A 288358-nucleotide genomic window follows, 5' to 3' on the forward strand; every position below is an offset into this window, starting at 1 on the left:
CCATCCTCTGATGGCTTCTTCCAGCAGGGTAACGCACCATGTCACAAAGCTCAGATCATCTCAAACTGGTTTCTTGAACATGACAATGAGTTCACTGTACTCCAATGGCCTCCACAGTCACCAGATCTCAGTCCTATAGAGCACCTTTGGGATGTGGTGGAACGGGAGATTTGCATCATGGATGTGCAGCCCTGCGGCGCTGTATATAAATGCAACGTTCCCTCGTATAAGAAACTTGTGGGTTTGTTTTTTCAGCGATGGCTGAATTCCCATTCCTCCCAAAGCTTGTACTCTCTCCACAGTCTGACGTGGTCCACACAAACAGAGGGGATTAGGAGGGTGTCTGTCTCTCTGGCTCCCTGAGGGTGTGTAAAGGTCTGCGACATCTGATCAAATATCTCCCATCTGCCTGTGACGCTGCTCTGGACTGCTGCGGTGGGTCCCAGTCACCCAGCTCATTTATATGCCCTCGGCAGCCGCCTGCACGTCAGCAAATGCTGCACAATGTCGGGTAGGTGAGCGGACCAGAATGTCCACCACTAAAGTATTTGTCAAGCAGCAGATTGTGGCTGTGACGCACTTCTAATCATCTGACTGACTTCTGTGGAGTTTTGTAAGTACTTTAAGGGTCTGTTATTTAGGGCTGCACATTATTTTCAGTAATGTCCAGAGCTGACAGGTTTAAAATGTTTGTTTTGTCTCCCCATACATCTAAAAACCAAACATATTCAATGCAAAATGATGATGAAAAGTTACAGAAATGTTTAATTAATTACCAAAATAGGTGTTGTTACTCAAGGCTAATCGCTGGGGTCTCTGGAGATTATGTTTACAGGTATTAAATCCACAAACAAGCACTGCTGCATATGAAAAAATAATCCTACAGCCTTTGCATTATTTCCCACATGCTCCTTATTTTGCAGAGGGTGTGTTCAACAGACAGAACCTCAACTCATGCCTGAGAGGTGTTTATGAAGAGGCTCAGGAAGCCCAGCTGTGTAGCTCAGGCTACGGCCTCAACAGGGGCTTGAGGCTATTCTTAAGATGTTGCTCGGCTTAGGAGGAGAAAGCATGTTAACTGCTGTGTTGTGTTGTGTAAGGAGACACACCATCTGATTGGCTATCTGCCTCAGCAGCTGCTTTTAGGGGAGACAGCAGAAGCAGGAGCATCACACGAGTTTTGATTTACTGCCCGCATCAGTTAAAAAGCGATGAAATTCAAATCTGGAAATGACTGTTTTTAAATTACTCCCATCAAATGATAGTGGCATGTGAGCTTTAAACGTGACCGTATAGTATATCTATGGCTCATTAAGGCAGTCATCCGTGTTAAGCTAAAATGACACTCAATTTATTCTTTCCATTAAGGCAACGCGGGTTGCATAAACCCCACCTGTCAGCCTGTCGAGCCGAGAGCCATCTTGCTGCGTCCTGGGTGAAGGGAAACCGCCACTGTTCCAGATGGCTTACTGTGCTGTCAGTGGAGGGGATCAATGGGGTGGGCATTGACTGAGACCTGATGAGAATGGTAAGGCTGCTCCCTCAGGATGATCAGGACAGGATGGTGTGAGAAGGTCTGCCAGGAAAGCAATCTCTCTGCGAGGGGAGGCAGAGGTTTGTGTTTGGAGCCCAGTGAAAGCTGGAGTAGTTTCTACATTTCGGTCATTTGTAACTTAGCTGACCTGAATTCATGTATGTGTTTTCTTATCCGGTCATTTACATGATTCCATCCCTCGTGGGATTATTCAGACACATGAACAACAAACCAAACCCAGCCTCATCTAACTGCACAATGCATAAATACCAACCAAACATCAGCATAAACCTCAGACAAATAACGCTCCAGGAGATAACCCACAATGGAAGAACAACAAATACACAAACACAGCCCCCTAAGCACAGGACACACAGCTCAGATCCAAACAAGACAAAGTATGTATCCATTAGTGCCAAACAGTATTTTATCCGGTTCATAAACCAACAGTCTGAAATCCAAGTCCAAAGAATTCATCTGTCGTATGTTACGATTGTCTGTATTCAGTAAAATGCAAAACACACAAGGAAGTAATTCTCACTAATTCTTAATTCTCAGCATTTATCAAATCTAAATCAGGAACATGAACTCTTTTAAATCATGATATAAAGAACAGCGGTAGATATTTAAAGGTACAGTACGTAGGATTTAGTGGCATCTAGTGGTGAGTTTGCAGAGCTGCAACTTCTCTCATCTGCCAAGCCAAAGAGGTTACAACAGCACTATCATTGTCAACCTCTTTGGCCAAGCGTGTAGGAGAACTATGATGGCCGATGTGAAAACACGAAAATGCAAATGGCCCTATCTGATCCTCGGTAGTACAGTGAACCCTTCCAGAGGACGTCAGACTTTCTGATTCAGTAGACAGCTTCAAATCTTAAAACCTCTTTTTAAAATCTTTTTAGACTTGCGTTTATGTAGCTTTTATTAAATGAACTGGTAAACTAATTCGTATTTTTTATGAGTGTGTGTTTGTATGTGTCTGTCTGATTGTGTGATTGTGTATTTGAATCTTATTTAGGCAAGGTTTATGCTTCCGCATACCTACGACGATGGAGTGGCGTCCCTCTGCGACCGACGCAGTGGCACCACGTGCACCTCCAAAAAATTGTAACCACGCGTCGAGGCAATGCAGACCCAACACAGACTGCAAGAGCTATGACTGGTCCTTCAAACTACATCATGTCCAGCATTTCGCAAGTTTCACTTCCTGCTGCAGTCCCACAGCGCCATTTTCAAAAGTCTCCATTGTGATTGGGTTTTTTTGTAATAAGAGCATTTGTTGTTCAGTGTCGATCATTTTGAACTCCAGCAACAATCTTTCTCTCTCGGTCGCCAAAAAGATAAACAAACAATGAACGAGCAACGACCATAGACGCCACAGAGTCTAGGTAGGTATATAAAAGAACACCGCGCTCCCAAGCGCTTTGGCGGGCAATTGCAATAGCGACATAGACCAACAGGATGCAGAACTATAATAGGCACACAGCAACTGCGGAGCAACTGCGTGCATGCGTCGAGTGTACGCAGAAGCAACACGAAACTTTTACTCTATCTTTTACTGTCTTTGATGTGTATGTTCTCATTTTATTATGTAAAGCACTATAAGTTGCACTTGCTGTATGAACTGTGCCATACAAACAACATTATTATTGCTTACCTAGAGCTAGAGTTTGATATGTCCACTCTGGGCTCCTGTACAAACAACATGGCAGACTCAGTGGAGGAGGACCCACTCTGTATGTAGATATGAACGGCCCATTTTTAGGTAACAAAAACACAATTCTAGGTTTCAAATGATTATAAACTACTATGAAAAGATTGTCATGAATATTATGTACAGTTTCTTACAATCAGAGCTGGGTACTTTGATTACTTTTTGCAGTAACGAGTAACCTAACACGTTAGTTTGCTGTTTGAGTAATCAAATACTTAAGTACATTTTCAAAAAAGACATCAGTTACTCCGTTACTTTTAGAATGCTGGTCCTTCAGCTCCGAAACAGCAACGGCTGTCGTTTGGTTCTAATAACGGAGATAATGTTAAACCTATCAGTCTGAAAGAAGCCACGGAACTTGGGGCTTGCTACGTGGTCGGAGAAATGCTGCCGTTGTCTACGGTGGAGTCTAAACAGGTGGAGTAAGACTCGCTGACAGACATATTTCAGACTCAGGACTTGCATTATGCCTGGTACACGCTACACACTGGTACTCACCAATTATCCCCGGTCGTCTTTCACGGCGTGTGTGATGTCATCGGGTTATTCTTGTCCTGTTTTTATTACTTTCACTATTATTTGAGTCACTGCCAGAACTTTATCTGTTCCATAGACTGTATAAAAATATGTGCCAGCTGACATGTTGTTGTAGTCACCTAAAAGCGTCAGCAGATGGCAGGAGCTACATTTGAAGCGCTTTAAGTAAACTATCAAGCTACGTTGTCTTCCACAGGAAGTTCTGAAAAATGTTTCAGAATAAAAGTCTATTTAGAAAATGGAGGGATTCTCTCAGCCGAGGTTATATGGGGCTTTTAATTTGAAACAAGTGTTGAGTTTGAAATGATGGTGCGATATGTTAACTTTACAAAGACAGAAAGGCGGATAAAGAGTAAATATATAACCACACAGAGGGATTAATAAATAACGGACTGTCTATAATGTAGGTTGTTTGAAATGAAGCTGGGAGCCTCTGCAGTTGTGGTGAGTAAAAGCCCCGCTGCTATTTCTTAACGTTATTACTTTATGTCCCACTGTGAGGATGTACCATTGTTTGCTAGCTTGATGCTAATGACAGTAAGGTTAACTCAGCGGGTTGACAAAGTGCCTCTGCTGTTTCACACCATCATTTCCCCCTTTTACTCTGTGTGGTAACATCTCTAGAGGAAATATTAAAAACACTGGGGTGTTGTTGTCATACAGTTGTCTACGGCAGCAGATCGTTGTGTGTTTCTACTGGTCAAAGTGACGGCTGTGATGGGAGAATTGGATCTCAGTGAAGAACAAGTGGTCCATAACTTTAATTTTGGAGACAAAAAAATGTAGGCTTAGTGCCCTGTGGTCCATTGCCCAATAGGAAATGTAGAATACTCAAAAGTACTTTAAAAGTGCTTGAGTTACTTTCCTCAGGGAGTAACATCAGAAGTACTTTTAAAGTAATTGAGTTACTTTACTCAGGGAGTAACGCAGTAAAGTAACTGGTTACCTTTTTAGAAAGTAACGCAGTAACGTACTTTGATTACTTTTAAAGTAACCCTTACCCAACACTGCTTACAATACATGCTCCTAAATTCTGGATCACTGGATCATTAAAGGAATACTTCACCCACAAAATGAAAGCCAGAAGACTCCCTGGTAAAGAAAATGGTTTTGGTCTTTGTGTCTAATATCAATGTCCATGACAACTGTACAGTGGGTGAATTTTTAAACACATTCTCACTCCGACTTCGTCACATATGGACGCTTGGTCATGGACTCCCCAAGTCCACATACGATGTGCAAGGTACCCTGGGTGCGTTGGTTTTTGATGTTCTGGGACACCATATTGAGTTCTGCCTGTTACATACATTGTCTTCTTTCAAAATACACTTCCATTTTCACAAGAAATGTAATGTTTACATACAGTCTCTTTCAAAATAAAAGCACTACATCTGTACAACACTGCAAATTTACCTTTTTTCCCTTAATCAACAAAAACATGTGGTTAGGTTTAGGAAAAAAGATTTTGGCTTTAGAATCTACTGGATGCCAACAACAGTCCTTTGGGTGAAAGTCTGTGTTTGTTGGACCCATCCACCACCACTCCCACCTACCCTACTCAGACTTTTGCTACCTCAGAGGAGTATTCCAGGTAGGAGGTTCAACAAACTCTAAGTCTATCCCTGAACTCTGAGTTGACTTACTCTGAGATGGGAAACTCTGAGTTACCGGTTCCAGAACAGCTGATCTTAATTCAGTCAACTCTGAGTATGTTCACTCTGAGTTAAACCGACAATAAAAAGCCATCATCAATGGAGCTCCGACTCCACAATTCACCACGGCAACAGGTAAATAAAAGACAGCGCCTCCATTTTAATCCAGTGGATGTAGAGATATTAATGCATGTGTAGCAGACGGTGCACGTTTATCTGGAAAGTGTAAATAAGTTAACCATAAAGTTAATAAAAAAGTTTTATTCAGTGTTGTCCGTTTATTCATCATTTATCAGACTTACATTTCCTTAATGAAGATAAAGTGATGGAATCTCACTGTGTATCAGGCTGTAGATACATTACATTACATTATATTAATAATATATAATATTTGTTCAGATTTGATCTGATGGGGAAAAACACAGGAGGCAGCAACTGAAAAATAGGAAGATTTCAAACATATAGGCTAGGCTATAGATCAAAGACATAAAGACATGACTGTAAACTCACAGTCTGACCCAGTAATAATATGTTTGGTGATTTGCACCTGAAAAGACATTGAGGTTAAAATACAGTAGATTTTAAAATGTTGCACATCTATTTGTATCTTGACTCAACAGCATTCAGTGACTTTATTTCAGCTACAATTGTAGTAAATGTAAAGACACTGAAATGCTGCACCATTGCTTCCTCAGAAATATTAACAGCCTATAATCCCCAATATTAGGCTATAGGAATTATGTTCCATCAGTGCGACAATGACATCAGTGATAGAGATCATTAGTCATTGATACTATGTGTCTAAAGCTTCATACCGATTTTTAAAATTTAAATAATTAGACCTACACATTATGTGCAATAAACATTTGGGAGCTGCTCTAACAGACTGACAGTCTGATCCTTGTGCACAGTGTTATAAAAAAATATTAAATATAAAAAGGACAGAGGTTTGATTCTGAGCTGAGGGTGAATTCTCGCTGTGTAATATTTGAATGCCTAAAGACAAAAACCGATGTCCAAAGAAATGATTGATGTGCATAAATTCAGTAACTTAAGACAGTCCTGAGGAACAAACTAATATCCAGCAGGATTTAGACTGTGACAGACGGTAAATCTCCGCTAATGAATGTGCTTTGATCCAAGCTTTGACACGGACTGAATGAATGAGGAAATGAAACAGCGTGTAAGAGGGAGGAGAAAAACTCAGGGTTTATTGAAGAAAACCTGTCAGCGAGCAGGTTATGTTCACAGAGTCTGTTACCATGGCGACTGACTCAGAGTTTGCCTCATCTCAGGGTTAACTTACTCTGAGTTTTCACATAACCCGCTTTCTGGAATACCCCTCTGGCCACGTATTGTGTCAACATTAAAAGACGCCTTTTTTCGTTGGTTTCTGACGCCACAAGTCACTGCCCAAGTGCCGGATTTTGACAACTTCGGAGTGAGATCAGGCTTGAATTTGATATAATTCACCGGTTTACATTTTATTAAGGTTTAAAGTTGTGTATAATTAAGGGCAGGCCACTTTGAGTGACAGGCTGTCTGCTGATAGTGTCCTTGGCTTCTCAGTCAGATCCACCCCTCGCTCCTCCACAGCTCCAGCCTCTCATCCAAATGCGGTCACTTCTGGCTCCAAAAAACAATTTGGCGATGGCTGAAATTCTGAACTCAAGGCTTCAAAACAGAAGTCCACAAAACATTAGGTGACCTCACGGTAGCTACATCCATTATTTTTACTGTCTATGTGATAAACATAGTCCCCAGTTAATCAAAGCATAAATATTTTCACTGCTTTTTGTGGAGGCATGCAAAAACAACATTTTTTTTTTTACAAATTCAGGTAACATGGCAGGACTAACTGATTTACAAATGATCATTTTGTGGGTGAAATATTCCTTAAAGCATTTTCCTTGGTTATGTAACCTTGAGTGCTTCCTCGAAAAAAAATGGCAGTATGAAGAAAGAACGGCTGAAATTTATGTTGCAGAATTCACATTAAAAAAATGACACAGATGTCAATACAAACCCAATCAAGCTCCCGATCCATATCCTCGCTGTGCTGATTTGTTGCAGGAGCTCCCAATTTGCCTTTGGTATTTATGACTTTAATTATGTATCATATGAATATCAGAAAACTGAGTAAATGACTCTACTGCCAGCAGTACAATGTTCCCTCTCATGCACCAGTTCAGATCCATCACACAAATGCACGTCTATATGAGGTGATTGTCGGTCTCAGCAGAGAGTACTTGGCATTCTCCAAAAATAAAAAATAAAAAAAGTTTCCTCTCTGCTGGTTAAATGATTGCGCCCCTTCTTTCATCACAGCTGGCAAATGTTTTGTAGGGCTGAAGTAAGAGCATTTCCGAGTGGGTTTGCCTCGGTGCGAATATATGAGCGATTTCACAAAATAAATCTCTCTGGCTGGCACCCGCACTGGCACCAGCATATGACTGGTCAGCCAGAGGAAGAAAGGAAAGAGCCCGAGAGCATAATAATGACAAGCCTTTCTTTTTTTTTGAAGTGGTTAATATCCTGTGGTTGCTGGCATTACTCATCCGCAAGTCATGAGTTCCAGTACTTCCAAAACTCCTAAGAGCTATTATGGTATGTATGAGTGATGGAGCTGTGTGGTTTGATAGTGTAATTGTGGACTAGAAAATATGAAAATGTCAGATTTTGGCTTAAAGTATAGGATTTTATTATGTGATTTTTTTTGTTGTTGTGGTGCTGTTTTTATCCCATTCTCCTCTTTTATTGTCTTTCAAACACAAGGTCAGTTGAGGAACAGCAGCGTCAGAGCCGGAAGGGATTCAATACCTCACTGAAGGACATTTGAATCGGTCTAATAGTGACACGATGCATGGATGAGAATGTAGGCCTTCCGGTTGACGGATAGTCTCTTTCCCCTCTGACACTGCTTGTAGGACGTGGCAGTTTTGTTGTGTCAAGGGCACACAACAAAGACATTTACGTAACGATGATGTGTGCAGTTTCTGTGGGGTATATATACCACTGGAAATGGCATCTGGCAGTGTTGACGTGCAACACCACCCCGTGACTATTGGCTGTTAATGGCCATGTACTGTATATCCTTCTGGGTGGCATGTCAAGGCTCCAGCAGCCGTTCCTGGCCTCCTGCCATGTGGATTAGGGAGCCACACAGAGAAAAAACCCCAATGTACTCCATCTGTACTTCATGTCCTTAAACTGCTTTCCCCACTGCCACTGGTTTGCCGCAACTCTGCCTCCACATTTAAACGAGTTATCTCAGATCATCCAAGCGCAGTCTTGTGTTAGTAAGCCTGCCATAAAGGTAAAGCCCTCAATTTCATGGACAAAGCATTCACCCTCTGTGTTTGCACTGTAACTGCATCCAGGAATACAAAAATCTCAACTCAGCTTTGAAAAAAAAGATCAAAAGAGGAAAAGGGAAGTCTTATGAGAGAAGTGGATATGAAAATGTTGTGAGTTTTTGACAACTGCTCCAAAGTGTGAGTGTGTACGTTGCTTTGATAACAAAGCCGGCATTGGGGGAGCGATCACAAGGCACAGGGAGCAGAGCGAATAATGCAAAATGCCATAGCTCAGTCTCAGTCACTGATTCACCTCTCACTTCCTTTACAAGTTACTGCAAGGGATATTTTTTTTAAATGGCAAACAGACTTTCTTTCTCCTACACCGACTTACAGGGGAACAACGCCTAAATTAAAAATTCCAATAGGTTATCTCCATGGCCTGGAAAGTTCAATCAATATTTGTGACCATGAGCTACTCTCTCTCTCTCTCAAAGCCAGGAACCAGCAGCCTGTTGCATCTGCTATACCCAAGTTCTCTTTAAAGCTTGGGTGCAAAGTCCACACTACACGATGCGTTGAAACTAGTACAAAAGCTGTGGTGATGTTTGGTTGCACCATAGAGACGTAAGGTTCATCCAAACTAATCTGGCATAAAGTCCACACTGACCAAAATACTGTTGCAGAAAATAAGGCTTTCACTTCCTGTGGCTAATCAGTGAAAAGCACAATTCTTGATACAGTGTTTATTAGCGAAGAGGCTAAAAATAGCTAATGCTAATCATCAAACAGAGGTGTAATGAAACCAACAATGATACTTGGTTTAAATACTTTTTTATTTTTAGGAAACATTTGTACTTTACTTGAGTATTTATATTTCTTTCAACTTTCACTTTTACTCCACTACATTTCTTTAATAAAATGTACATGTAATGTAAAAAAAAGTAACATTTTTGTTACTTGTTCCTACAAAATAAAATCAGAATTTGGTGAATCGGTGACCCCAGCTAGATCACAGGTTAATCACATGGAAAGTGCGAACAGGTGCTCTCAAAGCTGCGGTTAAGTTTCAATTTCCAGTCAAGCTCAGACTGCATGTAATATTAAATGCTGCAAGCTACCGACTACATTCCACTCGACGATGAGATCGACTTCATGATGGAAGCAGAAAATGGCGTCCCACAGCAGAGAGTAATGAATAACTGAGATAAAGATTTGTGACAGGTAGCACGTGACTACTTTACTGCAGTGTGTCAGCCCTGGATAGTCACAGGTTTTCTTTAAATCCTTCAAGTTGTGAAGATGACCTTAGTTTTTTAAGGTGGTGTTCAGGTTAGGAAAGGATAAACTTCTTAATCCTCAGAATTCTGCATTTTTATGAACACTGTTTACTTGTAGCTTTACTTCCAATACTTGATTACATCTAATATAATAAAAATACTTTTGCTACTTAAGTACAGTAAATATCAGATACTTTAAAGGCCCAGACACTTCAGAGAACTAGCAGCGAAGGCCCCCTGTTGTGTTGCCTGGCTGCCTTATGTCACCGTGTCTTGACCAAAAAGTTACACATGAACACACCGCAAAGACCACAGCCGACGGCCGACCAGCATGTATGTTTTGCACCTGCATGAGACTAAATAATTCCCACACTAGCAGAGGGCGGTGTTCGGGAAACCGGAGGACCGTCTTGATGCTAGTTAGCCAGTTAGCACATTAACAACACCATCCAGTGTTAAAAGAACAAAGCATCAATCTTACCTTACGCAACAAGTTTGCTTTGGTCTCATTACCTCTTGACATGACCTGATTGTTTACTTTCCTCACTTCTGTTTCTCTTCTTGTGCACTCAGCTGAACAGCCAATCAGAGTGACTGGTCCGCTGTCACCGATTCAACATGCTGAATGCAGGACACAGTGCACTGACTAGGTCGACAGACACTCACTGACAGTCAGCTTGGTGTGTCAGGACCCTAAGACTTATATTCAAGTAATATTCAAATAGGTCACTTTAATAATTTCTACCAGCGTCATTTTCTGGTAAGATATCTCTACTTTTACTTAAGTATGGCTTTCAGGTACTTCATCCACCACTGTCACAAAACAACAAAAAGGTACATGAACTAGGACAAAACATTATGCCTTTAAGTCTTAGGATTCAGGATTATTGGAACCTTGGTGCTATATAACGAACCAGCCCAAGTTTCCACCAGTTTTGCATGGAACCATTGTAATCAAACATGTGTCATCAACACAGGGCATTACACAATGCACAAAAATGTTCCCCTGGGTGCTCTCAATGTCATCTAGAACAATGGTTCCCAACTGGTCTGGCCATGGGGTCCAGATTACTCCTCAGTCATAAGTTCAAGGTCCACACAGTTTAATATATTTAGTGTCACACTTGTGTTTGGCCATGTTGTTGAGTTAGTTTGCTGTCTCTTTTAGGTAGCTGCCGTTATTCACTCACTCTACAGAAGGAAACAGCACATCAAAATAAAAGCTCTGTGCCGGAAATTCACTGTACTACACAATAAAGTGTGTTTTTACAAACTTGACATGGTTGCAAGTCAGTGTGGTCTATCAGAATGGACTGGCGACCCACTTTTGGAGCATGACCCACCAGTTGAGAACCACTGATCTTGAACATCTTTCCAGTTCACTGTCTATGGAGCAGCCCCAGACTTTATACCTGATGATGTCACAAATTTGAGTTTTAGCACTGTAGTTTCGGTATTTCGAAGAGAGTTGCACATGTTTACCAATATTTTTGGACTGTTTCACACCACAGGAGAAACAATAATGATCTTTTTAAAAATGGCGTAGTGTCCCTTTAATGCCAGTTGTTAAAGTGATTTCAGCCTAATGGTAACATTTCAAAGGCTTAGTCTCAGGGCAGGGCAGATGGCACTGTGATGGCCACCCATGAAAGTTGAGCATCAGCCTCAGAGAGCAGTGCTGCAGTTTGCCCTCATGCACCCATGGGACCACTGCCTGTGCAAATCTGCAGCCTCCTGCCTCACATACAGATGTGCTGAACGGCTAAAGTCATCTTTTCTATTCAAACACTAACACACGCTGCTTCAATCTATTGTGATCATTTCACTGGAGGGGGATACAGCCTGCTGGTTGAAATGGCAATACACACACAGCATAGTAAACAACTCTGCAGGCAAGACGCAGCACCACTGTGTGTGTGTGTGTGTGTGTGTGTGTGTGTGTGTGTGTGTGTGTGTGTGCAGCATTAAACACAGGCGGATTATCAATGCTCCAAAGTTGTGTAATGTTTTGTTTGCAGTATGTGTGTGAGTGTGTGTGTGTGTGTGAGAGAGAGAGAGGAGGAGAGGCTTGTGTGCACACCTGCAGAGCACACACACGCACTGCTAATGAAACAAGATGTTCTGAACTGACGTGAGGAAAAGATGGAGAGAGAGAGAGAGATCCAAATTCACCTCCCTTCCTTCCTTTCTAGGGCAGCTGCACAGCCATTGTTGCGCTCAGTGCGACCTGCAGATTCATAAAACTTGAAAACCCCGCCTACTTGACAGCCAGCGTCTGTTTACGAAAAGTCACGGGAACAAGCATGGAGCGAAAGGCACCTCACAGAAAATGTCACACCGCGCTGCCAACAGGGGGAACAGCCACACTTCACACAGACACAACTACGCTCCTCACAATGTAGTCTGGCGCGTTTGGGTGCTATCTGGACGCCTGCTGACATCCACAGCTTGATACGTGATTTGGAGCTTCTAGTTTTGTGTGCAGCGGGACTTGGAACCGCGCGTACCACCACCACCATCACCGCCACCATCGCAACTGGGAGTATTTCTGCCTCTGTATTATCACCCACACCGACTTAAAACAATGGCGAGGCGTAAAAAAGGCGCAACCTACTGAATTGTTGCGCTTCCACCCGAGCCTGGACTACACAGGAACCATCTCCCTCCCCAGGCTTTACTGCGATACAACAGGGAACCACGCAGCGCACTCGGAGCGACATGGAGAGCCCGACCGAGAACCCGACCAGGGCTGTGGAATATTTGAAGGAGCTTAACAAGATCATCGAGACCCAGCAGGAGTTACTGGAGAGGCAGAGGGGAAGGATAGAGGAGCTGGAGCAGCAAGTGTCCGACTTGTGCACGGAGAACGCCTGTCTGAAGGATCAGTACCAGCGGCACCTGGCAACCTGCAGGCTGCTGCAGGGCAGCAACAGCCTGGTCTCACTGGGAGCCATAAAGGAACATATCACACAGGAAAAGTAAGACCTAACATCATCTCATGTGCTTCCTGTCAAAGTCAAATAATCTCTGCTTCACTGTATGCCATTCACAAAGTGAAAACGCACTTGATTAAAGTAATTATTGGTGAATCAGCTCCCAACTAGTTCATGTCCAACACTGCCACACAGTGATCCGCAGTTGCAACTAGGCTACTTTGGCATCTCTCCTTTTACTGATGTTTGCTGATGGAAAATGGGTCCGTGGATTACGCACGGCACAATTGCAGCTTTTCTGACCATATCTGGGATTATGCAAGAGATTATTTAACCACAGCACCCAACATCATTGCAAGAGATTTCCAGATCAGCTATTATGTTGGCTTTGAGAGTGTAGAACTCAGTGTGCTTTAAATATTAAACAAATCAAGCTTGAGGTAAGATGTAAACTACACACTGATGCAAGCGTGTGCACAGTTCTATACACTTCTGCAAGCACGAAAGCTGTTTTATGAAATACAGACTTTGAAACTGTCCCCTTTTAATCTGCTTTGTCATTGTTTGTATCAGGTTCTGTTACTTCCGCTGACTGGTCAGTCTGAACTATGCCTGTGCAGTAGCCCTCAGTGGTACTAACAGAGGATTTCTGTGCGTGGACAGGCACATTAATCCGTGATATATGGAATGCAATAGCTACTGTACAACCCCTGGGAAAAAGGGCACATACTTGGGATGGATCCATTATGCAATTATGTTTTAGGGCTGGCCCTATCTGTAGGCGGTGGGTTAAGCCCCAGGCAGAGCGAAGCAGAGTATGCAGGGCAGATGTAGTGGAGCATTATATCATAAGTGCTGCTAAAAGACCTTGATAGTCTGTTAGGATTACCCTCCCTGCACCAGTCCTGTGTTGAAGTTCACACCCTCCAAAAAACGCCTCAGCATGCAGACATTTAACTCAGCTTTTGACAGTTGGCAGGATCATGTGATCATGCTTGACCTTTGTGTCCGGGGCCATGTTGGTGTCATGAAGATCAGTGGCAGCAAATCAATACTGATGACTCATGGACTGTATGTCTTTCCTGGCTGATAAAACCAGACTCATCAGATGAGGACATAACTGTAACACTGACCTTTGGCGTGCTCCCTTTATAAATCTCTCTCTCTCTCTCTTGGGCAGTACGGAGTATGCTGTGATTTCCCTGGAAATCCAGTCTGTCACTATCTCTCATTTCGTATGGTCACAGTGTCTGAACACTATTTCGGTCCAGCTCTGCTAGACTGGCACAGAGGTTAGTGAGGAGCCTGTGATTACCCCGGTGAACCCAATGAAATATGACAGCTGTTAATAATGTAAAGTGTGGTTTATGGAGGATACAGAATTTAAAATGACATTGAAGTGCGGTGAGCAATTTAAGGAATGCGGTGGTCTAAAGCAAGACTGATTCTTAGATCTGTAAAGGTCATTTAAGCATGGAGAAAATGGGATTTAAATAGTGTGTGTTTGGAAATTACACCGTCTAGCTTTCAATTTTTCCTTCGAGGTCAGGGACACGGTGGCACCAGCCAAGAAGAGCAACTCAGATGTCTGTTTCTTAGCTTTAGGTAGGACTTTTCTAAGGGATTCCTAGACTAAGGGGTCCTCTCCTAAAGAGAAGGGTGGTCTGAGCAGCTGCTGGAGGGCTAAAAGCCATTTCTAGTCATCATCTTGAGCTCTGACGACTTGCGTTGGACATTTATTAGCAGCATGGCTCTAGGGATAGCGGTAATCTGTTTGTTGGCTGGCTGGACGATCCATCACTTTGGTCCGGACATGAATATCTCAGCAAATGACTACATACTCAGCAAATGTTAGCACGTTTACATGTTAAACCAAGATGCTGAATGTAGTAGACATTACCTGCTAAGCAGCAGCATGTTAGCATTGCCATTTTGAACACGTTAACGTGCTGACATTAGCATTTAGCCCAAAGCACTTCTGTGACTGCGAAGTCTCACAGGCATGGACGGATTATTGAGCAGGCCTATTGGGCACAGGACCAAGGGCTCAAAGTGTCGGGCACCCCTGACCTTCATCTGCAAAATGTCACTCAAATTACAGACCAGGAAGACACTCAAAACCACAAGAACACGACAAGACCACAAAGGGATGCAAAGGGACCGAACATAGCTCCAAAAATGCGCAAGACAAGTACAAAGAGAGATGCATAACCACTGAAAAAAAGACGCAAAAAAGAGGCAAAGCCATGACATAGTCTGTGTATCTTACTCCTGTGCTGGAGAGGTGGTGGGGCCTTTTGCATTGCTGTGCCCAGGGGCTCATTGTCCCGTACTTAGCCCATGCTCACAGGGCCACTACAGTGGCAGTAGACTCATGGACGAAATTATTAATTAAAAAACAAAGTTTGTAAAGTAGTCGAAAATTAAAATATTGCTAGTTCAAGTCGTGTCAGTCACCTGAGCTCCCCCCTCAGTACAGAGAAGCAGCAGTTCATAGACAGTGTCAAAGTCCAGCTGCATCACTGAGCGGAGAAAGCTTATTTTGGCTGCTTGAATCTTTCTTTCATGTTACTGCAACCAAAAAGACTGACTGATACTGACCCGGTCACAACTAATACTGGCCGATAAACGCAGACTCATTACCCCAGTCATCTACTACATCTTTGAAAATACTTCCTAACATCCCTTCATCCACTTCCTCTCTCCTCAGCTGAGTGGGGCTGTGGCCTCAGACATGTAAATGTTGACGCTCACTTCACAACAAAACTGCTGGAAAATGCAAATCATCTGCAAACAGCACATGCTAATGTTGTTTGAACAGACGCACTCCAGACCTGAGCTTTGTCTCGATACTCTTTCCAGGAACGTCATTCAGCGGAGACAAGATGCATCCTGCTTCCAGTGACATGACAATGTTGAGGGGTTTTTTTTTGACATGAGGCCAAGAATGTAGACACAGCTCTCTTTGTCTTATCGAGCATGTCCTTTTTCCTCTTTCCGTGGTGGTTGTCAGTCTTGTTATGTAATCAGGACCAGACTTGCACCTATTGTAAGGAAGCAGGAAAAGGCAGTTACATAAAATAACGGCCATTAAATAGCTTGTAGGATGGGAAACTAATAGTCGCCTGTTATTGGTCTCTAACCATCACTTGGGATATTTAGCTTTAATTGTCTTTTCTTTTAAACACAAAAACACAGCTTGTTATTTATGTTAGACTTTTACTCAGAAGCCGTAGTTTGACATTTTGGGAAATAGCTCCACTTCCTTGCCTCCATTTAGAAGAGAAGATCAATATCACTCTCATGTATGTATGCTGAATAAGAAGCTACAGCCGGGAGACAGTTAGCTTAGCATAGCATGGCATAAACAGAGGGACACAGCTGGCCTGGGTCTGTCCAAAAAGTGACTGTCTGCATACCAATACCTCTAAAGCCTACTACAGAACAAATCATATTGTTTTAAGTGTAAAAGCAAATCTCTATACTAATTCGAGGAGTGTATCTACGTTCTCAGGGTCCTATGTTCCCTAGTTCAATATTCTGTTTCCACACATTATGAAGGAATTCATGAACAAACTAACCAGACTTAGACTAAGACAGACGACTGGTTGCCCCGTATACACAAACATAGATTAAAATCTTGTGTCAGGTGCTCGTGGAGAATGCAAAACAACAGGATCGACATAAAGGCAGTCCAGGCACTCAGAAAAGTATAGAAAACGAGGAAGGAAATATTCTAAAGCCTTTATTGTAGTGGCTAAATCATTAAAATTCAACCACTGCAGGTCTTCGTCAGGGATTTCAAAACATACAACACAGGTATGGCCCACCTTTATAGTAACAGGAACCAATCAGAGGCCATAACATGACCCATGTGAAGGCATGACAGGTGAAACAAAAAGGCAATAATGAAAAAAATACAAGTCTATATCCTCACTGAAGCATGCCACGTTGACTCTTTTAATGATTTCGCCACTACAATAAAGGCATTTTAATATTTCCTTCCTGGTTTGCAATATTTTTGGAGTGTCTGGATTGCCTTCCTGTTGAAACTAACCAGACTCTTTCTAATCTTAACCTGTTTGTAGATGGCACTAGTCAGCTATTACTGATTTCCCACCTGTAAGGTTGTTAATAATTATTTTTCTCCCTTTGTCTTTTTGTTTCTCCTCACTTTTAATACGTTAATGAAGTGGTTGACGAATTCTTATGAGGTTAGGGTTAGGGTTGAGGTATGTTTGGGAGTTGTTCTTCATACAAAATTCACTAACTGTAGGGCCCCCCGTGAGCTCTCAGGTAGAGCCAGTGCTATTTTATGCCTCTCAGACTAGGGATACACCGATCTGATATCTGGATCTCTCTTTAAATCTATTGCGATGCGAGCTACGTTATACTTCATGGAGCGAAGGAGAGAATCTGCATTAATCTGTTTCATCTTGCCTGTGGATATTCTCATTTATCCAGGTCATAGTTATCTCAAGGCAACTGAATTGAATGCAACTGGACTTAGTTTTGTCTAAGAAGACATTTCACCTCTTATCCAAGAGGCTTCATCAGTTCATGCTTGTCTGACTAGACTGGAACTAGTCTGACGATGAAGCCTCTTGGATAAGAGGTGAAACATCTTCTAAGACAAAACTAAGTCCAGTTGCCTGTTTCATTTTGTTTCATTTTATCTTAGGGAAGAACTGTGTAGTCATCAATGCCTCATGCCTCTAGTTTTTTCTGTTCTACATGTAAAGGTATACAGCTTTTTAGGTCAACCATGGTATCGGATCAGTATCGGCTGATACTCAAAGCCACAGCATCAGGATCGGTATCGAAACTGAAAAAGCTGCATCAGTGCATCTCTAACTCAGACTCATGATTTTAGTCTCCTATTCTAACCCTAGCCCATGTCAAAAGAAGCCAGTACAGAGCCGGTTCCCATTATGTACTTTATCAAGCTGGGGAACATAGGACCCTGGGTGAGCACATATATAAACCTGAAGAACAAAGAACCCTGGGAAACATCACATTGACACCTAAATCCTTATGCTAAGCTATGCTTAGCTAAGCTCTAGATTCATGTTTACCATAAAGACATGAGGCTGGAATTGATCTTTTCATCTCACTTGAGGCACAAAAGCAAATAAGCAAATTTCCCCAAAATGTCAAACTATTCCTCTCTGCCTTGTGGGAGCATTTGACAGCATGAAAGCTCTAAACAGGAGGGACCAAGTCAGGTTTGATCTCTGGGTCGTCTCGCTGTGGTGAGAACTAACTGCTGAGCTCATGCTGGGTATTAAACTTTTTATTAGGAGGAAAATAAACATGGTAGGGGGTGATGGGAGAGAGGAAGCAGTGAGGTCAAATTATGTATGTTGTTTCCTGGCGTATTATTCACAGCCTCAAGTGACCCTGCTTTATGCAAAGTTCTTTTGCTGCTGTTGTCGTTTAAATCCATTACCTGTAACCTTCACTCTGGTTGAATTATGCAGGGTGTCATGTGATATGTAGGGAGTTTACAGTCATATTGCATTTTGTGCAAAATACAGATCTTAATACAATCTAGAAATCTGTGTCAGCCGGAAGCTTTTATTCCTCTTTGCTTTGCTTTTTTTTCCCAGTGAGCTGATTGTCAGCTGTATGATGTATTTGTGTTACAGTCGCCTTGAATACAGAGAGTATTGTTTGCTCATACATACCGTATGCAAATAGATGTGAGCTTTCACTGTCAGTTCTCACTTGCCTTAAGTCATTAAGTCGCTTCATAATGGAAGGAAAGGAAGGACGGAAAAAGGAAAAGAATATCTTACATCATGTTCCAGTCATATTCTGTTCCAAAACAAGTGGCAGATAAAGACACCCTGCTACTGAATGATACATAAGACCGTTTGCTGCTATCTTGGGTTGCCTGAAAATGGAAGGCTTTTCCCTGTATGTTGTTTGTACGTTTTTTTCTCCCTCTACCCTCTTTTTAGAAACAAAATGCACAGAGCAGGGAATATGATGCACCACTGATAGCGGAACCTGTGGTGCCAAGTCAACAGATTTCTCTGTGAATCCTGCAAACAGGCTCCTGGGCAACATTGTCGGTCTGGTTCTCGGGATGTACGACTGCAAGCGCAGGTATTGGAAATCATCTCGGTGCGCGCTGACCTAGATGCGGATCTATAAACTCGTCCATCTGGTTAATTGTGAGCCCCCCAAGAGCTGGTTGAGTAGCATCAGCAGAGGAGTTGTCACTCTCGGTTGATCAGTTTCCATAAATCCAAAGATAAAACTCCTGTTTTCGCAGTTTATTAACAGTTTCTTGAGTTCAAGTTAAAAGTGGTTGGTGTGGCACTCAGGCAGGAATTAGCAGTCTCACACACACACACACACACACACACACACACACACACACACACGTATCAGTTTACTTCTTTTCATGGCTCCTGAGTTGCCTGCCTTGTCAGCCCTTTACTCCACCAGTATTTATGCTGACCCTTTGCAGTTTTCTCTCCTAATGGTGTTTGTTTTTAACAGTGCTCTACAGTTACTTGTATCCCTTGTGCTCACTTAGGAATTAAATGACAAGTAATACGAGATTGGGTTGTAAGTTTCTGCAGCACACATTAGTGATAAATGACTTTTCACGAGTTGTAAAGTGACTGACTTGAAGGCCCTAGCAGAATTGAAAGCACACACGCACCTGGCTGGCCTGTCTAGTGGGTAAATATGATATGCCGTAAAGTGAAACATTAAGTGAAACGTGTGGCCGAGATAAATGTTTTTCTCGGGGAGGATGCAGGAGGGGCTGGTGGTTTAATCAGAGTGAATCCACTGTGATCTGAACTTGTCCTCTGGGGGTTTCTGGCGGAATAGTGTCTGCGAGTGCTTTCACTTCTTATCTCGGTGCTGCTGGATGCATCTGCCAGCCCACATTTAGCATTCAAACTTTGTCCCAGGCCCGGCTAGGCAACCAAGTGTAAACAATATTTGGAACGCTGACGTGATCGCAGGAGAGATAGCTTCTTCACCTGCAGACGACAAAGAGCTGATGTGTCATTTTGTGCACAGCTTTTGTTTTCAAGGGTCAGTGTGTAGGTTTAAAGGGGATATGGCAGGCGTGAATTTTGATACGAGTGTGTTTTCTTAGTGTATAGTCTGAAAATAAGTGTCATGTTTTTGTTTCCTTAGAATGAGCCGTTTCTACATAGAGTGGGTTCTTTATTGACGGAGAACGCCATGTGACACTACAGGAACCGAGAACAGACAAACCAAACACTGGGTCAAGATAAGGTCACCTGAGTTTTTGCAGCTATAGTTAGCAGCCCTTCTCTAGCAAGCTGAACAGCATTGGAAAAGCGCTGTTTTGTAATGTGAAACTGCTTTAATCAGTGTTTCTACTGGTTTTAATCACTGGGTCCTTTGTTTTGGAGAGGAAGAGACCTCTCCGGATAATTTGGTTCGACAATAAACATTGAAGGAATCCTTACCGGGAGTTCATGCTTGGCAAATGGCAGAAGTTTCAGCCAGTTGCAATCTCCAACTCTCACCTCTAGATGGCACTAAATCCGACATACTGTTCCTTTAAGTTTCCCTGAATGTGCTAAAATCATATCCAAACCTAGATCTTCAAGCACAAGTATGTTAGATATATATTTTTTGCTGAAACAATGCAGGCATTACCTGAGAAATTGTTTTCAGAGGAGTGTAAGGCTGTATCTCAAATAAGCACTGATGTTAGATTTGAGTATAATGGCTGCAGCGGCAGCAGTGTTTGTTGAGGTAGGTTTTTCTTTTCAGGCAGTCATTTAAATTCAGCATGAATCACAGTCAGCGAAGAAGCATAAGTAATTTTGAGAGATCAAATATTGATGAATAACATGACAAATCATGCTAACTCCGACTCCCTCTCCGTTAATGCCCTAATACCAATGTTTCAGTGCTGACGAATGAGCAGCAGAGCTCCCCGAGTTGTTGATTCTGTGCCAGATCTCGAGCAGGATGTGTGCCAGAAGGTGAGACAAACAAATGATAAAAAGAAACAACAAACATGTAAAGATAATCCTCAGGCGATGCATTCAGTATATCCATATTTTGTGGGGTGAAGTTTACATTCATTGCACATATTCTGCTGCCACTAAACTATAATTGCTTTGATGCTCAACCTGCTCGACCTGCAGTCATTAAATGTGTCTGACAAGTTAAAGCAGCTGCAGGATTATGAAAAAGAGGTTTTGATGAAAGATGAGTGTCAATAAAACATATGTTTAGTTGTGTATGAAGCAGTTAAGTATTTTAATGTTATTTATGTCTGTTTTACTGCTGTTTTGGGGCTTTGTCTTCATTTATAAATCATGTTGGAGGGGTACTGATTTTGTTTTAAAGACAGCAAAGTCTGAGATGGGGTTAATCCTGGGGGATCCTGAATAAATGCTGGTGTTATACATACATTACATATTTTTCCACTCACCTGTAGTATTGTTTATCAGTATAGATTTTGGTGTGAGTTGCCAAGTGTTGCAGATATCGGCTGTAGAGATGTCTGCCTTCTCTCCAATATAATGGAACTAGGTGGTGCTTGACTTGTGGTGCTCAAAGCACTAAAAACTGACAGTATAGACCAAAAAAATCTGCAGATTAATTATTCATTCATCCATTAATTCCATAACAGCTTATATTGTTAGAGGTAGTGGGGGGCCTGGAGCCTATCCTAGCTAACATTGGGTGAGAGGCAGGGTACACCCCAGACTATCGCAGGGCTGACACATAGAGACAGACAACCATTCACGCTCACATTCACACCTACGGACAATTTAGAGTCACCAATTAACCTGCATGTCTTTGGACTGTGGGAGGAAGCTGGAGTACCTGGAAAAAACCCACGCTGACACGGGGAGAATATGCAAACTCTGCACCGAAGGGCTCCCCCACCTCATGGTTTGAACTCCCCACCCCTTGTTTGAACCAGGAACCCTCCTGTTGTGAGGCGACAATGCTAACCACTGTACCACCGTGCCGCCATTTGAAAACTCAACAGCCATGTCCCTGGAATTTTTCTGATAAAACAGACAAAAAAAATGTGCAGATTAATTAATAATTGCTGGTTGCAGCCCTAACAGATTTGACAAATACTGATGGAATTTTATATAATCATACAGAGAAACTAGGATGACAAGTCTAAAAATATATGTACATATTGCTTGAAATGGTTGCATTAACTATGGCAAGATTTCCCAGAAAAAAATCCACATCTACTGCCACATATTGATTTTTATATTTTTGGTGCTGGACTGCTCATTAGGAGCAGTATAGGAATATAAATACTGTTGGGTTATTCTTTGCACCGCACTCCTGGAGCCCAGAGCGTACTCTGGGTACAGACGGAGCAGCAGAACACCAGGCGCAGTGAAAATGAAACTAAACTGTGGGTTTAAAGCATCAGCTCCTGTCATCCATCGATCTGATCGGATCAGCTCTGATCGGCTTGACTGCAGAGGCAAAAAAGAGTTCATAAAGAGGTTCACCTATGCTGCATTCATGGACTTGCAAAAGGGACACAATGAGTAAAGGAATAAAAAAAGGATTAGTGTGCTGACCCCTCCACTGTATGTAGATACCGGCAGACCTGCTGATTTAATGTTACATAGTGTCATTCAGTATGATTTCAATTATGTGTACTTGATATACAGTCAGATGTATTATATTTATTTCATTACAACATTCTACACAGCACATTTGTGATGAGTTTGGAGTTAAGCCAGAGGAGTTAATAGTCAGAGGAGCTCATCAATGGATATCGAAGTATAAGATAAGGGTTCCTTTAGGTTGTCGATTTTGCGTTCACTGAATTATCTCTAGAAAGTCACTGTTGGTTTTTTATCGCCTTCTGTTGTGGTTGTAGTGAATGTGTCTTGGCTTCCTTACTGTAATTTGCTGCCTAGGAAAACCTTGTCTGCCCTTACTAAGTCCCCTGGATGGAGCCTGTAGACTGGAGATTGGCAAGTTCATAAATAGTTCATCCCTAGCCAGCTTAATGCCTTTAGCATGTGTTTTGGGACCCCTCAGCAAAAAATAATAGCACGGTGGAGAAAGCTGTTTCTTGTGGCTGCCGGCGTCCACTCATTTACCCTGCGATCTGCTGAACAATCAGTGTGCCAAACCAAATTTACGAGCACATGAACTCCCTCTCTCCAGCAAAGCCCCCTCTAATGAAATACCCCTGCTAGATTAATGTCCACGCAGGGATGATTTGCATTCAGACCCACCTATAAATCTCAAGCAATGGCCAAAGACAACTTGCAACTTGCACTCAAAATCAGCTGCAGTCTGCCTCCATCTGTAATGGACTGTCCCTCCTCGTGTCTTGTTGTGGCCGCAGTCATGCTGGAGGACAGCCAGGCACGCTGACCTCTGGCTCCCTTAATCAGACCTATTAAGGCAGAGTTAAAGATGGTTTGTGTCCTTTTGATGTAGCTGGTTGTCCCACGAGAAAAGATAATGATGACTTTAACGAGCACTGTTACCTCCCACTGATGGTAAAGGCCACACGGGCAGTCTGATGGTACAGCTTAGTGTGAGACAGGCCACCATATTATAGCATGTTTAAATCACCAAATTTTTGCACTGCTGCCTCAGTTTGAACTTTTAACAAGCGAGAGTCTAACACACAAGTCCTGCTAATTCCTTCAACATTTGATCATGTTTCAAATCCCATTGTTGGTGTGCATGTGCAGGATAATGCGGCTTCATTCCAGGTACAAAAACGAACTCTCAGATTGCGATCGCTCTCAGATTTCATATTCTCAGCTAGGAAGAAATCAGCATGGTGTGAAAGCAGAGCCTCATTGTGCCTCATTTGCATTTTGCCTGTATGATCTGCAAATAGGAACCTGAAGGATAAACAAGCGCATACTTGAGTAACTAAGATGTGTTGATTGACGACTTTAACTAAAGCCCCCATCTGCGATCTGTGTTACGCAATCGTAGATTCAATTTAAACTACATGGTTTGGTTTCAGTGTCGACCAATATAGTAGAGTCTGATTTAGGGATGTTCCTAAAGACTCATTTCCCTGACGGTTAAATGGAAGTTTGAACTTAGATTAGTTGACTCGTCTAAAAGTAAGAAAACACTCGGAAAACAGTCAAAATTTAGAATGATTTAATCTAGAAGGTTACGTATTGTCCAAAAAATATTGTGCATATCATAAGAGATGTTTAAAATTGTTAGTCAGCCAAATCATATTTTAATGCCACTGTAATGCTGTGGCACTTTGCAACCTGCATTATAAACATTGCACATTATCCTACAAAACTATCCGAATTTGGCTAACACCAGCAGCCCACTGTCGTTGCAGGTTGATGTGGCTGTGCTGGACGTGGTTACACATCGCTCTGGTTGAGTGGTTTTATGCCAGTTTATTCTGACAGAGCCCACATACAACTTTATTTCCATTATCTAGCAAGTCAAAATACTGCCAAACCGTGCTGGTTTAACAAGATATTATCTCTGTCCCACTTTTCACCTCATTACCTCCAGGGTAGGGCAAACAGGCCAATGTGTTTCTATGGTTTTGTCTTCCTTTCTTCTTGGTGGATGCTCGTGGTCCATAAAACAAAATTTGTCTAGGAAGACATGACTTTCAGTGCAGATTATCTCAACATTTAATGTGATTTTAATGCACATTAGTGAAATAGTAATTTTGATAAGTTTAACAGGGTACCGAGTATTTCTGGTGCTGACTAGCCAGAGTAGCGAAATAACTAGTTGACTTGATTTGCACCAAAATGACTCTTTGAGATACTCTGCAGAGTTTTTGGCCGCTAGTATGGAGCCATGTTTTTGTGACTGTGAGTGATACGGTACACAGTCCTGCCAATGTGCTCATAAGAGAGTGTTCCAGGGATGATGTATTTCTGTAGGTGGACACGGAAGTTAGTGTCACGCTGGTTCCCCTGTCAAAAAGCCAGTGGGATATTTCCATTGAATTTTGGATTATTGCAGAAAATAAGCTCTGTGGCAAACAAACGTTTAGGGTCCTCACACGTGTCACCACCACTTTTATGATTTTTGAAGCCTACATAAAAAAGTCACAAGTAAAAAGCTGGCATTAGGCTATAAACAAACTACACCATGGTTGCATGATTTAACATCCCTAGCACAACAAGGCTCTAATGCTGTGTGTTTGGCATGATGAAGTTGTGTAGTCTCATTTAGCCACTTGTTAGCAACCACCTTTTTTATGACACAAAGCTTCAAAACTGTGGTATTTAGTGACGTATTTTATGTTTAAGAACAAAACTTGAAAGTCTCTTAAGCTTGTGTTAACAGCCATATTTCAGGTATCTATCCAAACCCCCCATTGACTTAAAGACAAGGGAACATGGAGTGAAAATATACTAACTCATTTTTAGGACTCACTCCTGGGGCTCTCTATGCTCACTACTCAACAGGTGGTGGTAATGCAGTGAAATATGTAGCAGAAGAAGAAGAAGATTGAAAGCTAGTAAACATTGATATGAACAATGCAGGGTTCAGGATGCTAAAAAAAATATTTTATGTGGAAGACAGTGCATTCATTGTTTGTTAGACCTCAAGGACACACACAGTAAGTCATGGTGAGTGACACTGAATGTTAACTGAAACTTTGTTTACAAGGAAACTCCACAAGGCAGGTTTATACACGAAAGATGAAGCTACAGTTGCTTAGCTTAGCTTAGCTTGGTATAGTGTAGCCTAGCCTAGCCTAGCCTAGCTTATCTTAGTTTGACGTGAAACACAGCTTGTCATTCTCACAAGTCTGTTTGTATAACAATTAAATAAACAAATATACTTAGAGATGCCGGTAGGCAGCCTTTGTTGTCTTTTGACAGAGCTAGCTAACTGTTTGCCCTCGTATGCTAAGTTAAGTTAGCCAGTTGCAGGCGGTATCTTCATATTTATCATCTATCAATCTTCTCAACTCTGGGTGTAGACAGAAGAGAGCAGGGCACAACTGAACACATTTTAGTTTTGGCTAACTGTTATTAAAGTTTTTGAGATTAATTATTTTTTGTTTTATTCTAACAACATGCATGTCTCTGCTACAAATCAACAGTTGTTGTTACAGGCAGAGGGTTAGCTGTAACACATGGAAAAGTCTGCTTAACACAATTAGATCAATACAATTCTATTTATATACTACAGGTTGATACTGTCTATGGATCTATCTATGGTAGATATCCAAACAACTGTAAATCCTTCATCTAACCACCAATACTTGTATATATTTAAGCAATATCACACGAGAGGGAGTGATGTTATACTCGTATATCGTCACGGCTGCGGCCACGTGCTGAAGACAATCACAGCCGTGAGTATAACATCACGAGTTCAAGTGTGATATTGCTTTTATACAACAGTTCAACAGTTAAATAAGCAAGGCTGATTGAGAAATGTTGAAAAATGAGGACAAAATAGATAATTTAAGCAATTTATTTGTCTTCCGCCAACAAAAATAGTTCCCTCAGGACTCCGCTGTCACCGTTGCTATGTAACGCAGACATGATGCGCAAGGCACTTACTCTTTATACACATTTATCTGCACATTTCCATTAATTGTGCAGCTGGTGAAATAAGTCTCTGGTGACTGCATGGTGGACTGTCGCTTCACAGGCACGGCCAACTCTGCCTTCTGATCTGACAGTATGTTGCTCCATCGTTTCCTGCTCTCCATGGATGGCTTTCAGTAGCTTTTTAATGAGCTCTCAGACCTGCAAGACAAAAGTTATATTTTAGGGCCCGACTCCTAATTAGAAGACTAACTTTACACATAGGCTACGTTAAAACAACATCACCTGTGCCCACTCACTGTCATGATCTCCCTAGCTTCAAGACAGCTTCTGTATGGCAGTCGTCCTAAGGCTGTGATTGGTGTAGATAGCTGTTGTCCCCGCCTCTTTACACTTCTTCGGCAGCATCTGTGCGAGTGAGTTTATTCCCAGCGGAACTTTAGTGTACCAGATATTGTCTGTATGAGCTGCTGTCATCCTGGGCTTCAGATAAAGGGCATTTGCATCTAGTGGAAATTTGTTTAAGTACTTTTCCAGGGATGCAACGCAACTGCTGACCTAACTGACACTAACCGTCAGTTTTGATTTGATTGTTGATTGCAATCAGCTGTGAGGCGGAGTGATACACACACAGTGAAATAACTGTGATGTTGTACTCCAATATCGTCACGGTTTTACTGTCTCTCGACCAATCAAATTACTTGGTCGGAACTAACTGTTGTATATTGCATAATATATTTTTTTCTTTTCATCCGTGAAGATTGATGGATAGATGTATGTAGATACCTATCTCTCCATCTACATCTGGGGAAGGATAGGTATCCATAACGCTGGAGAGTCACATGACAGATGCTGTATGACTTCGCCTCTCCTCTTATAAACCTATTGCTATCCACATCCCTACATCCCTGGCACCAACAGGACCTCCCTACTCACTCCCCTATCTTTTGATATCTCACTTTGAAAGAAAGGAGTAAAAATGAGCTGTTTTTGTTTCATTATTGTTGTACACTATAGGCAGTTTAGTTGTAATGATGTGTTACTAATTAACCCCGCTGTGTAGAAATTTTATCAAGCCTAGCTAAAACTTGCTCATTCAAAATGGAGCTATGTTTTAGGCAACAAGATAGTTATTAAGATGATGTTTGGTTGGTTTGATTGGTTGTTTTGGTCAGAAGCACGAAAAGATCGATCCTTTTTAACCATGAGTCCTTGTTACAATTTACCCTGCAATAGGAGGTTCCCCAGGCTCCCCTACAAAAATGTTTCCCAGAATGTGAAAATATTTTTCAATTAGCTAATTAAAAGAATAGTACAGACTGTAATAGAAACTGTGTTTTTCTTAAATTGCTTTAGTCATAGAAATAGGATAAGATTTTCATTTTATTTCCATGGCTATATTGCTGTCAAATGCTAAATTCCCCCAGAATACATAAACACAAAAAACCATAATACCATAGAAAGTATTTAACTTGTTTGTTTACAAAGTTGGGTTTGTTCTCAGAAAGAAAGCTAACACAACTTTCTGTGATACACAGTATAATGCAACCTAAAATGTTCCCAATTTTCCTATTCTGTTAGTTTGTGAGGAAAGTCCAATACAGTAAATTTGATACACACTTTGTTTACTTTCCATCCATTTTACTTCAAGCTAACTAAACCCCCAAATCTCTTTCCACTCTCCTTTATCATTACAAACTGTGATCAACACTAAAGCAGCACACTTGGAAGGGCCACGAGGCCAAAGTACGGTCGCTTGTTCATTCTTTATTTCTTCACAGTTGAACCAATTATCCGCCTTGCAGCTGTCAAAACCAGCTGATGCAGCAGCTGAATCGAAGGCAATTTGTAGCATAGTACCTGTGGAGAGCTGTTTGAAAGGCTGCCACTAGTTTTCTGCCAAGTGGGAGTGCGGCGTGGTGTGTGTATGTGTGGCTCGCACAAGGTGGAGGCTGAGTCAACAGCTAAACACAGATGAGGAGCTGCTGCTCACACATCTTCTTAGTCATCACGATCAGATGTCAAACACGGACTCACTCACAGCTGGCTGGGCCTTTGACAACTAATATTTGTGCTGAAAATTCTGCAGGACGTAGTTTGGAGTCGGTTTGTGCTGATTCTCGTGTCTCGTTTGTGCGGTTTCTTACATAGCTGACATGTCAACCTTCAGTGAGCTGAGTGAGTGACTTGCAGGTTTACAAGTTTCCATTGCTTACACTGTTACAGTAGGTGTTGGACTATAACCTGCGTGTTTGCACTCTGGCTGCCGGTGTGCACGGCTGTTTGTGTTCTGTGAAGCCCCGGAGATTTCAAGGGCTGATCTAAATCCAAGCAATATGTTCAGGAATGTAGCCAGAGCGAAAGTTTTCTTGTAGCCAGCTCTCTGTCTTAGGTCAAGTTCCTGCTAGAGTCGAGCATGGAAGAAAGTACAGTCTACCTTTTCAAGTGTGTCAAGAATCTGAGATTCAGCTTCTATTGAAACAGTATATTGACATTACTGAATTATATTTGCATTGAAATACTGAGAGTGAATAGAGCATGGTAAAGTATTGCCACCAGGTTTTTCTGGCCTGAAATAACAGCATAGTCACCTTGGCATGCAGAATCTAAATGCAGCCTAAGGCAGATGAAATGTCTTCCAAAGGCTCATCAATACAGGCACCGCTCCTGGCTTGACAACAATACTGACAAGTGACAGAGTCAGTATATCAATTCTTAAAGGTCCAGTTCCTCTGTCGGTGCATTTCATGCTCCCTGGCATTTGTCTGAATAATATATTGACTATTAGGGCAGCATCAGATGAGTACACGATGAGAAATTGCAGTGGGCAGAGCAGGTGGATTGTTTTAAGCAGTTTTTAGAAGTATGTACAAGTATGCATGTGTGTGCAAGTGTGTGTGTGTGTGTGTGTGTGTGTGTGTAAAGGACCGCAGGGCCAGACAGCCAGTGGGGGTCAAGCACCAGTAACTCCTTAGAGATACATAATTTGACAGCACCATGCGAAGCAAACCAGCACAAAGGACTGGACTGACTCATTAGATCTGCTTAGCCAGACATTTCTGCCTGTAATTAGTTGCTGATTAATACAGTTATATGAACGCTACACTTGTGTGGCGCACGGAGGAGCCTAACACATGATGAATGCCCCTCATTTAGGCACTGGACTGAGAAAAAAGTCCAAGGGAAGCAGACATAATGGCACGCATGCACCTCATCAGACGGGCAAGAGCAAAATCTACATCAAATGCTGAGACGTCCTTTAACACGACTGCAGAATTCTCTTTTGAGATAAATGGATCTTATAAAATACTCACAATGACTATGAAATACTACACAAGAGCGCCAAGCTTCACAGTGTTTCTCTGTGGAACCTGTCAGTGTGAATGAGCTGTTATAGCAGACCGCAGGTTCAAGTCATTGATCACTCGGTGACATTGTTGTGAATTGAGGCCAGAGCCACAAAATTGCGAGAAGTGCTGTTCTGTTTTCAGTCGAAAGTTTTGTAAATTCAGCGTTACTTCGGCTGTGATTTATTCTTTTTCATGACAGCTCGGAGGGGTTTGTTCGCTAAAGCTCGGAGCGTTTCATGGCTGTCACGGTTGCCGCTGCGTGACACAGTATATTCAGTAAACCCAATAACTGTTTGGGTAACTTTGGAAATAACTCTGGTCTAAGCAGTTCAGTTAAGGACTCGGTAAAGTTCATAATGGAATCCCTGCTGTTAGCTTCTTCCAGCATAGTCAAAGATGAAGTTGGTGGGGCTGCGTATGCTGATTTCTAAATTGAATGATGCAAAGTATTAGGTAAAAGGAATGTAAAATAACTAGAGAAACGTGTAACACAGCAATGTTTTGCATGCAATGTGATCTCCGATGCACACTTAAAAAAAAACATCCTATTTGAAAAACATGTCATCAATCACACACACCTCGGACAAACTGTAATTACCTCTGATTTTCTCTCAAATTCAGGAAAGGAAATAGCCACACATTTATTTCCTTTATTGCCTTAGCACTCTGCTTACTTCTTATTGCCATAATAAGGGTGGTAATGTGATGAAGTGCTAGAAGCCATTTCTTCAAGGCTTAACCCTACTCAATATTTTACAGAGAAAAACAAATAATGGGTTTATAATTACATTGGAGCTGGTCTTTTCTGAAAGAGGCGAGGGAAGTAAAACAGCTTTAGGGGGAAAGTATCCAAGCTTTTCTAATACATGGTACTATGTTTGGAAGTACAGAAATGCTCATGCTGAAAATAGGCTACATACAAAACGGGGATGCATGGGCAGCAAGATGTTGATGTGTGAATTATTGCAGCTGTGTGGCCCACAGTGTATGATGTTCCAGTTTATTTGAAGCCGAGCAGGGAGCTGTGATTAAATGAGCGGGCTGGTGCGTTTCTGCAGTCGTGTCCAGTTGCACTTACTCTTGCAGAAAGGCAGATTGATAAACTCTGAGTCAGCATTTTTTTTTGCACTGGGTGTGCCCTCTGTCCATTTCCTCCCTCACAACAGGAAACAGGCTGTCCTCATTGCAACAGAGCCACAGGAAAAAAGGGGCACAGATGTACCATGCAAAGGGCACACACACAGACGCACAGTTAAACACAGTGAGTTAAAGGGCAGGTGACATAACAGGAAAGACAGCAGTGTAGGATTTGGTTGAAGGAAGCTAACTAGGTTCAGGTTTTAATTCTGCCACCAGAGATTTTGCTCTTCTGTGGGCCAACGTGGGAGAAACCAATCTCACAGCTTGTGGAGGCCTTCCTGTGGAATGATACCTCCAATGGGATTTGGCATTTCATGCATTATTTAAAAGGCTTTAGCGATGCACCTGAAAGAACCTCAGTAGCCAGTGTTTCTGCGCAGTGCAGAAGAAAAAGGGTTTAATGTGAATTCTAACATTCACATTTCCATCATCGTCAGGGTGATAAATTCTAACCAAGACTTAAATGTGGAATTCATCTGTTTCATGACGAGACAAATGAGCTTTGCCTAGACTGCAAGCAAAATGAATTAATACTTCATCAATGTGCCTGTCTCATATGATCATACATTCTGGAAGACCTGTTTCACTTCGTCTTAACCCACTGTGTTCCAAGGTTGGACCAAAAGTGTAGCAGTTTACCTCAAATCCAATCGGCACAACTCCTACTGAGCTCTATCGATTCTGTTCCACTCAAAGAAGCAACTCATGCAAATTGCAGTACTGCAGGTATAACGAATTTGATGAAAAGAAGATAAATGAAAAAGTACGCCTCTGTTGTCACTGCGGCCTTAACTTAACAAGCCAGAGGCTCAGAAATCAAGTGCATAAAAGTGATGAAGTTCTGCTTGAATACCAGTGACTGATGACACCTCACACTGGCTGTGGTTACAGAGACAATATTTCTCCTGTCTCATTAAAGTCGTTCCGGTTAGAGATCCCAGCTGAACTGTTAACATGGATGCTAAATAAAGTGATCTGATGAGACGTGTGTTAACATGCCTCAAAGCATTTAATGAGAATAAAACTTTTTTTTTTTTTGACTTGTGCAAAGTTGTTCCGCCCTTTGTAAAGTCTAATCTCATCTGCCAGAAAAGTAACAGAAGAAAAAATAAGTTTTCAAACCTTATAGATAAAGTATAGAGGAAGAAAAAGTGGTTCTGCCTGTTAATACAATTTAGTAGTAAGTAACGTAAGTGTAACCAAGATTATTTTCTGTAGCTACAAAGGACAAATATCCCTTAAACACCTCGTAAGCAGACTGTACTACTACCGGCTATTTCACATGGCAGCCTGTAGCAACAACATTACCTAAGGCTACTGTTTTAAAATCAAGAATACATTTATTAATCAGAGCACTCACAAAAGAACGTAGCACTAGCAGAGCAATACATATCTGGTAACACTTTACTTGAAGGTATCGACATAAAGGTGAAATGACACTGTCATAACTATGACACTGTTATGAACTTGTCATAAACATTATGTACATGTCATAAACCTTTATGACTGCTGTCATTAAGTGTCATTCGGTTTTTGTAATGACAGGTTGACATTGTTTGGGTTGTCTTGATTATGACACCTTGACATTAATCAAAGTGACATTACCAGAAGTTGTCTTTGTCATGACAGGTTGACATTAAATTTGTTTGGGATGTCCCTATAATGACAACTTGACATTAACCAGGATGACATTACCACAGAATGTCTTTATGTTGATGTGAAGATGTCATTATAATGTCATTATAAGGACATCCCAAAGACAACTTCTGGTAATGTCACTTTGATTAATGTCAAGGTGTCATAATCAAGACAACCCAAACAATGTCAACTTGTCATTACAAGAAACAAATGACAGCAGTCATAAACATTTATGACATGTACATAATGCTCACGACAGTGTCATGTCATAGTTATGACAGTGTCATGTCACCCTTATGTAGATACCTTCAAGTACCAAATATCTTATTATATATCAGTATCAAATTATTTGCAAATCTGTGTCAAAATCAGTAGAGGGAGGCACGTAGAAACATTACATGCTCATTACAGCATGTCGTGTCACGGTCAGAGTCACCTAATGTCACCCCTATGTGGGACAAACATGCAGAAAGAATATATTTATTCCCACCAGAGATAAATGTGCAGATTAAGTATTACATGGTTATTAGGTGCTAATATTTTACTACTGAATGATTTATCAGGGGTTTATATCACCCGTCTCAACCAAGGGCTTTATGTGAGGCATTTTTATTCTGACTGGGCTATTATTCTGGTTATTGGTCGAATATTAGGGTCCATGTAATTGCACCTACTATGTCTATCTGTCTTCTGTACAGCGCGACAGTCTTGCTGAATGTACTGAACTAAAAATCTAGCCATGACCCAGATCAAGATTAGTGCAGATAAGTAGTGGTGGTTTGTAGTGGCCTTTCTGCAGGACAGAGGAGCTGTCCAGGGTTCTGACCACTTCTTCATTGCCCTGGTTTGTTCTGAGGATGTTTGGTGCCAGCAGCATAAAAGACGGACATATCATTCAGCAAAACATCTGTGAAATATGGTCTTCGGTCAGATCATTTTTTTTTCTGTGATGCATTGTATACGCAGCCAATCGATAGCTCCAGTAATTGCCATTGGATCTGAACTGCAGCATGTGTGTCAATGAATCTCATCCTACCACTGCATTATATTGACCCAGCTCTAGTTTTCACCTCAACCTAATTCCACAGTTGTAATGGGGTTTGCTCTAATGAAAACACCAGCAGTATCAAGTTTGTTCTGTGCTTTATGGAATAATCAAAGGATGCTCGGACGTCTTTATGGATATTTACCAGACAGTAGGAAGGACATGTTTAAGTAATGCGAGAGATTCTGGAGTGAAGATGGTGCACGGCAAACAAAAAAGAAAAACAAACTAAGAGTGATGAGAAGGGAGAAAAAGATCACTCAGCCCAACAGAGAATTAGACACAGCATTATACAACAGAGAGGGTCATTATTTCTTCAAGCCAAGCCAACAAAACACTGAACAGTACATCCCATCTAGGAAGAACCTTTGCAGCTACAGTACCTAATGGTATAGTCAGTCACTGTACTGCCTTTTCACCATGAATACCTCATTGTTTTCTCCATGTGAAAAGTGAAAAAAAGGCGAGAAGGGGGCTCATAAATTTGCCCTGATGCAGCCATGCAGTAGCTTTATTGCCCCTTTGTGCTGTGGTTCACAGAATGGGCTACATTTTATTTCTCTGGTGTAAAGAGTACTTTCCTTGCTGTTTGAGTGCCATTTAGTGCAGTCTATTTCTAAAAGTGCCGATGAAATTTAATGACAGAAACGGAAAACACAGGGTTTAAGACATGATAACATACAGCCGGATGTGAATCTGAATGATGATTTGGTGTCTGTGTCCTCTGAGTTACCTGGGGACATGTTCACGTCACAGAAGCTCCAAGTAGTCCGAGCTGAGGAGTGATTTCGGAAAATTCTCAGAGCATCTCTGTCAGTGTGGTTGACCCGTAGCAATGTACGACACATTCTTTTAAAAGCTGATTCATTGATCGGAAAAAGAAAGACATCCAGTGGAATTGAAATGAACTGCATCACAATACAAGACTGTGAAAGCGCTCTAATTGTTTTTGTGATCTCTCTGCTGATGGAAGGTTGAGACAGACTCAAGTCATCACTACGGCACTGTTGCATCTTCCAGTTGCCAAACATCTCAGCGTCCCGATCACTTTCATTTCTGGCGTTACAGTTCTGTTGTGTGGGTTGGGAGATGTGAGCGCATCTCTAATGAGATCGACCGCAAACATTGTCTGTGCATGATCTAATCTGTAGCATTTCATTTAGTGACTGTCATTCAGTATCTGGAGAATATTTCTCCTGCCTGTTTGTCTTTCTGCCATTTTCTCCTCTGCTTAATCTTGTGTCTTTTAAAAGTCCTCCATACTACTAACAGTTATTCACCTTAGGAGCACTTTTAAGGGCTAAGATACACTGTGAATAACTTTCACCTTTGTCAGTAATATGACTTAACTGCAAGGGAAGTGCTTAGAAAACATCATAATTGTAAGAGTTTTCTTATAATTTCATCACTGAAGGCAACTTTTTGTACTAGAAATCTACGTCCCCTTATCTCTCCACTGATTTGGCTGTTATCAGGCCATTAAAGGCAGTTATCAGTGGTGGTAAGCGTCATAGATATGGGTAAGTACGGGCCTGCCACATCTACTATTATGTTGAGAACGCTGTTATCAGGCCACGAAATAAGACCTTCAGTCCGAAAGGGCGTTCATGAGATTGCATATAGACAGCATAAAGGGTGGGAGTGGGCAGAAGGGTAGAGTCAAACACTGGACCATGTGAAAGGACCAGATTAGAGTCAAGTGTGAAACCAATATTTATGCTCAACCATGATCTTTTTCTAAACCTAACCACGTCTTTCTGGTGCCTGAACCAAAGTCAAGTGAAAGTGAAATCTATTGAAGTGGCAACAGCCATTAAAGGGGATGATAATAGCCTTCTGAACCTACCAGTGGGAGGAGAAGGCCCCTGCTGACTCATATCTATGAGGCTTATAACCACAGATAACGACCATTTAAGGGGCTGATAATGGCTTTGTACTAAAATATATTCCCATGATATCCATAAATATACAAGTCTCCACAAAAGCACCACTAAATTAACACCTTATTACACGTGCAACACAATAGGCCTTTATCGCAGTACACATTTTGTGTTTTTTATTGATTTCCCCCAGTCTTAATCAAAATATAAACACAGGAATCACATGGATAATCCTATATGATTATGTTTAAGCGCCATTTATCAGTGATTAGTTTGTTTTATTGTTAGATGGTTTGACTTGCTACAGTATGGAGAGAAATACATTAAGCGTAATGCTGAAGAGGTTGTTAAATATGTGAGGTTGCTTTGTTCTTGTATATTTTGACCTCTGCGAATATGTATTGTGGTCCTGTGTGGCTACTGTACGTATGTGACGAATGAACAGGAAGTGACGCTTTTATTGTGGAATTTTCAGCTTGAGAAAATAAACAATTGTGGCGGAGCAACAGGGTTGTTTTAACGTCCGTTGGCGTTGCTACCAAGCCAACTTAACACGTAAAGCAGTCTCCTGTCGTCAATAAGATGTGGTTATTTATAGAGGTGAACTGAGACAAAGATGAAAACAATGCATCTTAAATATAGCATAACATGTGGTCCATCACTTTGGCGTGGTGAGCAGCTCTAAATACTACAATACCCATGAACCTTGGCTGTCCTAGCAACGGAGAAAAAAGCCAGTGCCATAGTTGAGTGAGTTGATTTAAGTTGCAGATTGTAATATCAGTTTTTTTTCTCAACAGTGTAATCTTTAGCTGCCGCTCATCGTTAGCAGTGCTGATAACAGAATTTTAAGCTTCATGATTGGATGTTTGTCGCTGAAATGCACTCTGGGAGTCAGAGTTGCACCTTCAACTTTTTATTGAAGAGCCAAAAATAGCTCCACCCACTTCTAAACTCTACACCCAGGACCCTGAAACTGAAGCAACTAAATGGAATTTAGCTGGCAGTTATTGTGTTACTTAAAGCCTCAGTATGTAAAAATGGTGAGTAACAGTGACATCAGCGGTCAAATTCTAGATTGCAGCGCTCACTCACTCACCCCTCCCGTCGGGTAAGTGACGGTGGCATCGTAGGACAAAAAGCCTTGCGCAGACAGCAAAGTTTTTCGAGTTTTTCAGGAGTATCTAGCGACGAGGTGAATATTTATTTAGGAATCTAAACCATGTTAAGGTATGTTATAGCTTACCAGTGAGATATAGGTTATCTGTGAGATATGTTAGGAAACACGAGCATTAGCACAGTAATGCTAAAATAACACGTTTTATGTGATAGTCACGGCACAGTGCGGCAAATATAGGTTGGTACGATTATAATATATGCGTTTCCAGAGTGTTCTTCCACAGGACACAGGGAGATGAGGAAGAGGGAGAGGGAGAGGATGAGGAAGAGGGAGAGGAGGAAGACCAGGGAGAGGAAGGGGGCGTGGGGGTAGAATCAGTGCAGGAACGGCCAGGCGAAGAGGTGTGTCTTGGCTACCCAGAGGGAAGAGGAGGAGGACAGGGTGGTTTTTTCCCGTCCTCGCTTATCTGATCTTTTTCTTTTATTTGGTGGCGTTGTTTCCCTCTTACCGGGCAAAACATGTGTGTGCTCCTCCATTTAAAGTGCGACAGAATCATAAAAGTACAAAGCAGGTTCACACAGAAGCGCCCCGGATTGATCTTCACCTTAACCGTCTCCAGTGACGGCAAGTTCTAGGTAAACATGAAAGGCGAAGCGCTTATATCCCTTTCGGCCACTGTATTCAAATATGGCGACGCAAGAAGGCAGACACCAGCAGACCGCACCCTGCCTGTGTATATATAAAGAGATCATTCTAAGCCTATGAGAAAGCTTCCATTTGTATGTGAATTGCATTACACTTTAGCAAATATATATTTATGAAAGCAATAGTTGATATTTGCTAATAAACAACCACGTAAATTACACATTGTAACTTTAAACCTGTGATTTTGCTAGTTACATGTCTTATATGAAAAAGGCTTATTGTCGTAGTGTTTAAGGCCATAGACTGTGTATAAAGATGGATGACATCTCGATCGGCCTCCTGGTGGCTGGCTGGAGTATAGGTTATAAACCCCGCCCCCTCTGGGTGGGACTTGGGCTGAACTAAAAGATCAAAGTACATGTCAAATAAATGTTTCAGCTAATGTATGTTTCAGTGTTCATTTTACTGATAAGTTTGTTATTTGATGCTATAAAAGGAGGATGTGACATCATCGCTGATTGCTGTGTGTGTGTCAGTCGGTGTGCTCGTGATTGAATTGAGCCAGTGGCGCTGAGGAAGAAGAAGAGGAGATGCATCTTTCATCTTCATATACAATCGAAGGGCTGTTACGCTTTGATCACCCTTGTTTTCTCTGATTAGGGGTCACAGTGATAGAAACTCCTACTCAATCCAATACTTTACAATCATAAACTACGGGCTTAAAAAATGACCACAGAGTTCAATCAGCACCAGCTTTTTGTTTCTGCAAAGGCAAGATGCTGCATTCATAATAAGCACTGTGCTGCCACAGGAGACAGTGTTTACCCACTCAGTGGAATATCAATGTATGATTTAGTAAATGTCACTAAGTTATAGCTGGAATTTGAAGTGTGGCCGTTTCTAAGGATGACACACTGATCTGTTTCAAAGTGTCGCACCCCTCCGTGTCAGATAGATAAACCTTGCTGCTGTAATGAAGTTGCTGAATCAAGTGATGGTGCTCAATGAGGCGTTTTGTTACTGTACATGTCTTTAGCTGCATCACCAACATACTGCAGCATTCTTGATCCCCACCTGCTCGACAAAATCAATGAACCAGTGTTTTTTTGTCTTCCAGGTCTGAATGTGACTCGTCCAGAATGGTGAGGTATGTCAATGTTACTCGATCTACACCTGCTCAGGACTGTGCACCCGCCTGCATTTTGTAGATACTCTCTCTTAAAACACTTCATATCTGTGTCTTTTGCTTGGCAAGGCTTTGGTGGAGACATGGTGTTATGTAAGGCTTTTGATTTGAGTGTGTCAAGCCGAATATCCTGGCATCATGGTGCGAGCCAGAGTGAGTGGTTTTTGTCCATCTGAAGGATTGAGGCAGGCCTGATGTGGTGTTATTGGTGTTTGTGGATATTACAGTGTGGAGGAAATGATGAGATTTTATGTCAAGCTGCAGTCCAAGGTCGCATTCCTCTGTAGTTGGCTTGTTCCTTGTGTGAACCTCAGTGGCTGGAGATTTGTAGGGGTGTCTCTGCTGAGTTAAGACGTGGGTTGATTTAAAACTGTAACGTGAATCTATCATTGCTTTGAGAGCGGCTAAGAAATATGGCTTGCGTGTCGAGAGTAGATGGGCTTCTCTCACTGGTAAACACACTCCTTATCTGCAGCTTCTCTCTTTGGGGATGACTCGCTGTGGGATCCAAACAGCCTCTGCCTCTGTAGCTGTGTATTAAGGGCCCGCCAGTGTCTAGACAAGTTGAGCAGAGTGTAGCCGAGCCTTCCCGTGTTTTAGTGAAAATTTTCCAGGCCATGTCTGTTCTTTCCTGAGGTGCTCGGCTGTCTGCGCTCCCCAGGCCGCTTTTATTCTGCTCTAAATGTCCTATAACAAATCTGAAGCGAATCCAGTGGGCCACAGCCTGGAGATGTGTGCCAGTCTTTGTCTTTGTACCGTCACAGTAAATGTGTGTATGTGTGTGTGCGCACACTAGAGAAATGTGCATGTGAAGTTTGTCTGCCACTCAGTAGCATGCCCACCAACAGCAGCGTACAAAAGGAAAGAAAGAATTCTTGTAGAAAATAGGTTATATCAAAATTTCATATGAATCAGTTGAATGAAAATATCTTATCAATGTTTAATGTTTTTTTTTTAGGGTTTGGTAGGTTGCCTTTTATTAATCAAACTCAAAATATCTGCATGCTGTAATCAATGCTACTTGAATATTTAGAAGTTGGAGAGTGTTTTTTATTTATTAAGTTTTGCCTCAGGTGAAATCACTGGCAGACAAAAGAGGGATTTTCTGAAATAACAAACAAGCCAGTGTTCAGTAATGTACATCATTAAGTGTTGCTTCACAATGGAGAATTACCTCTCAGACCTACTGTCATATATAGCTCTCAGGTCACAAATATTACTGTAAAACATGATCCAAAACAGGAAAAAGTGTTATTTAACACTTTTTTTCACCTTCAGTTTGACTGTTGGGCATCATGATGACCAAATCATAATTGACTGGCCAATCATAACCTAGCATCGGGCCGACTCAGACCAACAACACGTCTGTGCTCCATTGATTCAGATTTCCTTCATTTTCAGGCTGGTTTTGTGGATTTGGAGCTAAATGTTGTGCCTGGGGCACGTCGTGAATTAATGATACTCGTTACCTGGAGAGGTTGGAAAAAGATATACGTTTCTTCCCTGTTCCAAAACCAAAATCAAACCCTGAAAAGTGTAGGGTTAGCTAGCTAGCTAGTAAAGATATAGCCTACTGAATGTATGCTTTGGCTTTTTAATGATTATAACAGTGAAACAAAGACCGACCCTGCTGTTCAGGAACCAGTGAAGGGAAGCAGGGAAACTTTGCTGATATTCAACCAGCTGTGTGTCATCACATTGTGCGCAGATGAACGTTGTTTGACTTCCCTCGGAGATCCCTGCCCGTCCGGCGGCAGAGGTCCTTGTGCTGGTAGCAAAGCCAAACACTGTTCATCTGCATGCACTGTGATGCCACACAGCTGGCTCAATATCAGCAAAGTTTCCCTTTATATTCATTGTCTTGTGTGGCGATCAGCAGTGATGTGGTGGTTCACTTTGACACTGTGATCTGCAGGCTATAGTTCGGCTTTAGCTTCTAACTATCTTTGTCTTTTTAACCTGTTGTTGCTGCTGAGTCAGTTTGACATCCTGGATATATCCTTCAAACACAGACTGTAGACCCCTCTGTCTGCTTCTCTCTGGAATCACTCTTTCATTTTCCCAAAAATATGATACTATTTCTTCAGGGAGTGCAGTTAGTTACAGTGTGGGCTCCATGTTTACTCTGACAGCTTGTTGGACTACCACAAAGGGGCGGGGCTTAGCAAAGGGTCAACTGTAAATTAGTCTGGAACTTCTCTGTTCATTTTCATTTTCTAAGGGGCGTTACTGATGGGTTGTTGACATGTGACATAGGGCTTAGTGCCGAGGTTTGCCTGGTGTAGATGGCCAATCAGAACCCTCTGTGTGTTGTAATCCGAGCTTCTCTGTTTGTTGTTGTAGTATACAGTACAGAGGGCATGCATGTTAGTGCATGTAAGTCCCTGTGTTTGTATCCCACTGGCTATTCGCCGCTGCTCCGCACTGCACTCAAACAGCAGTTACCACTGATGTTGGGACAGCTGCATCACAGAGCATAGCACCCAACCTCCAGCTACCCACCAGATTAACACCTTCAGCTCTGTCAGCGCTGTTACACTTATTGGCGCTGTTTGTGCTGTTAGCACCGTTAGCTGCTAGCTGCCATGTCAGCCTGTTAAGATCATGCGCAGACAACCTGGATCAGACAGGATTGTAGGTAGGGTCTAAATTTCATATACATCTCCTTTAAACTTTTGCCAAGTCATGCTCAAAGTACAGCAAACACATCTTTATCTCAAGAAAAGCTTTAAGTTCAGTGGATCTTCTTTTTATGTTCAGTTCCTTCATTACTGACATGATAGCGGCTTCAACAGAAAGTGTCACATTAGCTGCAACCGTCTTTGTTGTTTTCGAAAATGCCTCCGCAGCACTTCTCTTTACCGTCTGTATCTCAAACACACCCCATATTAGATAAACAGTTGTGACTGGGCTGGCACGTCTCAGGCCGCTGGAAATCTGTCTAAAGTGTAGGGGTACAAGACGCATCTGCCAGAGCAAATAAAACATGAGCTTGCAAATTCATCTGGTTCTCAGGCAATCATGTCGTGGCTGACACGATTGCAGCGTGCAGTGTCGTGCACAGTATTTTGATATAATACTCTGTATTATCCCCCAGCCCACTGTAATGAACATTACCTGGAAAATGGTTTCCATACCATAACAGTCGTTATGATGCTTTATATGTACTGATACTAGGAGAAGGTTCTCTGTGTTATCATGAAATGCATTTTTTGCCATATCTCGCTGGTGCTGCTGCTGATGGTAGAGTCGAAATCTAAAAGCACAGCAGTGGAAATGGAGGACAAGGCTTCAGAGGCAAACAATCCCATCTCACCAAATTGATGCTTTGATGTGGTTGGAAACCTTCCAAATGGCAGCAGCCCTCTGCATATCGTTCTTGGTTGTGAATTTGGCCACGGTTCCTAGAATCTTCCCCTCATTAATACGAAGCGTGGTGTGCCAAGACTGTTACTTTGCTACTGTATACGCCGAGGTTCCGATGCTCACGTGCACATCTCCGCCAGCACATTTTATGTCACGTGACTTGTTTGGCAGCTGCATACATGGGTTGGATGCAAAAACCATGATATTTCTGAATTAAAGTGATTGCTGACTTCTGCTCAGCTTTGAGCGAAAAGACATGATGGCACTGATCCCGCAAATTAGTGAGAAGCCTCAAGAGCAGCTCGTCTCCCACCGTGTCAGGTGCAGCTGGAGATACTGCGGCAACGTTAGGCTGCTCAACATTTGACACATCTCCATCAAAATAGCGAGGCTGAACATGTAAACTAGACTAGATGTACACAAAGTTTTATGCAAGACTGATAGTGATTGTAAAACAGTTTATTAAATTGTGTGTAACTGGGCAGTAAAGTAGGAAGTAATAAAAGACTATACAAGTGGACGAATAGATCCATCAATAAACAGCAGTTAGTCATAGACATTACATAATTAAAAAGAATAAAGAGTGCTGGAATAAAGACGTCACAAATAAATCAGTCCGACAATAATACATTGAAAGGGCAATCTGTAATAACTACATTGAATTATAAAAATGGATGTATTAAAGAGAAGGTAAAACTAGTAGTAAAAATAGTTGGTGGAGTTTCAAGTTAATCTCACAAAAACCCTACAGCCTTTACAGGTATTTTTTTTGTAATTCAGAATTTTAATTAAAAAGATGTCTCCCTATTCACTTTTCAATTTGCCAAATGATTATTTATATGGCAGTCTTGGGGCTTTGCTGATGTGCTGGTGATGCACCGAGAGCTCTCATTGGTTTCACCATCACAGCACTAGTAAATGAGAGCTGTTGTTTTGTACTTCTCAGTGTAGATCAGCAAAGTGGCTCCACTACAAAGCTGCATTCATTAACAACATACCATAGAAAACGGGTTCATTAGCATTCAAAAAATACGACATTAATAAGCAGATAAGTGCTGCTTGTCCTATATACATGAATGAATCTTGTTCCTCCTCCGACACTGTGTTATGTAGTTAATTATGGAAGCAAGGGAAGGTCGTAAGGATTTGGATCTTATGAGCGACTGAATGCCTGATTGTGAAATGTAATCACCACTAAGTACTCAAAGCTGGGATAGGCAGAATATGGAAAGGGAAAACAATGGCAGAATTTGTAAATACACCCCCCTCTCTATCCTAAGCTCCTCCTACCAAACAACGATGGGCATGTGTGTGTGCCTCATACAGTGACCCAAAGTTTCCCATACATTGATTTATTTAATATTAGTTAATCTCTGTGTTTATCAGGCCACAAATTAGACAAAAATGAGCAAGCTAACCACTCCACAATTCCGCCGCCTCACTCCCCGCTGCTGTGGGATGCTTCCCTGCGAGGCAAGTGTGCATTAGCTCAGGAAGCGGAGCTTGACATGGCAGCTATACCGACTCAAATTTGGCCAGCACAGACGCCCCAGCTCCGGTGGTCATAGTGTGCTGGTGGCCAGATTTTAAACTATGCAACAGCAGCATCAGAACACCATAACAGGTGAGGTGGTCTGTAGCGGTGGCGAGTGAGGCGGAGAACACAGGCTCTATGCTCATGGCTCAGCTAATGTTAGCTACATAAACATGAACTTGAAGCCGCAGCCATAAGCCTTTGGCTCCGGTTAGCAGAAGGCTAAACTGTTAGCAGCATTTTCTCTCCAGCTCTGAAACACTTTGCCAATATTGCCACGTTTCATTGTGTTTCCTGTCAGACTCTCTTTTAAACTCTGGTCTTTTGGGTTGCTTTGCAGTGTAGACAGCCAGTGCTGTAATCGCAACTTTCTCTGGCAATTGAATCAGGCTTTCACCGAAGGGATGTGCACGCGCATTTGTAGAAAAGCCAACAGGAACGTCCTCTCTTTGAAATGACCTGTGATTGGCTGAAGTCTCCTGTCGAGGCTAGAGTTTCTAAAGCTTGAAAACAGAGAAAGGTGCCGAGGAGGACGCCAAGAGGAGATAGAGAAGTCTAATGTTCTCTCACACCACTTGAATTACAATATGCTCAAAGTTTATGATGGGATTTTTGCCCAGTGACGCCAAAATAAAGCTGCCTACTTCAGCTTTGAGGTTGAAAATGAAACACACTGAATTTATATCAGCGAGATTTTGTACTTAATTTATGTGCTCTGAATGCATCTCTTTTAAATTCCCACTAGTTTCAAGTTGTGCAAATTTAAAAACTTGATATTTCTTTGCCTCTGCACTGACAGCGCTCCACTATACTCCTCCCTCTAGACAATAGAGCAGTTAGCCTCAGTGAAAACTTTCTGTATACTGCTGCCTCTAATGCTCTCCCCGTGGATACAGTATACATATCTCGGTGTAATTATTCAGTGGCATCTCTTTAAAGTGAAGCAGCAGCCAGTATGAAATGGCTGTGGCCATTGCTGGGAGTTTCTCTATCAGTCACATGATTTATCTTGGCTCACAGTTCCCTTTTGTATCAGGGCTCAAAGCTGTTTAAAATCACTACGAGTGCCAACACAGCATTCTGCTGACAACACACAGCAGACTTACAGTCACTTACATCTCTCACCCCGTTAATATGCCACACCATGACACAAGTGAGCCTGGCTGTTTAAAATTTTGTGTGTTACATGGCTTGGTAGGTTTCATTATCATTAATAATGGAAAAGCCACTGAACTTGGCACAGGCGCTATAAATAAATAAGCCTTGCTCCCGAAGGATTGCTTTGCACTGGTTTGATAGAAGTTTGAGTGTGTGTGTGTGTGTGTGTCTTGTGTGGAGAGAGAGAGAGAGAGATTTACCCTGTCGGTGATGAGGGGATTATTCTCATACACACTCCGTGGCTAATGAGAGAGGAATAACAACATGGCGGTGTTTAATTGGTCTGCTGTTCTGTAATCAGAATAGATGACTTCATTCAGATGTGATTAGAACCTGGGTGAGATAGGCAGGCAGGCGCTCAACAGCCTCAGCGACCTGCTTTTTATTGGATTGTTCTTCAGTGAACGTCTGATGATAAGATGTTCTTCCGCTCCCCGATGCACTCTTGTGCCGCACTCATTCATAAACCCAGACTAGCGCACGACAAAAGCCTACAGCGGTGAAGGTGTCCGACACTTTATTGCACCAATTGCAGTGAGAGTGCAGGATGAAAGTGCTCTTGTCTGCCGGTGAACAGATTTTTGAAAGTCCATTTGTGCTTATGTTATTTATACCTGTTTACTTGTGCCCAGTGAGCTCCTGTATTGTGATGGATGGCGGCTGTTTAATTGGGAACGTCTGAGAACAGAGAGGCAAACTCAAATTTGAAATTTTATTGCCTGGAATGATGTATCCAGGACTGTGGGACTTCTGAGCGGTGCACACTCTGCCTTTTTTTATTGAACATGTTTGTTCAGATGCATGCGAAGGCCAGCTTGCCAGAGAGCTGCAGCATAGTGAGTGACTGGAGGTATTCTGGAGGAAAGCCTCGGCGGTATCCGCGGCTTTTATTCCCTGTAATTCTCCACAGAGAGTTGGGGAAACAGAGAGGCAGGGATTATAAAGCCCCCCCCCTCTCCCACCCCCATTATTGTAGAGATGACAATGAGCTGAATAAAGCTTTGCTGGGCTGTTGTTGTGGAGGTCAAAAACCCCTCTCAAAGTGTGTCTCAAAACAACACCGGTAAGCAGAGTGTTTCCAATCAATTCAAACATTAATTCAGGCTGTCTTGTTGTTATATTTGATGTAGAAGTATTGTGGGATCATTTACAAAGCAGAATGAAATGCCAAAGGAATTAACATAAATGGGAGCAAGGAGACTGCACTCTGGCAACTTCTCTTGCATCTAACAGATGAGGCATTCGTCGGAATAACGATGGAGCTGCAGTTTTCTATCTGCAGGCAGGACATTACTCCAAAACAGCACAATGTGGGGACTGAACTGTGCTTAATTCACACTGAAATCTAACCTCAAAAGAGCTAGCCGGTCCTCCGATGCACTGACAGTATGTGTCAGGGCAGTTGAACTGATATTTGTCTGCAGGGAAGAGAGGTGACAGTGCTGTGTTACAGGGCGATCTAGTGCAGTCTCTTCACCCTCAGCCGGCGCTCTCTGCAGGGATCACACAAACCTATCGTCTTCTCTCGTCTCCTTTGCCATCTCCTGTTGCCATGGAGAGCGATGCTCAACTTCGGCGGGTAGGACACCGTGCCTGCTTGTCTTTGTCCTTACGCGAGTCCCTTTTGACTGTGCAAACTGGATTTTAAGGCCTTAATCAGGCATTGTTCTGAAAACACTTCCCTCCACAGGAATTAAACAAAACAGTGTGTTTGCAGTGTATGGTGAAAGAAAAGCAAAGACAATGAAGGACATGGTTTTAAAGTCTGAGAACATCTCTCCCGCGGTGCAAAGAACTGCCGTCTTTTTTTTATGAATTGTGGGTGTTTGTGCATCAGTCATTGCACTGACAGGTCTGAAACGAGGTCTGTGTGTTTGACTCTGCGGCACAGTAACAAATGGAAGACAGGAAGAAAATTCAGACTAATTCAAGGTTCACAGCTCCCAACTCTGCCAGAGCAGAGACATTAGCATTTCTTAAATTAATAATTCATTATGCCGAAACAGCAGCAAATGGCAGCAGCCATGACACAATTAGCCATTGATATTACTCAGGGCCTCAGTGCAGGATTTTTCACACAGAGCCTGAGTGCAAGCTGTGTTGAGGAATGAGGGATGCTTATATATTTTGCTACAGATGCTTTTACAAAATGCATGCTTGTGAATTAAAGGAGGGAGTCGGGTCTTGTGGAATATTATGTGGAATCTGGTTTTATTTGACTGGAAAATTAGCAATTATTCTTTCAACATATGTACAGGCAGTTCTCATAAATCAAATTAGCTATGGCTATCATTACTTGTAATGATGGCCCATAGTGATGGTTTTCCGCACCGAGCCAGATGCGGCTTTTGATGAAGATCTCATCCCCCGAGAGCGATGGGTTGGTTTTTGACTGCAAATTGAATGCCTGAGAAGACGTGCCTGGCCTGTCTGAGACAAGCGGCCCAGCTCGGTGAAAACCTTAACAAACAATAGATGAGAGAGAAATGCCTCTGTGGAAATAGTATCCAGTGGAAGAAGATGAGAAATGTCTGAGCAATGATCAGTAGAGGACAAAACCGCTTTAACTGCAGTAGACCGAGCACAAACTATGAAGCCGCGCAGACACTACAAAGAAACCTACCCCTCTTCTTTCCTTTGATCAACCAGGTTTTGTTTCTTTCTTCCCTTAAATCGTAAGATATTCACATTTCATGAGCTAATTTTACTGATCTGTTTCTCTCTGTTTCTATCTTTGGTCAGAGTCAAAAATAGATAGACAGGTATTTTTGGGAACAAAATCTGACAAATTGAAGCATATGGCACTCTTTTAATGTACATTCATAGTTTTCCAAAAGGCATGCGGTAATATAATTTAAGTATACACCAAGTGCAGGGTAAGTGTCCACTATCACCACAAAAAGTGTACTCAAGTACAACCTAATAGCACTGTCAACTGCACTTGTAGTCAAGTATACAATATGCACATTTTACCAATTATGCATTGTAAACACATAAAGTGCATTAGTGGGCAAGCTGGCTATAAGTACATTAATGAGCACAGATAGAAGTATACTTGAATAACTATAGCTAAGTACAAGTTAGTGTACTTGTGTACAAGAACTTTGTGAATAAGGTCACACAAATCGAAAACTTACAGAGGGTGCCAGTAAACCCAGAACTCCGTTAGCGCCTTTAGCACTTCCAGTTCTCTCGTCTAAAAGTCAATACATTTTTTGAATGGGATTTTGGTAAAATGCCTCAAATAAGGTCTGTGGTTAACAAAAGCTTAAGCGAGTTTCAGGTTTTGTTCTACGACATAAAACACGTCAGTAAATACCCTACTTGTGAATTTTGAAGCTTTTACATGTCGTAAAAAAGGCGGTTGCTAACAAGATGCTCAATACGACCACAAACCCTGTCGGGGACATTAAACGTCATCACCCCTGAACAGAAGAGAGTGCTGGCAGTCTGCCATTACAGCTTCTTATTTAGCTTAAACAGTCCGATTTCCCCATTATACAATGTTTTTAAAATAAAGCGGCCGAAATCAGTTGAAAGCTTAGTGGCGGTGACGTCAAGAGTCATGCGACCGTGGAGTAGTCATGTAGTCTGTTAAAGCCTAACGTTAGCTTTTTACTTCTGGCGATCGCATTTAAGCTTCAAATGCGGTATGAAAGGTGTTCATATATGAAGATTATCTCACTGAACAAAACCTGTAAGTATCATAAACTTGTGTTAGCCACAGAGCTTATTTTCTGACATAATCCAAAACACAATGCAAAAATCACATTCAGTTTCCCTTCCGGGAACCAGCGCGATGCTAAACTTCCGGGTTTTGACGTCAGCCCTGGCACACTCTATTAGAGAAGGAGTTTAAATTAATATTTAAAAAGGCCTTACAGCACTTCACAGAAACCCCACCGCCCGACTAGTGCTTTTTAGGTGTAACTGCAGAGTAACTGCACAAGTATAGATGCTCACAATGGTATGGGCCACATGCGTAGGCTATGGTGTAGGCTCTGCATAGAGCTGGCGCACAAGTATAGTTCTTGCTTATGACAAAATCACTTGAAGACACCAACTCCCGTGTGCGCACGGCAAGAGAGGAGAGGGAGAGACGCTGTGCTGCTGCCAGAGGAGACACTGAATGAGTTCCCTCTGAGCAGTAACTCACTAAAAGAGTCTGAGAAGTCCGGGGCTGTTCATGAAACATTCAGGACGCCACAATTTATTCCACTACTGAAGCTGCTACTCATTTTGGAACCACCGCAGAATCTGTAATAATTTAACTTTCAGCCATGCTTGTTGTTTTTGGGGGTAACAGTATGACAACAAGTCGAACTATTGCGGGTATCACATAAAACTATCCCGGAATTATTGTGAATGAGATGATATGGCACACCTCTACTTTGCTGATTTATAACAATGCAGGTAAAACTTCCCTCTGTTTTACCAGCCCTCAGATCTCCCCTTTTACGTCTCAGCTCAAATTTTGCTCACTGTTTTTTGCTGGCTTTGTGGCTGTTGCTCAAACTACAGATTGTACTACCACATTTCGTATGCCAGCCACCCCGGGCGCAAGGAGTATAGAAGCGGATCAAGTCTCTCTGGCAAACACAGGCCAAAAAAACTAACCAAAAACATGGCACTCCTCTGAAAGTAGTCATCAGTAATATAAACTGTGCAGTACATGAGTTGCAGTCAGTGGGCCAAAGCACGCAAACACCGATCTGGTCTTTAAAGTGGAATATGTTAGTACTTAACAGGCTCAACTCAGCTTTGCTCTCATGTGACAGTGGTGATATTGTGTGTTGTGGTGCGTACTCGCGTTACACTGTGTAGTTAGTGGTTTGAAACCAATCATGTTCCAGACCCTTTGATGTCATTTTTCCTGTAAAGACTCCACTCTTTGTAATAGGAAGTTTCAATACAGAATTCCATAGTACCAGGTTTGATGTAGTACACAGAGGTAAAAACATGAAAGTCACAAACCCCTGAGGGGAAATGGATGATTTTGATGCAGAGCAGTCATATAACATTTAAAGGTTTCTTTTACATCTGCCCTTCTGTGTCAACAGTCTGACACGTGTTTTGTTTGTACCTCTGTAGGAGACATGCCTCCCTTCCTATCGAAGTCACAGAGAATCCTGGGAGGTTAGTGTCTGCGGGCTGCAGAAGAGTCATCCCCTGCCGCAAATGGAAGTCAGCTTCCTTTGGGTACAGTAAGATGTTATTTTTACGACTGTGTGCTTAATATTTGTCCCATGAGTACCGCAGCATTTCCAGCACCATGGCACAAAAGTCTTTTTCTTGTCTTACTCTCCACTTGTTAATGTCTAAAAGTCATCGCAGTTCATATCCAAGCCCTGGTAATTAGCCTTTCTGTGGCAGATGTATCGGCCGTGACAGTTCGACGGTCGCAGACTTTGCAGCGTCCTAATGTTTGAGTCTTTGCAGCTGTTCTCCAGCCATCAGCTTTTTTATGACACAGCAGTTTCAGTGCTGCAATGTTGTTTTCCTGATGTGCACAATGAACTTCAGTGGCCAAATGCACTGTAGGAGATCATTAGGCTCAGCCCTTAATGAAATATGATCCCTGCATATGTGAGCCTCTGTTGCTGCTCACCCATTAGCCTGTGCTGAGCTCGGAGCTAGAGAGAGCTTCTCATAAAACAAGGAGAGATGAGCGCAGACAGCCGCATCGGTGGGACAGACTTAGGGGGCTTCAAAAGGCTGGAGAGAGTTTCAAAGACGCCTCCTAGTGCTGTGTGCTTCATCATCAAAAAGCAATGTGCGCCTAATCCATAGCCCACTTTTGGCTCATGTGCAGCCCAAAATAAATCCCAGTGCATAGTGGGAACGTGTTCTATTTTTAAAGAGTAGTGTTCAGAAGTTTCTGATGAGTCGGAACATCTGTGGGTTGTTTTTAGACTTTGGTAGTGTTGCAGAAATGAAGAATTTGCTGTTTCCTGCTGATTAACACCTCACTCATTTTTGTTCTCTCTGATTGTCCCCGTGTGATTGTTGCTCTGTAAGTAATTTTCAAGCTCAGCTGAAAGCTAATAGGTTAAATGGATCATGACTGTAAACAAGATGATGGCTGTGATCGGAGGTTGATTGTTTTCCTCTCCAGCTCCGCAGCATTGTTTACTTCTGTTTAGGCGCACACAGACGCACTATAATCAACCCCTAATTAGCAAATGACAGTCAAATACCTGATCATTTTCATGCATTTTAGATGGCTGCTTTATTACTGTTCCCCTGAAGTAATCATTAAAGTGTGAGAGTTAGTTTCTGTTGCAACCTAGTCGCGTTTTGTAGCGGATACCTTGAAACTTTACAGTTCTCAATAATGCTGTGGTGAAGGTGTGGTTAGGTTTAGGCACAAACACCACCTGGTTATGGTTAGGAAAAGAACATGATTCAGCTTAGAACGATGACATTTGGTAGCACTAGAGCTGCTGTAAAAGCAGGGTTGGGTTGGTGGAAAACACCTAGGTTCAGGAGGTGAAACACTGCAGGGAAATGCCATGAGGCGTTGGTAAAAATCATTGTTTAAACTAAGGATGCACTGATTTATCAGCCACACATTGGTATCAGCAGGTATTTGCCTAGCTGAACAATAAAGTGGCATTTACCAATGGCAGTGGCCTGAAACTAACAGAATGAACAAATGGACAAACTGAAATCTTCCCCGGGTTGCCATCGATACAAAAGGATGCAGTAAACACACTATCGATGCTTCAGGGGATGCACCCTATTGTTTCCCTGATAATGCTACATTGTGAACAACAAATCCATGTTGATGTTAGCAGCCAGTGTTACTGTAGCAGCCAGCGGCCGCAACTAAATGCTGACAGAGGCTGCACTGAGTGACATTATGATGTCTTAAACTGTCCTTGGTAAAAATGATTATCAAGTGAATGTAGATTATAACCTTCTCATGATGTCTTAATGTAACCTTGAAAACTGTAGTTTGTGGCAAGAAACTTGAATAAATGAAGCTGTTTGGAGGAGAAACTTGTTGATGTTTTCACAGCAATATAAAATAGATATTAGAGATGAATGCATGATATATAAAGTAAAGATGCTTTAAAGCAGTCATTATTATTATTAGTTTATGAGTATTTTTTTATGTACATGGTTATTTTAAAGCCAGGGTAGCAAACGTACGGCCCTTTGAATGACTGTGCTTAAGAGATGATCGTACCTATGATACTGAGGGGTGGTCCCATCATTACTAGACTCTCAGCACCGGCACCAAGGTATCAGCATCACAGCTGAGACCGTGGAGCCAATCAAGCTGTGTGCTCACAGTTACAGTTGCAAACTATGAAATACAATGCTGAAAACTTAATAAACACTGATTCCATTTCATTAAAAGTCTAATATAATTCTGCTGCTGACAGCTGACATGTCACTCATGCTTATTGTATCTGTTAGCTGTGTTAGCAATGTAGCTACCCAGCTACAGCTAGTCAGTACAGTCAGTGATGTAGCAGAATGAACTGCGGTCAAGCCGGCAGTCACTAAATACTTCTGTCCCTTATAGATTGAAAAGTAAATACCACTAACTTGAGAGGGAAAAGTATGTATTCTTTGATTTTTGGGTTGCTGGAAATAAAAATTTGAAAGATTATTCCTAATGTTGAGGGCATGTCTGACAACATACTGACACAAACCACCAGTATTTTTTCTGTATCAGTATTTAGAGATATTCCAAAGTAAAAGTCCTACATTTTTACCTTAAAATCTCAAACTTTAAGTGCCTTTAAAAAAAAAAAAATCTTCATAATTCCTGACAATAACTGAAATGTATGAAAAGGATGTTTTCTAAATGTGTATGATTGAATTTGTGCTCATTCAAAGGTTGTGTGATGAAGGACTGAATGATTTTAAATAATATCAGCTATCAGCCAAATTTTTATTTTAAACATTAGTATCAGGCAAACATTTCTCTGTCAGTGCACGCCTAGCTCAGAAACTGCTGGGCAATGCTGTGAGGTGCCGGTAAAGTCACCCAGGTTTTGTTGTCACAAGTTTTGGTGGAAATGGTGCAGAGGTTTGCTGAGGACAATTTGTAGTGTTGTTTATTGGTTTCATGGTCTGCAGTCGTCTTGCGTAGATGTCACGCCATTCACCATCTCCTCCACCTCCAAATGACAAAATCAACTTATATACTACGTCACTTTAGAAACGTGCAAACATTGTCCTCTGGTGACTGGGCTGAATATTTGTGTATGTTCTATTGTAATATTTTGTCCTCATCGTCGTGTTGCTTACTCCATTCTGCTGGTCAGTGTTCGTGTGTATATGTCAGTGAATGTGACTGGGCGGCACGAACACTGAATGCATGCCCTCCACACATTAATCAAGGGTCACACAGACACCTCCTCGCACTTAGGGGAAATGTTACATGACAGGACTGAGGAAAAGTTGCCGCATCAATCAAACAGAAAGCAGCATCCATCATAAAGGCCTTGCTCTGTCATGTTTGACTTGTTTTGAGGCGTTATTTCCTTTAGGGAGACAGGAAAATCACTTTACATGAAGTGACAAAGGTCCTGGGCCAGATTTGAATCCAGGATGTAGCAAATCTGTGGTATGCGCCGCAGAGCTGTGAGTCACCAGAAAACAACATTTTTCACATCGAATCTGAAAAGAAATTTGAAAGAAATGTCGGGTAATCATTCTCCATTGAAGCAGTGGAGCTGTGTGAGGCTCTCAGGGAGTGATTGATCTTTGTGTATTTTCTGACTGTGTTTGTGTGGCATTAGAAGGAACGGGAGGAAGTGAAATATTAATTATTATGCCATTTGTGAGCCGCTGTGTGCTGTGCCCTCCAGTATGCTGAATCATTCGACTTGTTTTAGATGTTTTGAGACAGCATATTGGGGGAAATTTGAAGGAAACTTAAACTGTCGGAAGTGTTTTTTAGCTGTAGAGTTATTCAGCAGAATAAAGTTGCATTTAAAAGGTGGCTTGTCTTTGATTACTGCAGCCAAGTTAATTTCAGCCTGTGTTATTTTATATTTGATGCTGTCGTCGTCTAAAGTTTCAGTAATTCCTACAGACTTTAGAAACTGAGATAAAGAAGCTGAGAGGAATTAATGGGGCAACTTTGGTGTTGAAGCAGTGTTCACAGAAACTGGATCGCTCAACGTGCCTAATGCCAGAGTTGGGCCGATCTCTGGGGACGACCGATCACATTCGGAGCCGGCTGCTATAGACTATAATAGCAGGAGCATACCCCAGGGATTCATTTGAATTGTTTCTTCTGCTGCGTGTTTTTTCTTTACCTCTCCTTCCTTGTTTGCACTCCTCTCATATTACTCCGCACTTGTTCTTTCATGCCGTCTACCTCACTTTCCTCTGCCTCCTGCCCCAGCAACAAAGCAGTCACATGCAGACATAGCATTTGATCAGCTATATATACACAGGTAATGTGATAGCTTAGGCGTGATAGTTTATTTCCCATGCCTGAGTGTGAATACTCCACCCAGCGTGGGTAATGATAATGTAGTCCTTGGACGGCTAGTTATGATAATTCTGCCACTACGCCTGCTAAGATGATCAGCAGGAGGAGTGTCAAATTACCTCAGAACCACAACAGTAAGGCCACAAACTGTTCAAATTAATTGTGTTCACTTCACCACACAGTGTAATAGCCAGTTCGTCCGAATGCTCAGGGCACAACAGGAAACTTGTCTCACCGGGTTCTGTGATTGAAGGATTTGTTTTGTGTAATGTGAAGGGCAGACCACGCATGTGGAAAACTTTTCTTGTTGAAATCTTCTCCCACAAACATACAGTAATTGCATTAAAAGAGAAACTAAAATCAAAGGAATTTTTTGACAAGTTTTTGATGAAGCAGGCTTCTTTAGAGGAGAGTGCTGATGAGTTTACCTTTTCTGTTTTAGTTTTTTATCTGACATGTACTTGATTAAAGCAGCTGTCAGTGATTGCAAAAGAAGAATTTGCTTCATTCAGGGCGGTGAGTCGTGATTATTTTCAGCTAATCTGTTTATTATTTTTTTCAATGTATCAATTATCTTAAACGAAATGGCAGAATGATAACACAGTGGTTAGCATTGTCGTCTCAAAGCAAGAGGGTTCCTGGTTCGAACCCAGGGTGGGGGAGCCCTTCTGTGCGGAGTTTGCATGATCTCCCTGTGTCAGCGTGGGTTTTCTGCAGGTACTTCAGCATGCAGGTTAGGATTAGGTGACTGTAAATTGTCCGTAGGTGTGAATGTGACTATGAATGGTTGTCTGTCTCTATGTGTCAGCCCTGCGATAGTCTGGCGACCTGTCCAGGGTGTAGCCGCCCTTGCCCAATGTCAGCTGGGATGGGCTCCAGCACTCCTGCGACCCCCAACAGGATAAGCAGTTACGGAAAATGAATGAATGAATGGATGAATTAATCTCATGCGAAACAACCCAAAAATTGTGAAAAAATGTAGGGCTGTGTCAGATAGTTCGAAACTTCATTCATAACATCGACATTCCAATTCTAAATCAACATTCAGATGCTGTGTGTTCCTTTTTCTCATGTCTGTTCATTCTGTTTAAACACAGTATCTCTGCACAGTTGCAGACTTAAGTGCAACACACGCCGCCTCTAATAAGACGATTTTGATAAGAAACTCACCCGTGAAATCCAAGTTGTTGTTGCCTCAAAGTCTTTCCTCTTCTTCCGTTACTAGCGGTTGGCAACCGTTGGCAACTAGTGCAGGTACAGCCACCTAGCGCGCTGGGGTGGGAAATACACTTTCATGTCGACGGTGCCGCTGCGTGCCGCTGCCAATGTGTATTGCCACTATAGTGACACTTACCCTCAAGGGCTCGACAGTGGGAGCCCACAGCAGAAAAGTAGATTTGTAGCATTGCAAATAGGGCTGGGAACAAGACTTACAGACCCAAAAACTGGGCCTGCTGTGATAGATTAACCTACAGTAAGCAGGTTAGCAGGTTAGGTAGCTGTGCTTTCCTCCCAGTTGATGACGTTAGCAGTGATAAAGCAACATAGCGGTGATCCAATCTGCTGTCCCTTTTGGCTAGTTAGCTCCCATGCTAAAAACAAGCTAGCAACGATCCACTTGCAGCAGGCCAGCAGCAAACAAACAGCATAGTAAGTGATTTATTTGTTTATTTATTTATTAAAGTAAGTTGATTTAATTTTTTTTAAAAGACGTATTTAATCTGATCATTTACTTTATTTGAATTGAGGATTTTTCATTTCTTTATTTACTTTTTAGGGTGACAATCTCATAAAATATGACGACATACATTCAAAGCTTCATTCAAAAACCTCAATATAACTTTTGTGTGACCAAAAGTCCAAAACCCATAGATACTTCATTTAGAATACACAGAAAAGCAACACATCCTCAAATATGTGAAGCTGAAAAGAGAGAATATCACTTTATTACTTTCTGCTTGATCAAACAAATGACAATTAAAGATTTCACAATAATTGCCGACTAATTTTCTGTTTTCTCAAAAAAACATTTTGTACCTTAACTTGCTTAAGTTTTAACCCTGGTCCTGATGATTATGCGCAAAACTTTTCATTGGCTGTGGGACTCAGCAACTTGGAAGGCGAAATGTCTTCTGTTAATGCGATTTTAAGATGTAACACGTATACACGCATCATCCAGTTGTATTACTGGGATGTAGTATGTGTGATGATGCCTCCAGCACAACAGAATATCTGAACCTGAACAGAGGTTGTAGATTACCTAACCTCTATCAGAATAACCCACGTTAGAATGAGCAAACATGTTCCTGAAGGTGTTTAATATCTTTCCTTTCTTGACTTGCCCGCACTGCTCACTGGCACAGTCCATCAGCAGCTGGTAATAAAACCTGGGCCTGTACTCACCAGAGCGGAGAGGGAGGGGTGGTAACGAAATGAAATGTAAAGCATAGAAGAGGTAAATGTTAAAACAGTGTAAAGTGAAGTAATAAATTGGAGGACGGTGAATTACTTCAAGTGATGAATTATGAATTAGAGACTTCCAAGTTTCCATTAGCTGCAAAAAAAGGCTTAACTGCCAATATATGTAAAAAAAAAAAAAAAAAAAAAAAAAAAAAGGTGAAAATGGCTTCTTGATGTGCTACGCTTTATTTAACTTAATCTGAACTTGGCAACTGAAGAACAGCAGCAAAGTAAAGGAAGCATAGTTTATGATGATAAATAGTAAAGAAAAATCTGAGCCAGACCAAAACCTTTACATTCATTTACATAGTTTCAAAGACATTTTGACAAGACGAAGCCATAATTCAGGACAAATTTCGCTCGATGCCAGCCAGGCGGAAATATCGGCCAATATTAGTTAATTGCAAATACACTGGCATTGCTGTATATGTCGGCTAATAAATAACAAGAAATTGCAGCAAAGAAATGCCAAATTAGGTCATATTAGCAGAACCAAATATTAATATTAGTGTTGGCCAAAAAAATCTAGCATAGCTCGTGCTGTAATATCCCAGTCGCTAGAATAAAATATTAGGGTCGTACATTTCTACGAACCAAAGATGAGTTACGTTTGTACGTTTTACATGTATCATATCAATGTTTTTAAATGACGTAGTTCTGATTACATGTATTTTAGTTGACTTTGTTGCCAGGAGGTGGATGGACTGGGTGTTTTTAACGAGAAATCGGGACATTTACTGCTGTGATTGTGTCACCAAAATAAGGTATTTTAAGCCAAAACATGAATTTTCCTAACCATAACCAATACTTTTTGCGTGTATCTTAACCACAGTGTTGTTTGAACAAAGAAAGGTAAAGTTTAAGTCCCGCCCCCGGATGCAGACTGGCCAATCCTAGCGTAGCGTGTTGTTTTACACTTTTTTCACCTTAAGTTTGACTGTTGGGTATATGATGTTAGCCTAACATTGCCAGACTAAATTATAATTGACCCTTCACTAAGTCCGCAGACTGGCCAATCATAACGTAGCATCGGGCAGGCTCAGACTAGGACCCTAGAATACCAGAGTAGTGACACACATTGGTCAAGCGGAAAGTTGGTCATGTGCCCTCGAGTGGCGGGATAGTGCGTTGCATATCCAACCAAGAACTGACTGAACTTCAGTATTGCTGCCGACCAGGAATTCTTGTGTGTTTCCAAAGTCAAGCAAACCTAAAGGCATTATCTATCATAATCTACCGTAATAGGAGCATCGGTGACCTGTTTACAGGTAAAAAAAAAAACCCCGTTGTCTACCATAATGTTACTCTCTAGATTTTGAAATAAACAAATTATAAGCATGACTTAATATGACCAAGACACCTAAAAGTACAAACACGGCCGTTTTCATCAGCTTACAAGCAAGTGCGCGTCAGACATACTGTAAGTGAATGGGTTTTCTGTTCGGAAAGGTAATGCCCTCATGCCCCACTAGAGGGCGTGTGAGGCTTAACTTCAGCATACCACAGGAGTCAATATGAGTCAAGTGTCGTCACTCTGGTATTGTAGGGTCCTAGCTCAGACCAGGGTCCGACAACAACGCGTCTGTGCTCCATTGATTCAGATTTCCTTCATCTTCAGGCTGGTTTTGTGGATTTGGAACTAAATGTTGTGCCTGGAGCACATCGTGTATTAATGATATTCGTTACCTCGAGAGGTTGGAAAAAGATATATGTTTCTTCCCTGTTCCAGAACCAAAATCAAACCCTGAAAAGTGTAGGGTTAGCTAGCTAGCTACTGAAGATATAGCCTACTGAATGTATACACATGCTGCTTTTGCTTTTTAATGATTATAACAGTGAAACAAAGACCGACCCTGCTGTACAGGAACCAGTGAAGGGAAGCAGGGAAACTTTGCTGATATTGAACCAGCTGTGTGTCATCACAGTGTGTGTAGATGAATGGTGTTTGACTTCCCCCGGAGATCCCTGCCCGCCTGGCGTCAGAGGTCCGGCCGATGTCGGTGGCAGGGTCAAACACTGTTCATCTGCACACACTGCGATGCTACACAGTTGGCTATATGATCAATTCAAATCCCCTTTGGCTGACATAGAGCAGTGTGTATGCATGTGTTGTCTTTGAATTGATGTCCCTTATGTTGATGTTGATGTTCTTGGGCAGCTTGTTGTGTGATTTATTGATGTATATGCTGTACCTTTAAGTGCTTCTGTTGTTGTGTACTGTAATGCAGGGCGTCCGGTCTCAGTTGCCTTCCCTGCTTAAATAAAGGTTATGATAATGATAATAATCAGAATAATGTAATTGATTAATTGTTCCAGCTCCAACATATTACTACAAAATAGAAAAACTAACCCTAACAAAAAGAGGCAGGATGATATTCCTGAATCTGCGGTGGCTCTGGGTGGGTTTGCTGTGAGCTTTAGAGCAACCCACTTCTTTTGGGGCTGTGTGTGCCACATACTGAATATAATGTCAACATTAAAGTTTATTATGAAGGCTGTAAAGTCCCTTTTGTATTCCACCCTTTTAGCCATCATTACTTCCCAATGTCCTCTTCTGTGATGATGTCTCCCATTTATATCCTCTCCCATACCGCTGCATGTAGGTCCATTATAAATAAATATCCCCTTTGTACTCCTCTGCTCGTCTTCTCATGACTGCTGTGTGTCGAGTGCTCTGCAGCGGCGAGAGGTGAAAGGAGGAAGTGTGTTTATGTCAGGTTGAGAAAGTTAAAGTGGAGCAGTCAGCCAGGCCAATGGGGATGCAGGATTGCGGCTTATTGTGAGACAGGATAATTGGTCTGTACGGTTTACTGAGGGGAGAAGAATCTGAATATATCTGAAGGCGTGTGGCTGCGACTTGAAAGGAAATGGCACAAAAGCAGCGTGTTGTATGTTAAATGACAAGATGTGACGCAGGAATGCAGATGACCTCGTCATAATGGAGGAAAGAAGTACTTCCTCTGTGACAGTTTCTCAGCACCATGAAGAGAAAGTGTGTTTTAACTGATGGGAGTATTGCCTTTGTGCAGAAGCTGCTGTATTCATTGCCTGCAGCTGCCTTCCAGTTCAGTCCTGTCCAGAGTTAAGACCTCTCTGCACCCATCAAGCCCAGCTCAAGGCTGAATGAATGCTTTTAAATACCCAAGACGCTCCCATATTCCTTTTTCCTCACTTCACGCCTCTCTTTTGATTCATTTTTTCTCTCCTTTTTCTTCCTCTCAATCAAAAAACATCTGCCTCTCTGTATTCTTTCACCCTCTCTGACTCTGTCTGCCTGTGCCTCTCTCTCTTTCTGTCTTCTTAATTAAGGAAACACATCTGACTTGATGAATAGATACATGCGAAGGCTTTACAGAGGTAAATGTAAGGCCGGGGATCATGGTGAAGTGTAAATCTTTCCGCAAGCGTTTACATCCCGCTCTTAAAGCTCCCATGGTATTGCCAAAGGGTCGTAAAGCCGCTAATGTTGCTCTGCTCCGTTTATTTGTGGTCCAGGTTTTGATTTGGCGTCTGACCATTAGCACAGATCCGAACCAGGAGCTCCATTTCATGTATAAATAATTCAGATGCTTTATGATATTCATTATGGTGACTGACTATTTCAGAGCAGAACCTGTGATTATCTCCGGGCCCTCTAATAATACCACTGCAGAGCCTATTGATTCCTGGGAACTGCCTTCATGGGATCACAGACCCCCAGCCGGCCTGCTGCAAACAGCCAGCGTGTTATTTGCTGACGGTTGGAGGCAGGAAGGCAGCTCACGCGGCTGTGATCTAGCCGCAGGGGTGACACACGCAGTAGAAATGGAGAGGTATTGCCATATGTGCTGGAGGTTCATGAACCTTGCTTCCTATCTGCCACTGTGTGTATTTGACTGCTGCATGCAAGGCCTTGACGATATCTGAGGTCATTTGGAAAAGAGCTTAACGACACAGTAAATATTTATTGTATGTGGCAGCAAACAGTCCATGGGAAATAGAGGAGCAGTTGTTATGCACAAGAGTTAGGGTCTGCTTAAAAAAAAAAAGCAGCAATGAAAGTGCCTTCCGCCTCCCATAAAATCCAGCCAGTTGTATGAATACTTCTTTATTGGCCTTTTTTTATTTACTGCTGTTAGTATTGTAAAGTTTTGATTTCACCAGATGGGAAATCACAACTGCACAATGATTTAATGGGCCTATGAAACTGAGAGCCCACTTTCATAATGTGTTTGAACTCTTGGGAAAACTCTGGGTTTGTCTTTGAAGTTCCCAGCTTCTGTTTCCTCATCACATTCTCTAAGAGTTAATTACAGGCTCCGTGCTGTGCTATGAAGCTGGATCTCTGGAAACACACAGTTTTGATTCTGGAGTACGCGCGGCCATGTGGCTTATGATAAGTTGCTTTGACTCTTAAGTAACAGAGGAGAATTCGGGGCTGTTTGTGCCATGTGCCTCTCACTTCACTCAGTTCTGCTGTTGATCCTTTTGGCCGCGGGAGAAATGCATGAATGTGAATATTTGCATGTGTGGCTGCTCTGTGTGTGTGTGTGTGTGTGTGTGTGTGTGTGTGTGTGTGTGCCTTGTTTGCATTCAGACAGCCATGCCACACATAAACAGTTTTGAAGGATCATGATACAATAAAGCCTGGCCAGCACTCAGTTCTGAGAGCATTTTGAGTCCCTGTGCTACAGAGCGGTGCAGGAATGAGTCCTAAAACATGGAAATGAGTTAGCATCTTAGCACTTCCAGTTCCCTTGTCTCAAAGTCTGTGGGTTTTTTTGTGGATGGGGGTTTAGCTAGATGTCTAATGTCTGTGCTTAACTCAAGTTTAAGAGATTTTCATGCACGTGTCTTAAAATGCTGGTTGCTAACAGATGGCTAAATGAGACGACAGAGGTTGTCGGGGACATAAAACGTCATCATGCTGAACACAGCTCACTAGTCCACATTTACAGCCTCCTTGTGGTGATGATGTTGAAGTCATATGACTGTGGTGTAGTTTGTTTATAGCGTACCGTTAGCTTTTAGTTTCTGGTGATTGCATTCATGTCTCAGAAATTAAGAACATGGTGTTAATTTGTGAGGGTTATGTGTTATTATCATAAACTTTAATTTGCCACGCAGCACATTTTCTACAACAGTCCAAAAGTTCTGGGGTGACCTACAAAAAAGTCATCCCTGTACAACTCTGTAAAAAGACTGTAGATAGATTTAAATTTATGCTGCACCAAAATGTTGCTGATAATCAATATTCAGCCCGAGTCGACACGGACATGGGTATTTTTGAACACAGGAACCTTCATTCTTAAAAAATTCCTGTCTACTAACACTATCCTCTATAAATCTCAGTCCAGATGAAAACATGAATACACAGAGCATGCAAAGCCAACAGGCGATGATATAACCCTAATCCTAAAGCCATGCTAAGAAGAAAGCCGGGCTGGCCAGTCAGAGGCCTGAAAAAAAAAAAGCTATTACCAAAAGGCTGCCTGGCGCAGTGACCTCTGTAGTGCATTCTGGCGCTTCTTTTCTTCAGTATAGTCAAAGAGTAACCGTACATTTATGTTTAGCATCCTATTTTTACTATTTGGCCACGTCTGCATTTGCAGGAAATACTGCTTCATTTGTGACGCCCTACAAAGGAGAAAATGGCGTCCACTTTGACATTATGAGCCCAAAACTCAGTTTCCCTGTCCGCATCTCAACACAACTCCATTCAACCTGAATGGAGTTGTACAAAAGAATCATTTTCAGTGACCTTAAACACGGTTTGCGTGTCGACAAAAGGCCAAAACACATAGGAAAAGCTACATTTTTAAACATGACAACGTGTGGACAAGGTCTCAATCGACAACTCTGAATAACCACAAAATATTTTTTTTACAAATATTAAAACAACTTTTTCCTGTAAAATGTACTCACCTTTTTTAATTTAGTAAAATCCGTGTCATCACAATAATTGAATGTTTAATTTAAAAAGGCTAAAATTTTGAAAAAGTAGTGCTGAAACAATTTATTAATTGATCAGTTAGTTGAATGGCAGACAATTATTTTCCAGAAATTTTGCGAGTTGATCCGTCATTTCAGTAACTTATCAAGTAAAAAAGAATTTTCTGTTTTGGTGTTGTTTTGTAAACAAAAATAAAATAAAATAAAATTAACTGCTTTTCTTTTTTTCTTTTTCTAAAGGTCTGGGAAACTGTGCATTTCAATTTCAGTTAAAGTATTTTATAGACTATATTGATTAATTAAAGAACAAATAAAAATACAGTGGACACCAGTTAGCGATCAGGTCTGTCTGGGTCATATTCGTCATTGCAAGCGGATGAGTATTAAAACCGAATTGATTATTTTCCTTTATTTCCCACACCGATTACTAATCGACATTTTCATATTTATTACAGGAATACAAAGGAATGAAAGTTTTTGTTTATAGTACAGTACAGCTGTTTCATAACATGGGTGTTAGGGGAGAATTACATGACTGGACATTATCAGTCATATGTGGCTTCAACCACAGGTGCTTTCCCTAAGTGCATTTGTTTCCTGTTTCTATCACTAGCAGCCATGATCATTTCCCATTGTTTAAGCAGACAAGGTAGTCTGAGAAACACCAAGTTTAGCTGCTGCATCTCATTGGCTCGTTTGTGGCAGTTTGTCTTGAGCTTTGAGGAGACTGCTTTTTTTCATTTAGAGAAAATGGCCTTCTTTTTCCTGTCATGATTTCAGTGTGTATGCAGTGCCAGCCTCAGTTAGCCAGCTGAGCAGACGGATAACCATATGGCAAAGTGTCATGGGAGTAAAGTTTAAAAAAAAAAAAAAAGCTTTAAAATGTCTTCCAGTTGTTGTCATTTATGAAAACGCCCAAAATTAACACTAGAAGCGCACCACTTGATTACTGTAAGCAGAATATTTAAACAGCTTTTGTGTAGTCAATGTGTGAGTCGTGTGGTTTCCACTGTAATAATAAAAAGTAATTATCTGTTGCAAGCCTACACACAAGTCACATCAGTATCACAAATCACAAATTTGCCTCACATGAACTTGAGCACACAGACTGTACAGTACACTCATGCATTTAGCACAGTTATACCTCTGTGGATAAAATACACAGGGTGATGAATTCTGATCACACTGTTCAAGGTCTGCTTGTGTGGTGACATAAAGACGTTACCCAACGTATTGTTTTCTTTAAATAATTCTCTCACAGTTTGTTCTGTGCTTTTCCAAAGGCGAGAGCTGTAAGTCAGTGTGGAAACAAAAGATTACCTTGACTCAGTATTAGACCATAATAACCACGATGTTCTTTGACACACTATTACCATTGCAACGAACACACATCACACTGGCGGCTCCAACCTTAAGCCCCTGAATCACACATCAGCCAGCAGACCCTCTCAGTAATTGGCGGTGACATTATCCGTGATATGGTCATGACTGAGGACATAGTGCACTTGTGAAATATTAATTACAGTTTCTTTCAAGAGATGGAAAAAAAACTTCTTGCAATCTGCAATCTGTATGCATGAAAAAGCAGCTTAATTATAACAAACTGTGTTTCTGTTGTGATTCAGAAAGGCAGGTGTTTGTGTTTCAGTCAAGGTTGAACAGGCGCAGTGTGTCTGGAGAAAATGCATCTCTTCAGCAGTAATGAAAAGACACCCACCTGTCTAGCGACAGTGCACAGGTGCTACATTTCAAGACAAAATCATGTGTGACATCAGTGCGATTTTGAAAGCCTCTAGGTGATACAAGTGCAACCGATGCACCCCGAGCCCAGTGAAAACATGTCGGAGCATCCTTTCTCCCAGCCAGTGCTTTGCTTTCACTGTATTACCCATTTCCACGTTCCCTGGTAAATTAGATGTAGTGAGAGATTAGTGATACAGTGCAAGTCTCGCACATAGCTTATCCTTTCATCAGCTCCTTGCCACAGCAATATCAGGCAAAAGGGGCCTCCGTGCGCTTCAGATCTATCTCCCAGTCTGATAGGAGGCATTTGCAATTCCATAGCTCTGTATCGCCACTCAGATCGAGCGGAGGGAGGGCTCGCTGGGAGGAGGTGAGGGAGCAAGGAGTAGCACACTTTTCCCCAGGAAATAAGACTGGAGAACGTGATCGCTTGTTCTCAGCTGCTTTTTCAGCTCCGCTACTCAAAGACGAGGGATTTGTCTGTGTATGTGCAACGAGACATTAACAAGATGCTGCTGCTGCTGCTGAATTGTGTGTCGGGTGAAATCTCCCGCGAGTGAGGAGCAGAAAGTGCAGATGATGACAGAGGGATTAGATCATGAGAATAGATTTTTTTTTCTTTCATGGGCCATAATAAAACATAAATGAGACATGCAAAAGCTGCAGAGGCTGTCAGGGGCTGTGGAATATCTTTTTCATTATGCCTTTGTATGTGTGATACTGCATATTGATGGCATAATAAATACTAAATCCCACTGTCATTGGCCTTTAACTTAAGATTCACGCTCAATATACATGGGAAAATACACATTTATCTTTTTCTGCTTTTCCGTGCTGTATCAGTCAAGAGTGTCATTAAGAGCATTAAGACAATAAAAATGACTTATTATTATTTTCTCCTCAGCACACTGTACATGAGTCACAAGGGGCTTTTTCCTCGGAAGGAGTACTTCACCCACCAAATGACCATTTGTAGCCTATATCAATTCCTCACCCCGTGTTATGTTGTTGAAGAAAGCTTTGTTTTTTACCCTCGCATGGTGAACAGAGTATTCAAAAACTGAAATTCCTCATATATTACAGTAAAATGGGTCCACATTTAACAACAGCAAAACTATATCACAACATAAGAAACTCTCACACAGCTTGTACAGTATAATTCAAGTCTCATTTAGCCAGTCATATCCTCATTGCTTGCCAAACAGGGAACTTAACTAAAAGTGAAACCTATCTATGCTCTTCAAAGCCAGACTCCACTGACAAAAACAGTAATTTTACCTTGCTGAACATGGGAGCTGCTGGTCTACGGCTGCCTTGATCAGTTAGTTTTTTGTGGGTGAGTTTAATGTTTTAGATGGTTAGTTTGGATTCACCAAAGTAACACAATAACACAAACTATTGATTGAGGCAGCAGTAGACCAGCAGCTCCGGTGTTCATCCATCCATCCATCTTCTAACCGCTTATCCTCTTGAGGGTCACGGGGGGGCTGGAGCCTGTCCCAGCTGACACTGACTGAGAGGCAGGGTACACCCTGGACAGGTCACCAGACTATCACAGGGCTGACACATAGAGACAGACAACCATTCACACTCACATTCACACCTACGGACAATTTAGAGTTATCAATTAACCTGCATGTCTTTGGACTGTGGGAGGAAGCTGGAGTGCCTGGAGAGAACCCACGCTGACACGGGGAGAACATGCAAACTCTGCACAGAAGGGCTCCCCCACCCGGGATTGAACCGGGAACCCTCTTGCTGTGAGGCGACAATGCTAACCACCATACCACCGTGCCGCCCCTCCTGTGTTCAGTGAGGTAAAATTGCTGTTTCTGTCAATGGAGCCTGGCTTTGAAGAGAACATAAGTCAGTTCTACTTTTAGTTCAGCTCCCTTTCGGAAAGAGCTGCATGTTTTGGAAGTAGTGAGCAAAGGACTGGATAAACTGAGACTTGGATTATACTTAATGAGATGTGTGAGACTTTGTAAACAGATTTTTTTATATAGTTTTGCTGTTGTTAATCGTGAACAATAATTTTTTTGATATTTAGGGTGCTTTCAGACCTAGAGTTGTCTTGCTTCGGTCTGAATCAGGGACTAATTTTGCTACAAAGTTGCGTAGTTGCTAAGAGTTGGTTTGTGTTCTCACGGCAGCATTTACAAGCAGACCAGATAAAATGCCTTGCGTGAGAAAGCTGCTCTTGATTGGTCAGATTTTCCATGCGGGAAAAATCCAGGAAGTAAACAAAACGTTGAAGAAAAGTACACTTGCAAGATAAATGTGACACTTTCTAATGTCACAGTGGAGGGACAACTACGCAGCGCTAAAATTAACCTGCGTTGGAGCCGCGGCTCGTTTTCAAACTGTATGGTTTGACTAAAAGAGCCGCGGCTCCAACTAGAAAACAATGTTTTGATGCATTGGATGTGCTGAATGTGCATATTAAGCCAGTACAGGAGGAGGTGCCCATTAATAATCCTCCAGGACTGTAACTTGCTCATGTTTAACCCAAACAACGTGTCATGTGACTGCAGTTGGTTTAGATCGAGGTCGTTTTCACCACTAGAGTTTGTTTGTAACTGGACCGCGACCACCTCTTCAAGAAGGTCTTCATCCAGTTGGTATGGTGCCCACCCAAATGCGATTGCTGTGTTCTCACCTGTCCAAATGAACCGCACTTAGGTGGAAAATGAACTTGAGTTTGATTGAACCGAATGAAACAGGGCAGGTGTGAAAGAATCCTTAGTTTTCTGGAGGCATGCAAGAAAAGCATTTCCTTAACAAATTCAATGCCACACATAGTGAGTACCAGATATACAAATGATCATTTCGGGGAGTGAAGTATTCCTTTAAATACATTTTGCTGGTGATAACTTGAGAACTTTAACTTGCAATGAAGTATTTTAGATTGCAGTATTGGCACGTTTACTCAAGTACAGGATCTGAATACGTCTTCCACCACTGGAAGTATCAGGCGTGTGTGAGGAGAGCTGGCTCTGCCAAAGCTCAACATCAGTATTACTGACACCAGCTTATCGAGAAGCATAAACTCATGCAGTGGCAGCGAAAAGCCTCAGCAGCGGCCTGAGGGGTCAAGAAACGGCTCTGTCTGTACTTCGCAGTCAGAGGCAGAGAGACAGCTCTTTGTTTGCCCCGCTATGAGAAGCTCGTCTGTCTTCTGCCTCTGATGTTCTCAGGCTTGAGGCCAAGTCAGTGACAGAAGGAGCCTTTACACAGCGCTGTGCCCTCTGCCAGAGAGCTACAGAGAGGCTGTGCTGTGTCGTTACTGAGCTGCGTTGTTACATGGAGAAAAAAAAACAGCAGGGGAAACTAAACCTCTCACCTCTTATCTCCAGCGTGGGGTGGTAGAGGTCACTGTCTCAGGGGAGGTTAGTTTTTCCAGCTGTTGACACTAATTGGAGTGGTTAGGAAAATGTTTTTGTGGAACTTAAGTTAATATTTGTGTTTTAGTTGCTCAAAGCTGAACATAACAATGCTGAAATAACTTCTGGTAGCTGGGCTGTGGTGTTTTTTGTTAACCTCTCTAGTCATGTCTGTGATTTAGTGCTCTGTCATCTTTCCTCTTACTTAAATACTTGGTTGAATCTGCATATGTTTAGTTAATGTCGCTAAATGAAGCTTAGAACATGTGCTTTCCCTCACTCGGTCTGTCACGTGTGGCCTAACAATAACCCTCCTGAGGGAAATGTTTTCCCAACATCAGGCATGGCATCGATCACATCAGGCTGCCATTGTTCCTGCAGACGAGGTGATGCACTGCCATCTTGTGGTGTGCAGCTCATAGTGCTCCGCCAACTGTCACTTCTCTCCCACTTGACTCTCTCCGTCACTCTCTCTCCTCTTCTGATGCGTTTGAAGTGGGCTGAAGTCTCATGAGAGGAGACGGGACCCCTGCAGAGCTACTCAGCTGAGGACAATGTAATGCTTCCCACTGCTAGGAACAGACAGTTCCACCAGTGCTGTTGTTCCCGCATATTGTGCAGACGCATTCAAAACGCTGCACGGTGAACACACAGTTTGTCTTGTTAAAGATTTATAAGATCCAAGAACGCTAGCCACCCAAAAAAGAGGGGGAAAAAAACTACCAGAATGCACTTTGATGGGAACAAAGTGCTGCATCAGTTTTGAGAAGTTCAAGTGTACAGAACTTGGTGTTTTGTGACCTCCAGCAGTTGTACATCACTGTTATCTGTCTTTGTATCAGCTAAGGCAACTCAGCAGAGACTGACAGCCAGTTCAGCGAGAAACAGGCAATGTCAGGAAAATGTGTGATTTTCAATTCCAGCTGAGCAACTCTTGAGTTTATGTGTTGTTGCGTCCTCTCTTTTTCACAATGACAAATTTACACAGCAACAACTAAACTAGAAAAACAATGTTAAGTGTAAGATATTGCTGCGTAAACACTAAACAGCAAATATTCAAGTGTACAAAACTGTGACTAATGAAATGTTGGTATTTTTGTTGAGAAAAGTACTAGTAGAGTAAAGTATCAGTTCATCAATTGCTGCTGATTAATCTGTTGTCGATTGAATTGCTTCAGATGCCGTGTGAGAAGGCGAGTCAGTCTCCAGCTTCAGGTCTGTGCTTTTCTCTCAGCTGTTTAAAATCAAAAGGAAGATGCCCACTCATCCTCCTCCAGTGACTGTAGGCGTTCTCCAGTTTCTCCACCATGCTATCAGACTGGTTTCCATTCTCCATAATCTTGTGTTATCCTAGATTCTGGTCTAAAATGTGACTACAAATCCACTCACTTGTCAGCACCAGCTTCTGCCATCTTAGATCACATGCAAAATTAAAATCATTCCTGCCAGTTAAATATTTTGAGGCTTTAGTCCACGCGTTGATTTCCTCTTGCCTCGATTATTGCAGTTCCCTCTATGCGGGAATCATTCAGTCAGCCCTGTGTTGCCTGCAGCTTGTTCAAAATGCAGCAGAAAGGCTCCTCACTGGTACCAGGAAGAGACACAGTATCTCCATTGCACTGGCCTCCCAGTGCTGAATTAATTTCAAGATGCATTTATTTGTTTTTAAAGCGCTGTTTGGGCTGGCATCTGGTTACATTTCTTAACTGCTCTTCCACTATTCCACCTCCCGACCCAATCTCTGGCCAATCTCTACTCTATGCATTTAGAAACCAAAGGAGATTAAACTGTGGAACAGTCTTCCACAAACAAGTGGGTCTTCCCCGTCCAGTGATGTCTTTAAATCCTGTCCGTCTCTTCTCTTTTAATCATGATGACATGCCTGGTTATGACCTCGCTCTGGTTTTTATTTGCTTGTTTTTTTATTTTGTTGCTTGTGCCGTGCTGTCTTTGTGTTATGATTTCATGAAGACATCTTTCATTCTCTTATTTCGGAGAGTTTTATTGCATCATTTTTCTGTTTTATTTAAAGTTATTGTAAAGCTCTTCGATTAGCATTTGTTGTCTTAAATGCACTTTATAAATAAACCTGACTCGACATATATTTAGTGAATGCAAGCTCACTATTTCACTTCTCTAGTTGGCTCATTCTTCAAGAAGACCGACACAAGGCCGTTAGATTGGATCTCATCAACATGCACTTCCTGTCAAACTAAAAGCCTCCTACGGTGCGTGTTTACATATGGTGTGTGTGTGTGTGTGTGTGTGTGTGTGTGTGTGTGCAATGTATGTGTATCTGCGCTTTGTGTGTTTAGTGCGCTGCAAGGCTGGAAAGCCTTTCGCACACAGCCCTGCACAGAATCCTACAGCCATAGCCCAACAGCCCGCATTAAGCACAGAGGCCAGCTGGATTAAAGGGGGCCATATGGTGACAGAGGAGAGATGGGAGGTTGGCACAGGAAGGCCAATGTATGCAATGTTTTTGCATCTTAAAGGCCATGTACCAACATGTCTTGGTGTATGCAGGGCTAGAAAATATAAATGGCAATTTAAACATTAACCTTAGTCCTTGTAATTGTGTGTGTGTGTGTGCTTGTTTTTGTTCCATATGTGTGTGTGCTTGTGTGTGTGTGCGCGCGGAGGCATTACAGCCTGCGCTTTAGTGTTGAAAAGTGATCGCTGAGACCATAAATTTAAGGTTATTTGTCAATTTGAAAGAGCATCTTGCTCAGCGGTCTGCTTGCCGGTGTGTGTGTGTGTCTGTGTGTCTGTGTGTGTGTGTGTGTGTCTGTGTGTCTGTGTGTCTGTGTGTGTGTGTGTGTGCCCAGACTACCAACACTCGTTGTGCTCGTCGGTTTTCACATACACACCTAGAGTTGAACAGGACGGAGCTCGCCGATGCTCCTGTCAGAGTCCCCTCCCCCTCACAACCTTTCGGCGATGTGCGCGGCACACACACACACACACACACACACACACACACACACACACGCAGTGACCAGCAGAGCACACAAATTGGTCAGCTGTCAACGTGGAGGTTAAATTACATGTCAAGCTTTGGTAGAATTGCACTCGAGTTTTACCGGAACACCTCACTGATTAACTGTCTCTGTGCTCTGTAGGTGACATTACAAGTGCTACCGAGGACCGAAGAGGTAACTGGTCCTAAAGTCTAAAGGCTGCTAATTACAGGCTGCAATCTTTAGTATGTCCAACAATTGAAAATGTTGAACTGTCAACTGTGTTAAACTCAGAGCCTTCTCTTAAAGACTGTAGGAGAAAGGTATTTGGGTTGACTATGAGCATGAACGAATTGTAATGGCAGTCTCCATATTATGAGATATATTGTGTGTAAAGTGGACATCACGGCCTCAGTGACCACTTTTACCTGCACGCTAATATCCCATTATTATATATAACATAAAATATATCATCTATAATCATTTGAAAATAATCAGAATTTGAAACAAGTCATAAAAGCAGCATTTTCCATTTTGATATTCCCAATTAGGCTTTATTTCAATTGTGACATTTTCAAATTAAGACATATGGGATGATAGTATTGCATATATACTATATACTATGATATTATACTACTCGGGTTTTAGGAGCACTATTTGGTATTGTATACAGTGCATTCAGGGTGCCCCTTGACTGGGGTTTTTACTGCAGTTTGTGATCAGGGTTGGGTGTCATTTGGCTTTTTTCTGATAGGGATGCTGCACTGATACGGCGCCTTAACCACCACTTTAAAAGAAAGTAAAGCACGAAACGACTTCTAACTACTTAAGAAAAGGGCTTTTTTATTGCATAGATGAATTTGAACTTAAAATTAACAAAAAGTTGATATATTGTTTGAGTATGCTTCAATATCTACCTAAATGCATAAATACAAAACACAGTTATCGTCCCCCTAACTCAGCAGCCAGACATTTCTCCATTGTCTTTTTAGGAGTGGCTGAGATTTTCACTACAGTGAGAATAGCTGCTAACTGCTAAGCTAACCTCCTTCACTTTAATCAGCAATGAGGCAAGACATGGGAACTTGGCTTTGGTCTTGAGCAGATTGTAGTTTGCACATTGTACAGCTAGGCTTAACTTTATACTGTTTGCCTCACTGTCATACATCGCTGGCACACACAGGCTTTGTCTCTCTCTTTTAACATTCATTATGCACACAATCTCATTTGGCATGGAAATGAAGCAGTAAAATCTGAGCTGTTATTCAGTCCAGTAGGAACCGGTTGTGAAGGTACTGGCGCCATTTTGGTACCAAACCCTATTTGTGACACACGGACTCTTGCCTATGTTCGATCAGCTCTGTGTGTTCTACGCAAACCAACTCGCCAACAGTTTGCAAGGCTGTGAGGTAGAGATGCATGCCCAAATTAATAGCCCACTTTGCCTGTCAGAAATACCATCCATCCTTCTTCGATATTTCAAGAATGCCTTCAGGTATTTCTTCAAATTTGGCACAAATGTCAACTTGGACTCAGCAATGAAGTGGTTAGATTTTGGTGGTCAAAGGTCAAGGTCACTGTGACCTCCCAAATATAATGATGATGTGATGACATTTTATATCCAAAAGGCCAAAGGTCAGCTTTACTCTGACATTAGAATGCTCTGCAAAAAACACTTGTTTGGCTGTTATTCAGTGTCATACTGTAACTCAGCAACAGAAGGGGAGACACTGCGTCAGTCACTGAATTGGTGACACTAATCTTGGGTGACCACCTTGAAACTGTGCTGATTGTATAGACCATCTGTGCTGCCAGTGAGGAAGACTATGGCAAGCTGTTTTAACATTTAATCACGAAGTTTGACTATCCGGAATTACCATTATAGATATCAACAACACCATTTTGACTAGTCGTAATGTCATTGTGACTAGTATGCATTTTAATTGAAGATATCAATGACGTCATTCTGACTAGTCAAAACTCTAATTACAGATATCTGTAATTCAGTTTTGACTAGTAAGATTCAAACTACTTTTGTCATTAATGTGTATGGGGTTTCTCATAATTAGAGTTTTGACGAGTTAAAATCTAATTACAGATATCTTGAATAAGAGTTTTGACTAGGCAAAATTATGTTGCAGATCAGTAATGAATATCCAGTCTAGCTATTAAATGTTAAAACAGCTTGCCATAGGAAGACGTGTGTGAAGAATCAACATTGTAGAATTTGTAGCTTCTTTGCAGCAACATCCATTTTTCAAGCTGCTATGGCGACATATGACCCTGGACAGACACGGATATAAACCGCAACTTGACTGGTTCGTGGAGGCAAACAATTGCGAGGCAGTAATTCTAGTTAATAGCCATGTAAACAGCTTCGGAGGAATAATGTCCTTTTTTTAAAAAAAAAAAAATAAGAGCAAAAACTAGAAAAAAATGTGCATGTAAATGTGGTGAGTGTAGCACAAAAGGAAAGCTCATAAGGTGCCCAAAATGGAAATCTTGTGCTGGATATGTGGATATAAAAGGTTCAACAATGTCGATGGAGGCCAAAATTATACACTCCACTCTGCACTCACAGGTGTACACAAACAAGCGTGCATAAACAGGCATAGGGGTACACACACAGTCACACACACACAAATGGCTCGGTGACAGGCGCATGGCAGAGCTTGAGGGATCCGCACTTGTGCTTGATAATTAGAACTAACATAGCCGGTGTAATTGCAGTGAGATGATGCACATATACAATTAGCAGCTACACAAGTTCATTAAGAAAAAGACAGAGGTCTGACAGCACTAGTCACCTTGGCGTTAACACTCGATACGTGGACAGGACTGTGTGCCTTTGAGCCTGCCCGGGGTTGAAAGGCATCCTCCCCTGGAGACTGTGAGCCATCGGGCCTAGGGTTAGCCCACTGTGTGTGTGTGTGTGTGTGTGTGTGTGTGTTAGCTTTATAAAGTCCTGATGAAAGCTTGTCTCCATAGACACTCGCCTGCCTGCCTGCTGTCCCGCTTTAGATGCTGTTACGTGGTTAAAATGTCAACAACAGTGCCGTCTCTTTCCTAACAGAGGCTCAGTACAGTACAGTCAGTGTACAGTACGTTGTGTACATCATCTGCAGTTCATTTTGATCCGTTTTGTCACCACTTCAGTTTTCCTTTGAATCAAGATCGAATCTTCAGTGATGTTGCCTTATTTCTGCTTAATATTTCACACTTCCTTTCTGGTTTTGGCATCACTTGTATATGATGCAATGTCTGTGCAAGCCACATAGTTTTAACTCCTGGCAACGCAAAGTCCAGAACTGCACGCTCTCTAACTCCTTCACCAGATGACTTGTTTTCCTTATAATTATATCTGGAATTTTCATTTGCTTCCATTATCCCATCTCTGTGTTAGTCCTGTGGTGTTTCTATTTTTCTGCAGTCATAATTAATCAGAGCTATGCAGCATCTTTACCTGTTTGCACCACCCCTCATTGGACTGGAAAGCCTCATCTGTTCTGAAAGACACTACAGAGAAAAGTGCATTGATTTTAGAAGAGAGAAAGATGGAGAGGAAGGAGGGGTGAGTATGTGAGAAGAAGAGGAATGGGAAGAGATGGAGAGCGAAGGAGAAGAGAGAGGGAGTGAAAACAAAATGGGAGGGAGGGGAGAGAAGGCATGATAATGAGCCCTACCTCTGACACATCCTCCTGTTTCTATGGAGACCAAGGAGCCAATCGTGTGGCCTTGCTGAGGACTGTACTACTGGAGCTGATAAGAGGGTGGGGAGAGGCGTACGCAGATGCTTCTCTGTGTTTATGAGAGCCAGTATAATCTCCCAGTGGCTCTGCTGCAGGTTGTGTCCTCTTGCTTTTTATTTAGGAGTGGCATCCTCCCCAGGTACTGGCTCCAGTGAACAATTACCCATCATCCACCATGCTTTAAAACAGAGGCTTCTCATCAGTGCTCAACAGCCAGCGCCTTCAGCTTCTTGGCTCTACAACAGCCTCTCCCTCCACCCCTCTTCCTTCTCCTCCTCCTCCATCACCATAACCAGCCACCCCCCACCAGCCGCCAGCCTCTTGGATGCTCCTCGTTACATCACACACACTGCTCTCAGGCTGCCTGTGTTTGTGACTGGGAGGGAGAGGGAGAGTGAATGTGAGTGAGCCCGTGTGCGCACGCCGTCTCTGTCACGCAGTCCCATTGACCAGCATACAGGATGGACAAACCAAGCGTGTGGCGCGCCGTGGTGAGCAGCACGGACCCCAGGCGAACGCGGGATCCCGGGTCCCACTCGAGCAGACCGGGCTCAGCCATGGGCTACCGGCTCTACGACATGTGAGTAGCATGTTCAGTGTGAATGCTGTCGGGTGAGCGCGACAGGCAGGCTCGTCTGTCTGGGCGGCACTGGTGGAGCTCCCATTCATGGAGACAGCAGTGGAGTGGGTGGTGGTGGAGGAAAACACGGTGTCTACCTCTCCAGTGTCTGTGCTGAGTCACCTATGGCATCCAGACCTTGCTCTGTCCTCTCATGTTCCCTTCCTGTGCTCTTAGTAAACAACATCTCTCTCCAGGGGAGGGGCGGCGAGGTGCAACATACGTTTGTCTGTGTGTGAATGAGATGCAAAAAAAAATTCCACCAAGATGAATTAATACCATGTGTCTTCATACACAGTGATGAAACCCGAGTGTTGTTTTGTATTTGCCCACCATTATCACAACAGAGTCATGTGAGTGAGCCTCGGGTGGAAATATGACTCATTTCTGGATGATGCTGTGACAGCTCTTACTGGGCACACGAGTTCCTTGCAGCTTCTGCCGTATATTTGTGGGTGTGAGTGTGTTCTCTTGTGTGATTTGTACAGTGTGTGTGGCATCGCTAGTGTGTGTGTATGAGATGCGGCTGGGTCTGAGCTGTTATTTTTGGGATAGTGATGAGTCCCACGGTCTATGTGGAAAGCATGAGTCTCTACTTCAGTACATCATGTGTCAGATCTGCCGGGATGAAAGGTGGACATATTTAGATGGGGTTGTTTTTCTGGAGTTATATTAAGCTTTGTATTTTTGGTGTGGTGCTGCACAAGAATTTTCTGCACACCATCTACCCTTTGCCTTGTACTCAACGCCTTCAGTATTTAGCTGAATAAGCGTTATGCCATCTTATTTCTCTGCAGAGGCACATCTAAGTTTCTCTGTTGTAGTGTGTGTAGTCTGCATCACTTTATTCATTTACAACCCTGTACATGAATGCTTAAATTTTTCCCTCATGTACTTACCAGCTGGTGCATAACGTTGAGCTGAATTACCCTGTCATGTTATGATCTAATACCATACATGGAGATCAGTCATCTTAATGAATATGAGACCTTCACGGATCTCTCCACAGAGTCCTTGATAGGCAGTCCACCCCTGCCATTCACTGGCTTAAATCTCTGTCTTGTTTCCATGTGTAAAGTGCGCATGAATACATGAATACATTCCTCAGATTCCCAAGTTCCTTTAGTGTACCAGTAATAATAATGATATTACATGCACCATTCTGTTTATGGTGTTGCATAACAGGCAATTGAACATCTTGGTCTGTCTGTGGTTCTGAGCTAGAGGCGGATTTCTGTCTTCCCTCTTTCCTTCCAGCATTAGTCCAAAGAGAGCTTTAACCACAGAAAGTCACATGACAGGGCCGAGAGGCAGAGCTCAGGAAGGCGAAAGCGAGGTTGCAAATCGATGACTTTGTGAAATATTCGCTGCTATTGCTGTAAGGGGACAGAGGACATGTGCCGCAGATTGACATTAATGTGTTGCTTTGACTGTCTGTCAAACGGACCGAGGCTCACAGCGCCTGGCCAATACTCCTTTAATGAGGAGCTGGAGCGGGATGAGTCTGTTCTGTTGTAAATGTCATTTCATCATTGCTGGCAGGCCCCGGTCCCTCTGGAATGCTAATGCTGTGCCTACAACACTGGAAAGCCAAGAGGAGGATAACCTGGAGTTGGCTGAAGGCTTTCTTGGCCTTTAAGGATACTACACTTCACTACTCTGGCCTGAAGGGATGCAGAGGTTGCCTTGGGTAGAATACGTCAGCATGTGTGAAGTGTGTTTTATTCAGCTCAGCACAGTGGAACAAAATGAATACTCTGCATGCAAGGCATGCTGAAGAGAGACCAACTGAGGCATTTTCAATTAGTAATCAAACCAGGTCTGTTAATGTGTTGTGTGTTAAACCATTTAACAAGGACGTAGGGTAATAGCTTCTTTGCATATGACTACCAATGAAGACTACCAGCACTGCAGAGAAGCGTATGATTTGTGCTGTTTACGGCTGTTCCAATTGATAAACTTGGGAAAAAACAAGCTCCGCTTTAAGTCCTTAAACTAACGTCAGATGTTAACATTGAAGCATTTTAAACGTGCCATGTTCTTGGCCACAACTCAGATTTTCAGTGGCGTATCACCTCACCTCTTGGAACGGTTGACCCAGCAGGTAGAAAAAAGTAGCTGAAGTTAGCTAATGTTAGCTAGTGACGCTAACCTGACAGCGATGTGTCCAGTTGGAATATGAAAGACAGTTACAGTTGAGCGTATTTACTCACCCGGCCAGAAACAAAATGGCAGTCATTTCAGTCGTGACCCGAACCTCTCAAAAAATAGTAATAGTCCATTAGGCTCTTGTATGCTGTCATCGACTCACCATGTAAAGTTTGTAACGTTAGGAGGTCTGAAGGAGAAGGTCATTTGTAAAGACGAGCGTGTCCATGCGGGTCAAATCGGTCAAGTTGTGGGGAAAAAAACACTTTTCTTCATTTTGAATGAATCACTTTCAGTATTCCAATTTTCTGATGATACCTGTCACTCCAACCCTTCTGTATCATCACGTTTCTCTGTTTCCAGTTCTTGCTGAATACGGATTTATCGTGCGTCAGAATGGTCACGATTGCAGACAAGCTTTTGGTTTTCACAGTTTACTGTTGCAGAGCAATGTACAGCTGGACCACAGAGCAGGACGTGATACTGCATGATCATTCTGCACCTGCTGTGAAATGGTACACATAGTTAAACTGTAAGGGTTTTGCTAAATCCACAGCCCTTAGGTTGGTTTTGTTTGAGGGGTTATGATGTGGATCTGTACAGTAGATACTCTGCAGGACTATTGCTGCCCTGCTTCATTGCTCAGCAGTTGTTAACCCGGTTTGCGCACACACAAAAAAAGCTTTCTAATGTGCTAATTTTTGTTATTCCAAATCATAAGAGATGCATTTTGGAGCTGAGATGTGCACATCTCTTTCCTGAAATCAAATGCTTGGTAATCCTATTGTCCGTGACATTACCATCCAGGAGGTTTGATCTTTGTGCATGGATTACTTTCTGGGATTCATAATCACTTCCCTGTGCTCAGCACACTGAGCATATAACATTGCACAGACAAGGTGGCTAATAAACATCAATGGGTTTTACCCTTCATTGAGATAATGTCATGCATTCTCAGAGGGCATTCATGCCGTTAAGCCGGTACAGCAGGAATGCCCATTTCCCATTATTGGCTGCGAGATTCTTAATGCAATGCCCCTGTTCAAGTGACGCCAGCACTGATGAAAAAGGGAGTGCGTCACCAGAGCTGTAAGGCACTGACAGCACATTCCTTTACTTTGAGCCCGAGCCTTTGACAGCACCGTGTGCAAGGTCTGCAGACTGAGAGAGTGTACAAAGACAACTGCCAGCAATGCTCTCGATATGCCTCCACGGGAGACAGCAACTGTAGGATGCACACAGCTATTGCACGAGACAACAACCGCAATACAATGCATGGCATCGCCAGCACATGAGCTGGCACAGAGCATGCTGTCAGTTCATATTGCATCAGTGGACGGGGGCATAACGTTACAGAGCTGGAAGTGAGTCACTAGTTAAAGCCGGGATACATGCTGTATGTATGTGCAGGCCTGTCTTCATAATGACCCTTAGATTTTTCACTTGTCTGATAGCTACAGTGACTGTCTGCTGCCATAAATGACTACACTCATTCTGTAAAGCCGTCAAGATATAGCCATTAAAGCACCATAATTATATCCCTTCAGGCATTATGCCAACGGCTGTATAGCTTATTTATTGATCCACTGTTTGATCTCGTCTTAATGATTTTGACTGATCGCGGCACATTCACACCTTAAGATTTCCTTTTCTGCTCCATCAATAATCTTTTGACAGAGCAAGCAAGAAAAAAGAGAATATAGCCTAACACGGTAGAGAATAATGGATGATGAATAGATGAGAATGGATCACAGATGGTTAAAGAATCACCTCATGGAGTTGTTTTGACAGAACTGAGGTAAAGGGAGCTTCAACACTGGATCAATCTGCCAAGTCAAACAGCCTACTGTACCATTTTTCTCACCAACGCTACAGTAGCATTTTGGCTTTTGCCAAAATAGCACAAACTTGGCTCGGGCCGAGCTCAGTCAGCTCAAAGGCTGTCATTTGCACACTAAAACCTCAGCAGCTGGACATCAGTAGGCTGGCAACGAGTTTTCAGTGGTCGAGTTTACAGCTGGAGCCATGTCAGCCATGTGTAAGGATTATCAAACCAACGGGAGCCGTCGGGCTCTCAGGGGCACATCTCAGCGAGTTAAAGTTTCCTCAGGGGAGTAGCTACAGTAGTGTCTGATGCATCCGTGGTTTTGAAACAGCCCATAATAAGCTCCTGCCTTTGCCAATGGCAACGTCAGAAGCGACAGCACAGAGAGTTGGGTGCATCAGAAAAAAAGGATGCATCTCCAGAACATTTTGTTCCTCTGGCAAAAATCAAAACAGATATGAGGATATGTTTATCAGCAACAATGTTACATAAACACAACCATACCAAGATATCACCGAGCATGTTATCTCGCACATTGACTCTTATTTTCATGGTTTTGTGTTTACTCTTTCATAATTGGAAAATGGCTTTAAGCCCTTTTCAAAGAGAGCACACCAGCTGACTCATGTTTAGTATATTTTCTTCTATACATGTTTTCCGCTTTCATGACTCTGGAATATCCATGCGTGCCATATTTGCTTACTTCATGCTATCCTGGATAATCCTATCAAGGGTTTTAAATGGTGAATCATCGTCATGTGTTAAGCCTGTACACATCATTCAACAAACCATATCATTTAAAGGATTATTAAAGGCGACACAACCATCTCTTCTCTCTCGTAGTAGACCTGACTGGTGACAAATACAGCCTGCTGGGTTGGACATGTGCGCTGAGCTGGTGGTCCTGCCTCTAAGTGTACACTCTCTGACAGGGGGAGACAGGGCTCCTCATCAGTTCTGTTACCTGGCCTTAGGTTGTGAAAGGCCTTCAAGCAAGCTGGCAGAGACTGAAAACAGTGGGATCTACCTCTAACCAGCCACAGAGGATTTTCTCCCCCTTTCTTCCTCTCTTTTTCCTCCTCCCGCTGTTCGCCTGTGTGCCTGCGCTTTCTGCTTTAATACAAAGCCAAAGCTGGAGGAGTGAGTCTGCCGTTGTTGTGGATCTCTCCCCTCCTCCATGTGTCTTTCTCTCTCTCTCGTCCTGCTTTTGTCTCCACACCCTCCGTCTCTTCTGTCTTTCCCCCCTCCTCCTCTACCTATCTTCTGCGTGGCTGCCTTCTGGCTGGGGGCTAGACAGCTGCACTGTACAATCTGCGTGATGCAAGTGCTTGTGCTCATGCAAACTGTGCTGCAACTTTCATGTAAGGTTTTTCTCCCCAGAGCACCCCTGAAGAATGACATGAAGTGATATTATCTGCCCTGTAGTGTAAACTAACATGCTAGTCAGATACTCTTTAGCTTCTGTGCCTCCCTGTTTGCCTGTAATGGTATCTCCCCGCTGACTGCAGCAATTGTGTTTTTATCCCAAACAGAAGACGAAGCACAACTGTGTGACACATCACTGGGGCCCATGTGCAAAGAGTTGAGCTTGGACAGTATAAAGCGGCATCATAAATCATTCTGGAGTTCAGTTTTACACTGCCTTCGCCACGAAGCTGACATAAACTGTGTGTAATGATGTAAAAATGTGTGTTGTTTGTGTGTCGAGACATGTTTCCACTCGTGATCTGAGGTCTGCCTTTTATTGAATGCTTCTCCGGTGCAGTATGAATAAGAAATAAATGAGTTTCCATGATGTATTGGATTGATGTACTCGCTGAGTGAATCAGCATGCTTGTCAGACTCCTCATTCCCCCGATCACATCAGCTCATTGGCTCCCGGAGCTTTGAAGGCACGGTTGCTACTCCGAGCTGCCACCAGGGGGAGAACTTTTCTAACACATCCTTTCAGACAGGCTGTCCTTCACACCGACATCATTATGAGCTGGTGTTCTTCTGTGTACTTTAAAATCCTAGTTATAATGATGTCTTTATCGTGGATTTTCTGTACAACTTTGCCAGCTCATATCCAGTGATCTATGATGGTTATTATAGATTGCGTCGTCACCATCTGTCTTCTTTGGTTCCTGTTTGAATGCAGAACGGCCTTGCAAGGCAGACAGACAGAAAGCCAGGGTTAGGTTTAGGGCTTATGTGTAGTCACTTCTTTTGTGTGCAGGACAGCCACCTCACAAACAATTCGATTTTAAGCACCAGCCATAACTGTCACCTGCTCAGACGTCTGTATAATATTTACATTCTTGTTCCAGGTTCCTCATCCATGCATTGGTTCACACTGAGCTCCCTGCTCTGCCCCCTCTCACATACCGTTGGCCAGAGGATTTTCCGCAGCAGGCCATTTTCTTTTGAAGTGCTTATTGACTGCAAAGCTCCCGCACAGAGCAGGTCATGGTGAAATCATTAGGGGGCAGCTTATCAGTGATTGACTGGGTCACTCGCAGGGAGAAATGCGATCCTGGCGCTGTAATGTTCGATATCAGCCCGTGACAGTGTACTACAGTTTGATGCACCAGCGGCGGCGTGGAACAATAAGAGCTTGTCGTATGAGGTCATTTATTCAGATTGATGTCGGAGCAGATATGATTGTCTGTCTTTTATGGCCCTTTGATCTCTGGAACAGTGCGCGTTCATATTGGTTCACCTGCAGTGCAGTGGGGATTTTAGTCAGGAAGGAAGGAAATATCTGTCATCTTTTCATATCCTCAGTGTACCTTTTGCGCACATATTGACTCGCAAGTACGTGCTTTTGGTGGTTTTATGTGACCTTGTTTCATAATTGACCTTGGAGCCGACCTCTGCAGTTTATGCTGACATTACACAAGTGGAAAATAGCATCAATAGTAATGGTGACTGGGTGAGTCCCTGCACATATCAGGCAACCAGGAAGCTGTACAGCCTCCAAGTTTTCTGTTGTTAAACACTCTTACCTGCTTTAAAAAAGGTATAAAATTCCTTTTGGAACATGAGTGATTTGATACACCGCACCCCTGTCAAACACTGAAAAAGCGCTGACAGCCTGCAGATGTGAACTCACAGCGAGCAAAACTTTGGTGTAGGCGGAGGCACGCATTGTGATACGTGGAAAGAATTTATTTTACACTGCCCTTTAAAGCACACACGCATACCAGTTCACCACACTTGTGAACATGCCAGTGCATGCCATGCTGAGCAATCTATCCATCTACTGTGAAATCATGCCCTGTTGTGCTACACAGAAAAACAAATAATGGCCTGTCATGTGTGCTTGAATGGGAGCCACCTGTGTTAGCGCTGCAATAATTGCTCTTCTTTCCCTCTGACAGACTCTAGTATGTTCGGCTCACTGAAACAGTGGGGTTTCCACCCACACTCACCACTGAAGGCAACCAGACATGAATTAGAAAACGGGAACTAAAAGGGTTCTCCATCTGGCATGAACCACATGAGTAAATCATCACGATGAACAACAGACATAATGAGCCTTCGGAAACAGTGAGGAAAATAGTTCTGAGTGCAGTCGCTTACCTTTTAACTGCGGCCTTGATTGCGGTTGGTGGATTTTTATCTCCAGCATTAGGCTCCATCGCTAAATATTATCTGATAATCTGCTCCTAATGTGTCTTTACTTCCCAACAAATGATGTGTAACCTCTGAAAAAATCAGAGTGCAGACATCTAAACGGGAAAGATAATCACACTTGTTATGTAGTGAGAAATGTTAACTCGCTGAAAGCTATTTTTCCATCAGCGAAGATTGAGATGAAGAGCCCAGATAAAAGACAACTCCGTCAGTGTGTGGTCATTTTCATGTGAGATGTGTGTGAATCAGGAGGCCTGAATTGTGACAAAAGGCTGATGAGTGTTGTGTAGATTAATTAATTCCTCAGGGTCCCTGCTGTTCACATAGCCTCTCAGTATAGCCTTTGTGCTGCTCCGGCCTCTCTATATGTCAGCTTGGGAAAGCAGAGGAAGCCCGTATTGTGCCAGGAGGTGTGTGAAAGGAGTCATGCGGAGATCACTTGTCAGACGAAACAGATCTAACTATACCAATTAGTGTGTTGATGTGCAAATATGCACACGCATTAATGCATGTTTGTTTATTTGTTTGTGTTTGCGTATTGCGCCTCTGCCCGTGTGTGTAAATATGCAGTATTTTTCACTGTTTGTGTGTTTGGACTCTGACAGCAGCTGAATATTGATGAGAGGCCCTTCCACACCCCTTTCCCATGACTGCTGGGACTGGGTGGCACTGCAGCGTGGCACTGCACTCTCAGGCAGAGAAAGAACAGCAGTGTGCTTGTGTTCAAGTGCAAAACCCCCTTTAGCAAGCAAAGAGAGAAATGTTCTATGTGTCCAAGTCTTATGGCGCTGCTAAAGCACTGCAGCACATCGGGACATGCATCTCATGGAAACACACAGTTCTTTTATACAGGTTTAAAATACAGGCACAGATGTCACCACATTCTGTCTGCATACCCTGCACCATTCATACCTCTAACTCAGTTCATGAATCACCCTATTGACCATAACTGAACATTTGCACAAGCAGTTTATGTGTAAATGTGTTTTCTGTAATGCCTCCGCGACCTTGATGAGTCCCTTTCCTTTCCTAGACACTGACAAAACATGAGAGCACTCGAAGCTCATATTTATTTGAACAAAGCGTGTGTATAAACTCATGTGGTCATACAACATTGCAGCAGCCCCTCCCCGCTTAAAAGCCAACCAATCACGGGCTGCTCTGTGAGGCTTCCATTTGGAGCTTCAGTAGTACGGTAGTGTTGCCCAGCAACCAGAATCGGCACATTTCTGGGAGGTCCTGTGTGGATGGCAGCAGCTGTAAGAGGGAGAGGGAGGCAGAGAGAGCAAGAGGCAGAGGATCAGGAGAAGGGGGACAGAGATAGGAGGAGGTTTGGGGTTGAACTGGAGGAAGGAGAAAAGGAGGAGAAGGATGGTGGAGAAAGAGCCAGTGTGAGGGAAAAGACTCGCGCCTCGTTAGAAAGTTTGTTGTTGCAGCAGAGGAGGAGCCAGAGGAGGAGGCCATTGATGATCCTTGTTGAGTCTGTGCCTGTTCAAACAGGGATGAGCGACTTTTGGAGGATTCCTCCTCGCGTCTGCGCTCCTACACATTCCAGTACCTGTGCCTGCTCGAGCGACGCAGAGCTTCGGTTGTAGCCATGATGTCTCAGAGGATCCTGGGCTGACGCACTGTGTTTAGGGACCGGCACAGAGGACACACTGACTGACCTGGATAGGAGCTAAAAGAGAGCCGAAGCTGCCAAAATAGAGCTTATTTAGGGAGGTGGATCCTGAGAATTAATACTGGCTCCAAATCAGTCCTACAGGGGGTTCCTGAAAGGCCTGGCTTCCTGGGTTGGTGATGACTGAGACAGGTCCAGGAGTGATGTGGTTGTTCTGGGCGGGTTAAAACCACTCAGGCTGTTGTCCAGTGGCAGCGGCGAGGCTGGAGCTCCAGAGGAGGACGGATCCAACCAACGTCCATGCCAGGGATTCACCGGCTGAAGAATCGAGCAGGGTCCTGTGCTTGTGGTGCCATGGTGCTTTTTAACGTGGCTGGATCTCACTGCTATTCTGCCCTGTTGATTGTCTGAGCTGAGGATGTGGAAGTTCAAAGCGTTTTGCCTGGATTACTGGCATGTGCTGTGTTTGCACCCACACAACAACTTTTATAAGAGGTATGTTTAAAGATGGCTGCGTTTTGCAGTCATGTTTGGCTCAGATCGTTCCTTGTACTTTCTCGCGCTACGTGTTTTGGACAACTCATAATTATCACAGAGCGCTGTCAGCTTGTTGATGTTGCTGCCTGTTTTGAAGCGCTCCCAACGTAAAGCAAATCAATATGATTTAAAACAGACTCCAGAATTACTTCATCAAAGCATGGCTGATTGATAGAGAAACTGTTGTGGTGCTCCGCTCTGCACGCTGACATACATGCTGACTGAGAGAGACATTACTCAAGAGTCTGCGAGCTGGCTGAGCCATTATTGATTTCATCAGAGCGAACCAGGTTACTTCTGTTATTTTATAGAAGCACTTGGTTGAGTAACTTGGCACGTAGAATGATCTTGTTTGCGTCGGTTGTCTGTTAATGTTGGCACTACTGAAAAGCATGAAATGAGCTGACTGAATTAATTCATCTCTGTGTCCCACTGGGACCTCTCCTCTTTCACCTTTCACCCACTGCAATATCTGCGCCTGATTACTGATTCAAGCTTTGCAGCTTGCGTCAAGGTTGGCAAAGAAATCAATTTTTTATGACTCTATAATGTGTTTATTCTTCGTTCACCAAAACATGCCAATCATGTCATCAGATTTGATTTGATGGTGACACTCCAGAGTGTAAATCAGGAGCACATCAAAGGATGCAAGATATATAACAGCTTCAACATCTTTTATTTTGAGTGTAGTCGAGGTTTAGCCACTGGCGTATGTTTTTCGCAGGTATTTTAAAAAGGTGCACGCTCCTCTCTCACACTCTGTGTAAATTACTCACCCCCGTCCGCCTGCTGCTGCGTCGAGACCATTAAAAAAGACTCCCCTGTGTTTTACTGCCTCTCACGACACAGATATCTGATGCTTTTACACTCCATGCATACACTCCACCTCCTCAAACTGAGATGCACGTTGAGCTGTTTTGCAAAAACAACCACTATCTGTTGAAGATGTGCAGAGAAAGACAGTTATGAATGATTTTCCACGAAGACAAAGAGGCTTTAATGTTTGGGTGGTCTTCACTTTGAGCCCATTCTAGATGCTCTGTAATCTCACATGTGTATTTCAAGCTGCAATTGCAGCTTCAAAGGACTGGAGTTTCCTCACAATTGTTACCTCACTCTCATTCTGCATAATTTAGATCCACAGTTTTGCAGTTGTTCAGACAAGAGCTACAATATGTCGGTCTATTTTTCTCCTGCTACACCAATAAGAGAATCTGCAGGGGTTTCCTTCATGTGCATCCCGTCGTGCAGATGTTTGATGTCTGAATCAGAAGCGAGCTGCATGTGTGTGAAGCCACTGATCCAGTACCTGTGAAATTTGGGAGCACATGCCTGCTGTCACATCTCTATATGCTAATGTGTTCACACATATATAAACACACAGTTTGTCATAAGCATTGCTATTCTGAAGGTGAGGATACAGTATGTCCGTGATTCATTAATAATGCATCACTGGTTTAGCTGGCAACTCTTCTTTGAACGTAGGCTTCAGGGAACCCCCCCAGCTGTTGGTGCTACCTCAGTACCAAATGCCTGTGATACAGTCATCATCTTTTTAGTCAGATTTCTGATTTCTTATTGTTACGAGCAGCATTGCAGCACATTCTCACTCCCAAGTCGCAACACCTTAAATACAGCAGCTTTGTCAGTGGCCCTACGTTTCAATCTGTGACGCTCTAGGCACACCTCCACTGTCAGTTTCTGTATCAGGTTCTGCTCATTACACGCTATAATGTCTTTCAAAATAAACTTACATCTTTACGGGAAAACATAAGTCTCACCAACAAAACTACTTAAGGGTTAGTTATTTTAACCCAAACCATGATCGTTTTTCCAAACCTAACAGAGTACTTTTGTTGCCTGTTTGATACAGTAACTTAAAGGTTCAGTGTGTAAGATTTAGGGGGATTTAGTGACATCTAGTGGTGAGGGTCATACATTGCAACTAACTGAAACTTCTCCTTTAGTCTTCATTTTTCAGAAGGTTTTCAGAAGGAAGCCAGATTTTCCGCAGACCTCTCTTCCTCTCCAAAACAAACAGGCCTGGTAATTTAAACCAGTAAAAACACGGAATAAGGCAGTAACACATTACAAATCAGTGTTTCCCTGACGCAGTTTGGCATGTCGGAGACGGGCAGCTTGCTCACTGCATTCATATGTTTTCACCTTTTTTCTCTGATAACGTAAGGTCCAGATGTTAAGGAGGTTTCTATCAGTCGGCAAATTATCCATAGAGGTCTCTTCCTCTTCAAAACAAACAGACATGATTATTTAAACCTGTGAAAACACTGATTAAAGCAGTTTTACGTTAAAAAAAAAACAAACTAAAAAAAAATCAGTGTTTTTCTGAAGTTGTTATCACAGATGGGCCTCTAACTATGGCGGCCAATGCGGAAACACTAATGGCCCAGTCTGGAGCCAGTGTAGAAACATGACGGTCACGTGACGTACACATTTAACTACGTTACATGGTTGAAAAACCCCAAGTTGACACTTGGTTTCACATGAGACACGAACACTGATCTCCTGGGTGAAAGTCCAGTGTGTGATTGACACATCCACTGCCGCTCCCTCCCACACTACCCAGACTTTCTCACCTTTTCTACATCATTGCTGCGGATTACATTGGAGTTAGGTGAAAGCCAGGTGCGTCTCATACAGACCCTGTAAGGTGCCTTGTGTGTCAGTAACAGAAGCCAAAGGCCACCGACCAGGCTGCCGTATTTTGGTGCCTGGGAATGAGAATGGTTTGAGCATTTCAAATCAGACTTCTGAAGGTGTGTCGTCTACTTAGTTAAAAATAATTAACGAAATCTTTAACTGCAGCTTATGGCTGACCTCAGTCTGTGACTCAGTGGTCTCTGGGATGATTTAGGAGGATTTTTTTTCCAAACACTTAGAACAACTCATAATGTGTCTAATCCCGCAGAGTTACTGGAATATTCTGGTCATTGGGTGTAACTCATTACATTGCTCTGGCTCCAGTGAAACATAGTCAGATTGTATCCCAGGACTGAGACTGTGTTGTTGAAGCAAGGTCAGTGTAGTAACTCAAAACAGCCTCTCCCAGCTGCTGAACTGGGGTTCACCCTCCCTCCTGCGTGGCCTTCCCATTGAGAGCAGTGTGATTGTTGGACATGTGCCCAAGTATTACCATACACACAGGGACCGAAAGCTCTCTCATGCTCTTTCTATCTCTCCCATCTATCTCTATCACGCTCCCTCTCTCTCTCTCACTTCCACATAAACACAAGCGCACATCAAACACACAACTCAGGCCCTGCCCATCACCATTGGGGAGCAGCAGATGAGAGGAAGATTGCATTGGACGGCACAAAAAGGAACAAAAAGGAAGGGCTGTCTGCGGAGAGCAGAAAGAGGACTGGTGTGTGGCTCGTTGTGGGTGGAGAGCTTTTGTTAATAAGAGGGATGATTTTCTTCTGCTATACGTGCGGGGCCTTTACCTTACTTGGTCATCAGGCAGCTTGCTAGAGCAGCAACTCTGAGCCCAACATAAACTAGGGCAGGGAGAAGTTCGAAAAAGGCAGAGACAAAGTAACTTTAGCAGCGAAAGAATGAACTTCTCTGTGGGTTTTTCTATGGAAAGTGAAGGATGTGGGGTGTAATTTGTGGTCGAGAAGGGAGTGAGCACAGACTGTACTTTTGGTGGCTCTTTTAGGGGGAGTTGCTGCAGTTTTGTGTTTTTGAAACTTTTTTTTTTTTTTTTTTTTTTTAAAATTCCCTTCAGTGCCATGCGCACTTTTTTCGGGCATGTCTGATGCCTCCGGTGATGTCACTGCCATGTGGAATGCGATGTGGAAGTACTGCATTACCAGCCGAACTATAAGGTAGGAGACCATTTGGCACGGACCAGTGTGGATTGCAGCGGCCGGCAGTATAAGTGGTGGTTGTCTTTTGGACTGACCGCAGCACTCTGCGCAGATATTTCTGACGTTCCACTGATCAAATAACATTCCTGTCTATATGCTCAAGCTCTATGGTTTCCTTTCCAGAACCACGGAAATATATTATCACTGGCACACGGCTGAGAGAGGCAGACAGTGAACAGTAGAAACATTTTCAAGGTCTTTCAGGGCAGTCTGCTTTATCAAGGACGTGTCTTTGATAATGAAGACTTAAGAATAATCTGGCCATTCTTTTTCCATCTCCTTTAAGCCTTATTATCACTTGACTTTGTCTCAGCACAGAAGTGTACATCAGGAATGTCCTCTGATAGGCAGGATTGAAATCTCTCTTTGAATGAACACGGAAACCAGGACAAAGATTACATTTATTCTGCATTACATAGAAAAGATTTCTCCCCTTTTATTATTCAGAGTCCGCAGTGATGGGGATTATGTGATAGATTGACCAATTTTGAGTCTACCATTGTTCATTTGTGTTACATTCAACCTGTGACTCTCATCAGGTAGCCTGCGGGGAAACTCTGAAGTACTCATCTGTTTTCTAGTACTTGCACAATAAAAACCTCTCCAAACATACAGGCCTGTCATATAATCTGCCTCCTATTTTTTCCCCCTAAACCCTAAACTGCTTTTTTTTTTTATTGTTGTTACAGTTTGTTTTTCTTGGATCGGATTTTTATGGCAGGCAAAGCAAATATACAGGGAGGCTCTCAGTCATTATGTCAGCCATCCACCCAGACATGTAGTATGTATAACATTAGAAGCTTTTTAGGCCAAAACCAATATAGAAGTTTGAGATATCTGATGACAGTCAGCTGGCCAGTCTTTATTCTTCATATAAATTGATAACATTATCCGACTATTTCCAAAAAGTTGGGCTATATTTCAATAAATCCAGGGTGTTTGCAGGGCCTTAGAAAGTATTATAATGTCTTTAAGTTTATAAATATAAGGCCTTAAAAGTCATTAAATAGTCTTAAAATTAATCTAATTTATCTAATTTTATTTCTCAATATTTTCAAAATGAGTCAAGCTCCTCTGTGTGAAAATCCATATTAATGATGTTACAGACCTTAAAACCTCCCTTTGAACCTTTTACTGTCGTTATACTTTATATTTTAACTGGCAAAATGTAGATTATTCTAAAGCCCCTTTTACACTGCCAGATTTTCCGCGACTGTTGGGCCGTTGTGCCTGCCAAGCTGCCATCATTTAGACACACAGAACCGGATTGGCGAGTTGATCCCAGGTGCCCAATTTTCCGCCTCGTAGGGTAGTCATATTGGCGGAACCCTGTTAGTTTAAAAAGACCAAAGCGGCCTTCTGCCATGGGCGGGGCTGTTGATGACTTGTGGGAGGAGCTGTTGATGACCCGCACGTGTGACCCACTGGGAGTGGATAAACAGGAAACAGCTGATAGCAGGATTTAGCGAGCAGCTAGTAGCAAGAGGGAAACGCAAACCTGACAGACACTGTAAAGATGAGCAACTGAGAAGAGGAATTGCGCGCCCTCCTTGTCCTCACAAACGAAGAGGCCATTAACCGTCAGATGACGGGGACGGTGAAGAACGGGCCGACTTACGAGAGAATCGCTGAAGGACTGACCAGCCGCAGCTTCCCTCCCACGTCACTGTTTATGTTACGCGATGAGCTACACGTTTTGTTACTTGCTCACGCCCCCCATTGCCCCGAAAAAGGTGCATTCTGTATAAACAAAAGTAGGTAGGCGGCATTTTGTCGCACTCCCCGATTTTGTTTTTATACTGCCAATGCTGAAAGAAGACTGATTGGGCTTTCCTGCAAATTTGCACAATTTCTATTTAAAAAGGGCTTAACTCACCAGAATAATCATACTCTTACATAAAACTTACTCTCCAGGGGAATACATACTTACCTTTAAACTAACACATAATTCTTGAAGTAGAAAAAGATGATTTGTCCAAAAATCAGTGTTAAATTTGTTTAAAAATGATCTTGAAAAGCATTAAATTTAAGTGTCTGATATCTGTAGACTCCCTGAAATCGTCCAAAAACAAATGTCATTTCAGTTTATTACAGCACACTTGAAACTTTTTTTTCTATTCTAGCTATTAGTCTGTCACAGCTCTGTGATTAAACAAACAAAAAAAACTTGTAAAGGCTTAACATCTGTTCTTATGAGTGAAAACTTTAAATGTTTAATACAACATTATCTAAAAGACTTTCATCTAGTTTTATGACTTCTATTATAAATTGTTCTTTATCTAAACTGTGGTTTGGGGTTTGCCTTGTACTGATAAAACACAAGGCCGGATGACCGTAAACACCCTTTCCTAAATTAACTTTTCAAATTGGGCTGCTTTTATGACAAGTGGGCGTGTTCTAGGCTCCGATTGGGCCGAGCTCCTCCTTCCTGTGCTTTTATATCCCCCTCCCTTCCCATGTTCCTGGATGGAACATGGGGCAAGAAAACAAAACAAACAAAACGATATTTTTGAGCCAGTAGAGATAAACTTCCTGAATGCGTTCACGCCAACCTGCTAAATGTCTGAGAGATTAAAGTAACGAGGCGATTCACGACCGAGACAAGAATCCAGTAGCAGTGACACCTTAGACGCTGGGGTACATCTGATATGACTCTGGTTCTGTGTCAGAGAGTACGCCAACAGCATTACTTATTTAATGCGTGCAGATCTGGAGCTTGTCACCGGTGCCTCCTCGTCCCACAGTGGATATCCGTGGGACGGAGTACAGGAGGAAGCTCTGTAGAGTCTCATCTGAGTGAACTGGGATGTTAAACACCCCCTGACAGAACTGCACTGCTTCATAATAGGTAAACGGCTCCAACTGGAACATTAGCACAAATCGGCGTAGGCCTGAACCAGACCTTTACTGCTGGAGAGCAGGCGCTGACCCTTTTGTTGGTCCCCTGCTTTGGTACGCTGGCTTTATGACAAGTGAGGTCTTTTTTGAGTTAAGGGGGGGTGAGAGGAACTGCTTGTAATGGAAAAATAGCAACCTGCCAAAGCGAGCTTGCAGTTCCACTGTGGTGAGTAAAAAAATACTCTCCAGGGTGGAAAAGCTTAGACGTGTCTAGGATGGAAGCCGTATTCTGGTCAGAAATGTCAGGATGATGGAGATCTCAAGTTGCAGTTAGCCTGAACAGAAACAGTGGACTGGGTTTCTTGCCGTGCAGATTTGGCACTGAAAGGATTAAATTCATAGTAATGTTCCTTTTGTAATTATAGTGTTCATCTGCAGAGGTGGACCACAGTCACACACACCGGTGCCAGGCCCGAATGTAGATGGTCGTAGTTGATTCAGCAGATTCTCTCTCACCTGTTTGTAAATTTTAGTTTTGCACTCATGCTTGTCTGAAGGCGTATCCAGTGGAAAATGGGTTTACACTGCTGTCGTCAGGGTGTTGCCATGAGCTGGCTTCCACAGTGGGGTGCTTCATTATGGATGTTTTTTTTATCAGTGCCCATGCCCAGAAAATGAGCTCGTTGTGTGTTTGTGCTTTAGTTACAGTATCTGAGGTTTACATGACATCTTAAGCACTTTATATGCACAGGCTTTTTTTTCCTGATCTATGCGTAAGTTGCAGTCAGTGTCCACACCACTGAATAATTTACACTTGTGTCTCTCCCAAAGGGACGCCAGCATCGTGTGGGCCGATCTCGTCTTCTGTTCTTCTTTATGTTACTGTTATATCACCTTTTAAGAATGATAGTTTTATGTTCTAGCTTGGCTTCCTTGTTTGCTGAAGCTACATGTGATCATGACAGTAATGAAAAGGCTAATGCGCTGTGGTCATAAGGGAACGGCTTGAGAATAGCCTCACTGTCTCCTCATCTCCTATTGCTGCAGGGTTGCAACATTATGGAAGAGTATATTTGGGAACATTGCCTCCGCTGCAGTATCTACACTGCTCATGTTAAGCTGTACAGCTTTTGAAATGCTAATCATCTGAGGAAGCCAGTTTGTTTACTCTAATGCTCAAGAATGCCACCCTCTAGAGAGAGTGCTTTTCATGTTCAGGTTGTTTACTGAGGTGTCTGATGAGGAGAAGACACAGTACAAAGAAAGATATGTACGTTTTTCCTCTTAAATTTTTCTTAAATTTGTCTTCCCTAATGTACATGTTATATGTATGATTAGAGTGTGGCCAAAATACGTGTTGCTGTGATGCTCTGTGCTTTGTGATGAGTGGAGGGGGGGCGCTGTCTCTTTCTGTGGCTTTTTCTTTTTTCTTTTTTTGCTATTACTCTACTTTTGATGACATATTCCTTTGCATCTCTTCACAGCGCCTGCCTGGAGAATAATGAGGGTGTGTGCTGCATTAACTTATGTAATGGCGAGCGCGAGGAGGGGTGGGATGGGGGATGGGGGCGGGGGGGCAGTGAGGGAGGAGGGGGAGAAGAGAAGAGTGATGAGCTCATGCTGCTGCACTGCAGCTTTTATATACACATTCTGCACCTTGTGGTCGTTGTGTCATGTGCGTTCTCTCGCACATGCACAGATGCATATACACAGTTTGTGTGCATTGGTTCACTGGTTGATTTACATATGAATATGTATGCACATGCAGAGACAGGCTAAAAAAAGAACAGCTCATTACTGCAAAAATTAGAACCCAGTTTCATTCTGTGCTGCAGAATCCGAAGGCTGGCATGCTCAGTCTCCACTTGTGTAATCTCTCTCAGTGCTTTGCTATGAATGGGACTCAGTGTGTATGCTGTCCTGTACCTGCACCACTGTAGGGACAGGGAGCTGATGCTCAGCTGCGAACAAGCTGAGCCTTCAGAGCTCAGGTTGGTAATTGCCGCTAATCCACCAACTCTTTTCAGTGACAAAGCAGACCCTCATTATCCAGAGTGTGTTTTGATTTATGTCAGAAATGAGCGCGTTGGGGTTGGGTCAGGGGATTGTTGGGGGAGTTGATAATAGCACGACAGCGCATTTACTCTGTAAAACAGAGTGGTCCCTTTGGGGGCTTTCAGCTCTGTCTCAGCTGGCAATGAATAGGTGAATAAATGGATAAAATATTGCTCTTGGCAGAAGACTAAACATTAAAACATCATTGTCCAAGAATCTAATATCACAGCTGGGAGAGGGGGCATGCGTTCTCATTGAAAAGCAGAATTTCACATTTTCTCTTCGATGAATATTTGATCACGATCCGATTTTTTTTTTTTTCGCATGCCTCGCATGGACCCATGACTTGTGGAATTAGCACACGTCCCTGCATGAGAGTGAAATAACTGTGCTGTCAGGGAGGCTGCGACCGCGACGGGTAAACAGTCATTAAAGTTGAATGTTTATCCTGATTGGACTAATTGCTGTGAGCTGTGTGTAAATGCAGGCCTGTCTTTTTTTTGCACGTACACAGACGTCTATATCTCCTAACGAGACGGACAGTGCCTTTTTTTCTATTCTGTCAGCCTTAGCTGTTGCCTTGACAACTGGCCTCAGAGATCTGTGCACGTGCATGCAATTGTAATAAATCCCGCTTTCAATCTATGAGGCAGCGTCCACAGAGACACACCTAATGTGTGTATCACTCCGGGTTCCCATAGTCACGGATTTTTTTTTTTTCCTCAGTGACATCATTCAGCACGGTTCATTCATATCTTACAGATGTCGTCTATGTGTATTGATTTTATTTCCTTAGACCACTATTAATTCAACCACAGAAAATGAACCACAGGAGCACAGGAGGTGAATTATTGATATTTATTAGTGTCATTATCGTTACTGGAAGTAGAATTACAGCGGAGAGGCGTGTGTGTTTTTTAACTTACGGTAGAAGTCTGGGGTATTTACCCAGACTGGAAACAGCTCCTTTCAAATTAAGGGACACTCAAGGCTGGAATTGAAGAGTCATTTTTGACAAATGAGACTAAGAGATAAAACCTGTCTCCTCATACAGACCCGAACATGTCCGCCTGCAGCTTAAATGAGTTCCCCTGGGAACCGCAGCATAAAGTTCCACTCCGTCAGTATCTGCAGCCATTGCTCCAACTCCTTTGCACATTTTCTCTCTTTTCTAAAACCCTCCCACTACTGCTCTACTTTACATTAACTTGTTTCCTTGCCCCCTCTTGATAAAGACGAGTGGGAGCCTTTTGATCAGTCATATATCCCTAAACCCTATATCAGGCTCACTGCAGCGTCGACTGTACACCAGCACCATCTGTTGGTGGAGAGACTTCAGGACAGAATGCAGCCCTCTAATATATGTATCCCCCCTCCTGTGGATGGTCCAGTGCTTTGACAGCATTTTTCATAAAGACGCAAAGTTGCCCGCCTGTTTAATGGCCCATCAGTCAATCGATTCGAGTGTTCTGCTGTGAGTTAGTCAAGGGCATGAGAGCTAGGCAATTAAAGAACATTTTAAGTCAAACAAATGAGTGATCCTAAATTCCACTGTGAGCCACCGGCGAGTGGAGAGAAGACATATTAAGGCAGATGGGGGATCTTGCCTCGTCTGGAGTCCCACCGAGGCTGCTGCAGCCTTGTAGCCTGTTTCTCTGGCTCCTCTCCCAGATTGATGCTATTGAGACTGACTGTGCCCAGGTTTACTTAACAGTCCTGATATAATAATGAAGGAAGGAGGAGAAGTCACAAATGTGTGATTTCTCTCCTGTATTATTCCCGGAAAATAAGTAGAGCCACAAAGAGTGTGGGTAATGGTTTTTATTTAAACCATAGGAAGCCACATCACCAAATGTGAGCTCATTTCTGAGAATCTCTGCTCTTTCTGCCTTCTGAGTATTGACATGTTTTCAGCTGGGCAGAACTGGACTGAGCAGGATACAAAAGCAGAGGAAACAGGGAGAGGTGGATGATTGCAGGACGACAGTTGCAGCCTGCATTACCTACAGATACAGTGTCAGCTCTATCACAGCAGTCCTGTCTCCTAGAACTTACATAAAAATATATGTAACAGGAAAATAATTAAGGGACGGTAATGCAGAACAAATGAGTTTTCTGTAAACATAAAGAGGGACTGTTGATACTAAACATATCAGCAAAATGCTCACTACCAAGTATTTCAGTTGCACTACAGAATCCATTCTTAGTGACAGTGACAGCATTATTTTTATTACCTTCCTGTAACATTTAACAGAAATCATGATCTTTCCCTGACCTTATCCAAAGTGCACTTGTTGCCTAAACCTTAGACAGGAACCTGAAGTTCCTGTGTAAAGTTCCTGCACTTTGTACGCCCAACCACCACCTTCTGAAGCCTCCACAGTGCATGAATGAAGTGTTCATTACTAGGAGAAATGTCTCTGTAGCTGTAAGTGAGAAAGTAACATGCAAACAAAAATTCTAGGAGACTAGGTGTCCTGAATAGGAAAGATATATGGTCTCTCTGTAGGTGAGTTTCTCTTTAGATATAAGGAGATAATTAGAGGACCTGTTACCTAACTACATTATGGTTGTGCTCGGCCTGTCTGAGGATGTGTTCTGGTTGAGGGCTCAGATTTCCCTTTCGGCAACACCATGTGTCCTGAAGAGGGAGGGGGGTTTAAAAAAAAAAAAAAAAAAAGCAATTGGCGACCTTGCAGAGCTGCAACATGCAGGCTCCGGACATGTCCCCACTGAACCATAGACATCAACACAGCAGCTGAATAAATGACCACAGACCAGGGGTAGAGGCATGTCGGGGGGGGTGAGAAGGAGAGGACAGCTGATGGTGGAAAGACAAGAGAGAAAGACTAAAGAGAAGAGAGGGATTCAAAGAAAGAGTGAGGCTGCGAGGGACGCAGCTGATGAGCGAGGCAGGGGCAGGGGGAGGGTGCTGCATGTGTGTGTGTGTGTGTGTGTGTGTGTGTGAGGAGAACCTCCTCTTTTCATTGACGTTTAGGGGAATGTGCTGATTAGTGGAGAGTAAATCAGTCAGATGGAGGTTCCCGGTCTCTGGTGCCTGACAGAGACAGTCTAGCTTTCCAGTAACCACGGTCACCTTACCTCTCAGCAGCCATTTGTCATCAGAGCCCCGGATTTTGTTTCATACCGTACGGGCCGACCCGGAGACAGATGTGCGGAGGTAGGTGGGCTCAGCTGTGGAGGTGTGTGTGTATGTGATGTGTCTGGCTGTGAAGTGCAGGTTCGTAAAGGTCCTGTAAAGGAGACAGCAGCTGTTGACATTGTCAGACACTGCAGGTGTGTGGTGCGCTGGCGTGCATGAGAGCAGAAAATGTATTTTATGTATACATATATATGTGTGTGTATTTCTTCTTCTTCTGTCCATATTGTGCTTTATGTATTTCTTTTTTTTTTTACTCGATTATTATCCAGTGATTGGTTAATTTTTCTGCTCAGTGTGCTTCTTGTTATCATTTATTGTTTGTTGTATTTTTCGTATTTTTATTTTGTTAGTTCTTTTTTACTTTTTTTTGTTATTTATCGTTTGATTTTCTGCAGCTTCCTGACCTCCTTTGATACATTTCTTTTTTAAGCATTTTTTTGTATGTGCAAAAAAACAAAAAGCACTATTCTTATGCACCTAAACAAGCAAAAAAATATCAAAAATTTGTTCCTAGCTCCTCAAATCTGAGAAGCTTTTGCTTCCATCTGTTTTATTTCACTGTAAACTGAATACCTTTTTTATTTTTTAGACATTTGGACAGATATGATAAGCTGTGTGGAGACATCACGAGGCTAACAATTACTTAATTCATCAATATAATGAACAGATAAGTGGAAAATAATAATGCGTTGCAGTCCTACATTAGAGATGAATAGCATTAAAGCATAGATTAGTATGGAACACACACAGCCACTGATGCTCGTACACTGGGGTGCCGACGCCGCTGCTCTCTAGTCTGATGTCACACTCACACTGATGCACAGTGCCAGGAGGGAGGGCGAGTTGTTTGTGTGTTATTTGTGCCTCTTATTCCGAGTCAAAATTCATCTCTATCAAGCTGCACTTAAGCAAATGTGTGTGAACTTTTAAGGCCCTTCAGCTCTCGTATAAATATCCCTCTGAACTGCCCAATCCCAACATCTCTCTGACTCACAGCACATTCCTGCTGATTGTCCTGCTCATGTCAAGCATCCTGTTGACATCTTTTCAATGAAACCTATAGCAGGACCTCTGATTATCTGTTTGTGAAGAGCTTGTGAGCACCGACCTGCTCTCATTAGACATGTTAGCAAAATGAACGGCTCAGAGAGGCCATCATTAAACCCTATTAGATGCACAGAGCGTGTGACGGCTCCCCCCTTATCAGTCACGCTGTATGTGAGAATGACGGTGTGAGAATACAGAGCTGCACTGTACTCAATGCATGCATGCTGCTTTCGCTTCTGCTCCGTATCACGTGCAACCCACCCCTTCCTCTCTGTCCTTCCCTCAGTCCACTTCTAACACCCCTCCTATCTCCTCTCTCTGTGTTTACACTCCATCAAGTCACATGCATTGTTATCTTGTTGTCCTGGTGCAGGACGTTGCTGAGTTACGTTTCGTGGTACAGCAAATAAAAGGCAGAACTCCCCTCAGGGATCATGAGGCACGGCACAGCAGCTGTGAATCTCAACTGCTTTTTATTACACAGAATTCCTCTGTGTTTCATCATTAAATGCAAGGTAATCGCTAAAAGAAAAAAAAAACAGGTGAACTGGCTTTTCTAGGTACGCTGCTCGTTATTCTGTATTGTGAAATCTAAAATAAGGTCTCAAAGCTGCTTAAACATAATGCTGAGGAGCAAGCATCTTAACCTTATGCTGAACAGATGTTTATGCGCTCTAACAGGAGGACCAGCACACAATATAGTAAGCCTGTCACACTCACACTGGCCCTCCTGTGTAACACAAAGCATCAAGGATGACAGAGCTCTTAGTGCTCCGTACCAAACACATGAACAGATTATACAAGGGAGAGGACCTCATCCTGTTATCAGGGTTGGTTTCAGGATGTTACTGTGCTGCTGACTCACCATGTCGCTACCTCTGAAACTGCTCCTTCCAGCTGTCACTGCAACATCTTTGTAGGGTGCTTTACAATTTACTGGTTAAAGGTTTAAGTGAGGCAATTGACCTTATACACAGTGGAGTTGTTGAACAGCTGGGACGGTAAAGTATCTGGAAGGCTCAAGTACAGCGTCTGCTTGCTCAGGGAGGGCTCTAGGTATTGACGAATGGCTACCAGGTAGTGCAGGGGTTCAGTATCGATTTTAAAGAATCTTTAATTGATTTGTTATTGATATTTATTTCGAACATGTCAAACAAACAGAGCAAAAAAGATCGAAACAAAATAAAATGACAATAATTAAAATGGATGATAATCTATAAAACAAACTCAACAAATTGATTCTTATAATCAACATAAATTAAATCGTACATGTTCGAAAAAGAGTAGGAGGGAAGTATACACTATTTATTTTCTACCCTCTCTCCGCTGCTCATCAGTTAATTTATGAACTTTGTCTCGTACGTATATTATATCTTGAACCAATGAACACCCAAGAAAGAACAGCACAGGAGATGCACTTTAGTGTGTTAAGTGTTTTGTAAGGACTTTGTACGTTTGTTTTACTGACTGTTTGATTGCTTTCTACAATGCTATCTTTTGTGTCTGGTGAGCCAAAGACAAATTTCCACGCCTGGTGGACAGTAAAGATATATTCTACTCTTTTTATTGTAACTGATAATAATAATTGTGTAATTCCATACACCATGACACTATGATTTCTTTCTGATCTCATTATGTTGCAACTCTAAAAATGAATCAAGAGTCTGTTGCTGCATTGCCTATTTTTGCCTCAAATGTTGTCAGAAACATATTTTAGTGTACTGTTGAGCTGTAAAATGAGAATGTTTGTGACCCAGCCGCCATGTTGGATACAGCTAAGCTCAGCACCAGAGCACCTTTCTCATTTTACAGCTAAACAGTACACTGAAATATGTTTCTGAAAACATTAGAGGCAAAAATAAGCAATCTTGATCCATATCTAGGCGTCAGAGACTCCTCGGCTCTGATTGGTTGTTTTCCTTTACGTGCAGTAAGGCCATTAGATGCACTATGAGGCAACAGAGGAGGCAGAGGAATCTGATTATTTCACAGATTATCTGTCTCATTTAGTGCTGTGTGAATACAGAGACAGTTTCAGCCAATTGGAGAAAGTTATTTTTCATAAAAGTTACCAACTATAGCTTTAACAATAGAACAATAACTATGACAGTGTGAAAGGTGTCGCTGGACGGGATGAACCAACAGATAATTATCAACACGTTCTACAGTTCCCTGCAGCTCTCTGGAGCTTTTCAGCATCTTTCAGCTCGTGGTTTAATGGCCTGCTCTCATCAGCACCATTTATAGCTGCAGGCGGCAGCTGCTTTCAGCCAAAAAAAAAAACACCTACAAAAACCCACAGAAAGCACCAAACAGCAGCTTGACAAAATCGGTGACTAGCTGGTGAACATAGTGGAGCATTTAGCTGAATAAATATTGGACTTCCATTCATGAGGTGGTCAGAAATACAACAACAAAGGAATGCTAATGTTGCTCCATATCTGCTGAATGTGTAAATGAGCTACTGTTTGCTAACAAAGTTGCCATATCAACCTAAAATGTGATGATATGTTGTGTGTCCACTGCCCCCAAGTGACCCAAAAAAATCAGTTAATGCAGGTTTAATAACTAAGAACTAAAACTCAAAGATTGACATTTAAATACCCAGTGCATCGATGCATTTTTAGAGGTATTTAAGATGTATCACAAGCTATACATGCTGTTTAGCTAAGTGGCTACCCGAATGGTTCGTGACCTACCTCTTTGGTTACAATGGATATGCATTAGACTCTGAGCTTATCAAATTTGGTCATTTAATCAACTGGAACTTGATCAAAAACAGATCAAGCAATCAGAATCCAATTCCACCACTGAGGCTAGCTAGTGTAGTCCAAATACATGAAATCCCAGTGTTGGTGTGTTCTTTTGTCTGGTGTATCTTATCCCGTGTCCTGCACCCTTTTCATACCTGAGGTCACCCTGAGTAACACGTGAGCTCAAACTTGCAGATGTGGGAACAAGATCAGCAGCTCATAATCTGAGGTTCACCATCCTGGTCTTTCCCATAGACGAAATATCCCTTTTTCCACAAAGGAAACTCTGCCAGGCCAATATATCTAAAGTGAAAAAAAAAACAAAAAACTGAAGGCCAAGCGAACTCTCACATTTCAGACTGTAGCTTCACTGTAAGAGCAGCTTGTGGAAATGGACTCCACCAAAAGAGAAAACATTCTCATATGGCCCGTGTTGATTTTTACGTCAGTCATAGATTACCATTTGGGTGTGAGAATGACTCTCTGGCGATACAGCCTCCTGGTTTTGATTGACACCTGAGGCTGTTAGGAAGTTCAGTTGATTAAAATGGCAGTCCTCATTCAACCAGAAGAACAGACAAGTTAAAGCATGTCGGCCTCCTGGCCGCACCCTCCACTTCTCAGACAAATTTGTGGGATCACAGAAAAAAGGAGTTAAAGAAACATCCTCTCTGCCCGCTGATATTTCCACATCCTTGTCCAAGCCCATTTATTTTGGAAGTGTGTCTCATGGAAAACCAAGAATAAGTCATGCTTTAGTGGAAAAGTACCAGTGTGTTTAATGCTTTCTATATTTCTCACACTGACAGCACCTTAATTGCTACTGTTAAAAACTGGCATATCTTTATATGATTACAGTTTGTGATACAATGCGTACTTGCACCAAGGACTAGTTTGTTATCCTGCAGGCTCAGAGAGCCAGGACGGGAGGCTCTGAGAAGTAAATGAGGGGCTACAGATCGATGTGCCCTGCAGCCTGTAGAGACCTGGGCTGTGCTTTCAGTCAATAAAACAGTAAGCTTTATGGAGCGTAAATCACCTCCAAGGATACAGCCAAGACAACAGATTTACACTCCATTTGAAATCTATTCCTCTGAAATGACACAAATTTGTCCTTTTTTAAAAAATTCTGAGACTTGCTTCGTGTTAACGTTGATGTACGTACGATACGGGCGGCTGGCTCTTCTCTAGCCTGACCCTTGTGTCATTATTGAGTTCCAATATACGCTGGAAACCGACTGTCCAATAAGCTTTTGCTTGCGTGCGATATAAATGGAAGCCAAATGACATTAGCCACTGTCAGGTAGTTTGTCACAGAGATGGTGAATTAATCCATACGCCCCTGTGTAACCCTCGCTTCTTGTAAATGCCTTGGCACTGTCTCAAACTGGGGTTATGGGAGGCATTGAGAGAAATGAAACAATAAACATGGCGCTGTGTAACCCCTCCTCAAGGGGCTGTTATCATGAATTTCAGTCTGCTTGTTATTCTCAGAATGTCTCTATCACACTGCAAAGCCAATCTTCATGTCCTACCCGGCCGGCCTGAATGTTGAAACGTAAGATCTGCTGACTTGCACCCACCAGGTCTTGTGGAAACGTGGTATGAATGGAACTTGCACACTCAGGATATCTTGTTCCAGTGGAATATGTCAACATGAATCCATTTCTCAGCAGTCTCGTGACCTGCACAAAAGGTTTCCTCGGCTTCCTTTTACATTCCTGAGAAAAGGGAGCGTGGATCGAGGATGACTGCTTTATCTCAGCGCTATTGTTCAGTGATTGATTGCTTCCTGGTTGTCTGTTACGTTGAAAAAGTGATTCACCGACCACTTAGTATTCTTTTTTATATTAAAAAAATTTCAACTCCCAGTACCTTGACATGCATGTCTGGTGAAGACATCAACAGGAGAGATGGAATCATTAATTATTTCTTTTTTAATTCTGCTGTCATTGTCGAGGTGCTTTCAGCTGTGGCTTCCAATTAATATTTAAATACAAGTGATCAAGTTTTCATTGCGGCCAGGAGAAGTTCTCATCGCATGTAAACTGATCCTAAGTTTTCTTATGCCCATTCCTTGATGACTTGGTCTGGGGTGGAGGTGGTTTTTCTGCTTGGATGTGCAGAGTTTTTTGAAAAGAAAGGGAAAAACATGGTCAGGATTTCCTTTGACAAATGCGATCCTGACGCAGCAGTTTCAGTATTGGTCAAACTTCTTCTCTCTTGGGAACTAAGAATTAGTTAGAAACGTGATGAACATGCAGCAGCAGATCCTGCTAGATTTGCTTGTTGGTGCAGTAATAAGTATTAATAAGGGACAGTTCACCCCAGAATCAAAGATACATATTTATCCTCTTACATGTAGTGCTCTTTATCAGTCTAGATAGTTTTGGTGTGAGTTGTCGAGTGTTGGAGATATCCGTAGAGATGTCTACCTTCTCTTGAATATAATGGAACTAGATGGAGCTCGGCTTGTGGTGCTCAAAGCGCCAAAAAAAATACATTTGAAATCATGACGCGGTTACTCAAGATAATCCACAGACCTTGTTGTGAGCAGTTTCATGTAGGAACTATTTTCTTTCCACCAAACTACACCTGCCAACCGTATCACCGTGCAACAGGAGCATCTACAGCTAGCTCACCTAGCGCCACTGAGCTAGCTAACGTACATCTCAATCTAGGAGGACACAATTAATGTTTACATCTCGTGCTGTCACAAGCCTCTTGTCCATGAGTAGATGCACACTTCCTTCTGTGTGATGATTCGGTTGGCGGGTGTAATTTGGTACAAATTCCAAATGTATTTTTTGCCACTTTGACCACCACAACCCAAGTGCCATCTAGTTGCATTATATTCGATAGAAGGAAGAGATCTTTATGGCCCATATTTACTCCCCAAAACAATCTAGCTTGATGAATCGCACTAAAGGTAAGAAAAAAATGTATTTTAGATTTGGGGGAAAAACTGTCCCTGTAATCAAATTACTACTGCCATGTTTAAGTTGATAACGTCACTGGAAACACGGCAGAACTAAGCTTGAAATTATCTTAATGGCTCCTCTGTGGCATCACTTATGTATGATGTGAATTTTATATCTGGAGGTGACTTAACAGTATTTGCACAGCAGATCGTGGTCCTCGTCTGTCTCCACTTACCCACATCTGTATTCAGTCCTCAAGTTTTGGGCACTTTTCTCTAAAACAGCATTATGTTTCCTTAATGATTCTATCATTGTCAGCCTAATGAGGACCATTAAAATGAAATACATTCTGTACTTTCGCTTCCAAGTGGAGCAGAATCTGAAAGTGTGAAATTCTTCATAAGGCTCTGGATTACGACCTAACAAGAAAACAGCAAATATAATTGGGCAGAGTCTGACATACTGACACATCGCGGCCGTCACTACAGGGTAGCCCCTGTTGTTTAGTGACTGTGTTTTCACTAATCAAAGCCTGGAAAGGCGTGATGGAACAGACACGAGAAAGGCTGCCTTTATACGCGGTGCCAACACAAACAATGGCCAGTGCCAGTGTAGACAGCCGAGCCTGGAGGTGCTCCTCGGGTCTCAATAGCCGTAGTGTTTCTGCTGTGGGCTTCAGATGCCACGGAGGCACAGTTGGCCTCACCAGGGAAGGGCGACAGAGCAACTGTAACTGGAGTCCTGGGCTGAAGGAAAGCAAGGCGAGGCAAACTGTGCTAAAGTGATTAGACAGCTGTGTGTGGAGAGGTGAGTCGTAGAGAAATGTAAGTCATCGCAGTCTGTGTATTGTAGGATTGTAGAGGTTGTTGGATCTATATTTCATCCCTTTATCTGTTTCTCTTCAAGGTTAATTCCTTATCAGCATCAGCATGTTCTGTAGCAGGATTTGGTGCTATTGTATAGACATGTATACGTCCTCACATCTGATGCTGAATCACTCATTTAAGCCATCAGCTCCAAACTTTCTGCTTCATTAACATGTTTGCCTACTAGAAACATATTTATATGACAGTCAGCTCTAAACCATAACACCATTTCACGCTTGACTGCTAATGAAATCTTGTGAGTGATTTGAATGATTGAGCAACACAACATCTTCAAGATCATCAGCTGTTTATCTGATCACTGATGCAGACGGCAATGAATGGAATCTGATTGAAACAGCAATTATTATCATTGTACGCCCTCCAGTCAATTTACCCAGTTCAATGATGTCATTTAGCTCACAGCTCCAAATTGATTGCATTGCCAGGCACATAAACAGATGCACACGCGTGCACGTGCAAACACACACACACACACACACACACACACACACACAAACACACACGCAGATAATTATTATGGGAACATGTCTGGTTTCTATCAAGAGATAGATGTGTTTTTTAATTCTCTGGGATTATGCTGATGGATGGTCTCTGGAAATCAGTTCTGGAATCAGGACAGTGCAGAGACGTGATTTTAAAACTGTTTGGCTGCTGTTATACAAATCCTGAGTCTGCTCGGTGATTGATTGGCCACCATGGTGCTGTAAGGCAGGAAGGCAGCTACTTCAGGAACGTTATGGTGCTTTAAAATGTTTGGAAACTGCTGTCTGTCTTTTCGTAGCAGTTTTGTATTCTTTAATTTGCACATTTACTTTATGTGTTCAGTGATTTAGGGGAAAAAAGTTAATTGCAAGAGTGCACAAGTTAATGTACCTTTTCTTACACTGCACGCTACAATTGCATTTTTCAAATATTCTATGTATTTGCACGTCAAGGTCCAGTGTGTAGGGTTTAGGGAGGTAAATTGGCTGAAATGGAATATAATAAGTATGTTTTCTTTAGTGTATAATTACCTGAAAATAAAAATCGTTGTGTTATTGTTACCTTAGAATGAGCTGTTTATATCTACGTAGGGAGTGGGTCCTCGTCCACCTTGTTGCATTGTCATGTTTCTACAGTAGCCCAGAATAGACAAACCAAACACTGGCTCTAGATAGGGCCTTTCGCATTTTCATGTCAGCCACAGTATTTAGCAGCTTCTCTGCAACGAGCCAAACAGCGTCATGGAAGGACTAACTTGTAACATGGCACTGCTTTATTCAGTGTTTTTACTAGTTTAAATCATAGGGATCGTTCGTTTTGGAGAGGAAAAGACCTCTGCGGATAATTTGGCTCCCGGTAAAAACAATGAAAACTACTTGAATTCTAACCAGGACTTCAGTCTTGGCACATGATCTAGATCCTACGTTATTACAGAGGAAAGATGAGCACACATAAGCAGGTGCTAGATGCTACTAAATCCTCCACACTGCTCCTTTAAAGTACACAAAAATGTATCAGTACTAAAAAATATATAGGTAATCTTTACAGTTGGGCATGATGAAGACGTGCAAATGATCATCTCTGCTGTGACGCACACAGTGCATGCAAACCACAGGACTTTGTCTGTGTGACTTGAGACAGGTGTGACTCTGCCTCAAATAGATTTACACCAACCCTCCCCCTCATATCCCCAGCAACATCTCCCAACCAGAAAAAGCTGGTCTTTTTAAACCCTGGTGCCTTTGAATAACCCAGCCACCCTCCCCAACTTACAACCATGACAAGCATGTCTGACCTCAGTCGTCCTAAATGACATCACTGCCACATTTCTGCCCCCAGGCCTGGTATATCCATCTTCAAGGGAGCGTGTGGTATAATTTCTAACCAGCAGGTGGCACTGTCACTCTGAGAGCCCACAGCAAAACGGGTCTCATCATGTCAGGGCTCTGTCAGGCCTGTTTTGTCAGTCTTGGCTGCAGTGTCACGCTCCTGTATCCATCATGACCACCTTGGGTATTTTTACCCGCTGCGGCTTTTGTCACATTTACAGTCAGGGCTGCTCTGAGCGCAAACCGCTGGAGACACCAGTCTACGTCTTACACTGTTTTCCATCTGACCTCAAAATCTCACAATGTCATTGAAAAGCACCGCACATCGATCTGCCACAAAGGAAAAGATAATGAGATGAAATCAGCGGGGCCCTCTCCTGTAAATGTGTATTCTTCCTCTTGTTCCTCTCAGTATTGTTTGTCTCCCTCACAGAGTGTTTACCAGAGTGTGTCACCTCACATGGGTCTATTTTTAGCAGGGGAGAATAGTGCTGTAGTGTGTCTCTGTGCTGGGGTGGGGCTTCAGTGAAGAGCTTCAGAGAAATATGGAATCTGGTAATGGAGTGAACTGAGAGGAAAATATTGTAAATGGACAAACAGGGCCTGCTTCTAATAATAGTAACAGTACACAATACACAACCTCTATCTGTCTTTTATAGACAGTGAGACAAAAAGATAGCATACGCATGCAATCAGGAGGACAGCCTTGACATCCTGTATTTACCATGGCTCCATGAAATGTATTTATTTTACAGAAAGCAGTACACAAAAATGCGGTTGACTTGTTAAGTAAAGGTTTGCTCGGTTCCCATGGTAAGGGTGTCATTTTAACGTGCATTTTCTTTGCCCACTTAGTCATTTGAGGATGGCAGAGAAATGCCCAGGACAAGTCGCTAGATGCCCACATTCATATTTTGGGCACTTAAGAGTCTCCACCCCACCTGACCTGCATATGTCTTTGGAATGTGAGAGGAAACCAGAGAAAACCCACGCAAACACTGAGAGAACAAGCAAAAGCTCCACCCAAAAAAGACGGAGGAGAAAACCCTTCTTGCTGTGTGTGAGCTACCCAGGTGCCATTTTAACTCTGGCTGTTGTTAGGGCTGGGTACTAGTGCATTGCCTTTGTTGCCTGAGTTACAATACAGATGCAGAACTGATGCTTTTGAGGAGCTGAAACATGTTTCTCATGTCAAAGTCTTTTTTGGATGGTGACTTCCTGTCAACACATTCTCACTCCGAACTTGTCAAATACCAACACTTGGGCAGTGCCCCTGTACGTCAAACTATGACCCTCTATGTATCCCTTCTGGGTCAGTTTAGGACACTTGGGGAAGGTGTGTCAATTCATCCTCTAACTTGCATTGTGTCTTTTCAAAATAAACTTCCATTTTCAAAGGAAATGGACAGTTTCTACTCATTAAATGCATACAGTATTTTCAAAATAAACTTAAAACGTGGGTATAAATCTTAGTTTTTAAGTTACGTCCCTGATGATAAGATTTAGAAAAAAACATCAATTTATAAGTACGCCTTTTACTAATGTAATGTGACATACGTTAATAGCATGGCATGCTAAATATAGCCTACTAGCACACTACCTATTGTCTTAGAATAAATCAATTGACTTTTGTTTTCACACTAGACATGAACAGGGGTTTCAGGGTGAAAGTCCTTTTTTTGTTTGACACATCCACATCCCCTCCCACCTACCCTATGCGCACTTTCTCGCTCTAAATACTATGGCAGTTGCTCGGTGCAGCCAATTCTGACGCAAAAAGGTGCCTCAATGCGGCAGTATCTGACGCCGCGGGTCACCAAGTGCCGCTATTTGACAAGCTGGGAGTAAGACCGGGTTGCAACAGTTTTTATTCCAACCTCAGCTAATGATCTCCTGGATGTAGCTTCATATTTAGGGTACATACACAAGACTGATATTAATCTTCTCATCTAATTCTTGACAAGAAACCAAATACGTCCCAACATGTCAAACTATTCCTTTTAAATACTATGTTCACAAGCCTTCAGTCCTGACCTGAGGTTCAATACCCAGTCCCAGTTGTGGGCAAAGTATATATCTGGGCTGCTAGTACTTGTGTAAAGAAACATTTGGTTGCTCTGAAATAATGTTTTGATGCCACCAAACAAATCTCAGATGTCGTCTCCTGCAGTTCGGCATTGTCCGGACAAACAGATTGTTTCTATCCAGATTATGTGATGTATGGAGAAAAGAGAAAAGCCTCTCAGACATCTCTTGCCACTGATGATCTTTGATCATTCCCACAGGATCCTACGGGCAACACATCTGCTCCAGCTTTGCTGCCAGGATGTGATGAGCACAGGCAGCATATCCTTTAATTACTCTCATTTCAGCTCTATTTATACATCTGCTGCCAGATCCGTCTTATGCACAGAAATTCTTTGTTCCTGAGAAATCATAGGGAAAATGTGTTTCTTTTTTTCTGCCTATACAAAGTCCTCTGTGTTCACAAATCTATCCCGGGCCACTACATCTCATTTAGTATGCTGTTGTATCAAACTATGACATCAGCCTGTTCTAATTGTTTCCAGACCAGGCAAGGGCTGAGTTTTCATTTTTATTTTCCGTTTCTTAGCGCAGGTCTGAGTCGCTCGGCATCCAGCAAAAGCAGATAATGAGAAACGGTGCATGATGTCATGTAGACAGAGCGACAGCGCCAAAAGTCTTGTGACCAAGTTTCCAGGAAGCTATCACTTTCCCCCGTTGTTTCCTTTGCTGTCTTTTCCTCTGCTCTGTCCTTTTTCAGTCTCTTTGCAAGGGGAAAATCTAGGGTTTTTTTTGTTCTTCAGATAGTATTCAGGTGTCCCACTCCATCTGTGGGAACGCACCTGATAAAGGTGTTTGACCTGCGGGTGCCTCCTTGGCCTTGTCCCATGTGTAATGTATCTAACTTTCCTTCCACTGAAACAAGAAGGAAGAGGAAAAGAAGGGAGGGCACTGGAGCTGAACGGGGGTTGGATGATAGAGTAGGAGCTGAAATGCAGAGAGACCATATGTATTGAGTTGAAGAAATGGCGTTTTATGAGCAGAGAGTGGGCCTCCGCTTGGAATTCTCAATGACATCATGCTGGAGCAGAGCCGCGCAGCCGGGACTCAGGAGATGGAGTGGGCCTTCACCAGACAGGATGGCTAGACTGGATCGTAACACTAGAGGAGGAAGAGAGAGACGCAGAGGCAGGCAGACGGAGAGAATCACACAGGCTTACTAAGTGTCCTGAAAGTTCCCGCAAACTTTTACAGCTCGGGTTTACCTAGAATTCAACTAATTAGATCATTTCAGCCGAGCTCTCCTCGACGCTTAAACTGATGCTGCCCTTGAGCCTCATACTGAAACAATCACGACAGGCTTGGGGCTCATAAGCATCACATGCCTGCCTTTGAAATGAGACCATGATATTACTCCATATCTCATTACCAAACAAATAAACCCTAGTTAGACACTCCCTGTGGTCCGCCAGCAAAACAAAGCCCACACCGGGGCTAATATCTAATATCATGAACACATTTCAAAATCTAAATGTCTGTTTCCGTCTGAGCCTCTTGGGTGATAACAAAACAATAGAATAATGAAGGTGCCAGTTTTATTAAAAGGGAAGTTCTAAATGGGTTTTGCTCCCCTTTTTTGGTTGTTCTGTTTACCAGCACTTGGGAATAAATGATTTTTGGGAAGAGTGGTGAGATTGCGTGATAGGTGAGAACTGTAAGTTGAGTCAAGTGTCTGCAGCTCCTCAAGGCATTAGCAGCTGTAGTCACCGGAGTACAGGGCCAAGGTCTGAAACTGAAATAGATCGGCTGGCCCGTTACTGTCTGTCTGCCTTTCTGCACATAATCATTCCGCCTGAGTCACACATTGCAAGTAAGTCTGCGCATAAATCCTTGCTGTGATCCATAACACGTGTTGAGATACGACTGCTTTTTCCTTTTTAGCTTTGCTTTGTCTCTCGCTGTGCATCTGTCGTTTGATGTCTCCGATAAAAACAGTCCAGAGAAGGTGATCATTTTCGGGGTGCAGACCTGTAATTAGAGGACACCAACATCTCCTTTCAGAGACTGGTGTGTGTGTGTGTGTGTGTGTGCATGTGTGTGTAGATGATTGGTGTCCCTGTAAACTGGCTCCATGTGGGAGCCATTCTCCTCTGTTTCCTGTGCCTGCTGTCATTAACGGAGAAAATACCTTTGACTTGGGGGCAGTTTGCCCCAACCCCCATTTCTCAGAGGGGTGATTAGTCACTGGCCTGTCTCAACAACACTGGGAAGTCCGGAGAGGAGGCGCTGTCAGTTTGGGGTTTGCTGCAAGTGTGAAGCTGAATGGAAGTCCTGGCAATCTTTACGACAATAGCTGCAGTTACAAAGGCAATACCTCTTCAATGTGATTGAAATCAGTCTGATTAGAGGTTGAACTGAGCTGCTCACATGGGTGCTAGTGTAATAAGATGTGCATTTGATCCGAATATAACTTTAAAGACTTGTGCAAAGTGGTTACCACGAAATGTGAAGCATCTAATCTGTCAGAAATATAATAGAAAAACAAGTTTATTTTTTAAACTTTATTGAAAATTCAATTCATTAAAGTACAGAAGAAAAAGTTGTGGTTCCACCTGTTAATATGGTTAAGAAATATCTAACAAAAGTGTAACTCAGGCTACTTTCCATAGCTACAAATTACGAATTTCCTTAAGCACTTCACATGCAGACTATTCGTAGACGTTACAATTTACCAGTGTTCTCTAAACGTCTCATATGAAGGCTACTGCTACTAAATATTTGTTTTGACGAGTGACTCCACAATCCAGCCTATGGCAGCAGTGTTACATAAGGCTACTGTTTAAAAATCAAAGAGTCCTTTTATTAATCAGAGCTCTCACATCAGAACGAGGCACTAGCAACGTGCTAAATACATTGTGAATTTATTAAAAAATCTCTGTCAAAAGCAGCACAAGGAGGCACTTAGAAACAGCTGTTGCAGCATGACATGTGGCGCATCCTTCACCTAATGTTACACTCAGAAAGAATACATTTATTCCAACCAGATAGAATCAGTTGGATTAAGCATTTACATGGTTATTAGGTGCTAATATTTTTCCTATTGGATGAGTTCTCAAAGGTTTACGCCACCCCTCTTAACCCGACTAAATATTCCCTCTGATCGGGCCAGTCTCTTCAGATTGAGGGCGCCCATTGGTTCAATATGGATGGCGTTTTGGCAATATGACATATCCATTCAATTAAGCAATGCTAATTTGAAGGAGGCTGAAAATAGAGGGGCTAGAACGGGACAACTTCTGCTCCACTGTGATTCTCTGCAGCAGAAAGACAGAACGCTCCCTGCTTCTTTTCTTAGTACACATCATAACAGTCACTTCTCAACCCTGAAAGGCTCTATTAATAGAGGTGCTCTCTTGTTTTTGCCATCTCTACCCACTAAGTCCTTTTTCTTCCGTGCAACAAAAAGGATAACAAAAGATACCTGTGACATTCAAACACTCTCAAACCCTGCTTCCTCCTGCACTTATCTTCTCTCTTCATGCCACCGTCTCCACAGACTTTGTCCCTGTACCTGGTTCTCTATTCAGTCCTGTCGCTACTTATCTACTATTATGCACCTAACTGCATCAAGCTGTCACTCATTCCCCCCTCCTTACTCTTTGTGTTTTTAGTGCCTTGCTTTATCTCTTATTCCCAACCCTCGCTGTCTCTTCTTTTAATATGTTTTCACATTTTCTGATAACATGCCAGGGAAACGTGAATTTTTATTCCACGTCCCTTGCTCCGGGGTCATTTGCGTGCCCCTTCCGTGCATGATTAGTGTTGTGCAGGAGGTGTTTCGTCCCCTTCTCTCTCTTTCTACCCAGCTACAGAGCCACCACCCTCACACACACACCCCCTTCCCTGCACCCCGCCCCCTTCCATACTGCTCAGGGCCTGGCAAAAAACCCACACTCCCCTGTCTCCCAGCCTCCGCCCCCCTTATACTCCTACCAGCCCGGCGCACCGAGGACAGAGAGGAAGAAAGAGAAAAAGAAAGAGCTCCATTTGTCTGTCAGAGATTACAGGCTGCCACTTAGCACTGACCATGTACGCCTACCATCCATAGGGAGCTGCTTTCACATGGCAAAGAAATGGGAGCGTCTGCAAGAAGTAGGCAGCTACAAGCTATAGCAGATGGCAGTTTTGAGATGTGTCTGTGTGTTGGAGAAACCTTTCAGACAGTAATGGGGGACTGTTAATGTTTGGATTAAATCGTCTTGTGAGTGCCGGCCAGCATGTGGTGTTTGCAGTGTAATTCAGAGAAGACCCAGTCGCTGATGGAACTGGAGCTGAATGGCTGGTAAGAGTAATGGGAGAGTGTAAAATGTGTGTTTGTTTTAGGGTGGGAGGGTGTGCGCATGCATGTGTGTTTGTCATTGGATGAGGTTACACCAAGCTGGCAGAGCCTATAACAGCTTTGTTTAATAAACAGCGGCGAGACAGTGCATGTACGTTTGTTAAAAAGAGCTCGGATCACATGCTGAATTTAACCTGCTTTTTTTGTGCTTTCACACAATCCACACTGGACGATGACAGGAGTAATGTGAAGCTTCAAGCTCAGTCACGAAGATCATGAATTTTAAAGTGTGGTCTGCCATTTCAATTTTGACTCCCTCACAGTGGAAAACAGATCATGTCCCCCCTTCTCTGAGTCACCGTGAGCTATTGCAGTGTGTTTAGTCTTACTGTACAGAATACATCTGTGAGTCGGATTGCCCCCCCTCCTCTCCCCGGCTGAAGGGCATTCCTGTGGTGTGTCGTGGCCCTCCTGCTTGCTGGCCGTCACTGTGTGCTTTCTCATAGCTGGTTCTTCAAGGGCAGGTGCTGAGTGTAGTGTGGAAGATGGTTTAATTATTCATTACTGAAAGATAATGACAGCAGCTCTGTTGTTGTTGTTGCTGTTGTATGAGTCTTGACAGGAGGGAGGAGGAGGGACGCCTTGATTCAGACAGAATGAGGCCCAGCAGTCCACAGGGGAATAGTATTGATTTCTGATTACTTTAACGAACAAGTACGTCGACGGCATCAGCACCACAGCTAACCACTCATCATCACTCTTGTGCTGTGGTAATGAAGCTTTTATTTCAAGTCATCTTGGAAAATCATACCTATCAGTAATCAGCTGGCTTTATGTTGTAAAGATCTGGTCGTTCACTTATTCATCACAGTGTGACTGCTAATTATCCTCAATAGATTGTAATTGGAGTTCTCAAGGAAAACTTGAGCATTTTTTAACCTGGACCCATGTTTTGTGTCTAAGCGACTAATGGCGACATTTTTTGAAATTCGTCCAGTATTGAAAGTGACCAGTTCCAGCCACAGCGGCCGCAATGTAATCCCTACGAGCCATTGTGCAAAGCCAGTGTACGTCCATTAAAACTGCTTGTTTTTGCCTCTGACAGGTTCAGAGTGTTTTTATAAGTGTCTGACAACATTACGGAAAAGTCCCTTCAGAGAAATGAAATGTTTTTCTTTACCTTTCGCTGATCCGGTCAGTTTGTGAGTGTGTGTAACCAAGTCTCGCCCACAAGGAGAAGTCTTGCTCTGAAATCTTGCAGACTTTTCTACATCAGCTAAATACTCAGCCATAACATTGAAAATCGTTTGGATAACACTGAGCTACGCTTTCTGTTATAACAACATGTAGGGCAACTTGAGCAGCTTGTACCAAAGAGAAACACCAAGTCCATCATTTGGACACATTTTGACTTTCGTTAAAATGACACCAAACAGAAAGAAATCAAATGTAAACCCTACAGAAAAACAGTTTAAGCGACCTAAGGTGATAACCACTCATCTGTTTCAGCACAATCACATTACCAAATATGAACAGTACATGGCTCAAAAAGAAAGACTGTCAAGCGCCCAGCAACATGTCCCTCCATAAAGCAGCTTTCGATAACACATGCATTTACAAAGGTTACACATGAAGTGGCAAAAATCGGTGCCTGTGCTTGGGCCCAGAGGCTTCCGACCTTGTCCACAACGTTGCTTCTCAGTTGTCCTCTGATGTCGATCTGGTACCTTCTTGAATCTTTTTTATATTGTGTGTAGTGTAAAGAGTTAATCCCTAATCAAGTAAAAGTGTTATACTGCATAAGTTGATTAAGAAACAAAGCCATATAACCATTATATAACCATGTTTATGCATAAGTTCTTATAAAACTGAGTGAGATGCTGCATAAGAATACACATATAACACATATGCATAAAGCTAAGGGTGCTAAGGGTGATATGCAGAGCTAAGGGTGGAAAACTTGGGGACTTCCAGGCTCAAAATGAAAGTGATACACCATTAAAAACGGGCCTGCTCATGATTGGACAAAAAGAAAAAGGTTTCCACCAATAGATTTGGATTAAAGTGGCTAAGTAATACTCAAAGAAACACTGGAGACAGGCAGAGTCCGATGCAATTGAGTTTAATGTGTTCACAAGCTTCAACACATACAACTCATCAAGCCAAGCCCCGGAGCTGGACTGAAAACCGCTTCTCAGCACGTCTGCTTTTATGCTGGTGGAGACTGGGTAGAGTTTCCACCTCTTTCTGCTAATCCATCCCACTTTAATCCAAATCTATTGGTGGAAACCTTTTTCTTTTTGTCCAATCATGAGCAGGCCCGTTTTCAGCTCTGGATTCGCTTTCACTTTATTTTTAAAAAACATGTGAATTTTAGGGACTTTCTTTATGCAGCCCCTTGTGCTCTCATGTGCTCTCATGCAGTATGAACCTTTAATGTGCATCAGGTAATACAGACATTTGAATGTGTGTGTGTGTATGTGTGTGTGTTATTATTATACAGAACATGATAGGTTATATGTGTGTTCTTTTAGTGTGGATACAATATCAGCTCATGACTCTATATTGTGAATACTTTGACATATATAACAGTGTTTTAACACATATAGATGCATCTCACTCAGTTTTATAAGAACTTATGCATAAACATGGTTATATAATGGTTATATGGCTTTGTTTCTTAATCAACTTATGCAGTATAACACTTTTACTTGATTAGGGATTAACTCTTTACATTACACACAATATAAAAAAGATTCAAGAAAATCGTTCATCTGCGTGTCACAAAGTCAAAATCAAAATCACAAAGATAAGATAGATACTCTTTCATTAGAAAAAATATCCCAGCTTTAAACGTCAAACATATTTACAATACAAAACTTATCAGTTAAGTATGAGGGCAAAAAACAAAAACAAATAATTATTCATTTATCGTAATTGAGGTAAATGCTCAGTTAATCATGATATTGATTTGAGGTCATATCGCCCAGCCCTAATCTCTGTTTCCTTTAACACATCAAACTCTGGGTCCTCCTCTCTCCAACTCTCTGAAGTTTCCACTACTGATTTTCCCGCAACAAGTCACTTTGCGAGATTTCATGAGACTTCGTCTTGAGCCAAATTCAGTTACAATAACAAACAGATGAGCGAAAGGCAAGGAAGAACGTTTCATTTATCTGTAGGGTCCTCTTCATAATGTTGTCAGACATTTTTAATAACTATCTGAGCCTGTCAGTGGCAAAAGCGAACACATTAAGTGGACGAAAACTGATGGTGTACAATTGCCCTTTGAGGTTACATTGCAGCCTGTTTTGCTGCAGCAGCTACAGGGCTATCTCTCAATACTGGACCAATTTTAGAAATTGTTGTCTCTATTTGTCACATAGATGCAAAAACACGGGAAAACAGGGTCTAATCTGAAATATACCAAAGTTTCCCTTTAATACCCTTGAGCTTATACATCACTTTATCCAAAGCGTAATAATAATCTGGGAAAAACTTCTTTTAGCATGCAGAGTGAAGCCATTAAGCAGTCAAGCAGATACATTAAAGTACATTCAAGGCTGTTGGTTTCAGATCAGATTAGCTGCCAGATGACAGTTTCTGATTTGCAGAGACATCCAGGCACTAAAGCTGTCAAACTCAAGTACACAACATACAGTAGTTATCAGCCACGAGTCTTATGAGGCACCAGTCGACTGTATACTGTCTGCTGCAAACTCTCAAGAGTGATACTGTCAGTCTGCTGGCCAGAGCAGCTCTCCAGTTTGCAGCCATGTCCAGCTATAAATCCCCAACCTGCTCCTCGCTGTCTAGTTATAGCTGTCACAAAATCATCCTTAAGTATGGTTATTAGTGTTGAAAGTGCTGATATACCTGAGTGTTTACTGGCAGGTTTACCCTTTAATGCTGGACTTCATTAACATGCTGCTGTGTGGTCTCCTAAACTTTTACCTGCTAAATCTATTCCCTCACATCTGTGTTGTGAAGGCTGGTGTGTGCATCTGTATTTATGAGCTCTCTGAGCTGCTATGAAAAGAGAGAGAAAACATCTGCTTTTGTTGTGTTCGGAGCACATGTTGTCAGTGCATGCGGAGAGGAGAAGTTTGATAGGGTTAATTGACTGAAAGGGGTCAGTTCCCTGGCTACGTTTTTATACACAGGCATAAAAACAGAATTGTCACTTAAAGGCAGGAGAGCCATTTATATGTGTTGCTTTAGTGTTATTACACATATTTTATATTAAGCTCCTGTGAAGGAATCAGATTCCCATCACCATCTGCCCGTCTGTGCATCACCAACAAAAATAAGCCTCAGCCGGCAGATCAGACTTCCTTGGCGATCATGTTGGTATTGCAGTTGAATGTTGCCAATACAAAATGGTATAATATGTTCATCCATTAGCATTATTTACTAACATACACAAAGTTACTTAAAGAGACAGGTCACCCAAAAATCCAAAAATTTATATTTTCCCTCCTGGTGCTATTTATTAATCTATATTGTTTTCATGTGATTTGCCGAGTGTTGGAGATATCAGCCGAGTGAGAGATATCAGCTGTTGAGATGTCTGCCTCCTCTTAAATGTCACGGAACAAGATGGAGCTCTGCTTGTGGTGCTCAAAGTGCCAAAAATACATTTTAAAAACTCCACAGTGATCTGTCTTTCCAGAAGTCATGACCCTTTTACTCATGATCATGTAAGCAGTTTCATGTAGGAATTATTTTCTTTGTATTGAACTACACCCGCCATCCGTGTTACTGCACAGAAGAAATAGTGCATCTACTCATGGACGAGAGGTTTGTGCTCGTGATTGTGCAAGATGTAAACATTAATGGCATCCGCTGCAGCTGAGCTGTAATGTGAGGTAGCTCAGTGGTGCTAGGTGAGCTAGCAGTAGATGCACGCTTCCTTCTGCGTGATGATACGATTGGTGGATGTAGTTCAGTAGAAGAAAATAGTTCCTATATGAAACTGCTCACAACAAAGTCTGTGAATTGTCTTAAATAACTAAGTCATGATTTCTAGGTTTCGAGTTTTTCAGATGTAATTTTTTGGCACTTTGAACACCACAACCCAACTGCCATCTAGTTCCATTATATTCGAGAGAAGGCAGACATCTCCAACGCACTGCAACTAACACCAAGTTTATTTATATGGAACTGTTCAAGAACCAAACTTCATGAGTGCCTCACAATAAAAAATAAAGCAACAGACATAAACTCAAAATAAAAAATTACAAGGGCAAGTCTTAACAGGTGGGTGGAGAGAAGTTAGAATACTGCATATACATCCCATATGGAAAGATTTTTCTGTAAATATTTAGCATAATGCTCACTTCAGTGACTTTTAAGTCCACAGTTGAACGGGGAATTCAATTATGCTTTCTTATACAGAAAAAACATCTCAAAGCACAAATTAGAAGTTGATTGGAAAAACATGCGAGCGCAAAGCAGTTTGGCGACTTCTCCGTCTTCTCTGCAACTTGGTTTGGGAGTTATGTTAGTTCCACACTGCAGCCCTCTCTTCCTCCGTAGCTCCAGCCTGCACTTCATTAGGCTTCTTCTATTCCCAGAACTCCTGTAGATGTGACTCCTCTTTTCCGGGATGGAGGAATGTTTCTCCCTCAGGTCCGACTGATGGAACGGGTTGAGGCCTGGGCAGGGGTCTGGGCCTGTTTGTTCAGGATGTGTTGAGAGGGAAGGAGGGGAGGAAGAGAGATGGTCGACCCCCCCACCCCCACCCCCACCGATCCACCCCCCAAATCCCTGGATCCCATGGCTGAAAATCACTGCCAGCTGAGCTGACATGCTTATCCATGCCGACATCAGAACTAACGGGGGCTCCGGGTGGATAAAGAGCCAGACTGAGCGACAGACACCGTTAAGCAGTCGTTGGCTGATGTCATGAGATCATATTTCAAGGAGGGCACAGTCACTATCAGGAAGTGCTCCGGGGAGAGCCCTCATTGCTTCATCCTTCACCTCTCAACACTGGTTCTACGATCCTCGTACGTTATGGATACAACATGTTGTATAAACATGACTTTCAGAGGGTTCTTCTGAAGCATGTGGAGTCACTTCTGTCTCTTCTCTGGAATAACGTCATGCAACTTCCTGCTCTGCTGTAGGTCACTCCTTTTTTCCCTTCAACATCCATTACAGCTTAAAACATCAGCTCTTAAAATACTGCTCTCTCTTCCCTTTTCCTCCCCCTTTTTCCCGCCATCATGAGCAACTGACCTCACTCAGAGGAGTATTCAATGACCTCAGAGCAAAAAAGAACTGCAGCACTTATTCCCGCTTTCTTTCCTCTGCACACCCACAGTCGCACACAGTCTGGATTCTTGGTTGATAGAAAGTGAAGCAGAAAGAACAAAATGGAAGGAAAGACGCTGGCTCCAGGTCCCACTGGGGAAAGGCAACGCCAGTACTACAGCTAAAGTAATGACTGTTTTTGGAGGTGACGGGGTGATGGAGCAAACCCCAGATGAGCGCTGTAGTAGCTATTAAAAGCAGCTTGTAGTTTATCGTGTTCTCAGTTATTCAATGCAGACTCAATTCTCATACCCACAGTTACACTGTCATATTACATAAATTGAAATTTATTTTGGTGCGTTAATAATTACGCAATTAGGCAAAACAATAGAAAGGCAATTACTCCCAGCAAAACAGTACAGCAGAAAACAAAACATCATAAAACTAAAAGTCTGCAGCTCTTTGAGGCTGAAGCAAATTTATTTTCCAAGGTTGATGAAGGCATGACCCGCCCTGATCACACAGAAAGGGTTTCAGCAGCAGGAGGCAGCTTTTTGTAATTGTTTTTAATGAGAGTTAAGTTTTTGCTTGCTGCTTCTCGTTTGGCGCTCGCTCACTTCACGTCATCTCTGCTTTTTTTCCCATTGTCCAATCTGGTGATGTGAGAGGCGGGCCTTCTGTGGTGGTCACGACAACAAGTTTACCGTTGGTAAACAATGGAGGAGAAACTGGTGGTAGCGGTTGTTGGATATCCAGAGCTATACGGCCTGACGATAGACAGCAGGTTGTCAAACTGCCCCCGAGTCATCCTAAAATATGCCTGGAAATGGCCATCATTGAGGAGAAGCTCCTGGACCAACTGGTGGTACTCCCTGTGATCCAGGATCTCATGTATCCACACAGATCTCTGTTTCCCTGTGCCCAGCAAATTACTGATGGCCTCTCACCCTCAACCAGAGCTACAGCAAGTACCCTCTGCCTCAACATTTTAGGAACTAGCTACTGGCACTGGCCAGTCAGAGGGAGAGTAGGAAGTGTCATGCCTTCGCTATTCTCGGAAAACAACATTTGCAAGGCTTTAATTGGACACAGCACAGCTTTGAGCTGAAGGCTAACAGCAGCATCCTAACATGCTCACAATGACAATGCTAACAAGGTGATGTTAAGCAAGTACAATGTTTACCATGTTCACAATCTTAGTTTAACATGTTAGCATGCTAGCATTTGCTAATTATCCCTAATACAAATTGTAGCCGAGGCTGATGGGAATATTATTAGTTTTGCAGCTAACACCACAATATTGGTCGAACTGACCTGATGATGACACTAGATGAAACATCAGGGGATCCATCCAGTAGTTGTTGAGACATTTTCCACATATCAGTGAACATTTATTATCTTAAGTTTTTTCCTTAAGATCATTGAACATTGCAACTTGTGCTGCATATTTTCAGTGACTCTTCCCTATACAATTATTCTTACATGTCCAGTCCTCTCCAGTCATATAGGCTGTCTCTATATTAATATGACTTATACATCTTTACCCAAAAGTTTCCTTTCATCAGCACTTTACCCAGGTCACTAATCAAACTTCTAATGAAGAAATAATGAAACTGAAAATCACCACCGGCTGTACTCTGGTGCTGTGACAGCACGCAAGGTGTGACTTATAACTCCAGGGATGGCGGCGTCACAGTTTGCCACGACAGATGGTTGGGGAGATTCATCCCAATGGCGATTATGCAATAAAGTATGATTTTCACTGCACTGTGCAATGTGCAATGTTTCTGTGATGGTCCAGCAGTGTAAAGGCGTCCTCTGCCGGCCCTGTTGCTGTGTGCTGGTCCATGCTACAACACTGTGTGTACCTACTGCCCTGAGGGGGTCAGTTAGCATTTATGTACCATGAAGTTCTCCTGTGTCACAATGGCCTTGGCTGACCCTGAATGGATGCATAAGAATTCTCTCTGCTGTAGCATAGTGGAAGTGAACACCTGCGCTACTTAAGGACGTGATAATATTTCCAACTGCATCTAAACACCACCTAATGCTGACCATACACTTGAAAACTTTGAAGAAGCTTTTAAAAGACTAAATTCTGACACCCTCTCACATCTGAAGATAATGTGAGTTTTTAGTCACAGACTGAAAGATTTTGGAAAGACTGGAGATTTAGCAGGGTCACCATTTGCAAGACTTCAACCAGGTTCCATTTGAGATTATATTCCATCCTGCTGCTGGTGAAAAATACTGCACCATTGGTTAGCTGTGCTATTTTAGTGGGTGGAGACTGTGAATGAGAGGTGAACTGTTTCAAAAAGGAAGATTTCTCACTGGATAAGTGCTGGTTAATGGATCAGATACACTCCAAATTAAACACAGACTCTTGTTCGCTTCATAACTCCACCAGTATTTCCTTCTTTACCACACCACAAGAGAACCATGACTTGTTCATGTTTTTATGTCTCCCAGGAGTCCCCTCCATATTTACTGTTTTCCCAACTTGCTGCTTCTTGTATGGTGCTGGAGAGAATGCAACTACTCTTCACTATTTGCACGAGCCAAGACTATAAACTTAGGATAATGTTAAACATGTTTGATTTTGTTGGAATAGCAAGAAAAGAAAAAACTGATTCAAGACAGCTTGGACTGAGTTTTATGACCACCTTACACCCAATGATCTAGATCACAGCAGCGCGCACTAATTGAAAAACTACGGAAATTTGTCTGCATCAGTGAAATTGCTTGAAAAGTTGTTTGGTGTAGGGCCAGCACTAAATGTTGGAATCAGACCTAATCTTAAGTGCTGTATCATAGGCAAATGGACTTGAGTTTCTTGAAAATGATCAAGCAAAAAAATCAAAAATCAAGCAAGTCCAGTTGCCTATGATATAGCACTTAAGATTACCATGACCTGGATGACTGAGAATATTCACTGACAATCAGACTAAATCATTTCTGGATGCTGCTTTAAAATAATTGGTGGTTGTTCTGCAGCAATAGCATGACCGCATGTCTTGATGTGTAAAGTGGTTTAAAAGCAGAAGTGCCTCTTTTGGACGAGGTTATTTTTAAAAGCATTTCTATTGGTCGACAAAGCTGAAGTGTCTGACGCTCTTGCAGAGAAGCCAACTCAGTGGTATGAGTTGTAATCAGTTCAAGTAAACTCTGGATTTATGTTATTTTGCACATTCTCTGTTAGACAAGAATCGGCAGACAGAAAGGGACAAATTATAGGTTGTGAATTAGATTCAGATTTGCAAAATGATAAGTATGCATTGCAGCAGACAGACACAGGCAACATGCCTGAGCCTGAAATTTCTACAAGGCTTTAAGTAATCACAGGCTGTAGTGAATCATGACCGACCATCCTTTGAAAACATTTGTTTGGGGGGGTTGCAGATCAGTAAATCTGTGTTCAGTTTGGAGTGTAACTTAACTGATACAGTCACAAACAGTGTTTACAAATACATCTGCTGTATGAACTTTTCACCATATTTAGTTCCACTTTTCTCTCGGCTGTCGTTGCTGAATGTTGATCTGAGGTTGTCTAATGAAGGAAGTGGATTGTGTACACTGTATGGGTGTGCCGAGTCACAGTTCAAACACATTAGGCTGCCAGCGAACTGTGAATGCACTGTACCATGGAGGAGAAGAAATGTCTGTTAGTGTAATGTTAGCTATAGAGCAGGTGGGCACCACATGCACCCACATCTCGGCTATTTCTAAGGGACCGCTGAAGCTGTATTTGTTCTGTTGTTCTGCCCTGAACTGGACTTTGTAACGTGCATTGGAACAGTGTGTCGTCGCTCCAGCGATGATGTAACTCCCATCGGTCACTGATTGGCCCTGGAGGTGGCATAAACTTTGGTTTCCTGGAGAGGCCTGTGTACTCTGGACTTCACTTGGCTGACAGAATGGTGGACAAGATTTGGAGGAAGAGTTGGCAATTTATAGAAAATAGACGGTCTTTTCGCAATAAGCAGGGCTCTTGTAATACGGCAGAATGTAAGAGTGAGTGAGTAACCTTGTTTTTCTTCTTGTTGTTTGTGGAAGGGGTAATCCCTCAAGGACAGGTGTGTTTAATATCTGGAGAGTGTTTACGTGGCATTTGTGTTCTTTGAATGTGGCACAGCAAATCTACGGCTGTCATATTTTCAAAAGTAATTATTATACAGATTTGTAAAAGCATTAGGCAGCTTAGGCGGGTAAATAAATGTGGATTTCACTGTATATCATAAAAGTGTAGAATCAGCACGTCCCAGAAATGGCTGCACTCATTTACACACACACTGCAGTTCACTTCTCTAATGCCATATGTGTTTGTATATCCCATAACAGAGACTAGGATACTCATTGTAGGATTTTCTTTTATAAAAGGCCATAAATCCCTGAAGTTAAACTACTGTCTGCTCTGACAGAAATACAGCTATTAACCTGATAATACTTGTATCACATTCTGACTCTAAATGTAATTCTCATTGTCTAATCTTTGAAGCGAGAAGATCAAATCTCTAACCATCTAACCATCCCTTTGCTCTCTAATTGCAGTGTGGAAGGGGATGGAAGGCCTAATGAGAGCGGCCCTTCCCTGGATGGTGGAGCCGGCTATGGCCAAGGCCCGGTGACTCACGGCTCGGCCATCAGCCCTGACCGATTCGACAGCCCGCTCTACAGCCACGGGGTTCAGCCCGGGCCTCAGAGACCCCGTCGGCCCAAGCTTCAGCACTCGCAGTCCATCCTCCGTAAGCAGGCCGAGGAGGAGGCCATCAAGCGGTCCCGCTCGCTCTCTGAGAGCTATGAGCTCTCCGCTGACCTCCAGGACAAACAGGTACTCTAAGTTTCTTCACAAGAGAGATTTAAAGTGTTCAGTCAATGTTAAGTTTCTCTTTAAAACTTATGACTTGTGTGTGGATTACTTATCCTTAACCTAGCTGTGTCAGATTATTCTTGGTTCAAATAAAGAAGGAAAAGCTGTTGTTAGATTGTCACAGAGCAGCTGGAGAAGCAAATTATCATTGACATCCAGGAGAATGACTATAAACCATGTGCAGTTAAGAAAACTAAGTTAAAGGGTAAGATTGATATTTTTCAACCTGGACCTTATTTGCCCATGTTTTTGTGTCAAAGTGACTAATGGGAACAACATTTTTGAAATGGGTCCAGTATTGAGCAAGACTGCTGCAGCCGTCAGCTACAAAGCAGGCTGCAGTGTAACCACAAGGGGCAATCAATCAATAGACATCTACTAGAGGTGCTTGTTTCTGCCATGGACATGCTCAGATTGTTATTATTAGTGCCTGACGACTTATGGAAAGGATCCCTACAGAGATAGACCTTTCTTGAATAGTAAGATCCTTTTTGTTTAACGAGAAACAGCTCTGAAATGGACATCACCAATTCCACCAGACTGCATTTAAATGAACAGTCATTTTAGCATGTATAGAGGCAGCATATTTCCACATCTAACTGGGCAAATTAAAGGTTGATTTAAAATAACCAGAGTCATTGATTGTTGGAGAAGTGAAAAGATGAAACAAGATGGTTTTTGAGTGTTTTATTTTGTTTTTGTCAGCTTTGAATGAAATGTGTTTTTATGATGATAACATTACTGTTTATTTCAATGGTAGTCTGGTGGGTTTGGGGATGATGATTTCGGGCTGTTTCTGGTTAAACAAAAAGGGTCTTACTCTTCAACAAAAAGGTCTATTTCTGTAGGGATCCTTTCCACACTATTGTCAGACAGTTAAAATAACAATCTAAGCCTGTCAGTGGCAAAAACAAACACTTTTAGCGGATGTAAAGTGACGATGTGAACGGTCAATGGTTGGTGGAGTTAGCTAATTTCCTCCGTCTTTCCTCTAGGTGGAGATGCTGGAGCGCAAATATGGTGGACGATTCATAACCCGGCATGCAGCGCGCACCATCCAGACAGCCTTCCGCCAGTATCAGATGAACAAAAACTTTGAACGTCTCCGGAGCTCCATGTCTGAGAACCGCATGTCCAGACGCATTGTTCTGTCCAACATGAGGATGCAGCTCTCGTTTGAGGGCCCTGAGAAACTGCACAGCTCCTACTTTGAAGGAAGACAGGTGTCCATGACGGAGGACGGCACCCCGCTGTCCATGGTGCAGTCTGAATGTGGAGATATAGAGGTCCACCAACAGGCCAACATGGCATCTCACCCAACCCCGCAGGGTGACCTGACAGATGCCATCACAGAGCTGGAGGACGCCTTTTCCAGGCAGGTTAAATCTCTGGCTGAGTCGATAGATGATGCACTGAACTGTCGCAGCCTTCAGGGGGACGAGGGTCCTGACCCTGAGTCCATGGGCTGTGCTAAGGCGGAGAGGGAGGTGCCCTATCAGGTGAAGTCCCACCGCAGGGCAGCTGGACGAATGCACGATGAAACGTTGGCATCCTATAGTGATGTCACTCTGTTCATCGATGAGGAGGACATGTCCCCCTCTATGGCTCTGTCGAGGTCAGGGGACCAGCCCTCCAGCACAGAATCCGACTTGCGGTTGCGGTCAGTCAACTCCTCCCAGGACTACTGGCCTATTGACCCTAAAGATGAGGGTCGTGACACAGACACGAGCTGCCGCAGCACTCCTTCTCTAGAGTGCCAAGAGCAGCGTCTTAGAATGGACCATCTTCCTTTGTTGACCATAGAACCTCCTAGTGACAGCTCTGCAGAGCTAAGTGACCGCTCTGAGCGTAGCTCTGTCAAACGGCCGCCTGTGTATGAACCGCATGGCCACATCGTAACGTCATCTCAGGCGAGCCCTAAACACATTTCGCATGGACCCCCACCGCGAGCTTCCTCCCGTGACGATGACGCACCTCTGCGCCACCGCCACCGTCAGCTAGAGAGCCACTTAGCCATCAACGGCTCGGCCAACAGACAGAGCAAGTCCGAATCTGACTTCTCAGATGGGGACAACGACAGCATCAATAGCACATCCAACTCTAACGACACCATCAACTGCAGCTCGGAGTCCTCGTCGAGAGACAGCCTGCGGGAGCAGACGCTCAGCAAGCAGACTTACCACAAAGAGACTCGCAACAGCTGGGACTCGCCCATCTTCAGTAATGATGTTATTCGCAAGAGACACTACCGCATCGGCCTGAATCTCTTCAACAAGTAGGTACTCAGCTGTGGTGGAGCAGGTGTCTTGACCAGTGTTTGCAGGGATTAAGGGTTTAATAAATGGAGGTGATGTTAGAGAAGCCTCTTGGAACATCATTCACACACCTTGTGTTGTACTATAAACTGTAATCAGCTCTATTAATGTCAAATGCAAATATATTTTAAAAGATATTTACACAGAAGAAGACTGTTCATCTGTAGTATGACTGCGGTGTAACAAAATTTCTTTCTATTTCTTTGTAATATAGACTGATACAGCTGAAAGAGGCATTTCTAGTCAAAGTATCAAGTATACGTTAAAACTACTTTAAAGGAATACTACACCCACAAAATGATCACTTGTATGTCAGTTGTTTACAATGTATAACATTGGAATCATGAAGATAACTGTTTTTTCTACCTGCCTCCATGGTGAACGAAGAATCTAAAACAATATCGAGATAATTCCCGATAACTTGAAGTAAAAGGGGGTCACAATTAATTAACTTTTGCACTATAATCCAAGTCTCATTTATCCAGATGCATGCTCAGTACTTCTTAAACAGACAGCCCTTTCTGATAGGAAACTCAACTAAATATGAAACTTATCTGTGCTCTCATATAACTCCAGACTCCAGTGTCAAAAAAGTAATTTTACCTCACAGAACACAGGAGCTGCTGATCTTCCACTGCCTCAATCAGTTTGTGTGACTTTGGTGTTTTAAAGGGTGAGTTCGGATTTACCAATGTCACACAATAACACAAACAAACGACTGATCAAGGCAGTGGTAGACCAGCAGCTCCTGTGTTCAGTGAGGTAAAATTACTGTTTATGTCAATGGAGTCTGGCTTTGAAGAGAGCATAGATAAGGTTCACCTGTAGTTCAGTTTCCTCTCAGAAAGGGCTGTCTGTTTGGGAAGTACTGAGCATACGACTGGATAAATGAGACTTTTATTCTACTGCACAAGCTGTGTGAGAGTTTGCAAATGATCTTTTAATATAGTTTTGCGGTTAAATACAGCCCCCCTTTTTACTTCAATTTATTACGATTTTTTTTTTTTGAGTTTTTGGATTCTTCGTTCACCATGAAGGCATGCAAGAATAACACATTTTTCTTCAAGAATTCACGGCCACACGGGGCGAGGAATTGATATATTTTAAACTTACCTGCATCTTAATGTGGATTTATCAGGAAGCCAGAGAAGGGCATCCAGTACCTGACTGAGAGGGGATTCATCCCTGACACACCGGTTGGTGTGGCTCACTTCCTGCTGCAGAGGAAGGGGCTGAGCCGGCAGATGATTGGAGAATTCCTCGGCAATCGACAAAAGCAGTTCAACAGAGATGTCTTGGAGTAAGTATGATTCTCCCTAAACCTAACTATGACTAGATGAAAGTGAGTGAAGGAAAGATAAAATTGTTTGAAATGAAAATTTGTGGAAATATACTGAAGTCCAGGATCCTTGTCCAAACGTGGCACAGAAACTCCCTAAAACCCAACTCATTAATAATAATTACTCTTGGCACAAATATGCACGTAAATCCACTTTAACATCCTCTTTTATAAACATCTCCATGATAGGATTAAGGCCAGTTTAGCCCTCTAACATACAAAGGAATTGGTGATGATCACAGAAACTGTTGCCATGTTTGTGTTTAATTTCTCTGTCTCCGTCTGTCCCCAGCTGTGTGGTGGATGAAATGGACTTCCAGGGCATGGAGCTGGACGAGGCTCTCAGGAAATTTCAGAACCACATCCGTGTTCAGGGTGAAGCCCAGAAGGTGGAGCGGCTCATTGAAGCCTTCAGGTTAGATCAAACACTGACATGTAGCATTTAAACACAACAAACAAAGACATAATTGCCCAGGAAAACAGTGAACACATATTTACACATCCCTAAAATACGACATGTGATGATGCTTTGTGATCGTAATTCTAGAAGCATTTTTAATGTAGCCTTTTATTGATTTTTGAAAAGCCATTGCTGCTGCGTTTCCCCACAGCTGCGTTAAGTAGATAATCATTGTTACATAAAGAGAAGCAGCTCTGATGTTAACTTCTGTTTTCTTCTTGCAGTGTTGAAAATGTTTCCTCACTATGAGCAGAACTGTGTGTGTGTGTGTGTGTGTGTGTGTGTGCTGTAACCTGAGTTTGGCCGTAAGTTGAGATGGGTGACATTGTTCTCCTGTCTCATGTCTCCAGCCAGCGCTACTGCATCTGTAACCCTACAGTGGTGCGGCAGTTCAGGAACCCTGACACCATCTTCATCCTGGCGTTCGCCATCATCCTCCTCAACACTGACATGTACAGCCCCAACGTCAAACCCGAGAGGAAGATGAAGCTGGAGGACTTTATCAAGAATTTAAGAGGTAACATAACTAATGAGTGACGTAATCATGCACAAGGATGCAGCACCGCAGTATTTGTGAACACATTATATTTACTCACATTATAAAATGTGTCACATGCATAGTACACCCTTGGGCGTGGTTTGAAGTTTATATCAGATGTGAGACCGAGCTATTGTTTGGCACGTCACAAGCACGTTTCAAGTCCAAAGTCAAGCCTGACAAGTCAAAGTCAAGACCCAAGTCCTAACCCAGAGGCAAGCCAAAATCTCAAGGCACACCCGTATTTATATCTGTGCACAACAGCTTCTATAACATGTGTTATCTCTCTTATCACAACATAAGGCAATAAAAATAAGAAAAAGAAAACAGGTAGCTTTCGTGATACTGTCTACTGACTCTTTTCTTTCAGTGGTAGGTCGTCTTCGCTGGTGATTTGTTGTAATTTACTCTGTACTATAAAGCAACCTATTGTCCCGCTCACAGCTTTCTCCTTTTAAATGTTATCATCCCTCACACTGGCTGCCAATCAAGGCTTTTGATGTGTCACACACTTAAAATTCCCACGCACGAACGGTGACAAGTAGGTCCCCCATCAAGGTTAAATTAAATTTATTAGGGAATGGGTATGCACAACACACTGATACAGTCAATTTAAAATTCATTCGTAACGTTTTGTATAGGCTCAGTTGAATATTGCAGGAATTACTGTATGTGTGGTTATCACAAAATCCCACAGCACACCTGGATTGGCATCACAGCACACCATTTGAGAACCACTGTCCTAAACTTTGAGTCATAAACAAGTCATAATTTGCTTTTTACAAAATGCAGTGCCATTTTAACAACAGAGAAATGGAATATTAAATTTACAAGATCCATAAATGCTTTTTAAAATTTGTATTTATTTGTTCAAACGAGTTCTGCTGAGCTTAATCTTAAAAAAGTAGCACCACAACAGAATAAATTTTGTATGTTTCCGATCTGTCCTTGTCAGGTTTTGCAGAGCATATCCTTTTTTTGTTGACCACCACATTTTCATTTTCATTTCATTTATTTGTTTATTTGTACAGGGATAGTGCACATTAATGAACATTTCTGTAAATGTGCCAGTTTTAGCTGAGTAGCTAGTTTCCAACTGCAGTCCCCAGGTTTTATTTTTGGCACAAAGTGTGGCATAGTTTTGTTTTGTAGGCGAACGAAATTATCTTTGGAATTCTTTCTCCCAAGTGGCGCTCAGCAATGTAGCTTTAGTGCTGCATGGTTTTCTCCTGCAGCGTGACTGGATGCTGTCACTCTGGGTCAAAGTGGATCCAGGGAATCAAGTGTCGACTTGCTGCCAATGATTAGCGCTAGACATTTAAAGCCATGTTAAACGTCCATGTAACTGAGAAATGCTACTGCTTTGCTTTCAGAGAAGAGATTTTCATCTCAAGGGACTTAAATAAAGGTTAATAATTTTTGACATTTTGTGAATGAAGGGAAATGAATTGATATGCAGCAGACTTTTTAAATAACATTCTTTCAAGTCTTTGTGCTTGGGGGGAAGGTATCAAGTTCTTTCAAGTCCAAATGAAATCATGAGTCATTGGTGTTAAAATTTAAGACGGGTTGCGAGTCTGTTTTGATTTTGTCGATTCTGAAGTCATGTATTTGTGACTTCAGTCTGACTCAAGTCCGAGTCATATGACTCGAGGCCACACTTCTGATATATATCAAATTCTTGTCATATTAGAAGAGATATTCATTTCTCCCCTCACTCTTATCACCTCAAATAAAATCCTTCCTTTTAATAAAAGCCTTGAGTTTTACTGTATAGTGTATAATAACTGTGCTCTGCTCTGTGTGCCAGGTGTGGATGACGGGGAGGACATCCCTCGGGAGACTCTGGTCGGCATCTACGAGAGGATCCGTAAGCGAGAGCTCAAGACCAATGAAGACCACGTCTCACAGGTGCAGAAGGTTGAGAAGCTCATTGTGGGAAAGAAACCAGTAAGTCCTGTTTATTATCTACAAAGTTCAGTGAAATATAATATAAGTTTTAGGCATGGCATCAATCTGTGAGGCACATTTGGCCTGTAAGATGTAGACATCGCTGGTTATTCTTTAATCAGAGTTTAGGTCAAAGAAAGAACAGATTTAGAAAGTCTTTTGTACCTTTGGGTGTAGTTGTGTGAAGGGGGGGACACATGCCTGGGTTTAGACCTTCACGCTGGTGATTCTAACACCCGAAGCCCTTGAGAGGTGTCACCCAGTGCTGCAGTCTGATGAAAGATGGCCGCGTCCTGCCATCGTTGCACATTATTGTTCTAGAGGGAGAGGTGGTTGAATCCAGCAGTTAATATGGTGCCATACGTTACGATAATCCCCTGATTCACTCATCATTAGTCGGTTTGTTTCTGTGTATGAATACTGAAGCAGAGCTATTATCAAATTTAGTTCTGACTGTGCTCCAGCCCCTCAGGAGCAGGGAGAGCAGCGTCTCTGCATTATTCTGCAGGCAATGACGTCTCTTTCATGTGTGAAGGTTAAAAGTGTGATTAACCTATGCAGCCTCGGGGAGACGCTTGTCTTGCATGGAGGACTTTGTTTCAGTCGGTTTCCGGTGGGATGGAGTCTCTTCTGCTCTGCCAGTAATAACTGCGCGTGTTGGAAAAATGATCCCTCATCACCATTTAGCCGCAGAATTAAAAGCTCGGAGGACACTCTGTAAAACACTTTAACATGAAAACCACATTGGATTCCTCACCATAATAATCAGGTCCACTACTGCTGCACAGAGTGGGCTGCCAGGGGAAGATCTGTTTTCATTCCAACATCATTACAGACTCCCTGGAGTCCAGCTGCAGAGAAAGATCCCCACCCTGTACCCAAGAGGTGCATGTATCTTCATGGCCACTTTAAAAGGCTATAGGTGTTCACTGCAAGGGTGAATCCTTACACAGGCTCATTAATAAGCAGGAGAGATTCCGTTTTCATGTCAAGAGGCAAAAGTGTTCATAATCCTAACATAACAGCTGCATATAACATCATCTTTGTCCTCTCTTTTCAGATTGGATCACTCCACCACGGCCTGGGATGTGTAAGTAGACCAAATATCCATAAATCATACTATAGAAGATCATTTTTCATTCATTATTTCACTCTATGTGCACCATTTCCTCTCCTTGTCCCTGGACACTGCAGTTAGCGCACATCAAACAGGTAGTTTAAGACTCAGATTACCTGAAGAGGCAGAAACTTTCAACCCCCGAAGCATCTCATCTGTCGCTGCCGCACCCCAGAGACAGAATCCACAGACATAAATTGTTGGGTGGCACTGAGCTGCAGTGTTTACAGATTCAGTGCTCAGCAGGGTGTGCACCACCACAGGGTGCATGGCACGCACATGCCTCTCAGTCACAGAATATACTGTAGATCCGCCATTTATATGGAGATTATTCGTTTTAATCTTTATGGGAGGAATACATTAGTGTAGTTTGTAATGTATTAATGCTAATTTATGCAGTGGCGCTGCCATGGTAAATACTTGTTTTGGACCTATTTTCTCATCTGTAAAGACTCTTTAAAGTTCAGGTTAACAGTTTAAGAGGTTACAATAGACCATAAGGTATTTTATATAAAAATGAAGGTAACCATAGCAACAATTTCTACACTTTATGTTATGTCACCAGTTAATTTCACAGGTGAAACACAACTGATATGTACTAAAATGACAACAAACACAACATCTGTTAGGGATGCACCAATCTACCGGCTGAACATCAGTATCAGCCGATATTCACCTTGTTGACTGCCATTGCCCCATCAGCAAACAAGATGGCATTCACCAGTAGCCGATGTTTTTCTGTTGTGTCACATCAGTTTTGCACAGGCTAAAAGCACGGCTCAAGAGTAACTTCCCGTTGTCCCAAGGACAATAGAAAACAGAGATCTTCCCTGAGGTGCGTTCAGAGAGAAAGGATGTAGTAAACTTAATATTGACATGTCAGGGGACACACCCTGTTGTTTCCCTGTTAATGTTATATTGTAAACAACAAATCTGTGTCAAAATCGTCTGGAGGCTAGTTGATGTTTGCTGTTAGCAGCTGGTAGCCTGTACTAACAGCTAATAGATGTTGCATTGAGTTACATTGTGATGCATTCAAGCTCCATTCAGTTACAATGAATATTGGGCGAAGGTAAATTAACGTTCCCATGATAGAATTTAGTAGTTTAGTATATGTGGGATCAAAGTAAACTACAGTTCCCATAATTCATAGTATTCATGGGAATGTGTCCTCTCATCAGACAATAAACTTATAATTACAAGCCATAATAAACAAGCCATTTAAAGACTTAAAGCTAATTGTAACAGGATTTTTCCACTATTTTCTGTCAATTTAAAAACCTGAACAAGACTAATCAATGATTAAAACAATCATTAGTTGCACATCCACACATCTCGTCTCTCCACACATCATTGTGAATGCCGTGAGGAATGCAAAACACGTAGCAGGAGCAGATCAGTCATCCTTCAGCTGCACCTTCTTTAAATTCAGCTCAGAGGAAGAGGTGACTTCTGTTCCTTATTACCTTTTGGACCGTGGCCATAATGACCTCTGAAGTGTCGGTATCTGTGCCTCTTTTTTTCTGCCCTGTAGGTGCTGTCGCTGCCCCATCGCCGGCTGGTGTGTTACTGCCGTCTGTTTGAAGTGCCAGATCCCAACAAGCTGCAGAAGCTGGGTCTGCATCAGCGGGAGATCTTCCTGTTCAACGACCTCCTTGTGGTAAAAGCCCTCTGCTGTCCTCTCATTTCTCTCCTCTCCTCTCCCCAAATCTTTTAAATTTTTAATATACCTTCAATTTCGTGTCAGATTATTACAGCATGTATTTAAATGTGGCAGGTTTGTCTGCTAAACATTAAGTCTGTGAACTCAACTCCAGAATAGTGTAACAAAAATAGGTTTCAAGATTAGCAGATTCCTACACTACTTATGTTATGCAACTTAAAAATAATAACTTCAGACAATTTTGGCCTCTGTCTAGGTGGCAGGAGTGAAAATTAGTCATCATCAACATTTGTTGTGCTCTGGTTTCAGAGTAATGAAGACAGTTGGAGAACAATTAAATGGAAAATAGGGTGGAGGTGCTACAAGATGATTTCTTTCCTCTGCAACTATTATGTTTTTTCAAATGATGTACAGATTATTAGGTGTTTAAAAATAGTGCATACAGCTGCTGTAAACTGGGTAAATGATCTCCATGGGGGAACATGTACCTGGATCCCCCTAGGTTTGAGCTTAACCCTGAATTTTTACATTTGGCTCTGCCCCTGCTCCTCTTCCCCCTTCTCTTTTCTTCTTTATTTTCTCCTCTTTTCTCTCCTCTACTCCTCTTTTTTCTCTCATCTTGTTTTTTGCCCCTCTCCTCGTTTCTCTCTTCTCCTCTTTTCCCTTGTCTCCCCTACTCATTTGTCTCCTCTTTCCCTTGTCTCCTCTCCTCATTTCTCTCCTCTTTTCCCTTGTCTCCTCTCCTCATTTGTCTGCTTTTTTGTCCCCTTTTCCCTTGTCTCCTCTCCTCGTTTCTCTCCCCCCTCCTCTTGTCTCCTCTCCTACACTCTCCTCTTTTCTCTCTTCTTCCCCCCTTCTCTTTACCATCTTCCCTTTGCCCCCCTGTTTACTCTTATCCCCTCTTTTCTCATCTCGCTTCATCCCTCCCCTCTCATCTTTTTCTTTCTCCTTTTTCTCTCATCTCCTCCCCTCTTATCTCTTTTCTCCTCTCCTCTCCTCTCCCCTCCCCTCATTAGACCAACCCTTAAAATAATCTCTCTGTGTGATTCCAGGTAACTAAGATCTTCCAGAAAAAGAAGAACTCTGTGACGTACAGCTTCAGACAGTCCTTCTCTCTGTACGGGATGCAAGTCATGCTGTTTGAAAATCAGTGTGAGTGGCACTTCCTTTTATCCCGTCTTTAACCCTGTGGTGTGTTCGCCGACAGTGTTTACATCACAGGATTTGATTCAGCACAGTAACACGTCCAGCAGAAACGGGAGGTCGAACCAATGGGCTGTGACATTGTTTATACTCTCCAAGCTTCACACAGATTTCACCCAATGTGTTTTAACTTGGTTTTGATCAATGGCCCTTGTGTAAATGCCTCTCCCTCTCTTTGTCGCTGCCCCAGATTACCCAAATGGAATCAGACTTACATCAGCGATACCAGGTGCAGACATCAAAGTCCTCATCAACTTTAATGCGCCCAACCCCCAGGACCGCAAGAAGTTCACAGACGACCTACGAGAGTCCATTGCCGAGGTCCAGGAAATGGAGAAATACAGAATAGAGTGTGAGCTGCCTTTTTCTCCCTCCCATCCCCCCTCTGTCTACCTCAGGCTGTGTAAAGTAGAAACAGGGCATGGTCCTCATTACTCAACTGCGGCACTTTATGAGGGAGAATGTTTACAGAGTTCACAGGATGGCTAACAGAAGGGAGAGGGGTGTTTCTTCTTGACATTCAAAAAGCAATTGCGTCATGACAAACAAAAACAGGATGCTGGAAATTATGTAAGTCAACAGCGGACGTTTGTGAGTTTCAGACAGTGAAAGGTGGCTGAATACATTACAGAGAAGTTATAAAGTCATTCCCTGGCCTGAGATGTAAAACCACTGCCACTTACCTCAGTCTTTCCTTGGCTCCTCTCCTGCAGCCGAGCTGGAGAAGCAGAAGGGGGTGGTGAGGCCCAGCATGTCCCAGAGCTCCGGTCTGAAGAAGGAAGCTGGCAACGGGAACATGAACCGCGCCAGTCTGGATGACACCTACGCCATGGGCGAGGGCCTGAAGAGGAGCGCCCTCAGCAGCTCCCTGCGAGACCTCTCCGAAGCAGGTACAGCCAAAACGTCTGTTTTTACCAGCCGGTTCTTTAAGGGAAAAGTACTCTCCTTTGGTCATCCGCCTCTCTGTGATGATGTCAAGGGGATAAAAAAATAGCAAAATGTTGTTTCACAGCACCATACATTGATTTTAGACTTCTCCCCTCTAAAGGGCATCTCCGGTACTTTTCAACCTGGGCCCTTTTCTCCCGTGTTTTAGTATCTGAGTGACTCGTGGGAACAACAATTTTTTAAATTGGCCAGGTATTGAGAGAGAGTGCTGGAATCAGGCCACAGTGTGACCACTCAGGGTGTGTGCGCTCCGTCAATTTACGTCCACTAAAACGTCGACTGACAGGCTCAGATTGTTATTATGAGTGTATGAAAACATTGCGGAAAGTACCCTTCAGAGAAATGAAATGTTTTTGTAAGGTTGGCCGAGTAGCTGAACCACAAAAAGTGAGCAGAACGCCCAGTTATGCAGTCGGACAAGTTGGACCGTTGGTAAGCGTCTGCCGCCCTGGTCTACACAGTTTATCCTGAACTGTTGGACCTTCTTGGGGCTAGTGTGCTTTTCTCCCGCGGATTCATTATGTTGAATCAATGCAGAGCCCATCTATGAATTAAATCACTCTGATTGGCAGTTGGACTCCGCACCCGAGACAAAAAACAGAAGGGAGGACTGGTGCTAACTAAATGTGCTCTTGTCTTCCAGCATTGGGTTGCTAACATGCTAACTGGCTAACTAGCATCAAGACAGTTTTCCGGTTTCCCTTTTAGAGTACTTTATAGTCTCTCACGCAGGCGGAGAGCGTACGTGCTGGTTGGCCGTCGGCTGTAGTCTTTGCGGTGTGTTCATGTGCAGCAGGGGGCCTCCATCGCCACTAGCTCTCAAAAGCCGGTTTGTGTGTCTCAGCCTTTAAAGTCATGGAGCCCGGCAGCTCTGCACACTGGTAGTTCTCTGTTTCAAGGTGTGACCGTAACTGAATTCCCCTGAAACTCCAGCCTCCTGCTTTTTATTAGCTGGGTCCTATTACAGGGCACGTGCAACCCCCCTGAGAGTGTTCCTTACCTTCTGAGTGGAGGCGTGTTACAGGAAGACAATGCTGGAAATGCTAGTGAGAGCTGGAGGGAGGAGTACTGGTAGTAGTTTGGTGTGTACAGAAAGCGATTTCCACTGTTTTCTTCCTGCGATAAGTCACCTCTCAAGAGATTTCTCTGTAGGGATCTTTTCTGTAATGTTGTTTGACACTATTAGTAACAATCTGAGCCTGTCAATGGCAAAAAAAGCCCTTTTAATGGATGTAAATTGATGGTGCGCACAAGTCCGTGGTGGTTACAGCGTAGCCTGTAGTGCTCTCTGTCAATACTGGACCTGTTTCAAAAGTTGTTGTTCCCTCAATTAGACACTAAGACATGGGCAAATAGGATCCAGGTTGAAAAATACAGGAGTTACCCTTTATATCCACTAACTCACTCATGATTGAATAGTTTGGTCTGAGCGGTGTGTCCTTCAATTTTTAACCTCAGCGTACTTTATTCTAGAGAGACTCAAGGTGTGCTCCACCTTCTCACAATCCAAAGACTGAACACAGACCTATTTGAGAAGAGGTTCATTGTTTAGAAATGCAGTTTTGTCTTCTCAGTGATGAATGAAATTGACGGGCAGTTCTCACCCCCTGATCATCTGGATGATTTCTGAACATTTCCATTCATGTTTTTAATCGTCACTTTTTCTTCTTTCTTTCTTTTTTTTACCTAGCACTTCTGCACCCCTCAGTTTGTTTTATCCAAAGACATTTCATGATAATCTTCTGTTCTGATTCAAACGTCATTGGCCATTTCCTCTCACGTATATTTGTGAACAAGAGAAATCAGTGCTGATGTGTAACAAGATCAAGATTTAGCTCCAGTCGTGGCGTTAACAGTCATTTCACATCCATGAATATCAGTGTTTAGCACAGCCGCTCTGATTCCCTCAAGAATACATTTCATTCATTACAGATAACAGCTATGTGAAGTTATCGGGTGATTAACTTGATAACAAAATGAAATCCAGTCAGGGGTCTGCCTCACTGTTGGTAATACGATACGCTTTGTTCCTATGATCACTACCACAATGGGGAATGATAGGTCAGTCAGCGAAGAAGCCTCTAGAAGTCCCTCCTGTCTCCTGTGTTCTTCAATGCAGGACGTGGCATGTTAGTGGGGTCATTTTTGTTAAGTGTTTTCTTTTTCCTTTCCTGCCATACTCCCATTTCATGTGTATTTACTGTGTTATTTCCATACACATCAGGTATTCTCCTGTTTATGTGTGATTATTGGTCATGTATCATTGGCTGAGTGTGCCTAACAACGGCGAGAAGTGCTCTGTTTGCCCTCAGACCTGTATATGCCTGTACATCCCATGTGCAACAACCACTGTATTGCTTTTGATGTGTCTCCTCCTTCGTGACTGTCACTGAGACTGGCTTTTCGCCAACCTTGACCCTTTTGAAAATCTACATCTTATGACAACAGCAACATTAACAAGTTGTCATATTTTGTAACAAAAAAAAAAAAAAATCTGGGAAAATTTTGGTTTCGGCATCAAGACATAGCCTGTAAAACTCCACTGTGGACATTTGCCTGATGAGTCCATGTTTATAGAAATGCATTCAAAATTTTAAGCAGCTCAAAGTGCGCTTTTAAAAAAAACTGAAATCACTGAAATTCAAATGCAGCTTTCAGCCTGAGTGAAGATGTGAATTCACTACCCAGCTAGCCACAGCACCACCTGTCACCCACCACCCTGAACGCCTGAACGCGCTCTCCCCTTCCCGCCCATATTTGGACCTTACTCACAGTCACAATCCACTGCACTGCCCCCCTTTCGGGACTGGTGGGCGGCCTAAACGTCTGTAGTCGATCCAGGAGTGCTGTCGATCTCTAATCTGTGGTATTGCATGTCTCGGGCAGGCAAGCGGGGGCGTCGCAGCAGTGCAGGATCACTAGACAGCAATATGGAAGTAAGTTGGAAGCAGCTGGTATCCAAGCTACTCTCTATGTGATGATGTGCACTGTGAAAACACACCATTTATTTTTGGTCTTACACCTTCTTTGCTTCATAGACTCCAGTCCATTTGTTTGGATCATTTATTTTTCTTCCTGGGATGCCTTATAACCTGCTTGCCTCAGTTAGTGTGCATGCATGGGTTGCCTGCCTTCTGATCCTGCCCCCCTTTTTTGGAAGCCAGAGGTCTCCCTTGTTTTGGTCATGTTATATGACCAATATACACCTTATCTTCAAACAAGCATGACTCTACTAATCCCTCCTCTGATCCTCTCCCCCCTTGTCGCCTGTCTCTGTCTTTCATTCAATCACATCCAAGCGGTTTTCATTTGGTTCCTCTCCTCTGTGGCAGGGTGGTAGCTCTGTGAGACACTAGGAAACTGTACATCTCCTGAAGCCCCTCTCCCTGTCCGGGTCTTTCTTTTCTCTCCCCCCCCCCTCCCCCCTTATCCCACAACTTCTCTTAAATGCTGTAAGGTTCAGGGAGGAACTAGTCAGAGGTCTACTGACGGGCTTCACACGGACTTATAAAGATGTGGATTTCATTCATTCATCTTTCCCTCATTCCATGTGTCCATGAGTTCATGTGTTGGGTTGAAGTCTGGGACCCTGAAAATTTCATTCTGCTTTTCAAAGACGTCATGTGGTCTTTCTCCAGGCTTAGACGAAGCATGTGCCAAAGGGGTTTTCTCTCTCTTTAGAAGAAGAATTCAGACCTGGATAGTGAGCAGTGTTGGACCCAGAGAGGGGAGGGAAAGTGTCCAGGCCTGTTGTGAAGTCTGCACACGAGAGCTTAGTTCCTCCTGCCTTCTGACTTGTAGTTGAATGTGTGGATGCTGAGTTTGCCTGTCACATCCTCTGCATGTGGAAACTATTATAACAAGTTGCATGTGTGACTCTTAAGAGGGTTTGGCACACTGACTGCAATGAAGATGAACTGTTGTCTTTTCTACCCGTGTTAATGTCATTATTTATGCTCCTGATGGTGTTTATGTAATTACTCTTGTTGCAGATTTACTGTCTCAAGCCGGTTAGCTCCTTTGAAAACAGGCTCCCTTCATCTCGAAGCTGAATATATTCCTCGTGTTGCTGCTGCCTCACCATGACAACATTTTTAGTTTCTCATTTGCATGCCCTATAACATTTTGCTACTTGTTTATCTTAAATAAGAAAACTGTGAATCCATCCTGCTGGTGCCTTGTAGCTGTAGATTAGTAGCTGCCGTGCACAGTGTCTGACGGACATGCTGTTGCCTTTTCTTCCCACCTGCAGGGGTCCATCATTAGCAGTCCACACACACGCCGGAGAGCCACCACGCCACGTGAGGGTGCACCCCGCGGCCATCCCCCCATCCCTAACTCAGCATCCACTTCCATCCTTGGGTCGCTCTTTGGCAGCAAGCGAGGCAAACCGTCATCCCAGGGCCACTCCCCTTTCCCCGCACCCGGCCAGCCCACCCTCATATCCCACAAGCCCCACCCAACCAACCTGCACCACACAGCACAAGCAGTACACCCAGTGCCACACCACGGCCACCACACCCAGTACTGCCAAGTCCCGCAGAACCCGCCACCGTACCACCACCACCACCACTACCACCCGCCTCCCCACACGCAGTACCACCAGCACCCGGGCTACGGCTCGCACGCACACCAACACCCCCACTCGCAGCACAGCCATTACAGCCAGCATCCCCATCACGCCTCACACTCCCAGCATGCCCCTCACCACCACAGTCAGCAAGCGGGTTCGGCGCCTGGCGGACCCAAACCTAAACACAGTGGCATCAGCACCGTAGTGTGATGCTCCAGAGAGGAGGAGCGAGGAGGGGACTTACCGAAGGAGGGACAATTGCTTACACCAAAGGGACTGACAGCATAACTCTATGGCCTGTCCACTGTGTTTTACCGCTGCTGTGATGGAAACCAGTCACACGCAGTCTCCTTTTTCACCTCCAGGTCCAACTAATATGCAGGATGGAAATCGGACTCAAATCTTCCACCAGGGGCCTTTACTAGTTTGCCTGATCATGGGCCTGGCCCCATCAGGGTTTTTGTGGGGGTGGGTTCTGTACAGGAAGATTCTCTATGTTTTCCACACACACAAACACACACAACGCCCGGCCGTGACGGCTGACGAGAAAATGTTTTCTCACCGAGCCGCTCCCCACTGCTTCATCCTCCTCAATAAGCCTGTCTTACCTTCACATAATCAGGAGGAAAGACGACCTGAGACGAGAACATGGCTGACTGTTTTCTCCGTCACAACGAAAGGCGTAATTTCTTGTGCACAGCCTTTTCCTGGAAGTCGACTTTCAACTCTTTTGGTTCGCAGCTCCTCCCATCATATGAATGCAATTTGTCGTCGCCTCCCGTAGAGCTCATATGTAGTGAAGAACTTAGCTATAATCATTTCACACTAACTTAAATCAAAGGACAGGTAAACAAACTGAGTCGACCGTCTCAGTCATTGTAGTTCTAGTGCTGTATTTACTGTAGATGACAGCTATATGTGTTGTCTCCTAGCTCTCATAAATAAATGTGCCAATTATTAATGCATAATCTATTTAGTCAAGACTTCATGTACAGTATATTGTGCGTAAAGTAATTTGTAAGATTATACTTACAATTATTATTATCAGCAAAAATGAATTTTATCAGTATTATACTGACTCTGTGGTAACAGGATGTAGATCTGAAAGGAGTGAACTCCCCTTCAGTCCGGCCTATAATCTATTCTGGATATGTTTTGCCTTTTAGAGCGGATCAGAAGGAGCCTCTGGGTGGCAGCTGTTGCATATGGGCCTCAAAACGCTGTGCCGTCACAGCTGAAGCCTCAAAGCAGACTTCTCCTGTCGGCGGATGATAAACTGGGTCGGTCGGTTGTTCTAATCTCAGTTTACGTCTCGTACTGTGGCTGCTTTAACTGTAGAAAGTGACGAGTGAAAAGACATTTTAAATACAGCAGGAGGCTCAGATTGATTGTTACAAATGGACCCACAGAGCGCGTCAAACACGTAAAGTCTGTTGCCTTTAAAATATGCAACAGCTGCTCTCTTGACTCTTAAAATAAAAAAAACACTTCTCTTCTTTTTGCCTTGTTTAGTGCATTTTTTTATTCGCCAACAAGGTGAGTAAATAAAATCAGTTCTTACATAGTGAAGTATTTTTTTCATCTTTTTTTTCTATCGTACGTGCAATATCTTTGTACTGATTTTGTACATTAAGAACAAGCAAGGTGTCCCTCCAATTTGTTTTTTCTTTTCATGTTGCGTCATTATTTATTTATTTCCTTTTTTTTTGTTGTTTTCGACCCCTGTCAGAGTCTTTCTCGGTAAATTAATGTGTGGCTGTCCTCGTGGTCGTATGAGAGGCACAGACTCGGAGTTCAGTGGAATGTCTAGTAAGTGATTTTTGCATGTAATGTTATTAATGTGAGGCTATCCTCTGCACATTGTATAACAAATCAGTGTTACCATAGCAAGTTTAAGTGCAATCATGTTCGGAAAAGCGCAGACTTGTACTCAAAGAGGAAGTCTGTTATTTTGTTGACCAGGATGAGATTCAGGTGAAAAAAAAAACAACTTTTTTTTCCATTTAAGAATATATAAATACTTACTTACACAGTTCACAGTGGAAAGAGGAATGTGTGTATATATTTTAATAAAAAGGAATATGCTTCTCTTTGGGCTGAACAGAAATATTTTGCTGGATAAGCACATATGAAAGAACACTTTCATTTTTTTCAGGAAATGCAGTTATAATATACAAAATGCAAACTGAACAAAGGAACTGGGTATATGTAAAGAATAACTTTCTACATTCTACAAATAAGAGTCTATTCTAGTGTGTAAATTAGTGACAGTAAACTGTTTGTCCCGATATTCAGGTTGTAAATGTATTTTAACATTCACAGAGAAAAAACCATTGCCATAAGTCAGGCTTACTCTCACACATTTCTCCTCATGTGAAGCAACAAGGAAACAGATGACAGACATATCACGTTACGGGATGTTAATGATCAGTTGAATGTGTCTTTCCATTGATTTCCTATATTTTTTGCTATAATTCTGAAATCTTGGGACGATGTAAAACCGAGGAATCTGTTTATTTCGGTGTGTGTTGTAGTGCTTCAAATGTCTACGGTCATTCTTTGTGAGAACGTGCCCCGATGCACTGCATGGATCATCATGTGTCCTATTCACTGTGAGCTGATGGGGAAAAAAGAATCAGCCTATAAATTGTTTTGGTTAATTTGGAATATCCTGGTGTTGACATGTTCTTGTTGCTCCATGTTAGTTATTGAAGCTCAGCATGCATCTCATCAACAAAGCCATTGTGTAAAATACAAACATTGAAGAACATTGCACTTCTGTTGCCGAGGGCTTTCATCGTGTAAATATGGGATTCTTCTTTTTTTTTTTTTTTTTTTTTGGTGTGCAAGCTGATGAACTGCTCGGAAGGAGGGGTTTATCTTTAAGAAGCTGTAAAGGGACCAAGACGGGGGGTTATAGCAGCTGTACATAATGTGTATAGGATCAGTACTCTATTCTGATATCCGCAGTTAAGATCAGGATGTATATACATCACCTCACAGATGGATTAGAGGGGGTGATACACGAACATATCGACTGTCTCTGCCTCCAGCTGTCGTGAACTGACATTTGCTGTAGAAATAAAAAAAAACCAGACTGTTAAAAGAAAGTTCGCTGCCATTTACATCCGGCTCTCTTTTCATACATGCAACACACACACACAGACAAACATACACACATCCTGCTGCAAGCTGTTCAGTCTGGTGTGAGACACATTTAAAAAACAAAACAAAAAAAAAGGAAAAGACAAGAATGGCCTCATTTATATGTGCATTCTGTTTGTACAGTGAGTAGTGAGACCCCAGTTATTGTAAAACTTCAACTGTGACAATGTTGAGAACGCAAAATAAACGAATATATGACTTATGGTACGCACGTGTTGTTCTTTCTTACCAAGCCAGCTGTCAGAGTGAATCAAAGGGAAATTAAACTCCTTTTTCCTCCTTTTTATTTAATGCATTTTACATTAGGCTTTTATCTGTAGGCTCCCCTATCTTCCACTTCCAGGCTCCAGCATTACTTTCCATTACTTAGTGTTGCAGCATTTCCACTAGAGGGCATGCATTCAAGTGCTATAAAGTGAAAATGAAAATCTGTGCCATGACACCACCTATGGGTGAAAAGTGTGCCTGCTACACAGCTCCTCAGCCTGTGGAAGTGAGTGTGCATACTCCTATAGCTCAGCTTTAAACCACCTCTCTGCAGCTGTGGACGTGTGTGACATTCAGGGTGTCTGCAGGTCCTTAAAGAGTCATATGTCTTAAATTAAATTGTAAATATTAGGCCTTAAGAGCCATGAAATAGTCCACAAACATTTGATCTAATTTCATTCAAGTCAAATTTTGTGCATGAACGTTTTTTAAGTTACAAATCTTTAAACTTGCCATTATTGTATAACTGTCTTTTAGGGGTGGAAATCACCAGAGCCTACATGCTATGATATTGTCACAATACTTTCTGAACTTTTTTCAGTGGCAGATTATGTCCCCGGAGGAAAACTGTGTCAACATCAACAGTTTTATTGAATAAAATAAAGTTTTTGGTCTGTTCATGTTGCAGTAACATGTATCTGGTGGACTGAGAAAAGCAACTGATTATATTATTTTAGTAGGCGACCAAAAGTTAAATTTGTATTTGTAATATTAATAATTTTTATAAAATTAAAAAAGACATGATCAATGAAACGATGTGAAAAAAAATATTGCAATACTATGCTGTACTGATTTTGTTGTCTTGTTACTTTATACTTGCACTCAAGGGTGTAGGTCTTATTTCAGCATTTGGGGGACACACATTTGAAACTGGGGACATTTTAAACATCAGTTTCCAGCATTCTGGTTCATTTTTATGCAGCATTTTTTTGCGGTTTCTGCACAAATTTATGGTTAAAGATGTGAAATTTATGGTGGTCTTCAATTCTGTCAAAATAAAAGTCATCTTCTGCTTTGCTGTTTTTATTTGGGGAGGACAAATACACATGTTCTAAATACTGAGGAGGCTTGCATACTTGGCAATCTGGATATACGACATGTTTGACCTCTACTTGTGGCCCTAACTATTGCCAAGAAAACAATACTACTAAGCTGGAAAAGTAGGGGGGAAAAAACAACACCTCACACAACACATAAAAATGGAACAAAACAGAGCTCAAACAGTTCAATAAAATATTTTCACCAATCCACAAATCTATTCTGTTGCTATTGAGCTAATGCTTCAACCAAGGTAGGAATGTAAATGCAAGCATGCAACTAGGGACTTACTAAAACTGAGCTTCTATAAGGCAATGAATATTGCGGAGGGCGTGGCTCATCACATAAAGGTGTATAACATCTCAAGGGTTTCACCGATCACCACGCAACTTTGTAGGCATATGAACACACATAATCTGAGGGGACCCCTCCATTATTGACCCCATCAAACAAAATGGGGGCGCTAGAGAGCTAATTTCTTATCTAGGCTGAACCGCCATATCGATCTTTACTAAACTTGGTAGATATGTAGAACAGGATGCCTCAAGGTGACTGGAGAAATTTAACTCTAATTGGCAACTGGGTGGCGCTATAACAACTGAAAAATGCTTAAAAATGGCTAAAATGTGACCAATCGCTGTGGCTCCCCCTGTGGACCAATGTTTGTTTTTGTTTTGTTTTTTGGTATGACTAAGTCATGGTATGGTATGCTGTTCTCAATGGGTATGGACTAGTTTAAGTTAATTTTGGTTTAATAAATACTACTTGTTTTAAGTGAATCTTTTGCATGGACTCCCTGCTTGTCACAGTCACTGAGCCAGTTTGTGACAATGTGGGAATGTGTGTATACAGTATATGAATCATCCTGCAAAACAAAATACATTCCAACCCAATGTGTTTTATTTATCAGTAACGTTTGTAAATCTATTGTTAGGTTTCTTTGTTATTGTATTTGGTAGTATGTCCATACTGTCAACATGTGTATGGACGAGTTAGTAGTCAGATGCAGGGGAGAGGTGTGGGATGATGGCTCATGGGAGAAGTCAGTGTAGCCGTCTTGTGAGCTCCCCAGCACACGCACAGATTCAGCACTCCATCTAAATGCAATACTAAAATGCTGCCTGGCTCCTCCAGCACATTCAGTCTTAAACCATAAACTCAGGCAGTGTCCTGATCCTTGGTCTGGGCCACAGTCCTCTGAGGGCCAGCACACTGCTGCATGAAAAGGGAGAGTTGTAATCAGAACAAACCAGCAGCAGTTGTGTCAATCAACTCACCTGGTGCTACTCTCATTAGCCATCCCTCTACACCTCTCCCCTGCAGCTGACTACTAGCCACACCCACCTCTACAGACACCTCCACAGACATGTTCCCTGCATCTAAATCTATGTAGACACCCTCCTTAAATTGTTTCTTTGTAGATTTTTCCGGATATATGTCCACTCTGCTTTGCAGCTCAGAATTCCCATTAAGAAACATTCGCTCTTCAGCCTCTGGCTCACTCAGTATTTCAAACATCTCACAGGTAAATTTAATTTCACATAAAGCTGTACATGCTCCCAGCTGTATTCTGCAGTAAAGTGCCCTCTGTGCCCTCAGCACTGCAGTGGATGTCATAAACACCGTGTGGGAGAGCTTCAGATACACTTCGCCACTGTTTCTAACAGATAAACTCTTATCTCCTCTGAGCAGATGGATTTCCTTCATGTCAAACAGGCCATGACCGTGCAGTGTTATTGGTGCATTCCTCACACTGACGCTGCTCCGTCCTGGGCGTACGATTATTATGTTTAATAACACGTCAGTTACAAACAAGGGAGACCTAGAGTTCAGGAGGACTTTTGAAACGTTCTTAAGTTCAAATGCAACAGAGGAACTAGGACAGGGAATATATTGAGATTTTAAGGATGACTGGCAACACCAGAGGAAACTTCCAAGTTGGTCTGACTCTTAAAGGTTTGTATTCCTTTTTTTGGTTGTTGCTTAAAGGTCCAGTGTGTAGGATTTATGCTGCGTTCACATGGAATCAAGGAGATGGTTGACAGCAAAGTTGATATCAGTTAAGTGGACAAAAGCAGTACAGTAAAATTAAGTGAGGCCGGGTGGACAGTACTGCAGTTCAAAGTGAAAATATTTTAACTTTTTGCTGTCCTCTGGGGCAGAGTTTATAGCTGGATTTTACGTAGCTCCGTCACACAAGGTGAAAACACAGGTGAGCTGGACAATCATTGGACATTAGTAGAAAAATTACACAAAATTATTATTAATATAATGGCCTATGGCATCACCATCACAACATATCGTCATGTGTGTTTCTTGTCTGTTTTTCCTGTACCATCCAGAAGGGTGACTGCCTGATTTCATGTGAATGCAGCATTAGCAGGATTTTTTGGCAGATTTTGGATATAATATAAATGACAATGTTTTCATTTGTGTATAATCACCTGAAACTAAGAATCATTGTGTTTTTGTTACCTTAGAATGAGACATTTATAGCTACATATGGAGCAGGTGCTCTTCCATGGAGTCCACCATGTTGTTACAGTAGCCCAGAACAGACAAACCAAACACTCTGTGCGTTCCAGTACCCATACTACCATGCTATATAGTATGCCAGACTAGGGATGACACGATTATTTGATTTCACTATTAACCGCGATTTTAAATGCCACAGTTAATTATTCGTAAAGATTCCTCAGCACCGTCACTCTCCAAAGATTATGCTGGGACGCAGAACCATATACAGTAGGCAGATCAGCGCAACTCTCACAGAATGAAAACAAAGTTACACAAGTGGTACAGGTGAATAGGCGTCTCCGAGTGATGAAGTATGAATTATTTATGTTTCAAAGGGCATCTATAAATCAAAAGCTAGCTAGATGTTTTTTTTTTCTTGTTTAAAAATTCTCTTCTCAGGTCCAAAAGAAATGTTCAGAAACATTTTTGTAATATAGTTTACAGAAAGTCTGTAAAGAAATACATGTAGCATTTGAAACCTTTTTTCCCAAATGGGAAATCCTGCTGTGGATGTTTAACACAGAGATGATTTTTGTTTAATTCCAATGGGATTATTGTCATTAAATCTTGTACTTTTTGGTTATCTTTCTTTGGTGCTACATTATTTTTGTTATGTTGGCATGGGAATAAATGAAACTTAAAGATCTATAAGGAGTATTCATGTGATTTTACACATTTATAGTGTGATATTAATTAATGCATAATAATCGTGATAATCATAAAACCGTGATTATTTCTCTGACAATAATTGTACCAAAAAAATCTATAATCATGACATCCCTATGCCAAAGATTCAGTATGTCTCAAAACATAGAGACATACTATGTCAAAAGCAGTACGCCAAAAATACCAGGATGTCTTACTACATCCGGTCCGATTTTGCAGTGTGCAAGCCAGCATGCTTTTCTGTCTATTCTGACCCACAATCCTCTGCGTTGTGGACGATGCGTCACATCGACTGACCCGCAAACAGATGACAGCTGATTGACTGCTCAGATGGCAACTCATTCAAGGAATTGCTGACTAGTTGAATAGTAATAATAGGAATGTTGATTGTTTAAGTTCACTGTTGCAAATAAAAAATGTAATGATGTAATGATAAATGAAAGTTAAACAACATACATTGCAAAGTAACAACAGCAGATCTCTCTCCGTCTCTGGAGAACTCCGTAAGTGGCCTTTGTTTTATCTTCAAAGTAACGGATATAAAAGCAAGAGGATCAAAGTTCAGGGTGTAATGTTATGAGGAAGTAGTATATCCCGATTGTGTCCATACTGCACGTAACAGTACGCACTTTTAAAGGGCAGCTGCAGTTCATACAAAAAGTAAAAAGAAAAGGTATAACATTTGGAATGTACCCACTGACTCTAGATAGGGCCATTTGTGTTTCACAATATGCAGTCCTCAACATTAGATGTCACTGAATCCTGAGTGAACCGGCTCTTTAGAGTGAACAAACCAGTCCCTAATTTCTTTGTTTTTTGCTTTAATTTACTCTGTATCCATTAATTTCAGATTATTTGATCCAGAACAAGTTGAGAGAAACTAGTTTGTGAGGGAGAAAGACAGTGCAGCTGCTCACTCGTTCACTTCAAAGAGCTGGTTCAAAGACTCGGCTCGTTTGTGAACGTCACACACATCACTACAATATCCAGATCACAGCAACACACACACTCACAGCAAAAAAAACAAACAAACAAAACAAAACAAAAAAGAACGAACGAACGAACCGTATCTTTGAACCGGCTCTTCAAAGTGAACGAGAGCCAAAGAACTGGCTCTCACAGGTGAACGAGAAACCCCACCACTAAGATCAGGGGTAGGCAACCTGTCCATTTTTTTAACATTTTAATTTGGTTTTAGAATTCTCCAATGAAACAACTTGCTGAGTGTTACACCATAAGCATCCTCTCTGTTACCATTATTACACAAACTGGAAATTACAGTGCAAATAGAGACTAACCTTGTCCTGATCCTGCAGGATGCCCTCCACTTTAAGCCTAGCTGTCTTCCTTGTCTGGGCCACGTCGAGCACATACACCACTGGTCAGGCCTGCCTATGTTCGGCCCCACTGCCTGCTGGTCGGCAGGTCAACTGCAGCTCTTTAAACCTGGTGGAGCTGCCTCACCTGCCCCCAGACACCACAGAGCTCCATGTGCAGGACAACCAGCTCACCTCAGTGTCTCCAGGTCTGTTTGACAAACTGGTCAGACTGAAAAAGGTCTCTCTATCTGGGAACCCCTTCCACTGTGACTGCAGGATCCAGTACCTGAGGAACTGGTTGCTGGGGAACAAGGCTATTGTGCCCAAGGAGCCCACCTGTGCCAGTCCGAGCTCTGTAGCTCACAAAGCCATCACTGAACTCAGCGATGACTTCTTTTCTTCCTGTGCAGCACCGAGCTGTACCAATGGGACGTTTGACGCCATAATGGCAGTGATGCTGTGCTGCCTCGTTGTTCTGCTTCTGTTGAGCTTGAAATTAGCCAGAACCTCCACCTTTATCCTGTACATAGACGAGAGACATTCAGGATTCGAGGCCGACTCTTTGCGCTCGCTGAAGCCCAAACACAGGAGGAGGCTGCTCACCACAGATTCAGACTTCAGCACCACTTCCCTCCCTTGTACAGAGGATCTAGAAACGCCTCTTCTCAACATGGAGTTACTGCCACAAGTGCTGGATGTGTTGCACGAGAAGCACAATATAAAGATAAAGTCGACCTGAGGGACCTACTACAGTGGAATTAGAAAGACTACAAGTGGCAAAAAGGGCAGTAACATGACCAAGGATTTCTTTGTTTTTGTTGTTGTTGTTTTTCTAACCACTGTGGCCACGTCTCCTGAGATGTCTTCTGGGTAACTGCCATTTTTTCCTACAGTGCAACCTATTGTTTTTTCCAGGGAAACACATCAGATGATACACAATCCAACTGAAAAGTGTCTTAAGTCTGTGATAACATGCTATATTTCAGCATTTTGGGTTACAGCTCAAGAAATGTGTTCACTACTGACACAGTAACATTAAAAAATATAAGAATATTGAGGATAATTTTGGATACTAATTGTACAGGAAATGACTGCAACCTAACTGGAAATGTCCAGATACTCTGTGCATGCTGTGTATTTGTCTCACAACTGGTGTGGCTGTCTCCGAGAGACAGTTTGCATGTACTCTGGGAGTGTCCAGTGATTAGACTTTTCTTGGCAGATTTTCAGAAAGAAGTAAAAACACCCACAAAATGACCCTTTGTGCACGATTGGTCATGATGTGAAAGTTATTTTAGTCCCCCTATTAATCGTAGCCCTTCAACTGAAACATACTGCAGATTGGTTACTCTTCCTTGTTAAAACACAAGCAACATTGTAATCCCTACAGTAATCTTACAACAGATGAAATTACTGCTTTAAAAGATCTACAAGCTGACACTTCAATTCAAACCAGTGGATAAAGGAGGAGCTACTGTTGTTTTGAATAAGTCTGACTATGTTGAAGAGTGTTTAAGACAACTTTCTGATGACACTTTCTACAAGAGACTGTCTAGCGATCCCACACAATTATTCAAGGAATCTGTTTACAACACTCTGGACCATTTTTTTCAAGTGGGTGAAATAACCAAAAAAGAACTTGATTTCCTATAAATTGAACATCCTATAATCCCCACCTTCTACACTCTACCTAAGGTCCACAAGAGTTTGAAAAAAAAAACCCTGTCCGCCCGATTGCGTCTGGAATTGGATCGCTGACGTCATCCATCTCACAATATGTCGACTTTCACATCAGACCTCTAGCTGAACAGGCTCCCTCTTACATCAAAGACACTGATCACATGTTATCTATTGTTGATTCTCTAAACCCTCTTCCTCAGGATGAACTGATTCTTGCTACTTTTGACGTGTCCTCCCTCTACACCTCTATCCCTCATGATGGAGGCGTTATGGCCATGGAACATTTTCTGTCTAAAAGGGACTGCAGCTCCTATTCCTTCATTAACTTGTCTTGTAGAATTTGTAAAATTAATTCTCACATGTAATTATTTCATTTTTCAAGACTCCTGGTTCCTCCAAAACAGAGGTGTAGCTATGGGAAGCCCTTTTGCACCTTCTTTTGCCTATTTGTACATGGCTTTTTTTGGAAGAGATGTACATTTACAGTAATACCATCTTCAAAAACAACATAGTGGTATGGAAACGTTTTCTTGATGGTGTGTGGGTTCTCTGGCGAGGCAGTGTTGATCAGTTGAAAACATTTTTCAACTATTTAAATAATTGTTCTGACTTTCTTAAGTTCACCATGGATTTTGATTCCAGTCGTATTAGTTTCCTTGATTTGTGGATCATACATGAGAATAACACACTTTACACTGACATTTTCATTAAACCTACAGCACGCAATAGTCTACTTAGAGCTGCTTCGTGTCACCCTCTCCCTTTAAAAAACAGCCTCCCTTACAGTCAGTTCTGCAGGGTTAAGAGGATATGTAGTAGACAGTTTAATTTTGATAAAAACATGACTGAGATGAAGAAAAAATTTGGTGCAAGAGGTTACAAGTCAACTCAAATTAATTCAGCTGTGGATCGTATCAACGCTAGACCAAGACCAGATCTGTTTCAGAGGAAAGTAAAAAATAAAAAATCTTCTATTATTTTTTCCAACAAGTATTCTAAACAGTCTGAGAAGATTGAAGGTACCATTAAGAAACACTGGCACATCCTTCAGTCTGACCCTAATTTTCATCAAATTTATACACATCCCCCTCTTGTGGTTTTTAAACGTGGTAGCAATCTAAGAGACTATCTAGTAAGACCAGATTTGGCCCCCACTTTGGAATCTAGCCAAAGATTACTTATACCTATCCCGGATGGTAACAGACGCTGTGGGTCTTGTGCTCAGTGCAATTATACTTACCGCTGTAGTACCTATAGACATCCACATTCTGGTAAATCTATCCCCATTAGAGGGGTCATCACTTGCCACACAAAATCTGTGATTTATCTGATTACCTGCCCTTGTGGTAAGACCTATGTAGGCAAAACAAGCAGGGAATTAAAAAGCCGCATCGCAGAGCATCGTAGTACCTTCAGATGCAAAAATCTTAATTACCCTGTGGCTGCTCATTTTGTGGAAGCTAATCATCCTATTGCTTCATTGAAATACATAGGTATTGAGAAGGTTTCCCTCCCCAGAAGAGGTGGTAATTTAGAAAACCTCTTATCTAGGAGAGAATATTTCTACATACACTATTTGAACACTCTGGCACCAAATGGTCTGAATGTTGATTACGATTTGAAATGTTTTCTATAACTTTTTGCTCTAGGTAAATAGTGTCAGTTCTAGTGACAGAGACCAGGTACAGCTTATATTGCTAATGATGCCTTTTTATAGGTTGATGTGCAGCTGATCTGTTCTTCTTTTTTGTAAATATTGTATATTGTGTTTGTTTTGGAATAATCTGTGTTTTTTGTGTCCATTGGGATCCTGTGCAGAATGTTTTGTATTGCATACTTCCTTTTTCTTCTCTGAAATGGATATTTTGATAGGATTGTATTTATATGGATTGTGATGTTTGATCTCTGATGTGAGTTTTGCAATCAGCTGATTCAGAAGCTATTCACTTCTCTGCTGTCAAACACAGGTGATTAGTGTCAAATGCAGACCAGGTGTGTACACCAGGTGAGTTGATTGCTCACAGAAGGCTTTATCAGCCACTCCTTTTGGTGTCTCATGTGTGTTAAGACTTCACAAAGGCCCTGTGCAGAAATGTTGTCCTAAATAAAATTCCTCTTTTACTTGGAGCTGAGTGTGCGGTGTTCCCTCTTTTTTCAAATGATCAGGGACATTTAACAACAGCAAAACTATATCAAAACATCCCTTTACAAACTCGTGCAGTATAATCCAAGTCACATATATCCAGTCGTATGTTCAGGACTACAAACATGCATTTCACCAAAACGTCATCATGTAAAACTGAACTGAAAGTGAAACTTCTCTGTGCTCTTTTCAAAACCAGACAACAATCCTGAGGTTTTTTAGCCCCAGAAAAATGCATGTGTTTGGGAAGTACTGATCATTCAACTGAATAAATGAGACTTGGTAGTGGTTAAACATGGTCCTTAATTTTTAAAAAAAAACAATATGTTCACAGTTTTCCATGTGGGCATGGGAGAAAAACAAAAGTCATGACTAATCAATATACAAATGGTTATACTGTAGGTGAAGTATTCCCTTAACACTCATCTGTCCTTGCAGTTTCCCTTATTATTTTTAGGACATGATAATTTTCTGATTTTCTGTCTTGATATCCTCTCATAAAAAAGCCCTCACATGGTGCTGGTTACTACCTGAACAACTCAGCAGTGGATGTACATGTATGAAATTATATTTTTGTTACAGAAAAGATTACTTTTTCTCTTTGTTTTCAGAAAAATGATTTCATTAAATCCTGGACCAAGTAGGTCAAATGTGTAAGGCTGTTACAGATTCTGTGGAGGTACTAAATGAATGACTTTTTCTAGCAAACCTCACTGATTTTTGTTCTACTTGTTTTTTCTCAAGTCTTCCCCTGACATATTTTTGCATCTCTCTTGTGCGCACTTTATGTCTCTCAAATGTGCAAAGTTCTTAAATAAAGGATAAATAAATGTATAAATCAGACAATTTAAATTATGTATACATATTTTTAACCGTGAACAAGGTGTCTTAACTGACACTACCCCCTGTCCCAACTGTTCTGTGGAGGCTGAATGTTTGTAAAATGCACTCCTTGTGCATTTTACAAACATTTTACATTTTGATTGTTAACAGACACTTGTATCTGTTCAGAGATTAAATTCTTTTAATAACTCTTCAATTTTTTCTGTGAGTAAGAGGGTTATGTCCCACCCAACCCCGCTCTCTCATATATGTTATTTATTTTGCAGAAAAGATTATATTTTATACGGACGTACATTGCATTCTTTTAAAAAAATCGACATATTATCTCTTCAGCAATGCACTTCCGAAGTCTACAGATAATGCTTTTATTCTGAAAAACACTGACCCAAAGTACTGTCCTTGTGTTTCTCGGTGGACTCACTTTACAGGAAGTGCATTGCATTCACTAAATAAATAAAACATCAAAACATTATTTCGCAATTACGAGAAAATATCTCATAATTATGAAATATTATCTCGTAATTATGAGATAGTATCTCGTAATTATGTGAAAAGATCTCATAATTATGAAATAATATCTCATAACTACGAGATAGTATTTTGTAATTACGAGAAGAGCTCGTAATTATGAAATATCTCGCAATTATGAGATAGCATCTCGTAATTATGAGAAATGATCTTGTAATTATGAAATAATGCCTCGCAATCATGAAATAATATCTCTTAACTATGAGATAGTATCTTGTAGTTATGAGAAAAGATCTCGTAATTATGAAATAATATCTCGCAATTATGAAATAATATCTGGTACCTATGAGATAGTATCTCGTAATTATGTGAAAAGATCTCGTAATTATGAAATATCTCGTAATTATGAGATAGTATCTTGTAATTATGAGGAAAGATCTTGTAATTATGAGCTACTATCTCATAATCATGAGAAAAGATCTCGTATTTTCGAGATACTATCTTGTAATTATGAGAAAAGATCTCGTAATTACGAGAAGATGCCCATCTTTGTATTTGTTCAGTGAATGCAATGTACTTTTATCTGTTTTTACCAACAAAAAAAGTTACTGGACATAGCTCTTATATGTAAGGACCTTACAGACAGATTTTGTGAAGGTATTGAATAAATGACCCTATAATGCTATTTTTTTTCTCAAGTTTCTCCCTGACAAATTTTTTTGCTCTTGTGTGCACTCTATCTCTTCCAAAATGTACATTTTCTTAAAGTTTAGAAAAAAGCAGTGAATGGCAGGAGAAATTGCTTCTGTCCTGCTGTTTATTATTTGTAATATAAACTGCTGTCCAAAATAACGAATTAACGTAGTATCACCACCTTGCAGTTGTATGCCTTCGCACATCAGTCAAACTCCTCTTACAGTCTGTGTCCATGTCTGTGAAAACATGGAGGCTTCACACAGCAAAGATCTATACAATCAGCACAGTTTCAAGGTGGACACCCGAGATTAGTGTTACCAGTTAATAGCTGAACAAATGTCTCCTCTTCTGTTCCTGAGATATGACGTTAAATAATGGCCAGAAGCTCACAGTGAAGCTGACCTTTGACGTTTTGGATAAAATGTTTATCACTTCATTATTTTATTCTATCAGACATTTGTGTGAAATTTTGTCATAATTAGTGTAAGAATTCTTGAGTTTTGTCCAAAATATGTTTTGTGATGTCACAGTGACCTTTGACTTTCAACCACTAAATTCTAATCAGTAAATTCTTGAGTCCAAGTGGACGTTTGTGCCAAATTTAAAGAAATTCCCTTGAGGCCATTTTGAGATAGCGTTAATGAGAATGAGATGGATGCAAAATCATGGTGACCTTGACCTTTTACCCCCAAAATCAAATCAGTTCATTCTTTAAGTTGATGTTTGTGCCAAATTTGGGAAAGAAAACCTGATCTGGCACCAGAGGACTGAGCTATTTGAGCATTTCTGTTTATAAGCACAGAGACGGTGCATATGTTGTAGAGGAATCCACACAATGCTGTCTGATTACAGTGATCAATATCTTGGCAATTTCTGATCACCTGTGGATCTTTTTTGAGTGAAAAAAAAAAACCACACACACACACACACACACAAACCATTTGCGAAACGTGTGTAACTATTCCTTATATTTTGTCACAGTAAGGTATTTACAATGAGTGAAATACTACAAATGAGGAAATGTGGAGCGGTAACAGTTTTTGACTGGCATTGTCCTTGCATCTAAATAAATGTCTTCATAGCTTTTGCTTCTGGAATTGAAATATTTCAGCATAAAAATGAATTTCCACGTAATAATAAACAGGTCGTGGCAGGAAGATATGGTAACATTTAACATAGACGAAAGTCTGATCTGTGCAAATACTGGTCAAGACTCTCACGACTAGACAAAATGCAGAGAGACAGTACTATTAGAGGACAACACTGCACATCAAACAGTGGTTTGCTTTACAGTACAAGTATTACTCTCATATTCATGCATAGATTTTTCAGGATAAATGGGTAAACAAATGACTTAAAATGCAATAATAAAAATTCACCTTGAGAATAAAGGTCGACCGTTATCTGAATATGCTTCTTAAAAACACTGGTAAAGTCTTGTAATAAATATAGGATGATTTCAGGATTTGCAATTATCTAAAACGTTACTATCATCTAAAAAAATACTTAGTAGGGTCAAATAAGGCAGTTCCTTAAAATTTTCCTTAATGAAAACAGGTAATTAAAGACTATCACAAAAACAATATAAAAGAGCGGTTGACGGTAACAGTTACGTGATTACTTTTCTCTAAAGTTTGTCTCAACGTTGAAAGTTTAGAGGATGACCCATATTTTGTCAATGCCCTGTCAGGTGGTAAAACAATGTCCACAGTGTTAGGCTCTTACAGGTTTACACATTAAGTGGCGTTAATGCTCCAGCTGCCCTCTACCAGGACCTTCATGATCACACAAAACCTGTTGGCTCAAAACTCTACTGAGGCACAAACTTCTCCTGCTCAAAGATGCGGTCGACAGCTTTGTCCACGTCCTGCACGATGTGGTCTGGCTCCACCAGCGCAGGGTCGAATCTGAAGTCCCGGTGCCCGTGGAACACGGTCTCTTTGATGCAGTGGTTTGCATCAGACGGCACCTCTTCGTTGGGGTTGTAGACCCCTGTGCAGACGAGAATAGACTTACAGGAAGTGGCGGTGGGCAGCGCCAGCTCGCTCTCCCACAGATTGTCGCTCTCCTCCTCCTGGGGCACCGCAGTGGTGGACCCGGTGGCGGAGACCATCTTGGCAACGGCTTTGGGGTTCTTTCTAGCAGCTCTTTCCTCCAGGTAGCGGTTGTATAGATTGGCGCCATAGATGTCAGTCATAATGTTATCCCTGAGAGAGGGGAAGAGATCGGTTAGTAAGCATAAAGCGAGCAACAATACTGATGTGTGCAAGAATGTGTTTACTATCTGCTGCTCTATTCCACACCATCAACCAAGGACCAATTAAAGCAATTGCTATACCAACACAGAAGCTATGACAAGCCCTTTTAACATTCAATCAGTCACGGTAATAGCAATTGTAGATATCGGTTTTTGACGAGTTAGAATTCTTGCCTTTCTAGTCTTCTGAGCACTCAAAGTGCTTTTAAACTACATCACAATCACCCGTTCACACACACAGTCACACTGGTGGCCGAGGCTACCATACATGGTGCCACCTGCTACTCAGTAACCATCCACTCACTCTCACACACTGATGGAACAGCTATTGGGAGCAATTTGGGGTTCAGTATCTTGCCCAAGGATACTTCAACATAAGGACTGGAAGAGCCGGGGATCAAACCGCCAATCTTCCCATTCGCACATGACTCACTCTACCTCTGAGCCACAGCCTATTCAACTAGTTTCAACATATCAAAACTGAAATATTGATATCTGTCATTGATTCTGAATAGAAATCGATGGTAAAAGTTGGCCGTGAAGCTGAACTTCAAAAGATGCTTTTCTGTAGCCATTTCTGGTCACGGAAGTTTGTTTCTGCTTGCCATCTGTAACTGAACTGCTGCATCACTTCCTGATTTCCCAAACTATCGGGTGGGCCTCGGGTTATAATTACAGAAGGTATGTGCGTTAATCATGCTTCAAAAAAAATGAGTGGCATTAAAAGGAATTTGCGTTAACTCGTTAGTAATGTGTTAACTTTGACAGCCCTAGAAGTTACATTTCCACTAGTCCAAATCCTTTTTCAACATGTGGTAATTCAGTTGTAAATCTGTAACTGTTATTCTTACTAGGGAAAAGGGAATTACTGATTTCTATAATTAAATTAAAGATATCTATAAATCAGTTTTGACTACTCAAAATGTAATTTCTACACGTGAAAATGTATTTGTAACATGTCACAATTTTTCCAGATATCTTAAATTAATTTAAACTGTTGCTGTCATTTCCACTGGTGAAAACTAAATTGCTACTAGTCAGCTCTACTGATTAAATGGTAAAAGGGCTTACTCATACAGCAGCAACAATCGTGATAAAAAAGTTGAAGTGAAACATGCACGTTCTGAAGGTGGGATGTGTTTGCTGACACGCTTGCGGGCAGTTGAAAGAGCAGAGTTCTGCATTTTCATTTGTTTCCCACCATATCATTGAGCAACGCCTTAGCCTCAATGTGCTAAGATCACAAGATAAAATATGAGCACACGCACTTCCAGTGACTGCCATATAAATGTCAGGCGGGGTTTACTCAGTTCGTGTGTGCAGCACCTGCTCCTGCTCTCTGTTTTATAACATGCGTGTTGTCGCCACACTGCGTCAAAAGGAATTCTGATCACAGTGGTCTCATCGCTTCCTTAGTTTATTCCATACGTTACATTCACAATACAAAGACAAAGCTTGGTGTCTTACCCTATAGCATAAAGGGAAGTGATGGGAAGTTTCCACTGCCTCTGCATGGCCTGGCTTCTGATGAGGTACTCTGCAAAATGGTAGGTCAGCTCACTGGGTTTTCCCAAGAGCGCCTCGTACTTCAGATCTTTACCTGTGATCTTCTTATAGATGTTCTCTAGGCACACAAGAAAGGTCCCGTGGCCAAACCTGAGCCAACGGAGATCATAGAAGACGAAAGGACATATTTACGTTCGGCAGCCTGAAATATGCTGTGTCAGTTGCTGATGTTAAAGGTATACCATGCAGGATTTTCCCTCTCAGTCAACACTTATGACCCACTAGAGGTTTGTGGCGGTGTATTTTTCTGCAGGGACTCTGCCCTGTGCCTGTATATTCTTATTTTCTTCTTAGTTTCTGTGTTCGGGATGTTTACGGCTGTGTACCCCCACAGCGCTCAGGTAAGGTCCTAACTTTAGAAAAAGGTAGCATCCAGGTGCCAGACCATAAGCAGCATGCATCCAAGAGAAACAGCGCTAAAAAAAGCAAATATAGAGAAGCATAACACCAAACGAGGGCAAATCTGGGGTTGGCTTTTACTCTTACTTTTGCTGACGATGTGGTGTGACGATGCAAACAGTAACCAAGAATCCTGCACAGTATACCATTAAACGCTGTTTGTGGTTACCGTGGAGAATGTGCCTCAGCCATCCACATTAGGTCCACGTTGCAGGCCAGCAGGGGGAGGTGAGGCGTCTTTTGGGTTTGGTGAACGCCGTTGAGGTTACCGTTGGTCAACAAAGTGTCAATTATCAGCTGCAGGTTGGTCTCCCATCGAATCGGCTCCCCGAACAGAACCACGGCTGTGTGCGGAATTAAAAGATTAACACAAAATCTCTGCTCTATCAGTAAATAACTGGCAGCAGATAAGACAGTACATGTTCTCACCTTCAATCTTAGGGAGGTTTCCGACAGGTGTGGACTGTAATGAAAGAGGAGAAACTAAACACGTGCTGCTGTGTATGACTAAACAACAGTGTGATGTTCTGTTACTGACATCCAATTTCTGCACCAGATTTCACTGTCTCACCGGCATTGTGGGTCTCCTGTTGTGATCCACCATGTCCAGCAGTGGGAACGATTCCCTCAGCATATCAACACTGACGACATTCTTAAAGCCAACACTAAAGACAGACTGTCAAGGCCAAATGAAGAGAAGTATGCAAACCTAATTCAAATGGATGCAAACAGAAAACCCTGAAACAAGATTCAAGGATACTTTTTAGCAATTTCCAAGACCGGTCCCTGTCCTGAGACGAGCACACACTTATCATGAAACTTCTTACACATCCTCAGGGGACTATGGGACATGATGACTTGATCTTGTGTAATCTGGAAATAGAGTGAGTGTTAGCAGAGGTTAATAGCAGAGATACCAGGGGACACCAGATTAATCCTAAAAAGAAGTGCAGTTTTGTCTCTGAGTCATATTGAATCTGCTAAGAACAGTCATAAAGCTGCGACAGCAATTTGTTCTCAACAGCTCGGTGACTCACAGGTACACCCAGGATGTGAGAGAGTTGGTCTGCTTTTGTTTGTCGGAGGCAATTCCCTGCATTTGTGACGAAAACGACTGGCACCACAAATTGTCCCTGAGAGTCGATCAACTTCTCGAACGCCTTTTTTGCAGCAGGGATTGGCAGCCTTCCACGGATGAGCACGCCGTCAATGTCAAACAGCAGTCCGAATCTTGGCTGTTGCTGCAAAAGGGAAGGACAGATACAGGTTAATCAGCCAAACTGCAGGCAGAGGTTTTGTTTTCTTTTACAGGCAGAAATATAAGCAACACTATGCGGATAAAGGAGGGTGACTGAAAGGCGATATGCCTGGTCAATGTAGTGTGCAGGACTTAGGGGCATCCAAAGAAGTATATACAACAACGGTCATGATTATGTTTTAATTATATTTTAATCACCTGAAACAAAAAATTGTTTTGTTTTTTTGTAACCTTAGAATAAGCCGTTTACTAGTACATCTACACACTGAGGAAGTCCTTTTCTGCTAACAGCTTATAGACATCTGAAATATGGCAAGGGGACCCAACTAGACACTGACTTTTGAGGGGGGTCACAAGCCAAAAAAAGGTTGAGAACTACTGGCCTAATCTTAAACAATATAGTCTATTCTAAAGATCATCATATCCATCCAACTATTTTCATTTGCTTATCCAGGGCCGGGTCGCGTGGGCAGCAGGCCAAGCAAGGCACCCCAGGTGTTCCCAGGCCAGATGAGATATGTAATCTCTCCAGCGTGTTCTGGGTCTGCCCCAGGGCCTCCTACCAGAGGGACATACCAGAAACACCTCCAACGGGAGGGGCTCAGGAAGATCCTGATCAGATGCCTGAACCACCTCAACTGACCCGAAGGAGCAGCAGCTCTACTCTGAGCACCCTCTAGATGTCTGAGCTCCTCACCCTATCTCTAAAGGCCAGTTCGGACCAAAGATGCCAGACGCGACAAAACCGTTTCAAGACATTGCAGAGAAAAGTTGCAGTGGTCTGAACGATTCAGTTGCATGTCGGCTCAGGTTGGCTCATGCAGTTGCCAGGGATTCAACCTGTTCAATCGCGGGCAATGCGTTGCAGACCGTCTCGAACCTTGTAACCAATCAGTGGAAAGCTCGTGCTTTCTTTTCACGCTGTGGCTGTTGCAAACACACAGTAGTAAACATGGCACAGCACAGCTATTAATGATGCTAAAGCCACAGCAGAATTGCTGTCACAGTCAAACATTTCGAAGACAATGCAATACAGCGCTAACAAAAGGTAACGTTAGGGTATCTAACCACAGACAGTCACGTACAAGAACGGTTAATACTCTGCTGAAGCATCCATGTGCCCTCTGGGGTTTGTGCTGTTCAGATTTACGTTACATCGCAACGTACCTGTTGCTGTAGAACGACAGCGGTTTATGAGAGCCAGTCACAGTTCAGTGTCTCGGTGTGAACTGTACTGTACTGTCACCTGGTGGGCTGTTGGATAGCAGGGAACCCCCGGAATGACGGTGCCCCCGGTACCTGGCGCCAGGGGGGCACCGTCATTCCACTTGAGTGGTGGAATGACAACCTGGATAAAGGACACATCACCATGTGACACTTCTGATGACGATGACAGATGCAGTCGTCAAAACTGTCAAGGTATGACAAGACAGCACTTAAGCCTGTAATAAGAACCATATCAAGCTAAGTGTACTGTTGCAAGACGTTGCAAGGCCACCAAGTTGCAAATGGGTGCACATCGTTACAAGTTACCTGGAAGGGGAATCTTTGGTCTGAAGGCTGCTTAAGGCTGAGCCCAACCACCCGATGGAGGAAAATCATTTCGGCCTCTTGTATCTGCGACCTCATTCTTTCGGTCACTACACAGAGCTCATGTCCATAGGTGAGGGTTGGGACATAGATGGACCAATAAATCGAAAGCTTCACCTCCCTCCTCACCTCACAACAGTCCGGCGTAGTGCCCACATCACTGCAGAAGAATGACCTCACCGCAAGATGCCGCTAAATCCTACACACTGGACCTTTAATGTGACAACATGAACACAAAAAATTAAAGTTCTTTTTTCTAGAAAATGCCACATCAGTTTACTTAAATTTACTTTGCAGTATGAATTATGTCTGAGACTATTGTTTGCACACATCATAGTGTGTTTCTTACGCCATACTAAGGACAGGGCTGACTCTAGAGCAGGCTATGACATCATATGGGCCCTTTATTATGTAGGCAGCATACTGGGAATCTTATGGTGACACAGGAGCAGCACATTGGTGTATTTGCTCACACTGTTAGGACACTACACATAATCTTGTGTCTACCCATACACATGTGTAAACGCGTCTTTTTCTCGCTGTTTTTGCGAGTTACAAATGGGGCTGAAAAAAACCATCAAACTGGGAACACAATGTATCCGCGGTTGTTTTTCTCACGAGGGAAAACACACAGTAAGCTACATCTGCTGTTCTCCCTGATGTCAGATCCCCCCCTGTTGTTTCATCCCCGCCAGCAGCAGCAGCGCGTCCACATCTGACAAAGTTGCATGCAATCCTGGATGCAACATCGATTTGACACACTGCAATTAAAAAAAAAAAATCTCAAAAACAACTACAGGTCAACAACGTATTGTCTGCCTAAGGGAGCCGAGGAGCAGCAACAGCTCGAACCGTACCTTGCTGTTTGACTGAGTTCCGCAAAGCCCGCACCGAGAACCAACAATCCCAGCTTTGCGTCTGGCTTGGCGGTTACTCAGGGTACATAGGCCCCGGTAAAACGTCAGGAGTCCCCTCATCTCCTTTGTTTAGCACCGGGTTTTTAAAAGAGAAAAGAATAAAACTCAAATGGACCCGGCATGGAGCTGGAGCTGGAGCCGGCTCGGTCCGGCCGCGCTGGCTGATCGGCTTGTTGTTTTATTTTTTCTTCCTCAGATGTTTTCTCAGCTATAATCTGACTGGGCGAGACCCGATGACGTCATATGAGGAGTAGGAGGGTCTCTTGCTGCATCTCGGCCGGAAGGAGACGTAGAGCTGCATCTGCACTGCAACCCCCGCTGCCATTTTAGACACCGAGGTGGAGCTTTTCCATTTCTTGCACGCGCGGGCAGCTTGGTGGATAACGTGGAGAGGGGCTGCGCAAACACGCGCGCTCATTGATCAATCATCTGCACCCATTCCTTAACATATATCCCATGATTTTTATTTGCAATGTGAGGCACAACATTGAGACTTCTGATCCCCAAGATCCCAATTCTCCATTTTACTCCCCGACTTCACCTCCAGGACGCAGCAGCACATGCATGATGTCACGCACAGCAGCCTGCCCTCGCGTCCTAGATGCGCCTCAGGGTGGCTAAATTTACTGCAGAGAACCAGGAAACAGGGAAATCTGACCCACTGATAGGAGACATCACGATCTTCATTCCAGTTTTACCCTATATGCTCTGCAAATGAAAGCTCCCTTTTTAACAGGAGAATGGTTGCACAAATGTGATGTAGTGCTGCAGATGTAAAGGACAAAATGGAGAAGGCTTTGTGCACTGTTAAACCACAGATCAGGTTATGTTTACATATCAGATCATGTTGCATGTAAGCCTATTTGAAGATGTAAATTGTTTTTATAGAGTCATGAGTTGAGTATGCAGCAGGCTATAACTTGAGAATGGACACACACGCAAAAGGCATTTCAGAAAACAAGACATCAGACAACAGGTCCTCCCCGTGCGCCTCCAACTTTATTGATAGTTTAAAATTACATTTCTATTTTCTAGGACTTCAGTTGCACTTTCCTTCCGACTTAAAAACTGAGTACAAGCAAATGGTATTTATACAGTAGTCTAAGTGATATTGTACAAAAATAACATTTTGATTTCTGTGAAAACTTTTTTTCATTCCCAAATAACTCCTAATTCTGCTGTTCTGACAACTGTTCTTGATGTTAAATTTTCTGCCAAGGTAAAAAACAAAAAACAAAGAGAAAAAAACAAAAACAAATCCAAAGCCATTTTGAAAGGAAAAATCTACCTTGGACTACCACGTGATATTTAAATTGTAAACAGATTTCTATAAAAGAACATGTTTCTTTTAATACCGCCAAAAAAAATTTTTTTATATGTCAGCAATATAACATGTAGTTTGTTATCGCCCACTTAGCTGCTTGTAGGGCTGAAATGCATCATGTTATGATCTGTTTCCATGTCATACTCTCTTGGCCAACTCATATCCCACTAAAACAAACCAAAATAACCATACATGGAAGTTCGTTTTCCATTTACTCCCTTCTTCTATCTCATTTTACTGAGGCTCACTTCCCCAAGTTCAGAGGTCCTATAGTTTCCCATATGTTCAGTCCCATTTATTCATCTCTGATCACCAGTGGCTTGGAAAGGGGGGTTCTTTAACATAGCATTATACATAACACCGCTACCAAACTAAAACATTTTTGTATTGAATGCAGAAAGATATTTTTTTCACCCCTTTCATTGTATTACATGTCGAGAGGCTCACTGGCCTGGGACTAGCCTCTGTTAGCCAACCTTTGGCCAGTGAAGAGGATTCAGAGAAAATAATACAACCAACCATCAATCTGAAAAAAAGGAGGGGCAACAGAGGGCACTGATTATGCGCTGCCTTCAACGGTGCAATCTTTTGCCAAGTGGCCTGCCTTTCCACAGTTGTAGCAGTTAGTGTCGCTGGCTTTACTGCACTGCACAGCAACGTGACCAATTTCGCCACACCTAAAGCAGACATGAGTTTAAGTTAGAGACAACTTACATTCAAGTGAACATGAGTGAATGAAAACACAAGTCTAATGCGGTGTTGTGGAGACCGCACTCACCTGTAACATTTCACCTTATCGCACAGTTTTTGGATGTGACCGAACCCACCGCAAGAGTAGCACTTCTGCTCGTTGGCATGCTCACAGTCGCGGGCCATGTGGCCGGCTTTGCCGCAGGTGTAGCACAGCTGCTCCCTCTCCTTTTTGGGCTCCTTGCAGTCCCGGGAAATGTGGCCACTCCTGTGGCAGTTGTAGCACGCTGAACCAGGGACAAAAAAAGAAGACAAAAACAAATTACTATTTCAAAAGAAGTTTGTTACGAATAAACTGAAACTGGGCAAGAAAGACTAAGAAAGTGTCAAAAAGGAGTATTACTACAGTTGCAAATACTCAGAACCTATATGTATCAATAAATTGATATTTTTGACACCTCCAATAGATATAATATTAAGGGTAGAGCTGTGCAATATATCAATATCATACTGTATTATATATGAGGCTAGATATCGTCTCAGATTTTGGCTATCACACGTGTTGTTTTTCCCTGATTTCAAAGGCTGAGATACAGCTAAATAATGTAATTTTCTTTGCCTTTACCCACTTAGTCATTATATCCTGATTACTTATGATTATTTACCAAAAGTCTCACTGTGTAAATATTTAGTCAAAGTATCAAAAAGTAAAGAATAAATTGAGATGATTAATTTTTTTCTTTGTTGCCCAGACCTAACTGAATTGGAAGAAATAGAACCACAATGCACACCATCCTCAGTTTGGTCACAGTCCCTGGCCATGTGTCCTTGGTCTCCACACCGATAACAGAACAGCTCTGTAAAGACACCCACATTAGTATGCACAGAAGAAAGGAAGACAAGGTTGTAATTTACGGCCTCATTTCCCCAAGAGATTCTACTCAAATTAATATGTTCTACTGGGAATGCTGAGACCCATCTGAAACCCAACACGACAGCTACAAGGTAACAACACAGAGTATGTTAGGTTTAGAGAAAAAAAACAACATGTTAGTCAGGTTGTTGTGATATTTCTCCTGTATTGGGTGTGGCCTGGATAATAGATAGTACCCTTGCCTCGTCCCCGACCCCTGCCGCGTCCACGTGAACCGCTGGAAGGGCAGTTCTTCAACCAATGCCCCGGGCGGCCGCATCCAAAACACTCATTGTTGCTGCAACCATCCATTACCTAAAAGAAAAGCAGGACACATATCAGTTAAATTCAGTTTAAAATATTATCTTTACATGCATTTTTTTCCAACTCACCCACTGTCTACACTGGATGCATTTAACTGTTTTTTATTTGGCTATCCATCTGACCAGGCTTTCACACCACAAATGTTTAAATTTTCCACTAGAAAATTTTAAATATTATGTTTGTTTATGTTAACCAGTGCTGCATCTGTACATTTTAATCATGCATGTCACAGGGAATAATTGAGAGGACATGGATGCAGCTTTATATTGTTTATATTTTCTACATTCTGGCTCAGATGAAGCTCAGAACGAGGCCTCTGGAACGATTAAGCTGCTTAGTGAACCTAAAAGCATTAGCATAGCACATTACTCTTGTGGCTTGAGGTTAAATCTGTTTAGACCATTTACAAACACACTGAGTGACAATGCACTTAGGCTCTAAAACACACATATTGTGCAATTTGTCATACATGGTGTGAGCGCCCGGTGTCGATAAATCTTACATTTTAGCCACTGCAGCCATTTACACAGGCTGAGAATGGCAGATGGACAGCTGTTACAGATGATGGGACTTTTTTTTTTTTTTTTTTTTTTTAAACAGTGCAGCCAGTGTACACATGGACATAATTAAATAGCTTTCGCAGGCTTGTCCAAACCAATGCAAACTCAGAAAAATATTGTTTCCGAGTCAGATGACAGGACACTTACAACTCACAGACCAGTACTGCAGGAGTCAGTCTAGCATAAGGACTACCAGGTGGGGAATCTAATCTACGGTCAAACAGAAGGGGGTTGCATTTTTCAGATGCGTAGACTATCATAATTGGCCATCAGACTACAACTACCTACTAAGCTAACTTACACGCTCTCGTCAATGGAATCATGTTGTGATCGCCATAGGCCAAACTTCTTTTTGCTGACGGTGCTAAAGACATCAAGTCAGGAAGAACGTGAGTTAATGAGTAATCAAGCTCGTCCCAATAAGCACCCGGAAGTCGACGCGGGATAACAAAACGTGACAGCTGGGGTTATATTACCTTGGTCAACGACTGCACAAGCTAACTTGTTGCTTGTAACGGGTCATCGAAATGCACGCTGGGCCTCACATTGGGCTTACATAATACTGTTTCACTTAATAATTGCTAAAATGTTTTTAATAAAGCTACAAACTATCGCAACACTCCTGGTTAGTTGAGTTTTAATTATCGTCGACAATTTAGTCCAACATGGTGCTACACGCCACGGACTGACGTTACTACAGAAATGGCCATGAGAGCATGCCGTGGGTTGTATGCTAAGTTGGACGGCTAACGTTAGCTCCAGAGGGCAGTCCCACCACATCGTTCTGTGGGGAACATATGCTAAAATAGCTAGCTAGCAGTCAAATTAAAATTACACAACACACGTCGCCTTTTAAAATTATCTACTGACCGTGTAACTCCACGTAAGCACACCACACAGCGTGATTCCGAGCTAAAACAGAATCAAATGCCAAAGGTTGGAGCTACGCTAACGTTGGCCTAGTCACGTTGATTTTTCTGCGTGCTCGCGAGACACAGGCGCTACTGGCTAGCACATGTTAGCACACCGCCTCACGATCACGACCAAGAAACACGGTTCAGTCGACGATCGGTGCTCTATTTCCCGTGGGAAAGTGACGATCGGACGCCTATGGTGGTAGATGTTTACCGTAAATGCTTTCCGACGGGTATTAAAGCGGATATACCGTTAAAACAAAATTTCCCGCGCAGGGCGCACACACTAAAGTCGTTGTGACGAGCTACTGTTAGCAGGCCGGACTGAGCACCCGATGCTCCGTTAGACCAAAGCAAACCAGAGCGTTTTTTACTCAAGAAAACCGACCAAACGTCAAATTTTCCGCCACAATCGCGTTCACACGGTAGAGTTTTAAAGTTTGCACATATACACAGTGAACTGATTACATGGATTAAAGTGCTGTTTTATTGCTTACCTCGCTGGCTACCGTTACTTAGCTCTGTCAGTGTTTACGCCTCCTTTTTTGCGCTACATGCGGTGTGAACAGGAGTTCCTGAATTGTCATTCACAGTATCCAGTAAAAACTTGCGCAGTCATTGGCCACATACTCTGAAAGCAGCCAATCAAAGACGGGGATATCTGGACACCGCCTCTATGAATCAGCCAATCACAGACACGCAATGGCCCTTTTCCCTAAACCGACTGCTCTTGTTTTTCCCCACTTAAAATGACCGACATTAGGAAATGTCATAGCTTTAACAATAGAAATATACTCTACGTACACTACATTTTTATATAATAATATAATATAATATAATATAATATAATATAATATAATATAATATAATATAATAAAAATACTACTGATACTACAAGTGATACTCCTACTCCTACAACTAAATAATAATAACAGTTATTTTCAAATGAAATGGATCACTAGTTACCTGGATAAAATGTAATAATAATAATAATAATAATAATAATAATGGTGATGATAATAATAATAATCTTAATTCATTAAGTGCTTTTCAAAACAGAGTTACAAAGTGCTTTCGATGTCTTTAAGAAATGGATAAAAACACTTTAGTAGGCCTATATAAAAAATTAGGGAATAAAAGACAGACTTAATCAGGTGTGTCAAACATACGGTCCAGGGGCCAGAACTGGCCCACCAAAAGGTCCAATCCGGCCCACTGGATGACCTTGCACACCTTTTAGTGATGCACATTTACACTGAGTAGCTCTCTTCATGTAAAATGTTGCTTCAGAGGCTTCTTACAGTTCTTTTCTTTCACTTAAGTTCAATGTGGTGATGTCAGGGTTACTACTGACACTGAGTAGTCGACTAATTGAACATTGAACAACTGAGAAATATTGTTGAAACTGCATTTATTCCTCTGAAGACATTACAGGCTGTTTGTCATCTGTTTTGTAAATGGATTAGTGTTTTTAAGATGTACTCCTTTAAACAAAAAAAGGGAACATTTTGGAGGTGTTAATCTGTAAGATGTAATGCAGTGGTTTTACTGGTCCAGCCCTCCTGTGATGAAATCAGACTGTATGTAGCCTGTGAACTAAAATGAGTTTGACACTCCCGGTGTGAATGAACTTTAAACTCAAGTAGTATCAGGGAAATCAGGAAAGGCCCTCTGATCAAAGTATGTTTTAAGAAGGGACTTAGAAGAGATCAATGACTCGGCTGACCTGATTTCCTCAGGCAGATTGTTCCACAGCCTCGGGGCCCTGACAGCAAACTTTACTTTTCAGGCGGACCTCTGGAACAGACAAAAGACCTCTCCCCGAGGACTTCAAAGTACAGCCAGGCGTGTACGGCACTAACAGGTTAGAGATATAACCGGGAGGGAGACTATGAAGAGCCTTAAATGTAATCAGTAAAATCTTAAAACCTAGTCTAAAACACACTGGGAGCTAGTGTAAAGAGGCTCAAACTGGAGTGATGTCATCATCTCACACTTGCAATTCAGAATAGGTCCTCGACCCACTTTTGGACCGCGACCCACTAGTTAGGAACCATTGGTGTTGGATTTAGTGGCATCTAACAGTGAGATTGCAAAACTCAAACTGGGTTTGGTTTGTCAGTTCTGGGCTACTGTAGAACAACATGGTGGACTCTGTGGAAGAGAACCTGCTCCTCATGTAGATATAAACAGCACCTTCTAAGGTAACAAAAACACAACAGTTCTTATTTTCAGGTAATAATACACTGATGAAAATATAGTTATGAATATTATATAGCTTACCATTTCTGTGAATGGATGCCCCTAAATCCTACACACTGGAAAAGGGATATGTAAGAGCCACAAGATAGACACAGGATATAAAATACAGACTATAATTCACCTCATAACAGGAAACATGAAATGGTTTCATGTGATCATATGATAGTGTGTGTGCTAAAGGTGAACAGTGACCTCTCGAATCTCTATCAGCTAACTTCTCCGATCTACAGCTATAAAATGAATGGCTGGTTCAAATTAACTTGGGGGATGAAAATGTTTATGTAAATATGACATAAAAAAAAAAGGTGAAGATAAAGAAAGAGAAACAGACTTAAGTAGGGAAGAACGGGGTTGGTTGTCACATAAGTTTGCTGTCACATTCATTACATCTCACTCCCTGATGGGTGCTGTTAAAATATGTTGGCACTGAAATGGGGTCAGAGTTCGCCTACAGGGTCATTTCAGGAGTAAGACACTTGGCATTGAGGTGAGAGGACTTTAAGTGTATTTCATGTCAATGTCTCAATATCTGGCTCTTCTGTTTTTTCTTCCAGGCTTTTATACAATGGGTTTACATTAATATTTTACAAAAAATATGTATAAAGGGAGACCATATGTGGTTGCTAGCTTTGTCATTAGCAAAAATGGCCATTGTGGATGCTTACGACATTCTCTTCATTGATGGATGTCACATGTTCTTCGTATTGCTATATAAGGATGAAAAATGCACTTATAAGAATTATTTTTCCTGCTTATGTTCTTTGAATGCATGAGCTACTTAGGTTGTTGCATTTAGATGAAAAATTTTCAATGAAATTCAATGTTTTAAATTCATTTTTTTAAGGACAATTGCTTCTATTTTTAAATTTCCCCCCATTAAAATAACATAGGGACAACCAACCCCACCATATATCCTCCTGAGACCCTGTGTCCTTGTAAGAGGACATCACATTTTGGGTTTACTTGATCTTATTCGTCCTTCTATTTAACTTAGACCTGTTGTCCTCGTTCGTTGACACTTTTTTGTGCCATCTAGTGGTAGTCAGAGCACAATACACTAATCCATGTAAAAACAAGATGGCAGCCATCTCTGCCAAGTCAGTCTGCAGCTGATCCTGACACAAAAGGTCCCAAAACCTGATCACATTTTATGGTTGAAACTTGTTTACTTATGATTAATAATGTTTGTATCGGACAGTCGTAAGTGCTATATCGTAGGCAATTGGACTTGCTTACGTTTCTGGAAGACGTTTCACCTCTCTTCCAAGAAGCTTCTTCAGTTCTAAATGACTGGTACAAAGTTGCAGGCTATAAACCCTGTGTGGGTGGGAACCCTTGCAGAGTCATAGGGGTCACGTGAGCTCTTAGTTTTAGAGTTGTTAAGGTCACAATGTGAGTCATTGACCCACCTGGCCACCATGTGGCCACCATATCGTAGGCAACTGGACTTGCTTGCATTTCTTGAAGACGTTTTGCCTCTCATCCAAGAAGCTTCTTCAATTCGTCAGATGGGACCAGGGGTGAATGGGTGTGAAGTCGTCTGGGAGGGATCCCAAGACTCCCCAGACGACTTCACACCCATTCACCCCTGTTACCCTGTTCTTCCCTATATCAAAATGTTTGATTCTTAGCAATAAAGAAAAATCATTTTTCTTAAATTTAAAAAAAAAAAAAAAAAAAAAAATTCTTAAAATTATTAGGTTGTTATTATAATTTTACAGTCTTCTGATGAATAATGCATGAATGAATAAGAGGTTTGTTTGATACATAGTGAAATTATTTTACTTCGCTCTTGTTTGTGAGTGCCCCAAAGTTAAAGTAATAAACCTGAAAACAAAGAATCAGGAATGAGAGTGTACATAAACCTAAACAATCCATAATCAAAACAGTCTAATAGTGGTGTGTGTGTGTTTCAGATTATCATTGTATAATCCTAATACAGTGTCTCCTTGTTAAAGGAGTCTTGGCTGCATCACAGTTTGAACACAAGTGGACTGATAGAGACAACAATCTATGGGAGCTGCAAGCATCTCAGCTAACTGGCCTGAGTGCTCAGTCAGATCAATAAGTAGGGAAGATGCATTCATCTCAGTTTTAAGGTGGCTTTCCTCGCGGAGCTCTTAGGTAGCGATTATTATCTCCTGTGGTCCTCATTCTGTCGCTCACAACCTCTGAAGCAAAGCGGGGAAAAATACCACAACCTGTGATGCATGAATTTAAACTGGTTAAAATACATATCACCATATTATCCCACTCTGACTGAAACACAGTGGTGCTGCTGCATGTGGGGTGGAGTACCTTAAAACACTCCACAATGACAAAGCCCTGCCCTCATCTTCACAGAACCAGTATTTGGCATTTCTGTTATTTGTTAGGAGGAATATCTGTCAGAACATGCTGTTTTCTGACAAGCAGACCAACTTGTAAAGTTAGATGGGGTGGCATGAAACTAAAATTAGAACATAACATGGCTTTGTGCTTTAGATTACTGGCTATAATTGTGTGCTGCTGCTTTATGGGAACAATGTATGCTGAAGCCATCAGGGCATATTGACCGGGGGATGTTGATGAAGCTGTTTTATTCTCAGATGGTGTCAACTCCAGTTTGCTGAAAGGACCTATGAGCCATCTGTAATTAGGGGTACCTCAGGGGACCCTCACGGGGATGCTACGGAGATGGTGAACACATGGTGAGTGTGGAGGGGTATGGTTTCACAATTTTCCTGTGTCAGGGCAAGTTTGGGAAAAAAGAAGGTGTGTGACTGGCAAACAAAAGCTCAAGTTTAAGTGTGTTTTGATGTTTGAACCCATTTGAAATCCATATAAACTAAAGAATGATGCATCTGTGCCGGTTACAAAAAATTTCCACAGTTAATATAGGTGGATTTTTTATTATCTAGTTGCGTGCCATAGTACAAGTTGGCTTTGTATGTCTTTTTGAGCACATATTTAAATATAAAATGACTGTCATGAATATGAGGAAGGCTCCAAAATGAATTCCAATGCTGCACTGTGTCCAAACATCCAGCTGGTGGCGCACATGGAGTTCATAATGGATTACTCCTTCGCTCCAAACCGGTAGTGGGCTGATTTTTATGTGCTTTTCAAAAGATACTGCTGCAACTAATATTTAAACAAATGCACATTAAAAACTGAATCAATATTGGATATGCATGTGCACAAAAGTACCCACTATGAGGTCATGGTTGCTGCAGCGGCTGCAGAATATGACTTTAAATATAGTGTACATGTAGTTTATGGTTGTATTATGATGGCTTAACACTTTATGAATATACAGTTGATTTTTTAATAAGCAAAAACAACGGTTTCCCCAAAGTGGGAGGGATTTAATGTGTGCTAAAGTTGCGCAGTGTGAGTGATGCTTGCGACTCTTGTTATGACTGCAAGGTCCTGTTTCAATCACTGGCGTCAGACGGACGCACGACACCAACTCAAACCTTTTCACCTTCTCCTCAACAACGTAAATATTGATCGGGAAAAGCGGAGGCAATCAGCGAGCAACTTGTGGGAGTTTTAATTTGAAAGCGCTCCACGGGATTTAAAGAATATCCCTCGTCGTGTCACTTTGAGGGTCCGAGGGATTTTTTTCGCTTTAACCACGGAGTGCACGGAGTGGGAGATAAAAACTTTTCCCCTCTGGCGTTATTATATTCGGTGGCTCGTAAAAGCACACCCGCCTGTGACCTTCACGATTTACATTGTCGCGACTTTCACCGGATTCAAGATAAGTCGCCACAACTCAAGGATCCGACTTTTTCCCTTTTTCTTTGAATGCGTTGCAAATATGATGATGTCACCGACGCCACTTTTTCCTGAAGTTATGGCGGAGCACAACTTTTCTAACTTCTCTTGGTAAGCACACACAGGCTACAGGCTCTTAGCATCGCCTCTCTTTGTCAAAATATACTTTTAAATGCTAACAACAGCCACAAGTGTTAAACTGCTTCTCCGTACGGCTCATGAACCGCGACATGCAGCGTTTGAAAAAGTGAAATTTGAATGGAGGGTGAAGGCAGAAGCGGTGCACTGAAGTTTGACGACAGACTTCGCCTCTTGAGGGCCTACAGGCAATTTCACAGCAATAACTGGATCTACCAGGCCTTATAAAAACACACGTAGGCTACTAATAGCTTGTGTAGTTGTGTCCGTGCTGCGCACGGGTCACAGCAGCAGGCTCTGCTCCGTGGAAGCTGCTTTTCACTGGAACTCAAATGAAGGCGTCCAGAAGTCAAGTTTAGCCAGCTTCCCAAAATATGCTAACCTGCTGACATTGATCTCACCTACATTTATGACTTTGAACGCATCATTAAAGCCCACAGAAACTGCTCACAGTAGCAAAGCTGGCTGTGTTATGCAGGCTGACCTGTTATGTAGAACAGATCCAAGTCTAGTGATCCAGGACTTCACAGTTATTTCTGGTGGAAACTCCTTTTCCTTTTCATGGATGGATCACGGCAACTTGTTTTGAACACAGCTCCCTGCAGCATGGTGGGAAGGGTGGAAGACACACAATCTTCCACAATCATGCATTTCTGTGCTATTGACACACCGGTATGTGTGTTGTGACAGCTAACCACTAACTGCAGTAAATCATCTGCTCAGTGGGAACAGGTCTTTGTGTAGGACACAGCAGAGGTAATGAGCAGCTTTGCACAGTGAAAGTATACACACTGAGAATAAGGGCCAAGGAGAAGTGACACTGAAGACTATATATATATTGTAAAGGATCATTTTAGGGGCAAGACATTTAGGTGAGAGGAATTCAGCTTTTCTGTTTTTCTTCTAGGCTTTTATACAGTGGATTTATAATAAAACAGTCACCGTAAAACTTCAATTAAAAGCCCGGGCTACTATTTGGTCAAATCACTGGCTTATATTTGGGGTAGGCGTCTATACTGGACAGACCTTTAATTCCTGTCACACAAAACTGTTGCTCAGAGTTGCAAAATACAATCAAATTGTATATTTGAACCAGTATGAATATTACTTGTATAAAAATTAGGCTTTGAATAACATATCAATTATGTGTAATGTTATGACACTTGTTTCACAGCACCTGAGGATATTGGCACCCAGCACGCTGACACAACACCACGTTATCCTGTTAAAACAATATTCACAACTTTGGTTAGTTTAATTTGTTTTACTTAATTCAAGTTTTCATTGGTTTTAAAGGCTTGGCAAATGGCATACATATATATTTTTTGCAGGCATACATGAATACAAGGCACATATTTCTTATAATATGGAGGTGGACTCTAGTAACATACAATAACATGCCACACATACGTCCTCATACATCACTCTACAGGGTCACATAGTCACAGAGCTGTTTCTTTTTTCCAAAGGAATATAAATAACTTACCAGGTAATCGAGGAATGGACACACATTCTGACTTAATGACAGCTTCAGAAAAAGGGAGACGTCATTTGTTTTTTCGTCATGCCGGTAAATCTGAATGATTTACGGTCACCTCTGGTGCTCATGGTTTCAATGAAATGAAATCAACCAAGCTAAAATGTGTAGGATCTCTATATTGACAACAGTTGGAACATTTATATTTGTGAGTGCGATTTACACAGCTAACTAATGTTAGCCCAAGTGGGTAGTCAACAATCTGGTTTTATACATCCAAAGAACTTGTATGGCTGCACCTAAAATGTCTTAAATTCAGTTTTATACATATTTGGCCTTTAAAGTCTTTTAATAGTCTTAAATTCTAATTTGTGAGGTCTTAATTTCCACAGACATTTCATCTAATTTCATTTATCCATCTTCTGATTTCTTTTTGTGAAAATGAGTGAAGTTCTTCAGTGTTACAGTTTCTAATGTTGCAAAATACTCTCTTTACTGTATACTTGCACTTACCTGTTGGCCAAATGTAGATCAACCTAACCCACTCTTAGAACCGTGATCCTGTATAAAAATCTACCTCTGCACGGGACCACGTATAAACTATTTACCTCCATACCTGCCTTCAAAGATGAATTGTCCGAAAAATCAGTCTAAATTTATATCTTGAAACGACACCCTGCTCAAGACACACCTGAATATATGCGATATATCTGTGAACAGTAGTCTCTAAAACGTGTGTTAGCACTCTTATCACACCATGAATATTTGTTTTTATTTACTATTATCAAATAACAATTGACAACCAACCATTACTCATGAAATGTCAATTCTAAAAATGAGAACTAATTTGAAACGCTTTAAAATTACATCAAAGCACCAACAACACACCCATTTAAACAGGAAATAATGTCAGATGATGTAAGATAATGTGATGTGTCACACGCTTATAATTCCCTCATGCGAACGGTGACAAATAGGTTCCCCGTGATGTTTATTTTAAAAAATTCAATTAGATTAAATCACATTCTTTAAGGTAGAGTTTGCGTCTTTAGTAGGAAATGGGTGCGCACAAGATACTGATACAGTAAATTAAAAATTCATAACTTTTTGTATAGGCCTAGTTGAATACGGCACACCTGGATTTGGGAACCACTGCATTATAGCATCACAATATTTTACCTGGATGTTGCATTAATACACGGATGCCAAGTATTATTATATTATATATTGCGAATACAAATTAAACTTTTGGCAGCCTGCTATAATAATAAAGTAAATTGCTTTTTCAGTCCACTAGATCGGCTGAAGTTTGCTGCAATAAAAATGATTTAAGTGACATGAACAGACTGAAAACTTTATGTTAGTTTTTCTTATTTTCCTCGTTCTCTTTATTTATTTAGACCTTTGATTGTGATCCTTAACTGTCTGTTAAAAGCTGTTCGGTGCTTGTCTGTTGCCCGACCGCGCAGAAAAAAAGAGTGTGTTGAAAGCATATACTGTAAATAACATGACTGACCTCTGCGGTGGCCTGAGATTCTCCTGGTCTGAGTGGATTAGTTTGTCTACATTGCTCTGCTGCTCCCTTCCAGATGAAAAGAAAAGAACAATTGCTGGTTTTATGCCAAAAAAAAGCACACATGGTGTTCTTTAAACTACTGTGACTACAACTACTATACTGTTTAGTTTAGGGTTAAGCTGAGAGTAACAAGCACATAGGATCACTACACAGGTCTGAGCGTACATGTTCTCTTTACGTTTCCTGTCGCACGTCGGACGGGTTTGCTAGGAACACACTGACATGACCCTGAAATGGCCCTTATCACGCCATCATCAGAAAGGGTTGCTCCACTTGGGGAGATCATGTGTAGAAATGCCTTAACCCGGACCTATCTTTGCTGCGCTCCTCTGTTGCAACTGACATCAGCTGCTTTTTCAGTGGAGTGAAAACAAGTGAAAGCAATTTTTCAAAGCTGCAAAGTTAAATTCAAAGATCTCGTTTGAGTAAAGAATATAAATTCAAACACTTATATACCCTAAAAAAAGATTGATGGAGGAACAGACTATTCTTTTACAGCTCTAATTTTTCATACCACCAACCTTATGCAGAACAAAGATAACTAATGTCATATTGATTAAGTATATAGTTGTTGATGTGAACTTTGAAGCATTTGGACTGTTAACACTGTGTGTGTTTATCCCTTTTTTTCCAGACCATTGAGTGCACTTGGCTTTACTAATGGAGCACCTCCAGGGAGCGTGGAAGACCCTGAGCAACGGGTTCGGAATGAAGGACTCTGCGTTTGAGGGCCCATGCCTCTCCCCGACTATGGTCCAAGGCTTCCCCTGCCAGCGTCGCTCCTCAGATGACAGCAAGATGCCCGACTCCAAGACTAGCAGCACTATTCGTGTCTACCTCCCGAACCAGCAGCGCACTGTGGTGAGTTGTTTTTTCCCGCAGGTAGAAGATGACATGCAGATTTCCAGGAATGTTGCATGGTTACAGTTACCTCAAAGCATATGGGACTACTTACATTTATGCAAACAACGGAGGAATTAATACTTTTTCTTGTCCCTCAGGTGAACGTGCGACCAGGTATGACTCTGCACAATTGCCTGATTAAAGCGTTAAAGGTGCGAGGTCTGCAGCCTCAGTGCTGCGCTGTCTTCCGGCTGCACCCAGGACAGAGGAGGTGAGCTCAAATCTGTCGTGGGTTTGAAAGATCACAGAAACAAGTGAGCTTGCAATTATTGCCCCTGGTTTGACACCCCTTCATGTAAAGCCTTTTGTTAATTTCTTTAACAGTAAAAAATTTCGGATGGATTGGAACACTGACTCCACCTCCCTGATTGGAGAAGAGCTACTGGTTGAGGTTTTAGATCACGTTCCCTTGACAACGCATAATTTTGTAAGTGCCTGAAGAATCGTACGATATGCTCACATTCCATTCAGTGCAAACTTTCACCACTAAAGGAATACGTGTACATTTTTTTTCCTGTCGTTTTCAGGTCCGGAAAACATATCTGAAACTAGCGTTCTGCGATATTTGCCAGAAGTTTCTTTTGAATGGTTTCCGTTGCCAAACATGCGGCTACAAATTCCATGAGCATTGTAGCACCAAAGTGCCCACGATGTGTGTGGACTGGAGCAATATCAGACAACTGCTGTAAGTGTCTTCACCTTCAAATGGGAGCATAATGGAAAAAGGGCATCAGTAACTTACTGTAACAACACTTTCTGAACATCCTGAAGTATTCGTTATAGAAATATAACCAACAGACATGCAACCGTCCTACAGCTGTTCTCTGTATGAAAGCTTATCTTTAAAGGAATGCTTCACTTCGCTAAATGCCCATTTGGATAGCAGTACTCACCTTGTGTTATTTTGAATTTGGGAAGAAAACATTTTTCTCGCATGCCTCCATGGTGAAGGAAGACTCTGAAAACAAAGAAAACTCTTGATGAATAGGGGTCCACCTTTACCAGCAGCAACATCAGTTTACAAACCATTGACTGATGATTCAAACGTACCCTTTAAAACACCAATGTCACACAATAATCCAAACAAGCTTTCTGATTGAGGCAGCAGTAGACCAACAGCTCTGGTGTTTAGTGAGGTAAAATTACTGTTTTTTAACGGGGTCTGGTTTTTAAGAGAGCATAAGTTTCACTTTCAGTTGCCAAGTAAATTTAATGTTTTTGAGGGGTACTTATGCTGCGTTCCAGGCAAGTTTCTGAGCCCGAAAGTCACCACTTCAAGTCACGACTCACGACTTCATAGCAAGGCAAGTCAGGCAAGTCACGCCAAACTGTCAAAGCAACAAGGCGGACCGTGCAGGTTTATGTTTGTTTATGATCACTTCTATCGCCAAAGGTGCTGGTTCCTTCCTCATTTGAGTGAAACGGAGGAGGAGAAACGGCGCATAAGGTCACAGATGCTATTATACTTTTTATTTAATGTTATCTGTGTGTCTGGAAACGTATTTTGTATTGATTTATTCTTGCACTGGAAACTAGCTGTTAGAGTGGCTGCCAATAATCCATTACTTACTTACTGCCCTTTATGCCGGCTGGCATGTAGGGCAGCAACAAAGGATCTCCACTCCTGTCTGTTCTGGGCCATATAATGCACCAATAATGCATTAACATTAGGGTTATTTTTTGTCTGTTTCTCACCTTGTATCACCTGCATCAACACTGCATCCATGGGGATGTCATTGTTGCTTTGAGGAGTAAGGTAATTGTTTTAGAGAGCTGTGTGACGTCAGAAAGCGTAACTGGGAGTACATTAATCTGGTACATGTTCAGGGGTGGCAAGTTACGGGTTTGAGTGCACTTACACAGGTAGAAGGTTGTAAAAACACGAGGTACAGGTTGCCTGGAATGCGCCATTAGCATACGAGTTTTGCGGTAAAATGTGGACCCCTTTGACTTCAAATAATCAAGAATTTTCTCTGTTTTTGGATTCTTTGTTCACTGGAGGCATGCTAGAAATGCTAAGTTTTCTTCACAAATTCAACATAACACAGGGTGAGCAGTTGACAGACAAATTGTCATTTGCAGGTGTGAAGTATCCCTTGAATTAATTTTCAGTCCAGTCAAATTGGATGTTGAATTCTTAGTGCACCAGAAATGTTGAAATAGAACAGGGAAGGCCAGTTCTCCTGATAACTATAGGTCTCCTGATTAGTTCCTACATTTGCATACTCACCCTGAGAGTAGGAACTTGTTAGTGTTATTTTGCATGCGGGCTACAGGTCTGTCAGCTATATTTGAAAGATCCATATCATTGGGAGTGACGAGATAAGCCGTAAGATGACAACCATTGTAGTCTTTAGCAGTCAGCTGTTACTTGACTAAGTACTCACACATTCCCGCACACTGTTTGCTATGAGGGATTCACTCCCTATCACTCTTCTATCTCCAGGTTGTGTCCAACACCTGGTGAGAGCGGTGCCCCGTCACTGCCCCCGCTGACGTCCCGGCGAAAGAGAGAATCCTTAACACGGTTTCCAAGGTGAGGATGTTTTTATGCCTGATATGGCTATAACCCATCCTCTGTGTGTTTTTATTATTAGATATAACCTGTACCTGTCGTAGTTACTGCCTGCAAGATAAAGTTCTTCTCATTCTCAGGTGCAAATAATATACGTACAAATAAGACTGCATTTTGGAAACAGAGCATGTGCATACACAACACCCAAACTATGTGAAAATGCTCTTGCTGAACTGAGCCCTCCTCTTCTGCAACCAGAGCAAAGAAAAGTGACTTCTTTTTCAAACAGGCCCTGTAAACAAACAAAAGTTCTGTTTACATTCAGTGTGACACACTAGAACGCATTGCGTGTATCCTTGAGCTCTAACAAATGTGTTGAAAGCATTTCCTTCCTCATAACACATTTTAAAGCATTTTTAGATGTATCACATTTATATTTACTTGCTTAAAGTCGTCTTCTTACCCATCTCTGCCGGTGCATTGCTGCATATTTTGGCATGTCGCAGCAGGAACTTGTATCGCATCACCTACGTGCATTCATGTGCATCCTAGTGCATGTCCAAGAGATAAACAAAATGTGTACCGTCTTATGGGAAAAAGCTCCAAAGCTGCATGAGGTCAAAAAATAATCAGGGTGCTGCTTGGACTGTAAAACTCTGGCATAGCAGGAAGAATAAGAAAATGTTTTAAAGAAGTATTTCACTGCTGGAAAGATGGTCTTTTCATAAACTGGGCTGTCTATGCCGTAGAAAGATATAAATACCTTCGACATTGGTGCTACATGAGCAGGTGAGAACAGACAATAATGACTGTAGTATTTGCTATTTCTCAAGAGGTGGAAAACCTACAACTGGTGGGTGACGTAGTGTGAGTTGCCCTTTTGAAAACAAAAATAAAATGGTGGCCGGCTGGTCAAATGGTAATCTAAAATATATTGGAAAGATTTTAGGCAAGAAATAAGCAAGGCAGTAACAGAATCTTGGTTCATAGTTGCTCAACACGGCTTAGTTTTACTGTTTGAACTCTTTTTTTTTTTTGTTTGTTTTTTACAGGAACCAGTAAGGCACCCATTTCCTGTTCACAGACTCTCATATTACAGCTGAACTGCGCACTAAAATAAGTCTTGAAAACATTTTAGGTGATAAAAAGGCAATGCAGTGACAGAATCTTGGTTTATATTTGCTCAGCACGGCCTAGTTTTATTGTTTGAACTCAGTTTTTTCAGCCTTGTTTTTTACAGGAACCAGTAAGGCACCCATTTCCTGTTCACAAACTCTCATTTTACAGCTGAACAGTGCACTAAAATAAGTTTTGAAAACATTTTAGGTGATAAATAGGCAATGCAGTGACAAAATCTTGGTTTATATTTGCTCAGCACGGCCTAGTTTTATCGTTTGAACTCAGTTTTTTCAGCCTTGTTTTTTACAGGAACCAGTAAGACACCCATTTCCTGTTCAAAAACTCTCATATAACAGCTAAACAGTGCACTAAAATAAGTTTTGAAAACGTTTTAGGTGATAAATAGGCAATGCAGTGACAAAATCTTGGTTTATATTTGCTCAGCATGGCTTAGTTTTATTGTTTGATCTGAGTTTGAGAGACAGAAAGAGGGGCATCTCTCTCTCTCTCTCTGTCTCAACCCCCTTTTACTCTCTTTGTAGCCCTTGTGGCAGCAGGCATACAACTATATGATGATGCACAATCTGTAGGTGAAGCAACAGCCCTAGTATTGCATCATCTGGTGGATTTTCGCTGGCAAATGAGTAGGGAGATCTGGTCACTGTTAAGACGGAGGGAGGTTTACCATAGTTCATTTACACATACTGCCCACATTGTTAGCCTTTAATTAAAAACAAATAGTCCTTGTATGTTACAGGATAATAAAACAGCTACTGAATGAGTATACTGTAAACAGGGGTGGAGAGACACTGGCAGGTTTAGGTAGGCATGACTGTTGTCATTTTCTGTTATTGCTCATGCTCCACTGCAAAACAGACGCAGTCCTAATGTGTAAAGAGCCTTAATCTGAATCGAATTAAATCCTGTTTTTAATGACGTTCTCAGCTTTATGGGGGCTTACCAGTCCAAGTGCTGATGTAACGGGAGGCGTGAAAAGAGCCTGTTGTTTCAGGGGCACTTAAAATGGTTAAAAAGCACTCTGAGTCTGCCAAATTAGCGCTCACAAAGTATCAAGTTGTTCCATGCAGAGGCGATCTCAAATACTCTTTTGAAACATAGTTTTGCATTGCCAGAAGGGGGATTGTTCTTGAGGAGTGCACTCCATGGTCATAAATGTGATTTAATATGATCTCTGTTCACATACGTCATACCCCCATTTTAACCAGCGGCTACAGTTCACTACAGTTATTAACAGGAGGTGTACCAAGACATGAGACTAAATTCAAAGCTGAGAGTTTTATTTATGGACATCAGGCACAGTTGTTGATCATGTTTTTGGTTATTTTAACCTGTTAAAATCTGATTCTGTGCTTGTGAAAGGAAACATCTCAAGTCAGACTCACATTTGGATTGTTTGCAGATTAACGTATTTGGCTGGTGAGCTTTGTACTCTTCAGCTGAGCCAACACTGATCTTGGCAAACATCAAGGGCAACATACCTCTGCAGTGTCACGTTAGCCAAAAATGGGATAAGAGGAAGGCCACAACAAAATTAACCAATAACCACTTCCTCACGGGGCTATTTTTCAGTTTTACTTTGTGTTCTGTTTTCACCACACAGTAAGCCTCTCATTGATTTTGCATGTGTGGTATCAGTGGCAAAACATACAGAGGTGATGCTTTGATGAGTAAAGTCAGAGAGAAAATGACAGAAATGAAACCAGAAAGCCCCTGCATCAGCCACTGCCACACCCATTGCAGGCCAGTTTTAAAGAAGTCACAGAACTCAGTGTGTGCTTTGACAGTCAGTGGTGTGTGTCACTGTGAGGCAGTGACACAAGCTGCAGACAAACAATAGCCGCTGTGTCGTAATATTCGATCTTTGTTCACCTCCACAGCTCAGCCCACCGATATTCCACCCCCCATGCCTTCAACTACACCGCGCCTTACACGCCCACAGGCGGCGGGCTCTCCCAGAGGCAGCGCTCCACTTCCACGCCCAACGTCCACATGGTTAGCACTACCCTGCCTGTAGACAGCAGCATGATCGAGGTAACTACACACCGTATGGGCCCCTTGGGTACTCCTGTAGGTTCAAGCCACTCCTAAAATATCCCTTGCCTGAGAGTGATCTTGCCCGCCTACGTACATCTCAGGCATTCCAACTATCTTCGCCTGGCTTTTCTCTACCTTTGCGTTAAGTAATCCACCTGGACAGGGTTGAGCCTGTTTTATGTAATTCCCCTGATGGCATCTTATTTTAGCGATTTTAAAATGTGCGACACTTGACTTCCCCCCTGTTCAGTTCTAGTTTCTGCTTTTTCACTGCCCATGTTCTTGCATAATCAGCTCACTTGTTTTGCATGCTTTGTAGAATATTCTCCCTGTATTCTGTCCAGGTAGTAACCTGGATGCCACTGTTGTCATCCTCCTTCCTTACTGTCCTTCACTGTGTCCCTTTTCCTCCTGTCCCCACTGGCCTGTTGTATTGTGTACCCTGCTGGGGGAGTAGCTAGACTGCCTGAATACGTCCCCAAGCTCCTGGTGCCATAGATTCTGGCTGAAGAGGAAAGTAGGTATTGTGCACTTCCCCCAGTCTTTTGTTGAAGCCTCATCCGAGAGTCCAGAAAAGGTTAGAAAGCGGAGCGTCTGTGTGCGGTCTGAATGGCATGCATTGCAAACAGACTATCTGCATTCACATCTAAGAACTGAAGTCAAACCATGAGTGACAGCACGGCATGTGGTTAACTGTATGAGCACGCTGACAGAAATTTGTGTGTACTTTTTTTTTTTTTGTCTCTGTAGGATGCAATGCGTGATCATGACTCGGGTAAGTGCTCACTCTGCATTTCATTAGCATCACGTTGTGTACTTTTGTGCTGCATCACATACTTCCTCCCTGCACCCTCACCACAAATCTCCCCCTATTAGACTGTGTATTCATGTAAACTTTTAGGTTCATACATGTATCTAAAGCTACATGCTTTAATGTTCAAGCAACACTTTATTTTCCTCATACTGTCTGTGCTGGAGCATCTGTATTCATCCTCTGCCTGAAAAGGCTCAGTTTAGGTGCCTGACTCTTAAAGCTCCCCTGCTGGAAAAGCCCCCTGATTGGTCAGGGTTTCCGAATCTTCATATCACGACATCACTACACCATCACTGCAGCCAACTTTCTAAAAAACAAATTCAGAAAAATCACCAATTAAAGCTTCTAAATTCAACCCTGCATGTCCCAGCAGGAATATAATCCGAAATCAGGGAGAAATTAACAACATAAGCAACCAAGTTTAGATGTTTACGTGGTGTTAGCATTTTGCTACATGTACGTTAACAGTGTACTTGCAAGAGGGAACAATTGTAGCAGAGAATAGCGGCACTTTCTACCCTTGAAAATCAACAAGAAAAGCTTTTTAACACAAACAGACATGTTCCAGCAGGAATATGATCTAAAATCAGGGAGAAATTTACAACATAAGCAACCAAGTTTAGATGTTTACGTGATGTTAGCATTTCGCTACATGTATGTGAACAGTGTACTTGCAAGAGGGAACGATTGTAGCAGAGAATAGCTGCACTTTCTACCGTTTCTACATTTTCCAGCAGGACTATGATCCAAAATTGGGGAGAAATGAACAACATTGGCAACCAAGATTGCATGTGTCCCTGACGTTAGCATGTAGCTACATGTAGCAGTGTAGGCTATGCCAGGAGCAGATGACCATATAAAGAAATCTGGCACACTGTGACAACAGAGTATTCAGAACAGTCTGAAGCCTGAGGTTTTTGCTCACAGGGATTACTTTTACATACATTTACCTTACTGTTTGAAACTTTAGCCACTTTTGATATAAATGTCTGACTTTGTAACACTAAATATAAGACACAAAATACAGAAAAGCATCATAGGTCTCCTTTAAAACATAAGAGGTGTTCACATTCAGACCTGTCTTTTTTAAATTGTCTGTCCAGCCTCCCCCTTCTCCCTCCAATATGGAAATGACTCATCACAGCATCCGACATTGAGGGCTAATCATAATTAGGGAATTTCCCCACTGGTTAATAAAGTTGTGACAACACTGATGTTACTGATTACACCAGATTGTTTACAAAAACAGATAATACAAACAGAGCAGCCGCGCACATCCAAAAAATGAAAAATGTGCTGGACTACATGAGTAAAACTGAAAAGATGAAGAAAAGTCCACACACTTCAGCTCTCTTTAGGTTCATTTATTCCAACATCCTGGAGTGACGTCCTACAGCTGTATTATTCAGTCTGAAGAACGGCACTTGTGGCCCGAAACGTCACTCCAGGATGTTGGAATAAATGCACCTAAAGGGAGCTGAAGTGTGCGGGCTTTTCTTTGTCTTTACAAAAACAGATCAAGGTCAAGGTCAAGATCAAAATTTATTTATATAGCACATTTAAAACAACCGAGGTTTGCCAAAGTGCTGTACAATCTAGAAAGCACTAAAGTATTAAAATACAACTATAGAAATAGAAAAATACAGTATTAGAGCACACAGTACATAGAAATACTAAGAGTAACAATAGAAAACAAAATAAAGTGCACAATAGGCACAAATTTCAATAAAAACAGTCCATACATCGGCAGTGTTCGGCTCAGCATGCGTCAAATGCTAACGAGAAGAGATGGGTCTTCGGCAACAACTTAAATACCTCAAGAGTCTGGGCAGATCTAATATACAATGGTAAGCTGTTCCACAATTTTGGGGCAGCCACCGCGAAGGCTCGGTCGCCTTTAGTTTTGAGCCTAGATATCGGGACATCTAGAAGCAACTCATTTGATGACCTTAGTGCTCTAGCTGGTGTGTGAACATGGATGAGTTCAACTAAGTACTTGGGGGGCCAGACCATTCAATATCTTAAAAACAAACATCAAAATTTTAAAATCAATCCTGCAGCGGACAGGAAGAGGCCAGAACCGGTGTGATGTGGTCACGTTTTTTCGTGCTGGTCAGAAGGCGAGCAGCAGCATTTTGCACTAGCTGCAGACGCCGCAAAGAACGTTTATCTAAGCCCACATACAGAGAGTTGTAGTAATCAAGCCTAGATGTAATGAAGGCATGGATAACTCTCTCCAAGTCTTTGGGTGAGAGATAGGGCTTTACTTTGGCGAGCAGGCGAAGCTGAAAGAAAGCACCTTTGACCACAGAACCAATTTGCCTGTCAAACTTAAAAGCACTATCAAAAGTGACACCAATCATTAAGCGCTGTATTAAATTACTGCTAATGCAAACCGAACATTTCCTACTGCTGTAGCTTCACATTAAAAGCGTTCCACTGGTGAAACACCAGAGTTGACTTTTATTATGAACTAGTCACAGGAAAGGCTCTGTGTCTGTCAGTGAGATCAGCACTGCTGCTATTGTTCATCAAAAATGCAAAAACAAGATAACAATCATCTTCAGCATGTGTTGACAGCAGATCAGTGTGTGTTGTAGTACTGCACGGAGCAATGGAACAAGACGGAGTTGCACACCTCCAGCTTCTTAGTGATGTAACCAACTCCTTTTCCTTCATCAACGTTATCAAGTTCCCCATTAGTATTGGGTTTAAATCTGAAATTTTGCCATGTAGGCAATTTTGCTTTTCACTTTGGCACTAAAACCCTGACCATCGTCTTGATGGTGAACTCTCCTTATAAGTGAAATTCGACTCCTGCTAGACTAATCTGCAACTCTGCTGCTGCACAGACTGGAGCAGACTCTTTGTGTTTGTAATTGTAGCGTTCATTGTCCAACAAAGTATAGCTTTAAAAAGCAAAGCTGCAGTGGGCAGGTAATGTAACCGGTGTATGCCTGAACATTGTGTAATACCATTAACACCAGCTATCGCAGTAAGCCTATTGCAAGCCGTCTGCATGTGAAAAAAGACTCCACAGAGCTTTGTCATTGATCTTTATACATTTTTTTCCCATTCCACTTTACGTGTTTATCAAATGCAACGTCCCCCTATCATAGCTCCCTTCTCGAAGCGTGAGCCTGTTACAATGGGAAGCTTGAAGGGGGAGAACTGGGACAAAGGTTGCATCCCAAACCATTTGATATTCACTGTGCACTTTATAGTATGTTTGCCCTTTCCTAGTGTTGCCTGAATGTCTAGAGAGAATGCCTGTGTCCCATTTAGTGGCATCTGACATGTTATATAACCCTCTACATAGAATTTCCTGTACAGTGAGTAATAAATGATTTTAGACACAGCCAGAGAGTCTTCCATCCTGAACAGCTTCCTTCTCTTTGTATTCCTGAAGCGGGGAGTTCCCCCAATCAGAGCCCTACTGGCTGGACCCAGCACCAGCCCAAAGCCCCTGCACCTGCCCAGCGAGAGAGGGCCCCGTCCTTCAACACTCAGGAGAAAAATAAAATTGTAAGTTCAAAGTCTTGCCTTTTATGCAGGGGTGGATGTAGCAAATTGCATTTACTCTTGTTGCAGTAAGTCATTTTTTAAGATTTGGTCATTTTACGTAGAGATTCTTTATCTCATGTGTTGTATGTGTGTATATGTGTCCTCTTTCCCTCCCTGCTTGTATGTTGCATTAAGAGTAAAAACTCTCAGAGCAGTTATGCAATCTGCCCTACAGAGTACTGGCTAATTATGATTACTGGTAATGTCTAGTTTGTGTGTCACATCAGTGTCACCTTCTTGATTTCTGTTCATCCAGAGGCCCCGGGACAAGCGGGACTCGAGTTACTACTGGGAGATCGAGGCCAGCGAGGTGTATCTCAACTCCCGCATCGGTTCAGGCTCATTTGGAACCGTGTACAAAGGGAAATGGCATGGTAGGAATGCATTTCAGACGGGGCAGGGCACATTCAGGTGTAACCACTAACACTTTAACTTAAGACTTTCAAATAAGTTACCTGGCACATTAAATGGGCTGGAAAATGTGCATGTTGCTCAGCTTTTCATATGAGCTCACAGTGGATGTTATGAGTCAGCGCTAACTGAGCAGAGTGTTTTTGTTGTAGGTGATGTAGCAGTGAAGATTTTAAAGGTGACCGACCCCACACCAGAGCAGTTCCAGGCTTTCAGAAATGAAGTGGCAGTCCTGAGGTGAGAAATGGGTTTTTAGTAGGTTTTTCAGCCATTTTGACAGTTGCAGTCGTCTTCTTTGCAAACTTCAATCTTATCTTCGTTTTGGTGATTTCCTCTTCCTCTCTGCTGCTGGTCACAGGAAGACACGACATGTCAACATCCTGTTGTTCATGGGCTACATGACGAAGGACAACCTGGCCATTGTGACCCAGTGGTGTGAGGGCAGCAGCCTCTACAAGCACATTCATGTCCTGGAGACAAACTTTAAGATAATCCAGCTCATAGACATCGCCAGGCAGACGGCTCAGGGCATGGAGTGAGTCCCTAATAATTGAGCCTGTCTGATATTCTGCCAAATCAGATGCAACTGAGATGTCATCAGTATTTCCTTCTTGTTGTTTTTAGCTATCTGCATGCAAAGAACATCATCCATCGTGACATGAAGTCCAACAGTATCCTTTCTATCAACTGTTTAAGTTTGTGTAGTTTGAACGATAACTGTGACACCGTGTTCCTCAGACTGGTCAGGATCTGTGTTTCCTCAGTGTGCTTTGGCTGTTACTCCTTGACAGCAGCGTAGACATCTTTTTGCATGAAGGACTAACGGTAAAAATTGGAGACTTTGGTCTGGCAACAGTGAAGGCCAGATGGAGCGGCTCACATCAGGTGGAGCAGCCTTCTGGATCCATTCTCTGGATGGTCAGTAACACGACTTTAATTCCACTAAAGCTCATGAGACAACTTTATTAGGACACTTATTAAGCTGTGAAGCTCAATGAACAGATAAAATAGGGAAAATGAAATGTCATGTATTGTCCACAGGCTCCTGAGGTTATCCGGATGCAGGATAACAACCCATACAGTTTCCAGTCTGACGTCTATTCCTATGGAATTGTTCTCTTTGAGCTCATGACGGGAGAGCTCCCATACTCCCAGATAGCAACTAGAGATCAGGTAAAGTCTCGTCATTTACACGGCACGCTGAACGTCAGGTGACAATAGTGTGGTGGTACAGCAGTGCATAAAGTAGCTCTTTTACATACACACGTGCTGGCTCGGCTTGCTCTGCGCTTTAGCCAATCACAATGGAAGGGGCGGGGCCGAGACGTGCAGGTGTTCACAGGAAATGTGCACTTAAGAAACAGCAAGGCAACCGCTCCACCCAAAACGCTGTCTCGTCAATGTGAGAAACATGGACAGCAGCACAACTTAAAAGCGTTGTGCATCCACCAGCACACCTTCCACTACTCACGACAGGAAAAAAGGGCATTAGCGGCAACGTTTTTACCGCCGTTTGGTTCGAGTTGCAGGTAGGAGTGTAACACTGGGGGCACCGCCAGAAGTGAAGGGGGTGAGCGATCCCCGAGGCCCCTGCACTTCCGTTAATCGAAAAACTACGGGCAGTGCCTCCAGAGGTAAACGAAGAATTTTTTTTTTTTTTTTTTTAAACCAATGGATTTCCAGATTGGTCTCAGCTGAACATGAAGAACTATCTGCAATGTTTGGCATCTACAGTGGAGGATATTTAAACATGTCCCTGAGTCATTCCTAAATACAAAAACAGGTCAGCACACCAGAAACTGCTCCTTTTGCAAATTTTAATCATATCACCACATGTGATGTTGCGGGCACCAGCCCTTCATCAGACAGCTGATGTCATCTGATGAAGGGCCGGTGCCCTAAACGTCACATGTGGTGATATGATTAGAATTTTCAAAAGGAGCAGTTTTTGTATTTTTGACGAAGCTCATCTCACATCACCACAACCCACTTAGAGATGTTCTGGCGCTCTTAGACTTGTCTCTGGAGATGGTCCATCTCAGGCACATCTTGGCAAAACTTGTGTTTAAACTGGTAATGGAAACACAAATTAATGTGGCGTGGTTTGACTCAGCACAGCCAAAAGGGCCAATGGAAAAGCCCTATATGGAACATTAAGACACTGTTATGATACTCACCCATTATAGTGGCGTTTCCACTAAACTCTTTCAGTATAGTCCCCTTGAAACCTGCACATAATCTGTACCGACATTTACCTACCTGTTTTGCGTTTCCACTGCAGACGGTACTCTTACATGTAGGCGGGGTTGTTATGGATTGTAATAGCCACATTTCTGCTTAATCTAGTTCTTGTTGTATGTCCTCTTCACCAGTGATTCAGAAAAAAAGGACAGTCTGGATTGTTTAGACTCTGTCACACTCGATGGGATATGCACAGAGTACTTTTTGAGTGAGAGTCATGGTTCTTAACAGACTGCAGTGTTTCTAGCTTCACTGTTTAGTAACAGATCAGCATGCTAGGTACCTCAACAGAAGGGTGATGAAAAACAGGACTGAATAGAGTAATTCTATTAGTACAACCTGCAACTTTTGACAACAGAAAATGCAAACATAACTGTTTAAATGTGTAATGAACTGAACTGAACTGTTCTGTGTGGTGGAAACGAGGCCTATGTCTTCCACACACTCAGTAATTGTTTTTGTTCATCAAAATCAATTTGTGTCAAGCTGGGTTGCATGTTTTTGCTACCTTGTAAGGTTCGGTCATGTAAAACCGAGCCCTAACCCACAGTCAGACAAGTGTCTCAGCTTCAGACCTCGCCTGGGTCCCAGACTGTGTCACGCTGCGAGCCGAGTCCAGGAGGCGGTGGAAAGACACTGGGTTGCTGTCTGGAGGGGGTTGTGGAGCTGGCCTAAGGCCCACCATGGAACAGAGGCGGGCGTCCTGGAGCCACTGGCCTAATTTTAGACGCCGTAACACAACCCTGTTCGTGTGTGAGAAAAGGGGTGCATGGCTTTGCGTATGTGTGTCTGTGGTTTTTCGTCCTCCCGCAGGCCACGAGTCCCGGTCTGGATCGCGTCTGGCTCCTTGTTGAGTTCAGTTTACTGTGTATTCGACGTAGGCTAAAATTGCTGCACAAAGTGTGCCCATAAGTAGTGTTACGATCCGTTGCTGAACTGGCAAGAACACAAAGTACTTCTATCATCCATTATCTCTGCAGCATCATGCACTCATGCCTCAGCAATAGCTCCAGTGTTTTAGATGCTTGTCACCTTCGATTTGCCAGCTGTATTTCTAAAATATCTCTGAGGTGGACTGCTGATTTGGGATTGATCAGATGTCTTTTACTGTCGCACTAACTTAGATCAATCGACTGTAAAATATTTTCAAAGTGATAAATGCTCCACACAGTCCCTCAGTCTCATCTGCTGCCTGTGACTCTCTCCTTTCAGATAATCTTCATGGTGGGAAGAGGCTATTTGTCCCCAGACCTCAGTAAGCTCTACAAGAACTGCCCCAAAGCCATGAAAAGGTTGGTGGCTGACTGCATCAAGAAGTCCAAGGATGAGAGGCCGCTCTTCCCGCAGGTGAGCTGCTCTCTAATTGAAGACTTCAAGCTGAACTAAGATGGTTTTGTTTAATCATTTTTTCTCTTTGATGCCTTTTTTTCTTTCAGATCTTGTCCTCGATTGAGCTTCTCCAGCATGCCCTACCTAAGATAAACCGCAGTGCCTCAGAACCGTCCCTGCACAGAGCCTCTCACACTGAGGATATCAATGCCTGTACTCTGACCTCCACCAGACTGCCTGTTTTCTAGACACCCAGACAGCACTGCTCCTCCTCCTCTCCTTACACGCCCCCTCGTCCTTCTCTTTTGAAATATCCAAAATAGCCCAAATGCTCAGTACGCCCTGAAATCTCTACACACAGATGCAAACGTAGACCTAAAAATGTACATGCAATCATACATAAACCCATGCTAATCAGCAGAATATGTAAGGAAGAGAGGAGAGAGGGAGGTGCAGGGAGAAGTGCATCTGAGATTTTCTATGGAATGGAGTGAGTGATGATGGCTCGCAGTGGGATGTGCACATGAAGACGCCGGCATAAGATACATCCAGGTGGTGCCTTGCTTATCGCTGCACGTATTAAGAAGTATGCAGAGGCTCCACAGTGGCAATGCATTTGGTAAAATTTGTAAATACATGCACGCACACCTACCTAAGATGACGATTAATGGACACTGAAGGAAGCTCAAGAGACAGACGGACGTGTCTCTCTTGATTTGGATTCTGTGATGTGAAGCACACCCTTCTATCCGGCCGCCCTCGGTTTCTGATGAAGAGGACTTTTTAAAGCTTACATGCCTTAAGAGGAAACAAAGCCTGGACTTAAGATCCCGCACAATTCACCTCCTCTTGTTATCACAAACAAAGCAGTTGGATGTAGTCCATTTAGTTGCACAGCAGTAGTTGATTTTTGCATTGTCTTAAATGATAATGGTGTAGACATGGGAAATTGTTGTCTTCTTTTGTTCTTTTCTTCTTTTAATTGTCTTTATTTTTGGGTCATTTCTTCAGAGGAATTATAGCCTGTCAGCGAGCATGAGTGATGATGGAAAAATTGAATTTGCACATTCTAGCAAAAGCAATGGTTGTGTTTCAACAGTCTACACGTCGGCTTCAGAGCCTCGTGAGTAAAGTGATCTGTAGATAGCCACACGTTCTTATCAGTCCTCACCAGGTGATCACGAGCTGGACATTTGGCAGTTGTCTTAAATGTTTAAAATGATTTGGAAACTAATTTGTATTTGTTGTCTTTTGATGTCTCTTTCAAGAGGTTAAACGTTTTATTGTGTACTTGGTGAGAAAGTTGTCTATTCAATATTTTAATAAAATTAAGTTAAATTCCTTTGCCAAAGATGTGTTATTTGTTTTCTTGGATGGCCATCATACTGTAGGCTGTTTTGGTTATGTCGTGCAGCAACAGAAGCAGGTGAGGTGTTGACACCGGATCATACACCGGATCATACTGCCTCTCTTCTTGTTCACCAACACGGTAAAATCCCACACATGTGCAAGACTTTGTGGCAGGGTGAAATGTTTGCTGTAGCAGTGGCAACGTGGTGTAACCTCACAGGGGATCCAGGCCAGACACGCCACTGGGGGATTCCACCATTGGCTGATGCTACCGTGAGCTGCACAGCCTCTGGCAGGCTCGGTGGAACAACAATCATTCAGCAAGGGAGCGACATGTGGTGGAAAGAGAGGACGGTTGTATTTTGTTTTAGTGTAAACATGCAACGTGTAGGTCCTGCTGGGCAGGACCGCTTGACTTGGTTCAGTCCCAAGTGCAAATTTATAGTAAATATGGGAATATTTGCTGTGATCTAAATATGGGAGTATGTGTTTACTTTTTAACGTTTTATGGCCCTTTGAATTCAAGTGTAGGGCAAAAACATGATAGGAGCTTTTTGAGTTCTTTATCTTATTTGAATCAAGTCTCAAAAAGCCCCATGACAGTGAAATAGACTTGATGTCATCAGAAGTGGAGCAATGCAACAAGAGCAAAGCCACCGACTGGCCGCTAGTGGTCTATTTTTATAACAGTTTTGCTATATGTGTTTATCAGTTCTATTTCTGCATTCTGACAAGTCACACAGGCTGGCCAAACTGAAACCAACAGAGACCAAACGCCCTACAGCCCCAGCCTACAGCAGCTCCATCTAGTGGGTGTTCTTCAATGATGTTTGTCAGCCTTCATACAAGATACAGCACAGTACCAATCTTAACAAGGTAAAATGCTTCATTACAAGTCAAAGTCCTGCCTAGTTAAGTAAAAGTACAGAAGTATTATCACAAAATGTAACCCTGTAACCCTTGTATCATAAAGTACTTTGTAGTAGCTGGTCGAGGTGGAGCTGTTAGAACTACTGTATATATGTAGTCCAGTAGTTTAGTTCAGAAACTCCCAAACTAGAGGTTAAGCCCCTCCAGAGGATCACAGGATAATCGGAGGGGTTGTGACATGATTAATGGCATAGGAAGATGTTGTACACACAGTGAAGAAACATATATGTGAAGGTGATTGTGCTTGTTGTGGCAGCTCATAGCAGACAACGACTGCATTGGAAAGAACACTCAATGCAAAATCTGGTTTATCTAACTTGCATTGACAGTTTTATAAAACTTATTACAGTAAAGATTTTTAGGAATTGCACATTGCTGATATTTTTTAAATTAACATTTAAAAAAAAAAAAATCTTACGTACCCCCTGGAGCATGTTAAATACCCCTAGAGGTAGCCATACCCCCATTTGAGAAAGCAGTGGTGGGTCGTTGTACTGTTTTACCTCCATGAAACTGTCTGAGAGGCAGAAATTGGTTGAACTGCTAACAGCTCATAGACATCTGAAACATGAAGAGGTCCTCAACCAATTATTTCATGTAAAGGGGTCACAAGCCAAAATGTTTGGGAACCACAGATAATCATATGTTTTTAATGTAAAATTTAAAACTTAAATGGACAGTTTAGCCAAAAATTAAAGTACACATTTTCCTCTTTCCTGAAGTGCTGTTTATCAATAGATTGTTTTGGTGTGAGTTGCCCAGTGTTGGAGATACTGGCCGAAGAGATGATGGCAGATGGCAAAAAGATGGCAGGATCAGCTTATTATGCTCAAAGCGCCAAAGAAAAAAAATGAATTGAAAAACACAACAGCAATGTCTCTTTCCAGAAATCATGACCTGGTTACTCAAGATAATCCACAGACCTTGTTGTGAGCAGTTTCATGAAGGAACTCTTTTCTTTCTATCGACCAACACCCATCAACTGCATCACTACGCAGAAGGAAGTGTGCATTTACTCGTGGACATGAGGCTCCTGCTGGTGACAGCACAAGATGTAAATATTAATATCGTCATCCAAGGCTAGGCTTTAACATTAGCTAGCTCAGTGGGGCTAGGTGAGCTAGCATGGGGTTGTTCAGTGGAAATAAAATAGTTCCTACATGAAACTGCTCACAACAAGATCTGTGGATTATCTTGAGTACCTGGGTCATGATTTCTGTAAAGACACATTGCTGTTGAGTTTTTCAAATGTATTTTGTAAGTGCTTCCAGCACCACAGGCTGAGTGCCATCTAGTTCCATTATACTGGAGAGAAGGCAGACATCTTTATGGCCGATATCTCCAACACTCTGCAACTCACACCAAAACAATCTAGACTGATAAACAGCACTACAGGTAAGAGGAAAAATATGTATTTTTGATTTGGGGGTGAACTGTCCCTTTAAATATAAGTAGTATCTATAGCTTTTAAATAAATGAAGTGGAGTAAAACGTTCAATATTTGTCTGGAATGTAGAAGCGTAAAATCACAGTAAATGTAAATACTGAAGTACCTCAAAACTAGTAAAGTACTAAAAAGTATTTTAGTAAATGTATTTTCCAACAGTAATAATTATGAATCTTAATAAACTGCTGATCACCAGCAGAGAGAGCTCTGCCATACCAGACTGAACCTCACAAATCCCTCCAGACAAGGTCGACCCAAAGGAAGGAGAGAAAGACATTTTTCTCACTAATGCTATTTCACAAAGACAACCTCCAGACGTGGTGCACCAGTCTATTATAATAGAGGCCCAGTGATCAATTTAATAATGTCTGCCAAGATGGCTACTTACCTCTCTCTGTTAGGGCCTCTAACTCTCTGTGGCAATAAAAACCCATCAGTTTGATATCCATGAGTACTTTTTATTACCAATGAACCTTCAATAGAAGGCCACATCTTCATGCTGTAACAGCAACCTTATTTCTTATTTTCCTTATTTTATAACCACATAGTTGGTTCACTCTGTGTCTGTTCTTCACATGGCTGGCGAGCCTATACATTCAACAGAATTTTTATTTATATTTACTAATTTATTTTTTGATGAATGCTAATTATTCTTCTTTGCCTGGTCCTTGTGTGAGTCATTATGCATGGGATTGCTCTTGGGACATCCAAATAACATACTAAAAGTATACCATTATATACCTAGTGGATCAAGGTAAATTCAGGGCTCAAAATGTGGGGCCATTTTGTCACAGTATCACAAAATGAAGTGCATATCTCTGCTTCTTAACATGATGTTTTCATATAATTTATGTCTAAACATTAGATATTTAGGATGTTTTTCACATATAACCATCAGATATGACCTGTTCTGAATGTATATGTGTGATTAGGTGGTACCCATACCCTGAACTGACCTTTGTTGAAGTCAGTTAAATTAGGTTATAAAGCATAGTTTCATTTAATTGCACATCAATCAATTCAATTTCAATCAATTTTATTTATAAAGCCCAATATCACAAATCACAATTTGCCTCACAGGGCTTTACAGCATACGACATCCCTCTGTCCTTATGACCCTCGCAGGGGATAAGGAAAAACTCCCCCAAAAAACCCCTTTAACGGGGAAAAAAAAACGGTAGAAACCTCAGGAAGAGCAACTGAGGAGGGATCCCTCTTCCAGGACGGACAGACGTGCAATAGATGTCGTACAGAACAGATCAGCATAATAAATTAACAGTAATCCGCATGACACAATGAGACAGAGAAAGAGAGAGAGAGAGAGAGATGCAGGTAATGACAGTAGCTTACAACAACATTATTGAAAGTAATAATATTATAGTTATAGTTCTGGCTACTGTGGTACAATATGTTGAAAGTATGTATTAATATCTGGCAGTATACATGTGTGACAATAGTCATATGTGTATAATAACAGTAGAAGTATGACTAATGACTAATGATGGCAGCAGCAGCAGGAGGCATTTGGCAGGACCATGGCAACAGCACAACCACACACGTCACGCTGTCCAGGCACCGCTGCGATATGAGTTAATCTGAGAGACAGTGGAGCACAAAGGCTCCGGAGAAGAAGCCAAGTTAGTGACATCCAGAATGGCCGGGTTAGCTAGATGCAGTAATAGAATACGAGAGAGAGAGAGAGAGAGAGAGAGAGAGAGAAGGAGAGAAGGTGCCCGGTGTATTATAGGGGGGTCCTCCGGCAGACTAGGCCTAAGTCAGCCTAACTAGGGGCTGGTGCAGGGCAAGCCTGAGCCAGCCCTAACTATAAGCTTTATCAAAGAGGAAAGTCTTAAGTCTAATCTTAAATGTGGAGACGTGTCTGCCTCCCGGACCGTAACAGGAAGATGATTCCACAGGAGAGGAGCCTGATAGCTGAAGGCTCTGGCTCCTGATCTACTTTTGGAGACTTTAGGGACCACGAGTAACCCTGGGATCTCAGAGCGCAGTGTTCTGATGGGATAATATGGCACTATGAGCTCTCTAGATATGACAGAGCTTGACCATTTAGAGCGTTATAAGTTAACAGTAGGATTTTAAATTCAATTCTGGATTTTACAGGGAGCCAGTGCAGAGAAGCTAAAACAGGAGAAATATGATCTCGTTTCTTAGTTCCTGTTAGTACACGTGCTGCTGCATTCTGAATTAGCTGGAGAGTTTTTAAGGACTTACTAGAGCTACCTGATAATAGAGAGTTACAGTAATCCAGCCTAGAGGTAACAAAAGCGTGGACCAATTTTTCTGCATCTTTTCGGGTCAGGATAGGCCTAATTTTCGCAATATTACGCAGATGAAAAATGCAGTGCATGAGGTTTGTTTTAAATGAGAATTAAAAGACAAGTCTTGATCAAATATTACTCCGAGGTTTCTTACAGTAGTGCTAGAGGCCAGAGCAATACCATCTAGAGAAACTATGTCATCAGATAAAGAGTCTCTGAGTTGTTTGGGGCCAAGAACAATAACTTCAGTTTTGTCTGAATTTAACATCAGGAAGTTGGTGCTCATCCAAGTTTTTGTGTCTTTAAGGCAGTTATGGAGTTTAGTTAATTGATTACTTTCTTCTGGCTTCATCGATAAATACAACTGAGTATCATCCCCATAACAATGGAAATTTATAGAGTGATTTCTAATGATGTTACCTAAAGGAAGCATATATAGAATAAATAGGATTGGTCCAAGCACAGAACCTTGTGGAACTCCAAAACAAACTTTGGTACGTAAGGATGATTCATTATGAATGTCAACAAACTGAAAACGATCAGATAAATAAGATTTAAACCAGCTTAGTGCAGAACCTTTTAGGCCAATTAAGTGATCCAGTCTCTGCAGTAGAATTTGATGGTCATTTGTGTCAAACGCCGCACTAAGATCTAATAAAACAAGTACAGAGACAAGTCCTTTGTCTGAAGCAATCAGAAGGTCATTTGTAATTTTAACTAGAGCTGTCTCAGTGCTATGATGCACTCTAAATCCTGACTGAAATTCCTCAAATAGATTATTATCATGGAGAAAATCACACAGCTGGTCTGCGACTACTTTCTCAAGGATCTTTGACATAAAGGGAAGATTAGATATTGGTCTGTAGTTGGCTAACACCTCTGGATCCAGGGTGGGCTTTTTTAGTAGAGGTTTAATTACAGCTACCTTAAAAGACTGTGGTACATAGCCTGTTAATAAGGATAGATTGATCATATCTAATATATGAGTGTTAACTAAAGGAAAGACCTCCTTAAGTAGCCTAGTTGTGATGGGGTCTAAGAGACACGTTGATGATTTAGATGAAGAAATCACTGCGGTCAATTCTTGAAGAGAAATTGGGGAGAAGCAATCTAAATATATATTAGGTTTTACAGCTGTGTTTGAAGTTAGATAGGTACTATCTAACTTCATGACAGGAGGTCATGAATTTTGCCTCTAATAGTTAGAATTTTATCATTAAAAAAGCTCATAAAATTATTACTGCTAAGGGCTAAAAGAATACAAGGCTCAATAGAGCTTTGACTCTCAGTCAGCCTGGCTACAGTGCTGAAAAGAAACCTGGGGTTGTTCTTCAGGTCTCAGCACTCAGGCTGAGACCTTGAAGAGACCAAACTTGAAACATGCCTTGACTTTTTCATTCTTTGGTTTAATTGTGGTGTCACTGAAGGTTGATATCTGTGACTAAGCTGCCAGATAGGAAGGGTAATTAAGTTGAAATATCATCTAGAGATAACAAGTTTTTCATGATACCAAACTAGATTACCAATAAGTGAAAATTCTGACCTGGGCTCATGGACAGGACCCATAAAACATAATGTTTTAAATCGTAACAAATAGAAGTTTCCACTAGTGTGCTGTATGTGTTTCCTGTCCCATCCTATCTAAGATGTACAGGATATCTTTTTCTGGTCCATCATCATGAGGCACAGCATTCTTTATTGCTTTTGCAATTTATTCAAATTTAAATTAATTGTTGTAAGGGAGGGCGGCATGGTGGTGTGGTGGTTAGCGTAAGCTCACAGCAAGAGGGTCCCTGGTTTGATCCCAGAAGTGTGCCCCTCTGTGTGGAGTTTGCATGTTCTCCCTGTGTCAGTGTGGGTTTTCTCCAGGTACTCGGGCTTCCTCCCACAGTCCAAAGACATGCAGGTTAATTGGTGACTCTAAACTGTCCGTAGGTGTGAATGTGAGCGTGAATGGTTGTCTGTCTCTATGTGTCAGCCCTGTGATAGTCTGGTGACCTGTCCAGGGTGTACCCCACCTCTCGTCCAGTGTCAGCTGGGACAGGCTCCAGCCCCTCCAGGCTTTCGTAAACGGCTATGAAAATAGATGGATGAATGTTTTAAGTGTATGGAAAAATAAGATGCTATCAATTAAAGTAAAGATGCTGATAGAATAGTTGAACAGAACAAAGTAGAAAAGTTGCTCATAGAACCAGTCAGCTCACACACACTCTGTATCACCACGTCAACCCAACCCTTCAACTCCTCTGCACTACGATCCCCTCCATCACTCTCAAACTTACAATGAATAATACTGTTATAGGTACTAAGTATATATAGAAGCATTTACAACCAGTTTAGATGTGGTGACACCAATGGGAGCAGTGTGGCACAAACAAACTAAATTGGCAAAAAAAATGGTTGTTGGGTAGTAATACTTCAAGTACAGGTATACATCAGAATATAGTCTTAAAAAGTGCTTTATTGAAAAGATTGGCTCCAAAAACGTAGGAAAAGACACCAAATATGTTGAATCTTGCTGAACATGGTCTACTAAACCCATGATGGTATACTTTTGATGTGATGCAGGAGAGTATTAGGACCAATAAAAGCTATGAAACATTACCATTGCCATTACTCCTAGGTTGGGGCCATTTTGGGGTCAGATTGACTGGACTATAGTGCGCATCATCTTTTGCCCATGTATTGATCTCTTTATCACTGTTGGTGCTGCTTGTTTCTGCCTGTGAGTTTGTGTATGGTCTGGGTAGATTGTAAAACATTGCCCTTCTGTGATGAATAAAGTTTTCCGAACTGAATTAAACCTACACTTGTGTATGGAAAAAATCTGCTGCTTACAAAGTATATGTGCTGTGATTGACATTTCAATAGCTGTATCAATACTGTGACAGAGTGCTGCAGCTCAGCTAGCTAATTATGTAACCATAATAAGACAGATATTGTCTACAGGCCTCTCGTGCCTCAGCTCCACCACCAGATGGCAACAGCTCTGTATATCTCCCAGGCTGTCTGAAGTATTTATTAAAGCAGAAATGTTGATGATGTTTATCTGTTTACTGTTGTTCCATTTGAAACCAGTGAAAGCAGCAGCTATTAAAAATAAACCATGTTATGTAACGTCACATATTATTATGTTCAGATGTTTATATAGATTATGTTTGTTATGTGTTTGTTATGTATTGCATTACATGATAATCACTCATGTTTATCACTCTGCACCTTTGCATTCTCCCTCATTACAGGATGGGAGCACTTCTCCTCCTCTGTGCTCTCCAGCAGATGGTCAGTGCAGCATGCACCCACAGGGCACAAGTTGTTCACGTCGTGCAGCAGCTTGGCAGGCAGCTGGGAGGAGTCTAGACGGAAGCACCTCAGCTGGAGCTCCGGGGCCCACGGTGTGGCTCCTCTGACTTCTTCAGTGGCTTTAAGTACTACCAGGCCAGGTCAGTGTGTTTGTTAGGAGGGAAGACAACATCAGCACCATCTGGATGCTTCACAAATACATAAGGGTGAGCATATTTAATCTGTGGGAGATGTTTGCTGATATTTGTTGAAGCAAACACAAATCTGCTGTTCTAAGACAAATAACAGATGTGAGAGTCTGATATGTCATCTAGCTCCAGTATCTCAGGCTTCTTAGTAAACTTGTGCTCCCCTCAGGACTCAGAGGGGTCTCTGCAGCAGGGTCAGTTACTTATGAGTCATCTGTGGGCAGAGAGTGTGCCAGTGCTGATGGCTGACCAGTCCCTCCTCTAATGGATAACAGGAGGATAAGCACACCAAGGTATCGTATCAGTGAAAAAAGCAAATTGGAAATGTTGAGCTTATCAGAGGAATTTTGAACATATTCTTGGGTGATAGGGCTGTGTGCACTGAGGCACTGCCTGCAGTCAGGAATGTGTTCTGCTTATTGTTAACATCATTCGGAGGTTTGATATTCGCTGTGCAGAATGATGTATGTGCAGGTTGTCACCAGAAGGACGGCTTCTAGATGCTCAACCTAAATCTTAGTTTAAGATGTCACGACTTTGTGACATTACAGCTAATTTGTTTGTGGGTCCTCCTGTGCACAAACACTCAGAATGGGCTTTTCAGTAAAACAGAATAAATGTGGGAATTTTATGTTTAAAAGTTACGCACAATAACCACTTGGTTGTGGTTATGAATTGAGGTAGATCTCCTCATCATCTCATATATAAAAGAAACCTCAGTGACATTGTCTTGGAGAAGTTGTGAAAAAATTGGGGATCACACGCATATTTTTTGGGGACTTCCCAATAATTCAGAGATTGTGGGCAAAAACTGACAAAATTATGACCCATTAATATTTTTGTTAGGAGTTATACCTACAGAAATATATAGCACAGATCAGAGATACTGAGGATACTCACAAGGAAATGATAATGGTGAACTGGAAAGACGCAAAACTACCAACTATTATCCAGTGGATGCAGAGACTCAGAATGGTGTAATGAATCAGCCTGCAACTGAAAATGGAAACTTCTACACAAGGGTGGACTCAAGTTCTGGGGCTCTAATTGAATAATGGAATATCACTCAAAATGCCATTGTTGTGTTTCTCTGTCACTTTACTCTGTTGTAAATGCAGAAAAGAATTGATGCAGATGTTTTGGCTTAAAATAGTTGGTTTGGTCACTACAAATATGGCTGCAAATGACCTGATGCATTTTTAAAACGTGGGGGGTGGGTTTCAAACCAGCAACCCTCTTGCTGTGGGGTGACAATGCTAACCCCTGGCAACCAGCCGGATGCCATTCATAATAATAACAATACGCTAGTACAGCTGATGTGTATGTCTTGCATTTCAACACATTTTTGTGTAAAAATGTCCAAAAAAATTCTTAATAAGGTGAAAAATGTAACTCCACTATTATAAAACAGATGGTATTTAGTAAGGCCCAATCCCAACCCCCCCCCCCACTAGCTACTAGCTAGCTAGCTAACCAGCTAACATTACGAGGCAGCATAGTTATACTAGCTGGCGTGTTATTGTGATGTGAAGAATTCGACAATTTTGCAGAACAGGACAGATGACAGACGCCAGATAGTGCAAGCTAGCTAGCTCGCTAACAAGCAACCTGACGACGGTAACGTTAGCTAGCTGGCTAGCTTTCTGTCAACTCCAATCTAGACATCGTGAATAGCAATAAAAAAAAATTGTTATACCGTTCTCTACACAAATACACAGGTATTCGAAAATGTTTTTACAAAAGTGTCATGTTTATTTGCTAAATTATATGTACATGTATGAACTTTTTTCCCTGTCCCTTGCTCGGTAGCCATGGCGACGTCTACCCCTTGCTGGCAAGTCAGCATCTGAAATCCCTCGCTCCGAAGGGCTAGTTTCATTCCCACTACTCCTTGTTATGCCCCCTACCCCTACACGCAAAAATGAACTGGGACACCCCTACCCCTCGCGGGAATGTGCAAATCTAGGGGTAGGGCCAAGGGGTGGGGGGTGAATTTGCTAAAAAGAGGAAAACAACCATTAGTATTTTTTTCCACATAGTTGATTAGTTTATTCAGATTTATAAGAGAAACTCTCTCAGCTCTTGCCAATAACAGTTTTCTCCCAGGTAGGTTGTCTCATGACCAGTGTTATGGCTGTAAGTTCTCTATGCTGCCATCCCTTTTCCCTACATTGTAAATCTGCCCAGGTGCTGCATTGCTTAAAGAGGTGCACCTGGCATGGAGGAGGTGCTTAAGGGCTCCTTTGCCAACAGCAGAGGAGAGAGGCCTCTGCTGTGGGGACTGCTGGTCCTGCTGCCTCTCTGCCTGGGATTTTTCGTTGTCTGTTTGTTTTATTTGTTTGAGTGTTTTAAGGTGTCTTATCTAGTTATTTTGGGTCAGTGGAGGAGTTTTGTTCGTACCATAGGGCCACCCAAGGGTGGGGCATAACAAATGGGGGCATGTCCAGGATAGAACATTTGTGAGGTGAAGTAAATGTAAGTTTTTGTGTGTATCTTATGGCCTTTGAGTGTAGAGGTCATCTCTTTTGTTAAATTATTTGTGGTTGTTTCACTATGTTTAGTTAATTATTTCAGTTTTGAGCAGCCTGACTAGGTTGTCACCAGGCAGGTTTAAAGATCTTACCACTTTGTTATTTTGCCTTTGTTATTTTTGGAGGTAAATTACAGTTGGCTACTTCTTTGGTTTTCGGTTATGCACTGAGTTCAGCGTTTTAAAGCTGCCTTCAGGTCACTGAAGACTAGCTAGGTTAGTTACCTGTCTTGGTAGGCAGGTCAGGGTTGGGGTGCCTTAACAGCTTGCCTCCTAGTTTTGTTGCACTTTGCATTTGAAAACTTGTCTACAACTTGTCTAAAAAAACCCAAAAAAAACAAACAAAAAAAAAACCAGGACCCGAGCTGAAACCTTCAGTGTGATTAATCTGGCATTCCTCCCTTATTGTGAATCCTCATGCTCTCTCAGAGCAGGCAGCTCAGCTCAGATGTAGAAGGAAGTGTTTGGTGTTTGGTTGCTACACAACGTCTCCAAGGTAAAGAATTTAAGATCTAGTGGGAGGTTGTAATGCTGTCACCGGATGGCTGATGCAGTATAAAGCAATAAAACTGTACAAATAATATCTCAATGGAGTCTCTGAGCACCACTCCAAATTTTCTGAGATATTGTTCAATGTGGTAGAAATATCACAAGAGAATAATAAACCTGAGTGATTAAGGAACTATGGTTAGAGATGAATGTGCCTAATGAAGTCAACTTGTCTATTCTGTGTCAGGAATCAGAAAGTGCAATATAAAGTGTTCCTGTCATACAGTCAGCATTTGAATGAAAGTTAAATCAGATTTTATTTCCTGCAATTTATGAGCCAGAACATCGTTTGCTGCTTCATTTCACCTCATGGAGTGAACTCAAGAGAAATGGTTCACATTCACATCTCACCTACTTTCAGGAATCTACAGCTTTTGGTTTAAAGTGAGGACTAAATAAACATATAATATACACTGCAAAAACTCAAAATCTTACCAAGAATATTTGTCTTATTTCTAGTCAAAATGTCTCATTTCTAGTCAAAAAAATCTCATTACACTTAAAATAAGACTCATCACCCAAAAAGTTACTTGTTTTTAGGCAATTTTCACTTGTTTCAAGTAAATTTTCACTTGAAATAAGTAGAAAAATCTGTCAGTGGAGCAAGTTTTTTTTTCTTATTACAAGCAAAAAAAACTTGCTCAAGAAAATTTACTTGAAACAAGTGAAAGTTTTTGCAGTGTAGGTCCTGTAAAATCACAACTGTGGGTCTTAAGTGCAAGTTATTAGCAATATCATAAAAATTAATCAATACAATCACTATTAAGACCACAGTATTTACTAATGATAATCACTAGCTGTTCAAAAGGTGAGTACCACACACTATACAACTATAAAAATACATTTCTGGTAAGCAATACAATCACAAGTCAAAAATACCAATCATTATACTTGAGGTGGGGATACATCTTAATTCTAAAGACCTTACAGCTTCGTTAATATCATTTCATTGACAGAACACCTAATATACACTGCGATTGTCACTACTTCCTGTATAAGCTAACATGCAGGTGAGTGGGGATTATGTAAGTTAAACATGAAGCTTCTTTAGTCAGAGAACAGACTGCCAAAGGACTTCCTCAAACTGTGGATGGTCTCAGCATTCACTGTGTCCTCACTGGTAGTGTGGAGAAGAGATGTGTCTCTCAGACCAGCTGGAAGACAAGAGAATTGTGACTTTGTATGTGCGAAGGGTGTCAGGATATTACGGAGCCACTAAAGTCCCAAAAGGTGGTGTTTTAAAAATCTTATTTACACAACGTATAATCTTGTGGCAACAAGTTATTTTTTGTGTGTACAAGTTAATTATCTTATGGGAACAAATTGAGCATAGTGTTAGTTCAGGCAGGACCTGATGTCAAGCTCAGCTCACATCCCAGCTACACCAGCTGATCTCAAACAGCCCAATCAACTGATGGACCAGCTGACTGATGAAGGGAGTCAGATGATAGATCACGATTCCTTTCTATGCAACTAACTGGGGAATCTCATTCAGGGCGCACTATTTTAACTGCTCTGGCCTGCCTACTGTTGCTGCTTCCTCTGCAAGCCGCTTTGCAACCTGCCTCCACCCCAGCTCCTCCTTTTAATGCTGTGTCTGACTTATCAATGTCATTTCTGTTTGAAATGATACTGCTCTGTTCTGGTCCTGGGGGGGTCTTTGCTGCTGCTCTCCATGTAGGCGCATGGAAGGGCAGGGAGGTTTGCTCTCTCTGCCTCAGGCTTACCTCGTTTGCATGTGGAAGGGCAGAGAGATTGTGTTCTCTCTGCCTTAGGCTTTCCACGTAGGCACACAGAAGGGCAGCGAGGTGTAGTCTCTTTGCCTCAGGTTATCCGTGTTTGCAAGTGTAAGGGCAGAGGTGAGCTCCCTCTGCTTTAAAGTTTTCCACGTAAGCGTGTGGAAGGGCAGAGAGGTGTTCTGGCTCCACCTTAGGCTTTCCTCATAGGTGGGTGGAAGAGGCTTTCTGCATATGTCTCAGAGAGGCAGAGGGGCCCCTGAACAGAGCCATACCGCCAAATATTATACTGCAAATGGAAATAAAGTTTTCACTGACTGAAGTTAACTGTGTTGAAAGAACAAGTGATTATCATAGAGGAACAAATTATTATTTTATGGGAACACATTACTATCTTTTGAGCACAATTTAATGATCTTGTTGGAACAAGTTGTTATCTTGTGTGCACACAATAATTATCTTGCATGAACAATAAAATGGGCTAATATTTTCCCACAACATAATTAACGTGAGTGCACACAGTACCAAAAAAAAATTCACCTTTCAGGACTTTAGGGGCTCTGCAGGATATATACTCAGTGTTCACTGTATTGACGCCTGGGTTAACATCCTTTGCAGGAGATTTAAGGGTCGACTTTGGCACAGGCCTTTGTGAAAGAAATCTTTGGGAGTTCTCCTGGGCCCCTTTAAATTTAGCACAAGAGCTAATTATGATATTTATGTATTTAACTAAGAAGAATGATAAATGAAAGATAAGATGTGATGTTAGTATGTTAATATGTAGTTGTGCATGTTCTCACAAATGTATTCATTAACTGATCTGACACAAATACACTAATCCCACGATGTTAACGTGTAAGACAGACACCATAAAATTAAGGCACAAACAAAGCAGAGGGAATACATTATCACAGTACAGATATCGCTTCATGCATTGGAAAGAATGTAATGTGTATATGTGGTATGGCCTCCTCACTTCATTGCATATTTGATAAAGCCTGTACCACTGTAGAGCATAAAAGTTACTCACAACATGATGCATATGAGGACACAGACCAAACATATATTGCAAAGGAAGCTTTATTGCCAGTGACAGAGGGGAAATATCCAGAATGGAATCTTTTCCACATTATATTGTACTCTGATCGTGATTTTAAACAGTCCAACACCGGAGTTAAAGTACATATTTACTATCAAGTCACCATGGCCCTTAATAGTTACAGTCCTGCAGGTCTGAAGATATAAGTTTCACCTCAACACAATGGCCAAATAAACACATCCAGTTAGATTTGATCAAATATTCCACCACGACCACTGAACCAAGGTCTAACCATGCAGTGGGGGTTTGGTACCTCTGCACATTCCTCCCTTGGAAATCAACGCCATGGCATATTTCCTATTGAACAGAACAACACACCCATAAAGCCTCAGGCATGGCTTTCACAAGGACACGCTCACAGATACAATGGCACTTTATACAACTTGGAAAAGAAATTGCACACAGAGCTTGCTGAACATATTTCATACTATAGTAACAAATAAGTTGTTGGAAAAACGGTACAGATTTCTTTTTACAGTTGATTTGGTTGCTTTTTAGCTGTTTCACCATTTAGGGTATTAGATATATGAAATGGCCTCCACAAAAAAAAAGCCGCCGGACACCAACCAAGTGATTGTGACAGTTGTGTAAAAAGGTTTTGAAACGATACATACGTTGATGACTATAGCTTTTGGAATTAATTCAATGGAAGATCTGATTTTGAAAAATTAATACAATATTGATTAAGAAGAAAAAACAAAGATCTATATTGCACTTTCCATCAACTCGCAGGAAGAGTGTTAAATCTTTGAATGGCAGTAACACGGGCACAAGTCCACACTAAACCTCAGAGCACTTGCATTGTTGTCATGGCAACAACACCACGATAGCCAATATCCAGTGTGAGGGGAGCGGAGGGGAAGGGGGGCATTATATCTGGCATTACACGGCAGATCAGACATTATACACGGCTTCATTATCAGCCGTGATGTCTGCCTCCACACAACGGAAAAAGACAACGATTCGAATACAGCATCAGTTCACTAGCATGTGATTCACAACAGGCAATTTGGAAAACATAAGTATTGTCTCGGAGCGCTGTTCTCTGGTGAAATTACACACTCCATGTGACACACTGCAGTATTAACAGTCCCCTCGCTGGTATTTACATCGCGGGTTACTGGAGTGCAAAGACTGTTTCAAAGTAAATTATTCATTCTTTGGTTCAAAATTATATAAATATATTTAAGATGTGTGTGCAGACACCCACACAACATCCTACATGATATAATCTTTAATAAATCTTTGACTAATTTTAATATGTGTCCATCCATTAGTTTCCTAAACTCACTCTAAATACTCTCTGACATTGTGACAATATAGATGAAAAGATGAACTCTAAGAAAGGCCTCATACTGTATGTCTCTATTGTGTGTGTATGCACACTGTGGTAATGCATGTTTGGTTATGAATACATGTATCCTTGTAGTAACTTTGATAATATGCATTTCTTATGACACATTCACAATGCATGAATCACAGGGAACACAGCTCGGGCAAAACAGCGATGTCACGTGAACATCCTGCTTGATCAGACATTAATAACTGACTTGCACCTTCCTTTGTATCAGTCATGCAAAACAAAAATAAATATCTATTAGTATAAGTATGAAAATAATCACCACTACAGCCATACACACTCACGTACTGTATACATATTGAGATATACACAAACTTCAAACTGCACAATAGTCCACAGTTTGAACAATATCTAAAGGTACACACCAAAATAGGAAAAAGAAAAAGGAGGGGGAGGGGGCAAATCAAAGATCCACAGCTGGGTTGAACGGGTAGCACAGAGCAGCACTGAACTCAGTGTAGGCACAATCTGCTTTTTACATCATCAACAACAGCCCCAAAGGAAAAAAACCACAGCTACTGAAACATATGTGACCTATACAAGCACACAAATCAACAGGTCAACAAGTAGACAGTACATTTTGACACTGCATAGAGTTAAAAACACAGTCCAGGCCAGCACTCAGCTGCACCGAGCCTCCGTCACCAAGATCTGATTCTACCTATCAGATACCACACACACACGTCTGCGCTTGTGTTCAGCTAAGGTACGTTGTTGTTATCTTGACTCTGAGACTTCCACACTTTCCCCCTGGGTGACTCAGTTGGCCTGGACTGGTTTTGGACCCACTGCAACGCCATTACAGTCGAGAATGTACTGCAGACAACCTTGAGGCGGGCGCCCGGCACTGTTTTTAGTGGGTTCACCGACAAGCTCTCCCTTCTGGCCAGTTCCCTGTAAAAGACACAGAAACAGCTTACTCATCCAGCAACAACTGTGATGGCTGTCCTGTAGTGACATCTAAATATAGCTAGATTATCTGAGAGTACATTAAAGGAGAACTCCGGTACTTTTTTTACTTGGAAATATTTTTTCATATTTTCATATCTAAGAGACTTGTGGGAACCACAGTTTTTGAAAGTGGTCAAGTATTGAGACAGAGTGCTGCAGCTGGCAGCTGTGAAACAGACTTCAGTGTAACCAGTGGATGCAGGTGCACCCTGTTAATTTACGCCCATTAAAAGTGCTTGTTTTGTAATCAGCAGGTTCAGACTTTTACTTTTATTATGACTCTCCTACAACATTATGGAAAGGACACTACCAACTAATTAAATGTTTTTCTGTACCTTTCGCTCGTTCTGTTCTGTTTTGCGTCTTGCTTAAGGAGAAGTCTTTTTCTGAAATCCTGCAAAACTTTTCACATTGTTGAAAACAGCTAAAAATAAAATAAAAAGCCATGACATTGAAAATCTTTTAGATAAGAGTAAGGGGCTGTGCCTACCATCTAAGTGTTTTTTTTTAGGCCAGTATATTTTCCTATTAATGCACTGAAATGGAAGCATGGTGTATTTAGTGTGTGCTACAAATGCTAGCAGCACTCAGCGCAGAATTTATGCCCAAAGCCTCGTTGCGCTACTGGTTGGGATTTTTTTTCTGAGCGCTGAAAGGTGAAATATGTCCAACTCTTGGGTAAAAACGCCACGCTTGTCCCTGTCACTTCAGCCATTAAATCACAGTGGAGGAGGGACAAATACTGCAGGGACACCAGCACATGTACAGGTGCTGAACAACAACAGTGGGGGAGAAATCTGTTAATATATTGTATATATGTTACGTTTCCTCTCATGAACCCACACAGACCGGCAGGTTCGTCTTCTCTCCGTCAGCTTTCCCCTCATTCAAAGCAAGTACTCATCCTTGTGCTGACATGTTTACTTTAGTGGATATTCAGTATCATAGTAAACAGATGCAACCAAAGAATCTCAGCTGAAAAAACGTTGCACCTCCGCTCTAAAACATCCCACCTGGGCATTTCCTGAGGAGCGCCTGACATTTTCAACTGGGAGTTTTTCTTCTGGCAACAAGTTACCTCTCGTGAGATTTCAAAATGAGACTTTTTGTTGCGAGACTTGGACATACAAAAACCCGGACCAGCGGAAGACACGGAAAAAAAGCCCTACTTTCTTGCCGTGTGTTTCGGTTATGTTGTAAGACTCTCCAAACTCTCCGGTGCAACTGCATCCACTGGTTACAGTAGTAGTCTGCTGCAAAATACTGAACCAGTTTTCAAGTTGATGTTCCCCTGAGTCACTGAGACACAAAAACGTGAGATAATGGGGTCCAGGTTCAAAAATACCAGAGTTCCCCTTTAATAATACTAAACTAACTAAACTAACACAAGCCCCCTGTGTCTGATGTGCCTGTGTGTCACTGTACCTGGGATGGCTGTATGGTGGTGGGTCTCTGGGGAGCGTTAGCTTCGTTCTCTGCTGCCTGGTTCATTTTTGCCAGCACCATGTCAGCGATAAGCTGCCTGTCCTCGGCCTGGTGCTCACCCACCAGGGGCATGGCAGAGCCCACCACCTGGGCCACGTGGAGGATGGTTGTAGCAGAGAGACAGTGAGAAAGAGAGGGGAGGATTTCAGCACATATGTCACATTCATTTTGGCTGATGTACTGAAATACTTGACCTGAAGGAAAAGGTTTTAGTATGCTCCAGAAATACCATTGTAAGCTCTCAAACCGGATTATCCTAGACTCCTACCTCGGTGATGAAATCTCTGCCATCTTTCCCATGGATAGCTTTGACTGCACAAATTTCCAGACCCCCGAAAATCTCTGAGCAGGTGTCAACCCACAGCTTGTACCTGAACACAACAATCGATCAGTGGCAACATAAATGAGACACAGCAGTCTTCTTATAGGGATGCACCAATTTATCGGCCGATCAGCCAGTATTGGCCGATGTTTTGTCTGCTGAGTCACGTCAATTTTGTGCTGACTAAATGTCACGTTGGTTATTTGCAGTTGGACTTGGACAGCAGCAGCTAGCACACCCAGCTGCTGATTCAGAGAAGAAGCCACTGACTGGACCCGACTCTAGCATGACGTATGAGGGCACGTGCCCTTTGCATTTGTGGTTTGGTTTCACGTTTGCTTTCACTCAGCGACTGTTCAGCTCTGTGTCTCACATCTTGGATGAGAGAAATACTATAGACTGAGCAGCAACAAGGCAAATATGCTTATCTTTGGAAGACAAACCACGCCTCTTACTGAGAAACAGGATATAAGATACTGTCTTTTTATCAGTAATATCTGTCGAGGAGGCTATGATGATGCTACCCACTGTACGTTTGTTTAATGGAAGCACCAGGATGTTTTATTCTGTATGAAAAACACAGGAGGTGAAAGGTAGTCCCATTTATGTTTATTTTTGTAAAATATTTTATTCCATTTGTGATCCCTTTTACATTTACACTTTATACATTTCTGTTTATGTTTTTATGTTTAAGTACAGCATTCCTCTCATAGAGTAGGTAGTTGTACAGTAGACTAAAAAGGCTTTTAAAGGAGTTATTTTTCAGAAAAATCTTTTTCATGTGAAAGACGGTAATGTTTGTCACGATGGCCACCATAGCTCTCCTACACGTTTGGCACATGGGGAGAAGTTTCAGTTCTGACGCCTCACAGATAGATGCCACTAAATCCTACACACTAGCCTTTAAAGGTTGTTTTTATTAATTTGTATGAATAAATAACACAAAAACTTAATAAACAACAAAAAACAATGGTATTAGCTATCAACCAATTGGTGCATCCTTATCTTATCATCACAACTGATCACAACAAACAGGTTAACACACCTAGAAGATTTGCTGCATCATTATGATATGTTTGTCTTTGCATTGGAGCGTAGGACTCACCTATCAGTCATGGCCACCTGCTCAAGCATAGCTGAGCCAGTATTGGTCTTCCAGTTACCAGATATAGATGTCCTCCTGCAGGGTGTGAAGCACACGCATTACAGCGGTTTTCTTTCTCGTTCACGTGTATAGACGAAGTAAGAAAAGTGTAACTGTACGTACATGTAGGCTTTGTAGTCAGTGCCGATCTTCTGGATTCTGATGTCGTACTTGGAGTCGATGAGAGGTTCTGTGGTGGTGTACGTCTGGGTGAGAGCCACAACACTGGCTATGTCCTGGAACTTACTGTGATTGTCCACCTTCACCTGTATGCAAACACAGACACAGACACGAGAGAACTGAGCAACACACTCAGGATTTAAAAAGGCATCTGGCACTTTTTAATTAACCTTTATTTAACAAGAAAATCCTCTTGAGATTAAACATCTCTTTTTCAAGAGTGTCCTGGCCAAGAGAGACAGCAACATAAGTTACAGACAACATAGAACAAATACACTGAATAAAAATGTACAGCTCTAAAACAAGCAATGTAAAACACAAAATAAGATTACTACTAAAAAGCCAAAAGTATGTTAATATATACTAGAAATGTGGTTGAATAAGTGCAGATGAATGCAAAAACCAGCTAAGACACACTGTGACATTTGCATATAGAAGATTGAGTACAAAAAGCCTGCAACAGTGCTTTGACTAGAGTTCTCAATTTCAACCCGAGCCCGACCCGAATAAGCCCGACGGGTCGGGTCAGTTTGGGCCGACTAATTAAGTTAATTGGGGCGGGCTGAGTCGGGCTCGGACAGTGGAGAGAGAGAAAAGAAAAAAAAAAGTGCATCTGTCAGAGAAGCGCACTGTGTGAGGGTGTAACAGCAGCATTAACACACAATGCTGCTGTCCATAGTTCTCACTTCTGAGCAGCCTGTGAGGAAGAAAATATGCATGTCTGTTAAGATTATTCCACATCCATTCATTATTCAATGTTATGGTGTTGATATTTGAAGGTTATAGTTACCGTTTTTAATAAAGTGTTCTAGTTGAAGTTGAAGTAGCGTCTGCTCTGTGTGTGTGTGTGTGTGTGTGTGTGTGTGTGTGTGTGTAAGGGGGATGATAATAGGGCTATAATAATTAAGCAAGAAGAATATGTGAATTATAAAAATAAAGAATGCTGAATTCCGTTCTGACGAAAAAAACTAATACTAAAACAAGATATGCTGCTGTGAAGTGTGAGCAAAGTTCAGTCAGTCAGTCAGTGTTCAGGTGCAGGAAAAGTGTTGAGAGCGGCTGCGGTTCATTAAATGCAGCGGCGCAGTGCTACATGATGCGCAATGGTTGCTCTTCCCCACGCTGACGTTGAAGCCTCTCTGTCTGGTAATATTATTTTGGGACATGAATGATTGGTTGACTTTAAGTGATTAAAGATACTGTATTTGAGCCAGGGAAGCCAGACTGAGGTGCACGGGGGGAGCATCATTTTTCCCCCTTCCATTAAAAAAAACAAAACAAAAACTCAGGTTCAGTCGGGGTCGGACCCAGTGATGTATGTGATGATGTCGGGCTGGGCCGGTTTCGGGCTTCAAGTCCCTCAGGTCATTTCAGTTTCAGGTTGAATTTTTGGGCCTGTTGAGAACTCTAGCTTTGACACAGCCAAGAGGAACCAATGAGTGCAACTTTAAATCCTTCTGTAGAAGACTCCACATATATTTTCCCAGTAAACAATGCATAGATTCACACTTTCCCTCTCAATTGTCACATATGACCCATTAGAAGTGTGTGGCGCATTTATCTGCAGAGACTCTGCCCTCTGCCTGTACTTTTTTACTTTCTTCTGCTGTGTTTGGTATGTTCCTGGGCACCACACGCAGGTGAGGTCGGGACTTTCTACCAAGGTAGCAACAGGCGCAACCAGGAGCGAGAGCAGCACGCATTCGAGAGGAAGCTACAGAGGGACAAAGCCCATTTATTTATTCAAAAACGAGTGTGAATCTGGGGGTGGCTTCCACTTTTGCTGGCAATACTTTTTACAAACAGTAACCAACAATTCCTGCTTAGTATACTTTAAATTGTCTCTGTACTATGTAAGAAATGTAGACAAACACCCTTTTTTTAAATGTAGGAGAACCTGCTAAAAATAGGTGAAAGACTCCTTTCACATTGCCGACATGCCTGTTTTTTTCCATTCGCTTTGTTTTGCTGGTGTGTCACGTTCAACATCACAGATGCGGAAAACATGCACGGAGGCCACTGAAAACATCACGGTGGCCACTTCTTTTTTCAGTCTCTTTAAAACTTGTCAAAACTTGTGCCAACTTTGGAAACGGATGGTATGTGGCCGTGCATCTCTGTATCCCCCTGGACAGGGGGCTAAAATGAGTGCGTCCACCCGGCTGCCATATTTCCATCACTGCGAACTGAAGCCGATCGGAGCTGGAGCCGATAAATACCCCTGACTGCTGCGGAGTCATTTGTCCCGTGAGTGAATGCTGATTGTAATCTCATCCATTAAATACAATAGCCAGATGTTAGTGTGTGTTTGTGGGGTTTTTGTGCAGTTGCAAAGACAAATAGACAAACAGCAAAAAAAGCAAGAAGAGAAATCTCTGTACCTTTCCAATACCAGAGTGGGCGTGTCCAATCTTCACAACAACAGGAAACGATGGCATGCTTACCTAAAGTAATAAGCACAGAGTCATTGCCTCGTATTCTGCGTCATACTTTGATCGTACATTCAGAAACAAGCAACTGCTGTTTAGTTTAATGTCAAGCACAGGATTTCTCACCATCTCCTTGTAGTTTGGATAAAAGGTCTGCTCAATCAGAGGAAACTTCTCAGCACCCAGCTTCCTGTGGGTGTTGATAAGTTGGGCAAACTGGACACACAGAAAGGCAAATAAATCAGGCGTATTTCATAAATCATTTCCCCAAAGCACACTGCGGTTATACACTTGATCGAACACGATGCAGACAGAGAATGGATTATTATGGTTCTTTCTCCTGCTGTATTGCTTTACAGTAAAGCTCTCCCCAGCTGCTGAGTGCCTACCGCCCATGGCTTGTCACACAGGTTGTAGATGGACTCCAGCGAGTTGATGCATGGGACCCCTCCGTACTGCAGACCAATGATGAGGTTGCGAAAATCTTCATTCTGGGTCATACTGAAGGCATGTTGACGAATGAGGACGAAGTCGGGCTTGAATGACCTGGAAAATAAAATTATGGTGGAGATGTGACAAACTGTAAAGCGTTGATCGCAACGTGGATGAGTCGGGCAGTCGTGGCTGTAGATGGATACACAACATTGATTAAAACTGTACTAATTTATGATTTCTGTGGATAAATCTGTCCTCTTGTGTGTGTGTGTGTGTGTGTGTGTGTGTGTGTGTGTGTGTCACCTGATAACCTTGGTGCCATTTCTGAGAACCTGCATGTTAACGTTGCAGGTGCCATTAGCATGAGCCACCACGTTGATCTCATTGAATTCAGCCTGAGGAGTTGATGATGAGAGAAGCATATGAGGACACTTAAACTCCTCTACGCTGCTTTACATAAGTACGTACTTAAAATGGCTGGTGGAACGTACCTGCTCCACTTTGATGTCATAATCCCCATGTAGTTTCTTCCCCCGGAATAATTTCGCCCTGGTTAAAACAGAAACAAAGACAACGCATTCACTTTTAGTGTCACAACAGAATAAGGATTCCTCAAACAGAGATCTCCAAGTAATTACCAGTCCAAGAGTAAATCATGGGCAGCACAGAGTAGACAAATGTTCCCTTTCACGCTCTTCATACACAGCCTCTCTAACGCTTCTTCCCCTCAATCTGGCAGCGAGGATAGCGATAAAATATTACGACACTTTCCCAGGCTGCATAACAGCATGCACACAGATGCAATTACACATTTCCCGCCGCCTGGTTCACTAGAAATACCACTGAGCGGGGTTAATGAAGGACAAGGCAGGGAGGTAACGTTACTTTTGTGCACAGTGAATACACAGTTTGAGAAAATGGCTGCACCTTCAATGACTTGTGATTCAGCAGTTCTTAAAACAGAGACGCTCTGGCCTTTCTGACATGAATAAAAACGAAACCTGCGGGTCCTTTAGTTCTTTTCTTTTTTTTCCCCTCCTGGTTTGGTGGTGAAGTGAAAACCTTTTGCCATGGGATTTAAGATTAAGATGGATCAGTGTCTTGTATGCTTGACACCACGCAGAGATGAAAAACCACAGAAACCACACAACAATCGTTGGGGTTTGATTTCTTGGGCTTTTTCCTATAGTGATTTGCAGGAGTTGGGCCTAACAACATAAGCTTTGGCACTACAAACTACTGGGGTGATCTACTGTAGATCAATTCTAATGGTGACCAAAAATTTCCATCTACTTCCTCAAGCTGCCATGGAGGAGGGTTTATTCTGGTTTCCATTTCCAGAGCTTCAATTTTATTCTTACAGCTACAGTTGGTGACTTTTATAAAAATAACTTTGTCATATTTGCTGCAACTGTCACTACATCCACACAGAAGTACATTATACAGATAGACCATGAAAATACATAAGGTTATCCCTCCCACTCCTTATCCCGTTAAAGATATTTACTAGAAGCTACTGTGCCTGAAGGGAAACAGCCAATCAAGCTGAGGAGTCTCAAACTCAGCTGTCAATCGTGTCAATCACTGCTTGTGAACTGCTATCAAACTGTTAATCTAGGCAGTGCTGTTCAAATAGTCAGAGTCAAGATTCTGTTACTGCGCTGCCTATTTCTCTCCTCAAATGTTTTCAGAAACATATTTTAGCATGGGTGGATTATGAGACAATGGGCCCCTGGGCACAGATATGCAGAAGGCCCCACCACCTCTCTCCTACATAGGAGCAAGACACGCAGACTTTGTGGTGGGTTTGGCTATTTGTTTAGTCTTTAGTCATCTTTTTGTGGCTTTGTGTCTCTTTGTGATTGTTTTGTCTGTCTTTGAGGCAAATTTGTGTCTCTTGTTAGTCATTGCGTGTCTCTTTAAGGTCATTTAATGTGTCTTTGAGGTCCTTTGTGTCTCTGACGTTGTCTTTTGGTTGTTTTGTGTCTCCTTGTAGTTGTTTTGTGTGTTTTTGAGGTCATTTCTGTGTCCTTTTGAGCTCCTTTATGTTTCTGAGGTTGTCTTTTGGTTGTTTTGTGTCTCCCTGTAGTGGTTTTGTGTCTTTTTGAGGTCATCTAGTGCCTTATTTAGGTAATTTTTGGTCTGTTGGAGGTCATTATGTGTGTCTTTGAGATCATTTTTGTGTCTTTTTGAGGTCCTTTGTGTCTCTGAGATTGTCTTTTGGCTGTCTTTTGTCTCCTTGTAGTCATTTTGTGTCTTTTTGTTGTCATTTAGTGCCTTATTTAGGTAATTTTGTGTCTCTTTTAGGTCATTTGGTGTCTTATTGAGGTCATTTTGTGTCCTTTTGAGGTCATCTCATACCTTATTTAGGTAATTTTTCTGCATCTTTGAGGTAATTTAGAGTCTGTTTGGAGTAATTTTATATCTATTCGTGGTTGTTTTGAGTCTCTTTGTCATCATTTTACATCCCTTTGAGATTTTTTTTTGTTTCTCCGTGTTCATTTTGAGTTAGTTCCTGGTCAGTACCAGATCATTTTGAGTGGCATTCTGCAAGTAAAGGCCAAGCAGCCTCTGACAATGCCATGTATCTATCCATCTGTGTATTCTGATGTACTAGTTAATTGTAAAATAAGAAAGTTTGCTATGACCAGACAGCAGTGCTTCATTTTTACTGTTTCCAATATGGTGGCCAGATCACAAACTTTCTCATTTTACAGCAAATAGTACACTTAAATTTGTTTCATTTCATTCACATTTAAAGAGAGAAATAGGCAATGCAGTTCAGTCTCGATTCATATTTGATCAGCGTTGCCAAGTTTGACAGTTTGACTGCAGTTCACGAGTAGTGATTGACATGTCTGACGGCTGTGTTAGAGACTCCTCGGCTCTGCTTGTTTGTTTTCGTTCACCTCTAGTAATGCCATTAGAAGCAATATGAGGCGGCAGAGGAATATGATTTACTTCACAGATTATCTGCCTCATGTAATACTGTGTGGATTATACAATGACAGTTTCAGCAAATCTGACAAAAATGTATTTTTATTCAAGTCACTGCCTGCAGCTTTAAACTAAAAACCATCTACTGCAGTGTAAAACATACGCAACCGCCTATCCAAATATTATTTGTACAATGTCCATATTTCCGTATTGCCGCGTTGATGTATCTTGACAACACGCTGTGGTTGTGCTCCCTCTTCTCCTTAGTTTGTATCACCCTGCTGTCACGTACCCTGCACTCTGTGCCAATTTTGCGCGGAGGTAAAGCTGAATAATTCATTCTCAGTCTAATTGGGGCATGGGGATCTATTTGGCTGTGGAGAAAAACAAGCATTAAAATATGAATCACTGCTCCTATATATGGGAAAATGAAAAGCCCACTCTGCACTGTGATCAATGTGCTTTGCCAGTACGTACTGTAGACTGAGGCGCTGTTTCCAAAACACAACCCCTAGAAACAACACAAACACGCCTCTAATTCAATTTTGCCATTCAATTTTTTATCTCTGTCAGCATGGGAAGAGATGTGAGGAGGGAGCGTAGCGTTACGTTTGATCTACGCTATATGACATTGCAGACAGGAGCCCAGCTCTGCATATTGAGCATTGAAGCAACACGCTCAAAGCGGACGCCACCCTATAGTATGTTTCTCATGATCTCTCAGCACCGGGCATTTATATGCATTAATATTCAGCTCCTCTGGTTAAATTCTAGGCTCTATCTGTGTTACCTGTTCTCTTTGTGTTAGCTCTCATCCAGAGACAAAGGACATTTATGTGACACACAAAAAAGACTCCTGCTTTGCCCTTGACTAACGTACTGGCCTTATAAGTGGAGTTAGTCTCTGGGCACTGTGCCTAACTGCTCACTGAGATGTTCACTTGGAACATTTATTTGTAAGAATCAATATGGGCGCTCTTGACTGGAATAAAAGATGAGAGGAGAAACCAAATAAGACAAAAAAATGATCTTCCTCTTCTGTGATTTCAATAGTAAGTCAACATAGACACTGAAAAATTAAGCGACTTCATTAATGGCTGCAGGTTGTCAGATTGCCAAATTACATATTGCCTCAAAATAATTCTTCATTCAGATGATTCACCCGAGAGCTCGGTTAGCGGGAGTCCGTGCTGAATTTTAATGTCTCATCACTTAGCCTGCTTAACATTCACTCTCACATGTGGGTAATGTTTGAATAAGGTCAAGCTCAAAGTACAAAGCATCCCTGTCCCTGAGTCCGGTTAAATACAGTCCCTTATGTGTCTTTCTAATTTTGCACACTAAGTGACTGAAGTAAAAGAATCTAAGCATCCTCAGATATAGACGAGAAGAAGGAGGCAGTGCAAGTCGGCCATTAGTCTGATAAGTAAGACAGTGGAACATCTGCTCCTCCTGTCACAAGAGTAATTTATAGCACAGTATTCCTGGCACAAAACAAACCTCTCTGAGTGACGGGCATCTACCAAGAAAAAATGCAGGCAGAATGACGAAGGACTTCTGTCTCTGTATGTGCTGTGACCCTGACAATCAGCATGATTTTATCAGCGCATGTTTTATCATACAGTCAATTATTCTGCTTAACACAAACTGTTACACAACAGAGCCCTTGTTCAAACACACATCCATAGTTGTGATTTATAGTGAGGACGCTAGGGACATGTCCCCAGATCACTTTTGGAAATGGCTGATTTTGCCCCCAACACTTTTTAAAAGCAGAATTTCTTAAAAATATTTTGAAAAATAGCTTTCACCAAGAAATTTTAGCTAACAAATAATAATAATAATAATAATATTTAACGTTATTTAAGAGCCTTACTGCATTCCATTCCATTATATTTTGATATTTTGAATTGTAACCTGCTGCTATAGACTGTACAAAATAATAAACGTAGCTACTGTGATGTCAGCCACTGGTTTGTGGATTCCCATTATGAAGCTTTGAATTTGGCATTTCGGACACCGCCATCTTGATTTTTTGGAGACAGAAGTGACCAAATTTGGACATGAGGGAGGACTGTGGAGGAGCAAGGAGTGGATCTGACTTATAGACTGTGGTGACGCCTCGCAGACAGCCGGTCAGGCAAAGTGGCTAGCCTTTAATTCAGTGTAATTAAGTAGTTTTTTGGACCAGGCTGTAAGCATGTTTATTTCTGCTTTAAAGGCAGCCATTTTCACATTTTAACATTGGTGTCTATGTTGACTGACTGGCTTCTGAAGCCGGCCTCAAATAGCTGTTCATGGAACTGCAGTTTTTGGCACTTTCGCGTTGGCTTCATTTGTCTGCTCTGAGGTTGCCGCTTACCGGCTCACTGTATTTTGTGTTTTCCTTTACAAAAATAAAGACATTTCCACCATAAATTACTGCATGAAAATTCACCAGAATGCAGGAAATTAAGAGTTTCATGTTCAAAATTTCCAATGGGAGGACCCCCAGAACTCCCCCTTCATATGTGTCCTCATCATAGACTGTATAGAAAGATGGACAACAGGACAGCTCCCCAAAAGTGAAGCTAAAACATCTCGATCGCCTCCTGGTGGCTGGCTGCAGTACAGGTCATAAAACCTGTCCTCTCCATGTTAGTGGAATTTTTCCCAAAGATGGTTTCTGTCATTTAAGGTTGTTTTTATCACTCTGCTGTATGTTCAAGTGTTCGTTTTTCTTATAAGTTTGGATTTAATTAGTTATTTAATGCTATTAAACTGGGAATTTTACAACATGACTGACAACTGTGTGAGCCAACTGGTGGGCTCTCATTCAGGTGAGCTGCTCGCAATTGGTCTGACAGGTGTATGGGCAGGAAACTTCATACTGCACAGATTCTAGCTCCAAATGTTTCACTAGTGCAAGATGGCAGCGGCCATATCTGTGATATTTTGGCTTCACTTCTGCACAGTGGGGGGAAGTGAGGACTCGTCGTCCATCTTTATATACAGTCTACGGTCTCCACCAATGTTGAAATGAAAACTACGCCCATGGTAGTAGCCTGTTTCAAAGTGTATTTGCAAACACTTTGAATGAGAAAAAATATTTTTATGACTATAGAATCCAGGTAATGCTCAGCAATTTTCCTACAACACCCAGAAGTCATTGTAATTTCCCTGTATGTGTGTCTGTGTGTGTGAGCGCACGGTATATATATAAATCATCTGGGATTTGACTCGTTTGATCTGAAAAATAGATGTTGATGGCTGAGCCTTCTGCCAGATGCAATTAGTCTGAAGGACTCTTTCCTGATTTCATTCAGCGTGTCTTGGGGCCGCCGCTTCTCATCACTCTGGCTTTCGTTTGCGGCAGCAGGCAGAAGAAATTCTTAAAAACAGCCCGTCACACAATGAGATACGGCACATAAACAAGCCGTCAGACACAAGGTGTGCCAACATTTCGGAGAATATCAGGTATCAGCAAAACCTGCATGAAAATGAAGAGACATTTCATCTTCTCATAGCTTGCCAACAGCCATATTTTTTATGGTTTTCATCCAGCCTCTGTGAGAGCTGAATACAAAGCATGTAGTGATTTTCACACGTCAGGACTTTTCTGTAGCTTTCTCCTCTGAGTCATTTGGGATATTTGTTTCTTTATGTTATAGGTAATAGTCCGAACAGAGTACCATTACTACAGTATCAGCACTATATACACACCTACAGGCCACAGAACACCAGATGAAGCAGACCTCTATGACACTGAGTAAACCAAGATTGATGTGTACCGCCATGACTTATAACCACTGGGTGAAAGGTCGCATGAAAGCAACCACAACACACCAAACCTAGTGAAAAAAACATGTAGAGCTCCCCTCTCAGTGATATTGAGCAGCCATGAAAAATAGATGCAGCACTCAGACAGTGGAAGCCTTCTGAATGAAGTATTTTAGCTGATTCTCCCTGGTGGACGTGTGCCAGATATATGAAGCAAGAAACCATTAAGAGCGATACTAATCTGCTGAGCTCATCAACACAGTGGACTAACATTATAATGAGTAAACTGCATATGGCAACAGAAATAATGTCAGAGCAGGAAATCACTAAACGTTTGTTTCACATAGGGAAGGAACTTCTTCATATCGGATATTGTTAAAAAGCGACAGCGAGAGTGATGGAGTGTGAAACATTATCTCAGCCCAACCTACTCAATATTCTCAATTACAACGACCTTTGATGAACGGCATGGTTTTAGTTTAATGTATTAGATTGTGTTCGTCTGCCAAAACTGCAGAGCAGTGTCAGTGTATTGGCACATCCGACTAGAATCTTATTCTTGAACAAGCAGCCTCCTTTCTCCTCATAAGAAATGTGGAACAAGTGAATGCATACGACTGGCATCCATCCCGCAGACGGCGGTCTGATCTTATTAAAATTGATCAACGCTTCTGTTATATAAATGGCTAGTCCTGCACACACAAACAGGATGATTGGATACTGCAAGGCCTTCTGAATTAGCCAAGCCGATATCCTAATATTCCTAATCCTAGTATTTGTGTGATTCGGTTTGTTTGAAGGGTAACTTCCTCCGGAGATTTGATTAAATGCAGAGGTGAGTGTATCTTCATCAGCGTGAAATGAAATCAGGCAACCGTGGCCATCAGATACAGACGACATATTAACCTTTATGCGACACTCATATATACAACACGAAACCCTGTATAGATGGATCTCAAATGCGATGGCAATCTAGTCTAGTCTCATGGCTCTACTGTTCACAGAAATTAATTAGATATTTTTACTGAGTGAAAATCAGATCCATCAAATACTGAGATTCTCAAAAGAAGAAGGGGGATGTAGATTTAATTCTGATTTTATTTCCATGTCTCAGGAAAGCCCAAAGAGTCCACAGAGAGTCAGCATACCTTCCAGTGTGAAAGCAGCCTCTTTGCACTGTATATTAAGATATCACTTAGATAGAATTGTGCAAATTTGATTTATCGAAATCCAAGTAAGTCAAATGCAGTATCCAAATTGCAGAAGCTGCCATTTTTTGACAAAGTTAAAATGCATCACAACATGTCATAAATGAAGCATTGTGGTGCTACAGAGATGCTTCAGCCTACAAATCATATCCCAAATGTGAGGATACATGCTTGTTAGGTACAGACCCCAGAAAAAATGACATCATCATCATCATTTTTTTTTTTTTAGTGAAAATTAAATGCAAAAATCACCATTTCCACTAAAAACCTGACTCACTATCTAATTGCAATATGACTTTTTGCACATTGTGCAGCCCTGGTGCAAATACATGGGGCATCCACTGTAGTATCCAGCTGCACAGCTCTGGCACACACACTGCTGTGGAAAATATGTCAGCTGTGTAAACAAGTGTTCATTATGTGATGACAGAATTACCATATTCTACAGTTGTCGACGAGATATTGGTGTCTACGCAAAATAAGTTTCCCCTAAATCCATGTGCACACTCGTTTAGAGCAGTTTGAATCCGTACCACAGATGACTGACACGGATGCTTGTTTTAAGCTACCTCTGAGTAACATCCCTGAGGACGCTGACTGTCAGTGCAACGGCTTAAGTGCCTTAACGTAAGCCCGCTCTTAACATTAATGACACAATGGTCCTTTCTCCCAGCAGGCGGAGAAATATAGACGTGAGGGTGATGTTATTTAATTTTTCTTGCTTACCTTTCCACTGCAAGCCACTTGTATGATTAACCAAAGGAAGCCTATGCACCATGCGCTGCAGTTAGGTACATGAATCGTTCCCCATGTTAGTGCAGGGCATGTCATGTGATCTCCTATCAGTGGGCAGGGGGAAACCCCATTGATGGAGGGAAAGCACTGCAGTAATAAGACTACTTGCATTTCCCAAATTCTGCACAACCTGTGGAACATCTGTTTTTAACAAATGTCACATTATAAGGCGCTACTATCAGTGATTTTAGATAATGGACCTTTTTGTTTTGGCAGGCAGCTGTAATAAAACTGACACGCTATTGTTTCATAAAACCAAATGCAACAGAAAAAAACACATCTCACAACAGAGACAAAACAGAGGACAATAAAAAGCATCTATCTTGGTGTAATGTCACTACTGCTGAGAATCAATGGACCGTATTTGCTTAACTATCGGCTGCCTCTTTGTGTTATCGTAACACTGGCATGCTGTACCATCAATCCACAGCAGCAGTGCCCATTCACATCTGCAGGGTGCATGATGCATATGTTGTTTCAGTGGTTTTTAACCCTTACCTGACTACTACATTGAAAGGAGTCATGTGGAGAGAATGGGCATTAATGTTGAGCAAACAAACAAATCACAGCCCATAAATGATTTTAAAATGAATGATATGACTGTGTAGAGCATTGTCTTACCACTCCTGCTGTGGTTCATCAATCACAAGGAGAATCTTGAACTTCTTGGGTGTCGTGACTTGGGTCTGCTCCACTAGCCCTGCTGAGGCAGCTGTCTGCTTAACAACGTTGGTGATGGAGCTGAAGAAACCCGCTCCGGAGGACTGAGATGGCTGGGGTTTCCTCTCTGGAGCAGGGGAAGTGGCTGGAGGTGTAGGCCCGGTTGTAGGAGACTTGGCAGGGGTGGTGGAGGCAGGTGGAGGAGGCTGAGCATTGTCAGGCCTCTGGAGGTCTGTCATGTAGCCATTGGGCAGGTTGGAGATGAACGTGCTGTCCGAGAGGCGCCGGCGCAAATAATTCATGGTTGCAGCTGAGAGAGAAGAAGAGTCAACAAGCACCGGGTGTGGAGAATGATTCTGCAAAGGAGCCCCTGTTCTCAGTGCACAGCTGATAATGGCTGAGCTCTCAGTGCAAACTCACAGCGAATGTATTCCCTCCCAGTTCAGCGGAGCATCCTCAGAACTCCCCCTCACTGGCGGTGACGCTACACCCTCCCTCAACCAATCCCATTACTCTGTGCTTTCCTCAACCATTGCAAATGATGCTCCGTCTGTGCCTCTCCTTCCTCCTCTCCTCCTCTCGTCCTCTCCTCTCTCTCCCTGGCGTGCCTGCCTTCCCTACCCCTCCCCCATTTTCTACTGCCTCACAGGCGTCATGCTTCTTTGAACCACAGCATTTAAAATAGAGGGGTTTCCAGTGTAAGTGCAGGAGGGTACACTGCATCATAATCATCTTCCTCTGGCTCCCTCGTTTCCTTGTGGGGTTTTTTTGCCCCCTGTCCATGCATGGCATTTCTGTGTGTGTGAAAAGCAGCCATGAAATCTAAAATGGCTGTTTGGACTAGTGGGCAATGTTAAATGAGAGGAGAAGCGTCAGCAGCAGTCCCCTGAGACACAAATGCATGCAATAAACCCTCTCTGCTAATTGATTCATCAATCCTTATACACCTTCGGCTTTTCCTTATTACAGTGTCATAAAAGAAATGTTTTACCTCACTGTTTTATTTGACATAAAACTTACAGCACTTGTCCATTATGGCACAGTTTATCATTATGAGCAATTACATTTTCATATGCACACTTAAGCACACATAAAATCTAAATACTAATGACAGCATAAAAACACAGCTTACAATATTTTTCTTTACTGATATATGTGCAGATACTTTTGCAAACTTAATAACTAATTTTGCAAAAAAAAAAATAGTATGACAAAGGAAACAACTGCCCCTCGCATTCCTCCTATGACACATAGCCAGCTCTAACATATTTTACAAGGAATATAGAAGGAATTTAAGCTGTATGACTGCAAACCACCATGTCTCCAATATAATAAAGTGAGTATAAAACAGATCAATAAATCAATAAGTCACCAATAACTCACTCACCACACATCTGGTTAACTGGTTGCACAATTCAATCTGAAACACACAAACATAGACTTTTAAATAAAAAACAATCTAAGGATTTATACATATTATTGCTAAAGCAAATCCTCGTGTTGATATTTTTCTATCATAAAAAGATAAAGCTAAAAATACTAGTTGACTGGTGCAATCATGATATTGACGTCTTACTTGGTCACTGATCTTTGAGCACACTCCCTCGGCCGTCAAATTTAAAATGCACTGACGGGTGCAGGCAGGTCACCGTCTAGTGCTGCACTTGGATAATAGCTGATTAGATAGAATATGGTAAATATAGCTTCAGGCTATTTACATAAAAGAACACAAGCCGTGTAACATTATACAATAGAATAAATTTTGCATGAACTGGTTGATACCTTAAATTGTTAACCAAACTGTTTTTGTTCCATAGCTAGGATGCATAAATTGGCAACAAAATACGTCCTTAAATTTGTTTCATCCGTTTAAATTTGAAGCAACTAGGGTCTAAATTAATGTTTCATCCAAATGTCCAAATAAGCTTTGCATTATTCTCCTGCTATTTATTTTACACCTGTTTGTCTGTATGTATATTTGTGTAACATCACAGATTTGGGGATGGAGCAAACTCCTCTGTTTCCAGCAAATTGAGCAGAAGGAGGATTGGCTATCAAACACAAAAATAATCCTTAAAAAAAGTTGAGCTTCACATGAATAGTGGAGTTCTGTTGAATCCATGACAGTGACAAACTCCAGCTCTAATTATAGCTTGTATGTTTGTACATTATTATTGTCATTCTGTTCCTCCATATTGTAATTTTACTGCCACTCTAGTTGCTCTTTATATCCAAAATCTGTTGCATAACTATTGTACGTATTCTTGTTAAAGGGTGTGTTTTTTATGATTGAAATATAATCTAATGACAGTAGGTGCTGCATGTTGCACAGATTATAAAGCAATTTAAGGCAAATTTGCACGATGTGTGTTGTACTCTTTATAATGTACAGTGCAATGTGAAAAACAGCCTGGTGAAGATAAAGTGCAAGCCTTTTTGACTGAATATCCATGGAAACAGGACCTGGGTGTCTCATTTCCTTTTTGAATACTGGTCATGAGAGACAGCGATAAGGACAGGCTAAAATTATACTTGGATACTGGCTAGTGAAAAGCTGCACCGTGCACTGAGTCTTATGCATAGATACTAGGGTGACATCAGCTGGCAGAGGTGGTGTAGTGAACATCAAAACCAAACCACTCTGCCTGAATAGTAGAGCAAGGTAAATGTCTATAGATGAGATGATCCAGCAGTGATGGTGCTGAGCTGTTTGCAGATTATCAAAAGAGTAAACATTTGTGTTATTTACAGGTGCTCAGATAAAGGTTTCTATTTGCAATTAATGTCATTTTAAAATAAAAAAAAACATGCTTTGTGTGTGGCTATGGAGTTAGAGGCAAAGTTTTGTTATGATAGAGTAAAATATTTCACTTTATTTTACTTTTGTGTGAGCTAAAGCACCTGTCGACTTTTGCAGAGCTGTGTGGCTAATGCAAGTATTACTTGTTGCATTGATGACAGGTAGTCCATGCAGTGATTCACAGCAAAAACAATATTTAAACAGAATAATGCACCTTTGAGCTGAATATCATCCCAAGTTTTGGTGTCGTGCTGATCCACAAACATGGTAACTTCACCCTCATTCGCCTCTTCTCCGCTAGGGCCGCTCACCACTCTTTTGTTTGCAGACTGGTGCGGTGGGAAACTGCGTGAAGGCAGTAGAAAGGCGAGCTGGGCTAGCCATGGTGGTGTTTTGGCTGTGAAGCTAGTTTTGTTGATGAAGTAAGTAACTAACTTTTAACGTCATGTTAACATAAATTTGGAATTTTAATCTTGGAAATAACCCGGCTGAACGTAACGTAAAGTAAGTTGCAACTGACGGGCTCGGTGTAACGTTAGTTAAACGTTTATTCGGTTTTGCTAGTTGCTAACTAACTACAAAGTTTGAGTACTAGCTTAGCTGTTAATGGCTAACGTTAGTAGCCGAAGTTAGCTGGCTAGTGTGTTAACACTCGCAACTACGATAACAGTTAGCTAAGTACTGTAACAATGTGTATACAGCTATTATATTATTAACTATCATAATTTGCTATCGTAACTGACTTATCTAACCAATTTGTGTAGCCGTAAATGCTAACCCAACTAAAGCTAGGCTAACACTGTTGCAGTTAGCTGAACGTTTGTAGCTAACGGCTAGCCTTGGAGTTTACGTCAACGTCAGGGTACTTGTCGTTAGCCAGCTAACTGCTAACGTCAAGGCAACACTTGCTATCTCAATTAAAGTGCCATAAATGTAAGTCAGTTTACATTCCAGTTTACAATCTGATTTTCCTAAATGTTTTCTTCTTCAGGATTTAACTTTTGTTGCCTTCGCTGGTGTGTCTTGCTAACATCGATGTTAGCAACTAGCCTGCCCGTGTAAATGCTATTCACTAGAATGGACCTGTTGAACTCTCAGTTCCTGGACAAGATGAACAATAACATCGGGAGACTGCACTATGAAGGTTAGTTATATGCTTTGTGCCTTTTAATGTGTCTTTATATCGTACATTTACCTTAGTTGTTGAATGAGCATTGTGTGGTTTCCTTAATTACTAACGCGAATTGCTCAATATGTTTTGGTTGGCTGAGTGACGTCTACTTTTATCGACCTTATGGTTGGTGCCAAGCACATAAGTGTACGGCATTTTTGGTGCACAAATCTCGGCGAAGTCAACTTCGGATAAAGTGAACACTGGTTTGTGTGTTTACTTGAGTAGAGATAAGGAGACTAGACTCTTGTGGTCAGTGTAATGTTGCACTTTTAATACCGGAAATACTGTCAAAAATAACATTAACTGTACTGTCCTCCAAACTCACCCATATCGCGTAGTAAAATCTGCACATATCCATAAGATGCACCCACAGATTTTGTACAAGGCCCAGAAAAATAACAGCAAACACTACAGATGTTACCTAATTTGAGGCATCAAGGTCAGACATTACACTGTTTACACTTTTTGTGCGTATAAAGAGGACCCTAGAGATCTTTACAATGAAGTAAACACAGTCTCCTCAGGAAAATGTCTTGGCCATAACAGTGTGTGCACTAGTTTTTAGGAAGTGATTTTATTCCAGAAGTAAATGAGTCCCTTGTTCATTGCATAATTGACCTTTTTGATTCAGAGTTGCTTTCAGAAATCAATTCCATCTTTGAAGACTAAAAGTCCTCCTCTTTCCAAATTTGTGATCCAAGTGTGATAATCAGGATCACAGTTTAGTAGTCATCTCCTAATTTTTAGGGTGGCATTTAAGTAAAATATGCCTGACTGAACACAAAGCTTAACTGATACTATAGATCTGGTTAACCAGTAATTTCTTGAATGCATACCCTGGCCAAGTTACATCAGACTGTTTATGTTCAGTGTGGAGTCATGTACTTGTTGCTGGAACTCAAATTTAATTTGATTGTTTGTACTGCTGATTCCTTTTCCACAGATGAGTCCAGGACACCCTCCCTGCCCACTGCCATGTCCAACATGGCCGGGCCTCCTTCACACTGCCCAAGCAAACGGAAGTATGGGGAAGAACAAATGGACGACCGAATCAACTGTGATGATGACCACATGACCAAAATGAGCAGATTGTTTGCCACTCAGCTGTAAGTACCTTTCAAAAAAGAAACATAAATCATTATCCTGTGTTAATCATTGAATTGACCATTGAATTTTGTTACATAGAACTCAACAGATACTTTTCTCATCATCATACCCCCAAATAGACAAAATATAATGAAGCTTGAACTGTTGTCTATACACTTGTTTTCTTACAGTACATCATCTGAATTGTTTTTCATTTTGCATTTATGTAGTTAACCAAAGTGAGCCACCTTTTTTGCCGTAGTTCAAAGACAAGCCATGTATCTGGTGTTCCTGTAGCAAACTGTATCACAATGTCAAAAACACACCAGAACTCGGACTTATGTATTTATGTTTTACTGTGTGGGAGCTTTAAATCTCAAACATATCGACATACTTATGATAGCTCAAGGTTATTTAAAAAATTAAAAAAATAACAATGTGTTTTATTATTTGAGAGAACTGCTATGTTTTTTTTTATTTCCCCAAAGCCAAACATTTGTATTCATTGATTGCCTTCCCACACACATATTGCAGTGTATATTACACATGTAGAAGAGGAGTTAATTATTTGTTTGAGCCCCAACTTTGTAATAAAACAGTCATGACAAAATTCTTGCACACCTGAAAGCCGTATTGGCAGGTGGATAAGATAAGAACTCTATGTCACACAGTTGTTAAATTGCTCTTAATTTGTTAGGAATGTTTCAGTCCTCAGATTTAATTAAGTACAATTTAGATTTAGATCAACAGCGCCAGAACCGTATTTATATATACACATATACCGGGGCGGGGGGGGGGGCATCCTCAACAAAGTTTATGATCAAACCATTCAGCCTGAATTAGCCCAATTTAAAATTAGGAAGTAAAAGTCTGAGCATGACCTTACAGCATTAACTCTGGAGGAATTTAAAGACCACCTCCAGGCTGTGAACTATCCCATTTTTAAGAGACTGCTTTGATTACCAGCACAAGAAATCTGCAATGCTTATGATCTTTAAGTAATTCTAAAATATGCCTAATGATGAAAGGGCTGTATCCAACCCAGTCTACGCTGTGACATCTTTTTACAAACACAAGATGCAACAGCTGGTGTATGAATTGTCTATGAAAAGGTGAAACTGTTGGCACTTAATTTTTAATTTGCACTGTCTTTATCAAGGGCCCGTCCCTCTGCTGGAGACAATCGTAATGAGCACTGGAGCCTCGGTCACACTCCTGTGGAGCACGTTACGTCCTCCTCCAACGGTCTCCATGGGAATCACCTGTATGCTTCCATTTCTAGCTATGCTGTAGATCAGCCTCTGGCTCTGACCAAAAGCAGCCATGACATCGGAGTCGGGGCCAGAGAGAGGTCCGTGGTGGGTGGGACTGTAGAGCGTCAGCAGGTACGTCTATGTTTAACACTTACAGAGGGTACATCTGATGTTCACAGTGACAAGAATGAGAGCAGTAAACCTTAAATAGGGTATTGATGATTAAACAAATATGTGATTTTTCTGTAAAATTATTTGGATAAACTGAAGTGCAATTCATGCTTGACGTAGCCACATGGTCACAAGGGATCTGCGTGGCGTAAATTACATCATCACTGCATGAATTACAAGCGTGCCCACTGCTCATACACTAGAAAAGCATGATGCTTCACCTTGCTTTTCATCTGTTGAACCAGTGTACTATATTTCCCATCTTTGATTTTACTTAGTTCAGTGGTCTCATATTTTTCTTTTTGACTTATGTCTTGTTGTTCAGCCAGATATGATCAGGCTGTCTTGAGGCTAGCCTCTGCTTTGATAGCGTACATGTGTGGAAAGCGTCTGAGTACACAGACCACCAGATATCCTATGAACGACAGCAACATTCAGGGAGCCTATCAAGCCTAAGCAATGGCTTCTTGTTGCTCTGAAATAGCTTGGAGGTACATGAAGCTTTGCAAAAATAAAGCCAGGGCGAGCAAATTGTCAAACAAGCGACACATGGCTAAGCTTGTTCGCCGACACATTGAGCAGGTAAGGACATCATCATTAGGAACAACCAAAACAGTCTGATGTTTGCTCGTTCACATTACTAGTTAGGAAGATGTGTTAAGGTTTTTTTTCTTGGATGTTCGACTTTTACCATTCATAGTAAGGTAGAAGACTGTCTTCACATTTATTTGCTAAAGGACAAAGTTTTCCTGCATTTTGTTTGAGACATTAATCTCTGTATTTAGATATTCAGAGATTGTAGAATTCTCGTTTAAAGTGAAACATTAGAAGAGTTTTTTCTGTAGTTAAACATTTCTGAACAAATATTTAACAATATATAAATCAGTGCAGTGTTTTCACATGTGAAGTCTCTGTGTAGACAATCTATAAGGGGTGTTACAGCCCCTGCACAGTTCTGTGTCTGCGTTAACTGATTGTATTTGTTTCCACCTATAGAATCGTCCCTCTGTTATTACCTGTGCCCCCGCAAGCAACCGCAATTGTAACCTCTCACACTGCCACATGAATGGCTGTTCACCCAGCCCACCTGCTGATCAGACGAAGACCAATGGTAAGCCACAGTGATTACACTACACAGTGTGTAATCTAATGCCTATATACACTAATTAGCCACAACATTAAAACCCCTTGAGAGGGGAAGTGATTTACAATGCGTTGTTCTGCTGGGGAGACCTAATACACCCCCTTATGGCAGAGGCCCCTCAGCAGGAGAATGCACCATGTCACACTGCAAAAACTGCACCACTCCATAGTGGGGCTTTCATGGTTTGAAATTGGCTCTAAACTGTCAAGGCATCAAGAAAGGGGGTGCCCTGTGGTGTCTGACACTAGGACGTTGGGGGCGGATCCTTTGAGTCCTTTGGGTTGCGAGGTGGGGTGCCAACATGTTCCACTCTTTTTGATTGGATTGGTTTCTGGGGAATATGGAGAGCAAGTTGACCCCTCAAGCTCTTTGTCACCTCCCCCAGGCAATATCTGAGAATGTTTTTATCACCTTAGAAACATTACTAAAGTGAGATCTATTTTAACTTTTAGAGATACAGAAAGTGTTGTACATGCTTTTATATCTTTGCACCTTGATTATTGCAACAGCTTTTATTCACATCTTAATTGAAAATTCTTGCAGCGACTGCACATTGTACTGAACTCAAAACCAAGAAGTGTAATCACATCATTCCAGTTTTAGCCTCCCTGCATTGGCTCCTTGTTCGTTTTAGGATTGACTTTAAAATCTTAGTGATTACTTTTAAGGCTCTTCATGGCCTGACTCCAGAGTACATGTCAGACCTTTGAGTCCCTTATGAACCTATGTGTAGTTGGAGATCCTCGGGCGGAGGTCTGCTTGTTCCAGGGTCCAGGCTGAAGACTAAATGGGGACAGAGCTTTTGTAACCAGGGCCCCAAGGCTCTGGAACAAAGTGCTCAAGGATATAAGACTGTCTGAGACACTGTGCTTGTTTAAGTCTCTCCTAAAAACATACTTCTATCAGAAAGCATATCCTGAGTTCATCTGAACTGTCGGTCTATTATATTGCTGTGTATCCCATTTATCATCTAGATTTTAGTTCTGGCTGTCTTTATTTTATCTTTTGCTTTGACATTAAATACATTTTAGTTTGTTTCATTCTCCTTGTGTCTAGTTTTATTGTACAGCACTTTGTAACTGTGTTTTGAAAAGTGCTATATATATATATATATATATATATATATATATATATATATATATATTAAAAAAAAGGTGATGGCACATTGTCCTGCTGCAGGGGTCGCTGCCATCAGGGAGTGCCATTGCCATGAGTAGGTGTGCTTGTTTTGTATCTGTGGTTTGGGTGGGTGGTGTGTGTCAAGTGGCATTCACATGAATGCCAGCACCCAAGGTTTCCCAGCAGAACATTGCATTGTAACAAGCTGATTAATGTTATTCACTTCATCTGTCAGTGGTTTTGATGTTGTGGCAGATCAGTCAACAGTGGTGTAATATTTTTATATATTCTGTGCTTGGTAATAACCAGGTTTTGGTCTTTTCCTCTACTCATAATACTATTTTAGCTAACACGGTATGCGATCCTGTGATTGAGGAGCACTTCCGTCGCAGCCTTGGAAAAAACTACAAAGAAGCGGAGCCTGTGTCCAACTCAGTGTCCATCACAGGTTCAGTGGATGACCACTTTGCCAAGGCGCTGGGAGATGCCTGGCTCCAAATCAAAGCCAAGGATGGGGGTCATCAAACCCCCGAGGCAGATCCATGAAGCAGACGGGGGTAAACATTACAATCACTTCCTTAGTGTTTGCGTATGAGAGTGGAGATCACCCACTGTCATTTCTTGCCCAGCATCAACTTCCCGTAGCCAAGAACAATGTAGGACATATGGTGCTCACATTGGCTGTTCCCTTGTGGACCTCGAGGTCGACCTTTTATTAGAACACTCAGATTTGTACTCTTAAAATTGACAGTGTCTCTCTCTATTGAAAAGGAGAAAATATATTAGGTATTTGCGTAGCTGGGTTGACAATGTTAGTCGTGGAAACTTTACAATCAGATTATTGTTTTGCATAGATAATGAGATTCACAAAATACCTGCCTTGATAGCCAAAGAAATTCCCTGCCTTTCCCATCAACATATAAGCCATAGATCTGGACTTAATTGTTTTTCATTCTAAAACCACACTGCATTTTAATCTATACTACTTGAAAAAAAAAAAGCCAGGTCTCATTTGCTCTTGTACGTTCCTGATAGTTTAGGTAGCAGGTTACCTGTTTTAGTTGGAACTAATGTGTTCAAGAATGAGTCTCGTGTTTTGAAATTAAGGCTCTGGTCCTCCCCCACCGCTTTTTGAAGACACTAATGTGTCGTCTTTATGATCCTGAACTGGATGTGTCCACTGTTAACTGAATTATTTTAGTTTCCCGTCTATACGCTCACTGTGGCTGATTACTTAGTAAACTAATATCAATCATTGTAGATGTTCTAACTAGAAAGCATGTTTCAAATAGCTGGTTTCTATTACAAACCTTATTCTATACTATATATTTACTCAGAATTTATTTTTTATCTGTAACATTTTAGAAATACTCACTGCTGGTACAGTTGTACTCAATATATTTTTTGTATCTGGTTTTCATTACTATATGTAGGTGTATATCGTAGCATCCATCTACAAGTCACAGCCTCTGGCAAGGTTGTCTGAATGCAGTTTAAAAAGGCTATGTTGCTTTGTTATTCTGTGGACCTGGGTGCTACAGCTTTATACATGACTGAATACATCTAAATCTGACCTTCAGTAGCAGTCTATGAGCAGTGGCTTTATTTATTCTGAACATGTTGTGACGTTTTGGCAAAACATGGTGACAACAGAATTCTAACTTTGATTTGTTTCTCTCTAATGACAACAACAGAAGTCTCCACTACACCAATGACAAAGCAGTTGGTTTATGACAAAACTAAGTGCCCTATTTAAACGAACCACAGCACATGGTCTAAAGAACGTGCTGCAAGTGCATCTAGTGTGGGTCCAACTCCACTTTCGCGAGTTAAAGGTCCAGTGTTTAGAATTTAGGGGCATCTATTTGCATTAATGGTATTTAATATTTGTGTTTTCATTAGTTTATAATCACCTGAAATGAAGAAAAGCTGGGTTTTTGTTACCTTAGAACCGAGTCAGACACGTATTCCTCAGTAGCCCTTAATAGACAAACCAAACACTGGCTCTGGATTGGGCCATTTGCCCATTCATGCATCAGCCACCGTCTCTTACAGGCCTGGCACATAGGAAGAGTTTCAGTTCTGCAACGTCACCTCTAGATGCCACTAAATCCTACACACTAGACCTTTCAAATAGCGTGTAATCTGGGCGCAAAGTAAGGCGCAAGGGGCAAAGAGGTTGTATTTAGTTCATAATTAATCATACATGCACATGATGAATGCAACCAATCAGTGTCCACTCCCATTCCATTTAGAAGCAAGGTGCACCTGGCGCTCTGCTATTCATGTGGCACATTCGGCAAATTGGAGAAGCCGGTGGCTTTCTGCTGAGAGTAGTAAGTGCAGTTATATCGCTGCAGCAAATATCGTGGGACAAATAAGCAGCAAAATTAGAAACAGTAATCAAAAACTTGACAGAGGAAACGGAGCTATACTTTTAGCTTCTGAAATAACAAAGGGGGAGTCGGAGAGCTGCTCTGCTCTCTGCTGTGTTCACATTTTAGACAATGTAATAAATATTTTTTCCATTAATGATGTATTATTTCACCCACCACAAGCTGAGTGCACCTGCCCATGTAGGCACATCTCACTGTCTGAGTAATGCCCCCTTTAAATAGCAGGAAAATATTCTGCCATTGAGTTAAGACCAGGTTTTTGTTGGACAATGGCGCAATTGCTTTGTGCTGAGTCAAAATAGCAATATGCCAACAATGCGCCCGACCACACTTCATTTTAAGACCGACACGTCCATGGGTGCAAAGATGGACACAAGTACATCATGGGCGCTGGCCGTGAAAAGAAAAACCGCATCAGTCTGAAACTAGCATGACTGTGTGCTGCTTTGCGCCAGGTTTAAGATAGGGCCTGAAGATTTTAACGCACATGCAATTCACAAGTAGGCATCAATATTCCACCGTGACAGCCTGACATTTATCAGTCACTTCAGTTGTATTTAGCAACATGTATGTTTGTCTTTATTACTCAAAGTGGTTTCATGAGCTGCAAAAATCTTCCTTTATTGAGGAGAAAATGTGTAAGTGAGTTACAAAGGTTTTTTATGCAGTTGAGTTTTGTTTAAATTAATTTCTCACCCTTCTGAAATTCTCTACTTACGGTAGTGTAACCTATTTGTCAACACTGATTAAGATATGGTATTGTAAATTCAGATTTTTTTGTATGTCGATTAACTGTCTGTGAAAACATACATTTGTATTAATATTCTACAGTTTTAAATTGTTACATACACTATCCTGTCTTTATATTTTATTTTACTCATACAAGACTATCATTGCGCCGCGCGGGATGATCATAGATATTTTGTTTCTAGTCAGAGTAGTGTACTCATTTGTAGCATGGATGCTCATTATCTTTTAACCATGCATTTTTTTAACCTTTCTAAAAGCTGGTTTATTTTCCCACGATTGTCAGATGATGAATAAGTGCAGGAACACAACAGTCTTTTGATCAAAGACTTTCTTGGTGCAGTGTCAGAAAGACGTCTGTGCTAACCGTTTAAAGAGTTTGTTAAGCTTTCTGTGTGTACCATAGTGGATTTTAGGGATTATAATGGAATCTGCTTGTTTGACACAAGTTGATTTTTCAGTAATATGTTTGGGGTATTAGTCCATTGTTATTTAATTGCTCTGTTTAGACTACCTGTATCTCAAAAGACTGTTTGCAGAAAGGACCTGCTCCAGGTGTCATCCACATAGAAAGAAAGTAACATTTGTTCACTTTGTCCTTATTTCTCTGGAAGAACATGCCACTGTTTTGTACTTAATTTCTTCCAAATAAACATACAAATGCCTACCTTTGCATATTTTTTGTTAAATCATTTCTATCAAATAAAATGTGACATACTGCAGTTGTAACGGCAAATAAGATACTATAGTATTATTTGCATGTCTAGGTTGCAGTAACAAAACGGGGTCCTTTAAAAAGTCTCAAGATGTCTTGAATTCAATTTTACATAAGTAAGCCTGGAAGTAATTAGATCATCTGAAAGTAGACAGTGTGATCAGTGGGAATAATGGCAGACAGCTAATATTTGATCCAACCCAACAATTTTTGCAGACAATGACCCAAAACAAGATCGATAGATGGATGGCAGTGTTGGGGAATTGTTTTCATTTTTCTTATGTCGTTAAATGGTACTGCTATATTGGCAATTTGTAAAATACCCCAGACATCTTTGTTGTGACTTGAGTATTGCAGACACTTGACTCAGCGGGGTGGTTACACTGATTACAACTCTCCTTTTAGGACCAATCAGGAGCTCATCGTCTATTTTTAGTGGACAAGCACCGACACAGCTACGATATCAAATGATTTATCAACATATTAGCCAGATCTCTTTGGCTCAGAGGGGCCAGCATTAGACACATGTCCTTTTATAGTAGACCTCAGATGTTTAGTGTGGTTATACTGTATCCATGAATGCACGTAGCACAGTGCATGATGTTTCCATTTGTTCCAGGAACAGCATTAGGTGGTTGTGTTTTAGGGTGTTTTCACATATAGTCCTTTTTAGTGCACCAAAAATGGACCAACAGAAAAGGTACTCTGTTCTTTTTGTGTTGACATTGTCAATTTGAAAGAGGACCCAGTTCTCTATGTTGTCAGCTTCAGTTCTGATGGGGCATCAGTGTCTCTATCATTAGTTCTAGCACATGCAGTTATTCGGTCCTTGTGATTCACACATTTATGCTTCCAGCTCCTGTTGACACGGTAGTCTCAAAACAGCTGTATATTTAATATCTTTCTATTTCTACTTAATGGCTGTGTGTGTGTGTGTGTGTGTGTGTGTGTGCGCGTGCGTGCGTGAATGTGTGATAAATTCTATGGCCGAGTCATCGTGTTCTCGACAAACAGCTGACGTCTTTCCCCAGACTGTTGAAGCCGCTTTGGACTCAGTTGGCCATAGATGTTGTTTGGTTGATTTGGTGTCATGGTAACAAAAGACTGGATAATTGCTGCTGGAAAAATCCATTACTTTTAAAGGGAGGAAAGAGTAGATTGTCAGCGATGATGACTGTTTGATTCAGACTTCAAGCGGTGACCTAGAAAGCATTTAGCCTGCACGTTATTATATTATAATGGAAATGGCATAATATGACTGATAATTCTAGTGAGACCAGGCTGTAGTTGGATCCGAAAGTGGACGACTTCTCCTCCCAGCCAGCAGATGGCGGTGTTTAACCACTCTACTGGCGCCCCCAAATTCTCCTAGTCCCTGGAGATCAAACAAAGACATGAGCGTCATCACTCTGGGAAGATTGATATGGATGCAGCATTTTATAAATGTGTCTGTTAGTAATGTGAAAATGTAGTTTGCATGTAAAAAGGGTCTAAAGGTACCAAGGCGTAGCTTTCGTGCTGAGAGCAGAAATCATTGTAGATGTTACCCAACATGGCTCCAGATCTCAGACTCTTGCCTTAAAGGATTTTATTTTTAATTTCATTGTAGATGTATTTATGTATTGGAAACATTGTGTGGGATTAGCATATCCATAGTTAAATTCTAAGATATAAATAGAATTCTTAAAGGCTGAATGAAAATGTAAATGAGTATACCTCCACTTTAGCTAATTTGAATATGCTGAGCACCATTCGTAACGCAAATCTTCAAACTAGAAAAGAAAGATCTTTTTTTTCTATTTGGTTGTTGTTGCTCTCACCCCTCAGGCTCAAATCTGCTCAAAAGCCCCTCCAACAGACCACTGCCTCCACGAGATTAGACCCAGCCATTCACCAACCACAATGCCCCTGCTTCTGCTGCACCATGCCTTCCAAGGAAGCCTGCTCTTGTGGGATTATGGAGAGGAGATCCACTTTTTTTTTTTTTTTGGATTCCTGCTTGCGCAAAACCCGATCTACGCTCAGACACACCAATGCACGCACGCAGATATCAGGCTGCATCGGTGGCCGACGTGAGACCAGTGTCTAAATCAAGATGACACATCAGGGTCACGCCAAATTCGACTTGGCCCCTTCAGTGTGTGAAGGCCACAAGGAGCATGACATCTGTGCTTGCGATGGAGCACTGGTCTCTCAGTCGCTGCCTCCTGTTATTGCTGTAACAGGATGGACTCTGCTACTTTCAGACACGGTCAAGACACACATATGTTGAACACTGTCCTCTCCATTTTGCTCTCGGTTACATAAAAGGACCGTACCAATGCTTTAACAGTGAGCTCTGGACACGGTGTGGAGTTTTAATTAATCCAGTTGGATAAATACATGATTTTATTACGGATTTAATGGAAAAAAGTGGCCCTTGCAGTGTCACACATGTTGGCCCACATATTGCCAACATGTTAGCCCCTACAAATTTCTGATAGAGATCTCATTCTTTCGTTTGCATAATTCCAAATTTGTTGTGCCTGAATAGAATGTGAGGCTGCACCCGTATCCACAGCATCCCCGAGTGCACAACGTCTGGGGAATTTGCATGATTGCCTGTAGATTATTTGAACATTATCTATTCCCCCTCCTCTTTTTTCCTTATTTCTGTGGCTCTCTTCTGTGAGGATGCACACACATCCTTGGGCAAAAGAATCTAAAATAGATCATACAAGCAACTGGAGTAGATGCACAGGCACAGGAAGCAGCTCACGGGCAGACTTGAGTCATGCTGGCAAGATCATGCACCCTGAGCTGACAGCCCAACACACCCGATTACCAAGCACGTCATTTCTAAAACGCAGCCGTAGCCTCACTATAGGTCGCAAACAAGGGGGGAAATATTGAGATCTGGCGCTGATTTACCCATACATGACTCCTGCATGTGCTATGGATTGAGCGCAGGGTCGGTGCGTACTTTAAGACTGACCTGACGAGCGTCTCCGGCTCCAGCAATTGTGGCTCATTCATTGTGTCATGTGGACTGCTGGCAATGGCATAACCTTTGTGGAGGGAAGGGAAGACAACACGGTCACTCTGGATAACAGTCTTGCAATGAACAGAAACAGACCCTGTCAGGCCATCTCAGCATCAGCTTTCAGCTGCACAGCACCACCAACACACTCTACCAATCGCTTTTTGCCTTTTCCCTCACTTCCTCCTTCCATCAGTTAAGACAGCTCCTTCTTGATAAGGCCCTCTTGTGTGGCGTGCATGTTGCATTGATTTGGCAGGCTCCTATTAATACATTTCTCCTTTGCGTCCCTCTATGCTGCACCAGCCTCAGCTCCATCTTTGACCTGTTTTGTTGCGCAATTTTGGCCTGCCGAATGGCCGTATGGTGCTTCACACAGCCAGTGATTTCCTACTGATACACTTGGCTTACATTTATTACTTGTATGTATTATTGATTGATTTGCAAATGATTGATTTAAAGGGCCATCTGCTGCTCAATACCATGACTGTGCTGCCATTTTGTTGTTCCTTCCAGATAATGAATTGCTTCCAATTAGGGCACACAAATGATGGGCTAATATTTCTTGTTAGCGACAGACCATATTTTTTCCTGCAAGATCAGGACCCCATGTAATTACTCAAATTCCCTCTCTTAACAACGGGCAGACAAGGATGTGTATTGAGACAGTGGGTTTTGGGCAGTGAGCAGCAGATAAATGTTTGAACCATCACTAAGGGGCATTCTCATGTCTCATTATGAGGCTTGTTAGGGCCCACATTACAGCTGCTTGACTGAGCAGCCTTAATAAGGAAAGTGACCCAACACCAATATGAGCAGCAATGTTCGTCCTCACAAGTCTATCTACTACTGTCTTCCATGGCCCTATCTCTTTCCTCTTGTCTGTCTGCCCCCCCTCCACTTCCCCTCCACCCCTTTGCCACAGCGCCCCACCACCACCACAACTACCACTCCCCCCGTGTGTTTGGCAGTCACACAGTCGGCCATGTGTGTGCTGAAGACGTTACATAATGCCCTCCTTTCACTGCACTCCAGATCAAAGAGAACAATCCAGCACAGAAAAATTGCTCCTTGCTGATTTTTCTTCTCTTCCACCATCACATTGTTTTATCAGACTTCAGTACCCAGAGACCGTACAGTAGACGGCATTATTATCTGCTCCAGCATTCCCCTTCATGTTGAAAACCAAACAGAGCAAATGGGGAATGATCAGAAAAAGCCATCCAGGTTAGACCAGATAGGCAAGACGTGACGAAGATGCTTCAGGCATAGAAATCTTCACACCTCACTTTTATTTGATGTGCTCTCCTTCATTTATGTGCTTCGTTACCAGCGTATGCAACTTTAACCCAGTCGGGGAAAAAAAATCAAGGAGGTGACGGGCAGATATTGATTTTAATAAAAGAAAATGGAGTCACTTCACAGAAAGTCGTTGAAGCTTTGGCATTTATCCACAGGAGCTGGCCTCTTTTACAATAGGAAAAAACATCCCTAAAACAAGTGATGCAATTATGATGAAACCATTATTCCTACTCAACATTTTACAGAATTCTCTTTTTACTTCTGTGTGAACAATGTTTGTCGCTGTTACGAAGAGCCTTAATGCGACTAAATGTTCCACCACACATGCCCCCACAAAGCCAGGTAGCCTTGATAAAATTTAATTAATAGAATAAAAACCCCTCTCTCCATCAAGTGGAAGAAATGGTGACACAGAGAGGAAAAGAGCAAGAGAGCATCAAACGCTGTCAGAGAGGCCGGGCCTGTCCACAGCGTTGTGCGGATTGAAATAATGAGTGTGTGCTGGGGGAACATTTACCTCCAATGCCAAATGCAGGCAGCACATTTTGGGACCAAAGGGCACAAATGACAAGATAAAGAACAGAGAAAAAAAAGATGAGTCTTTAGTGCGCGATTTAGAGAGAACAGTTCCTCTGACAGAGGGGAAAACTAGTTTAGCTGTTGTACAGTGGTGTACAATAATCTAACAGGGTGACATAAGCTGTATTTGGTGCATGTGGTGGGTTATATGTCTAGCATGCACCATTGTCCCAAAGTATCCCAAAAGTGAACCTCAGCTGATGCCCAAGTATTTGATTCCCTCCAAAGAGCCTGGATCAGCAGCAGTCCTTATCTCTCTAAAGCCCCCCAAGTGATGGAGAGTGGTGCGCTGGTCTGAGGAAGCAGAGCGGCTGGGGTTATCTCTGGCCCTCAGCCCGGGGGGGGAATGTGCAGGTGAACCAGGAATAAAAGCATCTTTAGGGCACGGCACATGCTTGCAGTGGTGCATAGCAGACCGTGAGCTGTGCGGCTGCAGCATCAAATGAATTGTGGGGGAATGGGAGAGGGCAAGGCTTCAGAGTGGGTTTGGCGCTCAAACTGTTATCACACCTGACAGTGTCTGGTTTGGGATCCAGTGGTGCACGCGGCATACGTAAGCGGCTGGTCATCTGTAAGGCAGAGTGATAGGGTGTGACGTGTCACACGCCACATTAGGCCCTGCCAGGGGATGTGTTTGACAGACCACAGGAACTTCACTCCAACACAACGCTTTGCCTCCCTTCATATTGTCAGACCTATTTGATACTTCAAAGCTCACATTTGGGGTCTTATTTATAGAATATCGACTTGGATTTCATCCTTGATTTAGCCAGAATATATGGGAGTATGGTGAAATCGTAGAGTGAAAGGGGGCAACCATTGATTCACTTGGGAGTTATTTTAAGGTATTTTAGTAGAGGACACTAATGAAGATTTTTCCAGGCCACAGACATCTGTGGTAATTCATTAACACTGTTATTCCTAATGCATGATTAGTAAGTAACAATTTTAAGACCTTAACTTCAGTTTAAATTCCTGTGGTTAAAACATAAGTAGTAATTCTGGGGGCCACACAGGTAGCACACTGTGCACAGGTGCAATGAGGGTTTATCACCATTTGAGACTGAATAATAGAGATATAACTTTCTCTCTGTGTCCATCTTTGACACAATGAAAAGAAATGTTTTCAGTACATAAATAACTGACTGAACTTGGAACTGGGAAGAATAGCCCAAGTGGACTAAAAGAGATCCAAATAAACAAACAAACTACAGGAATGTTACACAGACGATCATTAAAACAGACATGCTCATCTCAGAGCACGACTTAAAATCACACATTAGAGGAAGGATTTCTGGAGCACGTTCAATAAATAAAGCTTATTACTAGCTGCAGGAGCTAATATTTCTGTAAAAGTTTTTATATTGACATCTTTTATGTCAACACAAGTTTCGGCACCTAAAAATAAGCTCTGAGTGACGAGCTTTCGATGCTCTATTGTATGTCCAATTTATCTCAAGGATTAATTTGATTAACACAAATGCAAATCGTGTTCCAAAAATTGTTGTGTAAATCTATTAAACCACAAGCCAATGTTTGACTGAAACCGCATCGTCCATCTTAAGTCAGTTTAACCAAGTTGTGACTGAACGGTCTAAATGGTTTTAAATGATCCTCCGCTTCTCGTCTGCTATAGTGACAGTTATGCTTGTTATTTTACACCCTGATGAAGACTCTCTAGTCAAAACGCGTGGGTTATCCATGTATTAATAAAGGATTTTTTACTACAGTCAGAGTGTCACGGATGCATTTTTGGACTGCCTGCCTGTATTGTGGACTTTTATACTGAGTGAGCTGGCCAGGTGTTGTTTTTTATCTTTATGTGACTCTTTGCCCCATCCTTGAAGAGCACCTGATTTTTTACAACTAACTACACAGAGCTTTCTCCCAGAGCAGCACTCTCTATTTTTCTTCTTTACAAGTTTTTATTTTGTTATTTTTCTCTGTGTTTTCAGTCTGTTTTTTGTTCTTTTATGTGGATCTTTTTATGCTTCCGTGTAAAGGAGATTCTGAATCTTAATCTCGAAATTCCTCATAAAATAAAAGTTGAATAATGACTAAAAAAAAAAAAAAATAAATGATGACAATTCATAGAGCCGAAAAGTGCCTGACCTGAAAGTGGCAGTAGAGGATTTATTTGACTTTGCATAATCGTACACTGTGGGCTTGTGTGTCCTGAGCAAATATACTTTCTTTCACACTTGACAAAGACTGGATTAAATTCTTACAACATAAATCAAACTTGTCCTAAAGAACTCTTTCAAAATGTAGAGTTGAAGTTTAGAAATTCACCATTGTGCCATTTGACATTATAAGCATTTATTATGAACTAATAACTCACTCAAAATTGAGATTTAAGGCATTCATTATCCTCCACTAAAGTAAGAGGAAGTTAAAGAATAATTCACATTAGTCAGTCACTTTATAAATGATTCATTTTCATTGATTTTAATTTCTTTAAATATATGATGCGTTTTCTAAACCTTCTGTAAGTTCATCAGAAAAGGTAGGATGTGTTATATTTCAAAATTAAAAACATAAGCACTGAATAAGTAAATATTATGTGCACTTAATCTGGATTCATTTAATATAAGATATCCAAACATGCTTTATATTTATTTGGCGTCCACAATATGTCTTGTGTGCTGCAGAATAGAAGTTATTTCTGACGTTCTTGTGTGTCTCAGTGAGTTAACACCAGTGATTGCACTCTGTTTGCTCCACTGTTTGGCTCTTTCTTGACCTCATTGACCCCTGCTGTGTCACTCAGCCCTGCAGTGTGCGGAGGCTGCTCTCAGGGCGTCTTACCTGTCACTGTTTAGGTCATAGGAGGGAGAGAACAGAGCTGAGGTGCCTGAGGAGGAGGAAAGACAGACCGGGCAGGCCGCTGTGGCCCTGCCTGGTTTGGCTCACTCATCAGTGAGCACAGTTCCCAAACCTCTCTGACAGATCAGAATAGAAAGCATGCACCACATCATAGCTATGATTCACTGCAGCCCCAAGTCCAAGCCTGCCCTGAAGGCCCTCAGACCTCTTAATCATCGTGTGTGCCTGTGTGTGTATGTTGTTTAAGGAAGAGAGTGAGACAAACAGGGAATGAATGAGCTTGTTTGCATATGACAGTGCTTCTATAAAAGTTGCCTGTGTGTTTTGTACGTGTCAGAAAGAGTAAACTGCATCTTAACAGGCCTTCAAAATGTCTCCCAGAGCTCAGCACTATACGTGTCTCGTGTTTTTGTCTCAGTTTTCTGTTCGTTTTTGAGGGGAGGGGGGAACTTATGCATGTGGGTCGGCTTGAATGTCTGTGGCTTGTTCTGCGCAGTCATAATGTGCAGTCAAGGGCAAAACTACATGAGTGAAAATGTCATGAAACAGAAGGAATAATGCATGCAGAGCACGTGTGGAGGTCACTTAGCCACATTTGCATATCACAAAGTGCCAAAAATAATCAAATCAGCTTTTGTTTGCACACAGACACATCCAACGAACCTGTGACTCTTCCCTACGATATATACAAACCAAATGCCTTTTGTTAGAATAAAAAACAAACAGTGACACAAGAGTGTTTCCTTGACTCTTATTAACTTAACATTTTATTTTAAAGGTCCAATGTGAAAGATTTCAGGGAAAATAGCAGTGAGAATTGCAGATTGCAACCAACTGAAACTTCTCTCACTTAACTTTCCTTCACATTTCAGTGTTCAGGAGGTTTTAAGTGAGGGCCAAATTATCTGCAGGGGTCAGATGCATAAACAGTGTGCACACACAAAAACCATGCATACACCCTTTTCTACACATAAACTGGTATTCATAAACAAAGAATATGCGGTGAGAGTGTGCAAACTTTATTCTTCAGACCAGGCGTACACACAGTTTTAACTGAGATAGCTGTAGGTGATGGTAAGGACAAAATAAAACATAAGTCAAGAGATGGTTAACGTTGTTTATAGGTTGTTTGCCAGTTTCACTAATTGTGTTTTTATTTTTGTAGGCTGCACAGCGTTCTCTAAAATATCAATCAAATGTACATTTCATCATTATCTTTATATACGCTCACCTCCCTGTTAGTGATTGTTTAATGTTATCCTGTGAAGCACTTTGTAAACTCTGTTTGAACATGAGTGCCATGAATGAATCATTGACCATCTTTCTGATGTTTAATAATTATAATGATCAAGACTTTAGAACTTTACTAAAAATTTAAAACTCATTAGACCTGGCCGTGAGGAATATGGTAAAGAAAGTGCAGTTTCACTGACTGACTCATATTGGCGATAGAGATGCATCGATCCAGCTTTCTCAGTTTCAATACCGATCCCGATGCTGTGGCTTTGAGTATCAGCCGATACCCGATACTGATCCGATACCATGGTTGATCTAAAAAGCTATATACCTTTACATGTAGAACAAAAAAGACCAGAAGCATCAGGCATTGATGACTACGCAAGATAAAATGAAACAAGATGAAACAGATTAATGCAATGATGAACTATTTATTTTTAACAAAAATAAACAATTGTGCAACAGCAGTTGAAATAGTGTGAAATACCTCCGCACAGCAGATTCTCTCCTTCGCTCCATGACGTATGACGTAGCTCAGGTCGCAATAAAGGGAAAGGATCGCCTCAGGTATAGTTGCATTTTCCGATACCTGATCCATCTATTTTGATGATATTGGGGCCGATATTCAGGGGCGGTGCCTCTGGAGTGGCAGAATGGGGTGGTGGTCCCCATTTTCAAGAAAGGGGACCAGAGGGTGTGTTCCAACTACAGGGGGATCACACTCCTCAGCCTACCCGGTAAGGTCTACTCCAGGGTGCTGGAGAAGAGGGTCCGGTCGATGGTCGAACCTCAGATTGAGGAGGAGCAATGTGGTTTTCATCCCGGACGCGGAACCGTGGACCAGCTCTTTACCCTCGCCAGGGTGCTGGAGGGGGCATGGGAGTTTGCCCAACCAGTCCACATGTGTTTTGTGGATTTGGAGAAGGCTTATGACCATGTCCCCAGGGGCATCCTGTGGGGGTGCTCCGGGAGTACAGGGTTGGTGGCCCTCTGTTAAGGGGTTAACGTACCGAAGGAGCACGAGTCTGGTTCGCGTGGCCGGCAGTAAGTTGGACCTGTTCCCGGTGAGGGTTGGACTCCGCCAGGGCTGCCCTTTGTCACCGGTTCTGTTCATAACTTTCATGGACAGAATTTCTAGGCGCAGCTGAGTGGTGGAGGGTGTCAGGTTCGGTGACAGGAGGATCTCGTCCCTGCCTTTTGCAGATGACGTGGTCCTCCTTGCTCCATCGAACAGTGACCTCCAGCTCTTGCTGGGACGGTTCGCAGCCGAGTGTGAAGCGGCTGGGATGGGAATCAGCACCTCTAAGTCTGAGGCCATGGTCCTCAGCCGGAAAAGGGTGGATTGCCCACTCCAGGTTGGGGGGAGGTCCTTCCTCAGCTGGAGGAGTTTAAGTATCTCGGGAAATTGTTCACAAGTGAGGATAGGATGGAGCGGGAGATTGACAGGCGGATTGGGGCGGCGTCAGCAGTGATGCAGGCTCTTAACCGGTCCGTTGTGATGAAGAGGGAGCTTAGCCAGAAAGTGAAGCTCTCGATTTACCGGTCAATCTACGTTCCAACCTTCACCTATGGTCACGAGCTCTGGGTAGTGACCGAAAGAATGAGATCGCGAGTACAAGCAGCCGAAATGAGTTTCCTCCGCAGGGTGGCTGGGCTCAGCCTTCGAGATAGGGTGAGGAGCTCAGACATCTGGGAGGGACTTGGAGTAGAGCCGCTGCTCCACCACATTGAGAGGAGCCAGTTGAGGTGGTTCGGGCATCTGGTAAGGATGCCTCCCAGACGCCTCCCTTGGGAGGTGTTTTGGGCTTGTCCAACCAGGAGGAGACCTCGGGGCTGCCCCAGGACACGCTGGAGGGATTACATCACCTGGCTGGCCTGGGAATGCCTCAGGGTTCCCTCGGAAGAGCTGACGAAAGTGGCTGGGGAGAGGACTGTCTGGGCCTCTTTGCTAAGGCTGCTACCCCCGCGACCCGGACCCGGATAAGCGGAGGACGACGAGTATGAGTACGAGTACGGGGCCGATATTCGATCCAGATATCGGATCGGTGCATCCCTAATCGGCGAGGTTCTCCAACGGTGCCAGGGCAACTGTCATTACTTAGGGTTGTGGCGATTTATATTGTCCATAAAGCTAAGTCATCATCTACGATGGTTTGCAGAACTGTGATGAATTAGCTTTGTGGACACTACAGATTGCCACAACCTTGCATAATGACAGCTGCACCGGCACCGTTGGAGTACTAACACATACAGCCCAGTCAGTGAAACTTCACTTTCTTTACCATATTTCTCATGGACAGGTCTAATGAGTGGTGGAGGGGCACAACTATTGAAATGCAGACGTATGTTTATGGGTGTTTTTAAATCCATTTATGGCAAACTGTGGGTGTGGAAATGAGGCTCGTGCGGGTGTCCCCAGTGCCACAGTGACTGAAATTTATAAAACAGAATCAGGCACAGCTTTATAAATCTGATGAAAAGAATGTGAATGCATATTTCTGCTTTTGTATGTACACACAGTTTTAGTCATGAATCTAAGCAGAGTTTTATGCATCTGACCCCAGGTGATTAAAACATGTAAAAACACTGAATAAAGTAGTTTCATGTTACAAATCAATGTTTCTCCTACGCTGTGACGTGCTGCTAGCTCAGCACCTGCTAATATTTGCTCACCTTTTTTCTGATCCAGATGTTCAGGAGGTTTTTAGCAGGCGCCGAATTGTCCGCAAAGGTCTCCTCCTGTCTTAAACAAACAGACCAGGTGATTTAAACATGTAAAAACACAGAATAAAGCCATTTCACATTACAAATAAGTGTTTTTATGACACTGCTTGTCGCGTATTAGTTGCGAACTACGGTGGTAAACGTGAGAACGTGAAAGACCCCATTTAGAGCCAGTGTTTGGTTTGTCTATTCTGGGCTACTGTAGAAACATGGCGGTGCAACATGGCGGACTCCATGGATGATGACCTGCTCCATATGTAAATAGAAATGGCTCATTCTAAGGTAATGAAAACACAAAAATTCTAATTTTCAGGTGATTATACACCAAATAAAACATACTTATTATATTATATTCAGTTTCTGTCCATATATCCCCCTAAATCATACACACTGAACCTTTAAATAAACTGACAGTAGTCTAGGGTCACAAACTTTCACCTGCTCTTCACCTTCCACCTCACTCTCAGTTCCCAGCTATAATAAATGGAAGAGACTCAGCCAGCATCCCGAGGAGTGAAGTGTTAAGTGTGTGCTGGCGTAATCTGACAGAACTTATTCAGAATGCAGGTCTTTACTAAAGCTGCGCCTGGAGCAGCTGCCTGGTTTTGTCTTTACACTCAACCAGAGTATTTGTACACATTCACATACAATAAATCCACGTGCACATGAACACAAACACGAACACACGTGTGCATGCATCCATTCATGCAAACAGTGTGCACAAACACATCACATGCATGTGCAAAAAGCCAGCATTTGCACATACTGTACACACACACACACACAAACAGGTGCAGCATTGGCAGTCAGTGTGGGTTAAGTTCCAGGAGATTAGCTGCAGAATAATGAAATTCAGTGGAACACTGAGTACGTTTCCTCTGTTGTCATTTCTGTGTAAGAGCGGGGAAACAAATAACTCCATTTGATGTCGGCAGAGTTTTTCATTTGTCAGCTATTATCAAAGTCCCACAGCCTAAAGAGGCCCAGGGTAGAGCACAGGGCCTGAAACCCTTTGGGCAGGGAATCCAGGAAGAAGCCATTAGAGGAGCTTCACTGGAGAGCTAGCCCTTCCTCCCACTAGCTTCACATCAGGGCACAAGATCATCCAGAGCACCCACTGTGCGTGACATCCAGGCAGAATAACATGTCTTGCTCACCATGTGGAATTTCTCCTCATGGCTTACGTTTGGCATGAACGGTTCAGTCCTGTGAATTAGCCATCTCTGAAAATAGTCGATTAATATTAGAAAACACTGGCTCTTTGTTTTCTTTTTAATACTAAAATAAATGCCACACACGCAAAAACACACTTGAAATTATAGAATAGGAAAACGATTGCTGTTTCTTTTCTAGATATTTCCTGTACTCTGACTCGTTTGTATGTGTGTGTGTGTGTGTGTGTGTGTGTGTGTGTGTGTGTGTGTGTGTTTCACTTCGCCTGTTCCTCGGCCTGATTTGCATTCAGTGTTTGACCCAGGCAGTAATCTACAATGACTCCCCCATAAGCCTCTGGCACATTGGGGAGACGTTATAAGCTGTGACAAAAGACAAGAAGAGCTACAGCAAACTGAAAGTAGCAGGGGACGGTCTCCTGATTAGCTAAAATTGTCCTCTTTATTATGACTTTAAATTCGCTCTCACAGAGATTCATTTGAATCACAGCTGCTTTTTTGCAATATTCCTTGTTTGAAATTGTGATGCCTTTTTTGGATTACGTAGGAAAACTGTAGCGTTGTCTGTAAGGAGAAATTCAAACAGTAAAATATTTATTAGACACCAGGTTAGACAGGTACAGGGTTTTCACATGGTATTGTAGGTTTATGAGCTGCCAAAAGAGGCAAGATGGGGGAAGGGCAATGTAATGTAAATTGAAGGGTCTGTATTATTTCCAGAGGAGGGGGCTTTGTTAATTCAAACCCATAGATTTCCTTAAAGCGAATGTGATAAACCCTTATGATTTGTGACAGGGTAACCTCTTTGGCATAGGCTTCAGAATCTGACATTTGCATCTGCACAGAAATCGTACGCTCCGCTTGCCTCCGAGCTCGGCTGCCTGAAATAACCGCAATATTTGCTGTGTCACGAGAGCACACTATCACACAGCAAAATCATCGGGAATCCACAGTTTCACATGTCCCAGAGTGCACCCGGTAATCTCAGATCCCACCCAGCTGCACGGCGAAAAAATGTAAAGCAGCAGCAGCGCAGTTTGTGACACCTTAAAAGTGAGGTGGTAAACAAGTTCATTTCAGCAAGGTTCATATTCAGATTGGAAAATGGAGCCCAATTAGCATATATGCAGAGAGGCTTTGCATGCTTGACATCCTCTCAGCCCCTCTGCTGGAAATAGCCATGCACACAACATCCTCTGATTACATTGATATGTAGATTCATGCATCTGCAAAGATTAGTTATTCATTAATGTATTTGCTTTGAATTCTCGGGTGAGTGTACCTCAGACAGAGAGTCTGGGGCAAACCAAATGCATCAGAGGAAAAATGTCACAAATGATCACACAAAATCCACATCAAAAATATGCAGGTTCGGTGACCCACAACAACATAAACCCAATAGGGCGTTACGATTAAGAAAATCCTTTGGCACTGGGGTTAAAAACAGAGAAAGTATAAACATAATTATCAGCCTTTTCATCTTCACAGCAGAATTAGTTTTTTTGCTCTAAGTGGGCTATGAGGATTAATCATTGCAGCCTGTGTGAGTTTATAAGCTGTAGCGTTCTGTCATCCTTTCATAAAAGCATCATGGATCACCAGTTTGCTTCTTCAGTGTCCTCTCTTGCGGCCACACTGCGAGCACTTTTTAACTTTAAAAATAGGCTCGCGACAGAGAGTGCCAAGAAATGCAAAACACCAAACAATGTCCCCTTGCTCAGATCTGGTCACAAAATGGAGCTGATAAGCCCAGAGACTGTGCATGAAAAAAAATAGTGTCACATTAATTAATGCTAATTTATATCAATTAATGTGCACAGTGCTGATACATATATTCATCTAATGCACAGTGTAAGTTTATGGTCAAGTTTATGTATATACCCCTTAATCATAGTTACAGAATAATCAATGAGCTTCATGTCATCCACATTATGAGACAGGAAATGAAAGTGACACCCTCAGACTTTGGGAGGGAGTACATTTTATTTGTTCATTAAGGCGAAAAACTGTCTGATGAACACGGGCTGACAAAATGAAAACAGAATAATCAAAAGCAGTAAGGCTGATTGAGTAAAAATGAAGGTTGTTCAGACATCAGCACCAACTTGCCGCCATTTTCATTACAGGGTAGTTATATGAACAGGTGTTACTCTGAAATTCAATACAAGTCCTCCAACCCATACGACTGCATAGGTCATTTTTTTTTCAACCATCTATTACAGCCCACTGGAGCTTTACATAATTAGAGCCCATACTGGTGTACGACAGAATAGCTTGTATTTGACCGTGAATGGTCACAGTTTTAAACACGTGGTTAAAGTTGTGAAATGGTCATCGTTGTACCAAAAGTACGTGGTTGGATTTAGAAAATAGATCATGGTTTGGTAAAATAAGTGTGTTTGCTATTATATAACGAAATATAATGTGACATACTACGACATATTGTGTAGTATGTGTTTTTATATTTTTATGTTATATGCTTTATTTCTTCTGAACAATTATTGTAAGGCAGCAATACTTGCGCAGCTCCTGAGTCCAAGACAAATTATCCTACGGAGACGATAAAGTATGCCGTATCGTATCGTATTGTATCATACATTATGCTACCTTGTTAAAATAACTCAATGTTGACATTTGGTTTCAAACAGGCATGAACACCGGACTCCTGGATGAAAGTTTGTGCACCTCATCTATCTCCCACTCTAAACGGACATAGTCGCTTTTTTTATGAGGTCGCCTGACTTTGCTCCCGTCATAGTTACTGTGGCCACTAGAGGTCGCCACCTAAAAATACAACATGTGTCACAGTTGCCGCTTGAGGCTACAAACAAGCTATGTGGTCGTATTTTGGAGGACAGTCTCAGAATTTGTGACCTGTCAGATTCTGTGATGTTAGAGGGTCAGCTCGAGACAAAAACTGATGGACTGACCAAATATTGACAGATGAAACGTTATAACCCCAACACACCAAGCTGAGAGTGAGCCGTTGGGCAATGTCAGGCTGTTGGTGAGCGTCTGTCGCCCTATTTTTTTGCAGTAAATTTGGCACCAGTTGGCTTTTTTTGCGGGGTATTCAACATGTTGAATTGGCATCGGAGACAGCGGAGCCTGTCTGAGAATGACATCGCTCTGATTGGCAGTTCAGCTCAGCACATGAGAAGAGAAACAGATGTGAGAAAAGCAAACAGCTAAAGTAAAGAGATCAAAACAAACTTGTTATAACTGGTAACATAACTTGTGTTAGCCATTGAGCTCTTTAGCAGTAACAGCTCATAATTGTGTGTGTTATATTTGCTGCCGCATGGTAAATATAATTTGTTCTTTCTACATGGGGTTGTGTTGCTGGTGTGGAGAGTTATTTCCTGTTACATAGGTGCAGAATGTGTGTGCTAGTTGGCTGGTGGCTGTTCAAGTGCAACTCAACACAGTTGATATGAGGCAACACAACAGTTGGCATTTGTCGTCACTAGTTCTTTGATGTCCGGGCCTTCAACTAGGTTGCCTGACTTCCTTCTTTGCTCCCATTACGAGAACTACTACCACTCGAGGTTGCTGTCTAAGGATGAACCCAAATATGGGTTGTAATTACTGCTTGTACAAACGACCTGTGTGGTCATATATTTGAGGACAGTGTCGAAATTTGTGACTCATCAGATTCCGTAACAGTAGAGGGTCAGCTCTTGTAGAAAGACTGATGTACTGCCAGATATTGACAGGGCTCCATGTACAGACCTATCCACACATGGCCAATAGTCTCCTCTATCACAGCTAACAAAGTTTGTGACTCAGTCTGCATATTATGGGGTATTATGGGCTCTGTGTCATTGCAGTAGTATCTAAGTATCTAAATACAATGAAGACACCATTTTTGGTGACACAACACATTAAGTCACTGTGATAAGTGACGATGTTGCCAAATTTCCCTATTAGGCCACACAGTCGATGGGTCAGAGATGTCAGCGTAACACTGTGATGTGAGCAAATATTTGTCGTTGTAGAAATCTAGGGGGACACTCAGAAATAGGTCAACTATTTGCACATCCTCTCTGGTAGAGGAACGAAAAGCACATGCTTTACACCCAAGGAAAGCCCCGAAGAAAAAAAAATGTTTTTCTGTGCATAAAGATTTTGGTAATAAAAAGTTCAGTCCATCACTGCAGAAGCTGCTGATAATTCCCGGCCCTATAACCTAAGACTAATTGTGTTCTGCTAGATTGCTCCCAACTAATCAAGAGCTTCCTCCTTCCTGTCCTCCCCTGCTGAAAATGATGATCAATGGCTCTTGTGGACGTGCGACATCGGTTTGGGTTGTCTCGGTGGTGACTGGTTTTCATAGGTAATGATGCTAAATTACACAACTGGGAATAAAGGAGGCTAGTAAGCCATCCATCAGGGGCTAGTTTATATGAGCTGCCACGAGAGGCATTATTCAAACCCCAGTCCACTCAAACACATAGCTTTCTGTCCCTATAACTCCCCCCCCGCCAGTCTCTCCTCCACACACACACATCTCCACACAGACACACACAGTTTGCCACGAGCTACCAAAGGGGACATCTCATTCTTTTATCCACGGCGAGTCATTGTGGTGGTGTCAGCTGGTGCCGTCTCTTTTATCACACTGGAAGCTAATGGAAGCAGCAACTGCAGGAGGTGGGGGAGAAGATGCAGGCACAAACACACACACACACACACACACACACACACACACACATAAATACACACAGAGCCATAAGAGGTTGGGGAGATGGGGCGGGTGGGCACGCCAGGCCCCGGGGCAAGAGCTGTTCTGTGGTGATGTTTTTCTTGCCGAGGCCTCTCTATCAGCTTGTGTTTCTGACACTCCATAAACCAACCAAGAGGAAGGGCCTCGGACACTTTTCTCTCGTTCACTCTCTTTTACTGTAATGTTCAGTTCCGTTTCGCCCCTGTGATACAGCTAAGCTGGGTCATACTCACCCGAAACAACCAAAGAAGAAACACCTGGCCTCATTTTCACTAAGCAAAAACTGAATCCAGCTATACGACACTTTTTTCCACCTAATCCCTGCCTGTTATTTTATTGGTTGCACATTTTCCTGTGTCTCTTGACTAGAAATACTCTACGGACAACAACAGAGTTTATCTACAAGAGCGGGAACAATAGCCAATTACTGCAGGAGGATTCAGCGCAGCATACATCTTTTGATAGGATAGTTGGGTTGACCTAATTTCCCGATAACAGAGTCGAAAAGCACGGGGGCCGCTACTTTAAACACACATGCTACGAGGGACATATTGCCAGGCATGTATTGTATTTATATTTTCTATAACTCTTTATTTTTTCAGTCTTTTTCTGTTTGTATAACATAACAATCGTGCTTTATCATGTGACACCATTTAGATACATATCATGTTTATATTATGTTTTACATTAGGCAGTGAGACAGTTAAAAATATACAAAACAATATTGTTTTACTAGACATAGTTTCTATTTTTAATATAGTCGTCAGTATCTTCATTGTCATCATCATCTCGTATATTTCTGTAAGATATGTGCTTTAGCTTCTGTGATCAAAATATTATTGCAGAAAACAGCAACTCCATTTTTTCAACATTTAGACAATAACTTCCAATGTATTACAGACATTCACAGTTACATGTTTTACACGGTACAGTTTTACAACAAAGTTCCAGAGAAAACTGTGGTAGAGTTAACTTTATACAAAATTCACAGGACATGAACTGTAGCCATTTCACATTTTCGCTCAGTTGTTTTGCTTTTCAAAGTAAACATGTTCTGTTCAACCAGATGCCTTTCACAGTAGCTGCCATAGAAGCAAACTAACATTGTCCTAACACGCCATGGCAAAAGTCTGGGGAAATTAAAGCTTTGTGCTTTTCACTAGTAAAGCAAAGACAACATAAACAAAATGAGAAACAGACCACTTGCTTACTGGCCTGCACTTATACATCTACATATGTATTGCTGAATACATATTGATCAAACTATGATTGATCGTTACACATAAAGAAAAAATAATGACTGTACTTAAACACAGAGTTGGTCCAGGTTTTTGTGCTAGCATATAAAGTTGTATTTTGTAGTTCTGCCCAGTCGTGTAAACAGACTATGGCTTAGTTGAAATTGGTGTTCTGGCTTAAGGCCGTCTCTGTTCATCTTCTTTTTTTTTTTTTTCCTTTTTTTGTTGTTTGTTTGTTTGTTTGTCAGGAGACATTTCAGAAATTATTCACTGATGTTCCTGAGGAAAGCATGCAAAACGTAAACAGGATTGACTGTCAGCATTAAGGGATAGTCGATGTTTGTAAAATCACTTTTCTAACCCTGTGCTTTTTTTTTCTCTTTATTGTACTTCTTTGTACCCTGTGCTTTGCCAACCGAACACTAAATGGCATAGTTTTTGCTTTTGTCTGCCTATTGATTTTGGTCCTCCATCACAACACATATAGTATAAAACATCCTAAAAATAATTCTAAAAATGTTTCGATCACATAAAAGTTTTCCCTTTTTTTTGTGTTTGTTTTTCATTTTTACCGAAAAAAAAGGAAGGAAAAAATAACAGTCTCTCTCACACACAAAATCTTTTGCGACACATACTGGATTGCTCCAGAGCTCCTAAACATGAACTTCTTATTGGCATTGTGCTTACTCAGAGCTCCCCGCTCGCGTTGTGGCCGGTAGTTTACCTCACAGAGTGCAACGTTTGGAAAAGAGACAACTGTGTGAGGTTTAGTAAACATCCACAATAAAAATTGACGCCATCCTTTGCACTCTTCAATGATGTCAATTTTGTTCACTACTTCATCTACTATATTCACACGGTATTTACTTGAGTCATGAAGATATTCAACAAATCTCTAATCTATATCTCTATGTTTTTTTCTTTTCTCACAGTATTACACAGTATGTTTACATTTTTTTAAACTCGGATTTATGGTTGTATTTGTGAACACTAACAGTCTTTGATATTGTTTTCAGAATGCAAACCAACAATAAGACATCATTGGCTTGGTTTTACAAATGCAGAAAAATTAAACATGGTTTGAAAATCTGTTTTGATCACATATTGCCCCTGGAGGTAGGTGAATCAATTAAAATCTTGGAAGTCCCTTGTAATGTTCTCTTTTGTCTACATGCTCCATGAGGGTTTCTTTGTTGTCTACACGTTGGCCTCTGCATTGGTCAGGTTAGAGGTCGGGCTTGTTGGGTTTGGGGGGTTAACGGGCTCCGTCGGGCTCGCTGGGTTGGGCGGCGGGCTGGTCGGGCTAACAGTTGTAGTGGTGGGGTTAGCCGGACTGGCTGTGGTGGTGGTGGTAGTGATGGTGGTAGTGGGACTAGTCGCCGGGTTCACCGGGCTAGTGGCGGTGGCTGGATTCGCTGGCGGAGGAGCAGGGTTGGCGGGGGTCACGGGGCTGGTTGAGTTGACAGGAGCTGGATTGGTGGGGCTGGCAGGGTTCGCGGGGGCTGGGTTGGCAGGGCTAGCGGGGTTGGATGGATTGGCAGGGCTGGACAGGTTGGCGGTGTTGGTCTCCGCCTGCTGCTCAGGTCCATTCTCCTGAGGTCGCCTGACAACTGCAGGAGGCTGAAGCATTATCCGAAGTCGCTGGAAGAGGAACACAACACAAATTAATTACATAGGAAAAGGGGTATGTTATGATGTTGTAAAAGTATTGATTTATAGATACATACTAACTCTGAACATTTGAAATGGTTTCAATTAGGTGTGGGGGAAGAATTGATACAGCAAAGTATCGCGATATTTTACATGGCAATATTGTATCTATACATGGACACCAAGTATTGATTTTAATTATCAAATAAATGATATTGCAAACACAAAATTAACTTGTGGTAACCTACTAGAATAAAAACGGAATTGCTTTTTCAATCCACTAGATACATCTTGCTGCAACAAAATTATTAAAGTGAGATGAACAGACACAAAACGTTATAGATAAAACAGATGTTGACAAAGTTTTCCTTTAAGGACATAATTTGGGGAAAAAAGGTAATAAAAGAAGGCAGTAAAAAAGGTAATAAAAAAATGTATGTTATTGTTATATTCAACATATCTCAAAACATTTAGAATCGCAATACTCTTGTATCGTGATTTAAGTATCGTGATATTATCGTATCAAAGAGCATCTGGTGATCCCATGCCCAGTTTCAATACTAATAATTTTCCACACTATCAGTACACTGGACCCAGCTGCACTTTGTCACTCTCTCTTATTGTTTATGCTTACTACAGTCATTCTGTTGCTAATGACCAAGAAAAGTTGTCATCATAATGTTATCGTCTTTTCATATTTATCTTTTAATAAAAATGTTATACCTTCAGTTCGGAGTGTAAGAAAATATAGATACTCTTGAGTATCCTGATGTAATCTGCCTTCAGCCATTTGACTCTTCCACTCCAACGTAACAACACATCATTAGTGTGTTAGTGACTGTGATAAAATACAAATGCTAATTCAACTTTTTTACTTAAGGCATTGCAGAATGCAACACTCTGAATATTTTCGGGTCTTCTCTCAATTGCGCTTGCCTGTAGTTGCAAAGTCAGCAGCACTTGTAGCATCGCTAAGTGCATTAGCTTTCCCATCTGCACTTTAGCTGGTGGTTTCTGAGGTAGATGGTATGACAATGTCTCTTACCCAGAAAGTTACAAAACAATCCTTTGTAGCTCACAAAAATGTCCTTACATTTGGATTAATAATACAGCTAATTGGCTGATTTGTTTCAGTAGTGCGTAAATGTTAGCTAACTACTTCAAGTCAATGTCATTTTTAAGTGCCGCACAGTGATTTAGCTTTAGCTAGCTCACATGATTGTATCCTATCATCATATAAAGTTAATTTTTTTAAGGAATTGGACGATTTATCTTTGCTAATAATATGTTGGATTCATATTAATGTTTCTTTTCAGACAGATTTTACTTTTTGAAAGAAGAAAAAAAACTTAAATTAAAACTTTGCGCAGACCTCCTGTTGATCGCCCAGGATTTATACTACACTATCACAACATGTCACCTTACTTACAGCATCACGATATATCACGATATATTGTTACCCCTGTATCATGATACATATCATATCGCCAATTTATTGCCAATACAAAGCTCTACCTTTAGTGTTCGTTTTTCCTCGTAGTGTCAAAAAATAGCATCAAATATTTATATTTTTCAAGGTATTTTATCAAAGTTAGAAATTCCAGTATCATAACAACACTAGTTTGTTAGCTCACAGAGACAAAATAGATCATAAGCTAGAAATCTGGCAACACAAACTAGCAAGACCTGTCATGTCCTCACAAACCCAACAGACAGTTCACTGCTTACCTCTTTGTAAGTGCCCTTGAGTCCGAGATACATATAGATCATGTACCCTGGTATGAGAACCATGGAGGACAGCGCCATGAGCCAGCCCACTCCCTGACCCCAGCCTGGGAACACATAGTCTCCCATTGTGAGAGGAACCATTTGTATGGCGCTGAACAAGAACACCCCCTGTGGGAGACAGGAGACGCTTTATGCATCCTGACACCGCTGACTGCAGGCAGCACTGTCTCGGCCTGACATGGCTGCAGGCAGGTAATATTGACTTTATTTATTGTTTCATTTTTCATGTCATGACTTTAGATGTACGGTTGTATTAGTTCAGAGTACTCACGCCGACGATGAGAGGGGTGAACACGACCCAGCACAGCTTCCACCACACACAGGGCTTGTAGCCAATCATCTCCTGGATGTTGTCGTAGAACTTGTTCACACCTGCGAGACAAATGAATCTATGATCAAAATATTCATATCCAATTTATTTCAATTTGCAGCCGGTCCGCCATGCATGATGATGAGGACGGTGAGGTGGAACACATGAGTGCTCATGACCTTGAGGCTGAACAGCGTTTGAAGCTGCGCAAATAATCTCTGGATAGGTGTGACGCTTTTTAACCTTCATGTTCACCACGACTTTTCATACATGTGATATTTCACTAACTTGATTTGTTAAATTGTAAAAGAAATATGCAAATTTGAAAGCTAATTTTATTCCCATATTGCATGGAACACTGATGATACACACCGTAGCACCAGGATATGGAGATGCATTCAAAGAAGACCAAGAACAGCAGACACATTCCACTGGCAGAGTAGTAGTCAAACAGTTTGAACACATAGATTCCACCCTGGTTGCAGAAAAATGGGATGTGTTATAGTGTTATAAAACAGCATAACACACTCTGGTACTGTATTTCATGCCATTAAGAGAACAAGTCAACATTTAAATTGCCTCCTGCCCACCACAGACTGTAGATTTCACTTGTATCTTTTAATTACATCTTTCAATTCTGTTACTCACTTATTGAATCCCATGCCATTAATAGTGCACAAGAGAGCTGCCCCTGCTGTACCTGTGTGATGTTTGAAAGTCCGATCACATAAGACACCAGACAGACAACCGCGATGAAGATCTCTCGTCTACCCCTAAGAACTCGGGGAAACTCGTCCACCAGAGCGGTGATGAAGCCTTCAACAGTGCAGAACTGAAGGACAGAGAAACAGCAGTGAGTGTGACTGTGCTGCTGCTTTTATGCTCTGTTGTTTTTCTTAAATATATACAGTATATTTATCTTTCTGTAGCACGTAGAGGTCTGAGAATATTTTGCAAAATGCATTCTTCACCGAGCAAGTTTTATTTTAGTGCTTAGGCTGACTGATGATGACAAATGACAAAGAGTTGCAGTGTGCACCAAACCATGGGACAGCAACACTAACGCAATCTTCTGAATGACCAAGCATTCACTTCTTGGAGGCCATTTTGGTAATAGCTCTGTTATGCAAAGACTATTTAATTTAATTTATGTCTTTTACTTTTGAAGTGCTGGTGGTCAAACCCAACTGCATGCATACATTTTTTTTTCTCGTCTCCATGGCCTTATTCGAACCCAAATATCATACACAAAAGGAAGAAACACAGACAGGGAAACCTGCGGGCACATGGAGGTGATAAAGTTGCATTAAAAAGACTTGACAGCCGATGTCAAAGCTCAGCTATATCTGTCCACGAGAGGCAAATTGCGTGCTTATCATGCAGAGAGCAGGGGTGAGCTGCATGATATGTACCTGCATTTAAATATTTAGGTCAGCCCATGAGCAGATCATCTCCAAGCCCCTTACCTGGCTGTCTATCCCCAGCATGAGCAGCATGGAGAAGAACAGAATGGCCCAAAGAGGAGACACTGGCAACTGGGTTACAGCCTCCGGGTAGGCCAGAAAAGCTAAGCCAGGACCTGGATAGTGAAAAGGAAAATCATATTTCATCAGGGTTACTCTCATCAGACTCTGTTATGACCGCAAACACACATATTCACGACAAAGTGATGACAAATGCGGCGTTTTGCAGTCAGTATCAGTGACAGTGCACTTTTGTTTTGTGCAGAGACAAAGGAAGACATGTACACAATCTGTAGTTACCTGAAGCTGCTACGTCGGCAATGGGTCTCTTTGTCACATGTGCCATGAAGCCAACAATAGAGAAGATTACAAAGCCAGCAAACATGCTGGTACATGAGTTGATGCAGCACACAATGATAGAGTCTCTGGGGAGAGGAAATATAAAATAGGCCTGTTGTCAAAGATTTAAGTTGACTTGTTTTTGTTTTTCTGTATCACGCTTTCCCTGAGATCAGCAACAGTAGCTGTGAGAATGCACTGCTGCTATTAATTCCTTTTGATCATACAGATGTTTGGCAAAAAAACACCATTATTATTGTTTACCGCAGACATAAACAGATTTCATTGAAGAGCTCGGGACAAATAATAAGAATTCTAATGTTTCTACATGCGGAGAGATGGATCCATTTGAAACAAGGACACAAAATGAATGCAACTATTTTTATGTAACTGATTGTTTATGTGACCCAGAACCATTGGGCTGCTGGAGAAAACACTCAGGCTTTGCAATCATAGTTGTTTTTTTTCCCTCTTGCATGCACACCAACAGCAAGAAACAGCCTTCTCCTTGGATTGTTATTACATTCATGCCAGCAACTCGCATTAATAAGACCCTTTAAGGGCTCTTACCAAGTATCCTTGAATAAGGTCTTTATTAGGGGTGTCTAATATAGTAAAATAGCAGCAATTTAATTACTGCCATCTTCAGCCAGTGCAATTTGCTCTGATACTTAAAATCCAGCAGCAATCTCTGTCTCTTTCTCACAGATTATCTCTTCTCATGAAGCATCACAAGTCTTACCTGTAAACATTGTTATTGAAAGGGTTATAGCTGCCCAGAGCTATAAGTGACCCCAATCCCAATCCGTAGGAAAAAAAGATCTGGGTAGCTGCATCCAGCCATACCTGACAAAGGAACACAAGCATTTAGCTACGTGATGCCGAGCTGTGCTCACTCAGGCGTGCAGTACATAGGTATGAATCATACGATGATGTGTTGTTACCTCCGATTCTTTGAGCTTTTCAAAGTTAGGGGTGACATAGAACATAATTCCATCGCTAGCTCCAGGTAGAGTCACCCCACGGATGAAGAGAATAAACAGCATGAAGTAGGGATATGTAGCTGAGAAGTAAACCACCTACGAACGTGAGAGAGAGCAGGATCAGCATTGAGTCTTTAGCAAATTTATGATGCGTACAGAGATTGTAAAATTTAAATTCACCCACTATTCAGATATTTTCATGGGAAGCTGTTAAGATTTTCTAGATTTATTTCCTTCTGTCTCTCTCTTCCACACAGAAAGAAGCAAAACATAAAGAGACCAAATATTCAGCAAAGAAAACACACTGCAGCTTTCACTTGTGCATTTTATGACACTACTGTGCAAGCAATTTGTGAGCAAAGTGTGCAGAGGGATGGGGGTATTTTGTGACCAAAACAAATTTTATTTGCCATGGTCACGTGATGCACTAGACTTTCGAAATGTGGCACCACAAGGGAGGGAAACTGCTCCAAGTGAAGGGAGAGGACAAAACCAGATTGTAGCGTATGGCTGTTTGTTGCTCCTCCTATCATGAATCCACACTCAGTATAGACACCGTGTCAGGAGAATTGGACTTAGAGGAGCCATGATGAGGCAGAGCAGGATTAGTGAACATGACTGTTTGATGTCTCTTACTTTAAAATCAATCTGGACAATGCTGACTGCAGCCTAAATGATTGATGAGGTGATATTAGACTGATTAATATTGCATGGCTGTCACATACTGCTTATTGGGAACCAGCAGAGTACAAGAGGGTCTTGGGACACCCAAATCTGGTCTTACCTTCCCTGTCCAGCTAACCCCTTTCCAGATACAGAAGTACACAAGGACCCAGGCGATGGCCAGTGTTATTGCCAGTGGCACTCGAAGCTGGCCTGGTTTTTCCAAGCCATCGGTCATTTCATGCATGTTGCGCCTATAAGTCAGAGCGAGCAACAATGAGACTATTATACACACAGTGAAATAAGCATGCAGCAGAGGAGGCTGTCTTTTATGTATCTCGGGGATGCATGCAGGATAAAGCTCTGCTGTTGAGAAAAGCAAGGGAAAAGCAGTCAATATCTTACTCCCAAAACTCCACCACTGCACTGGTGAGATTAGTGGTATCCAGAATGGAGTGGTTTGTATAACATTTGTCTGTGTTCCATGGATTGTTACATGAGCTCCATGGAAGTTCCTGTAAAACAAAAATTACAGTTTTTTTCCCAGCTGCTTTGACACATTTATGGATTTGAAAATTTCTTGCAGGCATCACAGCTCCTAATACAGCAACCTTGACCCTACGTTGGCTTTTTATGAATCACATGAGCACGCTATGTGATACTTACAGTGGTGAAGGAGTTGTACAGGTAGTAAATGGCCCAAGAAATGATTACAATGTAGTAAATGTTAAGCCAGAAGGACAGGACAGCTGCTGCAAGGCCCACACCTATCATAAAGAAATGAATTAAGCAGTGTAGTAAAACTATCATTGGGTATGTGCATGTGGCCTCCATAAATCCTCAGTATAAAGTACCAAATGTCATATATTTTTTAGTATTTAACAGGCCTGGTACCAAGAAAATAATGTCCAGATATATTTAGTTTGAGTGAAGTGTACCTTTAAACATAGGAGCCAGTTTCCACACACCAAGCCCTCCAATTGAGGTGTACTGACCAAGGGAGCATTCCAGTAGAAACAAGGGGACCCCAGCAAATATGAGGGTCAAAAAATAGGGAATCAAGAAGGCTCCTGGATAAACAAAAGTAGATGAAGTTATGCATTTAACAAAAAAAGCACAGCACTGACGCATTAGTTAAACCACCACAGCACAAATGTGAATTAATTAGGGTTGTAAGTGTTCATGATATTCATTTTTTGCATGTAATCGACACGGCCAATTAGGTAGGCTCGACTATGTGTGTATCATGGAGCTGAATGGGGCCGTGCAGTTTGCTTAAAATTAGCTGTGAGAGGAAAAAAAAATCATGTTTACCTCCACCGTTTTTCCCACAGAGATAGGGAAATCTCCATACGTTTCCCAGTCCAATTGCATAACCCACACACGACAGAAGAAAATCAAATTTGCCCCCCCATGTCTCTCTATCAGGCAATTCCTTTTTCTGCTTTTCGGGTTTCACGTCCAGTGACTTGGGCTTGTCATTATTAGTGGCCACCTCGTTCAGTTCTGTGACTTGTCCATCCGTTTTGGTGCCGTTCGTCGCCATGTCTCTGGATTTGGCAGAGGTCCTGGCAGTCGGACGGGAGGCTTCAGCACCAGTCCACGTAGACAGCAGCTTCGCGGTTTTTAGACCTAACCTTTGGACCAAATGTCTGGAGATGAAGCCTGTGCACACACGGCTCGTCAGTCGCCGTTAACCTGGAATCGTGAATAGAGGATTTTGGTCGGTTTTTCAGGAGGCGCTGATTCCTTGTAAAGCAAACACATCTTTTTTTTTTTTTTTTTTTTTGCACACATTTACTCCTCGGCACAATACAACAACATGAATACAATCTAAATATACACTCTTAATGCAGCTAAAAACGCACTCTAAAGCATCTCGTGAACATTTGGCTCCCTGACAAAAATTTCATTCATATCAGACTCAGCAAACACCAAAAAAAAAACCCATCGATGGCAAAGTCATGCTGGACTTGCTCCCATAACTAAAAACACAGACGACAGATTGCGCGTAAATTACCAGCAGCCAAAACCAGATCAGCACACACATGATAGCCTAAACAAAGTCTGCAATTAAATCAGCCAAAAAAAGAAAACGGAAATTGCCATCACTGACATCAACGGGTGGAAAAACAGAAAACTTTAAGACAAATTACAAGATCCAAAACATGCACTCGAAGCGGCAAGACGCACCGTGGCAATAGCAAATAGCCTATGATAATTAAGCATAATGAAGTGGAGTCCACCAATTACCACCTGCAGATTCTCCAAACAGTTCTCTACATACGGATTTGCAAGCAGCGGGGATACAGAGAGGTCTCAAACAAACTGGAACACAAAACGCATAGTGGAGACAAAGGGATGTCCAATGCGTAAAAGCTTTACGCATCCGGCTGCACGAATAGCCACCCCATTCTACCCGATTAATTGAGAACCAAACATGTTATTAAACGCACAAGAATGCGTCTCCACATTTCTGCACCATCCAATAGACGAGCAAACAGCAATCAATTCTGCATTTAATTGGCTGTGGCGTGTAGGTGCAGAGCTCATCATGCAGTCGTTACACTGACCCCAGCAACACACACACTGACAGTCTCATTCACAATTTAATCGCACTCACTATCGCTGCAAAGGCAAAGAAAAACAAAGAATCATGCACTAACCAGTTTGCACGGGGGCTCAAACACACGCAGACAGACGCGAGAATTCAGCAGCCAGTTTACTCACAATGAATCTGTGCTCTGTGCCGCCGAGGATACGCTGCCTGCTGCCACAGATCTCGAAACGAGGTATCCGTAGATTCCTCCTGTGGGTGAAGTTGTAAACTCCCAATATTTCTTGCAACATAAATAGATTTTACTTCCATTAAAAGACTTAAAGGGACCATGCAGCGTTAGAGGTGTCCAAGCAGGAGCTGTCCAGCGGGGAGCAGTGCTGAAGACCAGGAGGAGGAAGAGGAGGAGGAGGAGGTGGTGGTGGTGGTGGTGGTGGAGGAGGAGGCTGAATCAACACGGGCAGCAGCCGCTTCGCCTTGTGCGACTGTCTAACATCAACAACCAGAGACTCAACTCCCATCTACACAGCCTCAATGTCATCTCAAAGTCGCCCCCCCTCCTTCCTCCTCCTCCTCATCCTCATCTATAGGCTGCACTGACAGCGCACTTGCAGCGTGTTTATTTTTATATACATATATATCAAATCCGTCCACTCTTTCCTCTCATTTTAATAAACACAAACAATGAAATATTCTTATTTTCTTTGCCATTATCTTCTATAAATGGGCAAGTTTTGCAGAGCGTGCAAACTGGCTGACAATAAAGATAATTTCAAATAAATATTGGCCACTTTTGGGGCTTTTTAAAAACACTTTATCCCAGGTGGTTTCTCCCTAAACACTTTTAGGATTCAGCTGTTTAAAATGCAATTATCTCTACACCCATGCCCCCCCCCTCCAACCAAAAAGAGCACCCCCTCCCCTCCAGTAATGAAATGTATGGTCGAGGTGCAAAATGGCAACATATGAAGGGTAATATAAGCAGCATGATCAGGTCCCAACCGCGTCTGTGTGGAAGGTGAGGCCAGTCAGCGGCTGTCTGCAAATCTGGCAAATTGTGATAAAGGGAGCCCGTCAATAAAGGGAGGGAACATTGGCTGGTTGTCTAACTCAGCCTGTAATCGTCCAAAGCCCGACGTCTGCCACAAATGAAGGGATGATATGAGGACTGTGAGATCATTATTTAAAACAAAGACAAATGAACAAAGGTAAAGAAAGAAATGGTTAAAGAAAGGAGGGAAATGGCCACAGAGGAGTGGATCCAGCCGCGGATTTTTATTCCCCTCTTCTTTTTTTGTCTACAGAAACCATCCGGAAAGTGAAATACAAGAAGTAAACATGTCTTTAAGGAGCAGTTCGTGGATTTGACGCGCACCGGTAAGTCATCCACAGCATGCACACATAGATAGGCCCACTTGTTTGATTTGCTTTTAAGTTTTTTCCATCAGATCAGCTGTTTTTCTCGCGTGAGCTGTGATGTCACTGCTTTTCTACATTTGAAGGCTTTTGTTTTCAAACTCCACGTGCGCCGTTACTCAGTCTCCTGCTTAAAATCTCAACACGTACACGCACTTCTTCTTTTTTTTTTAATATTTGAAGTCCCAGACTGAGCCGAGGTCGAGGGAGTGCACACTGACTGTGGTGCAAACTTCTGGAAACGCTCTGGCAGCGAGATCAGGAGCATTCAGACTCCAGTGCGAATGTTCCCATCACAGGCTGAGGGGGCACCAGATGGCAAACCAATGAGGGGTGAACTAACCTACTAAACGATACCACATGAAATGCAGCATTTAAAATCCCATCTGGGTTTGCCGTCCCTGCGGACACGGGGTGTGAAACATGACACATATTTATACACCTGCTGATGGAGCACGCAGGCATGTCCAAATAGGCTGGTGACATGTGCGCCGCAGCCAGCTGACCTCCTAACCCCGCAGCTTTGGTTTGATGCAGCTCACTGCCCTTTTCACCAGCAGCAGCAGCAGCAGCACCCCCCCCTCCCTGTTAATTTCAGTCGGAAGCTTGTATTTGGCTCCTTGTGAATGCTGCTGTATGTGCTCCATTAGGCTGGGATTACTTGTCCTTTCTTGTAATGGCTTTTAGAGTATGTGACTGAGATTGAGTCGTGGTGCTGCCACTCTTTACTGGCCCATTGGCTGTAAAATTATCTTAATGTTGGGGAAGGTTTTGCAGAAGGAGGCAGCCAAGGTGCAGCACTTAACACTGTAAAATCCATGCTGGTCTTTTGTCATTTATTTAGGTTTTTATTCACAATTGTTGCCATCATTGTATTAAAAATGTGACTATATACACCACATTTTTCTTCAAGCAGGGGCGTAGTTGTCTTTTCAACATTGGGGGGACACAGATGAAATCGGGGGAATTTCGAGCATCTAAAATTAGAAACACTCGCATCCATTGATGAATTTAAGGGCATCATAGAGAATTTGGTGACCGAGACATGCACTTGTGTTTCTTAGGTGTTGTTTTATTGTGGTTTTTTGTATTATACGTTGCATTTGTTGCATTTTAATGTGCTTTAAATGGCTGCTACCTTGGCCAGGTCTCTCTTGTAAAAGAGAAATTCAATCTCAATGGGGCTACCTGGTTAAATGAAGGTTAAACAAAGGAAAATAAATTAAAATTAGCACTTACTTTCCTGTATTCAGGCAATTTTTATGCACCAATTTGTGCCTTTTCTGCACCAATTTATGGTGCAGATGTCTTTAATTCTGTCAAAATCAAAGTTGCTACCTTTATGTATTTATTTGGGGGGGCAAATGCACATGTTCTAAATATTAAAAGGGCCATGTCCCCTGCATCCCCCCCAAAATGTGCACCTATGTATTCAAATAATGTATTATTATCAATTGAGAAATTAAATTAAATTAAAAATAACTGACCTAAATATAGAATTCAATGCCCAGTTCATTGGTTCGTTTAATAAAAATCATCAAAATAAAATTAAATCAAAGATAAAAAATATTATGAAAAATATTATATGACTCCAGTTAAGTGTTTTTTAATTTGGTTTTAGATAGAAGCTCAAGAAAAAAAATCAGAAACACACAAGGATAGTAATTTTATGTCAAATAAAAATTTTTAAAAAGCCCTCCTCCAGCAGTGTGACAAGCCACTCCACGAATCTGCCCTCCATTTTCTCCCATGACGTCTCCACTTTTTTTTTCTTTTCTTTTAATAACCCACCTTGAAATCGTCGCTTTAACTGCCCGGTATAATCTCTGTGCGATCCTCTGAGCATCTCCCACTTCACTTTCCAGAATGCATTTTCATGGACTCATATTTCTCAACACCACCAGTCTGCAATTTGAGGCCACAAAATGAACTGATTAGCATGATGATTAGTCATTAGTATGCTAATCATAAGCAATTCACATATTTTATTCATATTGTTGCAGACTTGTTTTTCTCCTTCTGCTGGATTTGTGTACACATCCCATTTTATTTTTTTTATTGTAAACATGCAATCTGATGAGTGAGTGCTGACAGTCTACAGTGAGGATGATGATTCTTACATCTCGCCATACAGTCACCATTTGTGCATACAGAGCATACAGATAAGGTAAATTATATAATACATGTGTGATAGCAGAGGTAAATATTGCCTCTTCTCCTTTTGCTGAAAAGCTGCAAAATAAAAACTGCACAATACAATTCACAAAGAATCAACACTAAATATTTACAGACCTCTTGTTTTGACAGCGAGGCAGCCTTCAACAGGGTATTTAAAATATAAATATGTCTTATTAGGTAATCCCACAAAGAGTTACACTGTCAGGAGCCTGGATGTGCAGCCTCTCCTCTGTTGCTGTCTGCTCTTTGTTTTCATCAGCCTCTAACCGTGATTGCTGCTGTACATTTTCCCTGACTTGTGAGTGTGGAGTACAATACCGCTGTGCTGTACCACTTGTGTGTTGATGATAGTGGGATTGGCATACAGGGGAAGTAATGCATAACTGAGTAACTGCTCACTCAGTATTTCTAAATGTAATTTGGCCTGCCCTCCCGGGGATGATTGATGAAATTTACCTCACACCTGCACGTGCTGTGCAGAGACACCTGAGATGGTCCCTGCATGTGTACAGCTTCTTTTGATAGCCTCCATAGATTCTGGAATCACTTCAAGGCTAGCGGCTCCTATTTGTCTGTGCTTCTTTAGTATAGTATTTGTTTAGCATGACCTAAATTGCTGTGAAGTGAGTGCCTCAGCAGCTCTGTCTCGCCTCTCTCTTCCTCCCTCCCTACGTCTCTCTCTCTGTCTCTTTGTATGCCTCCTTTTCTCTTTCACTCTCTCTCCCTCACACACACACACACACACACACACACACACACACAATTTACAAACAAGCAAAACAAGCTGAGAGGACAGTTTTCTTTCTTTTTTTTTCTTTCTTTTTTTTGATAACAAACAGCTTTTGCCAGATATTATTTACATGCGTAGTGAAGTATTGTGGGATGCAGGAATCAGTGAGGTGGGCTGGCCAATGATATTTCAGGAATAGTGAGTGAATCATCTACCAAATTTGTGGAGCATGCTCTGTCTCTCTCCCTGGGGTTTTTTCCTTTCTTTCTTTCTTTCTTTCTTTCTTTCTGATTTTACCTTCCTGAAGGGATCAACTATGCAAAGAAGTTAAATCCCATGACTGCAAAAGACTAGCTGTTTTTCCTTTTTTTTCTCCTCCGTTGGGATTCTGATGTAGCATTTGCCAGTCATTCAAAAGAAAATGCCGTTTCCACAAATCCATGGCATTAGACAGCCATGATTCAAGAGACATTCAGCCTAGTTGCAGGTTTTACATGTTTGGCATCGACACGTCAGGACGGGGACAGGTACTCGTGCCGATCTGTTGACAGCCCTGTGTGACAGCCAGCACACGGTGTGGATTTAGTAAACATATGACCTCCATGATAACCAGTATGGGGGCACTAAATCGCTTCAAATTTTGTACATGTGTTGCTAGGCAACAGCATAATCGGTCTCCGTCTCTCCCTCCTTATATGGCTCTCTACTGGGACTGCTGTGCTGCTATCATTGAAAATGGTTAATTAACTTCTACAAAAAGTCCATTAATGGTGCAGATTAGGCTTCTGAGGGTTAAAAAGCACATCTAGGCACAGGCACAGAAATACACGCCGACATACAAACGCATGTCAGAGATTAGGAGAGCCTTTGAAATGAATTATCCTGGAACCATGCATCTGCTTGTATTCGAGCAACAGCAGCTGAAACGACTGTTATAAACAATAATATCAATATAAAAAAAAAGTTTAAGTGGCAGATTGGACACACTGGCTCCATCGCCGACAAACTCATTTACTGAGATAATCTGCTGTGATTGATTCTCAAAATGAGCAAACAATTTAATACAATTACATTCTGCAACGCTGTCCTGTTAGAAAATAATGTGTGTTCAGACTCAGCATTGTCACACACTAATACTCTAGATTTATTATGTTTGTATGTGTGTAAACACAACACACACACAAATGTCTTTTTTTTTTACACTGAACACAAATATTAAGTTGAAATATGACTGATACAGACCTTTTATTCAATATTTACTATTACTACTATATTAAAACAACCTTCAAATAAAAAGAAATCATATATATTAGAAATGAATGCAGTATGTACAAAATGTATAGAATATGGAAAAGTGCACCAAAGTTTTCATCATTTACAGGTAAATTCACCCATATAATATGACACATGTAGGTGTTTCCAGCAGCATTTGTGCTCCTAAATGTGGGTGTATTTTTTAGAACACATGGAGGTGTTTCCAGCAGCATTTGTTCCCCCACCATGGGTGTTTTTTTCTAAGTCCTTGATGTATTTTCAGCAGCATGTGTGCCCCCAAACATGGGTACTTTTTGGCAACACACTGAGATGTCTCCAGCAGCATTTGTGCCCCCAAATGTGGGTATATTTTTAGCAACACATAAAATGCAACACATCCAAACGTGTTTTTTGTGACACATTAAGGTGTTTCAAGTGACATTCGTGCCCCCAAAGATAGGTGTTTTTCAGCTTTTTCCAGCGTCTTTGCTGCACCCAAATGTGGTTGTGTTTTAGTAAGTCATCGTTGCATTTCCAGTGGCATTTGTGGCCCCAAGCGTGGGTGATTTTTGGTGACATCAAAGCGTTTCCAGCAGCGTTTGTTCCTCCAAAAGTTGTCAATGCATTTCCAATGGCAGTTGGGCTTCCAAACATGGGTGCTTTTGGCGACAAATAGAGGTGTTTCCAGCAGCATTTGTGCGGCCAAACATGCATGTTTTTTTAATGAGGCTTAGAGGTGTTTCCAGAGGTATTTCTGCCCCCAGACGTGGGTGCTTTTTTAGCAAGTTGTTTCTTAGTTTCCAGTGGCACTTGTGCAACCAGACATGGGTGTTTTTAGCATTATATCTAAGTGATGTAATGGTGTCTGTGCCCCCAAAACGCAAGTGTTTTTTAGTACCAATCACTGTGTTTCCAGCTGATATTGTGCCACCAAATATAGGTGTTTTAGGCCAAAACATTATCCTTTCCTAAACCATAGCCTTAAGTGGTTTTTGTGCCTAAACATAACCACACGTTAATAACGTGAATTGCTGAAATGTAAATTAATGTCACGTTTTGCCAGTGGCCATTTAATACACATTTGACATAGTTGATTTGTTAGAAATTCATGTCATGTACAGTGAGGTGAATCTTATTGTGTCTGCCATTTAAACTTTAAAAAGTATGCCATCACTTTCGGAAATAAGTGTTGCCTAACCTCTCAGCTGAGGTCATACTTGGATACAAATTTATGATTTTGTTGTTGCTTGAGATTTGTTTAGATTCTCCCATTTTTACAAATTTACCTCAAACAGTAAAGTCCAAGCAGTACATAGATCTTTCTAGAGTTTTATCTCACATCAGTTTTTATGCTGTGTCCACATATATACTGCATATTTACTGTATACATCCAGCCAGATGCCTTCCCTCTCCAAATCACTCGGTGTAAAAGAAGTAACGACACACAGTCTGGTAGCACTATGATATGTTCAGTTGGGTTTGGATACAAGTAGGTAACTATGAGTCCACTGATAAAGAAAAGTGGACAACATTTTTATACTTTTCAATAAACTGAACATCACTTCAATCGTATGTTGAAAGCCTTTGAATTCCTGCGCAGAAAGCCCATTTTCACCGCGGTCAACCTTGGCACTGGCACTGAACCTGAACACTGCTACTGCAACCCTTTTGTCTGGTGTACTTTCTTTTTATATTTTCTTATCTAGAATAAATTACTTTTTTTTATTTTTTATAGAAATCATATTAAAAAACCCAGCTGAGGTGCTTTGAGTGATGACACTAGATAAGTGTGGATTCAGAGCTTGTCCTTAGATGTGATTGGTTGCTGGTGTCTGGTATTTCCAAAGGAATACTGACTGGCGTCTCTCAAATGACAAAAAATAAATTGTTCCATACGTCTGCCTACTTGAGATCACAGATATTTGAGATGAGCTGCATCATTTTTGAATCTCCACCTGCTAATAAAATGCTTTAGCAAAGTGACTCTCAGTGTATCAAAGGTACAGCGATGGATAATAACTAGAAGTACACTCCAGAATTTAATTGCCTTCTTGTTATACTGCTCTTTCTGTAATTAAGAGTTGCATTTTCAGCTCCCATAATTCTCTGCTTGGTAAAAACTTGTCCTCTTTGCAACTTTGCTACTTGATTCATTATAATATTACATGTGTTAATGGGCAACCACAGTGATGAGGATTACATTTTTTTAAATTACTGTCTATGAAGCGGCAATAATTTCATGTTCCACTTCACATTCTGCAGCTTTAAAGGTAAACTGATCCATGCGATAAATGTAGATGCTTTAAGTGTGCACTGAGAAAACTGTGTGTTATGGTGGAAAGTTGGACTGCAGGAAAGTTGTGTATCATGCAACACTTGTATGGAATATATTTCACACTTTATTTGACTATAAATCAGAACCAACGTGTTAATTCAGAAGGTTTCTGCTTTAGATTCGGTAGCCAGGTTTGCTCTGAAGTCACATGTTACCCTGAACAACTGGCTCATCAAATATTGCACACCTGAGAAACTACCACTGAAAAGGAAGCAGCCGTTTCAGAGCACATAAAACATGTCTGCGTCAGGGAAAAGTGTGGGGAGTGAAGGGAGACGAAGGGTCCATCATCAGCATCACCAAATAGGAGGGAGCCAAGACATGGAGCTCTTTAAATGCAAGCTTTGACAGAAGCCTGCAATCCTTTCTCACCACACTGCCCCTGCTAATCCTCTCCATTCAACCACATCACTATGGAAACTGACTGGATGTGTCACCCTTGCCGCCTAACTTGTGCCATGCAGCCATGTCCGCCACTGACATGGAGGTTGTGCAGTTAAATGCCGCCTGATCACCGTTCCACAACATGCCACATGTCTCTGTGCTGTGACATTATTGGCTATTAGCGGCTGCCATATTGATGCAAGACCGTTAGGCTAATGCGCTTTAAAATCTGGGAGACGGCTCCAGGAGAGACAATAAGCTCAAAGCTGTGCATGGGTAAGCGCCTCAGCCTTTTAAAGAAAAACTTAGCTGTGTGGCGAGGAGTTTGAGGTGCATGGAGCAAATTTTCATATTCCTGCGCCTGCTACCTATTTCATTTCTTTGCCTTTCCTCTGGCAAAATTGCAGGAGAATATTTGTCATGGTTTTAAAAGGTTTATCAGCTTCAAAGCTGAGGGAGCTGGTCGTCCAACCCATCAGTGAGACCACGCAATCCTTCCAGCACTGACAAGAATGGGTTAGAGCATGTGGACAAAATTCCCAGCTAAGCTCCCAATTCAGAGCTTTAACATAAAGCTTGGAGAAGCAAATTTGCATTTGCCATTGACGTCAGCTTTAATCCATCCCAAACCACTTCTTCAACCCCCTCAACATCTTGGAGGAGAGCTCCAGTAATTGCTAATTGCAGGAGGAAAAAAAATGGTTGTAATCACTCACACCATCAGCGTGGTCAGCGCTAACACTGTTAGCCTGAGATAAGCTGGAATCAGCTGGAGAACAGAGCCCACAGGTGAACACAATCTAAACACAGGCAGGTGAAAATGAAGCCCATGCATGCATCTTGAGATACTTCAAGCCTTTGGAAATAAACCAGGAGACCAAACTAATCACACTCGCATTTATTTAGCTTGTTGCTGTCATCTTACATCTGTTCATAAAAATATCAAAAGAATGCGTGGGACTTGAATTACCTGCCTGGGTGAGTTTTTGTCCCACAGCTTGATGGCACTGCTCAACGCTGCATGTTGCATGTTTCTGCCATCATGTGTTTAATTACATGTTCCTCTGTGCTTAAATAGTCGCAGTTATAAATACCTTAGTAGATACCTAGTTATTACAAGTTGCTGCAGCCTCAAGTGGAGTCTTCAAGCGGCTTATTTTGTCAGGGATTTCATTGACGTTGATGTGAAACAGAGAAAAGGAGGACATCCTTGTATTGGAGTGCAGCTTTCTCCCATGTGTTTGGGATTTTTATGGGATAACTGATTACTGTAGGTTTTAATCTTAATCTTAATCTTAATATAATTTCAGAGCAAACAATACACTCAGAAGAATTTTAAATAATTGTATTAACTCGTCATTGGCATTACTGAACTTAGTAGACATGTTTCCAAACACTGTCAAGGGTGTTTTTCCTCGGACTCATCCACGCATCTCTTATCAAGAGAAAGTAATCATAAGAGTATGAGAAGGGGTGGTTGAGATATTAAATAACAAAGTGATATTTTGTCTGTGTATCACTTCCTGAGAATTAATAGTCATTTGTGTAACACATCAGCAAATAGTGAACTATGAAATAAATAAATTATGCCATTCATTAATGATTCATAAGCCATTTGTTCTTACAAATTCACATCTAGCAGTGCAACAGTCAGCACTGTTTTAACATTTATGAGGGTGTCTCAAGACAAACTCATTTGTTGTTGGGACGTGTTGATTATGTCTCAGCGGAGACAGAAAAAAAACCACATCTGGACTAACCTGTTGGGCCAATGGAAACATTTTTCAAAAATACAGATTTTGTGCACATGTATTTTTTATGCAGCTGCAAGAAAACTTAGATGCAAGGACAAACTCTCCCCTGACAGAAACCCACAATGTAATGTGCATTTTTTATTTTATTTATTCAGCTTTGAATAATGTTAGGAAGGATGAGGTTCCACACACATTTATTAAAACCAATCCTGCATTATGTCTACAGTGTAAAAATATATCCTGTTAAGTGTAAGGTAATTCCAAAGGTAACTGTTTGTGATGGACACATGAATTAATTAATACAATGATCACTGATATTCTGTAGTATTCGGTACAGTACTCAGTGACTGTCCTCACTAGCTGTCTGTGTGTCATTTGCCATGAGGCCAAGGTGGCTGCTCACCGTGAGAACAATTAAAGACTGTATCAATATTTAATGATATTTGATCTAGCATTGAGTCCTCTACACTAAAACTTCACAGGAGAATATATAATCAGGATATCGGCGCTCCTTTAAAAAAACCCTGAATACTAAGTAAAAGATATCAACCATGAGCATGAACAGAAAGTTTCAACCTGATGCAGGCTTATTGCCATATTGTGGTTACTGTTGGTTTAGATGACAAAACCACTTGGATATGGTTAGGAACAGATCATGGTTTTGTCATCTAAACCTACAGTAACCACAATATGGCAATAAGGCTGCATCAGGTCTAAACTTTCTGTAGGTTTAGATGACAAAACCACTTGGATATGGTTAGGAACAGATCGTGGTTTTGTCATCTAAACCTACAGTAACCACAATATGGCAATAAGGCTGCATCAGGTCTAAACTTTCTGTAGGTTTAGATGACAAAACCACTTGGATATGGTTAGGAACAGATCGTGTTTGTGCTTAAAATACCTTGTTTGGGCAACACATTCTCACTCTGACCTTGTCACATATCGACGTTTAGTCATGGACTTTCCATGTCCAGATACAACGTGAAAGGTACCCTGGGTGTGTTGGTTGTTGATGTTCTGGGATGCCATTCTGTCTGTTACATGCATTGTCTTCTTTCAAAATACACTTCTGTTTTCACAGGAAACAGCACTATGTCAGTACAACAACGCAGCTGATTTTTTTTTTTTTTTCCTCCAACAACTAACGCACATAGTTGTGTTTAGGCAACAAAAGCAGGTGGTTAGGTTTAGGAAAAAAGAACAGGGTTTGACTTTATAGTCTTAGAGACATGAACACCGCTACCCCAGCTGAAAGTCGAAAGTGAAAGTCAAAATAAAAGCACTATGTCGGTACGACACCGCAAATTGACGTTTTTTTTTCCTCCAACAAAGCATGTGGTTAGGTTTAGGAAAAAAGAACAGGGTTTGACTTCATAATCTTACGGGACATTAACACCACCTCCCGTGAAAGTCTCACCCATCCACCACCCGTCCCACCCGCCGCACTCAAACTTTCACCGCCTTAACTTTTGTTCTTGTCCCGCAGCATTTCCCCCTGACTCTGCCAAGCGCCATTAAACTATAACGTCGACCGGCCACGTATCATGGAGATATTAAAGGATGCCTTTTTTGTCACTGTCTGAAGCCGGACGTCACTATCCAAGTGCCGGATTTCAATGACTTTGTAGTGAGGGCGGGTTCGTTTGAGGGGCACAGTCCTAAAAGTGGCGATGTCATGGCACAAAACAATTGCTGTTAGTGCCTAAACAGCCACAGGAAGACACAGTGATGACTCACTGAATCACAATCAGTTTTGTCATGCATTGGTCTCGAACAGTGGCCGGCAGCTTGGCAGGCAACTTGCCTAGATGTCACACCATCCACCATCTCCTCCACATCCAGATGACAAAGTCAGCTCATACAACATCACTTTAGAAACATTTATACAGTACACATGAAACATATAAATGTAACATATTTGTGGTTTGCAGAAACATGCAATGCCAGCATTTTCTTCTGGCACCTGGCCTGCCTGATGATGGTCTTTCCATAGCTTGTTTGTGGGTGCTGCAGATTGGGAAGCTAGTTGAAAGTTTTCAATTTTGGACCAAAGTGGTGGATTGATTGACTGACTGGAATTGCCAGTCCTGAATTCATATTCCTGAATACTGAAATTCAGTATATCTGTTTGCATGTTGTAGAGATGCAAAGAGCCTGTTGAAATAATATCGAAATGTCGAAATAATAATTTGTCACAGCAGGCCCACTATGACATTCTTCTCCACATATATTCTACTAAATACATAACACATTATAGAATATAAAAAGCATAATAAAGGAAACACTCAAAGGAAACCTGTGATGCAGTACAATACATACACACATACAGCTGAGTATCATCAGCGTAGTGGTGGAAATTAATTCCAGGATTGTTTACAATTTGGCTAACAGTTGAAATATTAAGAGAGAAAGGACAAAAGCCCTGAGGTACTCCATATCTCACATTAGAAAGTGCAGATCTGGTATTACTCTAGGAAGCACACTGTGCTCTTTCAGTAAGACTTTAACCACACAATGGCAAGGCCAAATTGATTTTCCAGTCAGTCTAGGAGTATGAAGCAATCCCACATCCCTGGTTTTCAATGAGTTCTTTGACTGTTAATAACAGTCAGTTCATACAGTATATGTGGCTCTGCCTCAGGGGCCGCCTGACCCCTTGAGCCCTGTGTCTGTGTTCAAGAGGCCTGTTCAGTACCCATGCATGACCATAAGGCTGCTGTAATCACACCATAAATAAAATGGAGAATCAAGTTGACTCATTACACAGTGGGTTGATTGTTGGTGCAGTTTGAAGCTGATAGAGTAAAATCTGAGCAAAACAAACTGATAAAAATCTGAAGACATTTTCAGTGCTTGTGAGCAAATTAGCTTTTTTTTGCAGTGAGACAGTGAGGGCATTGGGTGGTCTTTCGCAGGGAATAAGTTCATGTATGGCTATTAAAAACCTCCTGTGTTTGGATTTGCACTCTCAGATAAAATTAGAAAAGAATTGTTATTGTCACACTGCAAGTCATGTTAAATATATGATGTGGTTGACACGACATTGTGGCAACAATCTGCAGGATATGGGAGACAGATGACTGAAAAGTTTGAAACAGCTGAGTAGTTCAGAAACTACACAAAGGGGCAAATTCACAAAAGAACTGTAAAGCTTCTGCTGCCACTAAACCTGCACAAACAAGACAAAAGTACTCTCAAAGAGTGAAATGCAACCCTAACTGCACTGCCAAGCAAATAGCAGCTCCTGTGCTATTTACATGTATATAAATGAGGTATTTGCTGCAAAATGGAGCAAAAATAGTCCAGTTCAGAAAGATTGGTGCTAATAGTCACACACAATTACAGTGAAATTATTAGCGTCTTCAGAGAGTTGGCGGTAACTGAATCTATAAGGGGTGTGTTGACCAGTAGTCGTCATTTAGGGCCATTAGTCGACTAGTCACCCGCATGTTTACGATATCAATTCCATGATTAAATGATGTGTTTTGGGCAGGGCAACACAATGGTTTGAGTTGAAGGTGTGAGAAAGAACAGTATCAGTAACATTGTTAACACTGTGCTACATTACAGAGAAATACAAAACCGTACTAATGAACCTTCATTAATATAGGCCTATATTTTATCTACAAGTGCACGTCACACACTGAGCGAGCCGCCTGTTGATGACGCTGTCGGCAAAGCAGTAATGATTGTGCTAAGTGGCTAATGGTCATGTAGCTACTTCCATGTTTCAGATGATACGTCATGTTTGTAGTCGACCGATGAAGATGAGTTTACATATCACCTTGGGTTCGTCCTTCACCTTCTCAAAATGATCCCACACTTTGGTTATTAACTAGCCTGTGGAATAACCACAGGTACCAGCCCTGGACATTAGAGGCCCTTCACATGCTGGGTCTTTAACAGCCTTAAAACCTGAGGTCGGGCGATGAGTGCTACTCTTGTGTCTTTTTTGTTCCAGCTTTCAAGAGTGTGGCGGCAGGTTGCGTCTGAGGTTTCTAAGCAACCTTAACAATCACTGTATAGCCTATTTACCTGAAATCCTGAGTGCAGAGCGGATCTTCTTCCAGGAGCTGTTTATGAGTGTGGAGGCCTATTGTCCGTGGGAAAGATGTAAAGCTCTGGGTAGCCCTGCACTAACATGATCAACTTCTCCGTATTTATCAGACTGAATATTTACAGAAGAAGGGAAAGATATCTGTCGGCTGTGATTGGTTTGTAACCTGACTCCTGTCTGACTGCTGAGCGTGGCCTCTTCCTGTGTCTGTCCTTTCAAATTAAATTCCCACATGGTCCAGTCATACAGGTTTTGATTTATTTTGACAATGCACAGCTCCTAACAGAGTTTTACATTTTGCTTTTTGTTTCTTTTCTGATTAAGCGACCAATGAAATCTTGCCAACTAATGACCTCCCTGGTCGACTAAAGTTTGGTCAACTATCAGGGGGCAGCCCTTCTAGATTGCCTGCAAGCGAATTGATTACATAATATAAAGAAAGCTATCCTGCTTTTTTTGTGTTCACTCTGTTATATGGTGCATTATTGCACTTCTGGCCCACACTGGTGCACTGCCTGTCCCTCACCACAAACACTGGCTGCTTATTTATCAATTCAATATTATATAGTGCTGAAAGCTTTGAATAAAAATCCTGAACTTGGTAGATTAATCGCCCGTCAGCCTCCATTAGGAGAAACCCATGACTTACCAGTTTTGTTTATGTGCTTTGGCTGCAAGTTCCTGTCTCACTTCCTCCATGATCTCCCATGACTCCCCATGGCACAGTAAACTCTACAAAGTAAACCGCATTTTATTTAGAGAGCACTGGATTTACCATGGGTATAGACCAGTGGCAGGCTGGAAAATTGATTTAAAGTTGCCCAATTAATCAGTGTGATGAGTGTTTTAGCACATGGGCAGATATTCCAGTAGGGGCTTTTCCACTGGGGGCATCACAGAGTTCCAGGGTTTTTGGACCTTTGTCAGAATCTATTTTCTCCTTGCTTTAAAACGCCCACTGCTTATAGCTCCCTTCCCCAGTTTTGCTTTTTCTTCCAACAGCTTACCTTATATTTCACTCTATTTTTGAACACCCTTCAGGTTGTGTGCGTCTTTACACGTAAATAGCAACACATTTTGTTTAACAGGATTGTTAGCTCTCTTTCCGTCTCCTTGTGCATAACATTTTTCTGGTTTCCATTAGAGCAGAAAAGGTTTGGTGCCTTGGCACATAAGTACAAATGCATTAGCACTGAGAGGTGGAAAAAATTAAGTATGCAGGGTAAATGCAAGACCCCTGAGCCATTTTAGGACTGACACACACATTCACGCTGGAGCTGCATTTGCACCAAAAACTGACCTTTTGATTTCAAGTGTATTTTCTGTCTTGTATGGAACTAGTGACAGAGCGAAATGATGCTATTTAACCTTTTGCACTGCGTCGGGATAAAGAACATGCATCGCAATTTGCTTTATGAGAGAAGCCGAGGAGACGTGTTAATACGCTGCTGTCACTGTCAGACATGACATGCATGAAGACAAACCCAGAGGTTGTGATTGCGTGCCACATGCCTGATGGTGTGTGTGTTGGTGTACGTATATCCACATCTAGGGTTGGCAGATGAGCTTGTATAACAACCCCAATGTATATATGTGTGTGTGTGTGTGTGTGTGTGTGTGTGTGTAGAAACGTAAATGATCATTGCCGTGCATGAGCAGTGTGATGCAACACCTCTAATGTATCCATCTCCTAAAATGGGATAGATGCATGAGCAAGAGATGAAGTCACTTAATTTAGTTGTTGGCAATGGCATCAGGAAACACTGACCTTTCGTTGGTTCCTTGAGGCCAATAAGTGAGTCACATGACAGCCGGATATTTACAGTGCCTCCTGTCACTGGCCTTGTCAAATCACAGCACACTTCACTGAAGCCTAGTAGGCCCTAGGCTGGACTTCAGCTACGCAGACAGATGCAAAGGTGTTTTTTTTTTTCCTCCCCTGTTTTAGCCCAAGCGTACTGCAACCCCGAATAACACAGAAGAACACGAGGGCATTAGGGGACGTGCGTGTATGTTGCTGTGTGTTTGTGTCAGTTTGTGTGAGTGTGTTTGAACATAAAAGCAGCGGAGAGAGTGAGACATACAAAGGGAGACACAGACTGTCTGCAGGACCAATGAATTTCAGGCCAATTTATCTTATGAATGAGCCTCTGGAGGGCATTCATCCCCAGACAGTTCCATGAATTGTATAACAAATAAAACTGTACTTCTGGACCCACATGGCACAGAGGGCAAAGATGGAATCGTCCAAAGACCCTTCAGAGGGTATTTTTTTCTCCAGCTGTTTGACTCGTGAGATTTAACACGCATTGCATGCAATGATAAAATTGGGATTCCCAAAAAACTTGTTTTTTTACCCGGATGTGTGCTGCCTTGTGGAATGCAGCAGAACACAATTTGGTGAGCTCTATGACCGTCTCAGCCCGACAGCTTCGACTGCACGTTCATATTTTATATCATAACCTGCATGCACCAGAACAAAAATACTGAATTATTTTTGGTTTGGCAAAATCTGGGCTAGCTTTATTTCTTAAGCTTGTAAAATTAGGCAAACTGGACTGAATTATTCATGCATACAATATGAGATCAGTTTATTTGTTGCATGTCTAGTATGGTGTCACATGTGTGTACATGGATTCTGTTAGTCTGCCTTGTAAGCCTGTTTGGGCCTCTATTGATGCAAGATACTAGAATAGATTTCTGTTGCTGGACATCAGGTACTCCATGTAATTGTCAATGTATTTTAGCACTGTTTGGTTGTGCATATTTTTCAGTAGTGGTCAGTTTGAGAATTTATGAGCAGCCAGGTAAAAGCCATTTGAAGAAATCTGCAGGGAAGTGTAGTCATGGTTGCATCAATGCCAGCAGTGCCAGCAGTATAAATCCAAGTGTATATTTGTCTCTGTTTGAAGTAATGGTTAGGCTTGAGGTCTCCTGTAGGTTTAGTCTTTGGGTTAAGGCAAAGAAACAACTTTTAAGGTTACAGTTTTGCTACTTTATTCAAAAAGTATGGAGACAACCCAAAGCAAGCTGACGAGAACATGCATCAGGCACACAACACTGTGTCACACAGGACGTGAGGCACGGTGCTCAGGTGAAATACAAAGTTGTAGGGAGTCCCAATAAAATTAGACACATACGTATAAAGGCTCTGCTGGAGTCCACTACTCTTCATCACTGCAAGTCTTTGTATAGACAGATGTTTAGATCCTCTGTTGTAGCAGATATCACAGTTTGACTCTACCTGCTACCAAGGCTGAACAATGCTGAGGCGACAATGCTAACTCTAGACCTTCTTTGCGGATTTCCCATGTTCTCCCTGTGTCAGCATGGGTTTTCTCCAGGTACTCCAGCTTCCTCCCACAATCCAAAGACATGCAGGTTAATTGGTGACTCTAAATTGCCCGTAGATGTGAATGTGAGTGTGAATGGTTGTCTGTCTCTATGTGTCAGCCCTGTGATTGCATGTTGGTCACCCTAACTGGTAGTATTGAGAAGAATAAACAGAGTAGCTTTATTATGATTTCCTTTTCCAGCAAATTTCCTTTTCTGAACAAAAAGCAGAAACTAAGGAATAATTCATAATTTGATTGGGATGACACACTTTCCTCTTTTGCATTAAATTCACGGTGCAGGCTGGTGGTGTATTGTGTCATTGAGTTTTTTTTTACCTGACAGTCTGTTCAGGGCTCAGAACGTTTCCCAGTTACAGAGCCATTTCAAACCATTTTCTCTTGGACACAACACACAGGACACAGATCAGCACCGGCCAATAGCAAATACTGTACCAGGACAGAAATACAGTTACCTTCCCCCTTTCATGAGGCTACAGTCACGCTTGCTGCCCTGTGAGGCTGCACTTAGGCACAGCGATGCTTTGAGCTAAATGCTAGAGACAACGTGCGAACATGCTCTCCATGGAAACTTTGACCTGCTGGTGACACCAGAGAAAAAGTCATGGAGTCCTCGATCTCAACAGGAAGACATGAATATGTGTGCCAAATTTCATCACAATCCATCCAATGATTGTCCAGACATCTAAAAGTCTAAAATGTTGGCCTCATTGTGGTACCAGAGAGAAAGTCAGATAAGCACCATAGTTTGTTGTTGGGGGTAAAAATCCATCATAAACTTTGCTAACACGCATCACACTTTTTGAGATTACAAAAGCAAAGTAGTTACTTTGTAAGGAGTCTACTGCCATGCATTTTCCAACAGGCACCTTCATAACTGTGGATGATTATGATTTTCATATGTTAGAATGAGTATTTTCACATGTTCTCACGTGGTTTTTCATCATCACCATGCTCCAGAATCTCAGCGCAGGATTGTGGTACCTCCGCTTTGATTTTGCACAGAAAGGCAGCCAGCAATCTGAAAGTTGGGTGACAAAACAGTTGGAAGAGTGAAAATTGTGACCCGCTTTCTTCCACTACACTCGCTCAACAGAGCTAACTTTTAAGATGTAGTAATGCTGAAGTTATACCGCTGTTCGTTTTACTTAGGAATGTCTGAAACATTGTCAGAGACCCTGAGGGCCTGCAGATTCCATTTCAGAGAGCTGCTATTTGAAGGGAAGAGGAGAAGGCAGAGACACTGACAAATCCAAAATGTGTGTGTGTGTGTGTGTGTGTGTGTGTGTGTGTGTGTGTGTGTGTGTGTGTGTGTGTGTGCAGCAGAATTTTTTTCACCAAGACAGGCAACTCTTGTCACAGGCTCATTTATCAGAGCCTAAAGATCTAAGTTATTGTATTCAGTCCCTTTGTTGATGTTGGCCTTGCCTCTTGGCCTCAGATGCCACTGCTGTATGTGTGTAAAAATATATATATTTTTTTAAATCAATTTTTCCCATCAAATACGTATATATACATTTTCTTTCTTCTGATCTCCTTAAAGCTCAATATGTGGAAGTGCCCAACTAAAGTGCCAACTCTTCTGTTTTGGGAACTGGGCTTGTAAATTTGATGTAGGTGACATAATGCAGAATGAACATAAAGCATCGTTAGTACACCAAATAAGGAAATATTTCATATTTTATATGTTATATCGATAGACTATTCATCAACAAATATACACTCTAAAAAATAATTGATGGGGTCAGTGGATAATGATTCAAATAAAGACGTTTTTTCAGCAGAAAAAATTACGTTTAGGATAAGGACCGAATTAAAATATAAAGGTATAATATTATATAAAAAAAAAAAATCTGACAGGGTGTCAGTGCCTTAGTGGATAGAGCAGGCGCCCCATATACAAGGCTGTTGCCGCAGTGGCCCGGGTTCGAGTCCAGCCTGTGGCCCTTTGCTGCATGTCGCTCCCTCTCTCTATTATGATAATAATAATAATAATAATAATAATAACAATAATAATTTGACCACCAAATATCACCATAACTTTTAGATTAATATTAAGTTGGTTCAACTTAATTAAGCTTTTCAAGGTCAAAGCAAATCATGTTGGTTGTACTGACTGACTGTGGAAGAACTTACAGGACTGACTCAATAATGCCAGAGTTAGAACTACTACCTGCACATTGTTACCTTAACTTTTTAAGTTGAACCAGTGGATTCTTTTTTTAGGATCTACATCTATTTTATGGGCCAAAAAGTAATTTACAAACTGAAAGGAGCAGCACAAGGCCGTAGCTGGAGTCAACATTATAAATAGGAATATGTTTTCAAAATTTGAAAACTTCTTAATATTTATAATATATAATGACTGCAGTATATCATAATACTAGAAGTGGTAGTAATAATAATAATAATAATAACAATTTGCAAGTTTATTTATGATTGATGATTTGCTAGTGATTAATTTAGATGGTGCTGCATTGTTGCCTGTTGTATCATAGCATTTTTTATATATATATATATATATATATATAGATAGATAGATAGATAGATAGATAGATAGATACATATATTTTAATCAATATCTTGGTTAGGACATTTTAAGTATATTCAAATATGCTTATATCCCCCAGGATGATGTAACTATATGTATATATGTAACCGGTGGACTCTAGTGTTGTCTGTGTTGTGTTGATATTGAGAGGTCCAGACCATAGATGCCATCTCCGTTTATTCCTGACAACTCTGACAGCAAGAGGTAAAAACAAAATCCTCCATCAATAATGTCCGTATAACTCGTGCCCCTACACAAATTAAGTGACACAGCAGTATTTTAGCATGTTATACAATGAGTTTAAGCTGAAAAACTAACTTATAAACATGGAAATTACAATGAGAGCAATGTCTCTTACATCTTCCATGGAGTACACCAGCAAAAGGGGAGAGGTAAGGCGGGAGACGCCCCTTTATAAGTAGGGTACCCCCAGCTGAATGTAAGGGTACAGAAACTGAGTATCAAACGTTCCACATATTAGCTATGGAGGCCTAAGTAGGTCAGGTAACAACAACTGAAACAAATTTTGTGTAATTAGAATACTTAATATTACAAATGTTTGACTTGGTTACACATATTACCCCTGTTACATATATGCAGAGAGACTTACATGCACATTCAGGTTTTGGCACAGAAAATGTGACCTCTAGTGTACACAGTGATGATATTTAATATAAAAAATAATGGTACACATGTCTACATTAAACATTAGCAGTAACAATCGTTTTTGTAACTGAACTAAAATAGAGAAAAACTTTAAAGGCATTTTCACGTGACATATGTACATTTATTTCAGCATTGCTACTGAAACCATGTTCGATGATAAATCTCAGGACAGAGTCTCGACTGCTCTTTTTGCTGCCACATAGAAGAAACACATTTTCTCTCTTGCTTGAAGGGAACTTCTCCTGCCATACATCTTAGAGGAAATCTTTTCTGGGTGTCTCATACACTATTATGGAGGTTGGAGGGGCGGGGGGAAGTGGGGGGAGGTGGGTTCGGGTAGAAAGGGTGGTAGGCGACTTGGTGGTCCAGTGGACTGGAAAACGCTGCCCCCTGGCAGAGAGTTAGTGCGTGGCTCTATCGGTGCTGGAGCTAATGTGGCCACTGGCTCATTAGAGCTCTGATGTAAGGAACACTGCGTAACTCCAAGTGCCTCAGCGCAAAGAGTTTGAGAAAAGAAACCACTGAACGCAGTGAAGCAAAGTAAAGACTACCCTCTCCCTCATCTCTAAAGATAAATCCCTCAATTTGGGTTAGATGTTGTCACTGATCAGAGACTGGACTTCCCTGATAAAGCGCTCAGTGGACGGGCAGAGATGCTTTCATGGTGCAAAACACTGTGTATCATTCAGTCACATGCAGAGCATTCATAGCCTGCCACAACAGGAGCTGCTGACAGGTTGGTCATCAATGAAAGGAGGCAGAGAGAGGGAAATGGATAGAGAGAGGAAGGGAGGAAAGAATAGAGGGAAAGAAAGGCTGACAGGCTCGGCTCCCCTCCTCCCCTCGGCAATCAAGGAGGTGAGGACACAGAGGGGAGGAGGAGAGAGCGTAGGACCTATGCTTCAAGCTCAGCTGCACGTCAACCCAATCATTATATCACACAAGTATTTAAATTTACATGATGTATGCTGTGCATAGTAGTAGATCTTCACAAATGTAGTCCAGCTGATTCAGTACTGCCAGCATGAGATGTTCCGCCTGGGGCATTTTGACTTAGTGCACACTTGGAATCCATAATGTTTTCTGCACAAGATTTTGGTTGATGATGGAGATTTTCAAATAACAAGTCAGTCAGATAACTATTATTATGTTAAGCAGGATTCACGAGCTTGTGCAACTTCAAAACATTTCACATAACCTGGTTAGATGCAAGCATAAAAGAACTGAAGGCAGTGTAGTCCAGCCTGAGACATGAAATGAAATGAAATGAAATCATTTGGACTTGTGGATTTAATAAATTTGCATGAATGGCTCTGGAGCACAAATAACCATTGTTAACCCTAATTGTGACCCCCATATGTGTGTGCAATTTTGATGTGAGCGTGTATGCATATGAGAGGCAAAGAATAGAAAATAATACAGTCACTCTGAGGACAAAATGTGGTGGCAGGGAGGCAGAGAGGGAGGTGGAGGGGGAAATAGCCCCGCTCATCTCCTCTCATTTTCTGCCCGCTTCTACCCAGCAGAGTTTCTATGGCAACCCCTCAAAAAGCGGTGTGCGGTGAATTGTGGATTTGAGATGCGCTGTCTGATTGCGCTGTGTGGAGGAGATGGCTGGCTCTTTCGTCAGCTTTCCTCTGTAAGAGGAAATTGGTGGAGAGCTCCAATGAAACAGCACTCCATATGCTTTCTTTGATGTGTGTGCCAGTCTTTGGTACTACAGCATGTGTGTGTGTGTGTGTGTGTGTGTGTGTGTGTGTGCGTATGGGGGTGTGTGTGTTTGTGCATGTGTGTGTGCACGCTCAAGGAAGCTGTACATTAGAAATCTAGTGCCCCCTGCAGAGCTGCTCATCACTCTTGGCACCCACCAGACTGCACTGAGCTCTCCAAATGAATCTGTCTGGCTGACCATGTAGACTCATCAGTATGCTTTGGGTTTCAGCTGATGGAGTCGGTGCCATTGATGACGATTCATTTCTGCCCTGATTCCAGCAGAAACGTACGTTGCAGTGCTGTGTGTTTTGATTATGAAATTTTGACGAATGAATGAGAAAACACACGTTGAAAAGCAGCCCCCCCCCCATCCTCACATACCCTACCCACTTCCCCCACTGTCTATTTTCATGGAGGCTCCACCTTTGCATGTGACTGATGTGCACCGATGTGAGGTCTTTGTCAGGAGATCTGTGTCTG

At 41.9% G+C, this 288358-nt stretch overlaps 8 protein-coding genes across 28 annotated transcripts; 4 read left to right on the top strand and 4 right to left on the bottom strand.

Moving 5' to 3' along the window:
• The first annotated feature begins 12188 nt into the window (after window positions 1-12188).
• LOC125891208 (IQ motif and SEC7 domain-containing protein 1-like) lies at window positions 12189-141641 on the top strand. Of its 12 annotated transcripts, none has more exons than XM_049580272.1 (16): window positions 12189-12994; window positions 38408-38437; window positions 49626-49733; window positions 123127-123406; window positions 124441-125720; window positions 126899-127060; window positions 127392-127514; window positions 127910-128076; window positions 129908-130047; window positions 131108-131137; window positions 132699-132824; window positions 133880-133979; window positions 134221-134382; window positions 134744-134920; window positions 137865-137914; window positions 138971-139223. In XM_049580272.1, exons 1-16 carry the CDS (start codon window positions 12735-12737, stop codon window positions 139028-139030), a joined length of 3255 nt encoding a protein of 1084 aa, XP_049436229.1. In that variant the 5' UTR covers window positions 12189-12734; the 3' UTR covers window positions 139031-139223. The 12 variants fall into 12 exon arrangements, with proteins under 12 accessions (XP_049436229.1, XP_049436230.1, XP_049436219.1 ...); XM_049580262.1 differs by lacking the exon at window positions 138971-139223 and adding an exon at window positions 139231-141641 and having other exon boundaries at window positions 12193-12994; XM_049580273.1 differs by lacking the exons at window positions 137865-137914; window positions 138971-139223 and adding an exon at window positions 139231-139392 and having other exon boundaries at window positions 12192-12994.
• Window positions 141642-145784: 4143 nt separating this feature from the next.
• gp9 (glycoprotein IX (platelet)) lies at window positions 145785-149264 on the top strand. The gene is made up of 2 exons (XM_049581945.1): window positions 145785-145977; window positions 148521-149264. The coding sequence occupies exon 2, from the start codon at window positions 148522-148524 to the stop codon at window positions 149260-149262; it is 741 nt and encodes a 246-aa protein (XP_049437902.1). The 5' UTR covers window positions 145785-145977; window position 148521; the 3' UTR covers window positions 149263-149264.
• Window positions 149265-155312: 6048 nt separating this feature from the next.
• On the bottom strand, window positions 155313-162560 carry LOC125892315 (haloacid dehalogenase-like hydrolase domain-containing 5). Its single transcript, XM_049582259.1, has 8 exons — window positions 162281-162560; window positions 159613-159816; window positions 159336-159448; window positions 159147-159240; window positions 159005-159038; window positions 158745-158919; window positions 158078-158266; window positions 155313-156560 (listed from the first exon to the last, which is right to left on the bottom strand). Exons 1-8 carry the CDS (start codon window positions 162398-162400, stop codon window positions 156164-156166), a joined length of 1326 nt encoding a protein of 441 aa, XP_049438216.1. The 5' UTR covers window positions 162401-162560; the 3' UTR covers window positions 155313-156163.
• Window positions 162561-163320: 760 nt separating this feature from the next.
• cnbpa (CCHC-type zinc finger, nucleic acid binding protein a) lies at window positions 163321-167672 on the bottom strand. 4 transcript variants are annotated; one of them, XM_049581110.1, is made up of 5 exons: window positions 167563-167672; window positions 165471-165582; window positions 165146-165211; window positions 164443-164641; window positions 163321-164341 (listed from the first exon to the last, which is right to left on the bottom strand). In XM_049581110.1, the coding sequence occupies exons 2-5, from the start codon at window positions 165577-165579 to the stop codon at window positions 164224-164226; spliced, it is 492 nt and encodes a 163-aa protein (XP_049437067.1). In that variant the 5' UTR covers window positions 165580-165582; window positions 167563-167672; the 3' UTR covers window positions 163321-164223. The 4 variants fall into 4 exon arrangements, with proteins under 4 accessions (XP_049437067.1, XP_049437064.1, XP_049437068.1 ...); XM_049581107.1 differs by having other exon boundaries at window positions 165465-165582; XM_049581111.1 differs by lacking the exon at window positions 167563-167672 and adding an exon at window positions 167022-167112.
• Window positions 167673-172707: 5035 nt separating this feature from the next.
• On the top strand, window positions 172708-192582 carry raf1a (Raf-1 proto-oncogene, serine/threonine kinase a). Of its 2 annotated transcripts, XM_049580537.1 has the most exons (18): window positions 172708-173200; window positions 176915-177141; window positions 177282-177394; window positions 177508-177610; window positions 177711-177868; window positions 179630-179719; window positions 182716-182869; window positions 183330-183449; window positions 183623-183647; window positions 187096-187211; window positions 187507-187624; window positions 187814-187898; window positions 188020-188196; window positions 188286-188332; window positions 188461-188579; window positions 188703-188834; window positions 191115-191249; window positions 191339-192582. In XM_049580537.1, exons 2-18 carry the CDS (start codon window positions 176941-176943, stop codon window positions 191477-191479), a joined length of 2034 nt encoding a protein of 677 aa, XP_049436494.1. In that variant the 5' UTR covers window positions 172708-173200; window positions 176915-176940; the 3' UTR covers window positions 191480-192582. The 2 variants fall into 2 exon arrangements, with proteins under 2 accessions (XP_049436494.1, XP_049436495.1); XM_049580538.1 differs by lacking the exon at window positions 183330-183449 and having other exon boundaries at window positions 172710-173200.
• A 14599-nt stretch (window positions 192583-207181) lies between these two features.
• Window positions 207182-228358, bottom strand: syn2a (synapsin IIa). 3 transcript variants are annotated; one of them, XM_049580532.1, is made up of 13 exons: window positions 228300-228358; window positions 225692-225724; window positions 224266-224614; window positions 215437-215494; window positions 215249-215340; window positions 214900-215056; window positions 214637-214726; window positions 214463-214525; window positions 212025-212167; window positions 211863-211937; window positions 210704-210806; window positions 210376-210522; window positions 207182-208893 (listed from the first exon to the last, which is right to left on the bottom strand). In XM_049580532.1, the coding sequence occupies exons 2-13, from the start codon at window positions 225696-225698 to the stop codon at window positions 208759-208761; spliced, it is 1419 nt and encodes a 472-aa protein (XP_049436489.1). In that variant the 5' UTR covers window positions 225699-225724; window positions 228300-228358; the 3' UTR covers window positions 207182-208758. The 3 variants fall into 3 exon arrangements, with proteins under 3 accessions (XP_049436489.1, XP_049436488.1, XP_049436491.1); XM_049580531.1 differs by lacking the exon at window positions 228300-228358 and adding an exon at window positions 227319-227423; XM_049580534.1 differs by lacking the exon at window positions 228300-228358 and adding an exon at window positions 225881-225901.
• On the top strand, window positions 227434-236869 carry vgll4a (vestigial-like family member 4a). Its single transcript, XM_049580535.1, has 6 exons — window positions 227434-227526; window positions 228096-228248; window positions 229222-229384; window positions 230524-230749; window positions 231785-231899; window positions 233398-236869. The coding sequence occupies exons 2-6, from the start codon at window positions 228167-228169 to the stop codon at window positions 233595-233597; spliced, it is 786 nt and encodes a 261-aa protein (XP_049436492.1). The 5' UTR covers window positions 227434-227526; window positions 228096-228166; the 3' UTR covers window positions 233598-236869.
• Window positions 236870-255069: 18200 nt separating this feature from the next.
• Window positions 255070-266023, bottom strand: slc6a1a (solute carrier family 6 member 1a). 4 transcript variants are annotated; one of them, XM_049581232.1, is made up of 15 exons: window positions 265658-266023; window positions 264242-264625; window positions 263866-263997; window positions 263594-263694; window positions 263333-263442; window positions 263049-263181; window positions 262226-262360; window positions 262024-262127; window positions 261243-261367; window positions 260946-261058; window positions 260180-260311; window positions 259852-259954; window positions 259441-259541; window positions 259110-259277; window positions 255070-257372 (listed from the first exon to the last, which is right to left on the bottom strand). In XM_049581232.1, the coding sequence occupies exons 2-15, from the start codon at window positions 264471-264473 to the stop codon at window positions 256929-256931; spliced, it is 2133 nt and encodes a 710-aa protein (XP_049437189.1). In that variant the 5' UTR covers window positions 264474-264625; window positions 265658-266023; the 3' UTR covers window positions 255070-256928. The 4 variants fall into 4 exon arrangements, with proteins under 4 accessions (XP_049437189.1, XP_049437192.1, XP_049437190.1 ...); XM_049581235.1 differs by lacking the exon at window positions 265658-266023 and adding an exon at window positions 265594-265612; XM_049581233.1 differs by lacking the exon at window positions 265658-266023 and adding an exon at window positions 265184-265427.
• Between the last annotated feature and the right edge of the window lie 22335 nt (window positions 266024-288358).

This window comes from Epinephelus fuscoguttatus, linkage group LG7 (assembly GCF_011397635.1).
Source record: "Epinephelus fuscoguttatus linkage group LG7, E.fuscoguttatus.final_Chr_v1".
Taxonomy (NCBI): domain Eukaryota; kingdom Metazoa; phylum Chordata; class Actinopteri; order Perciformes; family Serranidae; genus Epinephelus; species Epinephelus fuscoguttatus.

Coding starts and splice junctions, on each gene's coding strand:
- gp9 (XM_049581945.1), top strand. CDS start 148,522: ATGCCCTCCACTTTAAGCCTAGCTGTCTTCCTTGTCTGGGCCACGTCG.
- vgll4a (XM_049580535.1), top strand. CDS start 228,167: ATGCTATTCACTAGAATGGACCTGTTGAACTCTCAGTTCCTGGACAAG. Junction 228,249..229,221: donor CGGGAGACTGCACTATGAAG/GTTAGTTATATG, acceptor CCTTTTCCACAG/ATGAGTCCAGGACACCCTCC. Junction 230,750..231,784: donor GGACTGTAGAGCGTCAGCAG/GTACGTCTATGT, acceptor TTCCACCTATAG/AATCGTCCCTCTGTTATTAC.
- LOC125891208 (XM_049580262.1), top strand. CDS start 12,735: ATGGAGAGCCCGACCGAGAACCCGACCAGGGCTGTGGAATATTTGAAG. Junction 130,048..131,107: donor TCATTGTGGGAAAGAAACCA/GTAAGTCCTGTT, acceptor CTCTCTTTTCAG/ATTGGATCACTCCACCACGG. Junction 137,915..139,230: donor CACTAGACAGCAATATGGAA/GTAAGTTGGAAG, acceptor TCCCACCTGCAG/GGGTCCATCATTAGCAGTCC.
- cnbpa (XM_049581107.1), bottom strand. CDS start 165,579: ATGGATGGTTGCAGCAACAATGAGTGTTTTGGATGCGGCCGCCCGGGG. Junction 165,212..165,464: donor GGGTCGGGGACGAGGCAAGG/GTACTATCTATT, acceptor GTGTCTTTACAG/AGCTGTTCTGTTATCGGTGT. Junction 164,342..164,442: donor GATAAGGTGAAATGTTACAG/GTGAGTGCGGTC, acceptor TGTCTGCTTTAG/GTGTGGCGAAATTGGTCACG.
- LOC125892315 (XM_049582259.1), bottom strand. CDS start 162,400: ATGAGGGGACTCCTGACGTTTTACCGGGGCCTATGTACCCTGAGTAAC. Junction 158,920..159,004: donor AAACCTCCCTAAGATTGAAG/GTGAGAACATGT, acceptor TTCCGCACACAG/CCGTGGTTCTGTTCGGGGAG. Junction 158,267..158,744: donor GCTGAGGCACATTCTCCACG/GTAACCACAAAC, acceptor CCGTTGGCTCAG/GTTTGGCCACGGGACCTTTC.
- slc6a1a (XM_049581232.1), bottom strand. CDS start 264,473: ATGGCGACGAACGGCACCAAAACGGATGGACAAGTCACAGAACTGAAC. Junction 263,998..264,241: donor CTGTGGGAAAAACGGTGGAG/GTAAACATGATT, acceptor TTGTTTATCCAG/GAGCCTTCTTGATTCCCTAT. Junction 257,373..259,109: donor TCAAGGGCACTTACAAAGAG/GTAAGCAGTGAA, acceptor TTCCTCTTCCAG/CGACTTCGGATAATGCTTCA.
- raf1a (XM_049580537.1), top strand. CDS start 176,941: ATGGAGCACCTCCAGGGAGCGTGGAAGACCCTGAGCAACGGGTTCGGA. Junction 187,625..187,813: donor GTACAAAGGGAAATGGCATG/GTAGGAATGCAT, acceptor TTTTTGTTGTAG/GTGATGTAGCAGTGAAGATT. Junction 188,197..188,285: donor CAGACGGCTCAGGGCATGGA/GTGAGTCCCTAA, acceptor TGTTGTTTTTAG/CTATCTGCATGCAAAGAACA.
- syn2a (XM_049580532.1), bottom strand. Junction 214,526..214,636: donor ATCCAAACTACAAGGAGATG/GTGAGAAATCCT, acceptor TTATTACTTTAG/GTAAGCATGCCATCGTTTCC. Junction 212,168..214,462: donor CCCACTCTGGTATTGGAAAG/GTACAGAGATTT, acceptor GTTTGCATACAG/GTGAAGGTGGACAATCACAG.